The sequence below is a fragment of the Sceloporus occidentalis genome, unplaced genomic scaffold (assembly GCF_023333645.1).
Source record: "Sceloporus occidentalis isolate IW3139 unplaced genomic scaffold, rSceOcc1.0.p SCAF_7, whole genome shotgun sequence".
Lineage (NCBI taxonomy): Eukaryota > Metazoa > Chordata > Lepidosauria > Squamata > Phrynosomatidae > Sceloporus > Sceloporus occidentalis.
Genome location: NW_028316987.1, coordinates 51,632,461 through 51,920,818, shown reverse-complemented (window position 1 = coordinate 51,920,818; position 288,358 = coordinate 51,632,461). Strand labels below are relative to the sequence as shown.

The window sequence follows — 288,358 nt, the reverse complement described above, 5'->3', positions numbered from 1 at the left end:
GCACTGGGATATAATGTTAGTGTCTTCTCTCCTCAGATTGATGTTGATGTTGATACCAAACTCTATTATGAAAGGGATGCCTGGTCATGAAGCACTGGAAAAGGTGCCCCAGTATGATTTAGCTAGGAAGAACTAAGAGCACAGAGGCACAAAGGTATCTTTTGATATTTAAATATGTTCTTTTGATTCAGGTGGTTAAGATGGGCCTGACATTTGCCAAACATTGGGAAATCAAAGGGTCCCTTCATCTGAAGATATCACTCTGTCTTTCTTTCTTTCTTTCTTTCTTTCTTTTTTTAGGATGGCTGTATTTATTGCCCTGTTATTTCCAGAATTCTGCACTCTCTTCCTCCTGGAAAAGTCCCCTAAAGATCTCTGAGAACCTGACTCTAAACACTTAAATTGTAAAAAAGAGCTGTTGGGCTTTCACACTTCAGTTTTTCAGTTGAAATCAGGCAGACATACTTTTGGATTTCACCTGAAACTCCTCAGAATGCTAGCCACTCCTCTTTTCCAGGTAGCCATCTGAGTTTAATCCTCTGTTCAGCTGTCCCTCTGATTTGAAAGCCTGGCTTCTGAACTGGTAATGTACGATCCCATTCTTCTATCTGTCCCATTTCGCCTAATTTCACTTCATTAGCTTTTGTATGAGTGGGTAAGTGGGTGATTTTGTTTGAGTGCTGTAACTGTTTTTACTGTGTCAATAAAACTACATTTGGACCTTCCAGTCTGGAGTTCTATTTGTTTGGACCTGGAATAAAAATGTTTAAAGGTTTTTACTCTTAACGTTACCTAACAGCCCTCTTGCTGCTCCCATTGAGTTAATTAGTTCCCCTATCAAAATCAATTGTGGTGCAATTTAGGTAACAACAAGGAAAATTAGCTACTTTGGTATTGCCAAACAAAGAGAAAAGGCATAATCAGAACAGAGACACTTTTGAGTCATTTTCAGAATTGGCACAGGGTCACAGAAAATGCAGCTGTGTGCAAATAATGCTGCAAATAGTTCCGCAAGGGGGTTCACAAGAGCCCAGACAAAAGGCAACCTCATAGCGTGCAGAAATTTTCACTCCACTAGTGTTAATTTAGTGGAAACACTAGTGCCAAGGTCAGATTAATGATCAATGTTTTTTTTTAAATGACCAGAGAAATTTATGATTTCACCCTAAACAATGAGAAACCTGAAATAGCCAAAGAATTCCCATACCCTGGCTCAAATATTGAATAGAACGGAGACTGCATTAAAAAAATCAGAAGAAAACTAGGATTTTTTTGGGGGGGAGGGGGGTGTCTGATGAAAAAACTAGACAAGATCATAACATGTAAAAGCATTATCTCTGAACACTAAAGTGAGGATTGTCCAGGCCGTCTTATTTACCATCACCATGTATGGATATGAGAGCTGGACAGTGAAAAATCTGATAGGAAAAAAAAAGCAATTCGTTTGAAATGTAGTGCTGGAGAAGAGTACTAAGAATACTATGGGCAGCCAAGAAAACAAACAAATGAGTTCTAGAACAGATCACACCAAATTCTCTCTAGAAACCAAGATGACTAAACTGAGGCTTTTGTATTTTGGTCACATCATGAGGAAAAATGAATTGTTAGAAAAGACAATGATGCTAGGAAAGTTGGAAGGCAGCAAAAGAAGAAGATTGCATGATAGGTGGATAGATTTGGTTGGGGAGGACACAGCCCTGAGCCTGCAGGACCTGAGCAGAGACCCTGAGGACAGGGACTCTTGGAGATCTCTCAGCTACAAGGTTGCCATGAGTCCAGGACAACTCAAGGACAGCTAACAACAACAACAAAGTCTTAATTTAGTTTTAGGCCTTAGGGCACTTTCAGAATGGAGCTTTTTATTGAGCTCATGATGGTGTAGCTGTCTTTAAGTGATTAATAGTGTGATGGATAGATTTCTTACATTTTATAGCTAGCTCTTGTCCTTTTGCTAACTAAGATTTACATTGCAGCAGCAGAAAGACCCACTCTCTATTATTCAATAGATAGAAGACTTCTTAATGCTTTCTACATTGGAGGTTAAAGCTCATGTATGTCAAATTTGCATGGACACACATTTGTCCATCTTTTTTTAGATATTTACAAATGAATTCTCATTGCTTAGCTTTCAGATATTTTATGTGGAGGTTTAGTCTTTTTTTAGTTATCCATTCCCCTCTTTTTTCCCTCTTTCAACGTTATTTCCTTAAAAGGATTTGTACTTTGCTCTCTATGCACATTACCATAGTGGGTTAAAATACAATATGAAAGAGGCAATTATTAATGTCAATTTGGGGAAGGAGCACATGAGCAAAGGTTTAAAGGAGAGGTTAGAGTTCTATCCCTAGGGCTCCTAGGAAATACAACTCAATAAATATATGGAAGGCTAGATAATACACACCCCTAGTCTAAAGTCCTGCAAAAATGAAAAAGTGTTTACCCAGCACCAGAAAGCCAGGAAGCCCCGTTGGGAAAGGGTTTTACAGCCAGTGTGCCAATACAGAAATATCTTTTCTCTAGTAGTCAGCAATAATAATAAAAAAATAAGAAATTGATATTTGAGCATAATTTATGTTTTTATGATATTATTCATTTCTTTGAAATAATTAACTGGTAGGGTGGTTTATAAATATTTGTAACACAGCTTGCTTGCTTGCTTTTTCTCATCTTCTCTCTCTCTCTCTCCACACACATAAATGCACACATACGCGTACACATACACAAACATAGTTGATTGCCAGGGACACAGTGCTATGACAGTCCTCCCCACATCCAACATACAATACCTGTCAAGTCAGGCTTTTTGTAGTGTCAGCTTATCTGGTGAGCCATGAAAACACCCTGTGGTTTTTTTTTAATAACTGCTCAGCAAATAGTTAAAGGGGGCTTATTTTAGTAAAGTGCAGGTTCAGCTAGGGCAGCCATAATTCAGGATTTCTTCAAGAAGATGGCAGTCTTCAAGCAATGCATTGCATGTGCAAAATATCAAATCAAAACCACCTTTTCATAACTAAAGCCTTGATATCACCACACATCACTTTGGAATTTGGACATGAGTCTTCAATAGTCTATTTACATCTTCAAATCTTAATCATAAAGTCTCATTTTAAAACCACTCCATAAGGTCAAGACAAGAGATAGATGTGAATGAGTGATTCAGCCTGTTTTCCTATCATCCCCTGCTACTACACAGCAGATTTTCTCACGATAACATTTTAAGGATGCTTCCAAAGTTCTCTATGAATTTCCCCCCTGATTTTGAAATTCTAAATTACCGGATAGTATTCTTAAATCCCTACTCTTCTGTTGTTGGTATTGTTGTTATTAAAAATTCTGAATAATACTACATTAGCAGAATTCCCTGCAAAGGTGTAAAAAAAAATATTTCATTTATATCCATTTCATCCTTCTATATTAAAAATGTGTGCAGTATTAAAGCACTCCTGTTAGCTAAACTCCTTTCCTGCCATATACATTTGCTGCTTTCCAAATGACACAAGAACAATGAGCATTTAATAAAAAATCATTGGCAATACCAGCTTCTCATTTAACTTTTGTACAGACAGTTCTTAGGCAGTTTATGTGTTTTTCATAAAGCGCTTGTGAAATCATTAAAATAAACTAACCTAATTAACTTTTTCCCATGAAAGCAAGCCACAGACAGACTGCCTCATATGATGGCATAAAGGTGCAGTATCTCTCACCTTTCTGAGTTAAGTCAGATGGTTAGCTGGTGTTTTTAAAGAGACTTGGAAATGAAAACATCTGTAGTCCTTGGCCTCTTATCAGGCTGTCCAGACTCCCTCCTGGGGTAAAGTTCCCTGCCTGTTCCTTTTAACAAACAAGTGAAGTTTTCTTATTTTGATCAGTAAGGAAAAAACACATTGAGAAGATGTGAAAGGTCAAAACAAGTTACCGTAGCTTGTCAGACTGTAAAGTCAGTGTGCTAAATTCCCTTATTTCCCCTGTTCCACCCCCAATTCTTTGAACCATTCACGCTGTCGGAGTGCCAGATTTAGGTCACAGCCACCTAACTTTGCCTTTAATGGCTGTATCAGTTAGCCAAGCTTTCATCTGAATGAAGTCCAGCTTCTGACAGAACTAACAAAAATCAAATTGAGGAAGAAGAAAATTCTCATAATAATAGGAAACAAATTCACTTGGGGAAGCATGGCTCCAAGAATGATGTACACCTGTTCCTTACTTGTATTTTAGTTTTCCTTTCCTTTGCTTGTTTATGTGCCATAAAAATGTAATTCACCAGTGAGGAATGAAACACTTTTACTGAACCTTTCTAGACAATCTTTACGATTTCTACATCAGATAATCCCTTCTTCATTGTAACAGGACTCACTGGGAATTACACAGTCTTAAAGATTTATGACCTATGCATGTCCATTGGCAAAAAAAAAAGTTCCATAAAGACTTAAGCAGAATCTCAAAGTGAACTGAGTCCTGTAAACTTTCATTTATTAATTAACATTTTCAAAAGACTTTCCTAGTAACAGTCAATGTTTATAGTAACATAATTCTTTGTCAGTTGTCATGCCCTTGGAACTACTCAGAAGGCAAAGAAACGGCTCCAGTAACAAAATGTGAGAGAACACTAAATGCTCTTATTCTTTTAACTCATCTGATTTGCAGCTGAGAAGCCACTAAAATTTTCCAGATTAGATATTGTCACCAAATATATATCAACACTTCCAATTTCCATACCTGAATGCAACTATTAGCTTTGTAAACACAAATTTTCTGGGGGTGAAAGAGGAAACCATAGAAGTGGTGATTTAATGAATATGTGGCTGAAGCTGTAATCCTCTACTCACTTTTTTCAGAGAAAGCCTCACTGAACTCAATTGGACATATTTCGGAACAAATGTACTATATATGATTAAATGATGAACAGGTCTTTTATCGCACTCAAAAACTGAAATATAAATTTATGACCCAGTTTATCATATTTCACTTTTGCTCTCCTAATAGTGGAATTGTCCTCATTCATTGAAAGGCATTTAGTTGTGCCTCAGCAAGTATAGCTTAAATTTGACATATACAGATGTACCTGTCCCCCTCCCCCATGTCCATGTGAAACAAATCAAGAAGATGTGGGACTGTGTATCCTAAATATAACTTCTATAACTTTGATACCGATAATTTAATTGAAAGATAAACCTTCGCCCATCTCTGATGGGACAGTCTGGCAACTAGTTTGGTCTGTAGAATATTCTAAAATCAGAATTTTAGTCACTTGTGTGAAATTATGTATACTTACTTACTCCACCACCACTACCACCACCACCACCACCCCCAGCCCAGTTGAACACTTGTACAGAAAAATGTTATTACATGATTAATTTATTTTATTTACAAGTATTTCAAAGTGTTTATGCTAGAGATGTTTCAAGGATAAGAAGCAAAATCCAGTGGATCAGCTTGACTGCTGAGAGAATAAACAAAATTGAATGCTTTTGTGGCTGAACACCAGGCTAACACTTGCAGGAGGGCACTATTTGTGGTTTTTAGTGCTTTGCGTGATTGGATAATGTCACTTCTTGGTTGGCTTACTAAACCAAAAGGCAGAGGAGAACCTGATCTGCATCATTTTTTGCCTCCTGAGGTATGAATACAGCTTTGAAGATTAATCTTGAAGGTGTCCTTGCGCAAATCAAGTAAACTAATTTGCAGTTCAATACGTTTATCAAGAGTAGAGAGAATGAGAACAATAACAATTGAAGATACAAAAATGGGTTTATGAACAGGGTTCTAAACAATCCCAGGCCCTCTGACAGAAAATAACAGTTACAGTAGGAAACTGTAATAAGAGTGCAAGGTACATGGAGGAGTTGATGATCCAAACCTCTCCCAGGCACACTGGCAGAAAAATGCCCCCCAGTTTAAGGGTGGACTAACAACTCTGTACTGCTACCATGGTTGAACAGTGCCCTATTCAAAAAATACAGATAGCAAAAGGTTATATGGCAGAATGGATGAACATTTGGCAAGCCAGATGTTTTGGACTGCAACTCCAATAACTGCACATCATTGGTAAGGAATCCATGCTGCATGGGTCTTCTCAGAGTTGAAGACCAAAACATCTGAATATTGAAAGGTTCCCCAACCTTATGGTAGTCTTATCAAAGCCACATTTGGAGTGGGTAAAAGGTGATGGGGAAAGAAAGATTCAAAGTCTTTGACATCATTCATATTTTCAATATTCTTCCACTTCATACTGTAAATGAGCTATTTAGCTGTAAATGAGCTATTGTATAGGCTAAATACAGCATCATATCATAGGAGATTATTGCACTGCCTCCAGTGCATGACTTACCTATTCTGAATTTGGCTCAAATTTGGAAGTTAGGCTGATGTTATCACACAGCCTTTTCAAATCAGCTTCCTGATGCATCTTGGGTGAATTTGGGCCCTCTAAGTTGGGCTTTTCTTGGCAAGATTTGTTCATTGCCTTCTCCTGAGGCTCAGAGCAGGTCAACTGCTACCCAGGCTCAAAGGACCTCAACAGACGAGCAGCTCCACGCCACCCATTTTTGACCCACATCATTGCCACAGCAACCAAAAGGCATGTCAACGATGCACTCCCTCTCGGAAGCAAAAAGAAGCTGCCAAAAGCAGCTTCCTGGAAGGGGTGCGATTGGCCGCTCGCATGCCCTGATCACATCACTTCCGGCCAGCACAGTTTGGGCACTGTGCCACGCTCGCACCATCATGGCACCGCCAGTGTAAATGGGGGCGAGCAATGATGGCGGCCTTCTCGTGAACTAGGGCTGCTGGGCATGTAAATGTGCAGCCTCATCTAGCCCTAGTTTGTGGCGAGGATGCTGCTAAACGCCCATCTGTTTACCATATTTGCACTCCTCCTTTCCCCCAAAGAACTAAAAAACATTCATTGTTCTCCTCCTTAGTTTATTCTCCCAACAACAACCCCATGAAGATTATGGTGAAAGATAGTGACAAGTCCATGACTGAGAAGGAACTGAAACCAACGTTTTCCTGGTTCTAATTTGCGATTATAAGAACTACAGTGGCTCTCAGCATATGCTTTCAAACAATATGGGGGGGGGGGGGGGGGGCAGAGGGCGAAATTCCTATGAATATTGAAAGGTAGTCAAAATGTGTTCAGAATATAACTAATCTATGTTTTAGAGTATTTTTTATTCCTTGAAAGTGAAACTGACTGAGCAGCCAGATTGGTGTTATCTTGATGTATTACTCATATTGCCTTTAATCCTCTGCAAAATGAAAGGTCAGTGATTTTAACACATCAGCTATTATTTGCTTGTTCAATTTAAACTCATCTGACACAGCTGCAGAAGCTAGGATACGAGACTACACTGACTTTGTCTCTCATACTGTCATTCCAGTACATTCCCGCTGTTCTGGAGGGGAGGGCAACATAAAAAGACAGCATGATGAGGATGTCACCATTTCCCCCCAAGGCTCTGCAAGATGTCATATTCCCTCTGCCCCCATGCCATCAAACTAAGGCAACATGTGTCACTAACACCTGAACTACCAGCCAGAAATGTTCGCTTTGGGTTGAGTCACTGTACCACACACTGAGTAATCTGAAATGCCTAATTTGCTGTAGCTCTCGTTTTCTATCTGTCATGAGGGGAAACCAATACATGACATAACAAAGACATTTCATCATTCTTGGGTAAGCAAGTACATTTAAACTGTTCCTACATGAAGACTAGCAAGAGAATTTGGCTCACCTAATAATAATAATAATAATAATAATAATAATAATAATAACAACCACCAAGCTTGAGCATGAGAAAGGGAAAAAGAGATCTACCAAGAATGTAAAATATTTGAAAGGCAGGTGGTTTGATAACTGTACTGCCTGACAGAGCTTAAACCCTCTCCAGATAAACTGGGGAGGAGAGGGATTATATATATTTAAAATCCTCAGAGGATGGCAAAGACAAACTCCCTCTGACGAAATCTGCCAAGAAAACCCTGTGATAGGTTTGGCTTAGGGTCACCATAATTCGGAAGGGACTCGAAGGCACACCTCACATACACATGGCTCTGGAAACCAGGAAAGAAATTAATCCACTTCTGTTGTTGCCCCTCAAATACTATTAGGTGACTGAAGATGCCATATAGACACGATAACTGATGTGTCACAACGGACTACCTCCCTATATTTGTCTAATGCTCTTTAACCTCCTTAACAGAAGGCCATCATTACCATATATTGTGAAACCAAGGCGGGTTACAGACCTCCGCTTTGCGGCGGTCTGCCGCCACCGCCGCTTGCTCCGTGCGGGAGCCGTAGCAGTCACACCGCGCGGCTCCCACGCGGAGCAAAAATGGAGCTCCTTCTTGCGGCGCCTCTGTGACGTCGCGAGGCGCCACTGGCGCATTCGCAACGTCATAGGCGCTGCGACACGTCTGGACGCTATGTGTCCGATACGTAAAGATGGTGGCGCCTGTATGAACAGGGCGCCACCATCTTGTATGTATTCTATACGTACTAGGGTTAGGGGGGTGCGGAAGCACCGCCCCTTCCTAACCCTAGTACGTATAGAATACGTACTAAATGGCGGTGTGTAACCCGCCCAAGTTCCTTAATTTTATCTGTTGTGTAAAGCATTTTCTTTTTCATGAAACCCCTGCCTCCTTCAGTTTCACTGAATGGCCCTGAGTTCTAATTCTGAACAATGGGGGGATCCTTCCAAAAAATGTTGGCTTTATTTGGCAATGCATTTTAAATTGTTTTCTGGTTTTGAGAGATCAGCAGATGTAGACTATCACAGTTTTCCAATTTGTTTCTGAAACCATGGGATTGGAGTGATTTTACTTTATTTTAATCTATTGGAAAGGAGAAAAATAAAATACAGGATTATCAAATCTAGCTCTGCCTTGCAGGCAAAACAGAAATACATCATGAGGGCATCCCTAACTGTGATACAGTATATTGCTTATGAATATAAAGGTGGAGGGCATAGGAATAGAAAAAGAACTGGCTAAAAGATCTAAGGCTTGCCCTAAGGTTGCATATAACAGCTTCTTTGAACAATTCTAAATTTAACCAGCTCACTATAAAAGGAAAAACCTAAAGCATGGTGTATCAAACATTTGTCACTAGCATTAATTTAAACCACACTGTGGAGTGAGCTATATAAATAGGCTTGTTGACCTACTTTTATATCTCAGCACTTGGGGGGAAAAGTGAAACATTAACTTAGAAAGCACAGGTCTGGTTTCTTTTACGAATCATGTTTTATAAGAGACTGCTGCCCAACGTTTCCTTTTATGAGCTATTTTCCACTGTATGTAGGCATTCATTGATCTGCAAAATGGAAGAGGATGGAAAAATATTTTAATGCACTGTTGGCCAGAGGTAATGCTTAATATCTGACATCTTGGGAATCATTTTTTCTTACGGGCAAGTTTCCTCATGACTTCTAGCCCTAGTTATCTAAGAAACACAGCTATGCCTGCCTGATCCTGAAAAGAACCCAACACTATCAAAGCCTAATGGTCTGCAGAAAATTAAAAAAAATTCATGATTTGTGGGCAAAATTTTAATTTCAACTTCTGCTCCAACTTCTCCATTTCTTCTTCCACTTCATGCAGACAAGCATGGGCAAATGTTGAGCCCTTGAGAAAGAATGTGTTAAGAAATTTGTATTTCTTCTAGGATAGTAACTTGCACTATTGGCAAGCAAGGATACACTTTTATCTCTCAACTCATTCCTCCTTCAGCAGTCTGCTGATTCAGCGAGTCCTCTTTTTAAAGGACTTTGAATGGTCAAGTGAATGATGTGACCCCCCCATGGGACTCAAAGCAGCAAAGTGAGCCACGTTCTGCAGCATCTGTGAGAGCTTCAAGTGAACAATTTATTCCAAGATGATCTGAAGCCCAGCAGAAGATTTTTATTTTTCTAGGGTCAGATTATTCCTTTTAGGCTCTACCCTTTCCACAAAAAGGAATTCCTTAAAGGAATAAGTCCTTTGTTTGAGGAACCTGTTTCTCCAAGAGCTTATGCTAAGCATGCAGCTGGTGGCAGGACAGTGGCTCCAGGAACTGTAGAACTCTTAGATGCTGCCCCAGCCTGGAGCTAGGATCTGAGCTCAGACCATTAACTAAGAGCACTCTGGCCTTTCTGGCTTAGGCATCTACTGCTTCTTGGACACTATTAGTTCATCAGCATTTTTGTAAAGTTTACTGCCAGATTCCTGGGTCATGACAGTAGGAGTGCTCACCATAACCGAACCACTTTATCTCCTTATCTTGAGCTATGAGAATCTGAATGAGAAACTGGATCATTTAGTATATATCTGAATGTGATTAAATCCTTGGAGAAAAAAAAGAGCTCAAAGAACAAAGGACCCTGGAGACCATGTGTCAAAAGAAGGAAAATAAACAGGGGTGGCTCCAACTTTATGGGAACACTCAGTAAAGTGTCATCTGCTAGGCTTCCAGAAAGTAGCAATAATTATCTGAATCATCATCTTAGACTTCCCACATTATCTCTGATATCTCTTTACTTGGCCTTACACTTCAGCCATGTCTCTGGGCTAGAGGAGGTTTAGATCTGGCATGTGTTGTTTTATCCATCACCCCATTCCTTTTCTGGCCCTTTTTGGCTCTACTGCATATAGATCTTATTCACAAAGCTGTTCTGCTGGTCAGTCACTCTGTTCGCAGATCTTTGATATAAGCTGACAGAATAAGCTTGTGCCTAACCCTGTTTGCTCATGTTTGAGTTTGGACTGTACTTTATCACAGGGTTCATTCCCATTGGAGGAATGACTCGATTTCTGATCCGGCTTGGCTGCGTGTCAGAAATCAATCCCAAAAGGTCCCTCATCCCCACTACAACCAAGATTTACCTTACTCCAGAGTAAGTGCAGTTTTTTTGGCATGATTCTTGTTCCCATTTGTGTTCCAGGTGTCAATCATTTGACAGCAGGACTGGAGGGGGAGGGAGAAGCCCCCATGTTGGGGATAGAGGAGGGGGAAGAAGGCCTGGGAAGAAGGGATAAATGGAGGACTTCTGGGAGCAGGGAGAGAGAGAAACGGAGTACTTTGGGGAGCAGAGAGGGAGAGAAATGCAGGACTGCTGGGGCAAGTAGTTGCAAAAGAGATCAATCGAATATGTGCTCAGTTTAATAAAAAAAAACAAGTACAAAGGCAGCATTGACAGGGGGGAGAAATGGTGGCTCTGTCATAAACTGAGGAGGGATGGTAAACACCCCTCTTCCGTTTGTCCCTTCCCTCCTGAATGCTGCGATTCCAATCTATCGTTCCCACCTATTTGACTTGCTTCAGGATCGATTCCTGTGAAAAGAACTGCAAAAAAAAAACCCACAAACAAGCAAACAAACAAAACCAGTTATCAAGTAACCCTGGGTTATTTGTGTTTGCCCTACTTCTTTCCTCCTTGAATCAATCCAATGATGATCAGAAGTGGGTTCAAATGGGAACGAGCGCTGTTTGTCACGAATCCTGCTTCAGAGCAAACCGCAATAGGAATGAGCCCACAGCTAACTGTTTGGAATAGGTCAGATTTCAAATAAGAACTATAATTACTGAATACACATTTATGCAGGCATTGACTCTTTTGTTAAATGCTTTCACATCCATCTCAGCCCATGGCGACCCTATGGATGAGACATCTCCAGAGCCCCCTATCCTCTACTGCTCTGCCCAGCTCCTGCAAAGTCATATTTGTGGTCTTTTTAATAAAGTCCATCCATCTAGCTTGTGCCCTTCCTCTCTTTCTGCTTCCCTCCACCTTTCCTAACATTATTGTTTTTTCCAATGATTCATGCCTTCTCATGATGTGTCCAAACTACAACAGTCTAAGTCTTGTCATCTTGGCTTCTAGGGATACTTCTGACTTGATCTGCTCTAGAACCTGTTTGTTTGTCCTTTTGGCTGTCCATGGAATCCTCAGCACTCTTTCCCAGCACCACATCTCAAATGAGTTGATTTTCCTCCTATATTTTTTCTTGACTGTCCAGCTCTCACAACCACACATGGTAATAGGTAATACAACGGCTTGTAAGACTCTGACTTTTGTGCTGAGTTGTATGTCTTTGCATTTTAGAATCTTTTCTAGTTCTTTCACAGCCACCCTCCCCATTCTTAATCTTCTTCTGATTTCCTGGCTGCAGTTTCCATTCCGATCAATGTTTGATCCCAGGTATGAGAACTCTTTTACTATTTCTATTTCCTCGTTGTCTAGTTTGAATGTGTGTAAGTTCTCTGTGGTCATTATTTTTGTTTTCTTTATGTTCAACAGTAAGCCTGCCTTTACACTTTCTTCGATCTTCCTTAGTTGTTGTTCCAGGTCTGTGAGGTTCTCTGCTAGTATTGTGATGTCTTCAGCATATCTCAGATAGTTATTTCTTCCTCCTATTTTCACTCCTCCCTCATCTGTGTCCAAGCCTGCTTTTCTTACAATATGTTCTGCATATACGTTGAACACGTAGGGAGAAAGGATGCAGCCTTGTCTGACTCCTTTGCCAACTGGGAACCGTTCTGTTTCTTTGTGTTCTGCCCTGACAGCAGCCTCTTATTCTGAGTACAGATTCCTCATTAGGACTATCAGATGCGTTGTCACTCCCATGTCTTTAAGGACATTCCACAGCCTTTCATACTTACGCTTTATATCTCAGATTTTTCATTTTCAGATCACAGCCATTAAAGAAACCAATTGAATATAGTATTGTTGTGAGCTATGCAAGTATGAAGTGTTCAAGTGTGGAAGTAAATGTTTTTAAGATGGTTTCTGCTTGTGGCAGAATATTGAATAAATTTTGCAATCCTCAGGTTGTGCAAACACAAAAAGTCAATTGTAACCTCAAAACAGAAAATAGATGGCAAATGGGTGGCAAATAAATGGTAAACAAAGGATTTACAAGCACTCTTCCAGACCTGTGCTATAGATACCTGCCTCAGATCAGCAAGTCAGGTGTAAATGTATAAAATGGGTAGGAAAGTATTTGCCTTCTTCCTTTTGAACTTTTGCATGCCTTATTTTATTTCATTTTACCTATTACATTTAGGTATCACTTAGAAGTGGCTTAAATAAAAGAGGTTGTCAAATGATCTCTTCTTCTGTGATCAGGCACTGCTTCCCAAAGTGAGTTTCAGTTATTTTGCTGCTTGAGAGGAAAAAATAAGATGGTACTTCTTAGCAGTCCAGGTACAAACACAGAGTAGAGAGAATTAAAACATTCTCCAAACACTGACAATGGGACACTGTCCTTCAATATACATGAAGTCAGCAGGCTAGGTTTGGGGTTACTGGGGGAAATGGAAAGGCAGACAACAGCCTTCCCCAACACATTGTTGTCATCTCCCAGGATCTGTTGCCTGAAACAAATACCTCATATGTTGGCTAATAGTAGAGCTGGTTCTGTAGTGATAATTCATGCATTATAGAGTGTTTCTGAAAACATTTATTCTATTGTGGAATTCCTGGGGTAGCTGGAAAGCAAGACACCCTCACATTTCATGTTGTTCTCCATTCTAGGAAGGAAATGTGGGCAGTAAAGGGGCCTCTAGTAGTAATGGGTGGTTAGCTTTATTGATATTGTCCTTCTTCCAAACCAGCAACTTGTAGACTTGTAATTTAACACAGCAGCAGTTGTCAACAAATTAGATGAGTTGTGTACCAAAATGAAACGATTTCAGCATAGCGAGTTAAGGAACATAGCTTCAAAATGCAGGAGAAAATTAGGTTATTTAACTGTGTTGTTTCTTTGAATTCAATTCAGTTTCATAGGAACCTAAGCATGTGTAATTTTGGCAGAACTGCAGCCTCTAAATTAAAAATGAAAATAAGGAACTGAAATCATTTTGATCCATTCATCTGCTAAAATTATAGCAAGATGGACTTTAGTCTTCGAAGGTTCTTTGAATGATGACAGCCAATTACTTATCTGTTTTGGCTTTTCATGAGATAGTAGAGTGCATTTGGTACTAACCAGGCAACTATAATGGAACCGAACAATACAGAAGACAAGGATGAAAGAGCTTCAGAATGGCTGCCCATCTCTTGAACTGACACTGTCTATTTAAGTTAATCTAATTGGTGGCCAATTATTTTAACATTCATTCTTTTTCTTGTGCCCCAAAGCCAGTCATACAGAAAGCCAGTCATACAGAAACATTTGGAAAATTATTTTCTTTCCTTTTCAAAATGCTATAATTTCATGCCAAAAAAAATACTGATTATATGTTTGTCTTAAATGGCTCCAGCATAGCTTTCTGCATTCATTTTAATGATCTCTGCTAAACTATTTCCTTTGGGAATGGATCTTTTATCGCTAATTAGGTTTTGCAAACTGTTGACCAGCCAAGTGGAAAAATATAGTACGGGGCATGTATATGAAACCATTGGTACTATTCAACGTGGTAAAATGGAAGAAAAAGAAGCTAGATATAAAAGATTATAAGGCTCTTGTTTTTGTCAGCTAATTTTGCAGCTCACATTTGCCTGTACAGGGGGCAGATCCTTACTGATCTTTAAAATATAAAGCCTATCTCTATTTTTTTTAAAGAAGAAAACAAACATTTAGTTTTTGCTGAGCAGGCTTTATTCTACATACAAAAGTGTGCTAGTCAATTACATTGAAACAATTTGTTTTAGGTCGCTAAACATCAGAAGGTAGCATGACTTAATGCCAGCAATATTTTGTATAAGTGCAGAGCAATTCAGATATTTCAGATTAAAATGGAAACAGTTGCATGGGATGTATTGACAGGAAGCTAGTGAAGCAACAGGGGGTTCTGCAGCACTATGAATTTATTGCCTCCCTCCCTTTCATCCTCTCTCTCTGTAACAATTCTCTTCTTCAGTCCTTGCAAAATAGTATCTTATATTCAGATTAAATTAATTTAATGACTAGCATTTATACACATGGCATTATACATAAATACAGAAAGAAATAATAGCAATGAAATTCATGGTTGTAGATTCCTAAAAGCCTGTGTATTGTATTATTACCCTGCATAATTGATAGATGGATAATGTTTTTTCCTTGAAGTGGAAGATATATTTTATCTTTTTCTCTACAGAAAAAAAATTATGGTTCTTTGGGAGACAAGCGCAAAACTGAAAGAAAGAATGGAAAGGAAACTAGCTTGGTATGATATTTAGCATGTTGGACAAGGACTGAAGAACCCCATGTGTGAAGTTATGATTCTCAAACTGTGAATAGCCCAAGTTGGTTCTTTGGTTTACAATTAAAAGACCTAAATTGGCCATATAGATCACACCTGATGAGAAAGCACATCATAAGATATATATGTTAGATGGTAGTCCTATGGTCCCTGGGAGAGAAATGCTCTCACCACCCAAAGAGAGAGAGGTCCATGGGGAGACAAAACAAGGTACTTTTGGGAGCCTTTACTGCACAGTGACCGTCTTTACCCTTCTTCCTCATACTGAATCAGACCATTGTCCCCACCAGCTCAGGATTTTCAACACTGACTGACATCAGCAGTTTTGCAGGCAGGATTATTGCTTTGCTCTACTTGCAGATGCTGGGGATTGAACCAGAAACCTTTTGCGTGCAAAGCATGTGATTTATCCCCAGTCTATGGGCCTTCCTTTCCTGTGGTATCCCCTGCAATACATTTATAAAATTTTATCCCACCCAGTTAAATTTAATGAACTGCCACAGGACTACAATATTAAATGGGCAACTGTAAGCTAATTTTGTTTGCTGACAAACTAGAAGACCAACAGTTATAAATATGCTGGGCACTTAACAAGATATGAACGTGTATGTATTTTTTAAAAAATGACACTATTCCAGATTTGTTCTAGTCACTCAGTCACCTCCCATTGACTACCCTGTCTTGTCTGTTTTAATAATTTTAACTGTATTGTTTTCTTGTTATTGTTTATTGCTGTGATTTACTGGTTGTGGTGGGTGGGTGGGTTTATGGGGCACTGTATTTTATTGTATTTTAATGTTTTTAATATTGTTGTAAGCCACCTCGATCTCATTGGAGAGCCAGGGTATAAATAAATTAGTTGTTGATGTTGTTGTGAGCCTTCAAGTCATTTTCAACTTATGGCAACCCTCAGGTGAATCTATCCAAAGGTGTTACAGGCAAATTTCTTCAGAGGGAGTTTGCCACTGGCATCCTCTGAGGTTCATATTTACCACACACACACACACACACACACACACACAGAAAGAATAAGAAAAAGAAAAAGGATGGTGTGGTCCATCATGGGACAGAACTGGTTTCCATATTGCTGCAGATAGCTGCCTTGCCTTTAGACAGATAAAACAGCATGCCTACTTAGCTTAGCCACCACATACCTCTTTTCACCACTTCTGCTTTACCACAAAAGCAAGAAAGCCATGAAAGGATGGGAAAGCAATATTCATACCATGGCTCCCAGAATCTCCCACAACCCAAAGATATGCTGGCTGGGAATGATAGTAAGTATAGTCCAAAAAGGAAACTTTTCCAAGTTATAGGAGCTCCAGAGAGGCCAGATCATATGACTGGTGGGCTGTGTTTAGTTAGCAGAGCAAGTCTATCTTTAAAACTAAAATGGCAGGGAGGAAAAAGCAAACTGCTATGTTTGACTTCCTGATGTGCTATCAAGCATTATAAAAAGGTTTTCACTTAGTCTGAAGCTTAAAAGAAAACAAACTAGGTCAGGTTATTGGAGTGGTTCTTGGTTCAGAAAGGCACAAGCCCCAGAGGCTACTGTCAGCAAGAGTACTTTAGATAATTTCGCCTTGCTTACACTATGTTATCATAGAATGCCAAGCGTTCCACCAAGTTCAAATCTTGTTGTATGGTGCAAAAGTTAATCAGCAGCTAAAACTGAAAATGAGCAAAGCAGCTGACAGTTAATCTTGGGCTCCTCACTGTTTCCCTTGGGGCTTAATTAGACTAGACTTTATATGTCACCTTTCTGCAAAGGAGATAATGGTCCAGGTGACTCACAAGATATAAAGTGAATAAACAGCAACATTTAAAACAATTGACAAGACATTTAAAAGGGAACATATAATTCATTTTTTAAGTAGCACTATACCCCCCAACTGTCTCAATTTGGCATGAACAGTCCAGTTAACAGTCATGCCATTTTTTTAGATGCTTCTAAATTCTTCCACTTTTTCTCTCTTCCCCCATTTTTCTCCTTTGTCATCAGCTTAATTCAGTTGCTACAAACTGAGTTCAAATTGTAGAAGTCCTCTGTACTCAGCAGGGGGGAGATGACAAGCTGGTGCAGAATCTTACCCTTCTCAGTAGTTCAAGCAAAAGCAAGCTTCTTTACCATCTCCTAGCTTGTGTTCATCCTTCGTAATAACTTATGTCAACTTGACTGCACCCCAGTGTTGTTCAGCCATCCCTGCTTTCATATATGAAATGTTGGAGGGCATGCAACTGCTTCACTTGCTTCCAGGTCATTTCCAGGCACAATTCAAAGTACTAGCTATGACCCATAAGGTCTGGTGCAGCTTGGTTCCAGACTATATGAAAGACCATATCTCAGTGCATGAGCCAGACTGCTGGCACACTACAGAATTCATGCAATTTGACACCACTTTACTTGTGATGATTCAATGTGGTGGAATCCTGAGATTTGTAATTTGTTGTGGCACTAGAGCTCTCTGATAGAGAAGGCTAGTTAACTCATAAAACTGGAAATCCCAGAATTCTATAGTATTGAGCCATAGCAGTTAAAGCAGTGTCAAACTGTATGAATTCTGCAGTGTAGATGCATTCCCATCTGAGATCTTTGAGGAAGACTTTCTTCTCCTCCCCACCACTATCATGAGCCTGTCTGATGAAAACATGTGAGATGGACTTCTCGATGGCTTCTCTTTGGATGTGGAGCTCTCTTCCATCAGAGATTAGGCTGACTCTTCTCGATTATCCTTCCACTGGTAAGTCAACATCTTTTCATCTGAACTTCCTTTAGTGATTAATTGATTGTACAGAGGGGTCTTTTAAGGAGGTGTGAAAGTTGTACATTTAGTTCCATGTTCTTCTACAGTTTCATGTTAGTAGCTTATATACTGTATATACTCATGTATAACTCTAGAAATGTTAGTAAAAAAATTGACCCAAAAACCTGGGTCAACTTATCCACGGGTCAACGTAAGCACTGTATGTTAACTTTTGTCAAAACCATGCCCTGATGAAAGGTGAGAGCTTAATCTGTTGTCAGAGCACCTAAAAGCATTAGCCCCCTCTACTATCTCATCCATCCAGCCTTTAGCATTAGCATGTATGTTCGGAAACCTCAGCAGGTCCAAAATGCTGTGGCTAGAACGCTGACCGGAGCCAGTTATAGGGAGCATATAACTCTTGTATTGAAACAGCTTCACTGGCTACTGGTTTGTTTCTGAGCACAATTCAAAGTGCTGGTCATGACCTATAAAGCCCTACACGGCTTAGGTCCAGACTATTTGAGAGACCCCATATGAACCACCTAGAGCCCTAAGATCCTCAGGAGAAGGCTTTCTCTCAGTCCTACCACCATCCCAAGTTCGCCTGGTGAAGACACAAGAGAGAGTCTTCTCAGTGGCTGCTCCCACCCTGTGGAACTCCCACAGGAGACTAGGCTGGCCCCCTTACTGCTGGCCTTTCACTAGCAAGCAAAAAATTATCTCCTCTGTCTAAGGCCAGCAGTTTACACCTTACTCTACACTGGTTCTCACAAATCAGTAATTGTAAAAAGTTGTACAGTTTGAAACTTAATGGAGGGGAAGCAAGGATCAATGTTCCTCATTTGTATAATTAGAATGCAAATTAGAGTGATTTGTATAATTAGAATTTGCATAATATGTAAATTAGAGGCTCAGATTCTAAGAAGTGAAATATGGCAACACTACTCATATCCGCATCAAAAATGACTTGGAGGGTGAAAGAAGAAAGATCAGGGCATTTCCAATATTCCTATAAATTGAAACATCAATTAAGGCCACTGGAAGTAAATGAGATCCTCAATGATAATCCATATTATCTCTCCTCTTCTTAAAACAGTAATTTAAAAACAAAATGATTGGTATTATGAAAAAAATCAAATATAGGTGGAGTTCAGAATTTAATATAGGAATACAATAAATTGAGAATATCCCAAAACAAACAACAAAATTGTAAAAGTCTATGATTCCCTACTTGTTTAAAGCAGAATCTTAAGAATTTCTGGCTTAAAACTGAAACATATTTTTTTTACAAAAGCTGAAAAAGATCTGTTTTGAAAAATTTGAGATAATCTCCCAAATAAATTGCAGAAGAGCAGGAGTAGGAAGGATTCTTTTAAATATGATTTTGCTTTTTGTATTTATAGCAGCAATCCTTAAGAAAGAGAAGTCACCAAAATTTCAAAATCAGACAGTCAATTCATAGCTTTGGGCAACTGACGTCCAAGACAATTACTGTAAATTTTAGGTGTAGGATGATGGCTACTGGGTTTTAAAACTTATTTATTGTAGTACCCTGTGGCACATTGGATAGATTTTCAAGTAAATGTGTACTGAGGTTTTCATCTCCTGCACCAACTGACATCAAACAAACCAAATAAAACCACACTGAATGATTACAAGTTATGTTTTACTGTAGCGCTGCACCCAAGTGAATTTCAAAGAAATCCACAGTGTTTGCTTTAAAAACTCAGTTTGAAGTCAGTGAATATTTCCTGTTCTGGAAAAAAAATTAATAAAAATGACTAAAAACAAATCTAATCACTTACAGATCACATCTAATGAGATAATTTATAATTGTAGTTTGCAAAGATAAAAGACAGACACAAAATAAATTATGGAGATCAATAAATTGTATATTTTACACAGCTGAGCAGCAAAGAGAAAAAAACCTGCTTTCAGTTTTCCTTATACATTTATGAAAAACACTTTGCACTAGCATACCATGACATCAAAAACATGCTAATTTTAATCATTGTAAAAAGGGAAGCACACCTAGATAAATACTTACAATTAGGATATCATTGTTTCCTAATTCTGTTTTTTTTTTTTGGGGGGTGGGGGGTTACATTTTAATCAGGCAATGCAATTATCACACATTTCTTCTGGAATAAAAGATTACATTTTAGCCTCATCGGAGCTGAAACATATTGTAAGAACAACTGCTGATTACAGTGATAACTTCTAAAAGCCTTTAACTTATGCATATGGTTAGGAGAAAATTTGCACTTCAAACAATAGATTTAAACCTTTTTAGAATTCCAGTTATACCTGGGCAGAAGTGCTATACTAGGGATTGTCATCTTTTGGTCCTCCAGATGTTTTGGACTCCAACTTCCACAATACCTGAACATTGACTATACTATCTGGGACTTCTGCACGTTGGAGCCCGAAATATCTAGAGGACTAAAAGCTGAGAACTACTGCTTTATACAATGGTCACTTGGATAGGACTCCTCTTGGAATCCTATCATCCAAACTACATATGTTGGTGACTGACCTGTTACTCCAGAAGATAATTTTTGTCCTCCATGGCTACACAAGCTCCATGGCTTCCCCTAAGGCGCATCTACAAACTTTTCAAAAGGAAGCTCCTTCTGGAATGTATTTTAAACAGTGAGGTAGGGAAAGTTGAGTATAAGTGACTGGTCCAGGGTATTCTAGTGTGCTTTATGATTCAAATGGAATTTAAACCTGAATCACCCACGTCAATCCATCAGTGTGACCAATATAGCACTATGGCATCATCGAATAATAAGTGTTTCCACTCATTTATTTATTTAGTCTGGGGAGGAAAGCATCTTTCTCCCATGCTTAATTCATGTTATTAGCATGATTGGGGGAAGATTATCCCACCCATCACACTTATCCCGTTAATACCCAGCGACGGGTCCATTACTGTTTACAGATGTTAGAAGAATGGGATAAGAACATGGGGGGGGGGGGGGGCGGCATGTGATGAATTAAGCACAGGAGAAGGACACTTTCCTCTCCCGTGTGATAATCTCCCATGTTGGTGTAAGGAAGTGGGGAGAAGGAGAACATGCCATTTGGAGATCACTGAAGGAAAATTGGAATATATGCATAATACATAAAAAGCAGTTCTGTGTATGTTGGCCTCGGGGAAAGAGAAGTAGTCAGCTTGCATATCATCTGATGGTAAGCAAAAGATTATATCTTTCTCATGCCATTGCAGATAGCCTTTTTAAAACAGTTTCCCACAGTATCTTTCTGTTTGTGCTCTCCAACCATTGAAGTTTGGAAGGATACTGCCTCGGATATGAAACTGGCTCCATATAAGAACAGAGGATCCAGTAGAGAGAGAAAGAAGATCATATCCTTGGCTCTCTGTGGAGAACACAGCAACATAAAGAAGAAAGGGACTCTACCCATAACATAGAGTAGCACCTGCTTTCAAGGAACAAAACCATGCAAATTAGCCACTAGAGGGTGAAACACATGGTCAAAGTGAGGGGGTAGAAAAGGAGTCAGGATAATTTGGCTCCTGGAGGCATGGGTTGGCCCCTGTGAGCACAGCTCACCTTGGGAGCAGGCCATGTGGTCAGTGGGCTTCCGACCCTCTTCTGGCCAGAGCGGACTTTCATGCCCATCTGCTCTAAATCCCCAAACTAGACAAATGAAGGACTTCCAGCCATCAAATTTCCCAGCCTCTATACCCCTGCACTCCCAGACAATGATACTAGCAAAAGCAATATACTTCTATGCTTCTTATCAGTGCACTTAAGCACGCCGTAAGCAGTTTACAATGTGTAAGCTAATTGCCCCCAACAAGCTGTGTACTCATTTTAGTGACCTCAGAAAGATGCCAGGCTGAGTCAGTCCTGTGGCTGCAGTACTGGCATTTAACCACTGCTCCACCAGGGCTCCTTTTTGAGGCAGAAAGAGCCTGTTACAGGCTGAGAAGGGAGGTTAGTTAAGAGTAATTGGCATGTCAACAGCTAGACATCTTGCCAAGGAATTCATAAAGCACTAGAAGAGAAAGTTGTAGGTCCTTCAGCTCAAAGGGCTTCCTAGGCTAAGCAGAGCAATCTCACCAAAGATCACCTGTAAATCTTTCTAGAGAGATTATCACACAGCCCAGAAGGATGGGAGCAAAGTGGGATGCTTCCATCCTTACCGCATCATCGTGAGAAGAATTTCACATGATGTCTGGTGACATCATGCTTATCCCATCATTATCCCATCAAGTGAAGTGCTGTGGAACTGTCACTTTTTATTAATGGGAGTTTCCGTTAATAAAAAGTGATAATTCCATGGTACTTCACTGATGGGATAATGACAGGATAGGTGTGACATCACTGGATGTCATGTGATAATCTTCACATGATAAGGATGGGAGCATTGCACTCTGATCCCATCCTTTTCGGCCATGTGATAATCTCCTAGGGAGATGAGGTCCCACTAAGACTTGCAACCTTCCAATACCCCAAGTGGACATTCCATCCTGTTAATACTTATCATCCCTGGAGATTGATTTCTCTTAATATTTACTACTAAATGAAGTGTGTGTGTGTGTGTGTGTGTTAAAATATATATTAATATATATTAATATATATTAATATTTTAAAATCACTAGTGCAGCATGAACACACAGTTGAAACGATATAGGCTGGTGGGTTCAACAAGCCCCACCTATGAAGCCATCAGCCATACCAACACTACATATAATTGTATGTATTTCTAACCTTTTACTCACATTTCTATTAAATTAAAAACCTTCAAACATTGCAACATTTCCTGATTTAAGGCAATATATTCTTATTAGAAGACTACTACACAATTTAGCTAAAATTGGAGTATGTTAGGAGGTGAGTGCCCCTCACTTTTGTCTTATAGTCCTGTTCCTCTGCCTCTGTGAACCCAGGAAAAAGAATTAAGATTACATATAGAAATGTCCAGAAGCAAACAGTGCCTTTAGCAGAGAAACAATGCCAGAAAAATGACTGCAATAAATAATAATAAATTCTAAAATATAGAAATAAATCATTCATCCCCCCCCTCCAAAAAAAAAAGTATATGCCATTCTCCATAACTGTGATGTTCCAGTGTTTGGAATATTCATTGTTGAGTACATTTTAAAAAACAAGCCCAGAAAGGTTCACCATTAACACACAATGTAAATGAAATGGGGGGGGGGGGGGACAGTTTCACTTTTGCAGCAGGCACCTGAAGGAGTTGTTGAGTATAATCTCCTTGGGCCAGAACGGTCATGGACCTATACTAACGGTATCCAGAAACTGAAGTTCTATGGACAGTAACTAATCGCCAGTCAAATTATACTTGACTCTTTGTTCTTCGATTCAACATTTTCTGCCCTGCTGTAATAAACAGTTGCATATTTTTTTTGCAAAGAGATGTCTGGAATTTAAAGTTGTTCTCACATATAAAGTGCAGTTTTAAGATTGCTCAGTACCACTGCATTTTCATTTTATTTGGCACAACTGATCTTTCAAATGCTTCAAGCACAGATTTTAACACCACTTCCAGGCCTAATTCAACATTCGAAAGCATGAAACCATAGGAAATCTACCATGTGGTCTCCACATGGTGAAAGTTTTTGCTCAGAAGAGCATACTGTGTTAAATGTATCATCCAAAATGTTTTTGTGGCTACTTTTCCGTGCATTGCAATATGTTCGTGAGATCTTCTCATTTTTCTAAGCACATCATGTTTCGTGGATCATTGGTTTCCAGAACATCTTCATCCTTCTAAGAACAAACTACAGGCAAAAATGAATAATTTTTGAGCCATTTCTGTGCCTAATTGTTCTATATAATTGAATTATATAGCACTGCAGTCTGCTTCTTTGAATGTCACCAAGCTTTTTCCTGCTTCCTGCATACCATTATATCCTCTCCCCTCTCTCTCCCACTCCATCCATCCCTGTGCATCCTGTTCGTTCCTCATGACACAAGCATTGCAAAACTGAAGTAGCTTATTCCTGTACAGCCATCTCCACAAAAATCCAATTATCAGTCATATGTACTGAAGAAGAAGACTGAATAATAGCAGTGTGGCCCATCTCAATCCATTTCCCCAAATTACTAAATGCACGGTGCTTTTCTTTCACATGAAAGATGATAGGGTGAGGAATGGAGGAGAATAAACATTGTACCTTATTGCGAGTTAGACAGCCTGTCTGGGAAGAAATAGCTACAGTCTCCTGATAAATTCTATAACATATCAATCACTTTCACTATCTAATTTTTCTGTAATGGTTTCTCACAACACATGCCATGCTAATATCTACCTTGGAATCCAGATCAGCAGTTTGGAAACATCCTCCTCAATACGTCTTAGAAAGAATTATGCTTCTATGCTATTAATGTTGATCTTTTTATAGAAACAAAATTTTATAGAAAGCCTTTGATTACATGATACTCTAATTTGACCAAAATTATAGCCAATATAAACAAATATTATTATTTTTTTAAAAAAAGATAACCTCAAACAATGCATCGAAAATACTATGGATTAAAAGGGTGGAAGAGATACGGAAAAGATTAATAGGAGTCTGTTGCCATTTGCAAAGGAAAATAAAAAATTTCATAACGACTTCTAACAATGATTTACCTTTCTGTACTCATATGACTGTAGCCAATATTCATACAGTATAGAGATATCAAGAGATCTGAAGTTTATAGCAGTATGAAAATCTACCAAGGGGAAAAAAACAAGAGGGAATCCATTCATCCCACACATACAAACAGCCCAATAATAAGAGGCACAAAATGTTGGGAGACTGAAAGCAGCAAATATCACAGCTGGGTGGCAGGCAATGGAAACATACAAAAATCCACAGCTGGTGCTGGAAAAAAGAAAACCTGAATGAGAGAAGGAAATGGAATGGACTCACTAGACAAAAAGGAGGAAAGAAAATAATGGAGAACACTGTAATTGTACAGAAAAGCCATTTCCTGATTTACACAGTAAATGGGCTAGATGACACATTTAGCAGGAGGTGTTTCCTCAAGAGGTGAAATACATCTATTTCTCATAGCACATGATTTTTCTCACATGTTTTGTGTGTTTTCTTTTCTTATTAGTCACTGGTAGGTAAACACAGACTTAATATGCAAGGTTGCTGAGGAAATCCCATTCATAGAGGGAAAATTCTTGGGAAGATATATTCATCTTAAAATTTCGGCCACATTCCCACTACATAATAACCCGATTTGCAAGTGGATCTCAACCAGTTTAAATGGCCCTTGTTCATACTTGCACCAATTTCCTGATGCGGTTTGTGAAGGGTCCCCAGTGCTAAACCCATTTAAAGCACTTCTTCCGGATCCACTGAATTATCCGTATCTTTTGCAATGAATCAATTCATTGCTAGTGTGAACGAGCTGCAGATCTGAATCAGTTCCCTGTAGGAGTCAGCCCTGTGACATGACTCCATGTTGAATCGATTCAAATGTGAACGTGAAGTGGAAAGGTTAGACTGCTGTTCAAATAGTGTGAACATCTATTTGGCGCTAAACATCTGCCCTGCCTTCTCCAGCAACTCCATCAGCTGAGGCAGCCTGGCAGTAGCATCCCTGGGGGTTATTTTAAATTTATCTATTTTACATATCTAATGAATTTAATTTGGAATTTGATGCTTGTATTTTAGTTAAGGGATGAGGGATGGAATTTTAGTTTATATACGTTAAGTACTGATTAGTTAATTTATGTATTTGCTTATGTAAATTGTTTATGTATTTTATGTATTTGTTCCTGTAATTTTGTAAACGGCCTTGATCCTTTGGATCAATAATAATTTTATTATTATTATTATTATTATTATTATTAAATTAGTTTATCAATTCATCTCAAAAACTGGTTTATTCTGTAGTGGGAATGAGGCCCTAGTTTGATCCCAAGAAACTATTTTAAAGTATCCTCAGAAGGAGAAGTGACAGCTTCGCATAGGTATCAGTGAGAAATCTGTCTAAGTAAAAGAATTACACACTGCACCCCACTTGTTCAACTCTACTTCTTAGTTTCACCTGTATAACTTTAATTTTTTTCTAGTAATCTCAGGCCCTTTGAACACAACACACATCTGTTGGAACAGCATCTTGAAAGACTGGCAGATGGAAAGGTTACAATTTAAGATTCATAGCCAGGTGAGATATGACTTATTTCCCAGAGACACTTCTGCTGCCAAGCCTCTGCTATCACAATATCACTATTATGCCCTTACTATAAAACTGGTATCTTGAAATATGCAATTATGTGCATATTTGGTTGGGCTTATTAAAGATATTGTCCTGCTGTAGAATTTGGAACTGAGGTGACAAAATCAGACAAAGCAATGTTTTAAATGGTGTATAATGTTATTCAGAGTTCAATTACATTTTAATGTATGTTTTTATCTACGTTGTATTTGTGGTTAATTGTAAGCTGCCTTATGGAGGGAAGGCAGGGTCTATACAATGTGAATGAATATTAAGCCTCAGATTCTTTCCTCTTGCTATGACAATTTACCTTGTGCTTTTGTTTCTGTTCTAACTAAATATGATACTAATTGCATGCAAGGAATTAATATGTATGACTTTAAAAACATAAACAGCCATGACTTAAATGGGGCACAACCAAAAATGGGAGCGCTGAATGCAGGAAAAAGATGAGCTCCCCCCCTCCCGTCATGGTCCCAAATTTTATTTATTTGTTGTTGTTTTTTTAAAAACACCCCAAAAGTCGCTTTTGAACTAAGTTCTCCTTGGCTTCTTACATTGTTATGAACTGCTTAGCACTGGCGGTGGCTTGAATTTCTCCATGATGCTTACATCATGAAGTATGTTATTTATATTTTCCTTATTAATTGGACTCATATTCTGTTTCTCTTCCTTCAGTGAACTCACCGTGGCATCAGTAACTCCCAATTTTATTCTCACAGAAACCTTGGTGAGGTAGATCAGGTGGGAAAAGATGGCTGGTCCCAAAGTCACCCAGTAAGTGGGAAACAGAACCTTATCTCCCAAGTCCCAGAAGAAAACTCTGAGCAATGGCTCAGAGTAAACATGCATAGGATTAAGGAATGCTCTGATAAATCTCAGCTGCACAGTATCTCATATCTAATGTATTGGGAGATGGCAAGCAAATTTTGCAAGCAAGTTGTGCAGTTATATTAATCCCTTTCCTAATGGGATTATACTAGCAAGGCCCTTCTTCACTGTGGAATTTCTGAGACAGCTACTTGTAATGAGTTCTGAAAATGATGAAGATGATGTAAGTCCCGCATTTTACAAAAACACCAAAAGGTCTCTGAAAATAGGATACAGTGCAGGAAAAGCAGTGTGCACTTTTATGAAAAGTTTGCAATAGGACAATAGCTTAGATATCAAATGCAGTTGGTAGCATTAGATAAACTGCTCTTTTTGCCAGACGAGTGTGTCACAGAATACATTCTGAAACGACACAATTTTGTCTCAAACTGTAGTATGCCAATATAAATTGGTGGTTTCTTTTTACAAGAAAATCCTCAACCCATTGACATCTCATGCCAAACTCCTATTGCAGCAGCACAACCAAAGTATCACTTATAGGCCTGGTGAAGGAAAAAAACTAAAATGGGATGGCTTTCCATTTCGACTTGAGAATATGCTGATAGGCTCAAGGCTGATAGATTAAGTGAATAAAAGAGGTCTATTTCCTAAACTATGCTCTAAACATATCTTCCTGGTTCATTCTTCACATACCATTTCCCAGGGAGGCATTCTGAACAGAAGCTGGCAGGATTTCCTTACCGAAGTCAGCAGAAAGAGCAATATTATGTGGTCCACCGGGAGCTTAAATACCAATCTGTCTTCTATATACACAGTCTCACTGAACTAAAGTGCCAAGGAGATGAAAGCACTCTGAGTAAATGCCTGATAAGGCTCTCTTTCTCTCTCTCCCTTCTGGACTTATTGAACTGCCCAGATGTGTGCCTCAGAGGAAAGTTTCAAAAACAGAATTTTACTTTAAAGACTGGGTTTAGCTGGAAGCTAAAATCACAATCCTCAGTCCTTTTTTTAATGTATTGTTAATGTTCCCTAAACAGCATCTGAAGATGAATTTCAAAAGTGCATCATTTATTTAAGCCTTCCCTTACCAAGCAAACACACTAAGGTTTAAAATGGCCAACCATTTCTACAACCAAAAAAGCAGCCAAGTGTGCATGTATAAGAAGGAAGTGGTAACTATGAGCTCCCTGTGTGGCTGGGGCCTTCAAATATCTTTGTCTCTGTAAAATTGTAGCTGCACCACAGAATAGGCATGAATTAAGATTTTTCAGCTAGTGATAAACAGTATAATAAAGTACAGTGCACCCGCATCGTATGCTGGAAGCCACGCCGGAAGTTGCAGCACTGCATACTAGAAAAGGCAATGGCATGCCACACGCCACTGCAGGCACAAGCCCCATCCTTTTATCTTTTGCTGTTGTCTGTTAATCAAGGTTTATTTACTTCCACAAAGGCTCAAAAGCAATCGGGGCATATATTCACTGAAGATAAATCCAGAGTTATTTCTGAACACATTGCCAAGTTAGGCTACATGTTAAGTGAACCAAATTTCAGTGTGTTTGCACAAAAAAGGAAAAGATCCTGTTACTCTTTCTTCCCCCACCCCTTCATGAAATAAAAGAGTCATGGCTGAAATAAATTCACTATAATTGGAACTATACTTAGGGCTCATTCCCACTACCTTTTAAATCGGATCGTGAATCAGTTTGAACCGGTTCAAAAGAACATGGTTCCCACTTAATCAGAATCACTGAAGCAATTCCACAAGGGGGGGCATGCACTAGATCCATTTAACCAACATCTTTTTGACGCTGATTTTTTCCACTTTTTCAATAAATAGAACCTGCGCAAGTGAAAACCACATGCAGATTGGAATCAATTTAATTCGGCTGGCTGGAACTGAGTGTCCTAGACTGCGGCCAGCACACCCACACTATGCCAATAAGAATGGCTTAGCACAGCAAGTGGAAGCAGTCCACAGACCTTGCAAGGAGTCAGCGTTAGAGAGCAATCCGAAAGCCAAGCCGAAGTCAGGATACCAGAAGTCAGAGTAGTCAAATCAGTCCAGGGTCAGAGCAGGCAGAAGATAACAAGGGTCCAGTCCATTCTGAGGTCAAAGCAACAAGGAGTCAAGATACAAGGAGCCAGTGCCGGCAGCAATCACACCAAAGGATCATACAATAAACTCTGGCACTGAGTTGATGCCTCTCTGCACCTTAAGTAAGGGAAACTCTCCCCCATGCCACCTGAGGCTGGTTTGCTAATTGCCTCTCTGCAATTCTCCTGGATCTGCGCCTGAAAGCACACTCAATCCTTCTTTGTTTATAGGTAGGCACATCCAGGCATGATTCCTCCCCAGAGTCACCACTAGGCTGTTGCACCACAGGAGGCATCTCACTAGCACTAGGACCTGCTTGAGTCTCCTCCTCTGGGGCTGGGGAATCACAGCTGGGACCTGGAAGAGCAGGATTAGCACCTGGTGTAACCTCAATTAGCTCTTGCTCTGGAGGAGGCTCATCCTCCTCCTCCGAGAGCTGCTCTTGGCTGGCCATGACACTGAGTCATTTTCAATTGATTCATTCATGAATGTGAACCACAAGTGGATCATTTTACAGGGAAAAATGCGACCAGGGCAAATGTAGTGGGAACTACGCCCCGCTGTCGAATTGATCCATCGATTCGGATCGCACACTGATTTATTTGTAAATAGGAATGGGGCCTTAAAAACAGAGTCAGGAAGGTTTAATTTATAGAATGGAGGGTCTAATGACTACTGAAACAAGCTAGAGCACAGTGGTAAAAGAAAGAAAAGAGAAAAACATCCCTTTAGTGGGGGGCGGGGTGAGAGAGAGAGAGAATGCCGATGATAGAAAGCAGGGTGCAGGAGTCATCATTTGAAGTCTTTGCTCTTGCCTACTCATGAGCTGGAGTCTGATCTTCTTTTTGTCTTCTCTATTTGCACACACACATACAAACACACACACACACAACTGGCTAAACTGAAGGGCAAGGGCTATAAAAACGATAAGAACATCTTACTAAACACAGCAATAGACAGGAAATAGGTCAGAATGAATTAGAAAATTTTCAAAACTAATTTAAAACTGCTCAGAACAAGGCAAGCAGGGAATAAGAACTGTCTTGCCAAAAGCTTAGAGGGAAAGATTGCAAGTCTAGAGAACAAAATAATGTGGGTCAGAGATAACACTGTGCAGGGAATAGAAGTGCTAAAAAAGGAAACTTAGCAAGAAGCCAGACAAGTTTAAAACATGTTGAAGTCTAAAAGAAATGAAAGTACCTCCCAAATCTGAGAACAGCTATTTCAGACAACGTGACTAAACAGGCAAAAAGCCTGTGACAGATATAGGTCCCAAAGGCCTAAAAGTGTGTTTAAAACAGTATCTTACAGATGATAGGTGATGGATTCAAAAAGGCAAGTTAATCCTGTGAAACCAACCAGAGACTTCACATTTTATGCAACAGCCAAAATCTTATAGTATTTAACCTAGTGGTGAATAAACAACATGTAAAGCAAAGCCATTTTTCTTCAAAAGACATGGTAAGATGTAATGGGGGGCTGGCTGTGACACATAGCCCTTCGGTGTTTGGACAACTATCTACACACCACATTTTACCTAATTCTTACAGTTGTATATCATTACGTTGGAGCTACAGGGGAGTTTGGGGTGACTTTCTAGCCCCTTTAGTTGTGAGGCCCATCATGAGAAATTTGATTCAAATAGATTAATAGCGAGTGACACACAGAACTTCCTTCTCAAGGTGATAATGTTTTATTCAGGGGACAATTGGCACTGAATAGTTGTACTGAAATATCAAAAAGAAGAAAGCCCTTTCCTTCATTTAACGGTGTGTGTGTGTGTGTGTGTGTGTGTGTGTGTGTGTGTTTGAAGAAATGTGGTCTGTCAGCCACAGGCATCCCCAGCCCAGCCCCCCTTTTACAGCTCCCCAAATCTCTAGCATCCCCTTATGCAAGAGAAAAGAACTGCCTCCACAAATTAGCAGATCAAGAAGTAAAATTGGCCCCGTACAGACAGGCCAAAATAAAGCTGCTTCGGGTAACTTTGGAGGTATGCTGTTTAAATGATGCATGCCCCCTAAGAGTCCGGAAGCTGTGCCAAAGCCATGCTCCAGTGCTAAGGACTGGAACGTGGCTTTGGTGCAGTTTCTGGACTCTTAGGGGGCATTCATCATTTAAACAGCATACCTCCAAAGTGACCCGAAGCAGCTTTATTTTGGCCTGTCTGTCTGGAACCATAGTTACCAAATTAGTGGCAAATTACACGTGAGAGGAAGGACCTTACCTCTTGGTGTTTTAAATTGACTCCAGCCTCCCGGACTGCAGTTGGGATTTGGGATGGAGGCAGGGATTATCGCACACTAAGGCGGGTTACAGACCGCCGCCGCCGCTTGCGTAGCAGCCACACCGCGCGGAGCAAAAATGGAGCTCCTTCTTGCGGCGCCTCTATGATGTCGCGAGGCGCCGCTGGCGCATTCACAACGTCATAGGCACCGCGACACGTCTGGACGCTATGCATCCGATACGTAAACATGGCGGCCCCCATGTGGAAGGGGCGCCGCCATGTTGTACGTATGGAATACGTACTAGGGTTAGGGGGGTGCGGAAGCACCGCCCCTTCCTAACCCTAATACGTATTCCATACGTATTTTTGGCAGTCTGTAACCAGCCTAAATCCAAGCCATGCTCCACCAGCACTTTTTAGAAGTCAGAAAGCTTTCCAACTTCTAAAAAGTGCTGGCAGAGCGTGGCTTGGACCCGGCTTTGACCTGAGATGATGGCGACCAGCAATTTGGTGGCAATTTAGTGTGCAATAATCCCTACCTCCATCCCACATCCCAGCTGCAGCCTGGAAGACTGGAGCCAGATTAAAACGCCAAGTGATAAGCTCCTCCCTCTCACATGCAATTTGTCCCTAATTTGACGAGTCAATTCTTGATCTGCTCATTTGTGGAGGCAGTCCTTTTCTCTTGCTTAAGGGGGTGCTAGAAGTTTAGGAAGCTGTAAAAAGGGGGCTGGGGAGGCCTATGGCTGGCAGACCACATTTCTCCACCTCTGTTAAAGGAGGGAAGGGGCCTTCTTCTTCTTTTTGATATTTAAATACAGTCCTCCCTCCATTCTTGCGGTCTTTGGATCCACGTCCCTTGCTTATGCACTTATGCATCCCTTGTTTATCAGAAACATTCCTTCTATCAATTCATGCCTCATTTAGGTAAGAATTCAATTTATTCAGAATACTTCACATGCCTACACTTGAGACATTATGAGTATGAAACCCATTCCTGCCAACCCACCTTTCCTCTCAGCACCTTGCAAATTTTTCTCCTCCCTGAAGCAGATGGCATGAAAAAATGGGAAATTCACTAATTTATCCATGGAAACTGCGAAATTGCAAGCAATGGCTGAAAACAAATACAATTCAAGGTAAAGTTTCTGGAGCTGTTGTAACCTCTGTGGTATCATGACCTGTCTCCAAGACTCCAGTGAGGATTCTGACACCGATAGTGACTCAGACAGAGCAAGAGGGAGACATGACAATGCCTGAGATAGATGGTGAGACACCCCAGCAGCCACAGGCTTCTGTTGTGGACACAGACACAGAGAACAGAGCTGGCAGTACCTACCCCACCACAGGGTCACTGAGAGAAGGAGGGGCAGAGATGCTTCAAGTGTTTATATCTAAAATGCTCAGCAAACAGCATTTGCAGGAGGCTGCCAGACCATAAATAGCCTGCCATCTCCTGCATAACATTGTTGATGACAATTGATCTTTGTGGTATAAGAGACATTTGTGCCTTGTGTTCCTGTTTAAGCTGCCTTGTTTTGTTTTTTGACTACGCTCTTGGATCTTCCTTTGGATTGTTGCCTGGATTTATTGCTGGATTATGTATGAACTGAACTGACTTCACTGTTTCAACACTGGCAAATTCCAAAAGAAAATTTGCATGTGGTTTATTGACTACAGCAAAAACTTTGATTGCATAGTTCATGAAATGCTACAGAATACCCTCAAAGAAAAGGGAGTGCCACTATATATGACTGTAACCTATATTCAGGACAAGAGGCGGCCATCAGAACTGAATATGGAGAAACAGAATGGTTCCTGATTGGCAAAGGAGTCAGACAAGGCTGCACCCTATTTATTTAACATGTATGCAGAAAATATCATGCACAAAGCGGGATTAGACTCAGACGCATGAGGAGTGAAGATTGGAGGAAGAAAACTAAGATATGTAGATGACACAATACCACTAGCAGAAATCAACAAAGACTGAAGAAGGTCAAGCAGGAAATGGTCATTAGGAAAACAAAAATAATTAGCATGGAAGATCTAGAAGAATTCATCCAAGATAACAGGAAAACTGAAATAGTCAAAGAGTTCCCATATCTTGGATCAAATATTGATCAGAGTGGAGACTGCAGTCAAGAAATTAGAAGAAGACTAGGATTGGGAAGGGAAGCTATGAAAGACCCAGAGAAGATCCTAAAGTGTAAAGATATAACTGAACACTAAAGTGAGGATTGCCCAGGCCATTGTATTCTCTGTCATTATATATGGATGTGAAAGCTAGTGAGCTCAGCCAATAGAAAGAAAATAAACTAAATGGGTTCTAGAAGAGATCAAGCCCAAACTTTTCCTGGAAGCCAGGATGACTAAATTGAGGCTGTCGTACTTTGGCCACTTCATGAGAAGGCATAAATCACTGGAAAAGACAATGATGCTAGGTAAGATAGAGGGCAGTAGAAATAGAGGAAGACCACATGGCAGATGGTTAAGCTCAACCAGAGAGGCCATGAGCCTGAGCCTGCAGGACCTAAGCAGAACAGTAAAGGACAGGGGACCTTGTCTCATCTGCTGGATCACTATGAATCAGGATCAACTTGAGGGCAATTAACAACAACAAATTCTAAACTTAGTATATGATCATAATGATCTCTTTTTCAAGCAACTTTGTTTCTGATCCACCATATTTGTTAAGTGGTGAATCAATTAAATGTACATTCTAAATACATATGATTGTCTCAAGTTACTGTTTTCCAAAATGCATATATTTGTAATAGAGGGAATTAAATCTTTTTTCTAATTTATTTTAGAGATGGTTTGTGCTGTGAAAATTAAAGACTAATGAAACAAGGATGATTTTGGAACAAGTACAACATCCAAAGAGACTTTTTTCCTTATCCTACTTCTAATAAATCATCACCTCAAATTTAAAAACAAATGTGTACAAACCTAGATTTACCTTTGAGTGTTTACCCAAATAATATCTTTGCCTATGAAATTGTTTGCTAATGCTAAACCTGTTAAGCAAGTCTTGTTTATCTCAAAATGTTCTCCTTTAAAAGAAAATGAAATGAAAATAACATAAAGCCAAGGAAAACAGACTACAGGTAGAGTTAAACACAGTTTGCTAGGATTAACTGGTAGATCATCCAAAATCAATGTTAATTTTTTTTGTTCAAAAATTAATTAAAAATTAGGAATGTACATGTGATAATAGAAGTCTTTTTCCTCTCTGAACAAGATAAATGCTTGGGACAGCATTCTCTATAGTGTAGATAAGGACAGTGGCATTTCAAAGGATTTCCATGCAAACAATACATTTGTTTCGTGCCACAACATCAGAACTGGTCACTCTTTATTCATGCTCTGAATGTCATAAAACTGTTCTTCAAGATGAAAGTGCTGTCGTATTTTGGAAAACAAGTTTCAAGAGTATAATTTTAAAACTCAACTAATCCCCTGCCATCCACTTATCGCTTTAAGCAATATCGAGGAACAGAAGAGTATAAGAGCGGTAAAAGGAAGACAAGACTCTTTAGATTGTAAGCCTGAGAGCAGGGAAATGTCTAATTAACAATTTGTAAGCCGCTCTGATAGCCTTGGCTGAAGAGCGGGGTATAAGTAAATAAATATTATTAATATTATTATTATATTAAACTGTAGGCAGCAGACAAATGGATAGTAAACGAAAGCAACTGAAAGAAAGAGGCCCAAGGCTTAAGAATGAACTGAAATAGAAAAGGCAATGTTCAAGAAATATCAAGCCTCAAGAGTCATTATGATATAATAACTGTAAGGAAAATCTTGTTAAATTTTTAAACTAGGTCTTAAACCTGACAGAGACAAATATACAATGAAATGAATTTATAGGACAAATATTGTTGAAATGCCTGCTAAAGAAAAATAAAAACTGAAAGCTTCTAGACTAATACACTTGGTCTTCATTTGTTTATCTTGCAAGAGTTTGTACCCAGCAAGAGAAATGTTTGCAACAGAAGAGATTACTTTCCCACATTACATTTCAGTGGGAGTAAAACCCCATAGACTCCAGTAACACCTGCTTTGAAGAAAATCTTAGTAGTTCAAGGGCATGAGACACACATGAGAGTCAACTGCATTACCAATGATTAATTTTTCAGCTTGCATCTAAAATATTTATAGGCATGGGGTTTCTGGTGGCTGTGGGATGTGATGCTTTGGAAACCATAGGAAAACAGAATATTCTAATAGTCTGGGATTGTGCAGATGAGAATAGTTCCTCCAGTTGCATTAAATGCTGTTCCTGATGCCTATTCCGGAGGAATGTTTATAATGTACTATATATGAACAGCTAGACACCTTTGCCTGATGAGAACTACACAGAGGTTTCTTATTTAGAGATACTTATAACTGAGAGGTCCAAGATGTCAACAAATCATGAGGTAAACAAGCAGAGAAATGTGTAGCTTGGAAGCCAATCTGGGAAAACTGTAAGTAACAGGAAAGTTCACCAGTGATCAGCGCATCATTAATCTGCCTAAGTATGACCACCCCTAGATTTAGTAATAATAATTTTATTATGCCACCTTTGCCATGTCTGTTGAGCTCATCAGAGTGCTATATGGAAACATTTTGAATTTAAAAATCCATATCGTAGCATGACTCATTATGACCATTAAAGATTACATATTTTCTATCGTAAAGGAACAGAAAAAGATAAATATAACTAGGGAATAAACAGAGGTATACAGCACTGAAGACGTCTTCAAAATAGAATTACAAAGCCAATTTTATAGTGGGGGGAATTTATTATTAGAGGTGTTTAGAGATGAATAGTTCTTCTCAAACCCTACAGATTAAAAGAATGTTCATTGCAGCAATAAAACAGCTACCACTTTAGAAGTATTTCTTATGTATGTGTTATTTTCTTGTCGGATCTCTCTGCATGTAAAAACAGCTTGAATGATACTTTGAGCCTTCAATGCTGTTCATTTAGGTTCTTAATTTTAAAAGTTCGGTTTTAGAAACCAAAATCCAAAATGAATTTTAATAACCCGCCAGAAGTTTAAAAAGGATGGGGCAAGCCGGATTTTCCATAGGAGGGAGTTACACATCAAGATGATGTGTTTCCCTCCATCTCATACTGATGCTGTGCTTCTCCCTCACCTTGAACATGGTGTTTTCAGTTGTTCTGCCAGTGTGCAGAAATGGCACATCTCCCTTCCAATGAGTCCACTGTTATTGGAGCAGTGTTTGCAGGTGGCTTGATCAGTGGAGTGGTGAATCCATTCTGGGTTTCAGATGTCAGCAATCTGGCAAGAGGCTTGATTATGTCAAGGGCACTGATGCACGCTCCAAAATTAGTTCAGCATCCTGGATAGTTCCCTTAAAGTTCATTCCCTCACTGAGACAGTAAGCCCAAAACTTACTTCAGCTGTAGGATGTAGCAACACTGCAGAATTAAAGCAGTTTGACACCACTTTAACTGGCATGGCTTCTTCACATGTAGTTTGGCGAGGTAGTCAGCCTGGTCTGGTACTTCACCAAACTACAAACCCTAGGATTCCACAAGATAGAGCGAGGACAGTATCAAACTGCTTTAATCCTTCAGTGTTACTACAGCCTTTGACTCGCAGCTCCCAATTGTCAGGTCAAAGTCAGGTTAACTTTAAAGAAATTAAGCAGCACAATTGTGATATTCCTATTGTACAGAAAATTGTCTTTGTTGCCAAACACCACTTTTTGAGCAAACCATTTATCAAATGAAAGGCCAAGTAAAAGGCCACTCTTCAGGTATGGCAGGCATATAACAGAATCATTTACAGTGCTGAACATAATTACTCTTTATCTGTTTCTGACAGAAGCCCTGCTTCTTTTCTTATTGATAGTCTACAGTAAATTTGGGAAACAGGAAATCTACTTTTTAACTAGATTTCCAGAAGATATACATCACTGGATTTTTTTTTTCTTCAGAGTGAGGAAGAGGATTGTATTTCCCAAAGTCAGGTTTATTGATTAGGTTTCTAAGTACATTATAAAACTAAAAGATATGTTCACTAACGGTTGTATATTCGCTGAGTCTGCAGGCCATCCAAGATGGTAAGGAATATATTTTCACCTTCCGAGGGCCTATGTTCAAGGTCATCAGGGCTATTTCTGTTGAGCTTTAATATCATACTTCTGCACACGCTAAATCCTAGATATTACACTATTGACTTACAAAAGAATGACTTTTTTCAAGCATGACTACTTCCCATTCGTGGAAATTTATCGTCTTTGCTTCAGTGCTTTTATTGGAGGCACTCAGAAGGAGGAAAACTTTCAGATGAGTTTTGTAGGTGCCAATATATGCAACAAAGTGTAACTTTACCAGCCTGCTTATATTAGAATCATAGAATCATAGAATAATAGAGTTGGAAGAGACCGCAAGGGCCATCCAGTCTAACCCCCAGCCATGCAGGAATACACAATCAAAGCACTCCTGACAGACGGCCATCTAGACTTTGCTTTAAAAAACTTCACAGAAGGAGACTCCACTACCACACTCCAAGGAAGTGTGTTCCACTATCAAACAGCGCTTACCACCTGGAGGTTCTTCCTAAAGTTTAAGTGGAATTTGTAGTTTGAATCCATTATTTGTTTCCTGGCCTCTGAAGCAGCAGAAAACAAGCTTGCTCCTTCTTCAATATGATATCTGTTCAAATATTTGAACATGACTATCATGTCACTTCTTGACCTTCTCTTCTCCAGGCTAAACATACCCAGCTCCCCAAAGTTCTCCTCATAGGGCATGATTTTCAGATCTTTTACCATTTTAGTCACCCTCTTCTAGACATGTTCCAGCTTGTCAATATTCCTCTTGAATTGTGGTGTCCAGATCTAGATGTAGTATTCCAGGCGGGGGTCAGTAAAAACAAAAAAAAGGAAAAAGAAGAAATAATAGTTATAAAAATGGTGGGCAATGGGTCTCTGCACACGGGGGGGGGGGGGTTGGGGGGTCATGTGCTTTCTGTGTTTGGAGGCCAATGGAGAAATTTGCAACGTTCGGACACCCGACAGAGTGCCTAGGTGATCGAAAGCTTATACATGCGGTCACCTTACCCTGCTTCCCACACCACCTGGGGAAAGGCTATGCAAACAGCGGAAAATAGTGCTGGGAATGCAGGAAAGAGAACAAAGCTAGTGATACCTCCGAGAAAACCCTTTGAACATTGCTCCTCCCCTCCTACTCTCCGCCCCGGCTTCTAAGTGATGCAAACATTAAAATTAAAATGTAGCTCTAATTAAGAACCTTTTCTAGAAGAAACAAAGCAAAATTCTTTGCTGACCACACAATTTGAAGCCATTTGCTCAGAATTCAATATAAGCTGCTATACATTCTGAAATAAAAAAGGGGGGGATTCAAACAAACTAGAATTCCATGAAGAAACAGCACTTTAAAGTCTTTTATACATAGTAACTGCAGGGAACATTATGAATATTAATGGAGCTTAAATACTACATATGTATTTTCTCTTTTGGCATTAATCTTTGCCTGCTATCACTCGATTACCCACACCATCGGTTACGCACGAAATTACATTTTAAATCTAAGCCTGTGTAAACACAGCTATCTTTCCAAAAGAATATGCAAACACAAAAACTTTCTAAACATGCAGCATTCAGCAGATTAATGTTCCAGAGTATTAATTCCAGTGGAAAGCTAAATCCCAAACCAGCTAATCGTGCTCCACTCTATCTGGTGTCAAACGACAAGCTCCTGGATTTTAGCAATGCTGGCATTTGCTCATGAAAATTGGTGAATGGAGAAAGAACAAAAGAATGACAAAGTTCCCTTTGGGCTAAACAGTAGAAGCAACTGCAGAAACAATAGCAGCTTATTTTTATGTAAATTTCAGTCTGGACTCTGTCATTAATCAGCTTGTTCTTACTAGTAGTTTGCAACATTGTTCCAAGAAACGAAATTAATATTAAAAATAAAAAATTAAACTTTTTTATCAAATAGCAAAGGGCCAGATTCTGTGATGTTTCAGCCACTCAGATAACCCCAAACTATCTTCTAGGGAGACCAAACTCGTGAGCATTTTCAATACAGCGAGACACTTCACTTTTGGTCTCTCACAAATTCTGTTGGTGAATTATTACTATTATTTTCATCCTCATCATTTTATAAATTTAGGCAGGAAAAATTATATATGATGAGTGACACCTGACTTGACAACAGTACATGTGAAAGGGATGTAAGAGTCTTAGCAAACCACAAGGTGAATGTGAGTCAGCAAAGTAATGTGACAGCTAAAAAACTCAATGTAATTCTAGCCTGCATCAATAGGAGTATAGCGTGTAGCCAGAGGAAAGTACAGACTTCACCTGGAATACTGTGTCCATTTCTGGGCACCACAATTCAAGAAGGATGTTGACAAGCTGGAGCGTATCCAGAAGAGTGTAACCAAAATAGTGAAAGGTCTGGAAACCATATCCTATAAGGAGTGGCTTAGGGGGCTGGGTATGTTTAGCCTGGGGAAGAGAAGGTTAAGAGGTGATATGATAGATATGTTTAAATATTTGAAGGGGTATCATGTTGAATGGAGAAAGCTTGTTTTCTGCTACTCTAGGCACTAGGACATGGAGCAGTGGATTCAGACTACAGGAAAAGAGATTTTACTTGAACAGTAGGAAGAACTTCTTGATGGTGAGAGCTGTTCAACAGTAGAATATGCTGCCTTGAAGTGTGGTAGAGTCTTCTTCTTTGGATGTTTTTAAACAGAGGCTGGATGGCCATCTGCTGAGAGTTCTTTGAATGTGAGTTCCTGCATGGCAGGAGGTTGGGCTGGATGGCCTTGTGGTCTCTTCCAACTCTATGATTTTATTATTTCTATTCCATCTTTTTTTCCAGTTCAAGACTCAAAGTGGCTTACAACAATTAAAAACAAGGATAGATAAAAAATCCCAGTATACAAAAAGTATACAAAAGTTTAAAAAACTAAAACTATCAAATAATTAAAAACAATGAAAAAAACATAAATCATTAAAACAACATTTTTAAAAAATTGAGTGTGTTATTCATTCTCCCATAAAGACTCAGTTCTCAAAAGCCTGCTGGAACAAGAAGGTCTTCACCAGTCTGACTTCTCTAGGAAGGGTCTTCCGACTTTGAAAAATGGCTGCTGAAGCAAGTTCAAGGCCCCGCATTGGAGCTGGGCTGTACCCAGATGGCGGTTTGGGGAAGAAAAGCCATGCGATAACACCAGGGTAAAGCCCAAATGAAGCTTCAATTTGGCAGCGGTAAGACGTGAGTTTCAGCAGTGCAATAATCCCGCTAGTCTGGGGGGAAATAATGAATGAGCTAGGAATTAAACTTTCTCCTTTGGCAATTGGAAAACCACACACAGAGAATTGTCTTGTTAAAACTACCCCACACATGGTTCCATCTCTGGCCCTATCAATGATCCATCCACCCATCAAGTGCAAACACTTGGCTGCTTTGGAATTAGCTATAACCTACACTGGAGACAAAATGTTTTCTATTAATAGGTGATTAATGAAACTATTTCCATTCCATGCAGAGCCCAGTATGTTCAACAGGATAATTAGATCTACAAGATCTACATCTTGATAAAGTCTCTGCAATGCAGACATTTTAGAAATAAAGACATTTTGGCCACACCTATTTTAAAACACAGCTGTATATAGTACCAATTACTTCAAGAGTGTTAACTCTTGTAATTCAGCTTCTAGTTTTCTGGGAGGTTTTTTGAATAGAGTTTTTTTTTGGGGGGGGGGGTTTCGTCTCTTAAATTCTGTGACATAACCTTCCAGATAAGTGGAGACCAGATAGTTCTGGCTACTCCCTTTATGTTACAAAGCAATAATAACCAAGTTCCTTAGCAATAAGAAACTCTCCAACAGCACCAGAATATGAGAAGCACAATGGCCATGCTTTTTGTAAGACAATAAAGTATGAGACTGATTCATGCATATTATACAATACTGAATGTCAGGGCTGAGCAGTGTTCTTTAGAGAGACAAGAAATGACCACGTGAATCAAAGAGCAACCAGAATTTGAGGCAAAAACCAGATGTAACTCTGGAGAAGAATCCAGGCTTAGGAGGCAATGATCAGTCAGGATCAACGGGCAAGAGGGAACTGTCATGTTGGACTGGCATGATGGTTGCTGTCAGACTATGAATGCTTCGGGAAGGGCATGGCAACGGCTTTCTGAGCCAGACTGGGAAGGCCTCTTGTCTCCTTGTTCCCTTTGTTTGGAAAGATCATCCATGACTTTCCAATCCCAACAATCCACACGAGAGTAGCTTTTACAGGATCTTCTAAAAAGCCAACTTCCTTTGCCTATCTCCTTTCCTATCCTAAAATGGATTTCTTGCAACAGTAAATGCAAGTTTTTCTTTTTCTTTTCTTTTACAAGAGCATTCAGAATCATTTCTCCTGTTTCTACCACAAACTCATATTACACTGCACTGATGAACTCTGCTTAATATAGAGACCAAATTACATAATCCCATCACTTGAAACAGTAGCCATCAGCAGCAGATTTTTTTCAGAAGGTGTTGTGGGAGGAGTTTACAAAAAGGATGAGAGATATTGGAAAACAAGGGATACAAGCAATGAACATGAGTGGGCCTCCTGAGTATGTAGACCAAGAGCTATAGCCTCTTAGCATATGCCTCCATACAGCCTTGTTAATAAACACTAGGAATTTAGTAACCATTTACATGATCTTGCTTACTCGTTATTCTAAATTCTGTTCTTCTGGGTTATTTAAGTAATGGTCTTTTGGAGCAAATTTTTAATGTTGTTATTAAAACGACTTCCATACTAATTCTTTATTCATAAATGATGATTAATAAGCAATTTAAAAATTTAAAAGCCTGTTTTATCGAACCATTTCCTGTATTGCTATGTACTTTATATGTATTATCCTACTAGAGAGGCAGGCTAGCTTCAACAGGCCTCCCTGGCAGAAGATTAACTATCCATTATGAAGCCAAGCCCTCCCTCCAGTCCATCTGCCTTGGTTCAGGCCTTGGAGGTAGAGAGGAACTGCTGGACCTCGTCCCCTTCCCCACCACCTTTCCCTTCTCCTTTTGTGTCATATCTTTTTAGATTGTAAGGCTGAGGGCAGGGAACTGTCTAATTAAAAAGATTGTATGTACAGCGCTGTGTACATTTACAGCACTTTATAAATAAAGGTTAATAATAATAACAATGTGTTACCTTTTAAAACAAAAGTAACATTAAAGTGTTATCTGTATAAATACATTTCAAGCTCTGTATATTAGTACAGTCAGCATCTCCAACATATAATATTGTCCAAGCTATAAGTAAGGCAGAGTCTACAGAGAGATGGTGCCACTGCTTCTACTTAAGGAATTTTTCTTTAAGATTGACAGCTGTTAAATTATACCAAACATTCTTCCAAATGCATTTCTGTATCTCTAGATGAAATTGAAAAGCTCAGATCTTACTCCCATTTCTTCTGGAAGATAAACACATTGGTCTTCTTTTGAACTTAACAACTGATAAATCCTTTCAATAAATCCCTTACTACTGTCTTGAATTTCAGGCTCAGATACTTCTTCTATAGGTCTATGTGAAATAACTGGTACATGAGTTGTTTATGTGGTCTCATCTTCCATTTGTTTTCTATTTCTAATATGGCCAAATGAACCATAAAGGTGACCAACTAATGTTTTTTCTAAAAGTACTGCTTTCATAAAATTGGTAGGATGAATTTGTATTGTAGTAATAAGAGGTGAGTGTTGGTAGTCTTAGGCTTAGTTTGACTTATGTTTAGTTCAAATATATAAAGCTGTTTTTACTACAAACAGATCTTTTGTTTGAACTTTTTTATGTGAACCACAGTGTGTAAACTCAACAGGATATGCAATATTCCTTATTCTCATGTATTTTTCATTCACTCAAGCTGTTTAATTTAAACCACATAATGGAAATATACATCTCAAAAATCTTTACATAGTTGGCAGATGGTTGAAAAATAATTTGTATCTCTTGCCTCTCGCAATAAAATGTGCAGAAAGTTTTTGCCATAACCTAAATAAGAAACCATTAACTTGGAATGATAGATTCATAAAGAACTACCTTAGGTAATATATACATTTTAATGATTGCAATTTTACTTGGCCAATAAACATTTGATCTACAGCAGTGTTCTAAATCTTTCTTGGGTAGCCCTAGAAGAGTTTATGACTTATATCAATAATTATTTCAATTATTTTGAGATGCATACTCTAAACATGAAATCTGTGTTTTCTCCACAGAAAGTTACATATTGTCACATTATTTATTGATTAATGCATTTACTTCTGTTTAAATACAACCCATCATTACAATTCAAGAGAGGATACAGTAATAGCCAAACAATATGGAATAAACAATAAATAAATTAATTAACATATAATAAAATTTGGAAAGGATAGGCAAAGAAAAACATATAGGCACCAGAGATCTAAGCATAATCATTAGCCCTTAATAAAGGCCTTGGTAAACAGAGGAGTTTTGCCTGGCATCAGAATACCCGTAATGTTGCTGCTAAGTATCACTCTTAGGAGAGGGCATTTCAAATTCTGCTGAGTAGTTCGTTAATCCAGAAGAAAAAGAAGAGGAAGAAGAGGAAGAGAAAGAGGAGAAATGAGTCAATGTGTTAGATAAGATACTAATTCACACATATCACTGGCAAAACCACCTCTGAGTATACCTAGGCTAAGAAAACTATGACACTCATGGGGTCGCCATAAGTCAAAATGTGACTTGAAGACACACACACACATATATACTCCTGTTGCTAAATAGGTTAATCAAACAGTCATTGTCATTCAACATACAAAATGCTTAGACTATCATCTTAATGCTGTAATATATTCATTTTTTGTTTTTGTTTTTTACCCATTTTTGTATCTTGAACCTGTGATATAGATTTTTATGATTAGTTTTATAACTATGTCTCATTTTTAGATACTGTACTTCTAATGTACTTATATTGTTTTACATTTTTATATGACAGCCACACAGTACTCTATATACATCTCAGATTCTGTGTTATTACCTTTTAGTTCTTTTCTACTTGCTATAGAATTTCTAAAGGATTTTATAGTGTGTTTTACTTATTTTAGTGTTGTTTTGTGTTATTTTGAAATGGCCTAAGGGCTAATCAATAAGCTTAGACTATTAAAAAGATAATTACAGTAATAAACTGTCATACTGAAATTCCATTAACTACTTAACTGATTAATCATGATAATTTCTTAAAGAACTGTACTTTTGGTCATAACTTGGCTACTATGACGGTTATGTTGTTGCTTTGTTATTATTTAAAATACAGTGAGCCCGCACCATATGCAGGCTTCACTTCTGCAGCTTTCAGCATATGCTGAAAATCCAATGAATGTGGCACACGGCGCCACATTCATGCACCCCATTATTTTCAATGGAGCATGAGCATACGCGATTTTCCCCTTACATGGGGGGGGGTGTCAGAATGGAACCCCTGCGTAAGGGAAGGGAGCACTGTTTTTTAAAATTACTATATATACACATGTATGTCTAGAAATTTTGGTCAAAAAATTGACCCAAAAAACCCTGAGTCAACTTATTCATGAGTCAATGTAGGTACTGTACTTTAAATCTCATTTTAAAAAGGAACCATCACCTAGTGAAAGACAAGAGTGCCATGTGCCCTGGAATTACTGAACCCCCTCTCTTTTCTCATCCATCTAGCCTTTAGTATGAGCACAAACAGTTATGCCTGCTGGAATTTTGTAAGTTCTTTGGCATTGTTTTCCTTTGCTTCATCCTTTATATCTTTTGTTAGATATCCATGGGTCATACCAAAATCCATAATTTGTTTCCAAAACCTGCCTTCAACTTATTCATGAGGTAGACAGATCCAGATTTAATAATACTTAAAATAGACACATTGAAATCCATAGGATGTCAGTTATGCCTAACTTATGTCCCAGTTATTAGGACTGAACCTGTATCCATCCTTGTATCTAGTCCTCTTAGGCTATGGACACATGGGAAGTTCTGTAACTCAAACATGTTGTTCATGCAAAAGATCCCAGGGTCAATTTCTGGCATCTACAGGTAGGTAGCTGCCCCTTTTAGCGCAACCGCATGCTGTGGCCCCAATCTCACCTTTCCATGGCACAAAAAGGAGCCGCAAAAAGTGGCTCCTTTCTGTGCCACAGAAAGGGCGCCATGTCTGCCAGCGCCGTGGCTTTTCAGCGTTCCTTTGGTACTGCATCATCTAGACACAGCAGCAGAGGAACACTGTGGTGGTGCCCACCATGTGGTGTGGCATGCACCATCACACTGGCCTGGAGGTGGAGTCGGGGTGTGTGTCATGTGGATGCCATGCCCCCACTCTGCCCCCAGGCCAGCCTCAATGGCCGATCTGTACTGCCTGCTAGAAACATTCCTTTTCTGAAAGCCAAGAGACTGCTTCTTAGCAGCATAGCCCAGGGGCAGGAAACCACCAAGTTCATACACCAGATCCTAAAACAGGGAGTTTCTTCCAAGTCTCTCAGACCTGTGCCCTCCTCAACTGCTGGAACTCATGGCGTTTTCTGGACAGATTTAGAGATATTGCTCCCTCCCTATCAGCCATCTCTGTGTGTCCCTCATGTAGGGGTTGGGATGGTGAGAAAAACAGAGACTGATGAGCAGTTATGGCAGACAGAAGGAGGGTAGAGTTACTGGAGTACATCTGGCCTTACCCTTTGCTGAAATAAGGCCCCAAAATAAATACTGTCCCTGATATTAAAATTAGTGAGCTGGGTGCTACGTTCCTAAACCAGTTAAATGCTCCACTTTTTTACAGAGTTGGAAAATTTTAGTATTTTGGAAGTTACAATTCAAAAAAGAACCTTTCAAAGCTCTGCTCTTACAATCCCTGAAGCTGGAATCCTATCTAAACAATATTTTAATTGACCATGAAAGCCTTCGACTTCACAATATTTTAATTCTTTAAAGCTGGAGAGGGCAGCTGAATCTTATTTCTGTCTTTGTAGTGTCTGATTCCACCCTTTACAGAGTGGCCATTCAATGAAGCATTATTTGCTGATGTCTCCTGCTATGCAACTCTATAAACTGCTCACATGATTATGTCACAATCTGGGTATTTTTTCATGCACTGTTATGTCACTACTCTGCTATGAATTTGGCAAATTTCTCTAGACTGGCTTGTGCTCTTCCGGAAGTTTTCCTTGGCTGGAGTGATTGGTGGTTGCTCCATAAAAGACATTTTATTTCCCTGCAGCAGAAAAATGCTTATTCATTTTTGTAGAAAGTACCCAGAAATGGTCTGAAGTGAGGGGGTGTTCATCAGTTTCTCTGTAGTAAAGCTGACGTGATTGTCTCTTTACTTGCCAGTATTACTTTGCAGCTGAAAGGATAAAAATGTAACTGACACGCTTGCAAAAGTGCATTTTGGAAGAACCTGGCATGCTCTTTGAAGATGATCTATTTGGGATAAGCCTGCATTTTCCTAAATCAGTACAAGGGAGCCAGAAATATGCAGAGATTATTTTCCACTGTTGGGAAGTTGATTTGACAACAAGATAAAAAAATTCTGTGACTGTCATCTAAAATCCAAACATAGGAAGCACTGCTTGGTAGACTTAAGATGACAAAATTCTGGTTGAGATACAACCACATTATAAAAAAAGACAAACAATGGAAATCTAGACTTAAAAGACATTCAGAATTTGGAACACAAAACAGATTGGCTCCTATACCATCAGTTAAAGGAAATATTCAAATCTGACCAAAAAAATTCAGGCGTCTACATCCAAAGGAACAAAACAGATAAGATACTAATAGAAGACAAGGCCAAATTAACTTCAAGGTTATATTTTAAAAAAGTGTTAGAAAAGAAGCTAGAACAAGGCATAATTAAAGACCACATGCTGAGATGGTCTAAGGACATTGGGAAAGAAATACATCTAGACAGCTGGTCACAAGCTAGACAATACAATATAAATTCACCAAAAGTCAAAATATTAAAGAAAACTATTTCAAGACAGGAACCAGTTGTTATCTAACTCCAGCTAGATTAGCAAAGATATACAAAAACTGCAATCCCAGTGTTGGAAATGTCAGAAGAATGTTGTGTTCTGGTTTCATATGTGGATGTGGACATGTCCAGTGGTCAAAAAGTTCTGGAAACTGCTTCACAACAAAATATGTAATGTATTGAACATCTCCTATGATTTTACCCTGGAACTGTACATATTTAACATGATTCAAACCATTCAAGCAAAAACAAGATTTAAATTTTGGAAAAGAATTCTATACATGGTCTCAAGGGCAAGAATTTTTCTTGCACATATGTGGAAATCAAAAGAAATATCATCAATAGATAACTGGATATTAAAAATTCTTGAGGCCTATGAAATGGACAAGCTATCTAGAACAATCAAAGGTGACCCCACTGAAAGGCAAAGACAAGACTGGCAACATTTCTTAACATACTATGAAAATACCTGGAATTGTGGAAAGGAAAACCAAGAAAATGAAGATAAGAATTCAATATTCATATTTAAATTGATACTTTATTTCTTAAGGAACCAACATTAAGCATAGAAAATGGAGTACTCATAAAAATTTAAGATAAGGAGAAGTGGGTAATTCTAATTCATCATTTCACTCCATTTAGATAGAACTATTTGGAAGATATAAAATTTAGTTAGCTACTTTTTATGTTACCAATCTAGAATTATGTTATTTAATATTACTGTTTTACTATTACTATTTGTTGGGAGGAGGGTTTTGGGGGGGAAATAGAAGAACATGCTGTAATTATATATTACTACTTTCTTTATTACTGTTATTTTGTTTTAAATAATAAAAATGTAATTTTCAAAATCCAAACACATTTTTCCCCTTTGGAAAAACTAGCTCTTCTTTTCTCAAAGATGAAAACTTTCAGGTGTGAACCATCATGTCTGATAAAACAGAAGCTCAAACAAAAATAAAGAGTATTTTGCAGGACCATGATTAAAAAGATTCCCATCCTCTATTATAAATAACTCCTACTTATTTACGCCCCCCCCCCCGTTCAAAATATTTTAGTGCTTTACTCAAACAAATCAATATAACACATAATGGTAGCAAGACACTGTTCATTATTTGTAGCATTCCTCAGAAGTATGAAACTTCTTTCTCCTAAGGTATTTTTAAAAAAAAATAATGAAGAAGAAATCTTCAGCAAAGAAACAGAGGATGGGAATTTCTCAATTTGAAAGGATTTACTTTGCAGTAAGGATCATTTTATCACCTTCACATAGCATATAACCAATTGGATAATGATTCAGTGTGGCTAAATTGTGTTAAGTGTACAACAGCTACCCAAGATTACTGCTTTCACCAAGTCATTAATCATGGCTCTACATTTTCTACAACAGTGGTTTTCAACTTTTTGCCCTTGCTGTTTTCAACTTCAGCCCCCAGAATCCTGGGTGATGGACCATGCTGGCTGGGACTTTTGTGAATTAAAAGTCTCTTGTATTTGGAGAACTAAAAGTTAAGAACCACCATTCTAGGGGATGGGTGCAAATGTATAAAGTTTTTTTCCATCGAAGTATTTCATACTATGCTTATTCTTAAATACGCATGTGTATGATTGTGGCCTTGAGCTTCTAAAAATACTAAAAATGAGCACATCTGTAATTTGGTGATATATCAGATTTTGACCTCTCTCCAACTAGACTGAGCCATTTCATCAAACTATTATGTTTGTACTCCAACCAAATAAATTTTGCTAAAAGAGAGCAGCAAATGGTACCCCACACCCACCTAAGGTGGACATAAGATTAGTGAGTGGGGAGAAGACACGAGACAGAAAATCCCACAAGCACCTTTCCCAACAAAATATTTCATGAGGAGGAGGGGGGAATCATGGGTAAAGACAAGAGGGGGTGAAGACTTGGAACAGAAGCTAGAGTGATTGGGAATTTAAATCTGGAGAATTGAACTCTGATAAGGGGCTTCACAAGAACCAGCTCAACTGAGGAGCTTATTGCATGAACTTTAAAACTGGCTCAAGCGTTCTGGGCTGCAGCCAGGATGTGGGATGGAGGCGGAGATTATTGTATGCTAAATCATAGGCCGCCATCAGCCCGGGTCCCAGCCATGCTTTGCCAGCACTTTTTCAAAGTTGGAAGCTTTCCAGCTTCCAAAAAGTGCTGGCAGAGTGTGGCTGGAACCCAGGCTGATGGTGGCCGGTGATTAGGTGGCAATTTAGAATGCAATAATCTCCCCCTCCATCCCGCATCCCAGCTTCAGGTTTTAAAGTTCATGCAATAAACTCCTTAATCTCTTACTCCACAGTCATGCAACCCTTTGCCAAGAGGTTTTCTAAAATTATTTGTTATAGGATTAGACATACAAGCCCAGTTACATAATTTTTTAGCATTTTAAGTGCCTAGGTACATAATTTGTAATGAATCCACGTCTATTGACTGCTTGAATTATGTGCAATAGTCGCTGGGCACAATTTAGACAAGCACTTGGTAGATCAAACTCACAATACTTGAATAAAGGTACATTTGATGGGGAACTGGATTTTTTCCAAGGGAAATATAATGTATCATAACAGCTTTCTGAGAGCTTTATTATTCTGAGCTATGACTGACTATACAGTCAGTTTCATTTATTTAAAAGTACACTGGAACAAAATTTGCAGGCATTCAAAGAAGTTGAAGCAGATTACATAAAACCAGAGAAACCAAAATGCTCAAAACTAAGGCTAAAACTATTGACTTTAGAAGTTCTCAAAGCTGAGACTCAGCATTTCTTTCAATAACTTCAAACTATCACTTCTCCCCAGTTACCAGGTATCTTCATTGCTTCAACCAATTTCTTCATATTGATCAGAATTAGATCTGAAACAAGTTCCTCTGAGCCCACTTTATTTGTTCTATTTATTTTGTTCAGTTACATCTCTCCCCCACACTTTTGCTCACAGACGCATGGAGGGGCAGAGAGGAAGAGAGCATAGATGTACTAAACTCAGTATCATCTATATCAAAGTGAGAAATAGATTTAATAGATTTAATCATCCTAATGTTGTTGGGCTGCAATTTACATAATCCCTTTCTTATCCAACATAACCATTGGGTCAAGGAATGTGGAAGTTGCAGTGCAATGCAATGCAAAAACATGGAGGGTGGCATATTCCTTACCCCGGTATGTACTGGCAGGAAATCTTCAGAGTTTCTGATAAGAGTGTTTTTAGCCCTCTCAAGAAATGCTAGGAACTGAACCCAAAACTCTCGACATGCAAAGAGTATGTACTTGCACTGAGACAAGGGAGCAAATAATATTAGTCTAGAAGTAAATCGACAGATAACTTGAAGGCACGCATGCACGCGCACACACACACACACACACACACAAATCCTTTACCTGGCAAACACTGCTACAATGGTAAATTTTGAAACACAAGTATTAATCAGAACAATCCCCAGTTATGCCTTCAATTGGTCTCTGTGTCTGACAAGGGAACACTACCTGCCCGCCCACCCCACTTTGAACTTACACCTGTGTGTACAATTCAAAATGCTGTCTTAGAATCATAGAATTGGAAGAGACCACAAGGGCCATCCAGTCCAACTCCCTGCTGAGCAGGAAATCACAAAGCACCCCCAAGTTCTTGTTGACTTCAGCATCACAGTCAGTTCTTCCCACATTCACAGTGGTGTACAGTGTGGTGTAGTGGTTTGAACATTTGATCATGACTCTGAAGATCAGGGTTTGAATCCCTGCTCAGACATAGAAACCCACTGGGTGACCTTAGGCAAGACATATACTCATAACCTCAGAAAGCCCAGTGATAGGTTCAGCTTGAGGCCACCATAAATTGGAAATGATTTGAAAGCACACAGCTCTAATCAAACCTCTCCAAAGACAAAATTACATCACAACCTTTTAATAAGTCTCTGCAATCCATCTTTTAAAGGCAAGGAACCCTACTAGAACCCCTCCTTTGGTTCTAAAACTCTTAGTCCCTTACACCCTGTTATTCTCAGTGAATGATCAGGCCAATTTCTTCTAGACTCACCTGATCCTAAGAAGGATCTAGCACTAGCTAGGAAGTTCATCACGCTGGCTGGAGCTGCTCTCAGCATTGCTATCAAAGGTAGGGTTCCTGTGGGCCATCTGTATAGACAAGCTAACAGCTGCCTGGTTTTTCCCTCTCGGATAACTGATATTCCAGCTAGCTCTTCCAAGGTAGCTAGCTATGGATGCACCTTCACACAGCTGCTGCTAATAACCCCTGCTTTGGTGAGGTGCCTTTTGTCCTCTCAAACATTGGTGATACTCCAAGGGTGTGTCTGCATTGCAGAATTAGTGCAGTTTGACACCACTTTAAGTAATAATAATAATAAATAAAAATTTTATTTCTATACCGCCCTTCCGTTGATCAGGGCGGTGTACAGCATATTACAAAACACATACAATGAACACAAATGCAATATTAAAATACAATATTAAAAACAAATTAAAAACCTAGTCAGCCAGCCAACTTGACGGGAAAAAGAGGGAGGAAGCCATCAGGGGCTTTATTCGGGGAATGCCGCTCGAAATAAGAAGGTCTTCAAATCCCTTCTAAACTGAGCCAGAGAGGTGGCCGAGCGGAGCTCTGTGGGCAGCGTGTTCCAAAGGGCCGGGGCAGCGATGGAGTACGTCCTCCTCGACGTAGAGGTAAGTCTAGCCCCTGGAACCCTAAGTAACCCTAAGTGCTATGGCTCATGCTATGGAATTCTGGGATTTGTATTTTTGTGAAATATTTAGCCTTCTCTTTCAAGGCACTCAGGTGCCACAACAAACTACAAATCCCAGGATTCCTTAGCATTGAGCCATACCAGTTAAAGTGATGTCAAACTGCATTATTTCTGCAGTGTGGAGCCTAGTCTCCCTTGCTTGGCACAGAAGGTTTATTTTGCTTTTCATGTCTCCTTGGGTGTGCTCACAAGTTCTGTCCTTATGAGTCCCTCCAGCTTGTTACAAGAAGCATCTGGTTTTCACTAAATCAGTGGCAATCCTTGCACTCATTTCAAATTTTCTGGATTTTTGCCAAGGCAACTGAAACATTCATTGCTGAGATTGCAACAAGATAATGTCTGATTCCAGTTCTTTATTCCTGAAGAGAGGGCAAATATATATATAAGCAAAATATTACAGACACAAGCAAAAAGCGACAAATGTTGGGGACCTCATTTGAGAATCCATCTCCAAACGTTCTGCAATGATGTTTATACTTTTACAATTCTCTGTTCCTTTGGTATTAACAAAATATCTAGGTGCCTATGACTGTGGAAACATTGATTCTGCCTGTCTCTCACTCTCTTCTTTATAAACAAAAATATTCATCTTCAATTGACAGGTTTACTGCCCTACCATGATAGGGTTCAGCTGTTGTCTAGGTTATCAATCAGCACCACTGAACTAAAGGAGATGTAATTTATCACACCATACACTCAAATGGCCTCTGTTTTCAAGGGGTAGCCTCTATCTTCTGACACCTTTCCCAATAATTTATTACTCCTATTTTATCCTTTGTTTCACCTGTCAGAGACTCCTTGTTAAAAACTTTCTTAGTGTGAGTTGCTACAGCTGTCATCCTTCAGGATTCAGCTCTGGAAAGATTCAGGAGGACCCCTTTTGGTCCACATTTTTAAAATGAACTGACCATATCTACAATTCTCACACTAAACTACAAAATGTCACTAATTCTTTGGATTCTGCAGCCATCCACATTTTGTGATGCCACCCGTGGTAGAACGTAGAAATGTTACTTTTTAAAGTACTTGTTGATGTTGTGTGCCTTCAAGTCATTTCTGACTTATGGCAACCCTAAGGCAAACCTATCACAGGATTTTCTTGGCAAGATTTGTTCATAGGGCCTTTACCTTCCTCTGGGGCTGAGAAAGTGGGACTTGTCCTAGGTCACCCAATGTGTTACAGGGTTGCAGTCCAACGTTGAAACCATGCTGGCTCTTCGTAAAGTATATTGGTATCAAAATCTTCCAGTATGTCCACTGGGTTATGAGGTCTGGTTCTTTTTAAAGTATACAGCTATCAAAATCTTCCAGTATGGCCATTGAAGTTATGGAATTTGCATTTCAAAGGAGTAACATTCCCAAGTTCTGATTTTCAACTTAAAAAAAAAAAAAGAGAGAGTGCACCTAGCAATTTCATACAGATGTTAAATACTATATGAAATAAGAAGGATCCTTGCACACTCTAGTATTGGGGGGGTGATGCACTGCTGTGCAACCCTCCATGTTTTGATAGTGTTAGACCAGTGTTCCTCACCATTGGTTATGCTGGCTAGAGCTGCTGGGCCATGCATTTCTACAATATCTGGACGTCTGCCACTCCATTGTTAACCAATGATTGCAGAGTGAAGCAGCAATTTCCCATACCAAAAAGGATACAATATTCATTCTCTGTTAATATACTAACTTTATTCCAGATAAGAATCAATCAAGCACAGAAATCAACAATAAAAGCCCAGTATTTCAATATTTCTGTGATGTACATTTGAGAAGTGGACATTAAATAAAGCAATGTATTGACAGTTTGTGCACTTATGAATATATATATGTAGCACTGTAAGACGTGATTACTGGTATGCAGTGTTCGTGAAACTGAAAATTGTTTTATGCAAATAAATAACATCTGGGCAATACAGACTGAGTCATTACATTCAAGTAAATATTTAACGGGATGTTTTGTTTGTTTGCCAGAGTTCTGCAGATCCTCTTTCCTGCCAATTAAAAACAGAAAGGTAGATTCAAGAATATTTAAAAGAGGGGAAGAAAGATAAGCATACCAGGTGATACTTTAGATGTAATTTGACTTTTTAATCTCCTAAATGTCAAACATTTTAGAAGAAAATCAACATTCTGCCACTGAAACATGCGACTAGCTGCACTACCAAGGAAAATTATTTGAAGGGAAATGGTTGCATGAAAAGTCACATTTATGTGCTCCAAGATGAGTGATGCAAATCCCCCAATAAGTGCCCATCATAGTACCAAGATAAGGTAAAAGAAAAATCACAAAATAGCTTAACTAATCAGTTTCTTGCTATCTGAAAGTAACAGCTGGGGAAATATAATGCACTAAGCTTTTAATATCACTGAGATGATGTGATCTTATCTGATGGTCCTGTCAAACTGATTTCTGGTATACTGAACTTCAAAAAAAATGCAAACCCCTAACAACCAAGAACTGATATAATGGTTTTGATGTAAGTTCACAGGACTCAGTAACTTCAGAAGTAAGAAAGGTTTAGGTTTAACACTGTTGTTGAAATAGAAGACATACACGTGATCAGTCTTTACAGTGCAGTATTGGCTCTTTAACAGTGTGATCCTGCTCAGACATAAAAACCAATGGGTTCAAGGCAAATCTAAATTCTTTTTGTTTTCAGGAACATTGTCATTGTTTTTGTTCATGTTGATCTGCCACCATGTGTGTGCAATGTCAACATGTGAATCCATTGGCTTTAACTAAGGGGTTGTGCAGGAAGCCTTGGTATAAAGAAAAGAAGAGAACCTTTGGCCTAAAAGTCTAATCTGGCCCATTGGAGTTCTTTACAGAACCCACAGAGGTCTCCAGGAAAGCCTCACCCCCGTCCAGTCAAGATGGGTGAGGCTGACAGTGCTGGGTGGAAAGCTCTATCAGTACATGAGCCAGAGACCTGATAATGACAAAAAGAGCTCTTTGGACAAGAGGCATGATTTTCTAAAATGGTTATACAATCAGCCCTTCACAATTGTGGAGGTTGGGGGCACAAGACCCCAACAAAAGTGGAAAGCCCACAGATATCTCTAGCCCTCATCCAACCTCAACTCAGTCTCTATGGGCTAAGGCATTGGTTTTTAACCTATGGTTCATAGACTGCCCCCAGGGGGCGCTACAGTGTCCTTGCAGGGGGTCCATGGAGACCAGTTCGTCTCCTTTTGCCCTCCTAAGGCCTGTTGGGCTCAACCATACACTGAAAAGTGCAGAATGAAAAAGCGAGGGGGGAGGAAGGGAAAGAAAGAGAGATTGCTCCATCCCTCTTACCAGATGAAGCAGCAAAGGCACCCGTCTGCTTCCCCACTTTCTCACCTCTGCCTTCCCAGCCCTCCTCACCTTGGCTGTATCTTCTCTGGTTCCTGTGAAAGAAAAGGACAAGACAACATCCCTGCATCAAAGAGGCCTTGGCCAAACAAGTCCTCACAGCCCAACTAGGCATTCCTTCTTGCTCACTGGCTCCCCTCCCTTTCCACCTGCCCACCAGAGACACAAAAAATGTGTTGTACAGAATGATAGACTTTGGGGCTGCCCACTGGTTAGTGGGCATAACCAGTGGTAGTGGGAGCAGCAGCAGAAGCAGGAATTATAGAACAGAGGGAGCTGCACTCTGGATGTTTGTAAATGCGGGTGTGTATTTCTTGTGTGTGTATGCCTTCAATAACCTCTCTTCCCCCTTGGCACATGTCAAAGCACTACATGGGGTGGAGCAATAAGAAGCAAGCTTGATCCCTCTGTATTTCATGCATGCACATACACAAAGACAGCAAGCAAAAATATTATAAAAGACATGGATGCATCTACTTCTTTTTCTCTTCTCTTCAAGTCTATGAACCCTCGATGAGCTACTTCAAATAAATATTTGATGCACTTTAGGATTTTAAATCTTGAGTGGTCCACATCAACAGAAGGTATTTAAAGGGGACCCGTGGTAATGAAAAGGTTAAGAATTGCTGGGTTAAGGAACCCAAGTGAAGCACCAGTTCCATCCTGCCATTGTGGAGCATGCTGGGCCTTGTAATCCCAAATGTGGCCAGAGAGGAAGAAAATGGCCCCACCAGGGTGACCAGCACCAGGCAAGACTGAAGAGGTGGAACAGGAAGCAGGAATACTTGGGTGTTTATCACACTATACTCTTATAGTGCTACTATTCCACTTTAACTGCTCTAGCTGCCTCCTGTTGCATTCTGGTATTGGCAGTTTTAAGGAGGGGTATTTAGATGTGATAAACACCTTGGTCTTGTTTCATACCTTTATGGTTTACTAAACTTTTTGTTTGTTTTCTTTACATTTTTTAATTTATGTGCATCATCTGTGATTTTTTGCACTAGGCCATAAAATGGGGGGTGTCTATTTAATTATTGATATCAAACTCGCAAATAATCAAATCCATGAAAGTTAAACCTGCAAAAGTCAAGGGTCGACTGTATAACAATTTGAAGCTTGCAGCAAATTAGTTTTTCCCAGTGCTGTTCTCATCTTCATGTTATGCTGTAAGTAGGCTGTTCACCAGATTTTGCCACAGTTAAACCTTTGTGGCTCACATCAGCATAAGATATTTAAAGGGAGTCAATGGTAATGAAAAGGTTAAAAACTGCTGGGCTAAGAAACCTGAGCGATCCTGACTGAAAATCTCCTAGCTATTGCTCTGAAGATGGATTACAATAAAGATAAATACAGGTGTTTCATGGCCTTCAGCTTTTTGCGGGATTGTCAGGATATAAATGTAAAAATTAAATAAAACATTGAGTTACACAACCATGATTTATATATAAGTTGGTAGTAAACACTGACAGCACTATTCTCTATTCTAGCCTTCCTTCACCTAGAGCTTTCCAGAAGTGTTGGCCTCTAATTCCCATCACTAACATTCAGCAGAGATAGCAGCAGCTGAGTATTCTGTATGTGATAATATAGTCCAATGCATATGGAAGAGACCAGGTTGGAGAAGGTTGCTCTTGTCCTTGAAATCTTGCACTGGCCTTTGGGCAAAACAGTTCAAGTTACTGTATTATAAAAGCTAAACACATTTTGACTCATTCCCTGACACAGAAAAGCCAAGGAAATTTAAATCCTTTTCTGAATAAAAAGCAGACATCTCCTGATTTAAAAACTGGCCTTTTCTGTACTCAGTACATATCTCTGTAATATATATTCAAGTGATGGTAAAGGTTAGTTTAGTAATTTAAAATATCTATTTCCCACCAATCACCATTTGGTTTCAAGACTATCCATGAAACATAATAATGTAAGAAAAAATGCAATCCAATAAAACTATGAAATTCAGAAATAGAAACAGCTCATGAAAGCAGATGTATGTAGCAAATATTTAAAGGCCTGCATCCTTTTATTAGCCCCAACTAGAGTAAATAACATTGAATCAATGGGATTTACTTGCAGGTTGACTCCCTTTTCAATAATTGGTTCAGTGAGTCAATTCAAGTTGTGGCAAACTAAGGGTGTGTCTACAGTGTAAAAATAATGCAGTGTGGTACTATTTTAAGGGCCGTAGTGCCATCCTATGGAATCCTGGGATTTGTAGTTTTGCAAGGTCTTTAGCCTTCTCAGTAAAAGAGTACTGATGCCTCAAAAAAATGCAAATCCCAGAATTCTGTAGGGTGGAGCCATGGCAGTTAAGTGTCAGATTGCATTATTTTTACAGTGTAGATGCACCCTGAAAGCCCAAAGAATATGTGTATATTCAGCACTTTTAGCACTTTGTATCTCTTCTTGAGCACCGGGTCCCTCTATCCTTCTCTCTGCTGATGCTGATATCATCCAACTCCCTCTGTCTCCTGCTCCACTCAGGAGAAGACCTGAAGTTTGAAGCCCTCTGTACAAATGTCTAATCCAGTTCAGTCAAAACGTCTACAGCCCTAGTCCTGGCATACTAGTCCATCATTTCTGAGCTTCAGTGGCTTCTGGGAGCTCTTCCCTCCACATTTGTAGTGCCACTGCTCTGGCCACAACATGAAAAGAAGAACTGGAGAGTACACTGCTAAGACGTAGCTGTTGCAGAACTATCCTTTCTTTTGTGTTGTTGTTAACCTTCATGTCTTTCCGACTTATGGTAGCCCTAAGGTGAACCTATCACTGGGTTTTCTCGGCAAGATTTATTCACAGGAGGTTTGCCACTGGCTTCCCCTGAGGCTGAGAGCATGTGACTTGCCCAAGATCACCTAGCGGGTTTCATGGCTAAGCTGGGAATTAAACCCTGGTCTCCAGAGTCATAGTCCAACACTTAAACCACTATGGCACACTGGTGTACTTGTGTACATAAATTGTGTACCATTGTGTACATAAATTGTTTTATTTAGATTGTTTACTTATTTAGAGCATTTATACCCTGTTTACAAATTGTTAATTTGACAGTTTCCTGTCCCTCAGGCTTGCCAGCTAAAATGACAGGACACACAAGGGAAAGAGGGTGACAGTGGCAGAAGGAGTCAAGTCCAGTAGATGCTGGATACTATTCTCTCTCTCAGAGACCAGAGCAGTGGCAACTGTTATTGAAGGAGGGCTTCTCACAAACCCCTGGGACCAAGGCATAACTGCAAGTCTGAGGGCAAGAACTGCCAAATTAACTATTTGTAAGCTGCTCCAGAAAGCCATTTGGATAAAGTTTTCAGTATACATGCAACAAATAAATAATCTACACCACTGACCTGGGAGTAGTCCCAACTGAACTCCATGGGACTGATGTCTAAATAGACATACAGTGTGCCCACGTTATACGCAGGCGCGTTTTATGCGGCTTCCAGCATACACTGGAAGCCGCGCTGAAAGAAAACAGTGGCACGCAATCCCATGGCATGTGTCACCACTGCGGGCATGAGCTCCATTCATTTGAATGGGGCTTGAACATCCATGTTTTTTTCCTTACACAGGGGAGTGTTCCGGAACAGATCCCCTGCGTAAGGGAAGGGAGGACTGTATTTACAATTGCATTGGATTTGTGGGGGGAACTTTCTTGAATTCAGCTGGCTCATCTCTTCTGTTCTGCAGCATAGCCAATGTACAGTCATTCTACAAGTTGTACTCCAAAAACATCTGAAGATCCACAGTTGTTCATTCTTGATCTAATGCATGGAAGGCAGTGGGACAGAGTCTCCTTGGAGAAAATGAACAGAATGAAGGCAGCAAGTGAAAACCTATTCTTCCCCCTCATGTTATTGAATGCCCAAACAGCACAAGTATGGCAAGTGGTTGGGGATTGCAGATATTATAGTCCAAAAGAAATAATCCTAGCCAGACTTAGTGGACAAGGAATTATTCTACCAATGCCACAACATGTGAGCTGAAGACTTCAGTCCTCGTTGTGTGTGCAACCATGATTATGCTGAATATATTTACACTTTGCTAAAAGTATCCAGGATCTTGGCCATACTTGGCCATGGGAATAACAAACCTGATGTTATGCCCAGCCTGGAGGACAATTTGGAGAACTCAGAGGATAAGCCAGAACCTCTGGGACCTGAGCCTGCAATTGAGGAGCCTGAGGCAGATCCTAGCTCTGCTGTAGCAGAGTCTTGGGCCTCTTCAGAGGTTCAGCAGCCAAGTCTGCCTGTGACCGAACCTGTGGACATAGAGGAGGATCAGGGAAGTGTGCCTACCTTCAGGGAGCGTCGAGCCAAAAAGAAGGACCTTCAACGGCCATGGAGGCTTTATCAGAAATGAGCTGAATGCCTGCTAGGCAGCTGGAGCATGTGCATCTAGTTGCCAGTGATTATCTGATCTCTTTGAGGAAAGACTCTGTCTCTGACTCCTGACCCCTTGCTTCTTGGACTGCTGACCCATCTTGATTATCTGGAACCCTTGACTTTGGACTGCCTTATCGACCTGCCTATCTGATACCCTGGACCTCGGACTTCTTGACAACTCTTTCGGTAATACCTCTTGTGATACTGTGCTTAGACTCAATGACTTTGTTTCTTAGCTCGGCTTGGCCAGTCGGGGGTTTGTTTGTTTGGGAACAGAGTTGGCCTTATCAGCCATTTGGCTGCTTTCCCAGACACCTTTCTCCCCCTTTTTGAGTAGATTTCCTTTCTGGAGCACCATGATTTAAAAATATTCAGTAGAAGCCAAGATGACAAGACTGAGGCTGTCGTACTTGGGCCACATCATGAGGAGGCACGACTCACTGGAAAAAACAACAATGCTAGGAAAGGTGGAGGGAAGCAGGAAGAGGGGAAGACCACATGCTACATGGATGGACTCTATTAAGGAGGTCATGGGTATGAATTTGCAGGACCTGAACAGAGCAGTGGAGCTTAGGAAGTCTTGGGGATATCTACAAAGTTGTCATGGGTCGAGTTCAACTTGAAGGAGGATAACATCAACAACAGCAACAACAAAGCAACTTTCAAGTCTAGAAATGACAGCAATATTTTCATTTCTTAGCTATGTATTTTTTCTTTGTAACTTTTCCTATGCTTTACTTGGTTGAAATAATCAAATGCCTGGGTCACATATATAATAAGCAGCATACCAATCTACAGTCTGTATAGTCACTACATTTCATTCAGATACAATATTATTTATTGAAATGCACATGTATCTCATGTACAGGCTTTGTACAGCTAACATACATTTGAAAAAAATTGTACTGAACAGTTCAGATCTAGGACTTTCAAACCATCAAAGTTCTTGTCATTTGCAGAAGTTGTGATAGAAGGAGCTTATAGTCAAAAGTAGGGAGATTTCTTTCAATTGTCCTGTAATTTACTAGCCTATAGCTAGACTTAATTTGGCTCCTTTTATATGCCTGATATTTTCAGAAGTGACAAATTGTCTCTTCCTATCACTCTAATGAACCAGTATGCTGATACACACACACACACACACACACACACACACACTATTCAGTATAAGAAAGAAAAAAGAAAGGGAAACAGAAATAGGGAGGAAATCTCTAGAGACAGATTTATGACAGAGGGAAGAAACCTGCTGCCCCCCAAAACTAGAAGAAACACGTAGGAAAGTTGATTGGGTTTTACATGTTGGTGTTGTCACTGAGTAGAAAAGCTGGTTTGATAGCTGAAATACAAAACTTCAAGTACATTATAATTTATATTGAATCCTCATTCAAATTATTGGTACTACAGTGAAGACGTTTTAGACTTTAGACCATTGGATTGTAGCAATTTCCATCTCATTTAAATAAAAAGTCACTCTTCAGTTCAAAAATGACTTTGATATATTGCTCAAATATACAGCAAGATGCTTTTGGTAGCTGCAGTAAATTTGCTTTTTAAAGTTACTGGTTTAGAACCATTATTGTGGGAACCCATCTTGCATCACAATATGCAAACATCTTCATGGATGATCTGGAACAACGCTTCCTCAGCACATACATCCAAAACTCTCTCACCTACCTACAATTTCTCGATGACCTCTTTTAATTTGTCTAAATAGAAAGCAATCACTTAAGAAGTTCAGCCAGGATTTCAACTTCTTCCACTTACCCTCAACCTGAGTCTAGAACAATCCACACAACAAATTCACAAAAGCACCACACTCTATTGAAAATCCTCTGATTGCTACACATATTTACATGCCTCCAGTTTCCAACCAGAACACAATTATATTGTTTACAGCCAAGCCTTCTGATACAACTACATCTGCTCAGACTCACAAGACAGAGACTCAAAAATCTTCACAATAGGCATTTCACAGAAAACAATACCCACCTAAGAAAGTGAGGGAAAACAAATCAACCAGGCAAGATCCAGGAACCTATAAGACAGACCAAAAACAAAAAATAACAGAAAGCCCTTAGTGGACATCTAGAGTCCTCCAGCTGAGACCACTGAAATGTATCATCACCTAACTGCAAACTAGTTCTGGAGAATAACACAGCCCTCTCACACACTCTTGGAGGCAGGCTTTCATTGACATTCAGACAGCTCCATATCTTAAACAACTACTCACTTACAACAAGATACACAACATGGATGCTAATACAGGGACAAGACACTGCCACAAATGCAGGTGTCAACTCTGTCCCCACATCTACTTCAGGAGCCAATAACATCACCTACAGCATCAGAAGTCCATTTACTTGCTTGTCCTCCAATGTGATATATGCCATCCTACACGAGCAATGTTCCTCTGCAACCTACATTGGTCAAACAGGACAGTCTATACACCACAGAATAAATGGACACAAATCTGACATTAAAAATGGCAGTACCCCGAAACCAGTTGCAGAATGTTTCAACGCTCCTGGACATACAGTAAGAGACTGACAGGTCTCAGTCATTGAACAAGAAAATATATAAAGGAAGACTAGAAACAGAAACAGCTGAGTTGAATTATATTAATAAATTCCAATACATTACCAGAGGTATGGACAAAGACAATGGCTTTGTGGCATACTACATATATTAATACAAGAGTCCTCACTACTACACATATAACAAAAGAAATCTTAGAGTTTTGAACCCTGGGAAACTCATTTTTGATAAACAGATGTGTTACTTTCACACATCAGCACTAACTGACCATTGTAAAGATCTGAAAGACCTGTATCACCTTACACAGCCCTTTGGAAATTTAGGGCAAAGGACAAGATCTTAATCTTTCTTTATCCCATTATGTTTTATCCCACGCCCACAAATATACAAATGTACTTTATACCTGAGACCTTTATCACTCTGTACAGCATCTGAAGAAGTGGGTTTATATCCATGAAAGTTCATACAAAAAAAATTAGTCTTAAGGGTTCTGTCACATTCCTTTTTTTCCTCCCACTCCCTTCCTCCTCTTTATGGTTTTTGCACAGAATGTAACAAAGCTACTTTCACAAAAGGTGGCAATCTCCAATTGTTATGGGAGAGAAAGCATAGAGACATGAGGGTATCTATTATAATTTTAAAAGGATATTATTTGTGGAATAAATCAGGGTGGGAATCATGTGGCAATTCAGTGTTGCTGTATTGTCACTTCCAGGAAGAGACCTGGTATCAAATACTATTTAGGTCGCAACACATCCTAAAAAAGCATTAATTCTGCATTTTTCAGTGGCAGATGGTGGCTCAATGATCCTTTATTGATTTTATTACAGACCTTAAAGGAGCTATCCAGAATGATGAACCCTATATTTCCTCATCTTGAATAGTTTCTGTATCATTCAGACTAAAATCCAGAAACTACCAGCTACCTCCACCAAACATTAGAGCATTGACTTATAATAGGGCAACTGATGGATTGGGGAAGGGTTGGTATCTACATGATACAAAGCTTTCTGATTTCCATGATGGTTCCCAGTACTTTCAGCAGAATTCCCTCATACACTAAGCTGTTATAGTTATTTCCAACCCTGTTGGACATTGCAGGGGAGGAAGCCCAAAAAGAGAACGCCAGGAAAATAAGGTTTAGGCCATAGTTTGTCCCTTGTTAGGATGCATCTTTAAATACCCTACCAGATCGTGTCTGATCTTGGAAGCTAAGCAGGGTCAGCCATGGTTAGTACTTGAATGGGAGACTGCCAATGAATAGCTGCTGTTGGCTATATTTCAGAGGAAGGAACCAGCAAAAACATCTCTGAGTATCCATTTCCTAAGAAAGGCCCTATGATATTAATGTGGTTGCCATAAATCAACAGACCACTTGAAGGTACATATACACAACTTTGGGATTACGTCTTACAGTATTTCCATAAAACATTCCAATCATCATGACAAAATAAAATAGCATTTGAAAGGCATGTTTAATGTATAGTTCTTGCATACCTACTCAAAAGTACTCCTGATGCATAGCATTGCATGTAAAATGTTTGATGAGTGCACTATAAAAATGCTTTTGAAATGCTGCTTTATTATGTCATGAAGTTCACTAGAATTATTTATGAAACTTGCATCTCAAGGCCAGAACAATTACATAGATCAGTGGAGGTATTGTGTTAAATACAGCTAGTAGAATACAGGAGAGTACAATGGTCTGGACTAATGTCTGTCTGTCTATCATCTGTCTGTCTGTCTGTCTGTCTGTCTATCTATCTATCTATCTATCTATCTATCTATCTATCTATCTGCACATGTAATCCTTTGCAAACCTTGAAAAACTTGGCACATCCTTTTTGCAGGAAGGCCAAATGGTGGGCTGTCATTTTAATTATGTGAAAGCATGCTCATAGGCAAAGTGTATATTGTGTAACTCTGTGACTCAGTTCTGATATTCGCGTCAACAGTTCTGTCAAGATCAGGCCTGAAGGAAAAGAAAGGATTCTCAATAAGCCAGAGTCTGGCATAATAACAGTTAATCACCTCAGAAATGTTTGTGCTAAAGATGCTTTTTTCAAAAGGAAACCATTATTTATATCAGTGTTAACTTTAGCAGTTTTATGCATGTCTTTCAACATAAGAATGCTTGCAACTCAGTAGTTAAAGATGCAGTTTTAATTGAAGAAGCAGCAGAGAGCACCTTTTCCCTTCTAAGTGGACCCCCTAGTGCTTTTCCTTCCACCTAGAATTTGTGCAGGTTTTTTTCTCATTCTTTGAAGAAGAGGGGGGATATGGTTGAGGAACCAATTTATAGAGAAAAAAGAGTGAAGAGTGTACCCCTGCTGCTTCTCTGATCTCAGACCACACCACAGAATTGGGCTATGTGATCCCACGACTGTCAGAGTAATGTTAGATTTACATGTAAGGATAAAAACATCTGGCTGTGAAAGTTGTTGTGTGCCTTCAAGTTAATTCTGACTTAAGGCGACCCTATCACAAGGTTTTCGTGGCAGGTTTCTTCAGAGGGGGGTTGACATTGCCTTCCTCTGAAGCTAAGAGACTTGCCCAACATTACCCAGTGGATTTAAATGGTTGAGCTGGGATTTGAACCCTGGTTTCCAGAGTCACAGTCCAACATTCAAACCACTACATCATGCTGGCAACCTGCAGGTGACACTATCATAGGGTTTTCAGGGGCTGGCAGTGTGTGTCTCATCCAAGGCCACTCAGTTCCCATGATCAAGTGGAGAATCAAACCATGGTGTCTAGGGCCATAGTCCAGTGCTCCTACCACTACGACACGCTAGTTCTGGTGCACACAGGTAAAAGTACATCCACAGCAGCGGCATTTATATTTCACCTTTTTCTCAGTACTCTGACTCAGAGTAACCTAAAAAGATTAAAACAAATGTAGATTCAAACACATACAGAAATGTCAATAAAAACATAAAAGTTACAATTAAAACACAATTACAGAACTATCATGTTAAAATTGTTCTGAAAGCCCCTTCCCCCTGAACAATCAGCTATTTATTTTGCTGAAACAAAAAGATATTCACCCGCCTATTAAAGGATAAAAGAGAGTGTGACAACCTAACCTCTCTAGGAAGGTAGTTCACAACCCTGGGAGCATCCACCAAGAAGGTTATTGTCTGACAGAAAGACAATAAGGAAGGGCCTATAGCTTGTTCTCTCCAAACATAGCTATGAAGATGGTGAGACTTGGAGAAAGCCTGCCCCAAAGACCACAGAGCCCAGGCAAGTTCATACAAGAAGATACAGTCCTTTGGATAGTCTGAATTTGTGTGATATAGAACTTCATTGGTCATATACAACATTTTGAACTGTGCCCATAAAACCTCCAGTAGCCAGTAGAGCTATAGCAACAAGGATTTGTATGTGCCCTGTATCCAGCCTTGGTTAACACTCTGGTTACAGTTCTTTGAACTAGGTGAAGCTTTCAACACTCTTTAAAGGCAGACTTGAGTACTGACTGCATGTTATAGCTTGTGGAAGGGAAGTACAAGCTGCCACACCTGAATACGTTTTTGGTACCTTTGCCATGGGTTTGGGGGTGAGAAGTCACCTGAAAATCATTTTAAGAATGCCGATCAGAAAGTGTAAGGGCCCACAGTGTCCCCAACCCAGTATGCCCTAGGATCTTTTGCAACTTGCCTGCGGAGGTGGAAGACAATTTGCTGCTCACCTTCAGCCATTCTGTAAAGTAAAAGACTAAAGAATAATTGAAAACACCTGGATACGCCTACCTATTCAGCTAATATACTGTTAAATCAAATTTGGACTGCCAGCAGTGCCAAATCAAATTTGGTGGGAAAAGGGAGAGAACAGCAAATAGATGGTGGTGATAGAGAGAATACAGGTAAATGTTAATATGAATATAGCTCTGTATTGCGGGGGGGGGGGGGGTCCTTACTGAAACAGTTTCAAAAGACCTTCAGAACATCACTATCTAACCACTCCTGATTTGCTGTGTTCTACTGTCCTCCAATGGATATTCTTGATAATACAGTGCTGATATACAACACCAGTGAACTAGAATTTCAGCTTCATGTTATTCATCCAGAGAGGGTAATGCTAAACGTAGACAACAACTCCTGGACTCTGGGGGTTTCCTTAATTTTAGCAAGTGGCAAATGCCAACTAAACTTCCACTTCCCCAAACAGAAATGGAATCTAAACTACTGGACAACGTGAAATCTGTTTTGGAGCAGATAGACGTGTTTAAAACCATCCCCCCATTTATTTCAAAACTGTCATTCTCTCCAAGCAAGAGTTAAAAAGTCAGGAGGAGGTGAGTTTTTACCCTTTCTAACTACTGAAGTGTTCACCCCTTTCCCTCCAAGCATAGAGAAGAAAATTTTGAAATAAAAGTTGGGTGGAGAAAAGATCTGAGCTTCCATCATTCACTTGCAGTAGTCCGCATCACATTTGAGGAATGCACCTTAGTGTAAAAGAATATAGGGAACTTAAAACTGCATGTTATGCATTTAATAAGTTTGTGGTTTAACTTCAGGCTGAGGTCTAAAGAAAAATGGGGTTCCTCAAAGATTTGCCAGAGTTTCTAAATGAGAAAATTGGTAAGCTTTGTGCTACCCATCTTTCCCTAGAATCTGTAGGCATGCAATAGTTTTGATATGTTGTCAGATAGTACCCAGTAAGTGTACAGTGGGAGGTAGAGCTATTACTGTGTACAGTGTAGCATAAATTTCATAGTAGTCCACAAAATTTGCCTTCATCGTGATCCATTTTATCAACTTATCCAACTGCCTGAAGTCATCATAAGTCTCACTACTGATCCTTAGCCATTACAGATCAACATGAACAAGATTTGATTCATGTCTACAAATATTTCCTATTGTGAAAAGCACAATGTTTGCACAGTTGTATTAAACAGAAACCTCAAACTAATCTATTTAAACTGGCAGTTTACATATTAAAATATCTACCCTGTTGAGCCTCATCAATGCCAATAATGAAATAAAAGGCTTAAAAACACATCCTGGGCTTAATCTATTGTCTGTCTTTACTCACAAATGTCTCTTTCAATTATTCTGTGTGAAATTCCCTTTCTCAATTAGCTCTTCACTTTTCTCCTTTCACATCCAATCTTTCAAATAACCTCACAAGCCCAGCATGCTAGTCAAGTGGGAATGGTATAAATTGAAGAGTCTAAATTTAGCACCATAACTAAAAATTACTATAGTTGATGATTAAATTCTCTCTCTTTAAAAAGTCTAGGCTTACTAGCTTCCTTAGGAAAAAATCTGCATAAGTAGGTTCATGGGGTGTAAGTGGTACTCATCACTTTGAATGCCATCATGTCTCAGCTATCTTGCTGCATTATAAAACTATGTTATCCAGAGCTTGGAAATGCTAATTTTGGGGCTACAATGGGCAAAATTCCCTATCCAGCAAGCAGGATGGGACATTTTTGGGAGTTGTAACCTTTTAAACATAACATTTACACGCTCTGGTTTGTTTGTTTTACCTAATAAGCAGCTTCTTTCAAATGGGTCTTCTAGGTTATAAGAATGGAATACCTTGGGGAGAATTTCCAGTAGGCTTTAGGTAGACCACTAAGGGCCCGAACAGAGAGGCCAAAATAAAGCTGTTTCGGGTCACTTTGGAGGTATGCTGTTTAAAGGACACACGCATCTTTAGAGGCCAGAAGCTGTGCCAAAGCTACGCTGCAGTCCTTAGAACTGGAGTGTGGCTTTGGTGTGGCTTCTGACCTCTTAGGATGCATGCATCATTTAAACAACATACCTCCAAAGTGACCCAAAGCAGCTTTATTTTGACCTCTCTGTTCGGGCCCTAAGTCCCAGTCTTAGTCAAACTAATACTTGTTGGGACAAGGAGTCTCAGAGTAAAAGTATGTCATATTCCCAAGGAAACTATCCAATTGCAAGGAATCCATCTTGGGTTTTACTCCAAACTTTTAAGAAGGAATCAAAGGTTCCTAATGTTCAGGAGCATACCCACTTTGTTAACTAATTGTTTTTATTTATGTATATTCAGTAGAATCAACTTTGTTGACTGAATAATACACACAAGGGTTACAGTCTGAGCTTAGATGGAGATAAGGATTAATGCCTCAGGTGCTGTCATCCTAAAACAATTTTCTTAGGGTGCTTGTAAGCAATGTTTCTTATAATACAATTCTAAGAAACTTTCCCAAGATTAAACTCATTGGAGCCATTCTGAGTAAGCAGACATAGCTCAGGACCTCCAACTGCCACTGTCTACCTATTGTAAAATGTTGCAAAATGATCAGTAATAACTAACTGGGAACTGAGATTTAGACAGAAGGGGTAGTCCTGTCTATTAGACAAAGCTGTACAAACAATGTTGCAATAATGGGCTTTTCCATTATCTAGGCAAGACAGATGTGAGTTATAGTCTCTCCTGCAGGTAAAAAAAGGGTTAATGATTAAGGTTTAGGTTGCATTTATTGGAATCACCACGGAAGGGAGAGACGATTGCCAATGATGACCAGTTTGTGAGAAGTGTGAAAATTCTGAGATGCGTCCAAGATGAAAAATCCTGAAATGTATAATCGTCAAGATTATGAAATACAGTGTCACGGGAGACAAGAGAGATTGATTGACACAGATCTTCAGAGTCTTTGAAGAGACATTTGGGACTGGTGCAATGAAAGGGAAGGTGCTACCTGCTTCACCATCCCTAGGAAAGCTTGGTCATAGATTGGAGAAAGGAGTCCACATTCCCGGTTTTCCATGAACATCCAAACACCCAGAATCATCTGTTGCATAACAGGAATGTTCAACTAGTCTTGCTACAGCTTATATATCTTTTTAAACCTCAGCTGAATAGGACTTAAAACTGTTTTGTAACTTGCAACTATTCCTAAGTGATGCCTTAAGGAAGATCCCTTCATGTACAAGATACCTTTTGCTAATGTAAAATTGCATACTTAGAATAAAACCTTTTTTTAAAAAGTACCTTTTTTACCACTCTTTCTTTACCCACCTGTGATGTGTGTGTGTGTGTGTGTAGGTGTGTGTGTGTGTAGAGGATTCTTATCTCCCATAAAAAGGGGAGGGAAAGTCTCTGCAGTGGGGTAAAATGCAAGTTAAACTCCTCAGTAACTTCCCACTAAGTTAGTAGTCTTGAGGAAAAAATAGTGAGTGGTAGCAGCTGACAGAATTTGAGGGTCCCCTTTCTTATACAAAAGCATGAGATGGGACCTAGCCCATGACGCATGCCTATTGAGTTTGCAGAATAGTTCAGTGGCAAGATCTTTGAGTCATTAACATATGTGTAAATGTTTAATTCCTTGAGCTTCTGCCTGCATAATAGAGCAATCAGGAGAAAACAAAAGTGCTGGCCTGTAGGTGCCTGTCTATCTGTTATACATGGAAAGACGGGCTATGCTCACTTATAGTGTGCATTAAGTCTGCTTTCTTTAGCTTCTAAAATAGTTAACAGAGAAATGAATGCTGTCACCCCTTGTTGAAATCATGCTTCTTTCTTGAGTTCTCTCATTAATACCCTGCAGCACAAATCCATTAGAATCCAGGAGCTGAAGCCTAGGCCATAAACTAAGCAAACAGTTATTAGTGCACTCATTACACCAGGATGCAGTCCCATAATGCTGCTTTATTCTCCGGTTAAAATATAAGTGTAGGTTATCTACCTGGAAGAGAGAGAAAATTGAGCCTTGGCTGCTATTTGAATGTCCTGACATCTAGTCTGTAATCAAAGTAAGTCAGTATAAAGGCTGTATGGCAGCATTGTTGTAGCATGTTCTTCCACACCATTTGCAGGACATGTACCACCCTAATGAAAAATGGACCCCTAATAATAGGTGTCAGTGAAAGTATGAGTACAGCTAAAGTGAGGAAACCTTCACAGTAAAAGATTTCTTCACAGCAGTGACGGAAACATTAAGCAAGGAAGAGAAAGCATGGAAAAGTTTGTTTTCTGCACTACAGCTCCCAGAATCTCCCAGTTGTCAGGGCCCTTAGAATTCTTGGAAGAATAATAATAATAATAATAATAATAATAATAATAATGGTGGTGATGGTGGTGGTGCACTTTCTCAAGTTTTGAAAGAGATACTACTTAAGAAAGAAGTACAAAAATCCTAGACCTTGCAACATGCAGCCTTGGCTCAGAAGACCATATTTTACTAGAGAAGAGACTAAGGTACTAGAGCTCAACATCAATTTGCTGTAGGTGGAATAGGAACCTGAATTTAATGTAGTTGACCAGCAGAAGGCCTACTACAATTTGAAGGACCTGAATGGACATATTTCTAATTTGTACTGCCAAGTTTCACCACATAAGAGTTGCTACTAGTCAAAATGGGGAAAAAAGCATACATGAAAGTTATGAAATATAGTTGCTGTAGTTTTTATGGGGAACAATTTGTCTTCATGTTAACAGGATATTAGAAAAGGAGAATATGTCATACTATGAGAATCATGTGGTACATTCAAAGTGCAGAGGGAGAATATATGCTATTTATATAGGATCTACACAGACAACATGATCTGAACATATACAACTTACATTAAGTGCAATCAGTACACAGCCAGAGGACTTGCACAAACATAGTTAATGGTCAGGTACAATGAGGATATTCAGTTCAAACTGTTTGGACAATGCTGAGCTAGTCTCAGATTAGGACTAGAGACACTTTTGTTCAAATCCACACTGGCTGTTGACATCTCTCAAGTGAATCTACAGTATGTCAAAAGACTGTTGTTATGTCAAAATGAGGGAGAGTAAAAATTGTACATTCTACTGGCAAATCTCATAGGAAAGGCAGAATAAAACAGTGGCTGTGTTGACATTACTGCCTCATTTCAAGATTATAAACCACATAGCTTTCAAGTTGCTTTCTGTAACAGTTCTAGACCCAGAGTTTAAGACACACTATGCAACTATGTCAAGAATATACTCTATTACATATCATCAGTATTGCTTAATAATTATGAGTTTACCATAAAATCCAATAAGTTCAACTTCCTTTGTACATGATAATAGACATATTGAACAGATCTTTTCAAAGGAGTAGTGTATTATTACCTCAAATCATAAGCAGCTGTCTGCTAGAAAAATATATGTCCACAGATTTATCTGTAAGAATAATGCAGTCTGATACTTTAGCTCCTCCTTGTGGTGAGCCCTTGGTGAAATACATCGTCTAAATTCAGTAATTTTTGGATGCACCTTCCAAATTCTTATTGCAGAACAATGAAAACCAAAGATTAGCATGGCACACTTCAGGAAACTGTGATTGCTAATAATGATAAAATCAGCAATATGAAATTAGCATGAACCAAATGTGTACTAATACTCATAAGCAAGAATGTTCATACTGTGAATTGAGTTATATTTTATAAAACCAGTTCTATATAACCAGGAATTCCAGAGTATAAACTTTGGCCTGAATCATATGACTATGAACTATGTCATTAAACAAAGTTTTCTCTTTGGGTTTACATTTGCTTTGCTTTCTTTTTTTAAAAAAAGGATACAACTTGAATCCTAATTGTGTGCTTTGTGTGCTACTGTGAGGTGAGAGGCAATGCTGACAGTGACATTGCTGTTGTTAGGGTCTCCCATGTCAGACAGGCATGGAGCCAGACTAAAAGTGCCAAATTGTTATTGGGCAGCAACAGAAGTGGTGGGTGACAATGTCAGAGGATTCCAAAGAGAAAATGGCAGAGACACCATAACTGATTTTTTTTTTTAGTATTGCACAGCAGGTAAACCACTTTTGAATTTATTTATTTATTTATTTATTTTTGCCATGGAAATCCTATGATGAGACAATTTAGAAGATGACACTACCAGGGAGATTAGTGCATTGGCTTTAAAGAGCCTTATCCCTGACAGGATAAATGTGCATTTTATTTTCAAAACAGGTGTTATCGTATTCAGCCATGGCCTGGCAAATGCAGCCCATAAACAGCCTGGATGCCAGCCGGACTTATCCCATGCCTATTCAAAAAAGGGATTTTATCCCCATTGGGGATAAGGTGCTTTAAAGCCATTGCACTAATCTCCCAGGTCAGACGGCAAGAAACAAGCTACTGGGGTACTGAAGAAGACAACTGCAAGAAGTGTTGTGGTTATTGACTCAACTGGACTCAAGCCAAAAAGATGTTCAGCTATTGATGTGATCAGAGGTTGATGTGGACAGAGGAAAGTCTGAAACAGCACAACACATCTGACAGGGACATGGAATATGAGAAGCAAAAAACAGGGAAAGCTAGAAAATGGAACATATAAGCATTGAAATACTTTACTAAGTATGAGGGAGCTAAAGTAGGCAAGAATGACACATTTTGAATCAGACAATTATACAGTGTTTTACTCAGGGAATGAAAATCCAAGGGGAAATGGGGTGGCAAGATTGTGAGGAGAGATGTTGCAAAAGAAGTCAAAGGATATAGTGCAGAGTCAATATAACCATAATGCAAACTTATGCTCCATTATGGAAGAAGAAGAAGGAGAAGGAAAAGGAAACAAAAGAAGAGTAGTAGTAGGAGTCAAGGAGTCAAAAGTCAAAAAATTGACCACACACCCAAACAGGACTTGTAACTGTTAATCATAGCTGGTGACAGGAATGCAAAAATAGGAGACAGAGCAAAATTTAAGGGCTGAAACAACTAAGCACCATGGCCCCAATCCATCCAGAGCCAGCCCAAATAGGAGCAGAAAATATCCACTCCTATTTGGGCTGATAAAAAGCAGCCTTAGGTGGCCCAGCTGAAACCTCAAGGTGACTTCAAGCTGTTTGGACAGCATGCAGCATGTAAACACCACTCCCCTGGAACGTCTTAAAGTCGCCCATGTCTGGTCAGCCAGGGTGGCTTCCAGGGGTCTTGGGGGCATGTGGCATCTAAATGCCATGCCCCCAAGCCACCCGGAAGGTGGCTTTACCAAACTGTCTGTTTTGACCCAAAGATTGTAAAAGAAAATTGGCCTAGTGTCAAGAAATGAAACAGGAAGTTGACTGAAAAAAATCCCAAGACTGCAGTGAAAATCAATTTGAAAGGAATAGGGAAACAGTAAATAACCATGTATTGTGCAGAGACACATACATATAATAAACCTTGAATATATAGAAGAAAAATAAAATTCACAATGAAAATAATACAAAGAAAAACTAAAATATATGAAGAGGAGGTTTAGACTCAGAAGAAGGAGTGAAGATAGGAAGAAGGAGGAACATCAACAATCATAGGCGGGATACAGACTGTCCCTTTGGGGTGGCCTGCACCCACCCTTTTCCCCAACGGATTGGGGCCTCAGCTGCCACAGCGGCAGCCCCAGAGGCCCCGATCCACCGCTTTTCCTGGCCTTATTTTCCTGGCCTTATTATTATTATTATTATTATTATTATTATTATTATTCTACATACTGATTGTACAGACTAACACAGCTATATCTTTGAATTTTAGGGATGGGAAGGGCAACCATGAAGGAACTAGTTAAGAACCTAAACAGTAAAGACATTCAACTGTGCACTAGAATCATCCAAGCCATATAGTATTCCTCATCATCGTGTATGGATGTGAGGGCTGGACAATGAAAACAGATAAGAGGAAAATCAACTCATTTGAGATATTGAGCTAGGGAAGAGTGCTGAGGATACAGTGGACAGCCAAAAAGACAAACAAATGGGTTCTAGAACCTATCAATCCAGAACTCTTCCTGGAAGCCAAGATGATAAAACTGAGGCTGTTGTACTTTGGCTACATCATGAGAAGGCATGACTCACCAGAAAAGACATTAATGCTAATAAATTGGAGGGCAGTAAAAAGAGAGGAAGACTAAACACCAGATGGATAGACTCTGAGAGGTAATTGACATGTATCTACCAGACTTTAAGCAGAGCAATGGAGGACTGGGGGGCTTGAAGATGTCTCACCCATGGGGTCACCATGAGTCGGAGCCAAGTCGAGGGCAGTTAACAGTCTATTTGATAGCTGAAAGACACAGGTAATACTTGGTTGCTAACGTTTTATACTAGAAACAATAGATATGAGATTAAATGGCACAATGCTTAACAACTGGAAGCTGGAATCCTGATAGCTGACAGCTTATGCATCTAATAATTACAGCTAAAAAGAGACCTCCAACAATTTGAAATAATTGACATTTCACATTCAACATCCATACTTTTGATTTCAGTAGGAATAATGCTTACAACTTTGAGCAAATGCATGAAAAAGTGTCTCATTAATGTTGGATAACATCGGCTAGGAAGGATCAATATGCTTATCCTCTTCCACTCAAAAACATCTATGTGCAGGAGTGAAGAGAAGATGTGTGTGTGTGTATAATACATGAATGTGATATAAAATTATTATTATGCTATGTGTGTGTGTGTCTGTCTGTGTGTGAATAAAATATATATGAATAAATGCCTATACAGATGGAAATACATATTTCTAGAGAAAACTTGATGGGATTATGAGTTCTTAATTAAAATGTGATAATTGATATTTTTATATATGAAACTGATAACCTTTCTTCAAGATTTGATGGATAAGCATTATAACTTTTAATTTACAGTATATGCTCTGGGTTAGCAACAGATAACTCCTATAATGCTATAATATTTTGCTCTTCATTATTCTCCTAGAATTATTATGTCTAAGTGTAATGTTACATCAGCTGTCAATGAATGTGAAAGATGGCCTGTCAAGAGTGAGAGAAAATGTTAATTTACAAAGGAGGGGGGAGAGAACAACACTCTGTCAAGTAATCTCTACTAATTGTATTTCCCCCAAACTCAGATGCTAATGAGTTCATAGATATCGAAAGAGAAATAACAGCTGCAGCTTATCCTGCTGTGTTGTTCAGTAATGACAATGTTATACTACATTAGCAATTGTGACATTAATAAAAAAAAAGCCCATAGGATTAGCTGGCGACAGCTGACTTTAGTCAAATGTAGGTCATGCTTTGTTTGCTCAGAGCTGGGTAATAAATTTCCAGGTAAGTGCTCTCATGTGTCACACATATATACCAGGAGCATAATTTCAGCCACACTCAATGATCCGCATTCTTGTATTTCTGTAAGCCCTTTTTGAATTACTGTTAAGCATTTAATTCCACTGCAGCATCTCACAAGCTTTTAAAAGGTATTAACTCATGTGACACTGATGTGTGTGGGTTTATTCTTTTCCCCTATTGCTACCGATACCACTTAATAACATCTAGATCTGGTCTCCCTTTCACTTGAAGATAACAGCAGTCCTGAATTGTGAGCATCAAATAAGAGATATTTAGCAAATCTCTAAACCCAGAACATTTTGCTGCTTTGGATAATGGGAGGAATACACCCTTTGGATTGAAGCCAAGCAGCACCAAGGTAGCTTCTGCTACAAAAGCCAGGCTTTGTGAAAAGCAGATGTCTATGCAAAAAGGGGGCCACCTTCCATTATTCTTCAAAATATTTTTCGTCAGACTCCCACAGCTTGAAAAACCTTCCGCATTAGGATTAATACTTACCCAGGAGCAGATTCACAAGATACTTTCATTATAATTTCAGTTATTAAAAAACCTTGCTGAATCATTGTTCCCTAATTTTAGTGTGGAAGAATGCAGTCTTTGGAAGGGTGAGTAGTAGTGCACACTCATGTGTGCAGGAAAAAATGATGTACCTAAGAACTCCATGGACAAACAGTGGATATAAATGTACCTCAGAGTGAGAATCTTGGGACCCCACAGATGTTACTGAACTGTTATTCCCAGCAGCCACAGCCAGCAGACCCACTTGTGAGGAATAGTGGGGTTATTGTCTAGCAACATCCGATGGGACACATGATTCCCAGTCCTAGTGTAACTCAATGTACAGTTGGAGATACATATTTCTAGAGAATACTTGATGGGATTATGGGTTCTTAATTAATTATCACATTTTAATATTTCATATCATTTTTGATATGAAACTGATAACCTTTCTTCAAGACTTGGCTAAAATTTGAAAGTTAGAAGCGGTTAGCCTGCAATACAAAGCACACACTCTCCTCCCACTCACCTTGTTGTTGCCTGAGCACTCACAACAGTGTATGACCTATCAGCAAGAGGCACAGCATGAGCCAGCATGCAAACCATGTGATATTTCTCCTCTACCATGTACTAAGGCCACATCCCTTTAACTATAACAGTCACCAAACAGTTGCAGCTACAGAACGAGTGAAATTATCCTGTAAGATAATGCAGTTATACATTTTTATTGGAGAAAGGAGACTAATAACAATTAATTCACTGTTCCCCCCAAAAAATCCCAAATTACTTCCAAGCTCTGACTAATGGAAAAGGACTCTGAAGGAGAAAACACGCACAAATATCATACCTACAAACCAATCTGTAATATTAAACCTATTGTATAATTATGTACTCATCCTAAAAAAAACTTCATTAAATGTTAGTTAGTGCATTATGTTTTTGAATGACACATTGAGACAGTCTCTGCCTGTACCTGCACTAGTAACTATGCCAGCACTGTTGCTTAGTGAAGATCTCTATGAAAATTTCTATCCCCTTTGTTTTTCCTCAATATAATACAGACATCATCACCATAATTACAAACAGATGGTACTCCTCTAAGAGCAGAGACCATCTTTGGGTGTATGACTCGGCTGTGATGCAATGCCCATTCAACTAATGAACTGACCCACTTACACACATCAGATCAGACATTTAGAGAGTACAAATAAAAACCTTCCACTCCATTCTGTGAACAAGGTTATCGCGTTGCTTTCATGTAAACAGAATGACCGACTTTAATAAAAGTGGCATGTCTTTAATCATGATATACAACAAATTATTGGTTAAGGCCTTCTTAATTGGTAGCTGTATAAATCTTGTCTCATTTTGGAAACACAACTCATTACTTCCAGTCCAACTGAAGGTTTCTTGAGCTGGATTAGTACAGATGATGGTGTAATTTAGTAAAGAAAATATTACTTGTAGCAGTCAGCTGCAAAGACTAAAAATTAACATTGTTTTCCTGCTAAAGACATGATTATTCAGATAGAGAACATAACATAAGCTGGCTGTAAATACTTTGGTGCCATTTTGAATGAATGCCCCCCTCCCAAAAAGAAAAATTGTGATAACATGACATAGCAATTATTAAAGTAAGTACCCTGAAACAGTCATTGTATTTTGTGTCATTATAGAGGCTGCTACCTATTTTTAGTCAGAAATGTCCAACCTCAAAAGAATTTGTGCCAAACTGTACAATTTCTGCCTTATAACGTTGAGGCAAAACAGAAGTGATGTATGATACTATTTTATCTTATAAAGCCTTAAAGGAAATATTACACAACAAGAATCAACAGCACCTTTCACAAATGCATGACAACATGTTTTGCCTGCAGCGATGAGAGGCTTGCCAGCAGGGATAGGACACATCCTTTCCATCACAAACCAAACAAGCCGTTTCAGTCCTAAACCAGTCCCTGCAATTAGTAATGGATTGAAAGAGAGTGAACAAACTGGAACTTAATCCAGACAAGATGGAGGTGCTCCTGGGGAATAGGAATTCAGACTGTGCTGGATAGGGTTAACACACACACACATACGCACACACACCTGAAGATGTTGTGCTCCTGAATTCACCTTTGAGCCTGGAAGCTTTCAGTGGTGTCTAGGAATGCATTTGTACAGTTAAAGTTTGTGTGCCAACTGCACCTGCTCCAAGTCATCAGATCTGGCCATGATTGCACATGCCTATGTTACATCTCAGCTGGATTTCTATAACATATTCTATGTGGTACACCTTTGAAGTGTGTTTGGAAACTACAGGTGTTTGAAAGAGCCATAGCCAGATTGCTAAACGGGGCTGGCTGCAGGGAGTACACAACTCTCTTGTTGCAACAGCTTCACTGGCTCCTGGTCTGTTTCCAGGCACAATTCAGTGTGCTGGTTTTGACCTATAAAGCTCTATATGGGTTAGATGCTGTTTATTTATAAATAAATAATAAATAAAATTTTTATTTATACCCCGCCCTTCCGTATGATCAGGGCGGCTAACAAAATGCACCGAAGCGCAGACAGAATACAGAATTAAAAACATACACAACAATATCAATCCATAAAAACAATAAAAAACCCCATTAGCCCAACCTCACGGCCACGAGAGAGGAGGGAGGCCCACAGGATGTGTTTAGTCGGGGAATGCCTGATTAAATAGGAAGGTTTTGAGGCCCTTCCTAAATTGGGCCAGGGTGGTGGATGAGCGGAGCTCCGTGGGCAGCGTGTTCCAGAGGGCTGGGGCAGCTATGGAAAAAGATCTTCTGGCCGTAGCAGCCAACCTAGCCCCAGGCACCTTCAGGAGTTGCTGCCCAGATGTTCTGAGGGTGCGAGGCGGAATGTACGGGGAGAGGCGGTCCTTCAGGAATCCTGGACCCAAGCCATTTAGGGCTTTATAGGTAATAACCAACGCCTTATATTGTGCTCGGAAGCGGATGGGCAGCCAATGGAGATCTTTAAGCACGGGTGTTATATGGCTGGTCCTGGGGGCACCAGTGACCAGCCGTGCTGCCATGTTCTGCACCAATTGCAGCTTCCGAGTTAGGTATAAGGGTTGCCCCATGTAGAGTACATTACAGAAGTCCAGTCTCGAAGTTACCAGAGCGTGTACAACAGTTTCAAGGTCCCTCTGGGCCAGGTATGGGCGCAGCTGACGAATCAGCCGAAGCTGATGACAGGTACTCTTGACTGTCGCATTCACCTGAGCAGTCAGGTGAAGGGAAGAGTCAAGAAGCACCCCCAGACTGCGCACGGAGTCCTTCACGGGGAGCGTGACCCCATTCAGGACAGGTGGAACCACCGTCATTCCTGGACCAGGGGAACCTATCACTAGTACCTCCGTCTTCTCTGGATTAAGCTTGAGTCGGTTTTCCCTCATCCAGCCCATTACTGACTCCAGACAGGCCACAAGAGGAGAGACGCCATCCCCGGTCACTGCATCAGTCGGAGACATAGAGAAAATGATTTGGGTGTCATCAGCGTACTGATAACCCCGCGCCCCATGTCTCCGGATGATCTCTCCCAGCGGTTTCATGTAAATGTTAAATAGCATGGGGGACAGAATGGCCCCCATTATTCTTCCTTATGGACCTGTTCATGCTTTGAGATCTGTTGAGGAGGCTGTGATAATGGCCTTCCCATTATCTAGGCAACACAGCTGAGGGCTATAGTGTCTTTTACAGGTAAACAAAGGTTTTAAGATGTGATGGTTTTGGTTACATTTATTGAAGTCACCACAAAGCAACATCAGAAATCATGAGAGACAATTGTCCAGTGAAGACGACCATGCTGGGGAGAAGTATACAGCTTCAAGATGAGAGGTTATAAAAATATGGTGCCATGATACACAAGAGAGAATGACTGAGAGACATGAGACTTTGAGACTGATGGAGAAGTAGTGGAGGTGCTGCTTGCCTCACTGTCCCTAAGGTAGCTTGGTCATAGGCCGGTCAAAAAAGTCCAGATTTCCCACATTCTAAGAACATCCAAAGATCAAACCATCCAGGTGTATTGTGAGTAGAGTAGGAATGTCCAACTAGTCACATTAGGTCTCATGTTTCTTTTTAACCTCAGCTGAATATGACTTGGGGCAAAACAGACGGACCCAAAGGAGTGGTTTGCCACTGCCCTTCTGAGTGCTGAATTAGGGCTGCAGCAACCACATGCCACTGGCATTTTTCCAGCCCCAAAAGAAGCAGCAAAATGCTGCTCCTTTTGGGAGAAGAAAAGGGGCAACTTTGTTGCCATGGAGGAATTTTTACTGCATTTCTTCAGTGCAGTGTGTCTAAACACTGTGCTGAAGAAACGCTGTGGCTCCACCTGCCATCTGGTTGTCCTGGCAGCTTCTTGGCAGCTTGGGGGTGGAGTCAGGGCTTGCAGCATGTGGTCATCATGCTCCCACTCTACCCTGATGCCAGCCTTTTTGGTCGGTCTATATAGCCTCTTAGATTATTTTGTAACTTTGTAAGTACACTTGTCCCTCCATAGTTGCTAGGGTTAGGGGCACAAGAGACCCGTGAATATGGGAAAATGCAAATAACAAAAACACCATGATTTACCTGAGAGGACATTCTGCAATCAACATCTGCCAGACACTGACCATAAAAGTGCACTGGAGGAGCTACAAATGCCTAGAAGAGTATTCTCTCTAGGAATCTCTAAGTCTTTCAGTGCAACTTTTAGTTAAAGTTGACCATAGAGTTGCATTGTAGGACCTAAATATTCCTAGAGAGAACCATAGAGTTGCACTGTAGGACCTAGATATTCCTAGAGAGAACATATTAATCAAATCTGTGAATAATCAAATCCACAAATATGGAGGGATGGGTAACCTTCCAAAGTAACACCTAAAGGAAGGAAGGTGCCTTTGAGTACAAGCTATCCTTTTACTAATGTAAGATTTCTAATTTAGAATAAAAGCTTTCCTTAAATTATCTCTTCTCTTCTCTCTCTCTCTCTCTCTCTCTCTCTCTCTCTCTCTCTCTGCACATGCCTTTCCTCAGATTGTGTGTGCATTTGTGTATAGATTCTATTCTCCCATAGATAGATAGATAGATAGATAGATAGATAGATAGATAGATAGAGATTTATTAAGATAGATAGAGATTTATTGCGATCAACTGATCAAACAGAATTGGGATATCATCTGTTCCCAGTGATTTATTTTTTCTGATTTCCTTTATTGCAGATTCCACTTCACTTCTTAGAATTTGGGGTTCCTCTTCATTTGGCTCCTCATTCCAAGTATCATTCATTCCCTCATCTCTTTTGTATTACTCTTCTGTGTATTGCCTCCAGCATCTTTTTATTTCTTCCTGTTCCTGTATTATGTTGTTTTTTTTCTCTTTCTCTCCATAGAGCATCCCTGCCCTCGGTTTGAACTTGGCTTTAATGTCTTGGATTTTTTGACAGAGGTCTCTCATTCTTCCCTTTTTGTTGTTTGTTTCTATTTCTCTGCATTGATCATTGTAGTATTTCTCCTTATCCCTGCGTGTCAGACATTGGACAGTTGTTCCTATCTCCCATTGCTTTTGCTTTTGCTTTTCTTCTTTTCTTCTTTCTTTTATTGCATTAAGTGTAGTGCCTAGTGGCCGGGTAACTTATCCAAGGAACCAATCCCTTCGTATACCAAGTCCAGAGGTGTATAGAACTTCAGAGATAACTTCCAATGATAATTAATTTTCATTGAAAAGGAGAAGTAACACACTCACACAATAAACACAAATATACATACATATCCAAAAGAGGCTAAAAAAGTCAAGGATAGAAGGTTAGCTGGGATTCTGGATAAAAAATGGAGGACGCTGCAGCTTCCATAGCAGAGGGGGGTTGGACAAACTGCAGAGGAGCTAAGCCAAGCAAACTGACAGAATTCTGCCTGCTGCTGGACTAAGCCAAGGAAACAAAGGGAAAGCACCAATATTTATAGAGAATTTCCACCCTGGGGCAAAATTCAAGGTATTGAAAAATGCCTTCTTTGAAATGGGTTTGGATCATTTTGAAACTGGTTTTCCAGGGTGGAAACATTGTGGTGTGAATGTGAGTGATGGGCATAAATTTCCGAGGCAAGAGGGATTAGCGCACAAGATAGCCAGTTGACTCTTTGGCATCAACCCATTGTTGGCAGAAAAACAGAGCCCAAGCAACTCTTAGACCTAGCCTACATGTGATGGAAGGATTATAGTAATGGCATCTACCTCAGAGTCATAGAAGGGCCATTTAGTCTGTATTGTATTGTAATTCTGATATCAAAAGAGGAGAGAGGGGTCCAACAGGGCTAAGACATTCCATTGGGCATTCAGCATGGAAATGAGAATTGTGTGTGTGTGTGTGTGTGTGTGTGTGTGTACATTTTCCTGTATGCCTATTACCAACCCCATAAAAACATTTTGTGTCATAAGAACTTGAGAGCATGATTTGCTTGAAAGCATAACTGGGCAGTATTTTTGTAAGCATTTTACCACCCAGTCTAATTTGTTAAATATTTCTAATCTCCACACATAACAATCCCTGAGGTAAAGCAAGCAACTAAACTTTGCAATTGGAAAGGCATTAAACATTTACTTCTTGACAATACTGAAGCATAAATGCTCACCACACAATGTCATCACCATTCTTTATAGTTTAGAATTACTTTTCCTCCATGGCTGTGTAAAGCTTAGGGGCATCTAACAAAGGATGTAAAGGACGAAGCAAGGGAAAACAAAGCCAAAGGACTTACAAAATTCCAACAGGCATAACTGTTTGTGCTCATACTAAAGGCTGGATGGATGAGAAAATAAAGGTGATTCCAGGGCAGATAATACTCTTGCCTTTCACCAGGGGATGGTTCTTTTTTTAATGAGAGTTAAAACACAGTACCTACATTGACCCATGGATAAGTTGACTCAGGTTTTGGGGGTCAATTTTTGACCTAAATTTCTAGACGTATATACATGAGTATATACAGTATTTGTTTTCATTTTGCCTTTGAAGCAAAGCAGAACAGTTATGCTTCATCTGCAGATATATGCTGGGTTGGTGAGAGGAGGATCCTCACATCCTGGGGTTTCTATTTTTACCACTAATGTATTTTCTTGAACTTCTCTATTTTGGGCAAAGTATATCAACCATTCTTTTTTTTTTCTTCTAGACTCCTCACCATTCTGCTTGTCATTCTCACTTCCTCTGGTAATATTCTAGTTTGCCAATGTCCATCTTAAAAGTGTGTGGTATACAGAAACATAGACATAAAAAGAGTAGCAAGAATTATCTCATTGTCTGGAAAGGTTATTTCCTGACTCACACTGATAAGTTATTTTTAAACATCTCCAAGGGACAAAAGTGTGAATTGTCTATAAAAATCAATAGAGATTTTAAAAAATAAATAAATGTAGCTGGCCAGGGGTACCAGCATGTCCAACACTCCGATTTAAAATAAACCGAAACAACCAAACAAATACTGAACATAATTAGTGAGCATAGGATGCCAACTGAGCATTGAGGGAGGGAAAGAATACTGGGTAAAGCAAGATGGAATAGTAGAGTCAGAAACACAAATGGAAGTACTGCACCTTGCAAAGACCTATTTATTTAGACATAACAAAAAGCGAACAAAATTTAAATTGGAATAGAAACAAAACAAAATAAAGCTATGCAATAAAATTGATTATTTAATAAATGTAATGCATTATGAATATTACTGTTGACACCATATAATGTTTTCATTTTATCCAGCTCAAAACATTGTGTGTGGCACTGAACTTAATTTTTAATGCCAATTGGATGCTTTTCAAGAATCTCAAAACTGGCAGTACTGGGGCATTTTGGTTTAATTTGGTGTGGGTTTTGCCACAATACACTCATGAAGCAGCATATCATTTCAGTGTCTGAATGTGAGCAACAGTTTAGTGCTGCTTGGATTAATTAGAGAAAAGCATTTTGATGGTTTCCTACTAACATCCCATGATAATTGTCAAAACAGTATGATCTAAAGTCCTTGGACTCAGTTTTAGGCAATGAGCTATTTTCTGCCTGGTGGTTTTCCCATTCCTTATGCCAGCAATGGTTCTCAGCTTAAGGGAATGGAGTCATAGGTCAGTCATAAATATTTTACATAATCGGTAATGTTGCTTATTGGGCAGGTCTAGCAAAAAAAGAAAACACTCTAAACCTCTCTCTCTACAGTTTCTCACTAATCGTATCTTAGACAGAAGCCAACTACTAGGATGTTTCCCAGTACAGGTAGGAATATGTAATACTGATCTAATACATACCTAATACTGACTCTGAGAAGCACTTCTACCTTTCTGATTTGTATTATTTTATGTGTGTTAATAGTATATTTATATCTAATAGATATTCATGCTACTGTAGGTGTTAGCCACATTATATCAGGAGGCATCCTCCATTGAATTAATTGTGGTGGTATGCAGACAAACTACTGCAATTATTTGCTTCAGCCACCACTGGGAGATGAAAAGGATTCTGTCCTGTATCTCCAGTGACCTCTTTATTAATACCCTGCTGTGCTTGAAAACTGGAAATTAATTGAAGTGGTGAGTGATAAATACAGCTAACAGCAATGCCCATAATCTACCATAAATAACAATTTGTTATCAAAACATACCTTAAAAGCTCTTGGCAAGCTAGTATTTGGCATCAAATATCTAAAAGAATACTGATAATGTTTGCTTTTATCACTTTCCCCTAACAAAATGATATCACCAACATATATGTTTATTATTGTCGAGATAAATATTGTTCCAAAATCAAATCAGCCAAACAGAATGCTGTAGGAATTTTAAATATGCCAGCTGATTGATACAATTTTAGAAAAACTGAGATGCTTGTGATTTTTGCCTTAAAAAAAGGTTATCTCCAGAACACAAAACCACATTTGGATAAATCTGGCAGTTTGTAGTTTGACTATATTTTTGAAAAAGGTTCAATACATGCATTTGACAGTCTTAGCTTCAAATTCTGTACACCAAAGGCTATGTTTATCTTTTACCCTTCATACAATTACTTTTTGTATCTAGAAGCACTGCACAGGTTTACTGTCACTTCTGAAACCTGCAGTGAAAACTCAAGAATATCAGCTGTGCTCTGAAATAATTATAAATATTTATACCCCACATTTGTTGTGTGTCTCCAAGTCATTTCTGACTAATGGCAACTCTATTACAGGGTGTTCTTGGGAGAATTTGTTCAGAGGTTGTTTGCCCTTGCCTTCCTCTGAGGCTGAGATAGGTCACCCAGTAGGTTTCTATGGTTGAGCGGAGATTCAAAATCTGGTCTCCCAGTGTCCTACACAACAACTGCACAATGCTGGTTCTCTATAGCCCACACTAGGAATGTCTAAACAAGCTATAATGAAATGAATGGCAGCATTATAAAAGCCATTTTAAGCAAATAATAATAATATTTGGAGTACAACTCCCACAACACTCCTGCCAGCATAGTCATGATGGTTGGAGTATTCTGGGAGCTGATGTTCATTAAAGCAATTTTTCCATGTTCCATGTTAAAAGCCACAAGTTTTGCTACCCATGGAAAGCAGAATTCTTGGTACCAACGACAAATGAGCCGTATAAACATTTAAAACAACCTTGGGGACTTGTGCATGCACCAATAGTGTGTTAAGTAAAGAGCTACACTAAGATCTGTCAACATGTATCAAGTCTGATAATAAGGACCGAGACCTTGGTGACACAATACTACATCATATTCTTGTCCGACTTTGAATAGGCACTTACCTTTTCAACAGAGTTCTGGATCTTATCAGAATTTCTCTTTCCAGATTACATACTGTAGTAAAGTCACATGCTAGTAGGATACCCCACAGATGAAATTTTGAGACAACGTTAAAAAAAAACAAAAGTCAAAATGTTGAATGTTTCAACACTTCTTTTCAAAGGAAATGTCATGGGTAGTAAGGATTTCATTCATTATACCATTAACATTAGGCCAAAAAGACACATTGCAGAGTTTGCAGGTGCCACAATTAACTTTTAAAAAACTCATCTTCTTCCTGGCATTATATAGCCTGGTCAACTGATTTGCAACTACCAAAAATGTAACTTCAATGTAATTAAGTTACAATATAATTTCAAGGTTAAAAGGAACTTTGTTACAAGGAATTGTCTTTTTTTTTTAAGATGAGAACATGATGAAGTCACATTTCAAAAGTAACAGAATGAGTGAGAATGATGTTACTTCAATGGTGTCATGACTATTGTTATTACTTTAAGAAATGTTTTAAAGGCATTTTAAGCCAATTTGGCAGCCCTTTTTCAGGTTGTATTTTATTTTATTTATTTCTATCCCTCCTTTTCGCCAGCCCTTGAACTCTGGATTTTATGTTATTCATTTACCAAACCTAAGGGTGATTTTTTTTTTTTTTTACAAAACCAGCAAAAAACTAATAAACAATACAAAGGGGAAGAAAAGAAATTACTTTTTTTAGCACTGCAGTGACTAGCAACAATTCATTACTTTTGGTAATGATTAAATGGCAGAGAGAATACAGTCAGCCCTTGGTATCCATGGATTCTTTATCCAAAGATTCAACCATCCATGGCTTGAAAATATTCAAAAATATATAAATTCCCAAAACCAAACCTTGATTATGCTATTGATGTTGCCTGCTGTGTGGTTGGTCAGGCAGCATGATGCTGGCATGACACTGGTGTGGGGGTGAGCGGTGTATGGCCCTCAACAAACCGGTCTATTTTGCCGGTCTGTTGAGGGCTTTAGTGGTGGAGAATAAAGTGGTTTTGACAGAGGGTTCCCCAGCTATGCTGGTACAGGAGGTTTTTAGGCTGCTTGGGTGGTTGATATAGCTCACATTCTATTGACTGTTGCTAAGGCTCGTCCTATTCTGCCGTCTTTCCACTTTCCAAAGCACATCCTCCGTGCTGGAAAGGAAGGATTGCAGGAAACTATCATGAGGAACTTTGGACTTAAGCCAATGGCCGATTTCAAAAGAGGACTAGAACTGATGTATTTAAACAGTCCTTCCTGATGCATAAGGCACTGCTCACATAAGTTTGTAGGCTCAGGTGAGGCAATACTGTACCATTCACACTGGCTTAAAAACATAGCCTCCTGCTAGTGATGGCTTTCTTGCTCTATCTGAGTCCTTCTTGATGTTTAATCAAGCATTTCAAGCCCTGCTTGTGGCATTATGCCAGGACTTCAAGGAAATGCAGATGGGAAATGTTCCAAATGTCTGGAGATTCACTTCAGAAAGGCTTGCAGAAATGAAACTTTCCCAAACCTATGTGGAGACACCACCCTGGATGAAATTTACTAAATTAATATACATCTGAACCAGTACAAATTACTTAGAATTGTTGCTACTATAGCACTATAAGTTCTTCCACTCTCTGAATCCATGGCCTTTTCATGGGGCTAAAATGCAACTTAGTCCTGATTCTAACACTCACATGACATCTGCTCCATCCCAGAGGGAGAGACTTTCATTGCCTGAAGGTTATTACTTAGCATAAAACCATGACAGGTTAATGCATCTTTTAAAAAAATATCCATGTTAAAACTAACACAGTTTTTATTCAACTTTTTAAAAATAACCCAAGGGTTTGTTTTTTTGTTTGTTTTTACTATTTGGGGGGTGCTCCATACCATAAACTATAAATGGGATTGACTTGCGGAGCAGAGGTGAAATCAGTACCATTTCTTTTTCTTTCTGCATCATTTGCCAGCTTAACTTTGCAGAGTTCTCTGCCTACTGTCACACAGTGAAGAGCTTGTAGTGTATGTTGCTTCATTCTGGTTAGAAAAATTGGAAAGTAATGTCTGGTGTTGCTTTCACAGCAGAGCAGGAAGCGGGTGTAGCCCGGGGGAAGAATGAAATCAAGAACTTCCTATGGGGAGGGCAAGCAGAAAATCCGACAGCAGTTGCAGCCAAAATTAGGTACTTATGAGAAGATTGCTTAGGAAATGATTATGAAGGGGTGCATGAGGGCTGTGGAGCAATGCTGCACTAAAGTAAAATCTATAAAAGAACATAGCTTGGTGGCACTTTGGAAGTTCAGGTTTCCATTACAACAGTGCTTTTGATGCTGGCCAACACTACATCTTCATTTATCATAGGATTATAGGACAAGTTGAGATTTCTGCATTTTGGGGAAGGGGGTGACTGTGTATCTGGAATGATGGTCATTAGGGATGTAGCACCATGAGAACATCAAGGAGAGGGTGGCACAAAACAAACTGATGGATGAGATTTATTCACAGCTGACAACCAGTCAGGGAAGGGATACACTTCCGTTGGGTGTGGAATTATGCATATGAAACTTCTTATGCTTCTAGCCACTAAGCAAGCCCAGACCTGAACTTCAGTAAGTTTGTTGCATCATATGCCTGCAGACATGCCTTTAGACAAGCCAGCATAGTTGCTCCTGACAGGCTTATATATTTCAAACCAACCAACAATTAAGCTTAATTACTTGTTAAGCTGCTTCAACTGCAAGGTGGGCCATCAGCCAGTGTATACTAGCATGCTGCTTTTACATGGTAAACCATGATTCCCACAGAACCTTTGCTTACCATATTGTGAAAGCTGGGGTCAAATTCAAATTCAAACAGTTCAGATTAAACTGTAATTGTAAAGCAATTTAAAATGTTATAGGTACTGTACAAAGATTGCAATCCTTTCTGTAGTTGTCTATGCGGACATAAGTGCCATTAATGCCTACAGCATTACAATGTAATAAGGTAAAAGGAATGGGCAGGGATATGAAGCATCACTACATCATCAAAGTAGTCTTCTATTTGTCCGCTGAGAAATCTGTCCTAAGCAGTTCAATAGGAATGTCTCCCACATAAGTATACATGAAATGTCATCCTCAAAAAATAGATTTTGCATAAAGCTACATAATTATTATGAGAACCAGGACCATGGACACTTGTGTAAATATGAGATTTCAAGTAAATCGGAGATTATAGTCAGATTACTCTGTCTCCAGTAGTTTACTATCTTCAGTAAATCCTTCCCAGTAATTAGAGTTTTTAAGTAGTTCAACTTTCTTTCTTTTCTGGTATATGTGTGCATGCATACACACATAGGAGATTATCGCACTGCGTTCTGAGACCGTTCTCATCACGTGATGAGAACGGAACGCATTTGAGTATACCGCACGTATGTGTTCCAATCGGGTTCTCAGAACGCTTAAATGTGTTCCAAATGTGTTCCAGGAGGGTACAGATATGAATGTGTTCCCAGAGAGCTGGAACGGGATGAGAACGTTCCAACAGAAGTGTGTGCGATATTCTTATGTGTTCTCAAATCCGTTCTCTCATTCCTCCGTCTCCTGATTGGCTGAAAGAATGACAGGCAGGGAGGGAGGCAGGCAGGCGAGCGACTGCAGTGAGGGAAGGTGTGTGTGTGTGAGGGGGGAAAGAAGGAGGGAGGGAAGGGAGGAAAGTTGGGACAAGTGAGAGAAGAGGAAAGAAGGGAAAGAGAGAGAAAGAGAGAGGGAAACACGGGGGCCAGAGCAGAGAGCAAGAGGGAGAGGGTCTGGCTGCTTCTGCGGGGGCCTCTAGTGTCATGTCCAGCGGGGCTCCTGTGCTGGCAGCCTGCAGGAGGCAAGGATGGCAGAGATGCCCAGGACCTTCTCCTCCTTCCCTCCAGGAAGGAACCCACAAAAGCTCCTCTGTTTGGAGCAACACACAAAAGCAAGCAAACAACTCCCAGAATTCCATAGCAAAGAGCCAGACAAGAATTAAAGCGGGGAGGGAAGCTCACAGGCCCCACCTGGAATATTGTGTCCAGTTCTGGGCACCACAATTCAAAAAGGAGCGTGTCCAAAGGAGGGCGACTAAAATGGTGAAAGGTCTGGAAACCATGCCCTACAAGGAACGACTTAAGGAGCTGGGGATGTTTAGCCTGGAGAAGAGAAGATTAAGAGGTGATATGATAGCCCTGTTTAAATATTTGAAGGGATGTCACATTGATGAGGGAGCAAGCTTGTTTTCTGCTGCTCCAGAGACTAGGACCCGGAGCAATGGATGCAAGCTCCAGGAAAAGAGATCCCACTTCAATATTAGGAGGAACTTCCTGAGAGTAAGGGCTGTTCGACAGTGGAACACACTCTTTCCTCAGAGTGTAGTGGAGTCTCCTTCCTTGGAGGTCTTTAAGCAGAGGCTGGATGGCCATCTGTTGGGGATGCTTTGATTGTGATTTCCTGCATGGCAGAATGGGGTTGGACTGGATGGCCCTTGTGGTCTCTTCCAACTCTATGATTCTATGATTCTATGAAGGCACACATTACATGCACACACACACAGGAGGCAAAAGGCTGACAAGCAGCCAAAATGGGGAATTGGGATGACAGCAGAGGACTCTTCTTTTCTAACCGGTTTAAAGAGCTGCTATGGCTGCCGGGGCTCTGCCCTTGGCCCAGTCCCCTCCCTGGCAACTTGCTTTTCTTTGGCTTGAAGAGACCTGCATGGAGCTCCTCCTTCTTCCCAGCCTTGCAAAGGAGGTTTGGGATGTAACTTGCAAGGCTCATCTCTCCCCATTTCTCTTTCTCCCTGCCTTCCTCCCGATCCCTCCTTCTTCCCTCCCTTCCCTCCCTCCTCCTTTCCCCCCTCTCTCTCTCACACACACCCCTTCCCTCACTGCAGTCGCTCGCCTGCCTGCTTCACTGCCTCCCTGGCTGTCATTCTTTCAGCCAATCAGGAGACGGAGGCGGCCTTGGTGGAATATGTTCTCGGAACGGTTTCAGGAATCGCTGTGCGGTAAAATGCAGTTCTGATCACGTTCTGATCACGTTCTAGTTTACTAATGCAGTAATATCTGTTCCAGGAACGTTCTCATCACGTGATGATAGGAACGTTCTCAGAACACAGTGCGATAATCTCCATAGACACACATGTGGATACACAATTTCTGTATATGTGGGGAGGCTGTTGGAACCTTACAAATAAGACTGTGATTCTACAACATAAATGGCAGGATAACAAATAATCCAAAGGTGCTTGTGTTCAATCTTCTTATTACTTTAATCATGTGTTTTATTAAAGGAATAAATACTCACTAAGGACTTTTACAAGCCAAAACTGAAAGACAGGAGAATTAAAGCATCAGAGATAGAATTAGATTGCAGTAAAACTGCAACATAAAAACAGGAAACACAGATAAAATCAAGCAAGCTATTACTTTACCCTAGAATTGCAACATAAAACCAGCAATCAGATGGATTCATACTGTTGAACAGGATCAAAGCTCAGCCTAACAATAACATGGCACAGGTTTAAAAGCACAATTCACACTGTTCCTAATATTTTTTGTTTTGTTAGATCTTAGAAAGTTACATTTAAGGTAATTTAAAAAGAAAAATCTGAATGCTACAAGGCAGTGACTAAACCATATGATATTCCTCCTCCACAATTCAAATATTCACACTTATAACCTTCAGTTATAACTGTAATCATAATACATTTATTAATGAAAAGGTGTTCAATTACAAATCACTATTGTGTTTAACAAAGTATACGTGGTCATGGGTAATACTTCTTTAATAGAACACTGGGTACCAGAACAGAAATAACAAGGAAAGAAGAGGTGGAGAGGTTCCTGCACCATATAAAAAAAGAGCAGTTCGACGTGGTTCCGAAAACATCTTTTATTGAAGACTAACAATGAACACAAGTGAAATGAGACAACCATTCAGGTAAGCCTTGCAAAAATAAACAAAAATATATGGAACCTTCTACAGACCATTTGAAAGAAATCCTTTCAAAATGCTGTGATGTCTGCCTTCCCCCCCCCCCCCCCCCTTTTGCTGTCTTCATAGCATTTCATTGTAGCAATCTGTTGAAGTGCTTGGGCTGAGTCCCTGAAAAACTGAACAAAAAGAATTAACCCAGTGGTACTCACATTTTTACCCTTGGGATCCCCATTGCAGATGTCATCCCCCCCCCCCCCCCCATGTAGAATATGAATAAAAATATTTTGTTTGTTTAGTGTGCATATTTTCATTTGCACATTCATGTATATTCATATTTTAACATTTTATAAGGAAAGAACATCATCTAAATTAGAACAGTTTTATTTAAGTAAATTCAATATTCAGTTCAACACATGTGTAAATTTTGCACATAGAAAAGTTTGGGGAAAGGAGGAGAGATTAGAGCCCCCAAGTGTCACACCCCTCTTCAGCAACTCTTGTGCCCTCCAGATGTCCCATTTGCAGATCATTGGATTTACCTAAACCTTACTGGAAAGTCAATGTGGTTTAGTGGTTTGAGCGTTGGACTATGACTGGCAACCGTGGTATGAATCACTGCTTAGCCATGGAAACCCACTAGGTAGCCTTGGGCAAGTCACACACTCTCATCCTCAGAGAAAGGCAAAGGCAACCCCTCCTCTGAACAAGTCTTGCCAAGAAAACCGTGTGACAGGTTTACCATAGGAAAATAACTTGAAGGCAGACAACAACATATCCTACTGATTTGGGAGGGGGGATTTGAGAGTTCCCCTTCCTGTCTCTGTCTGCCTCTCTAGTTCTCTGCAATTGCAGAGTTTATCTGCTTTATATTGTAAATGCTTTTTCCAGTAAAATTTTTATAAGCAACCTAAGTTGAGTTAAGTCTCAAGTTTGATCAGTAGCCATGTGTGCTGCATTCTCTATATTTGGTGTTGTTTTTCTATTTTAATTAGCATTCTTTTAATTGCTTTTAATTTTTCTGATAGTTTAGATCTTTTGATTTTTGAGTGATGTGTCTTTTTAACTTTGGTAAGCCACCATGAGATCCAGGGCTGCAGAACAGACAGGATGTAAATAAATGAAATAAATAAATTGTGTGAATACACATTAGGAGAAAATAAAACCAAAACATTTTAGAACAGAGGTGAGGAACATGTGGTCATTCAGACAAAGGGGGCTTTCCAGACCGGCACTTTGCGCCGGCCTGGATATGTGCTAGGGTTGCCCAAGGTTGGAGCCACCACACGCCCCGCAATCCTAGCACGTCACGGTGGCGTGATAATGGTGGCGCCCTGTATACACGGGCACCCCCATTACGACATCATGGCTGCGCCGCAGCCATACAGCGTGGTGCAAGCATGATGTCTCCATGATACTTTTTGTCACATGCATCTCTGGTGTGGCGTTTACACAGCCACGCCAGCGATGTGGAAGAGAAAGGGGCTGAGCAGCCCCTTTCTCCCCTTTCCCGCAGTTGTCAGGGTGTCCTTGGGGCATGAAGCCCCAAGGACACCCCTTTCCGGGCCATGGGGAAGTGGTGTTTTGCCGCTTCCCCAAGCCCTGGAGAAGCGGCGGATTGAGGCCTCTAGGGCTGCTGCTGCAGATGCCCAGGCCCCAATCCGGAGAGGAAAGGGGCAGGTGCAGGCCACCTCAAAGGGGCAGTCTGTATCCTGCCATAGTTGAATCCAACTCCTGTCATCCCAGCTAGTCTGGTTGAAAACAAAGAGAGTTGTATTGTAAAATCTGCAGAACTACAGGCTCCCCATATGGTTCAGAATGTACTAAAGCTTGTGAGCCTGCATCTTGCATATTCAGGAATCAAGGAGCAGAGATAGCATTGAATTACAACTTGTAATTCAAAAGGGATAAAGTTCTCTTTTAATTCTGGACATGCTCTGACTTAAAATTCCACTTCTCCAGTGCTCCACTGGATGCTTCAATTTCCTGTTGCTGGGCTCTATTAAGTTTCTTCATCACTACCTTAACAAAGAGAGCCAGTGTAATGTGATGTTTTGAGCATTGGACCATGACTCTGGAGAACAGGGTTCGAATCCACTCTAAGTCATGGAAATCCACGGGGTGACCTTGGGCAAGTTACACTCTCTCAACCTGAGAGGAAGGCAATGGCAAAACCCCCAGTAAACAAATCTTGCCAAGAAAACCCTGTGATAGGCTCACTTTAGGGTCGCCATAAGTCAGAAGTGACTTGAAGGCACACAACAAGAACTTTAACCAAATCCTCGCCTCCAATAGGTATATTCTGCCTGCATGCCTATGACACAAGCTGTTGCAAACCACACAAAGCTGCCAGATTAGCACACCTACAAGTTTGTGACTGTACTGGGTGGGTTGCAGAAATCACCCTGAGGTCTTGCAAGTCTGCTTTGCATAAAGCCACACAGAATGTCTTTCTTTCTCTGTCTTGTGATTGATGGGTTCTACCCCATTCTTTTAAAGCATGAGCTAATCCTTTGTCAAGATAAAAAGAAATTCATAAGCACATCCATGTGTATCATGGCTGCTTACCAAATGTACAAAGGTACTTGCAATTTGCAAATTCTTTATTCCTTAGCCAAAGGCCATCACTACAAAGTAATAACTTGGAAGAAAGTTAGATACTGGTTTCTTTTGCTTGCTTGCTTATCATGTTAAATTCAGTGTTATCATTTCCCATAGCATCACTACCTTTACGTACTACACACATTTAAGTATGCTTAGTCAAAAGCAAGTCCCACAGCACTTGGAGTAAAACTAGACGTGATTTTAATAACATGAATATAATTAATTGTGTGGATGTGAGTAACATGCACTATTTTTCTAATACAAACAGCAGCCATCTGGAAGCCTGGGATGCCTTGGAACCTTGGCTAAGGGCATTTATTTATCTGATTTATATCCTCCTTTTTCCCCCAGTATGGGACCAAAAGCAGCAATGGGTAGAGTTCGGTGGGGAAGTTTTAACTCTTTCCTTCCATACTATAGTACTGTGAGGTTGTTGTGTGCCTTCATTTCTGACTTATACCAACCCCTCCCAAAAATTCACCTCTTTGAAGCTGCTATTTTCATTTCAAGGGAACTTCCTATTGTTACCAGTGGAGCTTTCCCTTGAAATGCAAATTGTACAATCAGGTGTTTATTCATCTCTTCTCACAGGATCATCCCTATCTTTAGACAGAAGCAGTTGCCTCTGGCAACAGATGCCACACTAAATGGAGGCAATAATGGCAGCACCCTGAATTGGAGGGGGGCAGTAGAGGTCACCAGAATCCCCCCTTTCGATGATGGAATAAGATGCTCAGACACCCTCTCCTGCTTCCTCTCAGCTAGACCTCAGAAGGGGTGGAAGAAGCTCTTCCATCACAAACCCTGAAATAAAATCCAACTGGAGCTGTTGGTTTCTAAGGGTGGAATGGGAAAGCAAACCATTTTATTTATTTATTTATTTATTTTCCTTCGGGGAGCAAAATGTTTTGGGCCACAACGCTCCCCACCCCGCTGTCTCTAAGGTGCTTAGTTACATTTAAACATCTCATGCATGCCAGTTAAAATCACACAGGACTCTGTTGCATTGGGTTAAAACAGCAGCTTACCTTTCTTGAATTCAGTGCTAATTTGGGAGGCAGCTGGGCCCTGTTACACAGAAATCACTGCCAAATTGTTGCCCAGGTCCATCCCGGATGCACCCCAGGTCGTCTAAGCCCCTTCTGCAGCCATTTTTAGAAGTCGGAAACTTCCGTGTTGAAAAAAGACTTCTAAAAAAGGCAGTGGAAGCAGCTTAGATGACCCCGGTGGCGATTCAGTGGCGATTTCTGTGTGATAGTACCTGGCTGCCTCCCAAATTAGCACTGAATTCGGGAAAGGTAAGCCAGGGTTTTAACTCCTTGTGATAGGGTCCACAGTTAAACATCTAGAGTAAATATTTTATTGTTGCTGATAAAATGAGAAGCTGTTTTTCTCTCTTATGAAGAGTTGCAAAAGAAATAACATAAGCAAGGTTTGAAAAGGTGTAAAAAACAATGGTCTCCCAGCGATGAAGTTTTGAGCATATGCACTCTGAGCTGGGGACATTGTTTGCCATTCCGCCAAAAGCCTCTTAGGGGACCCAGTTTCCTTAACTCCAGCCATACACCCATATCTCTAAATAGCAGCCCTCTCTACCTGATCCTTCACCTCTTCTGCAAAAGACAGGATTGGGACCTACTGTTGCTGTTATATACCTTCATGTTGTGTCTGATTTATGGCAACCCTGTCACAGGGTTTTCTTGGCAATAATTGTTCAGAGAGTTTGCCTTTGCCTCCCTGTGAGGTTGAGAGAGTGTGACTGCCCAAGGTCACCCAGAGGGTTTCCATGGCCAAGCAGGATTTGAACCCTGGTCTCCAGAGTGGTAGTCCACTGTTCAAACTACAACACTAGCCACTACACTATTGTGACCTACACTGCAAAGAAATATGTAGATGAGGATGGCTCATTCGGTTGCTGCTTTCCTCCATTTTCAAGGTAGTACCAAACCCCACAAGTTTGAGAATAGTTCCAGAAAGGAGGAGGTAATTTGCCAACATTTCACTAAAAGGAACAAACTGCAAACATTTCTCCACACTTTTCCCCAGTGTTGACAATTGTTTTCATTCTCATGTAACTCCTCAAATGGCTTTCCCATAATAGGTACTGGATATATTTGTGAATGGCTTAGAATAAACTACAGAGCAGCTCTCTTTTGCAAGAGTCAAAGGTGTATTTATGACAGGTCTGGAGAAGCAGGCAAAGGAGTGCTTTTGTGGCTCTTCAGACGCCCGCTGTAGTTTAGATTTCTTTTTTATGTGGGCCAGAGGGCATGCCACATGATATTTAGAGCAGACAGAACTAAATCCTATCTTGGCACTACACATGTGGTTTCCCCCCAGCCAACTCTATTACCCCCAGCCAACTCTATTACATTAGGGTGAGAAAAAGAAAGGATGAGTAACTGATGGTGTGATAATAAAGTTTGCCAAAGTTGTAAGATTAAATAACCAAGGGGTGGGGGAAACACCCTTGTTGCAACATTTTAGATGTTCTAGAGACACATGTTTGTAGAATTTAATTCAATATGTTGAACACTGCGGCCCCATATACGTTCATCACAGAAGTGAGTCATCACTGTCAATTACTATACTTCCTCTTCAAAGAATTTAAATACACAGCGTACTTCCATTTGACTCTGTTACATGTTTTATTTTACTTTCTAGATGTCTCCTTACGCATTCAGATTCTGCCACATTAGGTAAGGAGCATTTCTTGAGTAATTTATGCTTCATAGTTTTGCATGTACATCATTCTTTTTCCTTCTCTGACAAGATTTTTATACACAGAAAACCAAGCTCTGGCAAGAATGACCTGTCAAGAATCCTAATAGCTTTATACTAAATCTTTTTCCCAGAAAATGATTCATTCAGACAACACAGTCGGGCTCCTTCAGGGACTTTTGGAACTATGAGAATGTCAGTTTTCATAAGCCCCAATTCTTTTCTCCCTGTCATACTTTACCAGAAGCCTGAAATTCTATGTTTTGAACTGCAATTCCCAGAACTCTCCAGCAAACACATCCACCAGTTTGATGGGAGAAGGAATTGCAGTCCCAGAAGCCAGTGTTTCTAAACTGCTCATTTTCATCCAAATTGGTTTGTCCTGGAGAAGACAAAACCTGTTTCCTAACTACCAAGGCCCAGTTGAAGATAGCCATTTAATTAGTTTCAAGGCCAACCAGGAAGCTCTGATCCGAAGGATCTCTATAGATTCTTGACATCCCTTGTAAGCAAATACAAGAAATAGTAATCATGCTGCTTTACCTAAGTTTCTTCTATTGTCTAATGACTCGGGTAGTCCTGCACACTAATCCCTCTTGCCTTGGAAATACACATCCATCATTCACATTCACACCCCAGTGTCACCACCTCAGAAAACTGACTTTAAAGTGATCAAAACCCGTTTCAAAGATGACACCACCATTTAGCCTCAGGGTGGAAATTCACTATAAATATTGGTGCCCTTCCTTTGTTTCTTTGGCATAGTCTAGTAATAGGCATACATGCTGCCAGTTGGCTTGGCTAACCCCTCTCTCATTTGTCAACCTCTGTTCGCCTCGTGAATGACTGAATTTCCCTTTTCATCTCCAGACCCATAACAAGCAGAGCAACTATCCATTCAGGTGTAGTATTTCTGTTAGTTCAGCCTACTCTGTTCCAGTGTAACACCTTTGAATTTCTTAGTCCTTATGAGCATACATGGTTGTGAGTATTGTATGATTGTTAATTTCCCCCTTTTTAAAATAAAAGTTATTACTGGTTAGAAACCTGCCTCTGGAATTCTTTGTGTCTCTGGACTTGGTATACATAGGGATTAGGTCCTTGGCTAAGTAACCTGGCCATTAAGCATTACTACCTTTGAGCTAATACATAACTCCCCAGAGCTCACATCAATATTTGGCATCCTTTTGGACAGGTGTCCATCCTAGGGTTACAGAAGTATCTGTTCCCAGAGAAAAATGAAATGTGTCTGCTCACTTACTCAGGAAATTGGGATGATGACCATTTAATCAAGCCTACTTGCATCTAGCCAGGGGGATGCAAGGCAGACTGGAGGGTCAGCCCTGACACTACATTGACTGGCAAAGAAGAAAGAAGCTAAGTAAATAAATACAGAGATTCTCTAGAGAGTCTTTCTAAGTTTCAGAAACAAATCAGTGAATCCTTTCTCACTGTAGCAAGCTGCTTCTTTAATAGCTTGACATCTGGAAACAGTTCTTTCCCCTTGCCTAGAGTTTAGCCTACCAAAATTTCAGAATTTGCACACTTGTCTCCTTCCTGGAGATTATCCAGGAAAACTGGAAACTCAGGGCCAAGGCCTGAAATCTAGCAACTCTAGGAAGGAGCCATGTTGGGAAAAACTGATCGACAGATGCATAAGTGTTTGACTATTTCTGTAGTTAGAGGAAAAAATTGGGAGTTCAAATTTGCAGGAAAACTCTACTGTGTTCTTTTAAACCCAGGTCTAATTGAGAGCCAGTATGGTGTAGTGGTTTGTGTGTTGGAGTAGGACACTGGGAAACCAAGGTATGGGTCCCTGCTTGACCATGGAAACCACTGGATAACCTTGTGCGAGTCACCTCTCTCACCCTCTCCTTGTGATTTCTAGAAACATCCAAAAGAAAAGAAAAAGGCAGCTGTTCCACTATTTTCTCAGTGACTTCTCAGTCACAGATTAAAACTTCATTAAGCATATGCAGCTGCAATATTCCTTTTCACACACACACCTTCCTTTCTTGAGAGCCAAGAGGATTGTAGCCAAAAAGAACTGCTAAGAAACAAAAGGGAGGTCTCAGCATGTTTGCAGGAATCCCAAGGTTTGTGTAAACACAAAAATATTTCAGGGGAGAACCACCTAAAGGAGGAATGGGGGAAGATTCGGCATAATTCAATAAGTCTTGGAAGAGGACATAGCTAGCTAGAACCTTCAACAGAAGCACTGCATACTGCAACATTTTGTAGCAGGCCCCACTTGTTTCTTCTAACAGCCGCCCCCAGAGTTACACAAGCATTGAAGAATGTGTTCTCCTCTCAGATTTTAATGAGCTGTACCTCTTAAGATAAAATCATATTAACAGAATAATTTTACTGCTCTTATGCAGTGTAATAATATAATCTGAAAATGTTACAATTCAATATACTATTCAGTATGATGAAATTCTATTCATTTATGTGAGATTTACAGCATAATCCCACATGTTTACTGAAAAATAAGTCCCACTGAGTCCAATAGTGCTCACTCCCTGATATTTTATGTGCATATGTATTTAGCCGCAACAATGATACATCAGCTTGTTAGAGATAAGAAAGACCTCTCATGGCTCTAAAAAATCCAGCTTCTCTTCTCCCTCTTTTATTAGAATTGCCTGTAAGCAAATAACTTGGCCAGCCATGTCAGAGTAGTGGATATTATACGCAGAGGAAGGTGGCTCTGTACACCCCTTGTCTTTTCTAATGCAAAAAGCAAGGAAAGCCTGAAGCATCTCGGACCCACCTTTTCAAGGCAGCTGCTGACCAAGCCTGAACTCTCCCTAGAAGCCAGGATGACTGTTGTAGTTCAGAAAAATCATGAGAAGACATGTCTCACCAGAAAAGATAGTATTCAAAGACATAACCTCATTAGTCTGGAAAATCCATATGCAAAAGGATCTTGTAGCACCTTTGAGGCTAACTGAAAGAAAGAAGTTGGTAGCATGAGCTTTCATAAGTTTGACCCTACTTCCTCATATGCATGAGGTGGACTGGTGAGTCCAGAGATAAACCTATATAAGTACAGTAGGTTATGTATGAGAGAATGTCCATTGAAATGAAAAAGCCTTGATGGTATGGAGATGAGGTAGCAAATTTTAACAATTGTCATTGTGAGACAAAGGCAAGAGGAAGGATGTTGCCTAAAGCCAAGGAGAGTAGATAACCATATGAATGAGTATCAGAATGTAGTCTGGGAACCAAAGAGGAGATGTGATGAATGGGTCAAGGGTGATCTCATGAGGATGGGAGGTTAGATTACAGTGGGCCCTCCCCTTACGCGGGGATCCATTCCGGATCCTTTTGCGTAAGGGGAAATCGGTGTATGCTAGAACCCCATAGGAAGTAATGGGGCTCGCACCTGCGGCGCACACCCCATTAGTTCTTCCAGGACACATGAGGGGCTCTTCCAGCATGACTTTCAGCATATGCTGAAAGCTGTGTATGGTGCGCCCGCGTAAAACGTGGGCACACTGTATGTTGAAATGTGTGTAGTGTATCAAGAAACCACAACATAGAAATTGCTTGGTGAGGTAGAAGGCAGCAGGAAAAGAGAAAGACTGCATCCCAGGTGGATATACTCCATCAAGGAAGCCAAGGCCCTGAGTCTGCAAGGCCTGAGCCAGACTGTTGATAATAGGGTGACCTGGAGGTCTATTATTTATAGGGTCACCATGAGTCAAAGTTGACTTGAAGGCAGCTAATAACAATTAAATTACCTTCCCCGTTATTTATTTTATGCTTGATTTGAGTCCTCTTTGATTTACATTATAATAACCCTGGGATGCATAATAATTTAATAGGCTGAATGTGTAGGTAAATAAGAGAAACCTGTGCTGGAAATATGCATTATAAAATTAGGGCCCAAACCCATATATAATATAATAAACATCATTACCTTTTAATTGATTTAAGCAACCCAGGGACTTTAAGGAAAAAAAGGTTATCTTTTAAAATATAAATAGTTCACTAATTACTTCTCGCTTTAGATTATACAAATCTCATAAAGAGACTATGATATTTCCCCAGTCTGTAAGAAATCAAAGTGGCCCATGCAACATACTGCAAAGGAATGATATACTTAAGATAGAACTAGCAGCCCTACCCAAAGGGATCTGTTAATAATTATGTAAATTCTCTCACATCAGTATGAACATATTTGTGTAAAATATGCCATGGTGCTATGCATATGATAACATTTAATGCAGAACCGTTTAAGCAACATAATAAAATGGTAAAAGCTTAATGAATCTGAACAGTATATTTCAATGACCAAATATAACTACTTGTATCAATGAAATAATAAGTTTTCACAACCTGTAAAGAGAGATGTCAGCATAATCTGTTTATTTCAAGCATTTGATAATTTGCTTACAATCGTGGTTAGCAAGATTTCAAATGGATAGCTACTTGTAGCAATTATTATCATAAGAGCTGAATAATGGAAACACATCACATCTTGAGGCAACTGCAACAATTAAGGCTTTCCATTTATTCAGCCTTGCTTGACACAGGGACTGATGAGAGCTTCTGTCTCAACCTGGAGAATGAAACTGTGGTTTTATCAACTAGGAATGGCATGTCTTACCCTATTATGTGTAGTAATTATACATGAGTAGCTGCCTGTCATCAGGTCAGACCACTAGTCTGTTTAGATCAGTATTGCTATAGCAGGGGAGGGTAACTATTCAAGGTGGCCAGACTACTAGGACCACACTTCCCATCCACACACACACTTTATGCATTGTTTTATCATTTCAAAAGATGGGATATGGCCAGGGGTGTTACTGGGGCTGAATGGGAGGTGTAGATTGCACTGGGTGACACCTCAGAAGGGGCATCACCAATGTGCTGCTGGGAACGGGCTGCCTTCTGATGTGGAGTGTACTGTTGTGCCTTTCTGCAGGTATACTGAGACACCCAGATACTGAAGGTCCTGGGAAGGACCCAGTCCATCCATCAGGAGGCAAGAGGATGGCTGGCCAGGATGCTGTTAGCATGTCACAGTTAACTCCTGGAAGCCTCACCTACTGCTGAATGGCACCTGGACCCCTTTGAGACTTCCAAACAAGATGGGTAGACTGGAACTACCTGAAATACAGTTCCTTCAGGTGCCCTGGTCTACCAGCCATTGGCAGCAAGTAGACCAGAGCTTTTCTCTTCCATAGCAAGATGATCTATTTTTGAGGAACTATTGGTCTGGCATGTCTGAGCCCAGGGGTGACAGCACAAGTTACCACACTGGGATGATACCAACTTTAGTGATGCCACTGGATATGGAAGTAATTCCACCACTTTTTGCCCACTATGGATGCTTCAGGTCCCAGAGATTTTTTTTTTTCTGAACTAGGAAATAAATTATAAATCACTTCTTATTATGGGGGAGGGGGCTCTTCCCTAGGCTTAAAGCAGTCGTGGGATGTGGGGAGGCACTAAAACATTATAGGAGGGTATGGACATTTTGAGTAACTGAAAGGAAAATTTAAAGTGGGAGGGGGTCCTTGGGGTCACCAAAACACAACTCTTCTGATTTTCATTCTGTGTGATGAAGACAATTTGGTTTCACCAGTGGCTGTTTGGCTGGCTGTTCCTACCATTCCACAAGAGAAAGGCATCATTTTTCTGGCACTGAGTTCATGGCTGAAATTCCAGAGAGAAAATCATTCTAGTATGTGGCAGTAAAACATTAAAGGTCACCTACCACAACTGGACAAACTAGAAAAAATATGAAATGTGTGGTTTCTTTTTACATTTCTGATATAGCTTGTAGGAAGTATAGGATTAGGGTTACAATGCAAAGAAAAGAGGTCTTGACTCCTTCAATGTGCTGCAGTCACAAGAGAAAATGTCTTCTGAAATGGATATTTGCTGCAGGAGAGAAACTCATATTAGAGTCAAATGTAAACTCGGGAGATCAAGTTTTATTAGTATTGTCATGCCCTGATTCCAAAACATGGACATGCACTCCGAGTCGGAGACTGAAGCAGTGGACCTGCTGCTGAACAAGAGCAGGAGGAGACTCCAGAGCCACACATCTCAGAGATACAGCAGAGCTCTGGAAGAGAGTCCTGCCCATTCAGATATAGAAGACCACTTACCCCTACCTACCTATCTTCACCAAGCAGAGACAAGAAAGGGAGGACTTGAGGAGGTCTCAGAAGATTTATAGGAAGCAGCTGCATTGAGCTATTGATCTATAAATTCTCAGTATTACACTCCAGTTGTCAGAGATTATCTGATCTACCTGGTTCCCTGTTGTACTACTGAACTCTGTGTTGTACTGGACTATGTTTGTTGACTCTGGATGCTGTTTACCTGACTTGGACATAGGTAATACTTGTATTTACTAAAATAAGTATATGCTGAACTGTACTCTACTCTGTGACTGGACTTGCTCATTATCTGCTAGCTATCAGCTGTGTAGCAATCAGCCTTTGGTTGTCTGGGCAGACTGTGTTTGGGACAAGAATTGTTATGCTATGGGCATTAAAGAAAAATTAATTTTTGCCTCTCTTAAACACTGGGAGAGCTAAGCACCATACCAAATAAACCTTCCCACTTAATCAAAACAACAACAACAAAATTCAAAATCCATGCTGTGATGATATGGGGCCAACCAAAAGATACAAAATACATCATACTAGCTTTCCAAGCTTCACAGGCTTCTTCATCACTATAACACCATTGAAATTCCATTATAGAGGCCTGTGGTTTCATACTGGATAGATGCAAATACAGTTCTCAGAGAGGGAGGTCCTTTTTAAACTTCAAATGCGAAGACAGATTGCTTCTGTCTATTCGCTTTGCCCACATTCAATTTACAGCCACTTTTCATCTACATCCACTCCCGGTAACATCCAATATGTAGATGCTGTGACCACAATACTGTCACTATCTTTGCCTGATGAAGAAGGCTGTGAAGCTTGAAAATCTTTTATGAGACACTCTGCATCTTTTGGTTGACCCAATACAGATATCACCACAGGAACAATTTCTGATTTTTTTTATTCTCGGGTCAACATAGCTATTCCTGAATTATTTTCCACTTAAGCCAGTAATTTTGGCCCTTAAGGGGTTGCACCAACAAAGACCTTTATGATCTAGTCCCATGATCAGATTGGCATAGTGAAAACGAACACTGGATATCAATAGAATATGCTGCCTTGGAATTTTTTTTAAAATGCTCAATGGGTTCACCACAAGCACAAGTCACAATTCAGCACACACAGAGAGTGCCATTGGGCGCCAAAGTGTCTGAAAGTGGGTCAACTAATGGGATGGCAAAGATGGACTGAACTGAAAGGTCTGTGGCATGAAGTAAGCATGACAGCAAGCACAGCTCAGCCAAATATGTTCAACTCACATTTCCACCACATCACCTCAAATTGTGAATTATCCCTCACCAACCAGTTTAGCTGAGGCAGCAGAACCATCACTTGGCAGGAGTCAAATGTTCAGCTTGCAGCTTCAAAGCAAAAATGTGGCTACTAAGCATTCATTGTGGTTTTATCCAGCATTATATGGAGCAGCCTTTCTTGCATGCAGCTTTTGGGCATTATATCTCAGATCAAAAGCAACTCAGCTGAGACTACAAAGATTATCACATGAGGCTAAAAAGCAGAATTTTAACAGGAAAAAAAGTGTTTTTGGTCAGTACTTATTACACAACATGGTGTCCATTCTGCCGTTGCCTTGCATTTCATTCATTACTGTTGTGTACTTTTTAATTGATGGGCAAAACCCATGAAAAGGCTTTTAATCTCACTGCTATTCCATTTCTGATGTGGCAGGTCCCATCTGCTGTAGTTCTGTTTCTCAGGCAGTCATGTAGTGTGAGCAGGGACGTAGCCAAGGGGGGGGGGGATCTTGGCCGCGCCCAAGCCCCATTATAATGGTGGTACTTAGTCTGCCCCCCCCCTTCCTAAAATCCTGGCTACGTCCCTGGTGTGAGCGGACATGATTCAGCTCCTCTCCCCTATTCCTATTATAGCAATCTTGGCTACCAGTACCTTTCCAAAGCCAGCTGTGGTGTGAATGTGCACACAGCAACCCTGTGCTTCAGAAGGAGGAACGGTCCCAGGCACCAACCCCTAGCCTCAACACCTTGAAACCAGTTGCTGTGTGTACATTCATACAGCACTGGCTTTGAGAAGGTATTAGCAGCAGGGATTGCTTGTCCCTCTACTTCCTCTCAAAGCATGGGGCTACTATATGAATGAGGAGGAGAAACCTCACCCACCAAGACCTTCCTGGAGCCAACTGCTGTGGGCACATTCACACCGGAGCCAGCTTTCAGAAATGGGTAGCTGCCACAACTGCTTATCCCCTGTCCTTTGTCCTGGAAGGTGGCATTTGCCATTGTGGAAAACAGATCATGTAACCATGGATTTCCAGAGTGCTATCATAGAAGAAAATTATGAGAAATTATGCCAAACCAGCATGGCCTCATTCTTAAACTTAAAAGACAGGAGGCTGATCTGAAAATGTCTCCCAACAAAATCCAAAATACATAAAAGAGTGATACCTGTATTGGCCAACCAGCAAATATATCATGCAAGCTTTTGAAGTTTCACTTGGTTTCTTCATCAGGCAAAGATGCTAAAAAAATTATACAACATGCATGATATTTTTTGTGCATTTTGGTTTATCAATAAAAGTATTGCTCTTTTGTGGATTTTGGATTCAACTGAGAATGTATCTGTCAGTAAGTACACCCTAATAAGTGCTAGTTTGTTGTTCTAATTTCTGCAGGACCTCCTTTCAGTAAATTATTCAGTACCATTTGAAACTGCTAAATGGCCAGCTTGTAAAATTCCCAGTGTTTCTTATTTTGTTGTAAAACAAATGCTAGCTGACAAGCTTGGCTGAAGAAAGTGCTAATGAACTTGCATCTGCTTGGGAGAGGCATAGCAGCAGGAGCAGAGGGCAAAGAAGATAAGGAAGCCCTTAACAACGGAGGCATCAAGTCATAAAAACAGCCAATACTTATAAAGGACTTCTTTGTTAACCATAGTACTGCAGCCTGTTTTCTCGAGCCAGCACATGGTGTTGTCAAGAAGATTATAATCTGGCCGTTACAAACTGTTTTAACATAACACTTCATACAACTAAAGCAATTTTAATGAATTGGATTTGGCTCAAGATCGTCAATCTATGTTTTACAAATACCCAATAGGGCTCTGTAGTAAAGGACCTGGTATTTGCCCATGTAAGCATTAAGAAGGGAAAAGGGCTTAGATACAGGGCCAGCCCAAAACATTTTGATGCCCAGGGTGAAGTGTAAGTGAACACACCCTCCTGGCTAACATTCCACGAACAGAAGCTGACTGTATAGCTGTAGTTTTAAAGATTCCTTATAAGGTGATCAGTTTGTGGGAAGAAATACGTTTTTGGCCTCCAGAACACTATCTGAAGAACAGAATAATTACCGAAAACCTAAAGTTGCCCATCCTTGGTTTTGACCAGTGTGAAAATATCACAGTTCAGGCTGTGATGGTGCCCTTCAACATATTGCCACATTGTCACCCAGGTATTTATTTCCTGGGGTGGCTGCCTTACCTCTGCTTCATGACAGGGCCTATCACAGCACCATTACAGCCTGACCTGTGATATTTTCACATTGATCTAAACCAGGGATGGGCAACTTTAGGTTTTCGGTAATCATCTGATTCTTCATAGTGCTCTGGAGGCAAAAAGCTTATTTCTACCCACAAACTAATCTCCTCATGAGGAGTCTATAAAACAACTGTTAAACTGCACAGCCTTCTCTGTCCAGAGGCCCTCGAGATGTTGGGTTGAAGAAGGCTGAAAGGGCCTACACACACACACACACGCAATATAAAACAACGTAGTCCTCTGCTCTTGTTGGGCTACAATTCCCATTATCCCTCTTTATTTGATATACTAAGGCTGTTAGAAATTGCAGACCAACAATATATGTTTTAAAATGATACAATATTAATCTCTTAACACTTAAAAGGTTTTTTAAAAATCAGACTGAAATAGACTAAACAGATTTTTAAAAAAAACACTACACACAAGGCAGTAAATCCTAATAATTAGAGCAGGATAATCACATTTTTGGCTGGGGATTGGTGGCTCTCTTCATTGTTCTCGGTGGCAGATCATTTGGAAAACATTTCTTTTCATTAACTCAAAAACTCCATTAATCTCCATTAAACTCCCCTTTCCTGCTATTGCTGAGCTTCACTTTATAGTGTGATAGTTCAATTCTGTTTTAATGCTCAATTTGGGTGGTAAAGGGTTGGTCAGCGGGTTGTGCTTTGGGTGTGATTTAGGTGCTCTCGTGATAAGATGTGAAGAAGAAGGGAAGAGAAGCCAAAACTTTCCTTAAGGTTCCCCCATGCCCCTTTTCTCAGGCCCATTCTGGACTCTCCCCCCACCCTGAAAATATAAATGCAAAAGAGATTTACAGTTTAAGAAAACATTTATTTCATTAACTCTCAGCATCTTGCTTGCTTTTTTCTACCTTCAAACTCCCTTCAAACCACCTTCAAATATAAATGAAAAATATAGGGCCCAAACAGACAGACCAAAATAAAGCTGTTTCGGGTCACTTTGGAGGTATGCTGTTTAAATGATGCATGCGTCCTAAGAGGCCAGAAGCTGCACCAAAGCCTTCCTCCAGTCCTAAGGACCCGAAGCAGCTTTATTTTGGTCTGTCTGTTTGAGCCCCTAAAATCAACATTCCTACCATTATAAAGACCCTTTTTTTACTTTTGGGAGGAGGGCTTTCCAATCAATTACACCAGACTAAGCACTGGCAGATAGATCAGATAGATAGAGCACTAACTGCTCCCTGCTTGCTTTCATTTGCCAGCACTTAGTCTGATCTAACTGATCAGAAAGTCCCTCTCCAGGAAAAAAGTTCTTTTTAAATGTAAGGATATTTTCATTTATATTTCTCAGGGGGTATCTGTGTGTGTGTGTGCCTGTGTGTCATAAGGGTCAGAGATAATGTCTTGGCACTGTGTGATAAGTTTTTATCCCAACTTAACACTGTAATCCTGGAAATGTTTCAGGTATGATAGAAAACAAGAGCAACCCTGATTACATAGTGTTTTTAGAAATAACACTATTGTAGTGGAAGAAGAGCCCTCATGTGATAAAATCCATCATTAAAATTCAGTAGAGCCATGGGGCTAGATAAAATACTTCCATGGACCTATCTGCTCCGTAGACAGAACTGTTAAAACTGGTATAATTCCTCCTGGGGGAAAAGTATAAATCTTTTGCTTCCTTTGTTCTGAATTAAATTTTGCTTTGACCTAAAAGTCATGCATACCACAGTTCTGGTGCAGACCACAGTTCTGGTGCAGATATTTTAATTCCTTTCACACAGCTTGCTCTTTAAAAACAACAACACAATATCACAGTGTAGCCACAACCTCTCTCACCTTACATCTTTCAGAGTAGTGACCCTGATTTAGCCCATGGCATATCCTATTTAACAACAATTTGATGTTATTATCATTATTCATAAATATCTTGTTGTGTTCAAGGATTTCCTTAATTACTTTTCTAGACATCCTCTTGTTGTAAAACAGTATCAAAAAATAATTACATTAGAAGCTAAGCAGGGTCGTCTGGCTTGTACTTGGAAGGGAGACTGTCAGGGAATACCATGCACCCTACGCTATATTCAGGGAGAAACGGAACAAGAAACCAGCTCAATATATTCCTTGCCTATGAAAACCTTGTGAAATTAATAAGGTTGCCATAAGTCAAAAGGTGACCTGAAGGCACATATTTTACTTCTCTATTGTAAAAAAAAGTAGTATTACTAAATTGGGGGAGGGGTTATTATAGAAAATCCATACATATTTATATTTTCTCAGAAAGATATTTATTAGGAATGTTATAATTCTTCTATAGCAGGGATGAGAATCATGCAGTTCCTTTGGTGTCATCAGACTGCAACTCCTAGCATTTCTTACCATTGACTATACTGGCTAGCATTGCTAGGATTTGCTCTTCAATAACATCTTGAAGGATACATAATTCCCATCCCTGTTCTAGAGTTTAAAACCTGTGCAGGTTTTTGAGTTAGGCTGTAACAAATATTAGGAGCAATGCACTTTATTATTGCAAATATCATCAGACAGGAAACATGGAACTAAAAAACATCCTATCAAAAATATTCAGAGTGCAGCAGCAAAAGGCAACACTCCCTAGAACAGTGATGGTGAACCTTTTCAAGGCCGAGTGCCCAAACTGCAACCCAAAACCCACTTATTTATTGCAAAGTGTCATACAGAACTTAAACCTCTATGTAGCCAATATCTAAAGTAACAACATGTATATTTTTAAAAATGAATAAAAGTTCTCACAGAAAGCTGTAGAATTCCTGTAGTTAGTGGAATTCTAGGTAATGGATATCCCTTATTCTAAGGACACCCTTTATTCAGTGGGCTACTTTTATTCTACATTATGTTATTCCCATGGCAGTAATGGGAACCTCTGCCCTCTCAAGCCTAATTTGGACCACAACAGGCTCTAACCCAGCCCAAGAGATTTCCAAAGGATGCCCTTTCTTCTAGAAATCCCCTCCACAAGGCCAATCTCTAGAGATTCTTCCCACCAACACACACCTAATGAGGGGGATAGTATTCCCAATGAAGATATTGAGCATAGAGCAGGGGCAAAGGCCTGATGTAACATCCAGTTAGAGTATCCAGTTTGTTGGGGGCAATTAGTTTACACATTGTAAACCACTTAGGGAGTGCTTAAATGCATTGATAAGCAGTATAGAAATGTACTTGCTATTGCTACTTGCTCTACTGCACATGGTATCATAGACATTTCAGTGCCAAACTATCCCTGATTTTTTAACAGAAACATCTATGTTAGGATAGGACTGCCTCCTTCATTATAAAGCAGAAGAGATCACTCGCTAACAAAATGCATGAAAAAGATAAGCCGTGGAGAAAGTACAGTTAAAGACAATTGCAATCTTGTTTAATTTTTTCTGGGGAGGGGAAACAAGACATGATTCATGGCCTGTCTTTGGTTCATGTTCCTCCCACAAGGGGCTGTTTCCTTCCAGCCTTCACAACCAGAATCCTAGCTGTCTATTTTCACCTCCTCCTGCTTTTTCCAGCAAAGACAAATGCAATATCTGTTCCATCAAGCTGAGAGAAAACAGGCACTTTGAGGTCCCATTGCCTGTTTGCTGGACTCATTCAGTTCCTTAATCAGATTTCCCTTCCCTTGAGTTTGGAAGGAAAATTGAGCTTTGTCTCAGTCATCTGTGTTCTCAGAGCTGGTTTACCTACTTGGCTGGCCCTATCATTAGGTAGAGTGATTTTGTTGCATCAAATAGTAGATTTTCACAACCAGGAAAAGGCAGTGAATCATTAGTTTTTCAATTTGTAATTATAGTATTTTTATTTATGCCAAGAAAGAAGACATGCACTTAAGGGAGATATATATATATATATATATATATATATATATATATTGCCTCATGTCTCAATGTGACTTGGCTGAGCTCAATGCACCACGGGGAGCAAAATGTCTTGGATCCAACCTGTGTTAAGTGCATGTGAATAGGATCAAACCAAAGGACCCATCTAGTTTATCATCCAATTTTTAAAAAACACAGAATTTAAAACAGTTACTTTTTGGGACTACAAGCAACACTACTCCCTACTGCATGTTCTTGGCATGTGATACTTATAGGGATGTCTTCTTAGAATATGGAGGCTGCATTTAATGATGACCATTAATAGTAGGAATATTGGTATGGTTATGATATTTTAAAAATAGTCATATTCACTCTATGTATGTATGTATGTATGTATGGGTCACAGTGGAGAGAAGATGCAATTTAAAATACTTCTATCTGAAAGTAGTTCAGAAGAAGACTAGAAAGGCCAGCTGTAAAAAAAACTAGACAAGATCCTAAAGTGTTAAGATCTATCATTGTATACTAATGTTAACATTGCCCATTATATTTCCCATTTCTATGTATGGTTGTGAAATCTGAACAGTGAAGAAAGCTGGTAGGATCTAATTTATTCTATAGTTTATTACAAAAAGCAAATGTAAAATGTGCACAAACATTTGTATTTTATTAACATTAAACCCCATTATCAGCTAAAACTGAAAATGCAAAAAAAGTAAAGCAAAGGCTAGTGACTTGTGCTGACTTCTTGTTCTCAAGAGACTGATTTGCTGACAACATCAACACCATCAGTGGCAAGGCAAAATTCTAGTGTTTTAGTTGTTTTCGTGCAGGTTTAATGTTCAGCTCAACTCATTGTTTTTGCATGAAAGAAAAGCAAGCTGAAGATCTTAAGAACTGAGATTTATCCAACTAAACATAAATGTAATACACACACACACATCTCTGCATAGTGAAGTAACAAACATTATTTCATTGTAGTCACTATTTGTTTCTGCAGAGCTTTAGCTTTCTGTAAATGCTGAAACAATTTTATAAAATGTATAAACAATACTAAAATAAGTAATGAAAAATAATTATCAGAAGATTGCAACACAAATTAATTCGGAATTTAGACAGAAAGCATCAGACTTACTTAAAAGGGTATTTGTGGCTGAGACTTTGTAATGCAGTTTTCAAAAATTAGGTTTTCTGATGTAGGTAGTTCTGAGGGCTTATTATAGCAACAAATACAGGCATAACAATATTATGAAAATATTGAGGTACATGGTGTTCAGTAGCATTCATTTTATATGCATATTTGAGCACTAGCCTATTTTTTGCTAAAACTACATCAATTTCTGTATTTTGACCAAAAAACCCTGACAAAAACACATTTGAAAAGTGCTACATAAGTGTTCAGTTTTATGACTCCTGCTGACATAAGGAAAATGCATGCCTTTATCCCTTCTCATTGCTGTGAAAATTTTTCTCAAGCAGCAGGTTAAGCAGAAACACTTTATAGGAAAATGTTATGTATGCTGTTAGGAAAAATGATTTTTCTGCTTAATTTTGTTTTAACAGATTCTACTTAGTAGACATTATTTTGCTTTAACAACTGTTACTGCTTCTGTATTAATAGCAGGGGTATTAAATTTTAAATAAACTGACAGTTAAGTTAACTAGCCATTTAGGTCAGTTACACAGCTAGGTTGGACTTTCCAGGTTTTAGGCTGCCTGGTGACTTTTCATAAAATACTTATGTGCCTCCTGACAGGGAGCCAAATCTCATAATGATGGCACTGGAAGAAGGGAAACTCATTTTATTGTATGAAGTGGCTTTAATGCCTGTACTTTATCTCACCATCCCAACTGGTGCCACTGTTCACAGGCTGAGTGTGAAGATGTTTGTATGTGTGTTGTGCTCAGTGGGGGAAGGTGTCGGGGGGAGAGGTGGCCAAAAGTGTGTGCTCACCTTTCTTCTTTGCCACCATGGGGTCTGCCTCCTCAGGAGGAAGCCATCATGGGTGGCAAAACCTAGGGGGGCACGCTTGCCCTTCTTTGCTACGACAGTGGCCTCCTGCTCAGGAGGAAGACGCCACCCCTAGGCTTTATATCTCTTTCACCACTGTGTTGACATCCTCAGCAAAGCTGAGAGGGGTGCCCTTACGCCTTCTCACCCCACAGCAGGAAGAGGGCCTGACTGAGTGTTACCCCTCTTCTGACATGTCACCTGGTGTGGGCCACACTCCCCATAGCCTCCCCTCATGACACCACTGGTTATATTTACATCAGTATAACAAAAAGCCAGGAGACAAAGGAAGGGACTGCAGAGAATGAGAGAGAGAGAGGGGGGGGGGGTGCACATGTGTACTTTGTCCCAACAATCCATTTGAAGCAAGGCAGGAAATAGAGAGCCAGGGTTACAACTCTTGAATTGCCATAATACCTGGTTAGTTATGTTTTACCCAGATGTCCATCATCCCCATTTCTGTAATCACCTGGGCCAGAAGCAGTTCCATCCCCCTTTCTTGCCTGCCTCCCCCGCCATGACATCATAAGGACCTGTCCCATAATGTCATAAGAGTACAAGCCTGCAACAACAGAGGTACACACACACCCGTCTCAGATTTTTGGCAATGAAATCTCAGGCAATTGGATGCTGCTGAACAGATACCCCTTCTCCTTATTAGTATTTTCTAACAATGGAACTGGAGAAATCACAGGAAAGACAACAAGCAAAGACTGCAAAACAAGTAAAGATCACAACATCCAGTCCACACAAGTTCATATCACAAGCTATTCACAATGAAATAAATGAAACAATGGAATAGGATTTCTCACAACTACCTTCAGTCCCATTTATTTCATTGGGATTTAGCTGAGACTTTTGCTGGTTTGTGGCCAGTGCAGAGGAAAAACAGTGCAAGGACCAGCAAAGAAAAAGGTTCCAGGAAATCACTCATGGGACAGAACTCCCAAATAATCCTAAAAATGATAACATTATTCTTCCTAATATTCATCTTGTGTAGTTTCAGTAGATTTTTAAAGGCTGGAAATAAGACAGTCCATAGTTTCTCAATGCATCAGACAAAAGTAAAGGCTGTTCCAGATGCCAGTGGTAGTTTATTATGAAATAAATAAGCAAACATATCCATAAAGTGACAGGTCAAATTTGTCAAACTTTTTAATATATCACTATCTCCTCTGTGAAAATGGAAAACCAATGTATGCCTTTGTTGTTATTTTCTACATTCTTTTTCACTTTCTTAAGTTCTAGTACAGTAATATCTCACCAGGATCTGCAAGGGAAATGGATTTAAAACATGATCGGGCTACAGCTAGCTATACCAGTAGCACTAATATGAATCGTTTAACTACTTTTATGCACTACGGTATTTTTGCTTTGTTTTTATTAAGTCAGATTGGCTCCCTCAAAGTCCAAAGTCTCCTTTTGAATGTCCAAGGATAGATCAGTGTAAGAGAACATGATATGAATTTTTCTGTGGTTTTTGCTTCTAAAATTACTATTTCAGAGGATATAAAAATGTTCACACAAAATTCACATTAACATTTGTTTGCAGATTTCATTCCAGAAGCTGTAGCTATACTGGTAAAATTCTTTTTACCCACACAAACTAGGTTCTTCACTGCTGTATAATGCAGATTTCTCCAGGATCATGTAGTAAGCATAACATTGTTGGGCAATGTAGTCAGTCATATTTACTTACATGCCAATATCACTGAGCATAAGTAAACTTCCCTCCACCCCACCATCTCTTATGTCTGAATATAAGAGAATAACAAGTTCCTGTTGATGTTGTTATTATCTTTATTTATGCCCCAGTTTTCCCCAGAACCAGGACTGAAAGCAGTTTACGCCCTAAAATACAATGTAGTTAAAAACGTACACACTACCAATATTTAAAAAGAATTGAACTATCAATAACATGATGTCACTGTTGTGTCTGTTTCCCTGGCAGAAAAACAGCTCCACCAGGGCTAGCCTGAAGAAAGACAGCCCTCCCTCCATGATAACTGTCATCCTTCGGCCTGCGATGGAGTGAACAGGCAGGCCCAGCTCCACCAGGGCTAGCCTGAAGAAGAGCCCTCCCTCCAGTCCATCTGCCTTGGTCCAGGCCTCAGAGGGAGAGAATAACCACTGGACCTCATCCCCTTTCCCACCACCTTTCCCTTCTCCTTTTGTGTTGTGTCTTTTAATTTGTAAGCCTGAGGGCAGGGAACCGTCTAATTAAAAATAACAATTGTAAGCCTCTCTGATAGCCTTTAGGGCTGAAGGGCGGGGTATAAATACCATAAATAAATAATAAATAAAAATATAACATTTTAAAAAGGCATGTATGGGGTCAACAAATGACATGAGAGGCAAATGCTGAGTCCATGAGTGCTGGAGGGACCACTGTGTCTAATGTCAGCATTTCTCTATTTAAAGAAGTAAATAAATAATGCACTCATGACCAGTTTTCATTGTCTCGTATCTCCAAAGCTTTTGGTCCTGATCCTAACAAAGGCTGCAGCTGCTTTACCCAGCATTTATTTTCTCAGCACTAGGCTGATGAAGTACCAGTGACCACAGATATGCCATCTCATTGCTGCCTGCTAATACTCACAGCCACTCATGCCTACCATCCATTCCCAACTATCAACTTCTCTCTTTTCTGAGTACCTTGCTTGCTGAGAGATGTTAGTATATCCAACATACCCCATGATATATTTAGAGTCTCCATATATTTGTATCTGGAGCCAGGCATGTTCTTAAGAGGTCACAATGACTTTGGAACACTTGGAGACTTTCCCATGGGAAGGACACACAGATCCGAAGATATGTGAAGGACCCAGGTAATACCAAGACACCAGCTAAATGTGTTTGCTGATCACTCCTTCCTCCCCCTAGGCTCTCCACATATCCTTTTGCACTAGAAACAAAGGCAAAGGTGAGTAAGCCAACACTTCTTACCTCCCCCTGCCATGTTTCCAGCCAACTTCCCTATCCATCTTCAGTCGGCCCTCGCCTTACGTGGGGATCCGTTCCGGATCCCTCCGAGTAAGGCGAATTCCGCCTATGCTCAAGCCCCATTGGAACCAATGGGGCTCGTGCACGGTGGTGCAGCAGTGTGGCAGCGCGCAGGGCGCAACAGGCGCACATGCCCATTCAATTGAATGGAACGCGCCGCCCCTTCTGCCCTGCACGCGCCCTGCGGCTTGAGCGCGCCCGCGTATGACGTATGATTTTAATACTGAATATATTTAGTGTATTAGCATTTACCTTCATGTCCAGTTGGATTCAAGGAAAAACCCCACAACCAACAATAACAATAAATTCTAATAAGCTACATCTCTAAAGCTATCAGAATATTCTAAAGTTTGAGTTGATACAGCATCTATTTCAAAACATTTCTGCTTTAACAGGGTGTGTGTGAATTAAATTAGAAATGGAAGTAACCCAACAACATAGTTCTAGTTCTTAAAATTAACAAAAATATTTGGACTTTTATGTAAGACAGAATATAATAAAACTCCCTTATATTATGAGAAAAGAATTAAATTGCTTGTTGCTATGGGACCAAGTAGCATAAAATTTGAGAGATCTGCTTTGTTTGCGGACAATCTTATCAATTAGCTAATTATATGTAGCATGTATAAAATGTTTTACAGTGACAATTAGGATGTAAACCAAATGTCACTGAATGAATGAAATCTGTGGGTATCTCTCCTTTCCCTCCTACTGGATCAGATCCACAGTAAAGAGACACAGCTTTTCTTCAGATGGAAGAGAAAACATGAAACCAGTTTTTGTGTTTCCCCTCTGTGCACTGACCAATCCATTATATTTCAATTGCTAGCCAATTTCTGAGCCATTGTTTTCCATTTCTGGCCTGAGTAAGCAGAAGCAGCTGTGATACTCATAGCACTGTGGCATTTTACCTCATGAGAAATGTCATGTAGCAAGTCATTTAGCTCAATGCCACTGCAGTGGGCGAGTGAAATAAAAGAACCAAAGTAGGAGATTCATATAGTCAACCATTTTTCAAAAGCAAATTGTACTTATTGTTTCCTCATAGGAAAAATAAACTTGGGCTAGCTGCAGAAAGGAGGGAGGGATATGTGGTGTCAGTCAAAGATTTATTATTTAGACAATTGAGTTATTACAAGCAGCAGCTTGTGACTAAAAAATTAGGGATGCTACAAACTTCATATACCTATTCAGTTACTCCCATAATAGCTTCCCTCGATTATATTTATCCTAAGCCTTTTCAGTTTGCTCTGCTAGCACGCATAACTCATATATCAGACATAATTTCTAAACAAAATCTCTTGGTTCAGAGCCTTAATTCTAATCCTAAACAACCACTAATAGAATAAATGTCCATTTTTTTATAGTGTTGTGAAATGACAGTGCTACTTTCTAAGATTTTTTTAAAATAAGAAGTTCAGCACCAAATGAATTGAATAACCCTTTGTTCATTCACAGGATGAAAATGTGAAAGTTTGGGGAATAATAACTCTTTAATGTCTGAGATGCCCAATAGCATAAATATTACATTAGAATTTGCAGGTTTATGGAACATTTTAAATTGTTTGGCAGTAAAAATGCAAAGCGTACAGCAAAAAGTCTCCAACCCATAGACCTCCTAGGATCCTTACTGAAATTTAGTTCAATTCCTTCACCAGGGAAGCAATTATGATAAAACACACAGACTATATTCAAGTTTATTTTAAAAAGCAAACAAAGTACGGATTACTTCATTTCTTTCTCTTCAGCCCTAACATGGGACCAGTACAAACAGGCACAATACGCCGGCTTTGCAGCAGCATGGGGCCATGGTATACAGATGACGTACACCCCAATGCTGCCCTGAAGCCAGAGTCATGCTGCCCAGCTGCCTACGTGGGGGGCAGCTTTTTGGCACTCCAGCAGTGTGGTGTTTAAATGCTGCACACCACAGGACCACTGAAAAGCTGTGGCGGCAGCAGAAAAGGAGGCTTTTTTTCTGGCACAAAAAGGAGCAGCATTTTGCTGCTTCATTTTGGGCTGGAAAAACACCAGATTGGAGCCATGGCATGTGGTTGCCATGAATCCAATCCGGCAATAATGCCACCCCTTTAGGGCCGTCTGTTTCAGCCCATGATTGTGAACAACAGCCTCTTTGGTGATATTAGAAGTGGTGAGATAGGAGCCAGAGCAGTGGTGTAGTGGATTGAGCATTAGACTAGGACCCAGGAGACGAGAGTTTGAATCCACACTCAGCCATCAAAACCTACTGGACAAGTCATAAACCTTAGGCAAGTCACATGCTCTCAGCCTCAAAGGAAGGCAAAGACAATCCCCTCTGAACAAATCTTACCAAGAAAACCTCGCTATAGGCTTACCAAGAATGGCCTGAAATCACACAACAAAGAGACTATCTTCAGTGACTCATTGTCACTTTTTAATTTGTGCAAGAAACCATTTACATGAACTTTCATAATTCATAATTTAATCAGGAAGAAACTTGCAAAATACAACTTCTCATTTTAAACAGAAAACTATTCATTCGCATCCAATTGTGCTGGGTTGTCACTAAGGGGTGCAGAGGGTTCAAACTGCACTAGATGACACTCTTAAGGGGGAGTGACACCACTGCTCCCCAAAAGTCTGCCTTTTGGCAGAAACAGGCTGTAGTGTTCATCTAAGAAAATGTGTTCTTCTAAGGATTTTGTGCTCTCCTCTCCTTTTTGCTCAGAGGGTGAAGAATTTTTTTAGTGCCTTTTTGAATTAGGAGTTTTGTAGTTGCTAATCTGAAGGCAAATTATCCTGGAATCACCTTCCTTAATTACTCTACTTGGGTATAATGTCTTTAAACTAGCACAAGTTTTCATTCCTGATGTTCAGCAATTATTTATTTTCTAAGTCAGAGCTTTCTGGAATCCAAAGACAAATTAATCATTCTTCCGTCTATAATATATATTTATATTTAGGATTCTGCTTATTTTTACAATACTTAAGCCTGTTGATTTCACATTGTTATTTCAAGGTACTACCCTTTCCACATTTGCGATTACATTCAAACGATGTTTAGTTGGAAATGCTTCCTACAAAGGGGAGGAGAGGCAAACAAGGATGCTTCAAAAGAAAACTGAGAAAGATAACTATGAAGATGTTGTACGTCCTTGTCAATCCTGTGTTTTCTAATAATGAACACTTTTGATTAATGCTGTCAACAAGTATAATCAAGTGGTTCAGTACTTCTGAACAAATAATGAAGACAAACATGATCTCTCTATATACTTGTAAATAATTTAAATCCATTAAGGTTTGCTTGCGGGTTTCTCCAATGTAGATGAGATACCAATTACTATTGAAAAAACATTTTTATAGAAGGCACCATTTTATTTTATACCTACATCCAATATTCTCTCATGCCTTTACTGGCAACAATGCTAACTCCCATGCAAACTGAATAGAAACTATACACATCAAGACTCTGGTTGAGTGGTTTAGCACATCAATATTTCTTGCACTTTTCAGTTTTCAGGACAAAAATTAAATCAACAGAAACTAAAGACATTTGAAACAGATATTGGTCCAAAACACACTGCAGAAGTAATCCAGTCTGAGATTGCTTTAACTGCCTTGGCTCAGTGCTAGGGAACCCTGGGAACTGAGTTTTGTGAGACATTGAGCCTTCTCTGTGAGAGAGCTCTAGAGCCACAATAAACTACAATTCCCAGGGTTCCCTGTCACTGAGTCAGGGCAGTTCAAGCGGTCTCAAACTGGATTATTTCTGCAATGTGTTTTGGAGCATAGTTTCAGGTAAATTAAGAACACTCCAAACATCTTAGAATCTGAATATACCTATGATTCACTATTTTTACATCAAGGATCACCAAAAAAGCAACTCTCACTTGAAAGCTCTGTCTCCTACATGCTTTATTTACTGTGAAATAGCCACCTGTCCAACAATGTTTTTAAGACCAAGAATGCTTTTTAGTTAAAGATGTATGTACTAGAAAATGTTGTGCTATTGTACTGTTAACAGTTCTAAATGAACCTCACTGCCTACAGCATTTGAAATTCCAACCTCTATATTACAGCACCTTTATGTGGATGTAGGTTTATTCAGAGGCATGTGCATGAGAGACATGTATTTCTTCCACCCTGTTAACATCCATCGACTTCTCCTTACAGTCACCCTATGAATGAGAGACATCCAAGTCACCCTTTCATCACTTTGCAGATTCAAGGATGTCATTTCATTGATTGAACCCATCTATCTGGAATGCAGTCTTCGTCTTAACACATTAACTGGATATCTCTGAAACACTGAAGCAGGGATACTAATATCATTATTTAGCATTTATGCAAGGTGTTTGTTTGTTTGTTTGTTTACTGTTTGTTGTTGTTAACTGCCCTCAAGTTGACCTGGACTCATGGCTAACCTGTGGATGAGACTTCACTGCTCTCCTTGGTTCCTGCAGGGTGAGGCTCATGGCCTGTCTGATTGAGTCCATCCATCTGACATGGTCTCCCTCTCTTTCTGTTGCCTTTTACCTTTCGTAACATTATTGGCTTTTCTAATGATTCATGCCTTCTCACGGTGTGGCCAAAATACAACAGCCTTAATTTAGTCACACTGGCTTCCAGTATGTTCAGGCTTTACATGTTCAAGAACCCATTTGTATGTATTCTTGGCTGTGCACTCTTCTCCAGCATCATATCTCAAATCAGTTTATTTTCTTTTTGTTGGGTTTCTTCTTTGTCCAGCTTGCACATCGGTGCATGATGATGGGGAATATGATGGCTTGGATACTCCGCACTTTAGTCTAAAGAATCTTATCTTTGCTCTTTAGTTTATCTGTTCTTTCATAGGTGCCCATCCTAATCCTAGCCGTCTTCTAATTTGTTGACTGCAATCTCCATTCAGATTGATGTTTGATACAATATATGGGAAATCTTTTAACATGCATGGTTACTTGAATTAACAGGCATGGTTACTTGAATCTGAGGTGTGTGAATTATTCTTATAAACTGCATTTGAGTGTGCTTAAACAGAGCAAATATGCATAAGTATGCAATATTTTAAATGGATGATGGCTTCAAAAGTGGGGAAATGGATCAAATTACCCGTGCAATCCAGGTGCACAGTGCAGAAAGGAAATGTCTAGTTGTTGACATTCAATAATTCAGGCTGGAACAGGCCTAACATATTGTTTTATTTTTATTTCTAGAAAAAGAACATAGTATTTCCTCCCTGTGGATACACAAATATCCCATCATTTGCCATTGTTTAATAGTGAAATTCATGTGAGTCACCATAAATTGATAGGTGACTTGAAAGCACATAAACTGGGAGCTGTAGTCTTTCTGGACTTTCCAAGGGGAAAAGTTTATGTGCCCAGAACAGTCTCCCACCTGAACTCTATTCTAGCCATAGTATACTGTAGTATGTTGACTAATTTCAGTATTAGATTATAATGATGATCATGAAGGCACGTTTATTACTAACCTGAGATTATTTATCTTCAGTTATCCATAGCACAAGCAGCCATATACCAATACCTGTTCCAATACTGAACTACCCCATCTAAACTAAAATCACATGGGGAATCTCTGCCTGAGATATCCAAGAGGAGCATGCCTCAAAGGGTTACTGACATAGCATTACTTCTTTGGTGATGGTAACCCACTTATCTATTTGTCCAATTTTGTTGTGGAATAAGCAAATGCCTGCGGATATCAAGAGCCAACCTATCATCTGATAGTCCTGATGAGGAATCTATACTTAGGACAAGAAGCTACCGTAAGAACAGAATATGGAGAAACAGAATGGTTCCCAATTGACAAAGGGCTCAGGCAAGGCTGCATCCTTTCACCCTAGAGGAGTGAAGATAGGAAGAAGGAACATCAACAATGTAAGATATGCAGATGACACCATGCTAAAAACAGAAAGCATCACAGACTTGGAACAGTCACTAAAGAAAGTCAAAGAAGAAAGCGCAAAATAGGCCCAATGTTAAAGATAAACAAAACAAAAATAATGACCACGGAGGTTTTACATAAATTCAACCTAGATAATGAGGAAATAGAAATACTTAAAGATTTCCCATATCTTGGCTCAAACATTGATCAGAACAAAGACTGCTGTCAAGAAATCAGATTCTGAATGGAAAGGGCAGCTATGAAAGAAATAGACAGAAGTGTAAAGAAATACAACTGAACACGAAAGTTAGAATCGTTCAAACCATTGTATTCTCCATTACCATGTACAGATGTGAGAGCTGGACAGTGAAGAATAGGAACAGATAGGAAGAAAGTTAATTCATTTGAGATGTGGTGTGGGAGAAGAGTGCTGAGGATAGTGTGGACAGCAAAAAAGACAAACAATTGGGTCCAAGAACAAATCAAGCCTGAATTCTCCCAGGATGCCAAGATGACTAAATTGAGGCTGTGGTACTTTGGCCACATATTGAGAAGGCATGACTCATTAGAAAAGGCAATGATGTTGGGAAAGGTGGAGAGAAGTAGAAAGAGAGGAAGACCATGCCAGGTGGATAGAGTCAATGAAGGAGACCATGGGCCTGAGCTTACAGGACCTGAACAGAGATGTAGAGGATAGGGGCCTTGGACACGTCTCATTCACAGGGTTGCCATGAGTTGAGGTTGACGTGAAGGCAGCTAACAACAACAAATCATAACCTATGCTTCAGTGCTAAATACACCAAATAAGTACAAGCTGCACGTCTTAATTGAAAGATTACTATCTAAAACCTATTGCCATGGGGAAGCTTGTTCTATAATGTCCGTTGTCAAAGGGCATGCATGTGGAAACAGAGCTCATGCAGTGACTATGGATGTCAGAGAAAGCTGTAATTTTCATCAAGGTCTGATAAAGGCATTTTGATTTTGCAATAATATATTATATTGATTGCTAAGCATTCTGCATGGTCACAAACATACAGAATACTGTATTTACAATTTGAAGGTCCCCCTGCCCCAAGTTTTCCTTCCACATCCGTGCTCTCTTTTTGATGGCAGCTGGAGACATTTTTATTTAGGCAGGCTTTTGGTGGGTGAATTTTACTTGTGTAACGTGATGTGTTGTTTTAACGTTTTAATAATAATAATAATAATAATAATAATAATTTGTTTTATTTATATACTGCTATTCCAAAGATCATAGTGGTGAACAGCAAATAAGCTAATTAGCAAGTAAGCTAATTTGGCCCCCAACAGTCTGGGTACTCATTTTAGCGACCTCAGAAGGATGCAAGCCTGAGTCGAGCTTGGGGCCTTTTGCAGGTCTTGAACTCGCAACCTTATGGTTTTGAGTAAATGGCTGCAGTACAGGCATTTAACCACTGCGCCACCAGGGCTCCTAGTAATGGTTTTTACTAGTTTTAATTATGCTGGGTTTTTTTTAATTTATGGTCCAAAACACACTGAAGAAATAATCCTGTTTGAGACTGCTTTAACAGATTTGGCTCAGTGCTAGGGAATTCTGGGAACAGTCATTTTGTGAGACATTGAGCCTTCTCTTGTCAGAGAGCTGTGGTGCCACAATAAACTAGAACTCCCAGGAGTGGTCTCATACTGGATTATTTCTGCTGGGTATTTTGGACCAAAGTTACCCCCTATTTCTGGAACCTTCTTCCCTCGCAATTTCATTCCGCTGTCTCTTTGGGACCAGCTTTAAAGCTGACTTGGGAGACCATTTCGTTTAGGGCAGTGTTCCCCCGCCGCTACACAAAACCTCAGCCCCATGTCATTTTAACCTATGTTGTTTTATAGCTATTGTTTCAATTTAAATTGTATTAATTTGTAATTATTGTTTCTAGAAGGGACGTCTCCTGCGGGTTTTGATTTATTTACACTCATCCCTCCATATTTGCGGCTTTGATATTTGCACATTTGATTACTAATGGATCTGATTAATACGTTCTCTCTAGGAATATCTAGGTCCTCCAGTGCAACTCTATGGTCAACTTTAACTAAAAGTTGCACCGAAAGACCTAGAGATTCCTAAAGAGAACACTCCACCAGGCATTTGTAGCTCCTCTGGTGCAATTCTATGGTCAGTGTCTGTCGGACGTTGACCAGAGAGTTGCACTGGAGGACCTAGAGATTCCTAGAGAGGCGTCCTCTCAGGTAAAAACATAGTGTTTTTGTTATTTGCGGTTTTCCCATATTCACGGGGGTCTTGTGCCCTTAACCCTAGTGAATATGGAGGGACAAATGTATTTTTTTAAAGGAATCTGATTATATTCTGCATAGCGCTGTGCCAAATTTACAGCGCTTTACAAATAATAATAATAACGATAATAATAACACATTATACCCCAAGATAGATGACTTGGCTCTAATTACCTTTAATTTTAGCAAAGATAAAATAATAATAATAACAACAATAATAATATATTATACCCCAAGAAAGATAGATAACTCGCCTGTAATTACCTTTAATTTTAGCTACAATAAAATTAATAATAATAATAATAATAATAAATTATACCCCAAGATAGATGACTCGCCTCTAATTACCTTTAATTTTAGCTAAAATAAAATTAATAAAATTAATAATAATAATAATAATATATTATACCCCAAGAAAGATAGATGACTCGCCTCTAATTACCTTTAATTTTAGCTACAATAAAATTAATAATAATAATAATAATAACAGATTATACCCCAAGATAGACGACTCGCCTCTAATTACCTTTAATTTTAGCTAAAATAAAATTAATAATAATATATTATACCCCAAGAAAGATAGATGACCCGCCTCTAATTACCTTTAATTTTAGCAAATTTTAAAATCTTTTTTTAAAATTAGTATCTTAGATTGTGGTTTATTTCATATTGTTATTAGTTTATTTTATGACCAGGAGGGGGTGGTCAAATCAGGGGATTATTTTGTAATGTGTGTGGTTTGGTTTTTTTTATTTGCATACTGTTATTTTATTGTTATATTGTTTTTATCTGTCACAAAACCCGCCTTGACCCTCAGGGCTATAAAGACAATCAAGGATTGCGTGATTGTTATTTGATGCTTTTAATTTGATGCCTGCCTTATTTTAGTGAACCCTTTCCTGTATTGTTATGTATTATTTTATATGTATATTATGCTATTATTTTGTAGAATGTATGCCAGGGGCAGATTTATTTATTTATTTATATCTGTTTTACTGATTGTATGGACAGTGCTGTGTAAATCTAGTGCTATATAAATAAAGCATATTATTATTATTATTATTATTATTATTATGTGTGTGTGTACACACACACACACACACACAGTATATGTAAGGCACACGACGACTGTGGTCCTTTTAAACTTGAGGCTTCCTCAGGGAGCTTAGCCTGGCGTCGAGTAAAGCCTCAGCCTCTATTTCCAGCCCAAGGTTCCCTCATAGAGTCAGAGCCTCGTTGGATGTGAGGGGACTTTGGGCGGGCAATAGAGACCGAGGCGCCACTCACTCGACGCCAAGCGGCATCTCTGTGCACTGCTATGACACACGCATTATATACACCTCAGGCTGCCTCCTCTCTACGCCCCGCCCACTGTTGTCCGCGCGCATGCGCACTCCCGCCTCCCTCGTCATTCTGCTCGCGCCCACGCGCCCCCTCCTCTTCTTCCAGACTCAGAACTCTGGGCTTAATTGGCCCAGTCGGGAGCGCGCGCCGGCGCGGCGGGATTACTTTCCTCTCTCTCTGGCGGAGGAGGAAGAGAAGGGGCAGCGGCAGCAGCAGCAGCAGCTGGAGGAGTCGCCCCTGGAGGGAGGGAGGGAGAGGGGTGGGCGCTTATGTCTGAGTGAGCGGCTGGAGAGAGGAACTCCCCCTCTGCCCACCCCCACCCGCCCCTCCCTGAAGGACTGACACGAAGCTGGGGAGCTAGAGACCCTCGCCTCCGCGCAGGTAAAAGCCCTCTCCTTCCACACACAGAGCCCCTTTAGCCCCTCTGCCTTCGCATCCAAGGCTAACCAACCAACCCTTCCCTCCCTCTTCTGGCCCATGTGCACCAACTAACCACCCCCTTCTTTATGTACTGACCACCCCCCTTTTTTCTCTACTAATCCCTCTTTCTATACTACCTCCTTCCTGTCTACACTCACCACTCCTCTTTTCTTTTCTATACTCACCCCCCTCCCGGCTATCCTCCCGTCCTTTCCATACTAATCCCCCTTTTCTCTACTAACCCCCTCCTTCCTTTCTATACTAACTACAGTGCCTCCTTTCTATACTAACCACCCCTTCCTTTCTATACTCACCACCACTCTTTTCTTTTCTGTACTAACTACCCCCCTTTTTTATACTAACTACTCCCTTTCTATGCTAACCACCCCTCTTTTCTTTTCTATACTAGCTACCCCCTTTCTATATTAACCACCCTCTCCTTTCTATACTAACCCCCTCCCAGCTATCCACCCTGTCATTTGCATACTAATCCCTCTTTCTAAACTAACCACCCCCTTTCTATGCTAACCACCCTCTCCTTTCTGTACTACCCCCTCCTTTCTATACTAACTACTCCCATTTCTACACTAACCACCCCCTCCTTTCTATACTAAAAATTCCCACATTTCTATACTAACCACCCCTTTTTTTCTATACTGGCCCCAATTATCTCCTTCCCTTCTATACTAACCACCCTCCCAGTTATGCACCCCCTTCTTTCTATACTAACCACACTCTTGTTTCTGTACTAATTTCCCTTTTCTATACTAGCCCCTCCTTTCTGTACTACCCCCTTCCTTTCGATCTAAATACCCCTCCTTTTGATACTAACATCCTTCTTTCTGTACCATCATCCCCTATTGAGGCAGGAAACCCTCCTTTTATACACCTCCCACTTGGTGGGCGTCCTTTTGAAAGGTAAAAATCCCTAGTGCTCCTCAGTCTCCAGTCAGCCCTTTGTACTGTTCTTTTGGTACTGACCAAATAGTTCCCTCTCCCTTAAGACACCCTCCAAGTCTCCCCCCCCACACACTTTCTTCCCAGCCCTCACCCCCATTTTGTGTTAACCATTCAGTCTCTCCCACAGACAACATCCATTCCTTCACAGCCATCCCTCTCTTTGGGCCAACTTCCTGCCTGCCCTAGTTGAGACCACCCCTCTTTAACACCCTTTCATGGCCCCCCTGTACTCAGCAGTTAGGTAAGGTCCCAGGCCTTCTGTACATACCCAAGTATCGTTCTGGACACCCCCCCCCCCTACACACACACCTTAGTGTTTGATTTGCACAGAGTGCGGTTCTGAAACCCACCCACACTCCCCACACACATATGAGTGTTTGATTTGCACCAAGTGGGGGGGGGGGGATGGCTCTGTTTCTGGGAAAGGCAATCCCATTTCAAATATTGAGAGTCAGTGTTGTGTTGTGGCTTGAGTGTTGGATTATGACTTTGGAGAACAGGGTTCAAATCCTGGCTTGGCCATGTAAACCCACAGGGTGACCCTGGGCAAGTTCCACTCTTTCAGCCTTAGTGGATGGCAATGGCAAAGGCAAACCTCCTCTGAAGAAACTTGCCATGAAACCTGTGATAGGGTCACAGCAACTTGAAGGCACATAACCACCCAGTCCTATCAAATATTCCCCGATTTCCCACATTGTACAATTCCTCAGTAGTAGTATTTCATTACCATTCTCATTGGACTGGTAAGGAGCTACTACGCTTCCTGTGACAAAGACCCTTCTAAAATATTTTTGCAACAGCATGCATTGTTGCTGTTGTTGGCCTTCAAGTCATTTTGCAACTCTAAGGCAACTCTGTCATGGGATTTCCTTGACAAGATTTGTTCAGAGGAAGTTTGGCTTTACCTACCTCTGAGGCCAAGAGAGTATGACTTGTCCAAGTTCAGCCAGTGGGTTTCCATGGATGAATGAGGATTCATACCTTAGTCACTAGGGTCATAGTCCAGCATCCAAACCATACCACATGGACTCTCAGCATTATCCTACTCTCCTCACTATTGCCTTTATTATTTCCAAATACTGTTTCCTAGATTGATAGGATCGTTGCCAATTTTGCAGTAGTCGCATCTATTAAAACATGACCCTTTTCATAGATATGTTATCACTGTCACAGATACAGTGCAATAGGCAACTTCTGAATTCAATATTCATTCTCAAAATTATTAATTCTTTAAGCCAGTGCTACTCCAGGTGGTATCTGTGGATTGTTGTCTTGAACCATCAGCTGCTGGCCCTTGGAGAGTTTCTAGGAGGGATAGAAAAGATTGTAGATGATGTGTAGCAATATGGTACTGGGGTTAAAAATCCCCCACATCAGACATCTTGAGAAGCATGGCTTTAAATCTGTTTATTTCTGTCCAATGTCTTGCCCATAGTTGATTTGCCTCCCAACTCCCTAAATTGAAACACTTTATTTTTACATTTGTTCTCCTCACTGAATTGACCTGATTCCCTAAGTGATAGCTTCTGAAATAGATGTTATTTTATAAAAGATGAACTGCCGACCTCAAATTGAGTCTCATATGTTCTCTTCCAGTATAGTAAATATGTCCTACAAAGGGGTTGAATTTCCAGATGCTGTTGATCTCCGTGTCAGAATTCCTTACTGTTAGCTGCACTGGTTCAGTTGCTTCAAGTTGTGCTTCAACATGTGGAGGCTGTGGTTTGCCCACCCCTGCTTTACAAAATTTCCGTCATTCTGAGAAGGGAAATAACCCTTATTAGGCTAACAGCACATTCTTCTGTATAGCTACTCAATGGCAAGTCTCATTAGGTACACTAGGGAACGTTGCAGATATATGGCAATATATTTTTGCAGTTTCAGACTGCTTTGCAAGTGACCAGTTTTCTGCATGAATACAGGTTCCTCAGAATTACATGGCCAACCTCATGCAATAAAGACAGTATGTGCAAATTCATGTGACAGAGGCAGTTTTGCCATACAGGACTTTCACACTATACTTTTTCATGTGGAAAATCAACATCCATGTATTTGTTGCGGTTGACAAGGGTATATTGGGCTCGTGTGACTCCTTACATAAAAATGATAGAAATAGAAGAAATTGATCATGTGGAAATTCATCAGTCTCTGACTGTTCACTTCCTTATAGAATCATCCAGATTTGGTTGTTGTGTACCCTCAATTAATTTCCAACTTATGGTGACCCTAAGGTGAACCTATCAGTTACTCATAGTTTCATTGCCTGCTGTTCTCCTAATATATTACTTTTCATAATAACCAATAGGATTCCACTAACGTCTTCATTGCAGAGTACTGCCAGTCCCCCTAGTTTTTGTATTATTCCCCCTTTTCTGGTTTCTGTTGTTCGTCTTACTAGTTTTATTGTTAAATATATTTCTTTTATGATGACTTCTACATCTATCTGACTACACTAGCATATGCTGTGGGGTAACACTCAGCCTATTTATGAATACTGTTGCTCTGACAATTTTAAAGACTCTGCTGTCCTGCTGGCATTTATCTTCTTTGTCTTAGTCCTTGTTACATGGCCATAATCCCCTCTATGTCCATGTGCGCAAAGTAAATCCATTTTTCTTTTCCTGATCAGCGAGAGAAATACTTTATTGAGAAATAATACACGAGTTCCTCTCCCTTATGAGTTCTTAAATAGAGGAAGAGGTCAGACGACTTCCCATTTTCCCTCTCATTCAAAGCCCATATAGATTGGACATGTGTGAGAGGAGGCTGTAGCTTTTGTGCAATAGATCTCATGTTGGGGAATTTGTGACTTGACATTGCCCGCCCCCCCCCCCCATCCCAGTTTCCCTTCTGCAATACCTTTCCATGTTAGCCTGAAACCTTCCTTTCAATTTCAGTCTTCCACTGTCTACTTCCATTCTGCTTCCTTTTCTCTCCTGCTAATTTCAACACCTTCATTTCTCTTGTTCTTCCTGCTTTCCAAGGAAAGCGTCTGAGATGTTACATTTTTAAAAGTGTCCATTTTAACCTCTTGCCATTTTCAGTTCTGCATAATTATGTCTGTGACATGTGGCTTCCCTCTCCCTCTGGGGAAATAGAAAAATAGGCGACTTGTACGTATCCTGTGTCTGCATCAGCCCAGAACAGCTGCTTCTCTCCCCCACCCCCATCACAAGCTCTGGCCTAGTTGGTTATAAACCAGGCTCCCCTGTTTTCTCTTCATATCCCCCCCCCCCCAATGTTTTGATCCTTTCACCCTGATTGGCTTCTAATGAAGATGAAGCGACGTAGTGCTTTCTGCTACTCTTCACGGGCCCAGAAAAAATGTTCAATTTATCTTTGCTTATATGAAATTAAAGGCTGTTTTAGAGAGACATTATTGCTGTCTTTTCCAGTCATTCATTGCTGGGGTTCTGCTTACTCTTCTGGGGGAGAAGAGGGGAGAGAGTAGAGAAGGAGGAAATGTGAAGTTGTGCAGTAGTTCTGTACATTTGTATTTAAAATTCATAGAGTGCCCAGATACTTTTATGGCCATGTTTTTTGTGCTTCATTATCTTATGTTCTTGGAAAGACTTTAACCTCTCTGACCCTTGTGCAGTCCTATCTTTTTCTCCTAGCAGACACTTAAAAGCCTTTTTTTCTGCATGTGGAGTAATTTAATAGAAAAGGGATTTAGGCAGCTTCCTTTAAAACACACACACATTTATTGCACTGTGACATAACCTTGAGGCTACTTGATTGTGTGTGGTATTAATATCAGCAATAAAATGTTTTCCTACAGTATCACTCTCCCCTGTTGAATTTCAGTTAGTTGTTTTATTTATTCTCTTTTGGCCACATGTAAAAGGTTGAAGACAGAGAAAAGATGTCTTTATCCCAGTTATATTTAAGTGAGATGTGACTTGACTATTAGTTAACTGTTTATTGGCTATACTACAAAACTATGTATATCTCTCTGTGTGGGGACAGGTAGGAAAGTGAGAAAACAGACATCAGATGACAGATTTTAGCATTTATTTATTGTCATGATTTGTTAAAATATTAGTATCTTATGGAGGACTATTCTTATACATTTATCTGATGGATGTAATCTAAACTTCAAAAACAAAATATGCTGTCTGTGCTCGTTTATACACAGACCTACCCAGTCAATTTTAAACTATGAATTTTAACTGAATATATTTTAAATTTTGTATTGGAAGATTTTAATTTGTCTTGTGTTTATGGGTTTTATCCTGATGTCTTTTAACTTGGGTCATCTTATCAGTGGGCCAATACGGGAAACAAATGGTGCGGTTGCCAGCTGGATGAATTCTGTGCTCCATTGGGCACTTGAGGTGAAGCAGAGTAGCAGTGGCCATTTTTAATAGTATCTTACAGTATACTCGTCTATAAGTCTAAAAATGTATGCCCAAAAATTGACCCCAAAATCCCAAATTGACCTATTTACAGGTCACTATGGTAATGTGATAGCAGCTCTTTCAGATTTCCCTGTGGAGAGAGATTTTTTTTATCTCTTGAACCAAGCAGAAAGAGTCCTGGGTGATTGATTGAGTGATATTGCTATTGTTTGTTTAAGAGTCCATCTCCCACCTGCATGCTGTGTCTCACTGAAACGAAAACTGAATGCTGAAACAAAAAGCATCAATGAGTCTTTTGCTGCACGCACACATACACACACTAAAGGAGCCTCCAAGTTTTACCCTTGACCTCTCCACAGGTCCTGGCAAAATCCATACTTATGGCCCCCAAACCTGACCTCAACTTATACATGAGGTCGACTTATAGTTGAGTATATACAGTAAGCCTCATGAGGCTTGACAGTCTCTCTGCAGTCCTCATGAGGTAAGACTTATGCAGTAAACCTTTATTTAAAATGGCAGCTGCTGCTCTGCTCCACCTGAAGCATCCAAAAGAGCAGGCGCACCACATTCTTTGTCTCCCCCACATTGCTGCTGAATGGTGCTTGGGTGGAAAATGAAGGGAAGGAAGGAAAGAGGGTTGCTTTTTTCCCTCCAGTTTGGGCAAGGGATGAGTAATGAGGTGAGAGCACTACTTCCACATCAAGAGGGGCTTCTGTCCGGGAAAGCAGCCAAAGGGCTGATAAGGCAGCTAGTTCCCAAACAAACAAACCCCCTCCCAGCACAGCAAAGTCAGTGTAAGCTACACAGTCCTGGAGATTCACAGTAGTTCTACCAAAAGGGATTACCAAGAGAATTGTCAGACGGTCCGAGGTTCAGGGCAACAGATAGGCAGGTCGATAAAGCAGTCCAAGGTCAAGGTTTCCGGGTAGTCAAGACAAGAAGCCAAAGGAGCCAGAGACAGAGTCTTTCCTCTAAAAGAGTCAGATATCCACTGGCAAAGAACCACACATGCTCTAGGTGCTTAAGAAGGCAAGGAGCCGGCCTTCAGCTGTGTCTGATTACGAAGACGCTTCTGATAAAGCCTCCGAGATCTTCGAAGGCCCTCTCTTTCTGCTCGACGCTCATTGAAGGTAGGCACACTGCCCAGATCCTCCTCCGTGTCCACAGCCTCGGCACCAGGCAAACTTGACTGCTGAATCTCTGGAGGGGCCATAGACTCTGCTCCAGCAGAACTAGGGCCAGCCTCTGGCTCCTCCGTTACAGGTTCAAGCCCCAGGGGCTCTGGCTCCTCCATTACAGGTTCAGGTCCCAGGAGCTCTAGCTCATCCTCTGAGTCCTCCAAGCCATCCTCCAGGCTGGGCATGACAGCTTCTCACTTTACCCTCTTGTCACTGCCTTCGCACTGGGTTCCTAATAGAGACAGGTTGCTTTCCTTGTTCTTCTTCTTCTTCTCTTTTTTTTTCTAAGCCACATTGTCATTCTTTTTCCTCATTTATATTCCTTTCCCTATCTGTATTTGCACAGTGGGCCCTTAGTATCTGCTGAGGTTTGGTTCTAGGACCCTCTGTGGATACCAAAATCCAAGGATGTTCAGGTTTCATTATACACAGTGACATAGTAATGGAATGGGGTCTCTTATATAAAATGACAAAATCAAGGTTTACTTTTGGGATTTAATTTTTTGGAATATTTTCAAGCTGTGGATGGAAAATCTGTGGATTCGGAGAGCCAACTGTATCATTGTAGACATTTTAAGATCAGCAATGCAATTTACACCCACCACCATTGTAACTCCTCAAATAAACAGACCCTCTCTTTCTCTTTAGCTCTTCCTAAGTATATTCCTGCTTTACATTTTTAATGAAGAAAAGATTTGTTACATGCCCTTAAGTTTTACTTTTGACTTATCCATGGGTCATACCAACCTGCCCTTGGTTGACTTACACGCGAATATATATGATAGTTGAAACTATTTTTGTAGTTGCAGTTATTAGTGTAAGCATGTGCTTCTAATTTCCTGTGTATTACTTTGGAGTGACTTATCAGAATTATCATTCTTTTTCTCTTTAGTGACCTTGTGTGCTTTTTTTTTTGACAAAAAGGTAGAATATAAATGTAAATACATTCAAAAATATGTTACTTAAAAGATCAATAGTTTATAAGAAGGAATAGCTAAAGTGGGAACAGAAAATTGTAATGGCTCTTCAGAAGTTTTTCCCCCTTGCCTTTGCACCTGATTGAAGAGAGACAGCTGATTAAATCTGTATACAGTGGTGCCCCGGGTTACGAAATTAATTCGTTCCGGGGCGCCGTTCGTAACCCGAAAAGCCTTCGCAAGCCGAATCGCCATAGGCGCTAATGGGGAAAAGCCGCGATTCCGTGTGAAATCGCGCAGAAAAGCACCAAAAGTTTTTTCGTAACCCGAAAAAACTTTTGCAACCCGGAACAATAATTTCCTATGGGTTTTTTTCGTATCCTGAAAATTTCGTAACCTGGGTATTTCGTATCCCGAGGTACCACTGTATATTTGCATGTGAGAAAACAAAAGTTCAGAAGGGGAAAAGCTATATTTTGAAGCATGCATTATCTTAGAATTAGTGTTCCTTTTTTACTCTGCAGGATGGAATGACTTAATGATTCTCATCACAGATGGTACAATTACTTACGCTTACATTTTTTTTTTAAATTGTGTTTTGTAGTTGATCCTTTTTTTACCTGTTGACTAAACATTTCCTTAATATCTCTTTAGTTTGAGAAAAAAACTAACAATTTAGTCTGGGGGAAAAACCTAACAATTACTCTGATTTAGCTTCTATAAACCTTTAGGGCTTTGGGGTTAAAAATGCTAGTACAGTTGCATGTCACTTCAACAAATTGTTGAAGCATTTGTTTGATCATCCCCACTTTCCATAATATTTTTCCTATTGTTCTAAAATGGTTTTGTTTACCTCTAAGGGCTAATAAGCACAAAAGGTAGGGTGACTTAGGTCCAAAACACACTGTAGAAATAATTCAATTTGAGACTGCTTTAAGTGCCCCGACTCAGTGCTAGGAAATCCTGGGAATTGTAGTTTATTGTGGCACCAGAGCTCTCTGACAGAGAAGGCCCAATATCTCACAAAATGACAGTTCCCAGAATTCCCCGGCATTGAGCCAGGGCAGTTAAAGTGGTCTCAAACTGGATTACTTCTGCAGTGTGTTTTGAACCTTAAACAGTTCCCATATCATTTCGGACAAGGACAGCTGTGGTGGCTAGGCCTTAATTGGACCATTTGGGCCTTCCAGGCAGCAATCTGACAAAACAACTCAGTAGTAAATGCCCACTTTATGACCTGGAAGTACTGTTGGTGCCTTGGACCATGCTTACCCTGAGAATAGTGCTGAAGACCATGTTGGTGGGTTATAGCTAATGCATCATCATCAAAGGGACTATCCCATGGGAATAAGATTATAGTGTTTTAGTAAAATTATTAGGGGTTTTTTGTTTTTGTTTCCCTACCGTTTTTTTAATTCACCAGAATTCCCAGTGTAGTTAAAAATTAAATCACACATAAATACCATAACAATTCATATACAGCATTGAAACAGTAAAGCACCATAAAGCATTCATAACAGCTAATATTGACTTGTTATGAGGGAATAAATTGTGGCCCCATTCCAGGAGATAATTTCTTCATTTTATTTAGAGTATTTTAGCCTGCTTTCCAGTCTTATAACAGATTCCCTAGGCAGTTTCCAAATTAAAGCAAAATATAAGATGTCATAAAAATACTTATGACTGTTACCAAAATATAACAGCTCTAGCAAAGTGTGAAATACCAAAAGCAATCTCAATCAGATTACAGTAAGCAATAATAAAACCACACAACAATAAGATTCCATAATAGCATCAAGAGGAAACATTACAGTGCAATGAATGACTTCTTGAGGTAGGAAAGGTTTCTACCTACACTGGAAAAAGTCTAATCCAGGGGTCGGCAACCTCCGGCCCGCGGGCCGGATGCGGCCCGCGGGCGCCTTTCTGCCGGCCCCCGCTCCCTCCTGCCGCCGAAATCGCCGCCGATTTCGGCCGCTCCGGCCGCCATTTTGCCTTTCAAAATAGCGGCAAAGTCTCGCGCGACCATAAAGGCCGCGCGAGACTTCGCCGCCATTTTGAAGGGCAAAATGGCGGCGCCCATTGGGAGGCCCGATGCGGCCTCTGGAGCCCTGAAACGGGGCTCCAGGAGCCGCACCGGGCCTCTGGGAGGCCCGATGCGGCAGCCGAAGCCCTGAAACGGGGCTTCAGCAGCCTCACCGGGCCCCTGGGAGGCCCGATGCGGCCTCTGGAGCCCTGAATCGGGGCTCCAGGAGCCGCACCGGGCCTTCAAATGGGCCCCGCCCACCTCCCTCCTGGCCCCGCCCACCTCCCTCCTGGCCCCGCCCTCCTCCCTCCTATAAATGGAGGGGCGGGGGGGAAGGAGGAGGAGGCAGAGAGAGAGGGAGGGAGGGGAGGAGGAGAGAGAGAGAGTGGGAGGGAGAGAAGAGAGAGGGAGGGAGGGGAGGAGAGAGAGAGAGAGAAAGGGTGGGAGGGAGAGGAAAGAGAGGGAGGGAGGTAGGGAGGGAGGGAGGGAGGGAGGGGAGAAGAGAGAGAGAAAAGGTGAGAAGGTGGGAGTGATAGGGAGGGAGGAAGGGAGAGAAAGAAAGTGGGTTGAGACAGTGGCATGCATTTTTTGCTGTTTTGTGGCCTTGCCTAGTTGCTTCCATTCTTGCAAATATTGCTCTTATTATTGTTGTTGTTCTCCTTTGGTATTCTCTTTGTATAATCCCCCCACATGGACTTGCTTGCTCTTTTGTGGGTTGAGACAGTGGCATGCATTTTTTGCTGTTTTGTGGCCTTGCCTAGTCACTTCCATTCTTGCAAATATTGCTCTTATTATTGTTGTTGTTCTCCTTTGGTATTCTCTTTGTAAAATCCCCCCACATGGACTTGCTTGCTCTTTTGTGGGTTGAGACAGTGGCATGCATTTTTTGCTGTTTTGTGGCCTTGCTTAGTCGCTTCCATTCTTGCAAATATTGCTCTTATTATTGTTGTTGTTCTCCTTTGGTATTCTCTTTGTATAATCCCCCTACATGGACTTGCTTGCTCTTTTGTGGGTTGAGACAGTGTGCATGCGTTTTTCCTGTGTTATGGCATTGCCGGCCCTAGTAGCTTCTTGCAAATATTATGCGGCTCCGCCCCTGGAGGGTGGAAACTCTGCCCCTGACATGTGGCTCCGCCCCCAGATAGTAGAAGCTCCGCCCTGGCATGTGGCTCCGCCCCAGAGGGTGGAAGCTCCACCCCCATGTGCAGCTCCGCCCCCGGAGGGTGGAGGCTCCGCCCCCGGAGGGTGGAAGCTCCACCCTCCGGCTTCGGCCCCCCAGTTGTCTGAGGGACAGCAACCCGGCCCCCGACTCAAAAAGGTTGCCTACCCCTGGTCTAATCCATTAGTCTTCTGAATTATAGAGCAGCTTCAGACCTCTGTTGTTTGGCCAAAACAGAGTAGTGGGTTAGTAGTATGACACATTCCAACTCTTCTCAGTTGAAAGGAGTTTCTGCATCCTTTTCTCTTTATTTCAACTAGCTTTTTGCAAATGAGACTGTTTTGATGGCTTTGGTGGACTGCATTGCTAAGAGATATCAAGGAGTGTGACCCTGCTGATTCTGAGGAACCTTTTGTGTCACTCACTTCTGGATTATTTGCAGTTATTTGGGATTGAGGTTACTGCATTGCAATTGTTTTGCTCTTACATTCCAGTCTTTGACTATATGAGGTAATTATGATCCAATCCCAAGGGTTCATTTTACCGCTTTGTTGCAAATACTGACATGAAATCAGTGGAAGAGTGGATGTAAAGTTTTGGGAAGATGTATAATCAGCATGTAAATGATATTCATCTCTGTTTCTCCTTTTCATCAGAGTAGTCTGCAGCAGGAGTGGCCCTTAATACCTGCCTACAATTACACTCTTGGCACTTGCTCATCTTCACTCATAACATTTAGATACCCTTAAGAAGCTCAGTGAGAAACAGTTGAAGGGAAGAAAATCCCTTCATCTGTATTGTCCTGTTGCTAACATTCCCTTCCCAGACAAGATGTTCTTTGTTGGTTGTGCAGTCTTAATTGATGAGACTAAAAATCTGGATCAATTGAGTAATTTTTTGTCACTTAATATTATACAGAAGGGAAAGATGAGGGCAATTCCATTGATTTTTTTCGGTCTCAGCTGCATTTGAGGCTAGCTCAGTAAGCTTAAAGAAAGAACAAGTGGGATATCCCGCTTTTAAAGTTATCATATTGGGCAGCCATCACTACATCTTGGCGTGGTAACTTCTGATTTTAATTCTGCTCTATTCGAAGTTCTTGTTTCTATCTGAATTTTAGAGTAGTCATCCTTTCTGAATGACCCCAATTCAGGTATTATGAAAAATATTTTTTTCTCTATCCTTTCTCTTTCTGAACCATATATAAATTTAAGCACATCTGTCTGTCTCCTTTCTTTTAAAAATAATATCTTCCTTTCCCACTTACTCAGTAGTGTGCCACACATTTGAATTTCTCTAGCCCGTTCATCGTTTTGTTTACCATTTTCTGAAGTTTCTCCCAGTTTACAGTATCTTTTGGGGGGGATCAATGCCCAGAACTGTATGTAGGATTCCAGGTGTTGCTACGCTTTAGCTTCGTAAAAGTATTATGGGCTGATTACATTTATACAGGAAAATGTTTCCATCTATATTTAATTCAGCTTCAGCAGTGCTACATTTTGAGTCTTTCTTGTGATCAAATACTTTTTACTCTTATTGTTCACATGTTCATTTTTAAGGCAAGCTTGTGTGTGTGAAGTGTTGAAACACCAATATCTCCATATTGAACAGGAGATTGAAGAATGAAGAACAGGTTGAAGATAATTGCTTAAGTGAATTCACCTAGAAGGTCAGCCTTGTAGTTTCAGCAGTGTGGTAGTCCATAGTGAGGAATAAACATATGCTCAGATGCATTCTCATTACTTACCGGTAGTATATTCTGAGGACTGTTTTCTAGTTTTAAAAATTTCAAGAATGATCTGGCCATAGGATAAATTGAGGAAATATTGTAAAAGGTATCAGATGTTGCACTATGCATGAAATGAGATAGAATTATTGCGCTTCCACAAAGGAATAGGTTTATTAGGTTTTGGACTGTGTATGGTTTCTTGAAGGAAGGGAAATATTCCATATATTTATTAAGATGATTGGTTGTTAGGGATTTTTTTTTTTGAGACTTCATAGGCTAGGCTTTTTCTTTACAAAAAAAATGTTTCAATGCATTGTACAATAAGTATAAACAATTAAAATATCCATTATGCATGAATTGTACATTTGCTTTACATGGATTGGGTGTTGAAGCAGTGGCCAGGATCCAACGATGTGCTTTTATAAGTAGAAGTAGTCTCCCACCTTAGTGCACCTTAAAAACCTCCTCTGTTGGTCTGTGAAAGTCTTCAGAACAATGTTTAATTATGCAGAGGACTGTAGGGTGGAAGCAGAATAAAGGTCTTGTTGCTACTGCTTCCATATTATTGGAACTAGCTCTTTGCCTTTTGTGTGTTACTTCATGTTTCTATTTAATAATTTTAACATTACTGTTCTTGCAAATGCATTTTGTTTTATATTTGGTTATTGTATATGGATTTTTAAAGAATTTCTGAAAGAACAGAAGTTGTTTACATGATGCATGCCACCAGAGCGTCATGAAGCCAGCTTCTAGCCACGGTGTGGAGGCAAAGCTGGCTTTTTGCTGCCTGAAAAAGGAGCGGCTTCTTGCCACTCCTTTTGTGGGCATCTTCAAGGCCTATTGGGGCCATGGCATGCAGTTGCCACAACACCAATCCACCTTTGGAAGGAAGCCCTTTTTGCTGGTCTGTTTCGGCCCTGTGACTCTGAAGACTGGGGTTCGATCCCCAGCTTGACACCAGAGCGTCATGAAGCCAGCCATGAAATCCACTAGATGATCTTGGGTAAGTCACATGCTCTCAGCCTCAGAGGTTGCCTTAGGGTCACCATAAGTTGGAAATGCCTTGAAGCACACAGCTCACACACAAGACAGGTTGAAACCAGCACCTTGAATTGAGCTCGGAAGCAGATTGGAAGCCAGTGCAGTTCTCATAAGACTGGTGTTATGTGGTCTCTAAAGTTCATACCTGTCACCAGTCTAGCTGCTCCATTTCCACTAGCTGTAGCTTCCAAACACTTCAAGAGCAGCCTCATTTATAGCACATTGTTATTGCTGTTGTTAAACTCCCTCAAGTTCACTTTGACTCATGGAGACCCTGTGGATGTGACATCTCCAAGACTCTGCCCTCAGCCTCTCTGCGCAGGTCTTGCATGCTTAGGCCTGTGTCCTGCCTGATCAAGTCAAGCCATCTGGCATGTGGTCTTCCTCTCTTTCTACTACCTTCCACCTTTCCTAGCATCATCGTGTTTCTAATGATTAATTGTTCCTCATGATGTGGCTGAAGTATGACAGCCTCAATTTAGGCATCCAAGGCGGTATCCAGACTGGTGCTTTGCGCTGGCCTGGATACGTGCTAATGTTGCCTCGGGGTGTCCTTTACAGACGCCCCGCAACCCTAGCACATAACCGTGGCGTCAAAATAGCAGCACCCTGTCTACATGGGTGCTGCCATTACAATGTCATGGCCACACAGCAGCCAAACAACACGTGCACGGTCGTGACGTCCAGATGCCACTGCAGGGCACTTGTGGCGCCCTTTCAGCGGCGCCAGAAGGAGCTCCGAAATGGAGCTCGTTTTGCAGTGGGTATCGCTGGTGCAGCCTTTACACGGCTGCGCCAGCGATATATAAGCTTGGCTCTTTTCTCTCTTCCTGCCACTGTCGGGGTGTCTTTCGGGCATGAAGCCCCAAAGACACCCCTTTCCAGGTCATGGAGAAGCAGCGTTTTGCCGCTTCCCTGAGGCCTGGAAAAGTGGCAGATCGGGGTCTCCAGGGCTGGCGTTGTGGCTGCTGAGGCCCCGATCCATTGGGAAAAGGGGCGGTCTGTATCCCACCCTAGTTTCCAGAGAGAGCTCAGGCTAGATCTATTCTATAATCCATTTGTTTGTTTTCTTGGCCATCCATAGTACTCTTGTCTAGCACCAAATCTCAGATAGATTGATTTTCTTCCTATTGACTTTTTTTCTTTTTTTCTTTTTAACTTTCCAGCTTTCACATCCATACATGGTGGTGGGGAATTACGGGGTTTACTTTTGCTTCAAAATGTAGTAGTGCAGTTTAAATAATGAGGCAATCTTATAACTGTTTTCATGGGAGTCCACTAAATTCAGTGATGCTTCCTTTTTAGTAAACAGGTAGAAGCCTGCATTTGAAATTTAAAAAGCAAGCTTTTAACCATTGTCCTGGAAGCAGGCCCCATTGAAGTTCCTACAGGAGAATGTACCTTAAAGGAAGCTGGCATGCTTGTACCCATTGTCCTGTGAGCAGGAGCCATTAATGCTGTGGGGTTTACTTCAGAGTAGACATGGGCAGGCTTACACTGTAAGAACAGTATGTAAAGGGATTTTGTAGCACCTTTAACACTTAACTGAAAGAAAAAGCTGATAGCATTTCCTCAGATCCTTTCAAAAAAAGGATCTGTGTATCATCTGATGACATCTAACTCCAACACTCCAGATGACCTCTTCCACTGGCTTTATGTAAATGTTAAATAAGCACAGAGGATAGTTTTGAGCTCTGTGGAACCCCACAGGCTAATGTCAAATGAACAGCACTACCCCATCACCATCTTCTGCAAACATTCAGTTAAGAAAGACTAGAAATGCTACAGAGAAATACCTCCAAGTCCCATACCAGCATAGTCCAGAAAGACAATCATGGTTGATGGTATCAAATGCTGAGAGATCCAGAGGGACCAAGAGGGATGCACTCCATACATACACACCCAGCCAACTCCTGGTATAGGTCAGCTAGCAAAGCAAGGCAACCGAGACTGTGTTTGTCATATAACCAGGTTTAGATCCAGATTAAAATACAACCAGGTAATATGTTTCATACAAGAGAGCCTGAAGTTGTGTTACCACAACTTGCTCTTATTTAATAAGGGGAGGTTAGAGACTGGGTGATTATTATCTAGGGAGGTAGGGTCCAATAAAGGTTTTACTCTCTTTCAAAGAAGCATTTACAACTTCTACCTCCTAATTGCTCAGCCCTCCTCTGGTGGTTCTAATCAGCCAGGATGGACTTGGATCTGACAGACAAGTGATTGGCCTCATCTTTCCAAGCAGCTTGTCCACATCATCATATTAAACATCTCAAGATAATATGTTTAGAATTAATATTTGATAATCTTATTCTCAATTTTGATTTATTTGCCATTATTAAAGTCTTTTGTCCACTGCTTCCAAAAAAGGCAGCAGTTGTGCACAATATATACACATTTCACATTCATAAGGTATCACTTAAAACCAAAAAAAGGGATTTGTGCTTTGATAAAATTAACTAATAATATTTTGTTCTGCTTTGCTCTGGATAAGCTAAATGAATAACAATTACTGGACTGTTCAGGTGTATGCCACAGAAAACCTTATTTGTACTTGAGGATATATTTGTATTTTAGCCGTCTAATGAGACTTCAAACAAAGTTGAATAACTAAAAGAGTATTAAAGAAACTTGTCCACTAGGAATTTATATTGTCTGCAAAGTATATTTACAGTAGTCACTGTTATCTATTAATGGCATTTTAATAATGTGTTAAAATAGCATGTTATAGTTCAGTAGTTAAGAAGCATAATCTCTAAACATCAAGTCAGCATTGGAATCATTTTACAGTAGGCCCTCCTTATCCACCAATTTTTTATCCACTGATTCAAACATCAATGGCTTGAAAATATTTTTTTAAAGTATAAATTCCAAATAGCAAAACTTGATTTTCCATTTTGTATAAGGGACACCATTTTACTACCCATTATATTTAATGAGACTTGAGCATCCACAGATTTTGGTATCCATGGGGCGGGGGGGGGGTGTCCTGGAACAAAACCCCGGATAACAAGGGACCACTGTATTTATTATTCATTTATGTATTTATTTTTATTTAGAATCTAAGATGTCCACTGAAGGGCAAAGAGTTGATGATAGTCCAAGCACTAGCGGAGGCAGCTCTGATGGAGATCAGCGAGAAAGTGTTCAACAAGATCAAGAGAGAGAACAGGTTCAGCCCAAGAAGAAGGAGGGCAAAATCTCTAGCAAAACAGCTGCTAAACTTTCAACTAGTGCAAAAAGGTACTTCTTCTCCGTATTCATTTTCAGCCTCTTTTAATTTAATAAGTACAATAATTAGTCATCAGTAGACTTCCAGGTATCCGTAATGTATCCATATTCAACTGTGGTATGTTTCATAGCATGATCACTGTAGTATGGTTAACTGACTTGTTCCCACTTTTACACGACTAAAGCAGTAGCTTATGTGATAAATAGTCGACATTCCTTATTGCTGTTAAAACTGACATAGGTTTGTAGTCTGTGTGTGTGTGTGTGTGAGAGAGAGAGAGAGAGAGACTGATGTTCAGACTTGTCAGTGTAACTTACGGTTAATTAGCCATAAACATTTCAGAGACTTCAGTAGTTCAGTATGATAGAAGACTACAGTAATGCCTACTGCTGTAAAATATGGTGTTTTCTTTCCCCCAGCTGGTTAGGTAAAATGTCAGTGTGACCGAAAATGCATTTTCATTTCATAGTGTTAAACAGTAGATTTCCATAGTACTTTTGGCTTTCTCACCCCCAAGAGAGAAGGTAGATTTGGAGAACAGCTACTTAAGAGATCTTAGGCTGTTGCATCAGTCATTTCAAGATAATGATTGGTGTGCTTAGCCTCTGTACAGATGGAGCTTGCATTAAAGTTTTCCCCCAAGCGCATTGCAGCCTGAGTCTGAATAGAAACATTCAAATTCTATTTCTAGGAAGTCAGACCGATCATGGATTTTAAAAAACCTTTCTAGAGCATAGTCCTGCATACATTTCTTATATAAAATTTAGACCAGTTTGTATACATGGAAGCACCACTAATAAAATTAATTGACAAGTGTACTAACTGTACAAACACACTAGTCTTTGCCTCTTTACTTCACCATGTTCTTGAATTATTGTCCCTCTTGTTGGCAGTACCAGTGTGATCAAACTTTATTGTATATATTTTGCTGTGGTATATTCTGTATACAACTTGAATAGTTAATAAATGTAAGGCAATTTTTGTGTTATGGCTACTGCCTCACTTGAATTGGCAGCTGCTTTAGAATAATTGTAATTTTTGGACAGTCTTCTGTGGCAGTAGTACTATAGATAGCTAGTGCTGAGCTTATGGATGCAAAGATAATTGTGTTGGGTTATTAGTGTCTAGAACAGTGGATCCCAAACTTTTGTCTTCTTTTGGCTTTGGACATCAACTCCCAGAAGCCCCTGCCAGCTTGGCCAACAATCTGGAATTTTTGGAGCTGAAGTCCATAACATTTGGAGGACCAAAGGTTGGGAAACACTGGTCTAGAAGGAAATCTATTGGCACACCAACTTTAGCTGGTTGAAGGTGTTTCATGTCACAGAAGCCATTTGGGCCTCTAGGGGGAAAGAGCTATATCAATTATTAAGCAGTGTCAAAATATAGATTTCTATTTTTTGGTCTGAAATTTTTCATATAGGAGTATTTGTATGTGGAAAAAAGTATTGACATGGACAATAAGGTTTTCACTGATATGTTTCCTTCAATATTTGTTGCAAAAGAACACACGCAGGAAGATGTATCTGTGTTCATATTTTCCTTGAGGACTTCCCATAGATATCTGATTTGCTACTGTAGGAACAGAATGCAGTAAGGTTGTTGTTAGGGTCTTAAGTTAAGCATTTTTTTAATAAGAAATGTATGTGTGGTTGAAATGTTTCAATTTCCTGTACTTTGCAAGACTGCAAGATTAAGACTTCAGAATTATTTTTTCATACAAAATCTAACAGAACTAAGCAGCTTTTTAAAATAAAAAAATGTAAAGATAATAAAACAGATTTCATATTTTGAATTTTTTGTATGTGTATTTGTCTTTGCTTGTGTCATTTAATATAGTTTTTTTTCTTTTTAAAAAATGCAAGTCTTGTCTAGATGAGTCTGAGTCAGATAAGGTAGGAGAGATCAAGCGAAGTCATGACAAGTTTGGGGAAACGGTTATCAGGATGATGGATAGTAGCCAGTGTAGTCAATTGCTTTAGTTGGAGTAATATCTCAGCAAATAAATTCAGTCAAATTGGCACTTCAGAAAGCTAGTGAGGTTGGTGATCCGGTGCCACCATACCTGCTGCATGTTGACTTAAATTCTTAAAGGATCTATGGCTCTTTGTACAAACCCCTGTTCTTGTATGGTCAAAAAGCTATGGAGCAGGGACGTAGCCAGGGGGAGGGTTCTGGGGGTCCGGACCCCCCCCTTCCATTAGAAAAATGAATGGTGTGTGCTGCTGTGCCGCCGCACTCAAGCCCCATTATAATGGTGGCACTTAGTCTGGACCCCCCCCCCCCTTCCTAAAATCCTAGCTACGTCCCTGTATGGAGGAGTCGTACTTAAAACTATGAGGTCAGTGGGATACATATTAATGCCAAGATGGTACAAAAGGAGGTGATGATTATGGTGACTTCTGAAACTGACTCTTGAGTATTGTTGGTTTTCAGAAGTGTGAGATTTAACAGCAAGCGTAGAAAACCCTAAAAAATACATGGGGTTACCGTAAATTGGCAGGCATCCTGGAGGCACATACACACATAGTTCTAATACGTACTTAAAAATTTAGTGGGTTAGTTATTTAAACAGTCCTTGTTCAATTAGGCTTTTGTAATATACAAAATCTACTCACAAAGTGGCATTTTGAGTTGTGTGTTTATCAAAATTGGTAAAGTTTTTTTTTAGCATAAGTTCCCAATGATGTATAGACAGTTGTTTTACCAAAGAGCTGTATAAATTAGCTTCTATATATTATTCTATTTGCCAAATAAACATTTAAGTCTTTTGCTAAGGGGATATGTACTTAAAATATATCATTGCAGATCCTGTTTTTGTAACATTTCCTTTAAGGCTGTAATCCTGTGCATGTATATGGGGGAGTAAATCCCATGGTAGGTGGCACTTCTGAGAAAACATGCATAGATTTCAGGTGTAAGCCTTTCTAACTGGCTTCAGTTGCATTCACTTAATAAAAATCTATTTTTGTTTTGCATAGCTAAATGCTTCCTTGCATGGTGATTAATGTTAGTGTTGTAAGGATGTCAGTCTGTCAGAGACTTGGAGGCAGTATAGCAGAAGTGTTCTTGCCTATAGGAGCACAGACAGTTCCACCCATATACCTGAACTTATTATAGTTTTTTGTCAAACAGGTTTTGCAGGTTGTTGAACACGTCTTACTGATACATGTAAGACCTGTTTAACAAGAGAACCATTGTAAGTTGGGGAGAACTATTTTTGTGTACCAGTAGGTAGCAGCAGCCTTTTCAACCCCCATTTTCAATCTGGAAAGATAGTACAAAGCCTAATTTTAGTGTGTGGTGTGTTTTTCTTTTGTCTTTTTAAGAACTGCATACTGAGAAATACCGTTGTCTTTAGTGGTCTTTAGTAATGCAGATATCTTTATGAAAGTGCTAGAATTCGTATGCTAACTAGAATGTACATTTCATTCAGAAGATGTCTTTCATAATAAGGTAGTATAAGTAAACTGAAGCAGTGGAGAAAATCAAACAGCTGGTAGTTATATTAGCTTTGTTCAAGATGCATTAGTTTATGCCCCAAACAGACAAGATTTGAAAGCAAAAGCTATTCTAAAGCTAATTCTTATTCCTGAAGCTCAGGCACAGTTACAGACTATTTTAAACTGAAATTGGAAGGCATTCTTAAAAATGCAATAATGCACGTGTTAAAGGTATAGTGCAGATTTTTAGTTCCAAAATGGTACATTCAGACAAAGTTTTATTTTAAAATATTTTAAAAAAGAATAATGTGAGAAGCAAAATTACCTTTTAAAGTAACTTAGTTTTAATTACAAATGAAGATAAAAGAAAAATATAATCTCTTGAAATTAAGTCAAAAGTATCTAGCAAACAGGTGTCTTTCCATTGGCAAAAATAATCTCAGGTGGCATATGTTTTATAAATTACATTCTAGATACATACCAGTGCCACATTAAACCATATTTATCATGAAAAGGATAGCCATACTGCCTCTAGGGCTCACATACTTTCCTCCTTCATCTCTTTTGGAGCAGGTAGAGAGAATTTTGCCTTAACCTCAGTTGTGCTATCCCGACCAACAGAATTGCCATTGATGTTAATTATGGTTTGTTTATGATTTTGCAAGAACGGGAAGCAAAAGATTTTGATCTTGTAGTTGCACCAGAGGAGTAACTCCATAGGGGAGGGGGCATATGAGGCTTCGGATACTTGAAGCTTCTTGGGGAGGGTTATGATAAACCATGATTTAGCTCAGTGGTAGGCCCACTGAGTGACCTTGGGCAAGTCACACTGTCTTAGCCTCAGAAGATAGTAATGGCAAATTCTCTGAAGAAACTTGCCAAGAAAATCCTTAGGATCTTCATAAGTTAAAGATGACTTGGAGACACACAGCAACAGGCAGTCTCTAGCCCTTCAGATATTGTTGGCCTACAGGATCCAGCATCTAGTGGCAGCTGATAACTCCCATGTCAGATGGGCAGTGAATCCACTCCAGATTTAAAGGAGTGCTTTAAAGGAGCTTTTTAAGGGACCGAACCTATCATGGAAGGGTTGATCCATGGCTACCTTCTTTAAAATCTGAAGAAAACTTCAAAACAGGTTGACCACTCCACTGACATGGACACCAGCCAACACTGCTGCCTGTTGATCAATTTAGTGTGACGTTGAGCCTGTCTGTGATAAGTCTTATCCTGTATTATACAGTGGGTCCTTGTTATCCACTGGGGTTTGGTTCCAGAACCCCCTTTGGATACCAAAATCTGTGGATGCTCTAGTCCCATTCAGTACAATGGGATAGCAAAATGGTGTCGCTTATATAAAATGGTGCAATCAATATTTACTTTTGGGAATGTATACGTTTTTTAAAATAGTTGCAAGCCATGGGTGCTGAATCTGTGGATAAAAATCTATGGCTATGGAGGGCTGATTGTATGCTTCTTAATGGACTCAGGAATTAGCAGTATATTCAATGTGATCCAGATGTCACCCATTATGCCATAATGATTATTCCCTGAATTCGCATGGCTGATCATATACTTCAGTTTTATGCCCTCCAGCTACTTGTACATGGCAAATGTTCGTTTTTATGAGTATATATGATTCTACCATCCAAAGGGCATAGACATTCTATTCAGTCATTTTTAAAGAAACTACAATGCCAAGATAACTATTAGCCCTGACTTCTGAAAAATGTGATGCATGACCAGAGGTGTTGCATTGTGTGATTAAGGTGTATAAAGGCTCTCTTTAGATGCAAAACAAGGTGTTTTGTTGTAGCAACCAGTAAGCAAACATACTTGTTCCTTATATATATGCATTTTAACATTGGAAACTTTATTTAAATATTTCTTCTGGATACCAGTGAGATCTTTTTACCCTGAGTTCTTTGTCAGTGCTAGAGACACTGGGAGAAAAAGAGAGCAGAAGTTTCATTATGTGGGTCTTTTGTGCACGATCGCCTTCTTGTTTTCTAGGGGGGAAGAGGATTTCTTGTAACAAAAAGCTTTGGAACAGACAACCTGCTCCAACCATTTCTCTAATGCTGTATTTTACTTGCTTTTAATGCTTGGCATTATATAGAACACTTCTTTTTGTATCTCATTATGCTGAGCAGGGACCTAACAAGCTAGGAAGATACCCATTGTATGCATATCTGGTTTGAGGGCTTCCTATAAATATTGGTTTGGGACCTTTGTGAATAGAAAACTAGACTAAAAGGTCAAACAGACTGGCAGTTTGGACTGGCCAGAGGCTACTCCAACCCCAACTGACCCCCGATCAGCATGAGCCCATGATGATCGGATGCTGTGGTTGGTCTCAAGGCTGGCTGCTACCACAGTCTGGAACGAACTGCTGGCAAAGAATGGTTCCCCCCACTCCTTTTGCAGCTGGCTTTGGGCTGCATTAGCCAACCTTAGCATGACTTCTGGCTGATCCAGGGGGTCATGCCACCGGATTTGCCCAAAGGTGGCACTTTTTCCCCATCTGTTTCAGGCCTAAGTGGCCCTTTAGTCAGATCCAGCACATTTCTTATGTTTGTGAAAGCCTGACTTTTATTAGAAGAAAAATCATTTTCATGGTTTCCAATATTGGTTTATTGTGTTTTTAAACAGTTACTAACCAGTGGCAATTGTACAGTTTCATTGATATGAAAAAATTAGATGTCTTGTGAAATATATCTTACTATGCACTTAAATATTTATTAGTGTTGATTTATATGTCACTTTTTTCTCAGACTGGGACCCAAGTATTTTAGCACACTTATATGGCAATATAGTGCCCTGATTAAATTGTGAATTTTAAATGTGGATTGTTTTAATATGTATATTCCTTATTTGTCCTTTTAAATTGATGTGTTTTTTAACTGATATGGTGTATTTGTTAACCTGTTGTTCTTTCCCGCCTCGATCTATGAAGAGAGGTGTGTAAGAAATAATAATAATAATAATAATGCTTCAAAATGTGACTTAATAGAATATTACTTAGAAGCCCATTGCTATGAAGAATGGCATATGGAGGGGTGTGTGGATAGAAGAGATAGAGAGGGGCCTTTTAGCTGTAAAGAGGCCTTAGCTCTTAAAGTATATGTTGTAGTCTATCCTTCTGCAGAATCCTTGCCAATAACAATTGAATCACCTTGTATCTAAAAGTCTTATTATCATTCCAGTAGTTCTCCAGTTGTAGCACTTTATTTGCTCCCCCTGGAGTTAATGGAAATCACTGGGGGCACTGTTGGGTATACATATGTACAAACTTTCTGTTGACCCCATTTGTGTCAAGGGGTAGATTCTGCCTGCTTTGAACTTAGGTGGCAGTGTGTTTATATAATCTAACCACATCATGCCAGGAGGGGACAACTTGCAGCCTGCTGGATATTTTAAAACTGCTGGTCCCATTAAGCATTTTGACCATAACCAGTGGGAAATGATGGGAGCTGCAGTCTGACAGTATCTTGTGGGTTACAAGTTGTTCACCCTTGCACAACTTGGATTTGTTACTGTGTTTGTATTCAGTAGGAAACTTTCAGTCACATACTTGGGTCACATTTTAACTGTACAATGAAAAAAATTAGGAATATGCCTAAGGACTTTAATTTTTAACATTTTATTTATGGGTGTCAAGGAGACTGTTCCCAACTATGTAACTCAATCCTGGGATCTATTTCTTGGTCACATTACTCTGTGCTAGAAGACTTATAAGTAGATCTTGTAGAGATGTACTGAGAGAGTAATTTTTCACATTCAGCTTAAGAATTATAACCATCTTCCACTTACTCCCTCTGCTTGTATAGTATATTTAACCTTATTCCTTAGGGATTCAGGAGAAAGATCTATTTTTGTTTAAAATAGAATTTTTAATTGACATTGCCAAGGCAGAATATTTCTGAAATTCAAGATAATTTTGTTGTATGTACTGGTGGATAGCTGTAAATGAAAGTATGTGAATTTTCAGTAAATAAAAAATTCATCTCCTCTTAATGCACTGCTTGGTTTATTACATGCAGCTTCAGATATACAGTACATGTGTTACTATAATTATTGCTCTACATACAGATACACATTTTAGATTGCTTGTCAAGTCATGTAACAAGGTTTCTGGGTAAGACTTTTTTCTCATTAATACAGGCTCATGTTTACAGTTCTTATTTGTTTAAGTAGTTACCGGTTTGGTATTTAGTTAAAATGTCTTGCATTGTATGCATTTTGGAGCATTCCAGTTTTTCTTCACATTGAAAAGCTTGTACATCACAAGATACCTCAAACAAATCTACAGTATTTGTCTGTAGGAAGAGTGGATAGAGTACAGCTTGTGAAATGAATATAGTCCCCAAGGCTCCCCACGTTCTTGCGGCTCCCCAGGCACCCCACCCACTCCTAAATTGGGGGGTTGCCCGCAAATAACTAGTAGCAAACCCTAAACATGGTCATTTTGCTGTGATGTTCCACATGTCAGCTTTAGATCTTTCCCCACCAAAATCAGAACTAATAGGAGTGAGAAGGTAAAGGGGATATAGATATGTGAGAATACAGCCAAATTCACCTGAAAATATGACAACATAGGCAGTAACCTCTTTCTGTAGCAACTTGAGGTTTGCATTGGACATTTGAGGACAAAAAAACCCTCTTCTAGTTTGTGGAGACTATGGCACCGGGTGGTGGCATCCCATGGGCCAATGGGCCCTTCTGTTCCCTGACAGTTGCCCACTCCTGTTCTACAGTTAAAAGTTAAATGTTTTATTTTTGTTTGTTTATACATTTATATCATGCCCTTTAAATTATTTTTTCAAGGTAGCTTACATAAACATCTCAGGAATGTGCGCACATGGGTATCCACTACTATAAAACGTCAGACATCTTTAAAAATGAAAGTCAGTTTAGGGCTGAAAAGTTTTTTTATAAGCTTTTGAACATGTAGCAAAGCACCTCTTAGTGTTCAGAAAACTTGAAATACAACATAAAGTATTTCTAATGTAGGACATTTATTATTACCCTTTATGGATGAAAGAATATGAAAGAAAGAGCACAATTCAAAGTGCTGGTTATGACTTACAAAGCCCTACTCAGCTTAGGTCCAGATTATTTGAGAGACCGTATCTCCTCATGCAAACCTGCTAGAGTCCAAAGATCTTCCTGGGAAGGCTTTCTCTCAGTCCCTTTATCATCACAGGCTCACCTGGTGAGGACATGAGAGAGAGCCTTCTTGGTGGCTGCTTCTGCCCTCTGGAATGCCCATCCATGAGAAGTAAGCCTGCCCCCTTTTTGCTTGCCTTTTGTTGGCAGGTAAAAACGGCTCTGTTCAGACAGGATTTTAATGGGTAGTTACGGGATGGGTTTTATATGGGATGGGTTTCATGATTTTATTGTGGTTTTAATATTTGTAATTTTACATTGTTTTTAATTTTTCCTTTTTTATTGCAATATGGTTTTAAAATTGTTATTGTGAGCCCACTTGGGTCCCTTTGGGGAGAAAGGCGGGATAGAAATTAAATAATAATAATAAGTGGAAGCTAGAAAAAAATAAGCAATAATTGTTAAATTATTGTTTTGGGACCCCTGAAGAACTATAAAGGCTGACATTTTATTGGGAATGCACACTTTAAAATATGAACTGAATGCAACTACTGCCAAGGGGATCCTTATGTTTGTACTATCACGAGCAAAATCCCTTTGATTATACAAATGTACAGGCCAGATAACCTGAGAATGTTAAATACCAGATAGAAAATTGTTAACTTACAGCTTGAGAATTTTTCAGGTTTCTAGTGTCAATTGGAAAAGTGGATGAATGCTTTTATACAGCAACTGACTCTCTAGACTTTCTTTATTTCTCCATAACAATGTTCTCCTTAGCAGTGCAAGTGATAGATTGATAATGCTGATAAAAATCTAGCTGTTCACCCTTGACTTGTGTGCATACAATATTTTTTATCTGGGTTGATTATTAATAATAGACACCCTTCTTGGATATAAAACCATGACAGCAAGTTGCAAGTGTGTATGTATGTGTGGTATATGTAAACTGCTTGGTATCTTAATCCTAAATAGGCAATATAAACAGTTTAAAACACATTTAAATGGTAATTAAATTATTCAGCTGGCCTTTAAACAGGACTGCTTTCTGTAGGCATTTAAAACTGAATATCTCTTCTTAGATAAACATTGTGTTCCACATGTTGTGTGCCACCATGTAAAATGCCCACCATCCTGATGTCATGTGAAACAACCACTGGTTGTTGAGGATCTCATGTTGACTGGACACATGTACAAGAAGTCAGTTTCTTAGTTATGACTATGTTTTATTGCAGTTAGTAGGACATGATCAGTAATAAATGTAGCATTTTTCAAAGGCAGTTTTAATAAAATTGAACCATACTTTTGAGATCCTCTCAAGCAAATGTTGGGCTCTTTAAAATGTTCCTGATTTCTTAATTGTGGTTAAAGCAATAGGAGTAGGCTGCTGTGATATCATAGCAGTTACTGGTGTGTGTGTGTGTGTGTGTGTATTTGCTTTCCTATGATTGCCATTCACATGGCTTGCTTTGGCATTAATTATGATTAAAGCCAACCAGGTTTTGTAGCTAACTTGGATTTTCAAAACAGACTGAGTTTCAAATTGGAGTTAATACTGAAAGCTAGTTAGTAATGTCTATTGTTCAAGCTTCTATTGGCACCAGCTTTAATTATAAGTGAAGTTAAGAGAAAGAGAAAGATGGAGAAGTTGTTCATTAGCTATTTGTCACAATGAATGTGTTCAATGTGTTGTAGCCATGCTTACTTAAGCCATGCTTACTTACTGCTGTTTAGTTTCTATTGAAACCAATGCTCATTAAGCCCTTGCTAAGTTTTTAGTAGGGCCTAAGTACAGCCCTAAAGGGGTCAGGCAAGGCTGCACACTATCATCCTATCTATTCCTATCTATTCAATTTATATGCTGAAAATTAGCTTACACTTTGTAAACCACTTAATACATCGGTAAGCAGGACTTGCTATTGCTAAAACATCATAAGGAAAGCAGAGTTAGACCCAGAGGAAGGAAGAGTGAAGATAGAAGGAAGGAACAACAGCAATCTAAGATATGCAGATGACACAATAATACTGACAGAAGACATCACAGACCAAGGAACGTCAAAGATGAAAGTACAAAGGCAGGATTAATGCTGAACATAAAGACAAAAATAGTGACAGCAAAAGAAATACATAAATTCAGTCTAGACAATGGGGATATTGAAATAGTCAAAGAATTCCCATATCTTGTATAAAACGTCGATCAAAGTAGAGACTGCAATCAAGAAATAAGAAGAAGGCTAGGAATGGGTAGGGCAGCTATGAAAGAACTAGAAAAGATCCTGAAGAACAAAGATATACAGCTGAGCACTAAAGTCAGAATAGTCCAAATAATTGTATTCCCCATCGCCATGTATAGATGGATGTAGGGGTTGGAGAATAAAGAAAGCAGACAGAAAGAAAATCAATACATTCAAGATGTGGTACTGGAAAAGAGTGCTTAGGATACCAGGGATAACCAAAAGGTCAATCAAATGAACCCTTGAACAGATCAAACTAGAACTCTCCTTGGATGCCAAGATGATCAAATTGAGGTTGTCGTACTTTGGCCACATAATGAGAAGGCATGGATCACTAGAAAAAATAATAATGCTAGGAAAGATAGAGGGTAGAAGAAGGAGGGTAAAACCGCATGCCAGATGGATGAACTCAATCAGGAGGGTCACAGGCATGGGTTTTCAGGGACTGAGCAGAGTAGTGGAGGATAGGGAAACTGGAGTAGTGTAGGATAGGAAGTGTGGAGGTGTCTCCTCCACAGGGTCTCCATGAATCGGGGCTGACTTGAGGGCAGCTAACAACAACAAAATAGCAATAGCAATAGCAAATACATTTCTATATTGCTAATCAGTGCACTTAAGCACTGCCTAAGCAGTTTGAAATGTATAAGATAATTGCCCCCAACAAGCTGGGTACTCATCTTATCAACTTTGGGAGGATACCAGGCTGAGTTGACCCTTAGCCCCTGACTAGAATTGAACTCACAACTTTGTGGTTTCAGTATTGTAATTTAACCACTGCCTCACCAGGGCTAACTCATCCAAAAGCCAACCAATTGTTTCTCACTGGACTTTTTAAAAACCGATTATGCTGTAATATCTGAATGATCCAGTATTTAATGAAATAAAATTGATGATTTTTGAACTGTCAGGACCCATTTCTTTTTCATTAGCTCAATCATGCGATGTTACTGAACATGTAAGAATGTTCAGTAATTTAGGCTTGCCTTCAGAATCCAAAAGAGTGGTCTAGTGACGTTTTAAAAAACTATTAAAGTAAGTGCTGTAAAAGTAACTATTGTGCTAATACAGTTTTATGTTTATCTTGAGAAATCATTTTTTGTGCCTCCAAGTTTTATTTGTAGGCTTTTTGTATTTTACAAGGTATATGTTTGTTTGAGGTCAGAATTATTCTACTTGGCTAAAGAATATGCTTGCATGGAAAAAACAAAGCAAAATAACCCAAACACCCTTGCATGGTATCCTCTTCCCACATTTTCTTCTGGGGGAGGAAGATGAGTAATAGAGACAAGGGAAGCAAGCTGAAGAAATATCTGAAAAATGTGCTGAAGCAGTACTTATGTCTATATTTTTTCTAATATTGTTTGTTCTTTTTTGTCTGCTTGTGATTTGTCAGGCATAGGAGTGATACCATGTGTCTGGTTTTATTTATGAGAAAACTGTACAGTGACAGTTTAATAAGGGCTTCTGTACACACAGCCGAAGATGTTAGACACTCTTGTTTCAAACAAAAGAGCAGGATGTACATTTTCTTAAAAGCTTAAAAATAAGAAAGAAGCAATTTGTTTAGCTTTTTAGTGGAAGAAAATACTCATCAATATAATTTAGCAGTTTAAAGTAAGCTTGTATTTTCATATTGTGATGATTGTTATGATTACAAAGATGGCAGTTGTGCTCTTATCTGAAGTGCTGGTGCTTATACATACTAGCTTGGGGTCTAAAACAGTGGAAAGAAAAACCTGCTGTCATTACAGAGAAGATTAGGTTCAATAAAGTGTCACTACAGAATTTTAAACCTAGGTAGGTCTTAGTGCCAGTCTCTATCTTTAGGCCTACCCAGCTTATTTTTAAACTATTAATTGATAAATTTTAACATGTATTGGTTATACAGTACATGCTGCTTTAATTGATGTTATGTGTTGTCTTATTCGTTGTTTTCACTGCATCAATCCACTGGGAGAGGTGGGAAAGAAATATAATGGATCCTTAATAAACACTGGGGCTTGGATCCAAGACCACCACCACCCCCCCATGGATACCAAAATCCATGGATGCTTAAGTCCTATTACATACAATAGTATAATAAAATGGTATCCCTTATATAAAATGGCAAAATCAAGGTTTGCTTTTTGGAACTGATATATTTATAAAATATTTTGATGCTGTGGATAACAAATCTGTGGATATGGAGGGCTGACTGTGATAACAACAACAACATATATCAAGGAATGTCAACCCATTTTGTTTCCAGTTGAGCATACCTTATGTTTCAGCAAGTAATCATGTGACTTTGCTACCTTTAAATGGCAAAAAATGTTTATATCGTGAACAGTCGAATTGCCAGGTCAGAAACGTCACAGTCCTTGAGGCCTAAGGCTGGTGATCTCACAGGGTGGGCTTTGGTAATATCATTATTATTTTTATTATTTACATTTATATCAAGTCTTTCCGCAAATGAATTCACAGCTTGCACATTAATTTCTTACTGTCTTGTAAGGTAAAGATGAAAGATTGACTGGCCAAAGTCACCCAGTGAGATTTATAGTGCAGTGGTGACTTGAACCTGAATTCCTAATTCATAATACAATAAAATTATCACACCAGTATCATTTATCCTATACTTTCAGGCAAAGTGTGCTCATGTTCATTTTGTTCCCTTCAGAAAAGAGAGATAAATATAGCCTGCCTATTTCCCCTCTTGTTTATTTTTTTAAAAGAATCCTTTAGACAGTACATGCTGCAGCTAGGAAATCAGTCTGCTGCAGAGCCAGGTAAAAGTCAGGCTCCTGCAAAGCAAGACTCCCAAGAGGGAGCTCTGTGTTCTTCCCATCCTCTTTGTTAAAGAAAGTGAGAAGGAGTTAGCGTCATGCTTGGTCCATCTGTTACTATCTTCTTCTGCCCTTCTCCCCTGCCCTTCCTCCTCTCTGAGTCACTGCGGTGTTTCCTCTTGTCATTGCTGCTACTTGCAATTGTAGTACTGTCACAAGAGCGTTGTCCACCATGCAGAGTTTCACTGACTTGGCTGGAGGTCAAGAAATGGTACCTCTTATAAACGTGCTCATTGACATGTCAAAAACAGGCATCAAATTGAACACTCGGTTTAGATTTCATTTAATTCAGGTAGATCTGCTTTTGTATTTTCAATACACTGTAGATTTTTTATGCAAATTGCTGCATATTTTTGCACACTTGCACCAAGACTTAATTGTTTTCATTTTCCTCCACAAATTCGCATTTAGTCACCCTCCCTCTGCTGAAAATGCACAGCCATGCGAATCCATGCAAAGTGGATGGACAACCACATGTTCAGTAATGCACATCTTGTGGAAACTCTGGTAAAAACTGTTAATCCTTTTTGAGTGGAGTTTATGGAGCCCCTCCCCCCCCCCCAAATGCTCAAATTCCTTCAAATGTGTGTGTGGCTAGATTGCAGTCTATTCAGTTTGAATGAGGAGTATTTTAATTGTGTAGACAAGACAAGCCCTAAGAGAAAACGTATGTCATTCATGGGATTGTCATAAGTCAACAGGCCACTTGAAGGTGTGCATGCGTGCACACAGAATGAGAGAAAGACAGAGAGAGAGAGAGTGAGTTTTAAATTTTACTTTGATTCCACGTTAGTGTTTTTTCAAATGATAATTGCAACTGGGTAACAGCCAACAAGATTCACTGAGTAATATTAACTTTTTGTGATATAATATTTCCTTCAGAAATGAAACTTTACTTGTTATTTGCAGTAGTTAACTGTTTCTTTTATAAATAGAAGGAAAACCTTTTTAAAAGTTTGTCGTTTTAACTTTTGTTTCTTTTCTCTCAAGAATTCAGAAAGAACTTGCAGAAATTACATTAGACCCTCCTCCAAACTGTAGGTGAGTTTTTAATGGATTTTATTTCTTTGCGTTATTTGAGGTAAATCTTGACTTCTCTTCAACATCTTTAGTTAGCCCTTTGGCATAAGTGGCTGTTTAACTATTCTTAGTTTTTCAGATGGGTAAGGGTTTTCATCAGTTACCTTGGGAAAACAATAATTTCAGTAAATTTGCAGAATGGCTATGAAATCTTGCCCAGATCAATAAATTATTTGCTGTTAATGTTTTGCTGAGGAGCTGGTAGTTACTGAGTTTTGCTGGCAAGTGTTATGCAGACTGTTGGTTTCAGCAAAATATAAAATTGCTTATGTTTTAAGTTAGCTTTTCCTTTTTCTTGGTGTTCTTTTGGAAGCCTAATGAAATGCATAAAGATGGAATTTTGCCATTTGATTTATTGATTTTGAAATAATGCGAACATGTAAAGCCTGTTGTGTTGAATTTCAGCTTGTCTTTTATCTTGCTACAGTGTTATCCGTCCCAAACTCTCTATTTATCCACATGTCATAATTTCAGTCTTGGAATTTGGCCAAAGATATACATTGTTTACTGAGATACCTGGTTATAGTATTTCTAACCTTGGGAGGTTTATTGTCAGATTTAGTTCACCAATTACTTTCAGTTTGCTTGTGGAAACCTGGGATCAAGCTGATGAATACTTTTATATATTGTTAGAAATTGCTTATTGTGTTATATTTGAACTAATACAACACTTTAGATGAGAGATTACCTTTCTGATATTTTTTGGGGGGGAGGTGTAATATGTAAAATTTTGACAGATTATCTGCAAGTACTGTGCACTCTAGTTCTGAAATAAATGGCAGTCAAAGTAAATAAAGCATAATAAAGATTATTTTACGATAAAACATTTTAATTTCAATGTCATTTTGTTGTATTTAGTAATTCAAGCCATTGCAAATACATATCAAAGGTATTTACATGGCAGGTCTTCACTGCGGCTAAAGGTGCTTGTTTGTGGATTGTTTTATTGAAGTGAGTCCAGAACCACTTCAGAAATTTGTAATTCTAAAATACTTCATTGCGGCTGGTGGGGACTTGCTGGTCTTGGAACAGAGGACTTTGCTCTAGCTTTCTGAATTAAAGGTTCTGCTACATGTTCCCAAGGGACTATGCACCCTACATAAAAATTGTTGATGAGTGTATCGTATGTTGTTAGACTTTCAGTTGAACGCACTTACTGGAGTGGTATTACAGTGCGAGCCCTACTAATTTGTTCCGCTTGTATCTGCTATATTTGCCTCTCTTCACCCTTTAAATCTTGACCCAAAACAGACGGACCAAATAAGGCAGCTTCTGGCTGCTTTGGGAGCATGGTGTTTAGACGATGCATGTCCCCACAGTGTCCAGCTAAGCTGAGAGCAGCTAAGGTGAGAGCAGCTAAGGTGACGTGAAGCTACCTGGCTGGTGGCCCATCCAGGACCATGGCAGCGGCTTGCTTTGGGAGCAGGCTGTCTGGTCACCACAGTCCTGGAGCACTCCAGGAGCAGCCTCTGGTGCTCCTTTTGGCTTGTCTCCTTCGCCCCTTGAAATTCTTTTAAAAACATTTTGGTTTCTAAAAGTGTAAGTAAATTTCTGTAAAACAACTTTTATGATGAATGTGAACACTCCTTGTATTGTATAGCCAGGGGAGAAAAGTAATATATCTCTTCAGTTATAATTCCTCAGAAATTGTGTTTCTGATTTTTCCCGCAGTTCCAGTTATGATTGCTAAGCATCCCATATTATGAACCCCCTATTTGTGGGTTGGAAAGCTTTCCCCTTTATATAGACTGAATTAGACGCCAGAATCATGTATTTTGGGATGTGGGTCCTTTATAAAGACTGACGCAAGTGTGTATATCTCATAATTTATTATCGTGGACAGTGTGCTATTTTTTACAAAGTACACACGGCTATCCTAACTAGTATTTAGGTAGAACAGAAACTACTTCTCAGTTACTACTTCCTGATTATAATCCCTTCATGTCATGAATTTCAACTGTCCCATATTGCAATTTTGCAAACATAGAAGCATTTGTTTTAGAAGAGCTGAACATTTATTTCTATCAGCACAGATGCAATTCTCATACATTCACAGAATTCCAGGAGTTGTTACTTAAAGGAAATAGCAGAAAAAATAGACCTTTAATCAACCAGAAGCATTAAATACTAATAATAGCACACAAAATATTGACCTTTCCCTCTAATCTTATGCTTTTAAAGATCTCTTAGAGCCTTACAAGGACAAGAGAATAATGGCAAGAGAATTCAGGAAAATGCTATGAAACATTGGCCGTAATTCATACAATCAGGTGGGATCACTGCAGAAACAGCATAATGAAGGAGCTAGATAAGATGGGGCATTGAAAACTTTTAGGATGGACAGGAGTAGCTTGACTAATTTCTCTGGTCTCATTCCTTTTCCAGCCATAGCTAACTGAATGAACTACAGTCATCCTCTTGGTGTCAGAAAAACAAATTCATAAATGGCTTTTTAGCACAAACTTCTTCAGAATCATTTGTAAAAGAATTTAGTACAACAATACAATAATATATGATGCGTATACTATTGTTGAATAATATGAACTTTAGAAATAGTATAGACTGCAATACTTGGGACCAGAAGTGTTTGGGATTTTGGATTTTTTAATTTATTTTGGAATACCATATATGAGATATCTTGGCGATGGGACCGAAGTCTAAACTTAAAATTCATGTATGTTTCATATGTACTTTATACACATAACCTGTAGGCAATTTTATACGTTTTTATACATAATATTTTTAATAATTTTGTGTGTGAAGCAAAGTTTGTGTACATTGAACCATCAGAAAACATAGGTATCACTATCTTTGCCACCCATGAAAAAAAGGTTTTGGATTTTGGAGTATTTCGGATTTGGGAATTCCAGATAAGGGAGATTAAATCTGTAATGTGTGCATGGGAATGACATTCAGATATAGAAAATACAGCTTTGTAGAGTCTATTCAAGTAGTGGAATAATGCACACAAATGCTGTGTCCTTGTTTCTTTTTGGTTGGTTGGTTTTTGTCTGGATTATGCATTACGCTGTTAACCATTTTATTTTCAAATGGCATGCCACAAGTGTTACATGTTCTTTAACTACAGGAGTATAATATGCTGTAGAAATCGGTGTCTAGTCACCAGATGCTAAGATATATGATATTATCTTATTTCAGAAAAAGAACAGTGAAGAGCTTCAAATCCTCCTTCTGTTGTCTTAATGGCAGTTTCCATTTGTAGTTGGGCCCTAGAAAATAAAATTCTATTATTTACTTAACTGATATACATTCATTTTAAATGTAATACTTCCAGTTTCTTAAAAATGATTTTTAAAACATTTCTTCTCTTCCCCCAACAAAACTATTAGATATAAAAATAAGGAGTAGCCAATAATTGTTGTTGTTGTGTGCCTTCAAGTCATTTTCCAAATTATGGCGACCCTAGGGCAAAAACCCGACCAGAGAGGTCAGGGATGCTACTCTACACTATTCCTGGTCCCCAAGAAAAACGGGTCATGGAGAGCCATACTGAACTTGAAAAGTCTGAACACTTTCGTCCGCAAGAGAAGATTCAGGATGGAAACCCTAAGGTCCATCCTAGACAGCCTTCAGCCCGGAGACTTTCTTTCTTCGCTGGACCTCCAGGATGCTTATTTGCATATCCCCATTCACCCGTCATCCCGTCGCTTTCTTCGATTCCAATATGGCAGGTACCATTTCCAGTACATCGAGTTTTCATACAAAGAATGAAAAAAACAGGACAAAGTTAATAGTATTCTTTCTATCTACCATGAAAGATGGTGAGCACAATTCTGTCATTACTTCATGTGGAACTAAAACAAATCCAACCTTTGACTGTGAGATATTAATTTGGCTTATGATTTTTCATACAGTAAATTCATACAGGTCAAAATTTGCTTTCTTAATGCAAGCTGATACAAGAATGCCTAAAAGTTCCTGTTAGAAAAGTAGAATTTTCAATTTAATATATTTTTGCCAAACTGAGATTGACATTGTGAATTTAATCACCAGCGAAATGTGTCTTATTTGTAAGAATATAAATATTTCTTTGCATATTTGCATCTTACAGTGACCTCTTAATCCCTTTTAAAAATAAATCTGATGAATTTCATGTTACAAATTACAAGAAAAGAGATTCCACCTAAATATTAGGAAGAACTTTTACTGTAAGAACAGTAAAGTTCAACAGTAGAATAGACTGCTTCTGAACACTCTTTGTGGTGGACACTCTTTGTTTGGATGTTTTTGGACAGAACTTGAATAGACATTTTTCAGGAGTGCTATAATTGGGCATTCCTTCATGGAAGGGTTGAAGTAAATGTTCCTTGCGGCCTTTCAAACACTAAGTTTCTATGATTCTGTGTTGGTGTTAATGAAGTATTATGTAACTATTTCATGTGTTCTTCCACGTTTCCGTAGTGTCTGTCTCTGATTTTGGCAGATGATATTTCTTGATTTGAAAGTCAGCTCAGATAAGTAACTTATAGTTTTCTTGGTCATGGAGGAAAGGAGACATGTTTGCATTATGCTTGGATCATGACATTACACTTATGATTGCATGGCTTTTCATTTGCATGAGGATGTGAGGGCGATCTGGTGGATGTGCGGTCGATCTGGCTGCGACATCTGTCACCCCATTTGATCGCCAGGGTTGATTCGGCTTTTCATTTGCATGAAAAAGACATACACAAATAAAGCAGCTATATTAGCAAGTTGTTGTTATTGTCGTTGTGAAAATAGCCAGTGGCATGCAGATTTGCCAGTTCTTTTTCTCCATATGATCTGGTTTTGCTTATTTTTCTGCAGTGAGTGAATAGGTTGTGTAACCTAGAGTACAGTTTCTTGAGGGTGTTTTAAAAAAAATCTAGTCACTTATGATGGTTTTAGTTGTATTTAATTCTGACTGTTTCTGCAAGGCTAAGAATGATGATAGCTGAAGAGTGGGATTGTTTTCATTTCCTCTCAGTTGAAAAGCTGCTTTGATATGAAATGGCATCAGAAGTCTTTTGTAATTCTTCCATTATTAAAAACAAGACATAAATAATCCTCCAAACAAATAGAAACTCTGCTAATCTAAATTCAATAAATAAACAATAGAAACTACTCACCAGGATTTTCAAAATAAAGTAATGGTTCTATAAATAAAAATGTTGAAAAACACTATGTGAAGACAACTAATTAAGGGATGTTGTAACGAATTGACTTTCAAGTGTCTCTGCCATTATCTTGTATGATGTGGCTCCTTCTGGTTTTTCAGAAAACTCTCTGAACATTACACCTTGGGAGTAATGTTCCAAGATGCACAGATGGTAGATGTACCAGCTCATGTTGTACTCACGGTGTGGGACACTGGTATTCATACAATGCACCACAGAAATAATGGGTGTGTTCTGAAGTGTAAGTGTATTAGTCCCTATTGTTTCTTCTTCTTTTTTTAAAAAAAGTACTTGGTTATATTTTTATATGAATAATATAAGTTAATGTATTTCTGTGTTAAAATTCTGCCTTTAAAAGCATCTTGTTTTTCTCAAACATTTTGTTGCTATACAGGGTGACTTTATTTTGGGACTACTTCAACAAAATCAAGCATGCTTCTTAAGGACATACTTTAGTCCAGTTACAATTTACTATTAATTTATATTTTATTTTACTTTATCTTATCCCTTCATATTTCCTGCACTTCATTCTTTAGTATTTTACAATGTTTGATGTAAACTGTTTGATACGGTTGACTGACCAATCAATAATTTTTTAACTTAACTGTGGGGCAAACCAGACAGCCCATAAAGGGCGGATTGCGGCCTCCCTGGCATCACTTGCCCCGGAGCCGTAATAACCACATGCCCGTGGCCCCAGTCCGGACCTTGGCTGGTGTTTTAAACCGGCTTCTTTAAAGGAATGTTTTTTCCCCACTTCTTTTCAAGCCAGCTGTTGCTCATTGGGTGAGGCATTGGGGCGGTTTTGGGCTACGTTCAGGGTGTGTGTCGTCTAAACACCATGTCCCCAACGCAGTCTGAAGGTGGACCATTTGGTTTGTCTGTTTTGGGTCTATGAAAGAACTGGACAAGATCCTAAAATATACAGATAGAGATCTGAACACTACAATTGGGGATCGTCTAAACCATCGTATTCCCCATCATTATGTATGGATATGCAAGCTTGACGGTGAAGAAAGCTGACAAGCAAAATAAACTCATTTGAGATGTAGTGCTGGAGAAGAGCACTGAGAATACTATGAATGGCCAAAAAGACAAACAAATGGGTTCTAGAGCAGATCATGCCTGAATTTTCCCTGGTAACCAGGATGACTAAATTGAGGCTGTCATACTTTGGCCACATCATAAGAAGGTATGAATCAGAATAGACAATAATGCTAGGAAAGTAGAGGACAAAAGAAAGAGAAGGAGGCCACATGTCAGATGGTTGGACTCAATCAGAGAGACCACGGGCCTCAGCCTGCACACTTGAGCAGGACCTGAGCAGAGCAGTGGAGGACAGGGAATTTTGGAAATGTTTCATTCACAGAAACACCATGAGTCAAGGTTGACTTGAGGACGGCTAGCAACAATGCAGATAGACACTTTACCCTTTGTTAGCCATAGGGGCACTGCACACAAAGGAAGTAATAGAAATGCACCAGAATTTGCTTTTTCATTGGCAGCAACAAAGTAACTTCCTTTGCGATCTGAATGGGTCTCCACCCTCTGTGAACCACAATCCACCTTATAAGTGGAGTACAGTGAGTTTTGTAAACTTCTCAGGTATGTAGATAATTAGGCGTTGTAACAGGTAAAACATGGGAATGAGAGTCAAATTCAGTTGGCTTTATCTTATGTTACGTTTTTCTCTTCCTACGTTAGGATTCACCTGTTCAGTAGTTAAGTTTGGAGAGGTTAAAAAGGAAAGCTGGTCTTTATTATAATACTCTTTGTAATTAAATTCTTTCTTTGTAAGTGACAAAAATAAAACAGGGTTTAGACACAAGTGAGATTCATTACATGCTATCCATGGAGATTTAAAGTGTAGCCTACAAACAGAAATATATGTTTGCTAGCTTTCTATATTTTCTGTGATGTTGCTAAATATTTAGGATTCAGTTGTGATTGTGGTTGTTTTAATATAGTGTTTCACTCTAAAATGTCTGATTTTAAAAGTCACCACCCACAGAATAATGAAGCCAGTGTGATGTAGTGGTTTGAGTGTTGGGCTATGACTCTGGAGATCAAAGGTTCAATTCCCTGCTTGCCCATAGAAACCCACTGGGTGACCTTGAGCAAGTCACACACTCTCAGCCTCAGCGGAAGGCAATGACATAGCTCCTCTGAACAAATATTTCCAAGAAGACCTGTGGTAGGTCCACTTTAGGATTGCCAGAAGTCAGGAATGACTTGAAGGCACACAATAACAAATCCACAGAAAGCTTCAGCTTCAGCCTCCCTGAAGCATTAATGTTACCTAGATTATGTATCCTTTTATTAATAATGCTTTCTAATTATGAATAGTTTATCTGGATGACTAGATGATTTTTAAAGAGTGCTAATGGTATGAAAGTAATGTGAGGCAAATCTTCCTTTTTCCTTTTGTATCTTGCTATGTGAAATACTTCATATTTATTTTAATTAAACATTTGTGGCTTTGCAGTCAGGCATCTAATTAGCTGCAGCTTTGAATTATATCAAAGCACATGCCAAAGATTTCTTAATTAAGTCATCTACATGAAATTATCTCTGTTTTCAAGATATTCAGCTGTTAGTTTATTACTACTTTGTTTATATATCTTCTTTTTACAAATTTCTTAGAGTACTTGAGTTCATTTTTGTTTTTAGAAATATGGAATTGGATATAGTAGGCTATAAAATATTTGACAAAAAGCCAGTGACTCTGTATCAGTTCAACTAAAAGTACATCATCATACATAATTGAATATTTTTATACCATCAAAAAAGTTTCCCTGATATAACCCTAGTAAAAATGAAACAGTAAATAAAGTGTTGGGATAAGCATTGGAGGAACAGGTATCAGTAAGTGTAAAAGAGAATGTGTACTTTGCACGAAGTATTGTCAGGTGGCTTGAGATTGCTACTGTGATTGTAGATTTTACAAATAGATTGTTAATATGTGGTCTTACTTTTTAATCTCCCCAGTATTTAGCTTCATGGGGTTGCCATAAATTGACAGGTGACTTGAAAACACACATGGACACACAAAGAGAGAAAAATTTCAGTCATATAGTATCTTCACAATTAAAATTGAGTTCTATTTTTGTACTCTGGGCAAATGTTTAGTGACATAGACCTTTAAGCTGTAGCCCTTTGTACAAATTGAAATGCTGATTATTTTTCCAAGAAGTGGGGTAAGAACGGTGGACAGTTTTGTAAGGCTACAGAAATAGCTACTCTGTTCTTCTGTATGTGAATAAAGCCTAAAATAAGAGTAAGAAGGCAAAAAGTTTATAGTTCATGGGGGGGGGGGGGGGGAAATGACAGGACATCAAAATGTTTTTGTGTGATAATTAATAATAACCAGAATTTTAGATTTGGGAACTCACACTCCCAGAAGTGATGCAAAATTCAGCCTCAATTTCATGACCCAATTAAGATACACAGGATTGGGAGCCACCAGTGTATGTGTCTAAATGGTGAGGAAAGCAGTCTGTGGGGAAATGTGCACTTGCTTGAGGACAGGTATATTTTTCTACAGTGAGACCTGCCTCACAGTTTGAAATAAACACCAATTTCTATGGGAAGAATCGAAACAAACATATTTGGATTGTACACCTTTGGCTGGGCTTTCTTTGTTACTCTATTTGTACAGAGTTATGTATACCAGTAATGATGCTACTAAATAACGATAAGATAAGGATGATGATCTGTGTGTGCATTTTGCACATCTTGTCATTTTAAGTATTCCAGTTATTTTTTATAACACCGATTGAAATGAAATGGAAACTATAAATGCATCACAAGCAAGTTTGTTTACACAGTTCTCAGTTTGCAACACCAGAACAAAAAGTAGGTAATTGTGTGTAGATCTGTAGTACGTATTCTTAAGCATTTGTCGTGGTTTTATTCCTAATGCCATACAAATAAATAATAAACTTTTGATTTTGTCTTCAGTGCTTTGAGAATATTAATATAGAATTTAGAATGGTGGGTGAGTACAAGTGTCGTGTGCCTTTTGATGAATCAGTTTTCCAAGATCTACTCTTTTGATGCTAGTAAATTATTATCAGAACCAATTTATTCAATGCGTGGTCTGCTTTTTCAACAAATACAAGCACAAATATACATTTAAAAACCTATACAGTTTATCTACTTTAAGCATACAACAACACCATGAATGACTTTACAATATAGAGTACACAATCTGAACAAAAAATGGTGCTTTGCATGAGGCTTTTGTGACCACATGCTGCTCTTTTTTTTACTCAGTGCTATTGTTTGGTTTAGTCTGTGAACTATATACTATAGACGTCATTTATGGTGTCATTGCATGCTTATAATACAGCACTATTTGTACTTATACAGTAGCATAATACATAATACATCAATACAGGTTCTGCATTTCAATGATTTCCACTTTTTGACAGTGCTCTGCTCCCTAACCTGTCAAATATGCAGTCTTATGGTGGAACTTTTCTACAAATTACCCAGATTGAGCTTCTGACTTGTTCCTGATTTATTTATTTATTTTTGTTCTGAATGTTTTAAACATGAAACTGTATGCTTGTTCAATGCAAGATAATAATCATCTAGCAAGTTCTTCATGTGAAAATGAAAGAATGCATGCATTTTCTTCTTCTTCTTCTTCTTCTTTTCAAGCATTGTCCTCACAACCGCCACATCAATCAGAATAGCTTGGTGCTTGGTGTATTCAGGAAATCTGCTGAATCTGTATGAAAAGCTCTTACCCACTCCCCTTACCTTTTTGAATAACTGTAGCCATAAACCAGATGTCCTAAGGATTATTCTTATGATCATACAGCAGTGTGATAATTCTAGATGGAAGAAAGAAAACAGCCTAATCTGTTATGTAGAATGTATAGAAAACTTTTCAAAATTAATCCTGGTTTTAAATGATTAATCATATATTTTGCTGTAATTTTTGTTTAGTCTATGCTATTTGTTCATGGAATTGTGGTTCATTAGGATGGCTAAAGAATCTTCATAATGCTTGCTCAGTTTATATAGTTTATCCTATGTTGGTTGTTCCTGGTGTGTGTGGTGATGGCTGTGTGTGTGTGTGTGTGTTTCAAAGCACAGCTCTCTTTAATTAGCTTATTAATTGAATAGCACACCATATGACCTCAACAGCATTCTGTGCTAGAGGGGTCTATAGGGGTCTAGCTGCAACAAGAGTCCCAAGAGGATGTTTGTTTGATTCATTACCATGCAGCATCCTTTCTGTCTAAAAGGAGAAAGCAGCATATGTTGTACCATGTGAAAGGGCATTTCAGTTGGCTGACTCTGAGAGGAAATGAGCTTCCTTAGCCCTGCTGCTTTTCGAAGCTGCTACCAGGTTTAAGAGACGTTGATGGCTATTTTCCGTAGCTGCCTCGTGGCCCCAGCCTTTCAGCCATTGACTCAAAGAATGTAAGACAGCTTTGGAAAAACATAATTAGTTCCCTGTCTTATTTATTTTTGCTTTCTAGAATATAAAATAACATCTGTCATTTAATTTTTAAACAGGGAGCTGTTTGCTTTCCTGCCATATCTCATTCCAAGAAACGTCCTTTTGGTAGCAGCCGACACAGAAAAAAACATTGACACCACAGAGAAAGAGAGAGAGAGAGAGTAATTGTAAATGTTTTCATGGTTAACTTATTGTTGCAAGCTTAAAGATGTGCCGCCTTTCAGATTATTTACGTTTTCTCTTCTTTACTGTTTGCTGTTAACAAGGGAGGAAAGCATCTGCTTGTGTGAAGATCAAACAGGCTATAGACATGCACATGGCTCCCTTCTGAAGTAAGCATGCTTATATACTACATGTAGAAGTGTACAAATTACTTCTGAATATAGAAGCAGGCAAATTTATACATTGTTAAACACTGGCTACTATGTGACTAATGTGTTTGAATTATATTAAAGATTATTAGAACATTGAACTGGCAGGCAACAGGTTCAATTCATCTTGAAAATTTTCTTTCATAGCAATCTGTAATTGTGTTTTCTTCTCCCAGATGAAGGCTGTTCTCAAAAGTACATAGTATTTAGTATTACTAGTTCAGTTACTTTGAGCCTTTAAACTGCTTTATACCTGATTAATTCCTAACCTCATATATCTCAATCCCATTGTTATCAGAAACTATGGACATAATGCAGTTGGTGCTACGTTCATACCTGTTTTATACTGCAGGAAACTGGATTTGTTTGTTGTAAATAGACATGTGCTATAGTTACGCATGATATTTGTATATGCATATTCTCATGTTGAAGGAAATGTCTGTAACAAATCCTTTATTTGTGAAGTGGTCAGCATTTTTATTTGGTAAGTCAAAGGTAATCTTTAGAGGGAATAAAATAAAATATGAAAAGGAAGTTGGCAAGAGGTTAAAAGGAGCTCATAAGATAGCCTCTACATATGTTTCTGGATTGCATTTGACCCAGGAAATGGAGGGAATTTGTGAACTGGTCAGCAATGCATTGTCAGCCACAGATAAGACCATACAGAGGGATCAGAATAGATTCCTGAAAGACCCCTTGGAAAGGTATAACATTCCCTTGTGAAATGGTGCATATCTAATTACACAGAAGGGAAAAGAGCCAGTTGAAAGCAGACTTCCAGAAACTTCAAATATCAAGGAAGTCTATTGGAAGCTGCTCTCGCTTACTATGTGTAATGAACCAACAGAAGTTTTTGGGCTTCCTTAACGGCAGGTCCATGGGGAGATCTTGAAATATGTAACTTTTGGGTATAACTGAAGGGACAGTTATTACATAATCAGCTGTTAATTGCACTCCAAAATATTTACTTTAAAGATATATTCATCTCTTTTGATAATTATCTAAAATAGCTATTTGAACCACCAAATCTCTAGGATTCTGAAACACTATAGGCTTTATATTTGTCACAAATTTATTGTAGATAAACTCTCCTATCTTCTTTTGCTAACATCTGAAGAAAGTCATCTTCACCAAAAAAAAAAAGAGGGGAAAAAAAAAGAAACTCCTAAACACTTTATTACTCCTAAGAAAGCAATTTCAATCCCTTGATGATTGCTTACATTCATGTATCTTTTCCAGGTCTGTGGTACAGTTTTGGAACAGGGTCTGATTTTCTAATTTGAATGTAGGTGCACATAGAGTATGCAAAGTTATTATGATACTGTTTTAGTTTCAGTTCATTTCTTAATAATTACTAGTGTTTCTACAGACTAGCTCCATTTGACAGTGATTCAGATAGGCAAGAAAAACTTGTATCTGCCCAGCATGTGAGTTAAACTGGCTTAACTCACCTGTGTGTGTATTTTTAAGATGTAGTTCAGGTGAGCTGTGTTGAAAGGTGAACAGTGTCCATTAGTGCCTGAGCACCACTTTCTCCAGCAGTGTGGGGATGTAATTCTTACATTGGGTCTTGCTCCTTCCGTGCACTTCCAACATAGGGCTTCTTCAAATTGTCAATGATCTCCTAAGTGGGAAAGCAAGTCTCTCCCACCAGTTCCATCCTGCCTTACATTGATCAAGGCAGGGCTTGGCTTTTGTTCTGGCTTTTTGGATTTTTTTTTATTATTATCATTATTATTTACAGAGAAACTACTTTTTTTCTCTTGGAGGCATTTGAGTTTTTCTCAACTTTCCAAGCCTAATGGGAATGGTTAATTTCTGACGTGTGTGCTTGTAGCCCCAAATTCTCCTCTGACCTATGGAGACAAGGGGTGACTGGGCAATGGCAGAGGATCTTTCAGGACACGGCCATATGGCAGACTGACTTACCCCACTTGGAGATCCTGCCCTTCCTGAAGCCACAGAGTCACATGGCAGTGTTTTGCATGGTGAAGCAGACCACTTGCATGGTAATGGGTGCATGGGTAATTGCTTCTGACACCCCAGCTTCTCTCCCACCCTTGGTTATTGAAGAGCAGGCTCTGCCTCCAGAGTTGTGCAGTTGGATTGCATTAATTAGACACCCAAGAGTCAATCAGGGGTGAAGTAACGATGGCTACAGAGGCCTCCCAAGATGACAGAAGTTTTGAACACCAAGAATGTAGGCATGAAAAGCACCAATGCAGGCCCAGTGCAGAGAGCTTTCTGAAATGCAGAGGTTCTCTATAGGCCAGAACTGTTAAAAGCATACTAAGAGATGGTATTCCTCCATTTCATCCTGTTCTCAGGAAGGGGAGGGAGAACATGACCAGGGGGTTGTGTTTTCTTTCCCTCACAAAGCAAAAAAAGACATGTTTCTTCTGTTGCTTTTTGGATTCTACACCTTTGTTTCTTCTACTGACTTGTATAAAAAAGAAGAACAGTTCTCCACAGATGTGGGTGAATTTTCTCTAGACCATGTTTCTGTCTGTGTGTTTGTGTCAAAGGAGTTTCCTGTACTTCTCAGGAAGATGGAAAAGACTCCCGAGTTTACATTTGAGGGAGTATCTGAAATCAGATCTAAGGCTAATCAGGAGTCTTGTGTAGCTTCTTTTCCAGGGATGTTTGCAGAAGTTATTGACAGGGGGTAATCTCATGCAGGCTTAGTTAGGGTGCTGAGGATGATATTTTTTGTGATTTCATTGTTGTGGATACTCTTGCTTTCTCCCGTGCTGCAGGTCTCTGTAATGGGGTTGCCTTTCAGGCTACCAACCTCAGCATCACTTGTAATATTAAACTGATATTAAATATGAGAGGGGTGATCGGGGAGGGGGGGGCTTGTGTTTTATTGTTTCATTCTTGATTATATATTTCTGATGTTTGGGTCTCTAGTGAAAAGGGCCTTATAAAGTATCATCATCTTCATCTTGTGTGTTTTCGAGTTGTTTCTAACTCATGGTGACCCTATCACAGAGCTTTCTTGACAAGCTTTCTTCAAAGATGGTTTGCCTTAGCCTTCCTCTTAGGCTGAAAGAGTATGAGTTGCCCAGGCTTAGCCATTCACATTTCATGGCTGAACAGAGCTTTGGTCTTCTAGAGTCCTATTCCAACACTAAAACCACTATACCATGTTGACTCTCGGAGCTATAGTTACCTAAATCTTTGAGCCTTCAGAGAAAGCAATTTAGCTGTTTCTTTTCTAGACTTATTGAAATGGATTGAAGATGATGATTTCAGCAGACAGTAACCTGTGTCATGTATTATACAATTTCCAAAGCTATACTTTGCCCATAAAATAGATATCATCTATCATTTTTAGTAACTCTCTTGGGTATATGTATACTGAAGTATGTGTTTCAAGTTGGGTGGGGAGACTGAGGTCCAAACACACTGCAGAAATAATCCAGTTTGAGACTGCTTTAACTGCCCTGTTTCAGTGCAACTGGGAATTGTAGTTTATTGTGGCACCAGAACATTTTGACAGAGCATGTTAAATGTCTCACAAAACTACAGTTCCTTTAATTCCCCAGCACTGAGCCAAGGTAGTTAAAGAGGTTTCAAACTGGATTATTTCTGCAGTGTGTTTCAGACCTGAGATACTTAATTGGGTCTCTATAGTGATATGGGGATTTGAAGTGAGATAGCATCAGTATGCAGATTTTATCCAGTTCTGTTTTGTGGTATTATCTGAATCTAGTGAGATTGTGTAGCAGCGGAGTCATTTGCTGGACCTGATAATGAGGCAGATGACGGCCAGTCTAATAAGCTGAATCTTATAAGGGACACTATATGAATGGTCTGAGAACTTGGTGCTCAATGCTATGAGGGTTCCACACCTCCTGAAGGAGCAGATTCACAGTTAGGGATATACTTCTTGTCATTAGGGATCCAAGTGACAGTGTAGCTCCAGAGGCTTAAAGGAATCTTTTACTAGTTTTGACCCCACCTGCAGTGTTTCTTAGATCAGCATAGGTTGGCTGCAATGGTCGGTGGTGTTGTAACATCTAGATAGAATTATTCCCATTGAAAAATGTTCAGAAGCTTCAACTTGTTCACATTTCAACTGCCAGGATTCTGACTAAATCAGGGCTGGAGAAAGTGAAGTTTATGGGCTACATGCAACCCCACCCTCATCCCAACTCACTCCCTTTGTTGTCTCCTCCCAAATCCTGAAATCTCCTCATCTCTGAAAGGTGGACCCAAATCCCACTACAAAACATCCCCAAAGGCAATGCTTTGTCTTAATCTATGCCCCATAGCCTCTAACATCCTGCTGTCTCAAAAAAATCCTCAAGAAATTGGCTGAAAACACAGAAAGTTGGAAGTGATTTGGTTCACTTCTGGGTCATGGAGAAAATGTGTGGAGCTCACTAGGGTGAGGTCAGGAAAAAGTGGACTCTTGCTGGAAATATCCACCCCTGACTTGAGTAGAACAATCTCCCATTAAATCTGCAACAATTTTATTGTTTTCCTATTCTTTTCAGAGTCAAATTCAAAGCACCTCTTAAACTTGCAACCTAAGTATCTGCAGGGATGACTTCCCCAAGCCATATTTTCTGTGCATTTAAGTCTTCAGAGAAAGCTTTTCTCAGTGTACAATCATGGAGAGGAATGAACTATAGATGTAGAAAAGAGAGAGATCTGGTAGTTAAAAGGAGCCTTGGTGGTGCAGTGGTTAAAATGCCGGAACTTCAGCCAGAATGTTGTGAGTTCAGTCCTAGGGATCCAAGGTTGACTCAGCCTTCCATCCAACAAGTACCCAGCTTGTTGGGGACAACTGGCTTACAGACTGGTAAACTGCTTACAGAGTGCTGAGTTCACTATTAAATGGTAAATAAAATGTAAATGCTAAATGCTATGAAGGTGTCCCTCATTTTGAATAGCATTTGAAGGGAGATGGGATTGATGCTCACTCAGTCTCCTTGGTAGGAAATTAAAATCTCACTGTTTGCCCAGGCATTTTGAAGTGTGTGTGTGTTTTTAATTAAGTTGAAGAAAATTTGTGACCAAGAGCCAGCATGGTGTACTGGTTTTGAGTGTTGGACTATGACTCTGCAGAGTAGTGTTCAAATCCCTGCTCAGCCATGTAAATATACACTGGATGACCTTGGGCAAGTCTCACTCTCTCAGCTTCAGAACAAGACAAAGACAAACCCTCTCTGAACAAATCTTGCCAGGAAAACCCTGTGATAGGGTCAACTTAGAGTCTCCAAATTTTGGGAACGACTTCAAGACACAACAACAAATGCATGATCTATATTGATTTTAGGTTGATTGTTTTATGCCTCTGTTTAATTTTTATATTTATGTTCTGCCTGGAGCTGCTTTTGGCAATGAAAGAATGGATATAGAAAATGTTTAAGTATATGTTTAATGGAAACAATAATTAAAAAAAAACTGTTTAGTACAACAATTCAGACTTACATGCACCTAACTTTCCCTGATAGTAAAGTGAACACATATAGAATTAATGGGCTGCTTTTCACATTTTTAAATTGCTTGGCCTGTTAGGATTTTGGATGTACTCTATGAACACTTTATTTGTATGCTGTGTCAGGCAAGCAACAGTGTTTTGCACTTAATGAATGCCTCAAAGCTGTGATTTCCACACAGAAACATATTGCTCCCTCTCACTGAAATATTTCAGTTTAATCGGATGTAGTGGCATTGTTGCAACTGTTAATGCCTCAGAGGGTTCCCCTGCCATTCCAAAAGTATAATGCTGCAGGATTCTTTTTAGCTTTGAAAATTGTTAATTTATTTTAATGCATTAGGGGTAAAATTGTTCATGTTTCTTTTCATTGTGCCTACAGAAACTTTTATTCATGTCATTCTGTTTTACATATCTGCCTTACCCCTATTCATTTTGCCCCCTGAATGGGCTCCTTCATTGTAACACCTTTGGCATAAGACAAATTAATTGTGTTGCATATTTCAAGATTAATTTGGGATAATGGTTTTTTATATATAAAGATGATAAATATTATGTGACATTTTCAAGATCTAAATAATTACAGCTAACCCATAAAATAACATAATCCTAGTGTACAGATTAATTTGTTAGAATGAATTCACATCTTCTTTCACATTATGAATAAAAGTGCTAATACGGTCTTTCTTCACATTTGGGGGTTAAGCATTTGCTTATTTGATTCTGTGTGGGTCACTGTATTTGCCCCTGCCACTGAAAAAAAACAGTTGGCCCTCCACATTTGTGGCTTTGACTTGTGCAGATTTTATTATTTGAGGTTTTGAGTAGTATGTTTTCTGTAGGAATCTTTAGGTCCTCTAAAAAGATTCTGCTGAAAATTGACCATAGATTTGTGCTAGAGGACCTAGAAGTTCCTAGAGAAAACACTTCTTTAGGCTTTGTAGGCCCTCCAGCATGATTCTGTGATCAACGTCTAGTAGAGGTTGACCATAGAGTTGCACTGAAGGACCTGGATATTCTTAGAAAGGTGTTCTTGAAGGTAAAAAGAATAGTGTTGTTTTTTATTTGCCGTTTTCCCACATTCATGGGGATCCTTTACCCCTAACCCCAGCGAATGTGGAGGGACCACTGTATGTTTTCCCTGGGCATCAGTAGATTCCAATGGAAGTTGACCAAAGAGTGGAACTGGAAGAACTACAGATGCTTAGAAAAATGTTCTGCCAGGTTAAAAAAAATAGCAGGCCTATATTCTGCAGTTTTTCTACTTTTGCAAGGGGTGGGTTGTGCCCTTTCTCCCTGCAAAGCTTGAGGGCTGACTATGCATTTATTTTCATTTTGGGAGATACTTGTCAAGATCCACTCATGTCTTTCCATATCAGTATCGATTGCTAGAGAAATCCAGACTTTTCATATTCAGGGATGTAGCCAGGGTTTTAGGAAGGGGGGGTCCAGACCAAGTGCCACCATTATATTGGGGCTTGGGTGCGGTGGCGCAGCAGCACACACCATTCATTTTTCTAACGGAAGGGGGGGTCCAGACCCCAAGAACCCCCCCTTGGCTACGTCCCTGTCATATTCACACTGCAATCCACTGGGATGCCAAAAAAAAGTGCTCTATTGGGTGCAGGGTTTTAGGGTACACAGAATGCTGCATGGTGGAGTGGTCACCAGTTCTGAAGGAAGCAGCAGTGTCTAGCTTACCAATGGAGCCTGGCCATTATTTGCTAATACAAATTGGCATATCCCCTTAAGCTTCAAGATTAGTGATACGGCAGTTTTACATTTCTCCTAATTTCTAAACTCCCTTGCATGTACTGAAAGTTCATTTGTTTCAAAGTGATGTTTGTCCTAATAATTATGGAAAGGGGCGAAACTGTTGTTACTAGGGTGGTTGCTTTAACACAGTTGATTATGCAACCATCCTAATAAGAATAATTTCCCCCTTTCCATTCCATATGTAAGATTTGTTATTTTTTAAAATTAGCGCAGTGTTTTAAAAAGGGCACATAGAGATGATTAAGAAATACCACAACTATTGTGCTATTCATACAAGGCTATTCATACAAGTGCTTAAATGCATGCTTACATTTTTCCTGTCATAATGAGCACTAGTAATGCTTAATTTTGTAGCCATTTGCACTGAAATACTATAAAGGAAGTAATGATTATATATATAAATAAATATAAATATAAATGATTGTGTTACACAGGTATAATGAGCAACATCTGGTATTTTCTTTCATACTGCTTAGAGCTTTATGCAAATGTGCAGGACTGTAAAGAACAGAAAAATGTCTGCTTTGAAAGCTTGCTTTAACAATTTGTTATGTCAGATATGCATTTTAGTTATGCATACTGTTCTTAATTATGATCTACATTACAACAATTACTAGCTGCTGACTTTGGGATATCATTACATGTTTTTGCATATATGGGAATAATGTGGGAGTACTCAATACTGTAGTGCCACTGAATCTATGTTATTAGCCTTTGTATGCTGTTTACAGTGAGAACAAGTTAAAAACATAATATATATATAAGGAAAACTAAAGCTGAGTAGTTAGACAGCTGTGATAGCCAAGGAGTGTCAAATGTGCAGGAGTAGAACTAAATCTGTTGTTAATATTTGACTTGGAAAGTAGTAAGTTTCCCAGATGTCTCATTTCCTTTCTCTTTCTCTTTCTCTTCTAAATATGAATTTGGAGAAAATATTCAAAGCAGATGTTCTTAGTATGTTATGCTGATATGGAAAAATGAACTCTGTATTATTTCTGTGAACTCTCATACTTGGGAATGTATGTAGTCCTTATCAATAACCTAGAAGAATGAATATTTCTTTAACAGTTTTCAGAGCCTACAAAATATATCCACATATAAAAGATTTAGTTATACTTGAAATCAGATGGATATAAGACAGTCATGACTCTTTTATTCAGTTGATTTAAGTGTATCTTTAGTATGATTAAGCCAGGATGGCTTCAGAGCAGATAAGATTTCAGTTGCTTAACCTGTAGTTAGTTGTACTTCTGTGTCATCTGAGTATTAATTAAAAATGAATGAATGATTTTATACTGTATCATTCAAAAGCAAAAAAAAAAAAAAAATGTACTCCTCCCTGTTTCCAGGGAGCTTACAATTGAAATTAGAAAATTAGAACAGAACAGATGACAGGATTGGAGATTTCAGGGTAGCAAGGGATGAGTGTGAACAAATACAATTACATAGTTGCATAATGCAGTTACAAATTCAATTACATAACTTAAACGTGACTCACTTTGAATCTCGTTTTGGGAGAAAGTCAGGATATTATTATTATTATTAATAATAATAAGCTTTATTTATATAGCGCTGTAAATTTACACAGCACTGTACATACAATTTTTTTAATTAGACGGTTCCCTGCCCTCAGGCTTACAATCTAAGAAGACACGACACAAAAGGAGAAGGGAATGGTTGTGGGGAAGGGGGATCAGGTCCTGGAGTTCATTTTTCCCTCTGAGGCCTGGACCAAGGCAGATGGACTGGAGGGAGGGCTCTGTTTCTTAAGGATAGGCCCAATGGCATTGTGGAGGCCTGATGGCATTGGCTTACCTCCTCTTCCCCTCAGAGGCCAGGATGGAGACCAGGAAGGATATCCAAGAGACAATAGACAGGATGGAGTCCAGGAAGGATATCCAGTAGTCAAATGAAAGATGGAAAGTGAGTCACGAAATGAAAATTAACAGACTAAATTCAAATAATTTGCAGAAGGGAGAAGGGTAATTTGAATATTAATAATTAATAGGAGGGAATATTGCAAACGAAAAATGTATCACATGATTTTAAAAGCCATATAATACATATGCGTAACATTACTATGGTCATTACTTCCATATACTTTTGAAAAATTAGGCACGTATACAGTGACTGTTGTGTGACTGTCCAATATAAGTAATATACACTCTATATATATTATAAAAGAATGAAAAATGAATGACACATGGAATAAAAACCATACAAAGATGGAACCCAAATTCTAGAAAGTGAAGATACAGTAAGAGAAGTTGGGAAAAATAAATCACCAGGAACAGATAATATTCCAGTTGAACTGCTACAATCCACACATACAGAACCAACTCTAGTGTTAACTGAAATATGCCAACAAATACGGAGACTAAAACAGTGGCCAGCAGATTGAAAATGATCAATATACATCCCCATTCACAAGAAAAAGACATAAAAGACTGTAGCCACTATAGGCCATAGTATTAATGTCCTATGCAAGCAAAATGATGCTCAAAATTATGCAGCAAAGACTACAATCATACATGGAGAGACAAGTTCCATAGGTGCAAGTGGTATTCATGAAAGAAAGAGGCCCTAGGGACTACATTGCAAACATACAATGGTTAATGGAGCTCACCAAGAAATTCCAGAAGAAAATCAGCATTTGCTGTATAGACTGTAGCAAAGCCTTTGACTGTGTGAATCATGAAAAGCTATGGAATGCTCTTAAAGACATGGGAGTACCACAACATTTGATAGTCCTGATTTGAAATCTGTACTTAAGACAAGGGGCTATTGCTAGAATAGAATATGGAGAAACAGAATGATTCCCAAAAGACAATGAGATTGGGTAAGGCTGTATGCAGAAAATATGAAGAGCAGGTTTAGATGTAGAACGAGAAAGAGTGAAGATAGGACGAAGAAACATCAGCAGTGTAAGACATGCAGATGACACCATTCTAATGGCGGAAAAAATATAGACTTGGAACAATACTAAGAAAAGTCAAAGAAGAAAGTGCAATGGCAGATTTATTGCTAAACTTAAAGAAAAATTAATGTAGATATGTCTACAGAAAAGATAAAGGTAGTTACTTGACATGAATGGTGTAGTGCTCATCTCCTTTTCTAAGCCAAAGAACCATCGTTGTCCAAGGACTGCTCTGGTGCTCATATGGCTAGCATGACTTCACCGAACACTGTTACCTTCCCACTGAGAAGTGGTACCTACTTACCTACTTGCATTTGCATGCTTTCAAACTGCTGAGTTGGCAGAAGCTGGGACTAGTGACAAGAGCTCACCCCACCATGCAGCAATCGGACCTCGAACTACTAACCCGCCAATCTTGCAGTCAAGAGACTCAGCATCTTAACCAACTGAGCCACTGCTTCCCATGATGAGAAAGATAATGTCAAATGGAAACAAATGCTACTCCTACCGAGCTGTTTCCTAGGTTAACCATGTGAAGATACCACATGCATATTCTTCTGCAAGGGAAAGCTTGTGAAAGCTCTGGAGGACAGCTTTCAGTTTCAGTCATGTTATTTTAGTAATTTAATTTGGACATGAAGCTAATAACATTTTTAATAGTGCTGTGAGTATGTTTCTTAAGCAATATTCCAATTTTGTCAGGAGTTGGTCTAATTGATTTTATATTCTGCTATCACATAAAATTGAGTGCATCTATAAATTATGAATTGGTTAAATTTGAAATTATAGGAAGGGACTTTGGTGCTCAAAATTTTAACCTAAAATGCAAGCAAACTTGTTTTTAGCTCACATGTTTCAGTTAAATGCATGCTTAATGAAAGCTTTCTTTCTGATACTGTGAGGCTATTGATTGTATGATTTCTCCAAATACAGCATGTTGTTGAATAATACTTTCATAATAGTAATTAATGTTGCCTGAGGATTTGCAGTAGTAAAATTGTGATTACAAAGATGGCCTATCCTATCCTGCTGATTGCAGCTTGTCCCTGCCTTATCAATGGGGCAGTGAATCCATTTCAAGCTTTGGTAACCTTTAAGAGAGCTATCCAAATTGCTCAACCTATTTAGGAATATCAGTATGCAAAGGGATCTTGTGGCATCTTTGAGATTAACTGGAAGAGAAAAGTTGGTAGCATGAGCTTTTGTAGACTTGAGCCTACTTCCTCAGATGCATGGAGTAGAGTGGAACGTCCAGGGACAGATCTTTTGGCTCATGCATTGTTTTTATTTATCGTTTGTTGTTGCCATGATGCTGTAACCTGCCTTGATCTCAAGGAAAGGCGGGCTATAAATAAATGATATTATTATTATTATTATTATTATTATTATTATTATGCTACCAATGGTTCTCTTTCAGATAGCCTCAGAAGTGCTACAAGATTCTTTTGCATACTAATTTTCCAGACTAACACAGCTATGTCTTTGAATTATTTTTAGAAATACAGTTTAGCACATTGGAGAGGTCCTTCCAAGCCTGGATAAAAACCAAGATTGGATTAATTGCCCCACTGATGTGGGAGCTACAAACCACACTGTTGTCATGTTGTTACTTTTAGTAGCCGAAATGCTAGTGCTTTATGGCTATATTCCCCCCTCCCCTCAGAAAAATAAAATTATCTGAGACGTGTTGCTCCTATGCACTGCATGGAGATTTGCCATTCCTTTCTTCTTCACAGAGAGCCAAGCAAAACTAAAAATCTAGTTTTTATATGAATATAGAAAATAATTTCCATGCAAAATGTATATATAGTTGTATTGATTTATAGATTAAACAAATAAGAAATATTTTGAGTTGTCCATGCTATATTAATTAGGCTGCATCAGGAATGGGAAATCTCAAGTACTGAGGCTGAATCTGGCCATATTCCCATTGCTGTTGCTCCTGCTGCTGTTGTGTGCCTTCCAGTCGATTTTTGTCTGAAATTTCAGAAGGCCATTCCCATGGTTGAAGTTGAGCAGTGAGATCACTGGCTTCTCTTGTTGTTTTGAGCCTTCAAGTCCTTTTTGACTTACGGTGGCCCTAAGAGAAACCTATCACAGTAATTTCTTGGCAAGATTTGTTCAGACAGGGTTTACCTTTCCTTTCTGAGACCTGTCAAAGGTAGATTTCCATGGCTGAGGGGGGATTCAAACCCTCATCTCCCAGACTTATAGTCTAGTGCTCAAACCACTGCACCACACTAGCTCCTGTATCACCATTATTTAGTGATTTTCCAGCTTTGATATAGTGTCCCATGTGAAATATTTGAAATGTATCTTCTACGACCTGGTTATAAACAGTAACAGCTTTAACATAAAATGCACCATTACTTCAGTTACACTGTTTTGAATTTAGCTCTGACCACCACTAGAATGAACCATCCCCTCCAGAAAGTCTCAATTTTACTTACTTTTTATTTGATTGATTGTTGATTTGATTGATTGATTGTTATCTCATTTTTCACCCAAAATGAGACTCTGGGCAAGTTTTAATTTAAAACAAATGGCTAAATCAATTGAGATACAAGCCTTTAATAATCAGTCCAATTAATATATCACTTTAAGACATTAATTTAAAACAATTAAAACACATAAAATTTTTGCTTCATATTATAAAAAGTACATTCATAGCACATCCTTTTGTTTTTAGACTGTTTTGAAGAGTTTTAAAAGAGTATATTAATGTTTTTATCTTTGTATTGTTTGTTCATCACCTTCGTGATCCTTGAGGCAATACAAATACACTTTAAATAAATAAATCCTTCTACCCAACAAGTTAAAGGCTGAAGGCCTGTTTAAATAGGATGGGTTTTTGCCTGTCAGCACAAGGAGAGCAAGAGGGGGCCGACCAAGCCTCCCTCGGGGGGAATCCTATAGTCTTGGAGCAGCCAGCATAATAGGAATAGTCTAGACTTAATCTGCATATTCAGTTGAGCCCTTGGGATGTACTACAACTACAACATCTATTGGAACAATGTACAAATGGAATTGTACAGGCATCAGATCTGGGATAGACACACGTGGCTCTCCAGATTCTGTTGGACTACAGACCCCATCAGACCATGCTGACTTGGGGTGATGGAAGTTGGGCACCCAACAACAACTAGAGACTAACATGTTTTTAAAAACACATAATATTTAGTGCTTGCTCAAAGCTGGGAGAATCATACCCTTCCTTCAGTATGCTTCATCAGAGGAAGAGCCAGACTTATTTTTCCAGAAAAGGGAAGAGACCAGCAAGACATCTGAAGTCTAGCCATACAGCCTTCTGTTTGCTAAGCCAGTGCAGGATCTCAAGAGGAGGAGAGGCCCAGGGAAACATAAGTTCAAATTTCCCTTCAGATGCAGCATGTGTGGCTGAAATCATGATCTCAGGAAGAGTACATCCGAGAATGCTGTAATTAACTACTTGGTGGGGCTGGAAGTCTCCATTATAAACCATATGGGAGTACTAGCCACATGTTGGGAATAACGCACTTCCTGGCTTTCTGTTGCATTTTGGCTTGGTCTTCATTGATTTTACTCCTTCTGGATTGTTCCCTGACTCTGCTTATCGATAGATTCTGGGATACTATAAAAATAATATTCCACTTCCAGATCCTTCTTCTGGATCCTTCTGACTAAACTGACTACATGTAAAGGTACATAAAATGCCCCCTATACCTCTTGCCCTGCCCTGGTAAAAGCACACTCAAGCTAGACTGAGTTCATACTACAGCATGAGGTTGTGTTTTGTATTTTTTAACTTTCCTGTTTCATCCCCATAGCCTGATGAAAAGTTTTGGGGAACCAAAAAAGATAGTGTAGTTTTCTGACATTTTAGTTAGTCCTAATAAATATATTACTTTATTGTGTTCTCTATTTTGTGTATTTTCTCCTTGACCAAGGTAGGAATTATGGAGCCCTCCAGTTGTCAATTCCCAGCAATCCTTGCCATGACAGCCAACCATGAGGGATACTAATAGCTAGAATTCAGCATGTGAGGAGCTACTCAATTCTTGCTGCTATCAGGATACAACATTGTTTTACTACTTGTTTTACAAGGAAATGCCATTTGAACCCTACATATCAATGTATCTGGCCTGTTAAACTGCTAAGATTTTTGTTTTAAAAATGTGTACTGCTATGATTGGTATCGTCTGCTTTCACATGGTCACTATGTACAGATCTTGAATGAAAATTATGTTCTTTCATGAAAAGCAGATATAATTGTCAGTCAGCTCTTGGTTAGCAATATTGGCTTTGTTGAACAACTTTTTGATAGCCCCCAAAATGTAGTAAAACTATTCATCTTGTAGTATATTCATTTCAATAAAAGCTTTGTTCCCAGATATGCAATTTATAAGCTGGTCAAAAGTTATCAAGGTTCCCATTATTAATCTTTAAATAGCTGGTTCAGTGACTCTTTATTTGGCAGTATAATTGATGTTGGATGTTGTAATAAATCTGTAGTTCTTGCGTCTCTGAATGTGTAACAGGACTGGTAGATTAAACTGTGCTGAGAAATAACTTGGAAAAATGGATAGCCTACTGTTACAGTTCTTGTCAGCTTTTAGCACATGTATAAAAATAAATCTGAATTATTTGGCCTTAAAATAGTTTTAGCTCCACAGTGTATGTTTTTTTAAATAATCTTAATTAGCACTTCAGCATAAAAAAAACTTCACGCAAATATAAAAACAGCAATTTTAGAGTGGAATTTATTTTAGATAGTTTCGATCTATGATGCAAGATAAAATTTGAGATGTGCACATAAACACATTTCTTGTAACTAATTTTCATGGCTATTTAAATTCAAATATTACATTATTTTTCATGAATGGAAAAAATCACACCAATAATACTAATTATGTAGCTAAAGAAGAAGTATTTATACTATGAGATAAAGGTATTAACTTCAAAGAAATATCGTGAAGGCCAGGGGTTGGCAACCCCCGGCCCGTGGCCAGGATCCGGCCTCGCGAGGCCTTGGGACCGGCCCAAGCCCGGTCCTGCCGCCGATTGGCGCCAGCGCAGGACCAAAGGCCACTCACACAAGAGGCCAAAGGCCCCGCGCTGGCGGCAATCGGCGGCAGGACCAGGCCTCTCTCGCGGGGCCTTTGGCCTCTTGCCCTCGCACGAGAGGTCAAAGGCCGCTCACGTGAGCGGCCCTCAGCCGGCGGACAGGCAGGGCCAAGGAGCCTCGCTTCAGCGAGGCTCCTTCGCCCTGCCTGGCCCCCTGCAGGTAGGACAGGAAGGGGGCGGCGGTCCTCCTCCTCCTTCCCTCCCTCCCCCTGGCTGCCAGGCAGTTGCGGGCAGGGAAGGAAGGAGGTGGGGGTTGCCCTCCTCCTTCCCATCCTTCCCTTCCCGCGGCTGCCTGGCAGCCGCGAGGAAAGAAGGATAGGAGGGTGGGGGTCACCCTCCTCCTTCCCATCCTTCCCTGCCCACAGCTGCCAGGCAGCCGCGAGGAGGGAAGGAAGGGGCGGGGAAGAGGAGGAGGAGGGAGGAAGGAAGGGAGGAGCAGGGAGGGAGGAAGGAGGAAGAGGCGGAGGAAGGAAGGGAGGAGGAGGAGGAAGGAAGGAGGAGGAAGGAGGAAGAGGCGGAGGGAGGAGGAGGAGGAAGAAGAAGAAGAAGAAGAAGACTCTTTCTGAAGGTGAGACAGTGTGACTTTCCAAAATGCATTTCTGTGTATTTTCAGTGCTTTTAATGCTAAAAGGTCTGCTTCAACAATGATGGTGATGGTGATGGTGATGGTGATATTGATATCAGCCAGCTTCTGAGGCTCAAATGTCCTCCATTTTGATCTTGCCTAAGAAACATGCATTTATATTAACATTTTTTAAAAAAGCATCAAATTTTTTCGCATGTCCTCCATTTTTAAAAATGTGTCCTACATTTGAAAATATTGTCCTATTTTATTTATTTATTTATTTATTTATTTATTTATTTATTTATTTATTTATTTATTGGCTTTGGCACCCCAGTTGTCTGAGGGACAGCAACCCAGCCCTCAGCTCAAAAAGGTTGCCTACCCCTGGTGAAGGCAGTGGGTTCTTTTTGATCTTGCATGCTAAGCAGATTCAGGCTTGGTAAGAACTTGGATGGAGGACTACCAAGAAATACCAGGAGGCTGCAGGCTGTGTTTAAGAGGAAGACAATGGCAAACCACTTCTGACTAATATTTCCTTAGGGAAATCTTATGAAATGGCATGGGGTTGCCATAACTCAGTAAGTAACGTGAAGTTGTGCATGCACTCCCCTTCCAATATACCAGTGTGCTGCAGTAGTGTCATTAAAGGGGTGCAGACTGCACCAAGTGACATCACAGAAGGGGTGACACCTGGTGAGTGCCCTCCATGCATGGCATGCAGCAGGGAAGGAGGGAGAGGGCCTAGAGTAAAACCCATGTAGGACAAGGAGGGAGAGGCCCCAAAGCACCCCCCTATCCCTGCCCCGTGGGGTTTTATTTATGAGTAAAGCCACTCAGGACATGGAGTTGGGAGCAGGCCCTTTTGGTTCCACCCCAAAGCACCACTACCCCCGTACTGGGTGACACCCTGATATGGAATGTTGCTTGTGTACTGCATACCTGTTCCTAAACCCTGCCCTTTCCTGACCATTGTTTGAACTGCTTTGACCTCTTGTAGACGCCCTAAGAGCCAGAGAAGGGGCAGAGGTGTGTTTTGAGGGCTGTCAGTGGTGAAAAAGGTGAAGAACAAGAAATCCAGAGATAGACCTGGGATAAAAGTTCCAGGATATGCTTGTAGTCAGGAAAGAAAAACTTAATGAAGTGATATAAAGTATCAGAAAAGACCATTGAAAATGACATTTTACTAAGCAGCTCAGATTTAGTTCCAGATAAATAAATAAATAAATAATCAATCTACTACTTTTACAGTCGCTCCTCCAAGTCCACAGAACTGAGATCTGCAGACCTGTGCTACAAGATCTCTCTTCATGCTCATTAAATGGGCTTACTGTAGTTGGAACTACAAATTGGCTTAGGTATGGCTTCTTCCAACAAGAAATCTAGAAATTGAGTGCTGGCTGCAGAACAGCAGAGATTGCACTGGGTTCTTGTTGCTGTTGTTGTTTTTATAAAAAAAGACTATCAGGGAATTTTCTCTGTAGATCCCCTTTTAAAAAATGCAGGTAATTCTCTGTCTCTGCCACTTCATTGGCAGTCTCTGGGCCACTCACTTCCTGAAATGTTTAAAGGAGACCGCCATGATCTTACTTCCTCCTGTAGGCATACTAAAAAGTGTAGAAATATTCAGAGTGCTGGGAGCATGGGTCTGTAAAACAGAAAGTGAGAGGATTAAAAAAAGAACACATTACTTGCTCATCTTTTAATGTTGTCTTCAAGATATGACTAAAATAGGCAAACCTCCACATGGCTTCAGTTTAGCATAATTCCTCCCCCATCCTAGTGTATGTGATAGAAACCAACACATGATTATACTGTCTAGGGGGTTAATATCTAACCACACACCTGTACTACACTGTGCATCAGACACACCTATTAGTCTGTACCTATTATCCCTTTACATATTTTGTAAGAATTTTGATACTTATTTTATAATTTTCACTGCACAGGTCTAATGAAAAGTATTAATAGAACGATCCTGTTACCATACAAAATGTAAATTTTAAAACTTTGGCCTGTTACAGACTGCCAAAATAAAGCTGCTTCGAGTCTCTTTGGAGGTATGCTATTTAAATGATGCATGGGTCCTAAGAATCTGGAAGCTGCACCAAAGCTTCACTACAGTGCTTAGGAATGTAGTGTGGCTTTGGTGCGACCTCCGGACTCTTAGGACCCATGCATCATTTAAATAGCATACCTCCAAAGAGACTCGAAGCAGCTTTATTTTGGCAGTCTGTAACAGGCCATAATTTCTCTTTTTATGGAATTTTTGCCCTGCCCTTCAAAAATCTTTTCCCCAGAGCAGCTTATAAATAATAAAATATGATGGCATTGAAGCCATTTTTATACAGAGTGAAATTACTAGTTGCTTGGGGGAATAAAAATACCTTCATTCGCGGACTGATTAAATTATCTTTTTAAACACTATCTGCACTTATTTTCTGAAGCTTCATTTCTGTTCATCACATTTATTTGCAGCTGTTAAAGATTTACTTTGTACATTTGTATTCCCTCCTTCCTTTCAGAATCTCCCAATAATAGATTCTACCTGTCCAGAAATGCTATGAGACAAATTAAGATGAAAAATAGAGATTTGCCCATGTGTGATATTTGTGGCATCTTAACACTTATTGTTTCATATTGCAAAATTCAGGACAAGTTCTGTCTGTGACCGCCCTGCAGTTTTTTTACTTGAAGGATGGGGAGAAGACAGGATAACGGCAACAGCAACAAATGTGTCTGTGTATTTTAAAGCTGAGCAAGAATTTACAACTAGATTTCCCACACCAAAAATCAACACCAATGCTACAGTGATTTTCTTTCTTCAAGACAATATATGGTGCCCAGTAAAACAACTCTTAATACTAATCATAGCTCCTGGGTGTTCTTGCTTTCCCAAATTGTAGTAAATTCAGCTCATTTAAGGTACAGGTTCAAGAGTCCAGTACTTCATTGTTTGAGGATACAATACCAAAGGTGTATCTTGTGTGACATCCAAAGTGTTGTCTGGTTTGTGGTCCAAATCAAATAATTGCTAAAAAAAACCCAACAATTTAGAATCACATTCGGGGGGGGGGGGGGGAATCCAGCATGTGAATAATAGTGGATTTGTCAGGATATTATGTTTAAAATGTTTTAACATACACATCCTGGCTCTTTTGTTTCATATATAATAACATTTGCTGCAATGAAAGCAGAAAGTCACTTTATCCTTAATAATGCATTAGCTTATACTTTCTGTTGAAAACAAAGGTTGTTTGCATAAGAATGATAGTACCTTAGCTGTGTTAACACAATGCATGTCCATTGTTTTGGCTGACATTCCTGGCACACACAGCTCATTGTAACGTGAAAAGAAAACACTATTGAAAAAGAATACTAGATGATATGATGCCATTGGAATCATAGAATATTCTGGAAAAAAAAACTAAGGTTTTTTGTTTGTTTGTTTAAATGGCAAGGGAAAGTAGTTCCATAGGATTTAACAGCTGTAGCTGTTATTTCTTATAAAAACGCATGGGATTATATGAGTAATATAGTAGAGAAAAAATGATAAATGGCTGTTTTCATAAACAATGAGCATGCCATTCATAAAATCCTGTAGATAACGAATATGTTAAGAATTTTCATAAGTTCTTTACAGCCGTAAGATCTTATGCATGTAATTACAAATTTAGGGATAGTAATTTTTAAGGGGGAAATTAATATTTAAAAAGAAAGAGTCACTGTGGTGAAGTGGTTTCAGTGTCATATTACGACTGAGAAATCAAGGTTCAAATCTCTGTTTACCTGGACACACTCCCAGCCTCAAAGGAAGGCAACAACAAGCCTTTTTCTGAATGTGCTGCTATTGTTGTTCTGCCTTCAAGTCATTTTTAACTTACGGCAACCCTAAGGTGATATATCTTGCCAAAAAACCTTACAAGCCACCATAAGACTGAGTTGATTCGAAGGCACACAAGAACAAAAATTTTAGGAACATCTAAAGCTATATTAACACTGCAAATACAGTCACCTCTCTATTATCCATGAGTTCAACCATCCAGAGCTTGAAAATATTTTTAAAAAATTAATAATTCCAAAAAGCAAACCTTGATTTTTAACTTTTTATGTAGGAGGCACCCCTATTCCTTCCGAGAAATGCCATGCAAGGGCAAGGTATTTCTGTCTTTTTCAGAGCCTGCTAAGGACAACAAATGCCCTATAGGCTGTTTGCAAGGAAGGAAAAATGGGGAAGAGGAGGGTACTAATCCATACCCACCTACAGGCTTTTCCAGTGGAGTGACATATACTGGAAACTAATTCTCTTTGAATTACATGGGAGTAAGTATGCAGCCAAAGATAATTTCCCCAGCAAGCTTTCCAGCAAGACTTAAAAGAAAAACCAGCATATATACTCAGAGTAGTTCAAATAATAAATCAGTGTTTTTTCTCAAAATCTATTCTGACATTATTATTATCATCATCATCATCATTATCTTGCTACCAGAAATTGTTGGATAAAGAAATTTAGCTAGAGAACAAGGCTTAGTGCCAAAATTCTTGTCAGATGTTGCCAGACAGATGCACTCTGGACCAATACAGTGAATTTGACAATCATCTGAATATATAGGAACAGATATCAGAAATGAAACAGTTTTCAGTTAATCATTGTTATTCTGTGGGAGATTGTATTGTTTTTTTTTGTTTTTGTTTTTGTTTTTTCATATTAAAGTATCATGGACTGAATTATAATTTTAATAGAGTAAACCTACTATGTCTAACTATTATCTTACAGAGAAAAAAAGCACAGAGGAAGGGGTGCTAGCACTATGGTGCTATCAGGCAATTTACTACCACTACATGAATAACATGCTAATAATTTAGTGATCATTTTGTAGTCAAACACTGATTTTAGTTTACGAGAAGCTAAAGATAGAAAAATAAAGAGTTAATTAGTACAAAGGGCCATTTTCACTTTTTTCCCATTGCAATTGACATTGATGTAAGTTTGGGTTATAGACAGACATTGAAGCTTATCACACTAGGGAGATCCTGCTGAAAAATGGGATTCAAACTAGATTCAGATTTTTAAATAAAAACACAAATGCAGGAAGTTTATCACGCTGGATGACCCCCAAAGTGAAATAATACGAAGTTAAGCCAAACACAAAGCACAGGAAACTAGCAGCTTTTTACTTTCGGGAAGTTCTGAAAGTAAAAAGCTGCTGGTTTTCCCTGCTTTGCATTAAGTTTAACTTTGTGTTATTTCACTTTAACCGCAACGTCATCTGATAAGCTTCCCGCATTTGTGTTTTTGTTTGTTTGTTTTGCTTTAACTGTCTTTTAAATCTCATTTTTCTTCAGGATCTCCCTAGTGTGATAAATTCCACTGAGACAGACAAAGTCTGTGTTGCTGCCAGTAGGTGCCAGACAGGTGTTGCCCTAATTCTACCACAGAAAAGTGGAAAGCATGGTTGCATAGTCATGCAATTTGTCAAAACCAAGATTGAAAATCCTGCAATCAGCTACACACCCTATGCTTAATTGTTAGGGTTTACGGGTCTGGGGGGGGGGCAATTTTACTGTGTCCTGGGGACATGATGGCAATTTCACCATGTTTTTCTGTCTTTACTAGGCCATTTTAGATCCGGGCTGTCTTTTTTTCCCAAGAGGTCACTTCCTTTTTTTTTTTAGCTTCTTCTAAAATGGCCCAGAGGATGGTAGTGCATGTGAGGATGGTGGTGAAATTGCCCATATATCCACTAAGGGAGCATTTGTTTGGTGCCCTGGAGGCCACGAAACTGATCTGGGGAAAACTTGCCCACCTTGGTCTAAACTGTGGAACAAAAGAAAATGTTTATTACTATACACCAGTTTATGTTAGAAACTAAGGACCCGGGAGTATTTTGTGTGGTTGAAGGTTTTAAGTGAACTACCCTAATTTGCATTTCCTGGAGTAATGTTTGGACTGTTTCTCTGTTGCCTTTCAGAAGGCAGAATTTTTCAGTTCTTGACTAAAATAGGTGTCAGGAAAAGTTGCATACAACACTTCTAACTAATGGAAAGTTGGGTGCAAAAATGTTAAGGGAGGAAAAGTTATGTGCAAATATGTATAGAAAGGAATGATGCATATAAATCACTTATACTAAGGAAAGTTACATACGAGAAAGCTTGGGATAATATGGCTGTTGGACAAAATCAACTTGTACATTGATTACACGTGAAACTGACACAGACTAGATATAGATTCATTTTTCTATCTCTGTTGGAAAGAATGAGAATATACATCTTTTCCTGTGCTTTCCTTTACTTAGCACTCTACACAGAAATGATTCCTTTGCTCTTCTTAAAATTTCAGTTATTGGTGTTTTTGTGAACTAAGTCAGTGTTTTTAAAACACCTATAAGTCACTTTCTGGCTCTGTATGAGCCATATGAATTTCATGCTAAAAGAATTTGGTATTGGTTTGTTAAGGCTCCGTTTAGCCTCTTGAAATTTGATCTCCATGGAAGGGGAGGTAAGCTATTACAACAGTCTTTCATAGAGGCTAATACTACATATTGTAACGCCCATAACAGTGGACAAACAGTTGATTTTTTGAAGCTCTGGCAGTGAAAAAATGGTAGGCTTCTTCTCCTTAAGAGAAGAGTTAGGAGGGTCAAACATGTACATCTTCAGGTGTTGTTGGATTGCAACTTTCAGTTGTAGCTAGCATAGTCATTGGTGGAGGTTGATGAGAGTTGCAGTCCAACAACATCCAAAGGGACAGAAGGTACCCACTGCTGTTTTAATGTTTAGTAAATGGGACGTTGGGCATGTCTGGACTCTGAGTCAAATCTTTAAAAATCTGGTTCTATCACGGTGTCTAGTTTCTGCTTTTATGAATTTGCTGTGGTATACTTAAGAAAAATGCAAACACTGACAGCTCAATTTGTTCAAAGGAGCATGTCTCTAAATATAGAAAGCATAAAACTGGCAAGATTTAATGTATCTTTATTTGAATTACATAGCTTATTAGACAGCTGCGGTCTTGGATCATGGAAGATATCTGTACTGCATTCAGGAATGTAGCAATAAGCCTTTATTAGAAAAGGTTCTTGTTTTAAAATACAGAGGTATAGAATAATATCTGGAAATGTCACAAACAGTGTATACTTCTCAGATAAGATAAAAACTCTATTCATTTTTTTTACAACTGTCATTCCTTTTACATTTTTTCTAGGCAAACAATATACAGTTGCCCCTCCTACCTCACAGATCTGAGATCAGCTATCTCGAATATTCACGGTGGGCGACCTGTGCTATTTCCAGTGGCACGCACCCCATTCAAACCTATGAAGCTTGAATATATGTGAGCCTCCATTTTTGCAAGAGGGTCCAGAATGGATCCCCCCGTGAAAATGGAGGGCCAACTGTATTCAAGATAAAAGTTCATCTGTTTCAATAACAATTAATATTAAGGCCTTCTAGTAGGTGTTATCTACTGCCTTAATACCAGTCAGAAAAGGATGTTTTCATTCTGTTGATCAAATAATGATTTTATTAGTGTTTCCTGGTTTTATTGTGCTATGTATTCTTGTTTACCTTTGCCATTTTTCTCTTAATTTTGTGTATTTTTATTATTTTTGTTTCTTTTACATCTTGAATTCTTGTTAATTGATAGGGTGATCTAAACTAAACATAATCATCTAACCCAGTGATTCCCAAATGTTGGTCTTCCAGAAATTTTGGGCTTCAAGTTGATATCTCTACTACTGCATTGTTATCCTGACATCTGACTGCTGAGTCAGGGATTATGGGATTAGGCCGTTATTCTAAGTGTGTATTATACTAACCGTACATGCACTGAGCCTTATACTGCTATCCCCAGAACCAACCAACTCAAAGGATGCACACTAACTTTTGTTATATATTTAGAAACCCTATAATAAAAAATAAATAATAATATGCCAGGGGACCAAGGACCACTGCTAAGTTAGATCAGTGGCTTGCAAACTTTTCTCCTCCAGATGCTTTAGATGTCAGCTCCCAGAATTTCTGACAGTTTGCCAAGCTGGCTAGGGCTTCTGAGAGTTCACTCTGTGTAAGGCGAAAGGAACAAGAAACCCATAGACACATGTGGGGAGGCTCTCACAAGCTGGCTCCGAGTGGGGAGATGGCCAGATAGAAACAGCAGAGGCCTCTAAAATGGCCCCATATATTTAGCATGCTTGATCTGGAGAATTGATTTGTTTCTCTGTTTCTCCTGCCTTTGACTTCCTGCTTTATTTTCTTCATATTGACTAATTCTATCTAGTATAAAAATGCTATTTTGCATTTGCAAAAGAACTAGAAATTGCCAAATCACCTTTCTTTTAGTTTTGATTAAACCAAAGTTAGTTGATGTGGAGGCTGGGGCTTTAAAATTTGTTGTTAATTGCCTTAAAGAAGTTGTTGTTGTTGTTGTTGTGGTGGTGGTGGTGGTGGTGGTGTGCCTTCAAGTCATTTCTGACTTACGGCAACCCTGCCATGAGGTTTCCTTGGCAAGGGTTGTTCAGAGGTTTTGCTATTGCCTTCCCCTGAGACTTAGAGAGTGTGACTTGCCCAAGATTTTTTTTCCACTAGCACAATCAAAGAGAAAGGAGATAGTAGCTAACTTTGGCCCTGTAAAGACTGGTGCTTTGCGCTGGTCTGGGGCCAAAATTAGGGTTTTGTAGGGCTGGGCGTCTGCACATGCCCAGGCCTACAATCAGTGTGTGGGCACCATGATTGCACGCGTCCATCCATATGGGGTATGCAGTGATGATGTCTGTGCAGCACAGTGCTGTGCTGTGCAGATGTCATCATTGCGCGAGAGGATTGCAATGGCACCTGGCGTGCAGCGCAAAAAAAACCTGCCGGGAGCGGGTTCTGTTTAGGCCTCATGGAGGCTGCAGTGTTTGTTTGCTGTGGCCTCCATCCACGGCAGAATTTCTGCCCATGTGTATTCCCCCTTCGAAACCTTAAGTAATGGTTTCATTTCATAGATACAGCATCTGCTGAAGACCAGCAGCTTCTGGGTGCATGTTTTTCATGTTCCTCATTTGTCTGTCTGTATTGGGAAGGATCTAGCTTACATGTTGCGTGAAGGGATAGGCCTATATTCTTGTGTGGCTTGAATATCTTCAGAGTGTCTTTGATGATAACATTTTCTAATAACTGGATGAATTTGTCAAAATGGTGTCCTTGCAATATTCATTTTTGTATAATAGTGTGTGTGTTTTTAAGTAGGGCTCTAGAAGAAGTGGAGGTAACTCACTGAGACAAGGCAAATGCTCTGCTTATGATAAACTTGTGCTATTAATTTTCCATTGTTGAGCTTCATGTAATTTGTTCCCATGTCCCACTCAGGGGCTGCAGACCCAGGAAATAATTTACACAAACCAAAAACTAGTTTGCTAGTGGCAGTGCTATAGTGGAAGAATCTTTATGAGGAGCACTTAAGCACCTACTCTGAAGTATCACCATAAATATAATTCTGTGCATTTTCAAAAAATGCACTGTTGGACAAACTAGGAAGTCATTTTACCGTGAACTTGTGCACTTGTATGAACAGGACATTACCAGATAAGATAAACCTTTTCTTCAAAGAACGCAGTGAAGTAATTTTACCTGACTGTTTCTGTATTCCTGCCACATCACTGAGCCATTGATCACAAGCTTTCTTCAAACCATTTGAAATAAAATTTAATCTAGGATAAAACTGTCTAACAGCATCTAACAGTGTCAGGAAAAAGATTGCATTGGCCAATCTTAATATTAGGTATTATAATATTGCCTGTTTGACAGTAAGCCTCTTTTTCTCACTCTTCTAAATCTGTTAAACTAGATTTATTCCAGTGTGCTTTAAAGGTAGTCTCTTTCAATTTAGATCTTATGATTGCAGTCTTTGGCTGTGATCCTAAGAAGTGATACATTTGTGCAAGAAAGAATGATGTACGCAGCTGGAACAACTACTACTACTTCTTCTTCTTCTTCTTCTTCTTCTTCTTCTTCTTGGTCTCTGCAAAGCACACAAATGGGTTATTCTGCGCCTCCGCATGCCTCCCTTCCAGTCATGGCTCCTCTCAGTCTTCAACCCTGCCTTCGACAACCCACGGAAGTGGATCACCATCTCAAGGCCTGTCGCTCACATCTCTCCGCTGGTGGCTCATCCCACACAATGTCTTGGTGGACATTCCCTTTGTGCCACCACAGTCACAGACCTCACTGACCACTGATGCCTCAAACACGGGCTGGGGAGCCCATTTCGACAACTTCTCTGTCCACGGGAGATGGTCTCACAAAGAACGCCAACTCCACGTCAGCATTCTTGAGATGTTGGTGGTACAGGAAGCATTGAAGGCCTTTGAACCCTCCCTGTGGAACCAGGTCCTCCTCCTCCTCCTCCTCCTCCTCCTCATGGACAGTATGACTGTGATGTATTACATCAACAAGCAGGGCAGTACCAGGTTGACTACTCTTCTTGGCCTCACCCTTCAAATCTGGAACTGGTGCATCTGCAAACAGATCACCTTGCAAGCCATACACCTCCCTGGAGAGGAGAATGAGCTTGCAGACAAGCTGAGCAAGACTCCAGACTCTTGTCACAAGTGGCAACTGAATCCTCAGATTGCCCTCCGCCTCTTCTCTCTGTGGGCAATGCTGGATGTCAACCTTTTTGCCTCTCATCTCAACACTCATTGCGACCACTTCTGCTCTGGGATCCCTTCACCTCGGTCCCAGGGGGATGCCTATTCCTTCCCCCCATTTCCTCTGATCACCAGAGTGGTAGCAAACCTACGCACAGACAGATCAGACACGATCCTGATCACCCCTTGGTGGCTGAGACAGCTGTGGCTTGCCCCCCTCCTGCATCTCTTCAACAACCAATTCTGGCCTCTGCCGCTGCGTCCTGACCTCCTGATCCTTCACGATGGTCGGGTTCGCCACCCCAACATGGACACTCTCAGTCTCATGGCATGGAGGATCCAGCCTTGACTCAGCTCTCGGTATCAGTCTGAGAAATCATCCTGGCTTCTCGAAAGCCTTCTACCCAGCAGTGCTCTTATGCCCTTAAGTGGGCTAAATTTTTTACTTTTCTGCCCTCAACAGGGCTCACCTCTTCGGAAGTCAATGTCTCCGTTGTTTTGGACTTCCTCCACCACCTCTCAGCATCTGGACTTTCCATTTCATCCCTAAAATGCTACCTTGCGACCATCTGTGCCCGCTACCAATTCTCCGGCCGCCCATCCTTCTTCACTGTGAATACCATTCCTTTTTCGGATGGAAAAAAGGCACCCTAGCTGCCGCTGGGGCTTTTTCACGGCATGTGTAAAACACTGTGCCATGAAACGCCATGAAGCCGCTGCACGTATAGCCAGCTGTGTGGCTTCCCGGCATCATGGATGCAGCATCAGCGTGTGGCATCTAAACACCATGCTCAGACACCACCCCCAATCCAGCGCTTACTGCCGGCCTGTTTTTTCCCCTTAGTAACATCAGTCTTAGTTCTTCTAGTTGCCAATAGCGTGTGAACAGTGGATGTAGAGTATTATATCAGTTCCTATACAGTAGATAAAGCTTGAGCTTTCATATACAATACCAGGAGAGTGTAAGTAGGGATGGGTAAGAAATTAATTGGCTTCGTGTTTCTCTAGAGAAATGCCTTTTCTCACACTCTGAGGCTAGCAGTAGAATACAGTGCATCTTGCCACAAAAGCCTGTTATTTCCAATGTGATACGTTTTTGAATGAAACAAATGCTCACAAGAATATCTGAAAAGAATTGTGCTTTTAAGAAATAGACACAGATATACTTGGTAAGAACGCATACAAAATGTATACATTAGAAAAATGCAAAAAAAACCTGAGTATACTTTGGGGCAATCTACACAAAGTATGCATAATATGTGTGATTTCCATTGTAGGGAAATAAAGTCTTGTAATCTTACACAGAACTTAAACAGAGCAACAATGGTGATCAGATTCTCATAAATGCACAAAAAATGAGACTGAGAAATTTTTATTTCTGTAGTATGGGACTTGATATTTGTGGAAACATATAGTAAAACTATTTGTCAGATTTATTCATATTGACTTCATTTTTCTTTTCGAATGTTTAAATTTGATATGTGTTTGTAAAAGGCTGTAGTTTGCTGTTTGAATACTGTATTGATTTCTGTTCTGAGTTGCTGATTTCTGGAAACAGCAGAACAGTTTCTAGTTGGGAGGTCATCCAGCTTTGTTTGTATTGTAGCAGATTTCATTTGATCATAGAATTCAGTTTCTCCAAGCAGAATAAAACATTTGTGTTTGAGAGAGTTCTGTAGTACTGTTTTTTTGAAAGAATAAATAAAAGTTGGTTGTACTAAAAGTAATAAATGACAGTTGCCTGGCTCTTCATGTCTAGTTCAGAATGCTCTGGATTGTTTCCTAGTTGACTCTTAGATAGGCAATGTAGTAATGGATAATATCAGTTTTGTAGCACCCAACATAAATATGTTGCTGTATGGATTAATGAAAAAAATTATACTGTATTTTATTAAGGATAAAATAATATAAATTACGGTATACCAAGTAAATATTTTATTCTGAGGTTCCAGAAATGTTTGGCAAAACACAGGTTGCAGTGAAAAGTTTATGCACATCACCTAAAGGAGACTTCATGTAATTTTTACTATAGTTAACTGATAATTAATAGCATTTAATTGAAATCATAGAATTACATTGAGGATACCAGTGTCCTGTTTGTTGGAACAGCTTTATAAAAGCAGAGATTGTTGTTCTTAATAATGACCTACAATATGTAGAAAAGTGTAAACCAGTACTTAAAACCACATCTATTACTAATGATCAATTATAAGAAGGATATGTGGGACAAAGTACTTGAAGGTTAATGTAACAGAATATAGGCACCCTATCTAAAGAGTAGGCTCAACTCAGTGATAACCTTTCGGGACTTACTCTAAATACATTCTTTATTATCTTTTCAGAACCCTGAGAGCCCTGGATGCTTTCCAAGTGTATGCCTCAAATTATTGTTAGGTTTGTTTGCTTGTTTGTTTTATTAAAGGCTTTTGTAAGCTAGGTGATAGGAACATTGATTTTTTCATTCTTCTATGCTGATAGTGAAGATATGTACAATAATTGACTTTCTGTCCCATTTGTAAAGCATGAGCTCATTATTCTATTTATAATGTGATGCTTTTGCTTAAATAGGTTTTATAGGAACAAGGGTTATTAGTTGTATTTGTACTTCTCCAAATTTTATCGATATACAGATGTATGTTATAGTATTGCAATAACATACTTAGCTGTATAATCTTATATGAGACCTACTTGGTATTTGTATATTTTTTTCCAGAAATGGTCTAGAAAGTTACACCTATTTACTTCCTTAGTATTACCACATGATTATTTTTTACATGAATTTAGATAAAGTCACACACAACACCAAATTACATGGCTGGCCTTACAGTAATTTTTTGGTGGATCAATTTTTAAGTGAAAAACACCCAAAATGTTTCCAGTGAATCACTGATACATTTAAATTGTTGTTTTTAACTTTTGAAACAAGTTTAGAATTAATGTTCCAGAGGGGAGAGAACCATATGGTTGAATATAGTACACTCGACCTTTCACATTCACAGGGGTTAGGGGCATAAGACCCCAGCAAAAGTCAAAATTCACGAATAAAGTGTGTGTGTGTGTGTGTGTGTGTGTGAAAGCAGTGCATGCGCCCCCATCTCCCTTCCAAAGTCTCAAACAGCTCTAGCAAAGCTCTCTGAGGTGCTGGAAGGGCAGGGGAGCACACATTTTGGTGGGATCATTTCCCCAAGCTCCTTCCCAAGGCAAGAGAGCTCTCTTTCCCCAGGCAGCTCCCTATCCTGGAAAAGGGTGGGGGATCATTTCTCCAAACCACTTCCCAGGGCAGAGAGCTGCTTGGGGAAAGAGACAGCTCTTTGTCCCGGAAAGGGGCAGGGTTGGCGTGTGCACCCTTCCCAGCTTCTCCTTCCTGGGCTTTTTCCCTCCCCAGGGGAAAAGCCCAGGAGGAAGGGAGGGAGGAGTGTGTGAGTGCGCAGAGGCCTTGACCTCATGAATAATTGAAACCGTGAGTGTGAAAGCCACAAATGTTGCAGAACAAGTGTACTGTCATTTGGTCAAACCTAAATTAAATAGTTGCAAAACTAAACTACACTGTAACCAGCTTTAATCTTGTTGTATTACCTTTACGTGTGTGTATATCTGTGTGCCTTCAAATCGCCTGTCAACTTATGACAACCCCATGAATTTCATGGGGTTTTCTTAGGCAAGGAAGACTCAGAAGTGGTTTGGCCCATACTTTCCTCTGAAATACAGCCTTGGGATTTGTGATCATTTCCCACCTCAGTACTAACCAGAGCTGATCGTTTTTAGTTTCCAAGATCAGACTGGATCTGGTTCCTTTAGGGTAATTAGGCCACGCCATAGAGTAATGGGCCAAGAAATATACTTCATCTCTATAAAAGTTTTTTTTAAAAAAAGCTATGCTATTTAAATGTCACAGATACATAGAATTCTATTTAAAAATACATGAATACTTTATAGAATCAAAATGAATAAGAGTAATGAAATTAATCTCATATGAAACAGTAGTTTTGCTGAAGTGTGAAGGTATGCATGAAGAAGTAATGTATTCCCTTGGAAAGATAGGAAAGAATATTTATTGCTCACCCACTGATGAATTATGTGCAATAATGCTCATAAATGTGTTGAAGTCCTCTCTTTGAGAAATAGGAGACTTTTCCCTAATATCACCTCAGTGTCAGAAGTTAGAGTTGTCCTGCATGCCAAGTAGTGCAGTGCGTACATTTCTATGATGGCCTGTGAAAGTGGCAAGAGGTCTGGATTTGGATGGAGATGGCTCCAGATGCATTCTGAATTTGGCTGTAGGAATTGTATGACCCCTGTACAATTAACCAGTTTGAGGTGTGACCTGTCTATCATTTTGAATTTTCAAAAGCTTTAGCTAGAGACTACTGAGCAGTCACAACAGAAATACATGAGGACTTGTGCCCAGCTTGTTCATCACACACACACACACACACACACACACACTCTGAATAAACATGGGGGACGGGTGGTTGGGAGGAGTGAATGTATGATGCTTCTAGAGCAGGGGTAGGCAACCTGCGGCCCACGGGCCGGATGCGGCCCGGCGAGGCCTTGGGACCGGCCCGAGCCCGGTCCTGCCGCCGATTGCTGCCAGGGCCTTTGGCCTCTCGCACGCATGGGCAAGGGGGGCAATGGTCTATAGACACCTCAGAAACATGCATTTATATTAACATTTTTTAAAAAATCAGCAAATTTTTTTGCGTGTCCTCCACTTTTTTAAGCGAATGTTTGAGAATGTTGTCCTACATTTGTCCTGGTTTATTTATTTAAGTATTTTTTTTAATTATTTATTTTTTGGCTTCGGCCCCCCAGTTGTCTGAGGGACAGCAACCCGGCCCCCGGCTCAAAAAGGTTGCCTACCCCTGTTCTAGAGAATAGAGAATTCTGGAACCAGTAAGGTGTGGTAGTTTTGAGTGTTGGACTACATGGGTTCAAATCCCTACTCAGCCATGGTAACCCACTGGGTGACCTTTGGTAAGCTACGTTTTCTCCGCTTCAAAGAAAGACAAAGGCAAACGTACTGTGAACAAATCTTGCCAAGAAAACCCCATGATAGGGTCACCATAAATTGGAAACAAATTGAAGGCACACAACAGCAAGGGAATTCTGAACTGTTGGCCACATAGATGTAATGTGCATGTGACTGACTACCTAGAGGTTCACTTAAGAGAGCCTAGCACAGTGATGGTGAATCTTTTAGGGACCGAGTACCCAATACCCAGTGGTGGGGGTGGGACTTCTGGGGGATGGGATACAGGACTTCCAGGCTGGGACTTCTTCCCTCTACCTTCCAGGAGCTTCAGCCACCTCTCTGGAGATAGCTAAAGGGCCAGGACAGCTGGGAAATAGGTGCATGCCTTTTCCTCCTCTTTCCCACCTTCCGCATGCCACAAAAAATGGCTTTGCATACCATAGGTTCACCACTACGGGCCTAGCATTTATTTTTCTCTGCAGTGGGTACACATGTTGAATTGGCACACTTGTTCAACACATGATGGTTTTTACATGCTGTATCTGCAATTTCCAGATACTTGTAAATGTGTTAGCTGTGCAGGCTGTATGAGATATGCTAGAATAACTTGAATAAAGTTGGCAAAATATTCCTTACACTTCTCTGAATTTCCTCTCAAAATATAAAGAGAAGGAAGAACAACTAATATGTTTCATTGTGATGCACTGGTTGTCTGATTTGTCTGTGGAGCTGTTTATTTCATTCATCCTTCCCCCTCCCCCCTAATTATCCTGTTCAACCTCTTTTCTTAAAATACCTAAATGTTACTTGCTGCTACCCAAGCTCCCATCTTGCTGGTCAAGCCACCATTTTATTTCAGGAGAATATATAATTATCTCTGTTCTTACTTAGTTACCCTCCATTTTCACTATGTCAAAAAAAAATCCTGTTAGAGGTCTATTTAAATAATAAAATATATGCACTTTTAGGGATAGTCTTAATGTATAGCTGGAAGAAGTGAGTAGTAAGTAACTCAACCAAAATTAAGATGATTTCTTCTAAGCTATTCAGTTACTATCCCACTGTTGGCTTGCCTATTTTGTTTTCTTCCAGAATACGTGGCGGGGGAGAATGTTATGTTAAAAGAAGTCCACATAAGTTTATGGTTTTCAACTGTTCTGTTGCGTCTTTGCAAGTTTACTTATCACCTTGACCTCCATCAGAAATCTTTTCTATAGACCACCTTTCCAGCTACTTTACTATGTCAGACATGCTTAATGATTTATTGTCTGCCCAGCAATATGTTCTTATTTCTTTTTCTGTTTTTGCTTGCCTAAGTGCCACATTACACTTGTTTTGTCACAGCTTGCTGATATCTCTGCTTCTTGGGCAGCTTTTTAAATAAAATGCTGTCACAGCATGTTGTGGTGATTTTTCCCTGTGCAACCACAGATAACCTTGTTAATTTTTTTATTCATCTCTTTCTTGTTATTGTCGGTGTGGTTTTATGACTTTCTTATCAATTCAACTCATTGCACTTTTAATTAATTTGTCAATAAAGAATAATATCAAAAGATTTCCAGTGAAAGTGATAGCAAATTCAGTAGCTGCCGGAGCTATAGCTGATCGTGAGAGGCAAATAATCTTAGACAGAAGCATTCAAAATCTCGTTCCCCTTTAAAATAAAATAATTTCCAGTTTCTGGATAAGCAGTATCATCAGCCCACCTGATTTTCATTGGAGCAGACTAAATTAGCTAATCTGCTTCCTGTTTAAGTAGAAGGAAAGTGAATATAGCACTTTTTAAGAAGTTCGCTTTAGTAGAAAGACATATCTCATTTCTTTTGAGATCAGTAGCCAAGATATACGGCACTATAAACTCCAAATGAAGTTTCACATTTAAAGCACTTCTCAACAAGAAAATACATTTTCTCTTTTAACCAAACCTCATAAGGCTATGCCTAAAAACACTATACTTCACATTTGACTTTTATTTTCATCTGTTAAGAACCACATCTGTTAAGAACACAAGGACATCCACTACAGCTGAGTGGTGGAAGATTTAGGACTGATAAAAGGAAGTACTTACTCACATAGCAGATAATTAAACTATGGAATTCACTACCATAAGATGTAGTTACAACCATAGGCTGAATGGCTTTAAAGCATGATTAAACATATTCATGGAGAATAAAGCTGTCAATAGTTACTAATCATAATAGATATATATATTTAATTCAACTTACTGGGGATCATGAACAGGAGGGCTCTATTGCACATATTCTGACTGTGAGCTTATGTATGGGAAGGCCATGTCAAAGTACCCATGATCTATTGGCAGAATACAGACCGCCAGAAAGAGGCAGCCAGCAGCCACCTCTCTTTTCCGCGTAACTGCGTCGCAGCAACCAAATTGCGCAGTGCAGCTACGTGGAAAGAAAATGAGCGCTGAAAAGCGGCTCCTTTTAGCGCCACCGCAAACTGCCTGCGGCGGCATGAGCACATCACTGCCATGCGCGCCCATCTAGACGGCGCGCAGCAGTGACATAACAGCTGTGCGTGCCGTGTATACGGTGCCACACAGCTGTGACGTCCTGGTGACACCCTAGGGTTGTGGGGCATCTGGAAGGCAACCCTAGCACATCACCAGGATGTGCTAAAGGGCCCATTTGTACAGGGCCATTATCTCTGTACCCTATAAGCAGTATAGCCATTTTGATGCTCTCCTTTGTAAAGGCTTACGCTCTTTTTTATGTGTGGGTAGTTGACCCAGTTGAAACGTAAGTATTCAGTAGGGCACATCTACAAATGTATAAGCCCTGTTTCTTATGCAAATTTCAATCTCTGTATTTAGAACACCTTTTTTGGAAGCCTGACCTTTCTTTTTCCATGACTTTCTGACAATTTTTGCAGTCCTGTGACTTCTTCTTCTACCATCTGGATAGTCTGGATAAGACAAGCATACACTGACCTATGCAAATGCTGGGTTTTTCCTCTGTGACTCTCGTGTGTGACTACTTCTCATAGGATCTGGTTGTCCACTGTGGTAACAGGTCTTTGGTATGAACCAGCACAGCTTTTATTTTCTTATTAGGTCAACTTCATTTCAAATCTAGTTTATTATAAAACTTTAATGTTGCTGTTACGTATTGAAATACCAGCAATCTGCACCTTGCTTCTCAGCTCTAAATAGCCCAATCTTATTGCAAAGGACAGAAAAGGACAGATTCTTCTTAAGGAAAAATACTTTTTCTACCGTTTGCAGCATTTGAGGTTATTGTGAGAGTAGTGGATGTTTCTACTTTGCAGACATTTTATCATTCACTTGATGTGGTTGGAATGATGTTTTCCAGAAAGAGGAGAGGCATGTGAAAACTTGCTGTTCATGAACTGTGCCTCTTCTCAGTATTTTCAAAGGGGTTGTGCATGTGATTACTGTATAAGTATCCTAAGCTATTTCTCAGATAACACATATTGGGCCTGTACAGACCAGCCCTTTCCGATGCCCTTGTCACATGCTAGGGTTGCCTCAGGGCGGCGCTTCCAGACGCCTCTCAACCCTAGCATGTGATGAGAACATCAAAATCGTGACACCCTGTACTCATGGGTGTGCTATTGTTACACAAGCACCACACGGCACCGCGTGGAACTTGCGTAACGAGTGTGCCAGTGACACACTCGTTATGCCACAGCCATGGCGTAAAAATAACTTGCTTTTCATGGGATCTTTTTACTCCGCAGGGAAGCCGGCAGGGTGCCATTTTTTGGTGCGCTGTACTGCGTCATTGTCTTTATCAGGCAGATTCTTTTTATCGTTTTCTTTCATCACAACTAAGACACAGTGAGCTGGAATTCATATTCACTCTTCACAACCTGTCCAAAAGTTGCAAGACCAGTTTTCTTGTTCTAAATAGGATAGCATCCTAAATGACTTTAGAAAGGTAGAATTATGTTGCATCTTGTATCACCATGGTATGTATTTAATTATTGAGTTGGCTGAGCTAGGTGGACATCTTAGTTCAGGAAATGTTCTAACTGTTGCAGTATTTGGGAAGCCTTACTAAATTCCTGATAAGCCTAAATACTCAAAAGACACCAGAGCCTGTCTGATCTGGTTAGTCCTTGGATGAGAGACCCTCAAGGAATAGTGGATGCTGTAGGCTATATTTCAGAGGAAGGAACTGACAGAAGCACCTCTCGAGGTTTTCTTGCCTAAGAAAACCCTATGAAATTCATGAGGTCACAGTAAGTCAAGAAGTGAATTGAAGGCATGTGTGTGCATGTGCCCACACACACAGAGTAAATGCACTATAAGGTAGTATTTATTACTCTCTAAGCGTTTTTAAAGAACAAGAGCAGAGCTGCATGAGATACAAACAGATGACTTATGAATATACACTGAAGCTTACAAAAAATTAAAAGCAGTCACATCAGTATAATGCATGAAGCTAAGACAGAACACATTAGAGAGGGAGTAATATACAAGCCTACAGTGCAAGGAACTGTTTTTGTTTGCAGGATAATTAAGGAATTTCAGAAAATATTTTGCAGGGACAACAGAAAGCCCTTGCAAACCTCTTGCAGCTCAACATTTTAACTGCTTTTAACAGTTTAAAAAAATCATACATACATGAGAGATCCAGTTACAGATCTTCTATCATTTTTTACTTTGTTCCAGAGATGATTAGCCATCATATTGAACCAGTCATTCTAAAGTCATTGGCAAAGATTTAAATTTACTTGGAAGTCTGTTCTGCTTCTCAGCTGTGATGAGCTTGACTCTGTTTCTAAATGTTCTGTCATGTTTGACCTAATAAATTATTGTAAAATAACCCAGAAACACTTCCTTTATATGATTTCTCACTAGGGGTTCCACCCCCCATAAAAATGTGTTAATATTTGACGTTAAACATTTTTAGAATGTATTTAATACATTTATATTCTTCCTTTGCACCAACATGTCATTTCTGCTGTCAAAATTAGCATTGTATAAAACAACTGACAACAGTATAATACAAACTGACAGCTACGGTGAGAAACTAATAAGTTTTTGTTTTATTTATAACCTTAAAACTACAACATATACATATGATAAACAGATACATGTATCGAGTAGAATGCAAGATTAGAGATGACTTCTGTTTGTGTAGACATAATGACCTATTCACCCATGTATAATGCATGAAGGTACGACAGAACACGTGAAATGTTGCCTACATTATGCTGAATGAAATCTCCATTCTGTTTAGTCCAGGTCTCTTCAAATCAAACCCAAAACTTTTTTTGTCTTTATCTCCAAATATATAGTGTTATAAAAGAAACAGCTTTATATTGATTTGTTCTAGTGTCCAATTTCTGTTCTCTGGAGTCTCATCCAGAGTCATGATCTAGAGTTACTGCTTAATATCTTTTAACTAGAGGTGCCAATGGCTTGCATAAGGTTTATCGTATCTCTCTGTGTTGTGTGCCTTCAAGTCATTTCAGACTTATGGTGACCCTAAGTCGACCCTATCATGAGGTTTTATTGTCAAGATTTGTTCAGAGGAGGCTTGCCATTGCCTTTCCCTAAGGCTGAGAACATTGGACTTGCCCAAGGTCACCCAGTGGGTTTCACGGCTATGCTGGAAATCGAACTGTGGTCCAGAGTCATAGTCTAGTACTCAAACCACCTCTTGACATTGTTATTTCTTACGTTCTTCTAAAATTACTTTGAGGAACATTTGAGGGATTTTGATGATTAAAAAAATTCAAGTGCATTCCCTCTGGGACACATTAAAATAGTTAAAATCTTTCTGAAATAGATTTTGTGCAAAATATATCAGAAAGAGTGTTGATGTAGTGATTGTATATAATAGTTTATTTGATTAGTTACTTTGTGGAATAATTTAAAGTCAGTTACCCATCACTTATAGTTCTAAATCTTCATATCACTTTTTCTTGTTTGAGTAGTCACTATATATTGCCAAGTATATTTTTGCTATCATCTTGTCTCTGCAGTGAGCTGCTTGGTTTCTGAAGTTTTCAGAGAAATTTAGAAATCATTAAAATTTAACATTTGTGTGTTAGAACCAGTATGGTGTAAGGGTTTGAGTGCTGGACTATGATGCTGGAGACCAGGGTTTGAATCTTAGCTCAGCCATGTAAACCCACTGGGTGATCTTGGGCAAGTCACATTCTCTCAGCCTCAGAGGATAACAGTGTAAAACCCCTTCTGTAGAAACTTGCCAAGAAAATACTGTGATAGGTCTGCCTTGGGGTCACCACACATCAGAAACTACTAGAAGGCACACAACATCAAGTATGACATTTACTTGTGCTTTTTTTCCATCCTTATCTATACTAATTCCCAGTTTTAATTGCTTCTTGTTTTCTCAATTTAAGTTACTTAAAATTTAGCAGTCAGTTGTATTTCATTTTCTTTCACATGATAGGAACCAGTTTACCTTTAAGTCAAACCGCTATTTGAGTTATATCTTTGGAAACTCTTTCGATACCACTTAGGTGATAAAACCTTGCTCAATAAATGCTAGTATAAATAGTTTAGTTTCAGTCAGCACTGGCAAACATACCTCGTATTGATGGCAAGTTCATGGTTTCAAGTTTATTTTGATCTGGAGCTTATTTGCCCAAAGACCAGACCAAACTATTTTTTATGAAATGAAAGAACTTCAGAATAATCACAGTTGTTATGCAACTCATAAGGAGAGGTAACTTTTGAAATCAAAACCCTACTGAACCCTGAATTAAGGAATTCATTTCAAATGTTGTCTTTTTACTGTATATGTTAAGAAGTGGCTTAAAACCAAATGAAATTTTGCTATTGCTCAACAAAAATGTTCAGTATATTTATTTATTTAGAATATTTATGCCCCACTCTTCAGCCCCAAAGGCTCTAATTAATTAGTTCCCTGCCCTCAGGCTTACAATCTAAAAAAAAACATGACACAAAAGGAGAAGGGAATGGTTGTGGGGAAGGGATCAAGTTTATTGGTTCTTCTCTCCCTCTGCAGCCATGGCCATGCCAGATGGCCTGGAGGGAGGCCTCTTAATCTTACTTGGGCTAGGCCTGATTGAGCTGGCCTCCCTTCTTCCCCCTCTGAGGCCACATGATGGCGGATGGGCTGGAGGGAAGGCTCTTCATCTTACAATCTTACAATTTTTCTCAGTAGCCTTCCTATGTCACATGTACTTCTACTATCTTGACATACATATTGAAATATTATGCTTGCATTACTTATTCTGTAATTTTATTCTGTCACATTGGTGCTGTACAGATCGGCGCTTTGCACCAGCCTGCACACATACTAGAGTTGCCTCGGGGCGTCTTTTCCAGACGCCCCACAACCCTAGAACGTTGTAACAGTAGCGCCCTTTCTAGATGGGTGCCACCATTACGACATCACGGCTGCGCTGCCTCCAAATGGGGCGGCACAGACATGATATCTTGGCGCCGCTGAAGGGGAGAAAGGGGCCAAGTGGCCCCTTTCTCTTGTTCCCTGCCGCTGTCAGGGTGTCCTTGGGGCATGAAGCCCCAAGGACACCCCTTTTGCCACTTCCCCACTGCCTGGAAAAGCAGTGGATCGGGGCCTCAGGGCTGCCGCTGTGGCAGCTGAGGCCCCGATCCGTCAGGGAAAGGGGCTGGTGCAGGCCACCCCAAAGGGGTGGATTGTACACCACCATTGATAGCTAAATTCTCATGCTCCTTTGCTCAGAGTACTACTTTGGGTGTTCAAAATGCCCTTTAGAACTTCAACAAAAGCAGTTAGCTCTCCTCCTCTATTCCATTATTCTTTTACAAAATTAAGTTGTTCAGTTTTAGCATTCAATATTCTCAACATAGTTGTCCTGAGCTCTAAAAGTAACAACAGCAACAACATGCCATGGTCAAAAATATGTCAGCAAGGGCACAGAGCAAAATTTCAAGTGTAGACATATAAGCTGCCAGACATCACCAAAGAAATGTTTGCTTAAATTACATTGTACAGTATTGACCTGGCCACTGAAATCAGATAAGACTGGGAGAGCTGGATACGTCTGTCCCAAATGATTATACAGCAGGACCAACCACTATTATTGTAGGTGTAGTGGAAAGCATATGGCAACTTAAGTTGAATAGGTCAAGAGAGAATAGGCCAAGAGAGAAGCTTATTCATGTGACTGCTACTATTGCAGTACTCTTAAGGACCTGAGTTTCAGAATAGAGAACCATACCCCTGAACATATGTGCATGAATGTGGAGGCCAATATAAACATTATTGCTTAAAATGTTGGGTTCTGGAAATTCTTTTCCTTTAGTAGTTCTGAACACAGCAGCATATTATTTAAAAGTTTGTTAGAGTAAGCTTCTATTCATTGTAATACTCACTAATTGAAGGATTTAATTCTAGCAGTTCAGTTTTGTATAGTCCTTTACAAAGTTAATTGTTTATGTATGTTTTATGTTAAAGAGAGAAACTATTAAAATATGAATAAATAAATGAAGTCATGCATGCAGTTTTCTCTTATTTCTTAAAAGGCTTCAATGGAGCATTGCATTCTTGTTTTCACTAATCCAGCAAAATGTTGTATACTAAAATGAGTGCAGAATGCTTCAGTGACAAAATAGAATTTACTTCATGGTTTACCACTAAAAAGCCTTTGCTAATGTACTATAAAATACTACTTAAATAGATACTGATGACAATTATTAAAACAGATGACCTACAGTTGCCTTATCTGCCTTATTCAAAGATAATAGACACACAGAAACTGCAGTTTAATTATCACCTAATATTTGTTCTGAATTAATTTCAACACTGTTGGGCTGAATCTGGAATGATGAGGCAATTAAAATCATTATCTGGTCATTCAAATAAGTTAAACTCAGTATTATGTGATTCTGCTGGATGCTTAATACCTGAAGAAATGTACTAAACAAAATAAAAGTTTTAAATAAGTCAATAGAATTATAGTTTGATATTTAAAGAATGAATGCATAATTTCACATTACTAATTTAACTCTCTGCAGTGAATCCTTCAAAAAAAAAATCCTTATTTGTCTTTAAAGTTAAGTGAAGACAAGATTCTACAAGTGAAGTGTCACTGTAGTTTATGATTTGTGTGCTAATGCCAAAATGTATAAATTCCTCATTCCATTGAGTTCTTCACATTAGATGAATGTGTGTTTCCCGTGGTAACACTTCTTACTAAAGGGTCAGCCTTACCTTGTTGCAGCAGCTTGGCCTTGGGAGGCATTGGGCTCAGTAGCACATAGCACTGAGTTTTGTGTCCCTCCTGTTCAGTCTTGCCTCTTTCTTTTCTGTAGATCGAGATTAGTATTTGTAATATTACTAGTGCAACAAGTGAAAAACATGACATGTATAGCACAATATTATTCAAAGTGCTTTAATGGGGTTGGAGCAGAATGTGTGATCTTTTGCTCCTAAATCCATTCCTAACTTGACCAATTGCTCCTACACTGCATGGAGGAAACCTTCTTTACTAAACATTTAGTCATATTTGTAGTGAAAGGATCAAAAGTTAGGTTGCTGAAGTAGTGTGGTGGGCATCCAGCTCTACGTCTGGATGAAATTGATTATCTGGGTCCATTTCCATTCCAGTTCTTCCCCAGTATGGACACTGAAAGTCTTGGTCTAATAAATGTCTAATTTTAAAAAATGTAAGCCACTCTGATAGCCTTTTGGCTGAAGAGCAGGGTATAAATACTCTAAAATAAATGGTTGCCTTAGGAGAGAAACAGAGCAAGTGTGACCCTACACATCTGTTGACAGCATCTAGATTGGCTGTGTAGATTGGATGTAGAGGACACAGTGATTATTAATGGTGAACTGATAACATCCTGATTGTATTACTAATGCATTGCACATTGGGAAGCCCTTGAAAATCAGCTGAAAACTCCAGTTTATGCACAATTGTGCTGTAAGAATTTTTTAACATGCTGTCAAGTGTTTTCCCATATTACTCTCATTTTAAAACAACAAAAACCTGCAGTGGTTTCTATGTGCTCCTAAGAGCAACATGGGCTGGTACTTGAATTTTCAAGTTTCTTTTTTGGCTTGGTATTCAAATACTTAAAAAGAGCATATTTTCCTATGCCTGTCTGCCCATACCTCAACAGCCTATTAAAAGGATTTTCTTAACAGATTTCTTTAGCTATAGAAGAGAGGTCTTTCTCTTTTGATGGCATACCAGCTATGCAGTACCTTCAGTTATACAGCTTTGCCTGGACCCAAACACGCAGTATATTTTGCACCATTACTGTACCAGTAAGAACACTTTAATTGTACGTCTCCATCTTCCTTTTTTTAGAATGAGGGAAATGAAATGATGTTTGGCTGGGTTCATCCATATAATTTGTCAAGGAAGATTAACAATAGCTAAAAGAAAAGAATTATGCTGCATAAAAATAATGATGGGAATGAACAGGGTTACAAATGGAATAACTTTGCAGTGGGAGAAGAGTTTATAAGAAATTTTTTTTATATATATTTATATATTTTCAGAAATCAATTTATTTATCCAAAAAATCAAAATGTGGCAGAGCTTGGATATTAGGCTTGAAAATTAATTAGTTAATGTCACATTTTAGAAAATTGGAAACTAATTCATTACCATTAACAGCTAATAATTGAAATCACTTAATTAGCTCTGCTTTCATTGGTTGACTTGTGAATGAAAATGTTACATTGGGGCACACCATGGGATTTACTGCAATGGCATAGAGGTTTCACTGTCGATTCACAGGACATGTTTTGCGTTTGGCTCCTTAAAAGGGGCTCTTTTTAAATATAAAATAGAAAGTTTGTTTGTATAGTTTGGTTTAAAGGGAAGCAAGAAACCTAAGTGCTCAGGGTTTGTGCATAATAAATCAGGCATTTATTACTGAGCTGCAAATCCATTAAACCGTTACTTTAGAAGTCTAAACTAATTCTCCTTTTTCTTTTCCTGAAGGAGACTTGTTTAAGCATTCCTGTATTGTATTGGATTATAATATGGGAAAGGATGCAATGTTTCAGGCAACAGTGCATTCCCAAGTCACCTTGTATTTTAAATATAATAAAATAGATAAAATGCAAAAAAAAAAAAAAGATGTTGGTGTGTGCCTTCAAGTCACTTCCAACTTATGGCAACTCTAAGGTGAACTTACCACAAGGTTTTCTAGAGTTGAGAGTGTATGACTCACCCAAAGTCATCCAGTGGGTTTCCCTGGCAAAGCAGGGAATTGAATCCTGGTCTCCAGAGTCATCCAATGCTCAAACCACTACACTGGTTCTCGCAATAAAATATCATTATTCTTTACACATAGTGAACCCTCAATGTTCACAACAGTTTGTTTTAACTTATAAGCCACCTTGTACTTTTAAGCCACCTTGAATGTAATTTGCTTTCATTTGTCGTAAGCTGTCTTGAATGCTTCGCCAAAAGAATAATGGGCTAAAAATTAAATAAATAGCAGAAAAGAGGACCGTAAGATGTCTAAGGGGCTATACAAACAGCCACCCCTTCTTCAGCCGGATCAGGGCCGTGGCAACCTCATGCCACTGCCCCAATCCAGCCTTTCGAAAGCACAAAAAGGAGCCACCCTTGAAAGGGCGCCATAGTTGCACCATAGTTGCGGCAGCACAGCTATATGGTGCTCCTTCGGTGCTGCATCATTTGGATGCAGCACCGGAAGTGTGCCATGACGCTGTGCACTGTCTGGAGCAACACTCGGCATCAGGACACCCTGGAGGCATGGAGTCAGGCATGCGTCATCAGGATGCTACTCTCGACTTTGCCTACAGGCCGGCCTTTCAGGCCAGTCTGGACATGGCCTTACAGTCTTAGCCCTGGTGGCACAGTGGTTAAATGTCTGTACTGCAGCCACTCACTCAAAACCACAAGGTTGCAAGTTCAAGACCAGCAAAAGGGATCAAGCTTGACTCAGGCTTGCATCCTTCCGAGGTCGCTAAAATGAGTACCCAGATTTTTGGGGCAAATCAGCTTACAGTTGTAAACTGCTTAGACAATGCTTAGGCAGTATGAAGCAGTATATAAATGAAGCTTGTTTTGTTTTGTTTGTTTGTTTTTGTCTTAAGATTCAACTCTGATATGAAGATTGAGGTCTGGATAAGCAGGTTAAGAATATTCATTCAGCAAGATGCATTTTGATGCAATTTCTATACTAAATTAAGAAGTTGTTTCAAAAGATTCATGATACTGTTTCATAAACTTGATATAACTAAAATAAAGATTATTAAATTTGATATATCTGAAATAAAGCAAGTCTAACATTTTTATTAATATGTTCAGAACACCATTCTTGGATTGTTTTTATGATTTAACTTTTCCTGATTAAGATTCTACATCAAAACCTTTGGCAAGGCTCTTGGTTTAACACTATAACCTCCACTACCAGTAGTAACCAAATGCATGTAACTGTATACATCCATCTGTTCCTTTCTTTTATTTGTTTTCCTCCTCATTGTTTAGTTAGATTGCAAGCATACAAATTCCAAGTATCCATCATCATCCATCTCCAGAAAAAAATTAGGAACTTACAGACTAGCACTTTGTGCTGGCCTGACCACATACTAGGGCTGAACTAGGGCAGAGCCCTAGTTCCACTGCCCCGCCATCATCTTGGGGTGTGTCCATCCACATGGTGCGCACCATGATGATGTCCGTGGCACTGGCCGGAAGGAGCGTCATTATGGTGCACGAGCACGCCTATGACGGCTGTTCTAGGAAGCTGCTCAGAGCAGCTTCTTTTAGGAAGCAGGTCCATGCTGTAGCGTGTGGTTGCTGCGGCACCGACCTGGGACAGAAAGGGATGGCTTCCAGCTGCTCATCTATACTGCCCTTAATTTAATAGATTAACTTCTCCAGTGCAGTTTTATTCTAAGAGATTTATTGCTTTTGAACAATATTGGCAAAGCCCTTAGAATTAGGGGCATCATTAAAAAACCTTCCTAGGTAATTAATGTAAATTTTTGTGACAAATATTTCTCTGTTTTATAGTTTCACCTTCTTCCACCTTTTTAAAAAAAGAATCAACACCACTTCTAATAAATGCATTATCTACCTGCATTTTGTCTTATACCAGCTTAGATCTTCACACCTTCCTTTTAATCTGTTCTTACTGCATCAAAGACTCATTCCCTGCCCCCTACAACAGTGCTTAAATACTATAATCTTTTAAGGGATGCAATTTTCTCTCTGTATTTCTGTCTCTGAGAAGTGTGGGAGGTTAATTGCCTTTGCTGGATATACACTTTAAATATCTAGTAGAAAGATTATGACACAGTGCTTTCAAAAGAGGGCACAGTCAAACATTTTCCATGTTTCCTACAATTGCTGTCTTACTACCAAGTCCCTGTTTACTTGATTGTGTTATGGACTTTTAAGTAATTTCCTTCTCCTAGCAGGGAATAATCATATGAAATGTTTGGGATAGAAAATATAGTACAGTACAGTAGTAGGAAACATGAGGCTGAAAAAAAGATCTGGATTCTGTTTTCCCATCTGTAACTGTATGGCTCTGTTATCTTGAGCAAGTTAAATAACTTTTGGTTTCAATAATATAAAACAGAACAAAATGTTTTGATAGTATTTAATCCATTTTACTACAGCTACGTAAAATATTTTCATAGAAAGAACCCCCTGACTGGGAAAATAGCTACAAGCACTGTCAACAAATGTTTGTTTAGGTGTGTATGGATAGAAAGGTTCTGTTGTTGTTTTTGTATCTTATAGGAGGTTACTCTGTTCTCTTGAACAAACAGAACATAAGCGGCTTTAATTTTAGATTTTTTCTTTAGCACTCTAGCATGTTACCCCACCTCAAACAAAACTTTCTGTGAGAAATAAATACTTTCCAAATATGTAACATGGTAGGCGACTAATGGTTTCTTTCCCATGTACCTGTACCAATGGCATCTGTCTGGTTGTGCTTTCTAATGCATAATGATGTGGATTTTAAACCATGCCTTTGTTGAATGCATGTGTGTTATTTGCCTTCAATGCATTTCCAATTTATGGCAACCCTAAGGTCACCCTTTCACAGGGTTTTCTTGGCAATTTTCTTCTGAGTTATGGCAAGGCCACCCAGTGTTTTTTCTTGGCCAAGGGGGGATGCAAACCCTGGTCTCCAAAATCATAGTCCAAGGCTCAAACCACTACACCACACTGGCTCTTGTTGATTGTGTACACTTCTTTTTTGCACATAAACCTCCTGGTTCTGCATTCAGTGTTCCACCACAGAATGCAGTGCCTTTACTTTCACCAGTGACACTCTCAATGTTTGAATGGGTTTTCCACTTTCTAATAACAAATCTATCAATGTTGAATTGATGAGAATGGTGCACTGAGTACAGTTCAAATAAAAGCATCAGAAAGAGAACCACTCTGCAAATAAGTATATCTATTATTTATGAATAGGAATAAAAAAGAATATATTTTTAAAATTATCAACAAAATTGTATAAATACAACCAACCATAAATCAATAATTTACCAAAAGTACATACTACCACCATGTATACTCAGCTATAAGTCGACCTCATGTATAAGTCAAGGGCAGGTTTGGGGGCCAACATTATGGATTTTACCATGACCCATGGATAAGTTGAAGGTAAAACTTGGAGACTTCTTCAGTGTGTGTATAGCAAGAGAAACTCTAATTGAGGCTTTTTGCTTCAGTGTTTCTTTCAACTTTGGTTTTAGCCTTCACCGCCACAGGCAGCGCTGGTGGGAGGGGGACTTTGTTTGTCTAACAGCATTTAATCACTCAGGACTCTTTCTGCTTGGCACAAGAGAGAAATAAACTGCTCTACCAACTGCATGAGGAAATCTGAAAGAGCTGCTATCACATTATCATACTGACCCATAAATAAGTCAACCTGGGATTTGGGGGTCATTTTTGGGGCATAAATTTTTAGACTTATAGAGGAGTATATACGGTATTTCATATGGTTTGTTATTAATGGCAAAGTGTTAAACTCTATCCTGTATTCATGAAGGTGAGGCCAGCATCCATCCTAATGGAAGACTGATTACAAATGGTGTAGACAAACATACTCTCTGAAAAAGATCAGATACATTTGGATTTATCTCATCTTTTTCAGCTGCCAATGTTGAAGTCATGTGTTTTATATAGTCCTTTTACATGTCGGAAATAATAAAAGTTAAAATAACTAATAATATAGTCACACTGGCAGAAATACAGTACAGCAAACAACTCCAGCACAAAACTCACCAAATCTTCCATGTAAAATTCTTCATATTATATCAGCTGCTTCACAACTTCAACAGCTACAGCTTGACGCTGAAGCAAAAAAAAAAACTTCTGTTTATATAGTTAGCTTCCTATTATAGCTACAATAAATCAGATGTAATCAGTTATAATGTACAGTGAGGTTTAAAGGAACTTGAGTCAAGCCTGTTTCATGTTGGTTTAGTCTTGTCTAGCTGAATAAACTCAAGTAAGCTGGCAAACACCCTGTATCACGCTCTTAAACAATTTGATATTACAGTTGTCCTTCCCTTTTTGTGGACTTGGAGTCTGCAGTCTTGCTCTTCATGGGAGGGACAAGAGGGGAGGCATAAAATGGCAGTGTGTGCCTGCAAACGGGCGCACTCGCCATTATTTTCAATGGGACAAATATTTGCAAGTCACCATTTTTACAGGGGGTCCGGAATGGATCCCCTACAAATTGGGAAAGAGTACATACTTGTTTTTATTTTAAGATGGATATAAAAATAGGGGCACCTTATTCTGTTTTCTTTACAGCTTTGCAGTCTGCTGGGCCCTCCTGATATAGGGTTGCCATAACCCGGCGGCCCCCGTGCCATTCACGGTTTCGGGGGGGCCCTCCCGGTCACAGTCCGGTTTGGGCCCCCACCCGTGCCTTGTTCCCGGTTTGGGGGGTCCGCTCCGGCCATTGCCGCTGCCGCTAATGCGGCTGCTGCGGCGCCGACCCACCTCCTCCTCCGGCTCCACCTTCCTCCTCTTCCTCGGCGGGCCGGCGGCAGAAGCGCCGCTGCCACTGCGCCCCCACTGGGAGGGCTTGCGCGCTGCCCAGGCCTCAGTAGGGGCCAGTGGCAGCGCGCGCGCCTTCCTGCCCCACTTCCCTTCCTCCCACGCCAGCCATCCTAAGGAGGAGGAGGGGGGAGAGAGGAGGTGAAGGAGGAGGAGGAAGGAGCCGGAGGAAGGGTGCCTGAAGGCCAGGGCAGAATTGGGCCACAGAAGGAGGAGGAGGAGGAGGAGGAAGAGGAAAGCTGAGTCAGTGGCCATTAGGTCTGCCTTGGTATTTTGGGGTTTTTTTAATTATTTTTTAAAATATAAAATACTTATTTTATTTAATTTTTTTAATTTTTATTATTGCTTTTTATTTTTTATTTTATTAATTTTTATTATTGCTTGTTTTTATTTTATTTTATTAATTTTTATTATTGCTTGTTTTTATTTTATTTTATTAATTTTTATTATTTCTTTTTATTTTTTATTTTATTAATTTTAATTATTGCTTTTTATTTTTTATTTTATTAATTTTTATTATTGCTTGCTTTTATTTTATTTTATTAATTTTTATTATTGCTTGTTTTTATTTTATTTCATTAATTTTATTATTGCTTGTTTTTGTTTTATTTTATTAATTTTTATTATTGCTTGTTTTTTATTTTATTACATTAATTTTTATTATCAAATATATACACCCCTGCCTTGTTTTTTATTTATTTTTTCATTATTTTTTATTATTAAATATATGCAAGTGCATTTTTTGTGTATTTATGGTGCTTTGAATGCTAACAAGTCTGCCTTTCTTGGCCAATTATAGTGGTGGTGATGATGATGATAATGATGGTGGTGATATTGATATCAACAAGCCTCTGAGGCATGGCCAATGTAACTTGCTGTGATTTTTACAAACTCATGCGCAGTGAAGAAAAACCACAGTCCCTTGCCCAAGTACACACTTCTGAGAAGTAAAGTTGAACCTGAGGGCAAGTCCATTTCTGCCATCTGTCTAAGAATAATGCCAAAATGTCCTCCATTTTGATCATGCCTAAAAACATGCATTTATATTAACATTTTTTTAAAAAAAAAACCTCAATTTTTTGCGCGTCCTCCATTTTTATAAAAATGTGTCCTACATTTGAAAATGTTGCCCTACATTTGTCCTACATTTGTCCCGGTTTAGAGGTCCTCACTTATGGCAACCCTATCCTGATAGCCAGCGTTAACAATGTGATCCTAACTCACCAAGATGGCTAAGGGCCAGTTGAAACTATCATGAATCTAAACCTCTCATTCCAAGGATGCTGAAAATTACTTAAGACTGGCATTTCCCTGGGCTAAATCAGCATTGGCTTAGTCTTTCCCCATACACTTAGGTTTAGATCTGACAAAACTTGGTTTTTCCCTCATTCTCCCATCTCTGCCCCCTTTTTGGTTCTTCTGGCATTTCATGTCAGCTGGCAGAGTGGATATGTCAGCTCATCCTTCTGCTGTCAGACCTCTGAGATCCGCCATCAGAAGGGGGGTTGTGCTTGCCAGTTCAGTAGACATAGGTGGCTTCTGCATATGTGCAAAACTAACCCAAATATATTCCAGCTATGGGGATTTAGGAATAGACATAAGCCTCTTGTGCCAACTGAACTGACCTCAAACATAAGCTGGCAAAGGGATCAGCCAGCAGAATGGCTCTACCAAGTGTAATCAACTGGAAAAAGAGCCAAGAAAAGGGCTGTAGAAGGGATGGAGTAAGAGAGGAACCAAGTTATACTAGAACCAAGCTTCCCAAGACCACAGCTAGTCAGTCAAAAGGCAAATCAGGAAATAAGGATTCAGCAAATCAGGAAATAAAGTTGCAGGTCTATAGCTTAGGTGTCCTCCTGAATTCAGCCTTTATTCTGGATGCTCAGATTTCTATTGTGGCTAGGACTGTGTTTGAACAAATGAATCTAATGTGCAAGCTGCACCCATTACTTGGGACCTCTGACTTGGCCACAGTGACACATGCTTTAGTTAAATCCTGTTTGGATTACTGTAATGTTCTCTGTGTGGTGTTGCCTTTGAATAGTACTTGAAAACTTCAGCTGGTCCAAGGAACTTCTGCCAGATTGCTAGGAGTTGCTGGTTACAGAGAGCACACAACTCCCTGGTTGCAACAGTTCTATTGGCTGCTGGTCTGATTTCTGGCACAATTCATAGTGATGTTTTTGACGCATAAAACTTGGGCCCAAGCTATTTGAAGGGTTGTATCTTCTCATATGCACCTGCCCAATCTTTAAGATCTGCAGATGAGGCACTTCTCCGTACCCCACAACCTTCATAGGCATGGATGGTGGGAACATTGAAGAAGATCTTCTCTGTGGCTGCTCCCACACTTCGGTACTTCCTTCCTTCAGAAATTAGGATGGCTTCATCTTCATTTTCTTTTCAAGACCTTTCTTTTCCAACAAGACTTTTAAAATGAATTTTTAATAAGAAAAAGTCTTATGTTGCTGTACTGTTTTTAATCTTTGTTTTAAAATGAGGTTTTAAATTGTTTTAATTCTGTTCTTTAATACTGTTTTAATTTTAATTTTAAATATATTTTAACTATGTTTTTATTGTATTTCTGCTTTTATGCAAGCCACCTTGAGCTCTAGCCTGGGAGAAAGGCAGGATATAAATAAAAGGAATGGTTGGATGGATTAGAAAATAGAATTCCTGTATATATCAGCAGCAGGTGAAAGCCTTAAATATGTATTTTGTCTCTGTTGCCAGCCAGTTTTGTTTGCTTCCAGTCTCCCATGTATTTACAAAGGCTTGATCAGGAAATTGGGGGAGGGGGGTGGTCAGGAAGCTTGGTTGTAAGGTCCCTTAAGTTTTGTTTCTCTGAGAGTACATTCCACAAAAGACCACAGGGCTTCATGGTCAGTGAGAGAAAATGGTATTAGATGAGTTTATTATGGTGCAAACCAGGGGAACCTCATCCATCAGATTCAGTTACCTTTTGGGGGGTGGTCAAAGTACAAGTTTTAAAGATAATTCTGTAAGTCCAGAGTGGTTTGTTATAAACTGGGTATATTTGCAAAAACAAATTGTAATAGAGTTGCCAGGTTAGAGCTATTTCAGACCACGAGGTTTCATGGCCAAAACCTGAGACCTACAGATGGCCCTTTATCGTGTCACAGGAAGCAAACCCTGGTGCTGCCAGAAGGATGATGTTACAAGCTGATTTCATTAAATTTACTTGAAGTGTCAGCTGTGGTTGCAAAGAGTGTGGCACTAAAATAAAAAACACCCATCTGAAAAATGAGAAAAATATATGTGCACAAACCTTTCAAGGCAATGCTCTTGCTTTGAGATTCCTACCTCTTCCCCTGAGAACTGAACATAGGTCTAACCTGAGATTCAAGATCAGACTCTGAGATCGGGAAACCTAGATTGCAATAAAGAACAATTTAGAGAAAAAGTCTCTTGTGTGGGCCTGCTAAGTAGCTCTTTAAATCTTAGCTAGTAGAATGGTTCTCATATTATTGTCAGCTAAAATTAGCTGTATGTGTGCAATGTGAAACAAGCCAAGCAAAAGCTGAGGATCATGAACTGCCTCTTTCCCCACCAGACTGGGAGGGATTTATGCCAGATTTCATTACACTTTTCTCAAAAACTAGCTTATTACAGAGATTGTACTTTGAAGCAAATTGTGCTCAGTTAAACAAACCAGACGATCATGCAAGGTTTGCAACTGGCTTATTTGTAACTATCCAGAGTTTGTTTTAAAATAGTCTGCGCTTTGAACATAAGACAAGACAAATTTATGTAACAGGAAGCCAAACATGAAAGAACTTTTTCCAACTGAGAAGGAAGATGTGTGGAGGATCAGACAAGGTTAAGGTTTTACGCATGCTTGTTCTAGCTTATGAACAATGGCCCAAAACAGATGGGCCAAAAAAAAAAAAAAAAACCATGCTGCAATCACAGCAGGCGCACACGACTAGCCTTGATCCAGGCTGCCACCACAGTCCTAAGCCGGGCCACCGAAAAGGAGCAGATTTTTCTGCTCCTTTTTGCCCCGGTCCTTTTCTGAAGATGTGGCATGTGAAGATGACACACGCATTCAGGTCGTGTGTCATCTAAATGCAACGCCCCAACACAGCAAGAAACTGCATTATTTGGCCCATCTGGGCCATGCTGTTAAATCCTGATTTAGCCTTATGTGCAAATCAGGCTGTTGTTGAATGATAACATGTTTTATTTGATGCATAGTAACCATTATTTTGAGCCACTATTGCTACTCTGCCTAGTTATATAGTAGTAAAATATTATATAGTATAATCTGAATTCTGAAATGTACTGGTATTGTGACACTAGTACAATGTGCCCTTTTTTATGTGGGGGATCTGTTCCGGACCCCTCTCCCGGCGTAAAAAAATGCATATGCTCAAGCCCCATTGAAAGTAATGGGTCTCGTGCATGTGGAGGCGGCGCAGCAGCGCCATGGGCACACACCCCATTAATCTAAATGGGATGTGCTGCCCCTTGCGTTCCACGCAGCTTTCAGCATATGCTGAAAGCCACATATAGTGCACCCGCGTAAGATGTGGGCGCACTGTAGTCTAATCCAGTGCCTTAAACTTGTTAGACATTGCTACCAGCAAAGATATAAATGTATCAAAAGCACGTATGTTTTTTTATATAGTTGATTTTTATCACTGCATTCACTCACCACCGACTTGTTAAATTAGAGATGGATTTAATTGGTCTAATAGGCATTTTATTTTGGCAAACATAAATTAACCAAGGGGAAAACATTTGAGTACCACCGTATTACCCAGTAGAGCAAGTGGAGGTTAATATAGGTGGTCTCCTTAATCAAAATGTGTGTAAATATTTGTCTCAATATATTTTGTAGCACAAATGTGATGTCTTGTTTCAGCCAATCTTGCTAATTTGTGGTACCAGATTACCAAATCCTACCTGAATAAATCAAAATATGTGCAGCCACTTTGCTGCTATTTTGCACATCCTTTCCAGCTTGGATGGGAAAACAAGTTTGGAAATGGCTGGTAATGATTTGTTGTTAGATGTTGTTAGCTGCCTTAAAGTCCACTTTGACTCATGGCATGAATGAGATACACCTCCAAGCCCCTCTATCGGCTGTTCTGCTCAGGTCCTGCCATCTCGGGAGTGTGATCTCCTTGATCAATCTAGTATGAGGTCTTCCTTTCTTTCTACTGCCCTCCATCTTCTCAAGCATTATTGTTTTCTCTAGTACGTCCTGCTTCTTATGATGTGTCTGAAGTATGACAATTCAATTTAATCATCTTGGCTTCCAGGGAGAGTTCAGGCTTGATTTGTTCAAGAACCCATTTGTTTGTCTTTTTGGCCATCCACGATACCCTCAACACTCTTCTCCAGCACCACATCTCAAAAGAGTTAATTTTCTTTCTTTCAGCATTCTTCAGTGTCCTGCTCTCACATCCATATGTGGTAATGGGAAATACGGTGACTTGGGAAATCATAACTTTGGTGTTCAATTTTATATCTTTGTACTTTAAGAACTTTCTTTCATAACTGTCCTTCTCAGTCCTTGTCTTCTGATTTCTTGACTACTGTTCCATGTTCTGATGAACAACTGAGCCAAGGTATGGGAAATCTTTTAACTATTTCGGTTTCCTTGTCATCTGGACTGAATTTCTGTAATTCCTCTATCGTCATTATTTTTGTTTTCTTAGGGCCAAAACAGACAACCCTAAAGGGTGGCATCACGCTGCCCCTTGGTGCGCCAGATCAGGGCCATGTCAGCCGCGTCCCGTGTCCCCAATCCAGTATTTTTCTGGCCCAAAAAGAAGTGGCAAAATGCCATTCCTTTTTGTGGCTGAAAAAGTGTGCCCTTGCTGCTGCTGCCATGACTTTTCAGCATTTCAGTGTTGCGGCACGTGTGAATGCCACACTCGCAAAATGCCATGAAGCCGCTACACATATAGTCAACCATGCAGCTTCCCGGCAGTGTGGGGGCAGCATCAGAGTGTGTAGTGTCTAAATGCCATGCTCTGACGCTGCCCGCAACCCGGCTCTTACTGCCAGCCTGTTTTGCCCCTTAATGTTCTATAGTAAGCCTGCCTTGGCACTTTCCTCGCTGACTTTCTTTCATAATTGCTTCAAGTCTTTAATGTTTTCTGCTAGTATTATGGTGTCATCTTTATCTCTTAGATTGTTGATATTCCTTCCTTCAATCTTAACTCCTTCCTCCGTGTCTTAAACCTGCTCTGTATATAATATTTTCTGCATACAAGTTGAATAGATAGGCTGATAAAATGCAACCTTCTCTAACTCCCTCTCCTATTGGGAACTATTCTGTTTCTCCATATTCTGTTCTAACGGTAGCCTCCTGTCCTGCACAGAGGTTACACATCAGGACAATAAAAAGTAATGGTACACCCATTTCTTTAAGATCAATCCATAGTTTTTCATAATCAGTGCAGTCAGAGGATTTGCTGTAGTCTACGAAGTTATGATAGTTTCCCAGTATGTCATAATCCAGAAATTAATGGCTTCCAAAGAAGCCATTACTTTCTTCAGTTATAATGAAGAATGATGACTACAAGCATCATTTATTTACTTATTCAGATGAAAGGCAGAAGCCCTGGTAGTGCAGTGGTTAAATGCCTGTACTGCAGCCACTCACTCACAAGCCACAAGGTTGTAAGTTCAATACCAGCTAGGGACTCAGGGTCAACTCAGCCTGGCACCCTTCTGTAGGTTGCTAAAATATGTACCCAGGTTGTTGGGGGCAGTTAGCTTACACATTGTAAACTGCTTAGGCCCTTAGGGAGTGCTTAAGGGCACTGATAAGTGGTATAGAAATGTACTTCCTATTGCTATTACTAAATTGGTGGCAAGGCGGTTGAGTGCTGATGAATGGATTATTTGTTTATTTAAAGAAGTAGACATATTAATCTCTTGCAGCATAAAAAGGAACAAAGGGAGATACAAAATGAAATTTAGCAGCACATTTAAGATTAATTAGTTTTTATTTTTGCATGAGATTTCATGGATATAAACCTACTTCTTTGAATGCAGTATCAAATATGAAGGGCTCAAGTATAAAGCGTATTTATACGGTTGTGGGAGTGGGGTTACATTCTATACTACTTCCACAACAGGTCAGCTAGGGCTGACCTGTGAAAATAATAAATCTATGTACCAAAAGTGGCTGGCAAGGGGCATTCCTGCAGGGGCTCTTGTATTAATATATTTAGTGTGCCATCAAGCCATTCATTGTCTTTGTTCAGGATTCTCCTAATGGAATTTGTAAATATAATTCAAGTCAGGTGTTTCTTTCTAGTCTTCCTTTGTAATTTAGTTGTTCAGTAACTGCTGTGAAGAGTTCTGCCCCATTTATTGTTTTCTCTCCCTTCCTTCCTCCTTTTTTTAGTATCCTACTTTATTAATTTAAGATTTTGTTTGTTTAGGTGAAGCCATGGCTTCTTCTTGAATTCTTATTGCATGTTCTGTAATACTTCAGCAGAATTCTCCTGAGATGCTTGGTTACACAGAGTTCTTAAAAAGCCCTTTTAAAGGGAATTTTTAAATTAGAGTTGTTTAAGCACATTGTATTTTACGTGTAATAAAAAATGTTTCACAGATTTACAGTGCAATCCCCATGCATGTTATTCAGACACAATGGTCTTAATTCTCACAGTACTCAAGCTATTTACTCCTGGGTAAATGTGTATAGTTCAGTAGACTTTTATCGATGTTAGTATAATTACATACTATACTAACATCAATAAAGGTTACTAAACTATACCCTAAAGCAGTGGTTCCCAAACTTTGGTCCTCCAGGTGTTTTGGGCTTCAACTCCCAGAATCCCCACTCAGTTTGGCCCACAGTCTGGGAGCTGAACTCCAGGAGATCTGGAGGACCAAAGTTTGAGAACCACTGCTCTAAAGGCACCAGATCCTGTCTGATCTTGGAAGCTGAATAGGATCAGCCCTGGTTAGTACTTGGGTGGGAGACCACCAATGCATACCTGGTGCTGTTGGCTATACTTCAGAGGAAGTAAAGCAAGACCACATCTGAATCTTCCTTGCCTAAGAAAACCCTATGAAATTCATGGTGTCACCATAGCACAACAGGTGACTTGGAGACACACATGCATACATAGTCACACAGCTGTAGAAGTGTGGGGGTTGTTGTAGAGAGAGGATCAATGCACAGGCCAAGTACATGAAGTTCAGCCTCTGTTGAAACATTGCTCAAGCTTTCTATATGTGATTTATAAACCGGCTGGTAAAATTATAGATACCCTTTAAGAATTGTTTTGTGATATGCCAGAGTTTTACTTTTGCTGGCTTATTTGCTTTCTCTAACTGATCAAGGAAAATCCTAGACCAGAGAAGCCAATAAAGATGACTAATGTCAGCCAGATACATCATCTTAGCTTGGTAAACATCACTGAATAATTCTAGCAATAAGCATGAACCTCTTAACAGGAATAACTGAGAAAGAAAAAATGTCAAAAATGCTTAGCATGGGCAGCTTTCTGTGTATTTTTAAACATATACAAATATGTTTAAATATTTATGAAAAAATAAGTTTGAAAATACTATCTTCATTGTATAAAGACACATACTGTATTTCATAAAGCATTTTCCTTCTGTTAGGGTCATCATTATTGCTGTACAAGTGGTTTGTAATCCAATCCCCCTCTGTTTTGTTTAATGGCTTAATTACATTTTTTGGAGCAGAGTAGCATAGCTTATTTTAATACACAGAACATTAGTACTCCCTTAGTTTACGATGAATGCATGTTTGCTACCCCTTGAATGGAGAATCAGATTCTTTATTACAGTGCAGAGAAATAATTTTAATTGCTCCCTTGAACATTAGTATACTCCCAAGCATAAAGAATATCATAAAATTCATGCATACAAATCAGAGTTATTTCAGCCATTCTCTTTATTCCACAGTGAAATTAAAAAGGTAAGTTGGTGCCATGTAGAATTATCTCCTATCCCACCCCCATTACTAACCTAATATTGGAAATGAATAAATAGTTTCTATGTAAATACACATTCTGTTAAGAGAGAAAGAGAATGTGCAGATATGCATAGAATTTTTCATTTACTGATATACATAGTAAGATTATTTAGCTGGAAGGAATTTCCAGATTACATGATGTAGCTCCTTGCACTGAGATACTGCTACTGAACCCAGATATTCTGAAAGATTAGAGCCCACTCTCTAGGTGATGTACTGTGAATATTCTTCAGAAGGAAATAACAGTATATGCATGAATAGGATTTTACATTTTTAAAAAGTTTGCATGTGTAGCACACTGCATCATGCACTACTGTTCTCACAGGTTTGTTCCCTTCAAGAAATCTTTAACAGAGACTCTGGCAAAATAGAGCCACTATTGTGAAAACCCTATTGGGATGCTTATGTAATAATATATCTCTACTTGTAGAGTATTATTTTACCACTGTTGTTGAAAAGGAATCATGCCCATTACTTTCCTTGCTTATGGCAGTAAGAAAGCATCGCGAATTAGAAGTATACTTACACATTTCTATTTCTCTTAAATAATAATAATAATAATAATACTTTTATTTATACCCGCTTTTTGTTAAAACACTCAAAGTGGCTTACAACAGTTAAAATAGTACATCTATATATACAAAGTATTCCCCCCTTAAAAAAAGATTAAACAATATAAGATTTAAAATTACATAACTATTAAAAACCAATAACACTGGCAGAGTAATCACATATATGTGGGGGAATCACCACATGGCTGAGTAGTTTATTCTGGAAAAGCCTGCCAGAAGAGATCTTGAAGCTATCTAAGTTGGTGATTTGATGGATCTCGTCCGGCAGGCCATTCCATAGGCTGCAAACAGTTGCAGAGAAGGTCCTCTGGGAAGTTGCAGTCAGGCTGGTTTTTATAGGTTGCAATAAATTCTTCCCAGAGGACTTGAGTGTATAGGGCGGATTATATGGAAGTAGGCGATCCCTTAGATAAGTTGGGCCCAAGCCATGTAGGGCTTTAAAGGTAATAACCAACACCTTGTATTGTGCCCAAAAACTAATGGGCTCTTCAGCAAAGTCATCCAAAAGAATTAAAATATTATTGGATAACAGAAAATTGCATCACAAATATGTGGATTAAATTGCCCTTGTGCTCCTGATGAACAGTGCAAAGCAAGAGCATTATGTGATCAGTCATTTTCAGTTTATTGGGAAATCTTATATTAGCCATATGGGAGTCCCTTGTCAAATAATATGTCTGCTCATGCATGTCTCTGTCCTCACTTTTCTTCTTTATGGGTGTATAACATATAATTTGTATTTCTCTTTCCCAGCATCTACTAATGCAAAAGAATACTAATAAACTACCTTGATTCATAGTACCACTGGTGTCATACTAAGTTCTGAGGTGCAGAAGCTGTTTATAACAACACACTGTTGTTTTGAAAATCCACTCTCAATGAGCTACTTTGAAAACTGCAGCTAAGCTCATAAGAGAACAAGGAAACTTGCTGCGGTGGGGGGGGGGGGGGGGCTTGACAGATGACATTTTGTCCCTGTTAAACAGTAAGTGGATATGCTTTGACCCTGCAAGGCTTGGTTTTACTAGACCATTTGTTAAAACTGGGCTAGAAGAGCCAATGCGAGCCAGCATGGTGTTGTGGTTTCAGCACTGAATTATGACTCTGGAGACCACGAGTCATGTCTCTACTTGGCCATGGAAACCCACTGAAGTAATCTTGGGCAAGTCACACTTTCTTAGCTTCAGAGGAAGGCAAAGGTAAACCCCCTCTGAACAAATCTTGCCAGGAATACCCCATGACAGGTTCACCACAGGATCACCATAAGTCAAAAAGGACTGGAAGGTTCACAACGATAAAAGGAGCCAGTGATTTCATTGCTCATTCTCAACCTTGGGAATGGCTTTCTGAAATCTCACTCAAAAATAATTCCCAGCTTCTCTGTTTTTCCTTCTAAAACTAGAAGTGATAGGTTTGATTTCAACAGAGGCAGATGAAAAGCCCTCTACCAAAAGCAGTCTGAACATTCTCTTTTATTTTCATCTTCATATAACAATCTGCCTACACATTGTAATAGAAATAAAGAAAAACTGTGATCAATCCAATCTACTTTCTACTGCTGGCTATTAGGCATCAACAAATCTATTCAATGAATACAAAGTCCCATTGAGGTAATGATTTTTGTGCTAACCAGGTGCATTCTTTTGTAGGTGCTTGTAAAGAACAATTCAGCATTTTTCACTGTCAAAACAGGAGAAACATTTAAAAACAAAGGTCATAATACTCAAGAAACAGTATTCAGGTTTTCTAACGATGTTATTTATATATCATATGCAATTGATTGATTATTTAAGATTTATTTTTCTGCAGTCTTGAAGCTGCCCCTTCAGAAAATGAATTGGGGCTGCAACAAACACACCCCACAGATCCAATCTGCCTTGAAGTCGGCTGAAAAAGAAGTGGCAAAGGCTCTTGTTTTGACCAGGGAAAAGGTGGCTTTCTGCACCCCGCTATGGCCCCATGGCAGCTTCCAGCTGCTCCAGCAGTATACAGCATATAAATGCCATGCCACTGGAGTGTCTTGAAGCTGCCCACATCTGGGCAGCTGCCTGACTTTGGGGCTTCAGGGCAGCTTCCGGACATGCTCCGCATGAACGCCACACTCCGAAGCCACCTGGACAGCAGCTTAAAAGGGGCATCTGTTTGGCCCCTAAAGTCCAAAGCACAGAACGTCAAAAAACACCGGCCTGTGGACGGAGGCATGGTGCAGCGTCCACACACTGGGTGCCATAACCCCACCGCCAGGGCACCATTTTGGGGTGCACCAGTCCATACAGTGCATACCATGATGATGCACCTCTGGCGAATCCATCACGTCACACAGCGGTGGCTATGGCGCTCCTTTGAGGGCACAAAAAGGAGCCTTTTTTTCTAGCTCCTTTTTGTTCTCTACAGAGGCCGGATTGGTGCTGCACCATGTGGTTACCACAGTACCAATCCGGCCAGTAAAGGGGCAGTCTGTATAGCCCCTTGGTGACATGTTAAGCCTACCTCAGTCTTAAAATCAACTTTAGTGAGACTGTGTTCATTCTTAAGCATGGCTCAGATGGACTTTGCCAATGTCCTCAGCTACATGTAGTAGTAATACTGCTTCAGTTAATGTTTTTTATAGCAGTGTTGTAAATAATACATTTAGGGACAGCTGACTAGTCCAGATTTCGATCTTCAGGACTGTTAAGTTCACAAGAAATGCTTTCAGATCTTACATACTTTAGATCTAGGTCCAACTGAAGAATTCATCTTTTTCAGTGCCATTTTTGGAAGGGAAAAATACTACATACAAGAAGATAGATGACTTCAGTTGACTCCTTTGGAGTTCCATGGTGGACCACTATTGTGCGCTTATAAAAAATTTCTTCAAGACAATGTGTCTTTGGAGAGCTGTTAGTATATTGTAATTATCCTTGATTCTTGCTTTTACAAGATGTAAATGAAAAGATAAATGAAACAAAAGTTCATTTGTACTTTCATGTACATCTTGTAAAAGCAAAAATGAAGGATTACTTTATAGCAGAAGATGCATTTAATTTAAGGCTGCAGGGCTGGTCCAAGTTAGGGAGTGGGACAACCTTTTTCCCTGGGCCTTGTTTTTAAATCTTAATCTTACTGCTGAGCTGCTGTTTATCTTATATTAGGGGGGAAAACATGGAAGGAAAAGTTTAACACAGAAACAAACAGATGTCTATATACCCCTCAAACAATGGCAGTGGCATCAGTTAAACACAGAGAGTACGAGAGGCAAAAACACCTATACTTCCCTATATTATGTGCTTACCTAAAAACTATCAGTTTTATAATATTTATGTATTTTATTGGGTTTTTTTGGTTCTGTGCAAGGGTGGAAAGTATGTTGGAGTGAAACTCCCAGCAACTCTAGGCTGTATAGCCAATGGTGAGAAATGTTGCTGTCCAACAATGTCTGTAATGGATACGTGCTTTCTACTACTCATTTACATGTAGAGTGTATCAGGAGTCTTTTTGGCAGAAGGGTGGGATAAGAATAATTTAAATTAATTAACTAAATAAGCAAAAAGAAGCTAAAGGACTCCACTCCATCCACCTGTTTTTCAGCAACAGCCTTTCTGCAATCTCACTAAAATTACTTACTAGGGAATTAGATGAACAAAAACAGAATGGAAATGTATTTTAAGAGTGAAATAATTTCTCTTCCAGCTAATGATGGAGAAAAGCTCCTAGATGCATCATGTAACTCCAATCTAATGCTTTCGTGGGGCAGATAATAATTTCCATTAGCACCACATTCAGAAGATTTACAAAAACATAATATTGCTACTTTTCTTTTCTTTTTTTCTAAGATGCTGGCTTGTGGCCTAAAAACAAAGCAGAGTCTTTCTTTCTCAAAAAAAGATGTGGGCTCCAAACCTTTTATTCTGACTTTTCACATAATTCAGAAGCTTGCAAAGCCAGTGTCAAAATAAATTGATGTGCAGAATTTTTCTGGATTTTTTCTCAAGCATCCTACCAGTATGGATCATATTAAAAATGAGCAGTGGGAAATCTGAATTCACAGGAGAATGTGTCAAAATCTGGCACAAGTTAAGATGGAGAGAAATGTTCAAAGCCATAATATTGAATATATAAATTATAATGGATATGTATGTATTTTTTAAGTTTGATATGGATCCTTTAAGATATCGTAATATGATTATGACTGTCTTTGTGTTAAGGGCATTGCATAAATGAAGTCTGCATCCGCGCTGCAGAAATAATCTGGTTTGACACCACTTTAACTCACAAGGCTCAATGCTATGGAATTCTGGGAATTTTAGTTTGTTGTGGCACCAGAACTTGTATTATCATGTGTGTTTTGGGCAGCTGTACCACATCTTTGTGGATTTTAGGAAGTTTCAGTGTTTGCATGCATTTTCTACCAATTATTTACCAAGATTAAGAAGAACAGTCTTTAATATTCTGTGACCTTAGGGCCTGTACAGACAATGGGGAAGAGGGCTGACAGAGGCCGACCCTTTCTCCTCCATATCGTGGCCACGCCAACCAAACATCGCAGCAACAATGCACCATTAAAAATCTGTGAAGCGCGACTCCTTTCTCCGCAACTGCCAAGGCACCATTAGTGCCCTGGAGTGGCGTGGTGTCCGATCTGAGATTTAAACAGAGTTCTCCCTGTTCTAGATTCTTAACTACCAGACCATCCAGGCTCCTTCATACTGCTTCATGTTTTACATCGAGTAGCATATTAGTCCTTAATAATTAGACCTATAGAACTGTAGACCTATGTTTAAAGTACGATCTACTATAATCCTAAATACTTCTCCTAAATACTGTAGCGTGCTGTTTAAAGTATCTTTCGGATCTGCAGAATTTCCCGCTTCTTTTGCAATAAAGCTAGTGTGAATGGGATGCGGATCGGAATCGGTTCCCTGTGACGCAAGCATCAATCGTCAGAGGGGAGTGTCTTAATTCTGGTCAAGCTGAAACTAAAAAACCTTACTTTTGTTTGCCCACCTCTTGAACCTCCCTCTGCCTGGGTGAAGCACCATTTTTGGGCTGCCCATGCTTCTGCAGGCTCCATTATTACTCTGCTCCCTCTCTTTAGAGCCGTTCCTCCATTATTTATTTGAACCTTTGGGAAACATTTTCCCATCTTGTGGTACTTTGAGTTTACCTGCCCTTTCAAATGCCCTTTAAATTTGCTGGCCAGCACGTACATATGTGTGTGTGTGTGTGTTTGGGTTACAACAACAGATGTGATAGAGCGCGTCACCAAATGTGGGCAGAAACATTGGTGTGATTGCCATGATTGAAGGGGAGGAAAGAAGCCACAGAAGAGAGTTCATATTAAATTGATTCATTGGTAAATGTGAATGAGAAGTGGGTTAATTTGTGACAGGAAAATTTGACCAGTGCAAATGTAGTGTGAACAGCGCTTCACTGTCGAAAGGAACCATCAATTTGGATCACAAACTGAATTATTTGTCAGTGGGAATGAAGTCCACAGATTTTGGTATCTGTGGGGAGTCCTGGAGCCAAAACCCAGTGGAGACCAAGGGCCCACTGTACTTGCTTCAACATGGTTACATCTGTGTCTGGGATTGCTTTTATTTTTAAATGTTCATACTTTCTTTTTCTTCACTACAATAATGATAAAAGCTATGTAAGGGCAACAAAATGCATAACAGGCCCCATTAGAATACCAGTTCTCAAAGCATCTCAATTTTGTGGCATTGTTAGATTATTTATCCCTCCATAGGTTGGAATGTTGCACTCAAAAATATGTCTGCTGTATCAAATCACTGTATTGTGCATTGAATTTTTTCCAGTGTGCACATAAAAATGGGGTTAGTACTGTTTAAAATCTTGTTGAAATTAAGATCCATTATATTCACACACCTTACCTTTATTCTCAAAGACAGAAGTCTTCCCAAAGAGGGAGAACAGTTTCAGTGGTTTAATCCTTTATCTTAAGAGAGAAAATATGTAACATCATTCTGATAATCTATCTCTAGAATAGGGCTGGCTAGTCTTCTGAAAACTGGACTAATTTCAAAAAACACAGGTGCCTGCCTGGCTTGGCGCACTCCCCGCCCGCCCGTGTGCCAAGGCAGCTGGCAGGCAGCCACCCACCTCCGCCTCAGCCTCCTCCTCTGCCTCCCGGGCCCAAGGAAGTGCCCAGCGTGGTCGCGCGGAGGCGTGCGAGGCGGAGGAGGTGGTGGGTGGCTGCCTGCCTGCCTGCCTTCTGCCTTGGCGTGCGGGCGGGTGGGGAGTGCGCCAAGCACTCCGCTACCTCCTCTGTCTCGCGCGATTCTGCGTGACCACGCTGGGCGCTTGGCTTGGCCCCGGCAGGCAGAGGAGGAGGAGGTACCTCCTTGGCTTGGCGCGCTCCCTGCCCGCCCGCGTGCCAAGGCAGCAGGCAGGCAGCCACCCACCGCCTCCTCCGCACTACCGCTCTAGCCACTTGCCTTGGGCCCAGGAGGCGGAGCCAGAGCCAGAGGAGGAGGCGGTGGCTGAGGGCCCGCTGGCTGCTTGAGCAGCCGCGCACAGCCAGAAGAAGAGAAGGAGGCGGAGGAAGAGAAGGTGGGTGGCCGTGGGCGGGGCAGTCCCGCCTTTGGCGCAAAACCGGACCGGGACCGGAGCGCCAAAAGCGGGTTTGTCCCGCCTACCAGCGGGACATGGCATCCCTACTGCCGGGTGAGAAAGGAGAGCAAAAGAGATTGTTGGCAGTATCAAGTCAAGAGGGAGAGATGGAGGCAAAAAGAGGAAGGAGAGAACATGATGGCCCTCTACATCTTTGACTTTATGTGCATAATTCTAGCACTGTTTCCATTCTGAGGCGCCTCTGATTTGCAGGTGATGCATAAAGCATTATCATGGGTCTATTTGAACCATGAAAGTGTATATATTTCATGGATATGCCTTGGAGAAGGAGAGCAATACTTAGTTTAATACTATGTCCAGTTTCTGACCTATGACAACCCTAAGGCATGTCATTGGTTTTAATGGCAAAATTTAGTCAGAGGGGATTTGCCATTCTCTTCCTCTAAGGCTGAGGGAGCGTGACTTGCCCAAAGTAATCCAGTGGGTTTCCATGGCCCATCAGAGATTTGTATAGTCCGATGCTTTGTATAGTCCAATGCTCCACCGACTACATGTTTTAAACCTCTCGAAGAACCTGCTTTCTAGGATCGGGGTTTACCTCCCAGGCAGTTAAACAGATTTGCAGTGATCATCCTTTACTGTTCATTGTTTTCATTGATTTTAAAAAGGAAATAATACTAGCCAAGAGATCTCGAATTGCAGTGTTCTAATAAGGTAATTTAACTTGAGGCTCATTTGTCATGGTAATTTTATAAAGTCAGTTACATTTGACAGACATAGAAAAAATATTTATGGTTCTTCCAACCTCAATTTATTTGCTGTGTAAACTACAAAACTATTTGCTCAGCATCCTGAACAGCAAATAGAGAATTAAGAGTAAGTTCTCAGACTTAACCTTCCACTCAGGTTTGCACCTGGCAGATTTTTTCCCATACTATTTATTTATTTAGTGCCATCACTGTACATGGCGCTTTACAAAGAAAAGAACAACAAAACTGCTCCCTGCCCTCGAATTTACACTCTAATTAAGACGTGACACAAAAGGAAAGGGGGGGTGGACAGCCAAAAAGACAATAAATAGGTCCTGGAGCAGATCGGGCCAGATATCTCCCTGGAAGTCAAGGTGACAAAACTTAGGCCATTATACTTTGGATACATTGTGAGAAGGCATGAATCATTAGGGGAAAATATACAATAATGCTAGGAAAGGTGGAGGGAAGTAGAAAGAGAGGAAGGATGTGTGCTAGATGGATGGACTCTGTTAGAGATCACAAATAGTGGAGGAAAGGGGGTCTTGGAGATGTCTCATCAGGAGGGTCGCCATGGGTTGAGATCAACAACAGCAGCAACAAATGTCCGAGGGGATAATGTCCAGCAAATACTGCTTCTTCTCTGCCTCCAAGGCCACAACAGGGCAGTTGGAATGGAGGGAGGGCCTTTAATATGTTTCTGGTGCTAGACATAATGATAGAGCTGTGCCTGCCTCTTCTTGTCTCCCTCCAATGCCAGGACAGTGGCAGTTGAGATGGAGGGAGGGGTCTTTCATCTGTTTCTGTTAGCATTTTGTGGCCCAGAAATCAGTGTCTTTTCTACCCATAATATTTACTTCAAGACATTTAACAAAGCCTCAATAAAGTACCTTGAACCCATTTTGGAATATGCCTTGTAATATTCAACATATAAATCCGTGTGATTAATTGTTTGGATATTCTGAATATGAAATATTTCTGGTTGCTTTGTGAAAGTTGCAGCAATAGCAATATCCGCTGCCAAAATGTGATAATATTTCAATCAAGCTGCTGTTTTACTAGTAGTGCTATAATATTGTTAAAGTGATCCTGGCAGTAAAGATTTTAAATTAAGGGCTTAGCACCTATTCTTATCTTCTGGGTTTTTTTATGTTACTGCTATTGTTTTCCTAATGAGCACTTAGGGACATTAATGCATAATGTGTGTGCCTGCAAGAAAGACTGTCGTGATATTATGAATGATTAACTTTTCAATTAGCAGTTTGTTAGGTACTTAAGGATATAAACAGTTTTGCAGAAACTAACTTGTCATAATTTTTTCCAGTTTTTTCCTACTGAGAGAATAATTGTTAGTTGGATTTTTATCAAAGGTTATTAAAAAGTTATTTAAATCATTTATTAAAAATAATTAACCAGTTTCAACTAATAAGAATATATGGCCGGAAGAAAGTATTCAGAGAGAAATACTTAGGGTTATGTAGAAATACTTAGGGTTATGTATGTCTGGTAGATCTTTTGCAGTAGTTGCAGGGGGCCAGACTTCTTCTCCTGTTCCCTTACCTGTTGGAGTTCCCCAGGGCTCTGTTCTGGGTCCCCTTCTGTTTTCTCTCTACACACTGTCCATAGGAAAACTCATTAGCTCTCTTGGCTTTTCCTACCATCTGTACGCCGATGACACCCAGTTGTATCTTTCCGCCCCTGACCTTTTTCCAAGGCTTGAACAGCAAGTTTCGTCTTGCCGCACAGCTGTCTTGCAGTGGATGCACCATCGGCGTTTGAAGCTCAACATGTCCAAGACAGAGCTTCTTGTCTTTCCCCCTAAGCCCACCCTTCAACTCTCCTTTTCTGTCTCTGTGGACAACATTTCTATTCAACCAGTCCAGCAAGCCCGCAGTCTTGGTTTTATCTTTAACTCTTCTCTGTCATGTATCCCTCAGATCCAGACCACAGCCAAGGCTTGTAGATTCTTTTTGTATAATATTGCCAAAATCCAACCATATCTCTCCGCCTCTACTGCCAAGATCCTGGTCCTTGCCCTAGTGATCTTACGACTTGATTACTGTAATGTCCTCCTGGCTGGGCTTCCTCTTTCTCACCTCCATCCTTTAATCTCTGTTCAGCGTTCGGCTGCACGCATTATCACTTCCACCCACCGCTCTGACCACATCTCTCCTGTGTTGGCATCCCTTCACTGGCTCCCCCTCCCTTTCCGCATTCAGTATAAGCTCCTGCTGTCGACATTTAAAGCCCTCCATGGACTGGCCCCTCCTTACTTTTCAGACCTTCTTTCTCCTCACCTTCCCACCAGGGTCCTCTGTTCTGGTAGTCAAGGTCTGCTGTCTCAGCCCAGGATTTCCTCTGCCCCATCCCGGATTCGCCCCTTTTCACTTACTACCCCTCACTCCTGGAACCTTCTTCCCCCACAAGCAAGAGCCATCACTTCTTTAACCAGCTTCAAAACGGAGTTGAAAACCATCCTGTTCAGAGAAGCTTTCCCGGGCATTGCATAATTGTCGCTTACTATTTGATGTTCTTTTGGTGCCTGTTTATCAAACCATTTCCTGTATTGCTATGTACTGTATATGCATTATCCTACTTGAGAGTACAGTGGGGCCTCCGCGTACGCGGACTTTTTATAAGCGGCTTTGAGCGTACGCACTCAAGCTGCTGGGCACGCGCAGGGCAGAAGGGGCGGCGCTTCCCATTCAGTTGAATGGGCGCTTGCGCCCCGCGCACCGCCGTGCATGAGCCCCATTGTTTACAATGGGGCTCGAGCATAGGCGGAAATCGCCATATGTGGCGGGATCCGGAACAGATCCCGCCACGTATGGCGAGGTTCCACTGTATGTATTTTCCCTGGAAAATGATTAACCATCCATTATGAAGCCAAGCCCTCCCTCCAGTCCATCTGCCTTGGTCCAGGCCTTGGAGGCAGAGAGGAACTGCTGGACCTCTTACCCTTTCCCTCCACCACTCCCTTCTCCTTCTGTGCCATGTCTTTTTAGATTGTAAGCTCGAGAGCAGGGAACCGTCTAACTAAAAAGATTGCATGTACAGTGCTGTGTAAATTTACAGCGCTTCATAAATAAAGGTTAATAATAATAATAATAATAATAATAATAATAATAATAAAGTAGAGCACAGAAGTAGCTATTCTTATTAGTGGGTACATTTATTCTACCAGAGAACTCAAGCTGGTGGAAATTACATTCCTTCTCTACCAGTTACTGTGGACCTATGAGGTGGATCAGCTAAGAGTAGTGACTGGCCCAAGATGATTTAGTAATTTTAATGTCAGGATTAGAATTTAGATTGCCTTGAATACCCTAAAAGCACCTGATGCTGTCTGATCTTGGAAGCTAAGCAGGAGTTTCATTTTATTAATGAAGTTTTCTAGTTTATCAAGGGCCTTTTGAATCTGTTCCTATTTTCCGATTAGTTAGCTGACCCTCCTAGTTCTCTGTCATCTGCAGACTCATTAAGGATTGCCTCCACACCATCAGTGATTTCCAAAGTGGACAGTACTGTGCAGCCACATTGGTTTTTTGTTTTGTTTTTTAGATGTTTCCTATTTTTCCATGGAATAGTTTGTGATGGTGCTTTTAGCATTTCTTTCTCAATGAAATCCCACCAATGCCACGTGTCTTTTTCCTTTTAGCAGTTCTAACCATGGGAGTCTGCCCACTATTTCCCCGAGCTCAATAAAATCAGCTTTCCTGAAATTGAAGGTGTTTGAGTATACTGGTTTTTTCGCCTGTCCCTCAATCATGGTCACTTCCCCCACACTCCTAGTGCTAACTGTTTTGATTCCAGTGACCAGCTCTTTCCTATTGGTTAAGATCAAGTCCAGGATTGCTGATCTCCTTGCTCTTTCCTCCACCTTCTGAAAGAGGAAATTATTTGCTAGGCACATTAGAAATTTGTTGGATAGCCTATGCTTAGCAGAGGTAGTCTGCCAGCAGATATCAGGATAATTTAAGTCCCTCATAGCTATCAGTTCTTGCTTCTTAGAGATTTCAGAGATTTGTTCCAGAAGATAATTATCCATCACTTCATCTTAGTTTGGTGATCCTTTTAAGTTACTGGTCAGAAGTAATTTAGTGCTTGGCCATGGTCTTATCTTCAGCAAAATACTCAATGACCTTGAAAAGGAAAATAAAATCAGGCATTCAAAAAGAGTCCTGGTGGCACAGTGGTTACATGCCTGTACTGCCGCCACTCACAAGCCACAAGGTTGTGAGTTCAATCCCAGCCAGGGGCTCAGGGTTGACGCAGCCTGGCATACTTCTGAGGTCGATCAAATGAATACCCAGCTTGTTGGGGGCCATTAGCTTACAGCTGTAAACCGCTTAGAGAGTGCTTAGTGCAGCATGAAGTGTTATATAAATGAAACTGCTATTACTATTACTAATAAAAATGGTTAGATAAACGCACAAAGATGCACAGATCTGAAAAAGAGGTATAATTTCAAGGTTTCTAGATATAATGAGTGCCCCAGAAGGATTTGTCATGAAGGGACAAAGGAGAGCCAACCTTGGACATAATGGTAAAGATTGCCCAGGACCTGGTGCAAGAAGTAGGTGGTGTTCAACAAGTTAAAAACAATAATCACAGTACTGTAACATTTAATTTGTATAAGTAGACACTTGCCAAAGTTGTTCATGAACCACATGTGACCTCAAAAGAGAAAACTAGGAGGAAAAAAAGTCTAGATGGATCTTTAGAATTTTTGTGAGTTATAACCGCAGTTATAGAAGTTAAGATACAATGTGTGCTACAGATTAAGAGATGTGCCAGAAAGTCTAGAAGAGACCCTCCTTCTATTACAACTGCCTTTACTGTGGCTTATGAAAGACAAAAGAGCATCCAGCATTTGCAGAACAATCCCCTTCCCACTGCCATCTTCTTTTCTTTGTGTGTTGTATCTTTTTAGATTATAAATCTACGGATAGGGAACAGTCAAATTAACCATTTGTAAGCCTCTGTGGGAGCCTTTTTGGATGAAAGGTGGGGTATAAATACTATAAATAAACATTGTGTTGTGCATAATGAAGACTAGAAAGCAATCCCACTTATGTGTGAATGTAGTGACTAGGAAACAGACAACACCACTGATCTTGACCCTGGAACTAGGAAGAATACTAGTCCTGCTCCCTTTGGAAACCCACATGTGTTCAATTGCACATGTAGGCTTTCTTCTGCAGACATCCCCATCGATATGTCAGCATTCAGGGTCAGGACAGTGGCATCTCATTACATCACGTAAAACATGAAACAGGCTAAGGATGTACACACCTTTAAAAAAACTAATAGAACTAGCTTAATGATAGATTTGTTAAAGACGGTCATATTTATGGTCGTGAAGTGAATTTCAAAAGAGCCGAACAATAAACTTCCTGTCTGGAAAGGGGTGTCATACAGGCTAGAATTTCCAAATGATACTTGTCAAATCTCTCTCTTTTTTCCCCTCTCATTCTTTTTTTCTCTCCTTGGGAGGTTGTTTTAATACACTTGATTTCCAGTAAATCATTCAATAACATTATTACAGCTTATTTTACCTGTGTGTGGAAAGGTTTTTGTTTGTTATGCAAGTATAAATCCTGCACATGCTCAGTTTTCAGTTCTATTTTAAAAAATTGAATATGCGGCACATGCACAAAAAGATTACAGATAGTCCCCAGTTGCTTTTTTTACTGTCTGCGTATAATAGATTGGACAAAATAGCATTACTATTTGAGTGGGAGTTAATGCTTTTGAAAGGAGCTAATACACTTAACTACAGAGTATTAACAGTGGGCGTTCTGCTTATTTTTATTGCAAGCTTTAGCACTGTGCAATTTCCTTGCAACGTGGTAACAATAATCCACTTCATGCTGGCACTTAAATATTTGCTGAACATTACAGTAGAAAAGTTATGGAGAAAGATAGATAAAGAAAACAAATTACTTCCCAGTGTGGCATCCTGTCTTTTATAAGAAGAACTGAAGATTAGGGTTTTGTTTTAAATGTTTCAATATGAAACACATTTTCAGCATCAATTGCATTTATTCTCATGAGAAATGAGGGCTCTGTTTTAGAAAGGTTACAAATAAAAACACATGTTTTTGCTACTACCATACAAAAGGAAAAGTTTACACATTCACAGCTCCAGGTAGTTATTTTTCACTACATTTGAATAACTTCCTACTTTAATAAAAAACCATTACTTTTCCAGTACTACTTAGGAATATCTTTTTGTGACTTGCTATTATTGTTTTCTAATTTTTAAGCATATTCACACCTTTTTCTCAGTAGCCTCTAACCTACTTGCTAGGGAACTGTAAAATGTTTCTTCATATTAAATGGCTTTTGACAAATTACTTTTCTCAAGAAATGACCCCATCTCCCTGCCTCAAAGAATTTGTGATATGATCTTGAAGAGAGCTGCTTTTGAAAGGAAACATCTGAGGTTCCACTGTACCCAAAGGAATTCTGTGATCATGGATTTAATGTTTTGAAAATGGGTTTCCAGAGAGCACTCTCAATGGATTAATAACAAGGTACAGTAGTACCTACCTGCATTTGCAGCTCTGTGCATGGAAGGCAGTTGCACTATTTGTAGAGTCTGAACAAACACATGAATTAAAAAAAACTTAGGGCTTTTTGTTGTTATTTCCTGTCAAGTTGGCATGGATTTATTGCTTAAGAATAAGAGACTTCCAAAAGCCCATTTTATCAAGCATTATCATGTTTTCCAGTGAGTCAGATCATCTCATGTTATGTCAAAAGTATAATAGTCTTCGTTTAGGCAACTTCTAATGAGTGCACAGGCTTGGTCTAAAACCTGTTCATTTATCATTTTAGCAGTCTGAGGTATCCATAGAACTCCTGTCTTGTGGTATCCATAGAACCCCTAATTTCAAATGAATTCATTTTCTACCTATTAGCTTTCTTCGGTGTCATGTGTACAAATTGGAAATATTATGGCCTAGACCAGTGGTTTTTAACGCTTTCTTTACCAGCAGCCCACTTTAAATGTATTTTGTTTCTGCAGATCTCCAAAGACTCAACTAAAGATTTAAACCAATAATAATAATAATAATAATAGACTTGAACATGGAAGCATTAACAAATATAGCATCCCTTAAACTTTCCCTCAGATGCCAGGGACAAAGAAGAGTTTTCTTCGTGCTTCCTACCACTGGTTTGAGGCTGGAGCAGATTGAACAGCAACATACAGGCCCAGCAGCCTTTCCTTTGGCTCTCGTCAAATGGCCACTCTGCTCCAGGGAGGAGGCACACTGAGCAACTGAGGCCTGGTACAGATAGCTGTTTTGCAGTGGCCTGAGGCCTAATTAGGGCTGGGGAGTCTGGAGCATCTGCATGCTCAGTACTCTCTTGGTACCATTTTGGGCACACGCACATTTAGATGGTGTGCGTGCCATGATGTGCCTTGTACCCTGCCTCTAAACGGCACAGCGCACGAGGGACATCACTGCGCCACTCCAGGGCGCCACATTTCCCGACTCCTTTTTGGAGCACATCATAACCAGCAAAAGGGGTAGAAAGGGGTGGCGCCTTGGCACTCCTTTCTGCCTGTCTGTATCCCCCCTGAATAACAGCAGAACGACAACATGACAGGAGCCAAGACAACAGAGCTTATTCCATGGCTTAATAAATTGATTAACCTATATCCAGCTTAAAGCTTAAATCGGGTGGCATTCTGATGTTATCAGAGGGTTTTTGCCACCGAATTTGCCACCCAAATACAGCCTGGGTCCATTACCACTTCCAGGAGCACTCTGGCGGCCATTTTCTTAAGCTGGAAAACTCCTGGCTGAAAAGAGCTGCACTGAGCACTCCTGGAAGCTTTAAGCCGGATAGAGGTAAATCGATTTATTATGCCATGGGATAAGCTCCAAAGGCTGTCTGGGCCTGCATTCTAGTATTCAATCCACTCTGGGCTGAAGCAAATTGACTCTGCTCCCCAGAAGCAGAGGATCACAAAGCACTGTCCAAAAAGGGCCCTGTGCACATGGAAGCAAAAACTCCCCTTGCAACCTCTTCCAGATCTAAGGTTGTGTGATTCAATGATACTATCATACCCCTCAGAATGTTTTCATGGGATCTGAAATGAACTGAGAAGTAGAAAAGAAGTGAAGAGGAGAAGGTTTGAGATTCAGGGGAGATGGCCTAGGAGCAGAGGCATTGTGGTGCCAAGGCAGGAAAGGGAGGTATGGGGGGTTATTGGCAGGAAAGGAGATGGAGAGGTGGGTGAGCAGAATGCAGGGTGGGCAGGTAGTGGTGGAGAGCTGTGTCATGTGTAAATGTGCCAGTTAACACTGAATAGGTTGGTGTTAATTGACATTGGTGTTGAGGAGGGGTGGCCAGACCTTTTGCTTGCTTGCTTGCTTGCTTGCTTGCTTGTCTGCCTGCTTTTTCTTTCTTTCTTTCTTTCTTTCTTTCTTTCTTTCCTTCCTTCCTTCCATCCTTCCTTCTCCTATCTTGGTCTCCTCCCTCCAGATTAAGAAGGCAAAAAATGAGTGTTGTAGTGTTTCTGATACGAGACTGGAATGCTTGCTGGAGAGGAGGGGATGGAGGGAGAAATGGGCAAAGGCTGGCAGCGCCACTCTTGTTCAGTTGCTCAGCCCTCTTCTCCCAGCTGAGTGGGTGCATGATAGGCAACACACAGGTCCCATCAGCCAGCCTGTGCCTTGGCTCTTGTCACTCGGCCACTCCATTACACTTCATAGACCTTCAGTGAATATATTCAGCAGTAACCCTGCTGCTTTGCTCACTAGCTCTTCCAAGTCTTTGCAATTTTCTACAAGTAATATGTTGTCACCTGATTATCTTAAATTGTTTGAGGTTCCTTTCCCAAATTTTAACCTCCTTCCTCTGAGTCTAATTTTACCTCTTCCGTATGATATGTTTTGCATATAAATTAAATAGTGAAGTTGATAAAATGCAGCCTTGTATGACACCTATGCTAATAGGAAATCATTGTTTTTCTACATTGTGCTTAGAGTGTTGCTTTTTGACCAGAATATAGGTTACACATCAGAGCAAGCAAGCAGACTTCCCCAAAGGCAGATTGAGGCCATAGCCAGTCTGTTTCACTCCAAAGTCTATCTTTTTTGTTGTCTTATTTTTCTCTGATTTAATTATAATAGTTATCTAGTTCTGCAACTCCATTTCTTCTTTGATTTTAATTTCCTGAGTAAAATGCTATGTAATTATCTGATTGAAAACATTCCATTTCCAGTCCATTTTAGCTCATTTACACCAAGCACGGCTATGTCTATGTGTTTTATGATTTACTGCTTTTCCAGATTTATGCTTCTCACATTTCATGTTCCAGCTGTATATGTTTTGTAGCTTCTGACTTTTCTTTGACTTCTGTGCATGTCAGTAGCTGGACATCCTTTGAGCTTTAGTCCAGTACTCATACTTGTTCTTGCTCCTGCCCAGTAACTGGTTGAGTACCTTCTGACCTGGGAGTCTCATCTTCCTGCACTTTCTCGTTGTAGGTTTTTCAAAGGAAACATTTTCAGAAGTGGTCCACTGCTGCCTTTTTGTACAGAGTAGTAGCTGCTTTGGTGTTTACTATGGTGTCACTGCTGTTCTCTGAGAGAAATCCTCCACCAGTGTCTCTGTGTCTGTCTGTCTGTCTGTCTCTCTATCTCTCTCTCTCTCACACACACACACACCTACTGCCCAGCAATTGTGTGGCACGTTTGGTCTGGCTCCTTAGCAAAAGCCTGTCAGTGCTACTACCAGTGTAGCCTCTTGCCTCACAGGTGCACACATGCTCACTATCATTAAAAGTAGTGTCAAAGTAGGCCTAGGGCTGCAAGCTCAAAGTATGTGTGTGCTGAAATAACTGCTATGCAGCTTTTCAGTTCTTCTGGATTTGATTAATGTAGATAGAATACATATCCCATCTAAGGCCAAGCCCATTTCTAATGTTATTTCTGCTCACCATTAGGCTGTTAACCCATGACAGATCATCCTAGAAATCCAGCTCTCCACAAAAATAGTGTTACTTACCTCTGCTTTATGGTGAAAATGGAAAATGCAAAATCTAAGTGAGGTTCCAATTTTTTTACTGTAGCATAAGTGGGTAAGATTAAAAATATTGTCATATTGTACATAGGGAGCCTTTTTAAACACAAAGAGCTTCTACCATAACTTTCCTGTGAGCCTAATGGATATCATCCATCCCGTCTATAACAACTGGAGATAGCATGCATACCTGGTAGCCCACATGTGAGTGTAGTGTATTTAGACTATGAATGTGCTGTGTTTCAAGAAAAAAATAGTAATAATATCAAGTTTAAAGTGATGTTCTTTGACCAAAGTGTTTTGTTTATTTTTTGGCCTTTTTTGACTTTCTTTAATACTCATCTAATGTTCTAATCCTAGGGGAGTTATTCATTGTCTGTAAGGTCAACATCCTGCTCTCCTAAAACAGTTTTGTGCAACCTAAACTGCCTAAAGGTCACAAAAAGTGTATTTACTGTTTCTGCACACAAAAGCTGGTGTTCTTTAAAGAAGGGAAACTCCACACTGAATTGAATGTTGAATTGTTGATATTGTTGTTGTGGCGCTTTCAGACCAAAGAAGCCTTTGAAAGGGTTTAGGCAAACTTTCCAGTCACTGAAGCCATTTGACCCAGCTTTCTGTCAGTGGGAGACCTCCAGCATCAAATGAAAGTTAATATCTATTTGATAGTTGCCAAACAGATGACATGGTTGTCACAGAATTATTATCACTGAAATACTATCTATTTAGAGGTCAGAGAAATTACGAAGCAAGTGTGATGTATAGAGGATTTGCTGTTTGTCTGCACTGGCCCCTGCAGCATGCCTGGCATTTCTAAGTAGCTGGACAAATTGCTATGCAAGCCCACAGAGTTTCCATAATGTCAGGCCTGTTTAAATGTTAATTTTTCAAAACCTCACCAAAGATTTCTGCCTGAGTATATTCATCTTGTCAGTATTAGTAGTGGAAAAGCAAGTATATTTTAACCATGAAGAAGCTAATTCTTTTAGTTTTGTGTATTTAAAGTAAGGACAATTGTTGCTCTTCCTATATATAAGCTGTTACTTGAAACAGTTCATTCAGTAAGGAAGACTTGAGTGAAATAAAGTAGAAACTTATTTTATGTTTTTAAAATGTGTTGTACTTGGTTTTACTAAAAGTGTAAAAGATCTCAACTTTCCCAAATCAGTTTCTTCTTGCAGCTCTTTATGCCCACTGGTGTGTTTAAGGAACCGCTAGAGAAACTTGTAATATAGTGGATTACTTCAAAAAAGTACCTTTGTGTACAGGACTGTTTTCTTTACTTTCAAAAACAAATATTAAAACCTAAATTGATACTAGGTAGGGTAGTTTTGTAAAAGTAGTGTATTAATAAACATGTTTATAATAAATTTTATTAAACATTTCCAGACTTGTCTGATATTGCAATATTTATTTTCAATCTGATTTATCATCAGTATTACTGATAATAAAGCAGATTGAAAATAAATATTGCAATATCAGACAAGTCTGGAAATGTTTAATGAAATTTATTCATTTAACTCCCACCTCCCAGCTGTCCTAGGCATCAGAGGAGGAAATAGGAGAGACTTGCGTGTGACTCCCCTTGCTCCTCCGATTGCGAATAACCAAATTCTCAATTACCAAGTTTGCAAATGTAAAGGGCCAACTGTACCTTGGATTCCTGCTTCCACAGGATTAGTTGTGGAATTACTTGTAATTACTGGTTAAAACATTTTACTTGCATCAAGTCTGCATAGAGCAACTGTTATAAACATCAGGTACTGTAGTTCAAAAATGAATAGAGAATAAATAGGAAATAGCACTGGAAATCACCTGCCTAAAAACTTCTTAGCCATCCTGTAAAGTTACCTATATTGGCACTTCTGTTGTGCCTAAGGTATTATAAGATTTGTGTCATGCAGAGTGTCACTGTAGCAGTAATAGTATAGGCTTAGAAAGAAATCAATCAGTAAAATTGTTTGATTGTCCATGAAATGTTTATATATTAAAATGTTGTGTCCAAATACTGTTTAATTATTTGTGAAACCAAATGCCTCATGCCTTACTTTTCAATTTATCACTGTTGTGTGCCTTCAAGTAACTTCCAGCTTCTGGATACCTTAAGATGAACTTATAATAGGGTTTTCTTGACATAAGGGGTTTGCTACTGCCTTCCTCTGAGCGTATAAATTGCCCATAGAGCAGAAGTTCAAACCCTGGTCTCCTGGAGTCCTTGTTCACTCAAACCACTACTCCATTTTGGCTGTCTCTACCTTTTAGCACTGTGGTTTATTTATTTATTTCTTCTGTGAATATAACTAAGCTATAACAGTTAATCAGCAAATGCCAACTAAGCCAATTAATCTCTGAACTGTTTATTAGAAATATATAGCTTTTGTTGTCCTGGTTCTATTAGAAGCCTAGTAGTTGTATAAAGATATAAAATAATCTACTATTCAGCCCATGGAGGAAAAAACAGATTCCAGTAATGGCCCCAAGCATTTGGAGGAATCTGTGGTACCTATGAGCCTTCAAGATAGCAAATGCTATAGGGAAATGGAGGGAAATGAAACAGAAAGTGTTTAAAGAATGCTGTAATGTTTTAACAACTGTTTTAAAGAGCTTTTATCTTTTTAATTTCATTTTATTATTTTAATGTGCGATGTGTTTTAATATTGTAATAGTTAAAATCTATTTTATTGTTCACTTTTTGTACATTTTAATTGTATTGTTTGTTTAAATTGTGAGCCACTTTGAGTCCCGATTTGGGGGGACAAGAGACTAATAATAATAATGATAAATATCCAGTTATGCAAAGATGAGGTGTCATTAAAGGGGTGTGCTAAATTAAATTCTTTTCCCCACATGATTTTCTTTTAAACTTTGTGGAGCCTTGGTCAAGGGGTTGTTGCTTCTGTGCTTCCTCTTCGATAGCTCAGCCTCTACATGCACCTGCTGCTGGTCTAAGCACTTTCTCACTCAGATCCTTTCTGACTATCATAACTGTTAACTTTCACAGGCCAGTTTTATTTCCTTGGGTGAGTCTTCTCTCTTTCTTTTGCCTGTGTTAACTTGATACGTGTTAGGCCCATTGCTCCTAGCCTCATGTCATCCTCTCTATTCCTGGACAAAGATCAGCCAGTCCAGATGCCAATGTAGTGGTCTAGTCCAGAAAGATTGGCTGTTTGCTGCAGAATTTCCAGATAACTCTGCAGCATCAGCTGGCAGACTAGACATCCCTAAAGCCCCATACGAGCCACCACTTTGACATCCATTCTGAAGGTCCCTTTATCTGGCCTCTGACGTTGGAATGGCACCATGTCGGTAAGCAGGCACTCTGTTTCCACCTTTACAGGTCATGGCAGGGGCCATCAGGATGGACACAATGGCGACAGCAAGTATGGGGTGTGCGGCAACAGTGGGTTTGTGGCTCAGATCAGAACCAAGGGTAGGATAGCACAGGCTTGGCCCATGGTATCCTGCTCGTATGCTCAGGCCCCATGTCACTTAACCAAATTTTATTTTATGGAAGGCCATAACTTTAAATAGCTACATTTTTTGCCAAAATTTTACCCAGTGAGCATATAGAATATTCTTCTCAACTTCATGGCTTGCTTTTGATAGAGATTTTGTCACTCCAAAGATTAAATTGGCAGTGGCCAGTGTGGAAGTAAGATTCAATTATGAATCTGGTTCATTTTCATACATGAAATCTGTGGAGGCAACATTTTGTCCTGTGTTTCAGATAGTAAAATGAATTGGGCCAGCCCTATCACAGTCATGAGCAGAATCTGTCAGTTGTTTCTGAGGAATCTACAGAGATTCTGGATTGCTGAAAGCAATCTTTTTTTTCCTTCTCATTCTCCTATACATTTTCTTCATCCATACCGCCATATGTCTGCTAAAAGAGTATCTGCCAATTCTGACTAACATTAACGTCACCCACTCTGGTTTCAGCATATAATTATGAAAATATTGTTCATTGCATACAGTTGCTTTGCATTACATATAGTAATAAGAACTGTTGCCTAATTAAAGGAGCAGGTCCAAACAACTGGAACTGCTTGCTGAGCCAATTGAATGGAGAGGCCTGTTTACTTGGAAGTTCTTTGTGACATGCCTTAGTACACATGGAACATTCGATGAAAACCATTCTCTCCTCCTAAGAATTAAAAGCTTTCTTTTTACTATTTATCTGTATTGGACATCATTCCTTGCAGATGACTTTGGATAAACACATTTTAAAAATTGATGACAGAAGTTGTTAAATAGTTTTCTGAAATTAAAATCAGCTGTGTTAAAGTGTCACTGACCTTTAGCACAACTCCTTATGGAAACTGGCGTTACGCTGGAAAATAAAAATGACTAGATTTAGAGAGAATAGAAGGAGAAATAATTCTCAGATTGTTTAAAAAAAATAAATTTGAGGATATTGAAGTGAATCCTTACTGGAAACATTGTAAAGAAATAGCTATATAGAGGTAGTGTTTTGTAGCAATTCCTCTATGAAGTCAATGGAAATAAAGTCAACTTAAATAAAATGAATTATTGGTTCGTACGCCACCATAAGGGATAATGGGACAGGGCCATCCATGGATGGCAAGCCTGTATATAATAAGGGCCAACTGTATTTATAACAAAATAGAAACAAAAAGGTCTTTGTTCCTGAACATTTCTTCAGTTGAGATTCTTCAAGCTGTTCATGGAATAACAGGAACACCCAGTCTCTGGAAATTATTGATTTAGCAGAAGTCGTCAGATTTTGTAACCTCTTCAAAAAAAATGTTTATCAGTTGCCCTACCTCCTTAGAGGTGCCTTATAATTTAACTAGTAGTAGTTTCTAAGGGAATGTGTTGTGTGTACTTTGTTTTGGGCACAAAACTAACTGGTGGATATCCAGAAAAGTACATGTTGAGTACATGTACAAAAGTACAGTACTCAGTTGTAATGAATGTTTGTGTAGAACTATAAAACTACTCAAGATGATTGGAGGACTAGAGTCAATACCTGACCTCTTTGAACAGTTATTAATTCTCTGGTAATTGAAGTTAAAAGCTTCCACGGCCAGCATCCATAGTTTTTTGTGAGTTTTTCGGGCTATGTAGCCGTGTTCTAGTGTCCGGGAAAGCAGCCAACAGAACTGCTGATAAAGGCTGAGGCCAACTTTATAAAAAAACAAATACAAGGCTTTTGCAGCAGCAAGAAACCAAGTCCATTATCACAGTATCAATCCAATGTCCAATAGAGCAGAGTCAGAGGCAAGCCAAGGGTCCAGGATTCCAGAGAGCAGGTCAGCAAGTCCAGGGTCAAGGGTTCCAGGTCAATCCGTAATTCAGGAAGCAAGGTTTCAGGCAACAAAGTCCAGGGGAGTCAGAGCAAGACACTTTTGCCAGGGAACCCAGATGAGTTCTGACAAAGAAACTCGACGTCTTGCAGCTGTTTATATTAGCCCAGTTCCTAATCACAGCTTTTTAATGATTGCTGAGCGTTTCTCATATAACCTCCTGGATCAACGGAGATACACTCTTTCTGTTCTTCTCTGGCTGGAGGTAGGTACGACTTTGCCCTGCTTCTCTATGTCTCCCAAGCCTGGAATCTCTGCTGGAGGGAGGCTGGGCTGCTGAGGCACAGGATCTGCTACAGCTGGCATCACAGAGCTAGAGCCTGGCCCCACTGACTCAGATGGAGCTGGATCAGCCTCCTCCTTCGAGTCCTCAGCCTGGCTGGCCATGACATCTAAAAGAGTTTATTCCTGATGTTTCACCAGCATCTGTGGCTGGCATCTTCCATAGCAGCATTCTCTGAAGATTATAGCCACAGATGCTGGCAAAACATCAGGAATAAACTCTTCTAGAATATGGACACATAGCCCGAAGAACTCACAAAAAAACTAATTCTCTGGTGTCCTGAAAAACTCATCATTGAATTTTACCTTGTACTCCCTTCTATAGGAGTGAGTGCTTGGGGGTTGTTTTGTGTTTTTCTGACAACAACCAGGTAATTGGGTCTGGTCACTCCTTAAATTTACTACAGTAAATTTCTTTTTCCAAGAAATTTGTGGGATATCTAAACAGTTGCTAAACCCAAATGTATGTCACTGATCAGGATGCTGCGATTCCCAGTTTCTGCTCACTGTTTACAAAACCTGCACTGACATTTTCTGTGGCAATGGCCCTTACACAAACAGGTCCTCAAAAAGTGGAGACAAGATCACACAAATTTCAGGAGGCCTTTGCACTCTCTTCAGATACTATTTCTCCTGATATGTATGAGAATGCTTTTCCACAGTGCTTTGTGCAGGGTTATGTCAGGACTCTGCTTGGTATTGTATCTCCTTATCAGTCAGTACCTCTGTGCCTGTTAGCTTCCTTATGAGATTAGATCCATGAGAGAACAAATGGCCAAGATGGTCTGCATTCAGCAGCAGCTGTGTCAGTGGAAGACAAGGACAGCCCTAAAAATGCATGTGTTGGGCATATTAAGCATGCTGTAAAGAATAAGTTTGTATTAAGCATGCTGTAAAGACACGTGTTATCCCTACATTTCACTCACTGAATCTGTATTCACAGAGGTGACCTACCTTTGAGTAAATGATCTGATATGAGTATGAAAGTCAGCTTTTAAAGAGATTCCCTTCTTGACAGTGAGCTAACAATTTTTTTCCTGGAAGGTATCAAGGTTAAGCTATTGTGTCCTACTATACTGGTCATTGTTGCATGAGCTGGTAAGCCAGAGACCCACAGGAGCAGGAGCCCTCATCTGCTGTGGATGAGCAATTGCTAATGTACACTACTCAGCTACTCTCACATTTAGCAGCAGCAGCAGCAAAACAAACCATGGACCTTTACTCTACTGTTTGTCATGGCATGTGAACTTGGATACAGTTGTCACTGTGGTTTTATTCTTTCTCAAGGAGATAAAGACCTTGGTTTGATTTAGGTTTGTGTGGGCGTTCCACCTCTTAATTTGTTGGGGAGAACCAAATGAGAGCAGCAGCTACACATGGGTTTATATAGAACAATTAAAACAACAACAATAACAACAGAGCAATGCTTCATGGTTTGAGAATGAACTGGTTAGCCTGTGTTCTTGCAGCTCCCTTTCTTGTTATGCAGTATGTTCAAACAGAATCAGTGGACTTAATATTATGGACTGCTTAACACAGTGCAAATACATTCTACTTGATGATGGAAAGTTAACTGAATAAAACTTGAAAGTTACGCTTTGCACAGTCCATATCTAATTTATGTCTTCTTAAATCAACACCTTCAAAGCCTCTTTTTCTCTCAGTTCTGTTAGGATTTAGTGAAGAGTGGGAATATTTGTACAGTAATTCATAATTAGATAGTGTAATGTGAATTATCAACATAGCATGAGTAACTAAACAGTAATACAGGTTGGGTCTCCCTTTTCTGAAATACTTGGGAGCAGAAGTGTTTGGGATTTAGGATTTTTTTTTTCAGAATATTTTCCTAAATATAAAATTCATTTATGTTTCGTATACATCTTATACACATAGCCTGAATATAGTTTTATACATAATATTTTAAATAATTTTGTATATGGAACAAAATTTGTATACACCGAAACATCAGAAAGCAAAAGGTGTCACTATCTCAGCCACCCATGTGGACAATTTTGGAGTATTTCAGATTTCAGAATTCTGAATAAAGGATACTCAACCTATATTTAAATATCCGTTATTATTCTATATTGAAATACAATCATTACATACTATAATGCAGGGAGACAAAGAAGATTGTGAATTGTTTTGAATTAAATGGCAAGCTCCTGGCCATGTAATTATAAGACCAATTTGCCATGTCATTCTGTTGTTGCTGTAATAAATCAATAGTGTCATTTCAAGCCTAATCCAAGCTAAATTAGTATTCAATTAATTTAATATCTTTGTACACAGATAGAAATAGACATGCTCACTTAAATATACTCATCGCCTTTTTTAAATAAAAAGGGTGACTACTTATTAAAAACCACTATGATGCAAAGAGAAATATGTTTGGTCATGAGCTTCACTGAAATGAATATTTCCTGAGCAGTATGGGTTGTTCCCTTGCTTTCTAAGAAATGATAGCACTAAAGCTGTCACATTTTTTTTCATTCTTCATACATTTACATAGCCACTTCTTTGATATATGTATATGAAATGTGAAGGGGAAAGGGCTTATATAAAAACATACAAATTGTTACCTCTGTACAGTATTCTTAAACCCCGAGACAGTTAATTGAAATAATTATTCAAAATATTTATTCTCACTGCCAATACTTCATTTTTTCTTTGAGCAGTGACATGCCTTAGTACACATGGAACACTGAGCAGTGCTTTCCTTTTCAGTGATGTATATGAATTACTGTTACTGTGCATGTCGATGCCCCCAAAGGTCATAAATCTTATATTTGCTTTTATAACTGTAACTAAATTCCATGTCAGCCATTTTTGACTTATAGGCCAGACCAATCCCATTATGGCTTATTCACAAGCTTTTTGAGGACTGAGGGCCAAGTAAGGTAAAGAAATAAAATCATTGTGAAATCGAAGGCTTTCACAGCCGGCATCCATAGTTTTTTGTGGGTTTTTTAGGCTATGTGGCTGTGTTCTGGATGAATTCTATTCCTGAAGTTATGCCAGCATCTGTGGCGGGCATCTTCAGAGAATGCTAGCATGCTAATGTTAATGTTTTATTATGATTTCCTTCTTTTATATGGGGTTTTCTACATGTGTTCTATGTACATTGTGTTCTAAAAAGTAGAAAAATAGACACATATTACCAAGGATCAAGCAGCTTTAGTGCTGAGCATGATTTAAAGCCAATTCCTGAACAAAGACATCAAAACAGACATAGATATCAAGAATATATTACAACAATCACCTATCTTCTCCTATATTTTATAGCTGAAAAAAAAAACAAACGTACAGCAGTGGTTTCAGGTAGAACCCGGTTCCTGGATCGATACTATAAAATGGAAGTAGATTTAATATAATATTTGAAAATAGTGCGTGCGTGCGTGCGTGCGTGCGTGCGTGCGTGCGTGCATGCGTGTAAATATAGACCATATCAGAGGTTTTGGCTTCTGCCTTCCTCAGCAATGTCTATTGGAATGAAAGAGATAAAAGGCATTGCATTGCAATTATAGAGTTACAGAATTCCTCATGGAATTCAGAAGATGTTGCTGAACACAAGAGTTATGTTGTCCTCTCAATTAAAGCCATACAGTATCAAGGTTTTGAGTCTTTAGTTCAAGAAAATTTTCCCTTAAATGGGGTTGGATCATGTGGCTTCACTGCCATATGGCTGTGCCACTCTGAATTAAAATGCCTTGTAACAATTGTTCCAGCTCTTTGGTGGTGTTTACTGGTTTACGATTTCTTAATTTTGTGAAAAGATCAGAGGTGATTTTCTCCATATAGTGTATGTTGCATCCAGGGAGCTGGCTATAGCATTGCAAGTCATATTTTGTTTAATGGGGTAGATTTTGCCTGTGCTTCTTCTTTTAAAAGTTGTTATTTAATTCAGATGTGTACAAGTAATGCAACACTTGGATGCAAACTGATGATTATCAGCATTTTTAGCTAGTATTTTTATTTCAGCTTTCACCAGCAGCTTCTTAAGTATAGATGGTTGACAGAAAGCAATGATATTGGAAAGTTATTAATAGCTTTAGAAAGATATCGTGAATTAGCTCTCAAGATGTAGCTTTCTTTCACGCCAAATAGTCACTAGAAGATGATGGGTGGAAATCATCCACAGAAAGCACACAACTGTCCTGATTTTTTTAACTGCATTTTTTTTGTAGAGGAGACATTTTCTAGTAAATATAACAGCCTGATGGATGCATATTCGGGGATAAGATATTGAAATATTTTTGATGCAGCTGGTACTTTAATTCCTTTTTTGCTAACACAGTATAGCATAGATCACATTGGAAGATGAGCATGTGAAGGCTCCCCTAATATTGTGGGTGATGCCATTAGGTCTTGGTTTGTGGCAAGGCTTAGTACCTGTGTCGTCATCTGTGTCATGTGTCATCCTGTAGGTGAGTACCTGTCTGAGGTTTGGAGGCTGTCTGTAAGCAAGTAAAGGTCTGCCACCAAGGACCCTTGAAAGAGTGGCATTGGGCCTGAACACACAAGCCAAAATAAAGCTGCTTCAAATCACTTTGGAGATATGCTCTTTAAATGGCGCACACATCTTAAGAGGCCAGAAACTGCACCAAAGCTGCACTCCAGTCCTTAGGCCTGGATCATGGCTTTGGTGTGGCTTATGGCCTCTTAGGATGCATAAATCATTTAATCAGCATACCTCCAAAGTGACCCAAAGCAGCTTTATTTTAAACTGTCTGATTGGGTCCATTATTGTCAAGAATAGGTTGTAGTTCATTGATGATGCCCCTGAGTGATCCCAGTGGGGAACTGTATATGACCACTAGTGGAGTTCTGTCATTTTCCCTCTTCATTTTGTTCTGAATAGATCAGTTCTGGGTACAAGTCTTGCTTTGTTTATTTATTTTTTCACTTCATGTGGTGGGAACTGTAGTCTGAGGGATGCTTGTTGTAATTCCTTGAGTTTGCCATCCCTGTCTTGTGGGTCTGAGCAGATGCAATTGTATTGGAGGGCTTGGCTGTAGACAATGGATCTTGTGGTATGTTCAGGGTGGGAGCTGGAGGCATGTAAGTACGTGTAGCAGTCAGTGGCTTTGTGATATAGTGTGGTGTTTATCTGTACATTTTGTAACTATACTGTGGTGTCCAGAAAGTGAACTTGTTCAGTAGATAGTTTCAGGCTGAGTTTGATGGTGGGATGGAAGTTGTTGAAACTCTGGTAGAATGTCTTGAGTGAGTCCAAATTATGAAGGTATCATCAATATACTGCTCCTCTACCTGAGGTACATTGATGATATCTTCATAATTTGGACTCAATTCAATACATAATTTGGACTCAATTCAATACAATTCAAAACATATCAGCTGTTTCACAAAGTAGGTTTGTAACTAGAGTGTAATGCGTTTTGGTTAAAAGGCCATCCAGGAAAGGAATTTGTGGCACTTCAAGGGTACTGTTTTAGATTAATTTTATAGTAGGATGAACAGACTTGATGTAATTTGGAAAGCATTTCACACCTTCTCTGCTGCTACTTATGAAGATATCATCAGTATATCACCACTATACACATGGTTTATATTTAGTTTTCCTCAGGATAGCTTCCTCTAGTTTTCACACACACACACATGGTTATTATTATTAATTCATTTATATCTCATCTGTCTCCCAATAATGGGACTCAGGGGGGCTATCAACATATTTAAAAATAATACAGATTAAAAACAGTACAGGAACTTCAATAAAAATATAAATACAATTAAACAATTAATTGCAGTTAAACAATTTGCAAACTTATAAATCAGTTAAATAATTTATAAAGTTTAAAAATTAACATTAAAAACATTAAAAGCCATTAAGACTGTACAAACCATAAAACAACATAGCACAACATTAAAAGCCCACCCTATTCAGTTTCTAAAAGCCCTGTGACACAAGAGTGTTTTGCTGGCAGAAGGAGAGCAAGGAGGGAACAATCCTGACATCCTTGGGGTGGCAGTACCAAAGAATTGAATCAACCACTGAGAAGACCCCATCCCTTGTTCCCATCAAATAAGTCTGAGAGGGACAAAGAGAAAGACTGATCTTGGAGCTCTAATGGGCTCATAAAGAGAGTTTAAGTTTTACAAATAGCCTAGACCCAAGCTGTAAAAGACTTTATAGATCATCACCAACACTTTGAATTGTGTGTGGAAACATATCCGCAGCCAGTGGAGCTGTTGCAAAAAGGAAGTTGTACACTCCATGTAGCCAGCTCCAGTTAGTAATTTTCCAGAAGCTCTTTGGACCCGTTGTAGTTTCTGAGCACTTTTCAAATGCAGCCCCACATAGAGCACATTACCACAGTTCAGATGGGATGTAAGCATATGTTACTGTGGCCAGATCCAACTTCTCCAGGAACAGGCACATTAGTGCACTCCTGTTCACTGCCAAAACATGGGCCTCCAGGTTCAAAGCTGAATCCAGGAGTGCCATCTAACACATGTTGAATTCCTATTCCCAGATCTGTACTTTGAATGACTAGAAGCATTTCCACCTTCTGGATTAACCTTAGATTTATTCACCCTCATCCAATCCATTATAGCTGCCAGGCGTTGAACAACTTCTTTAGAATTAGGTAGAAAAAAGTAACAGAGCTGTGTATCATCCACATATTGGTGAGATTAGGGCCCAAAACTCCAGAAAACCTCTCACAGCAGTTTCATGTAGATGTTGAATAGCATTGACACTCTAGGCCAATTGCCAAGAAGCTGAACAGGAATTCCTCTATACCATCCTCTGAGAACGGCTCTCTAGAACAGAATAGAGCTCAGGTACCTGATCCAGGGAGGGATCGTGAGAGGGAAAAGGGCAAGGTGAATGACAGGAACCAAGGATTTGGAACTTTGTGGCCATCCTGGATCAGTCACAGGTATAGATCTCTTTTATAGGTAGTAACATGGATCTAGGTTGTGAGTAGTAATAGTTCCTTTCTTCTTTTTATTCCATATAACTGAAACATTAAGCACTTTCAAGTAGTGCCCGTAGCGTGAATAGTCTATCAGTTGCCCTGTCTCTTCAGAATGCAGAGCACACATAAAAGGAAAGCTGTGTTTTTGCTCTATTATCTAACAAATCACTTTTCAATGAAAAATAGATTACTATTAATCAACAATGTTTTATTCTAAAGGCAAAAATATGAACATAGTTTCAAGGAAGCAGCTCTCTTTCTACTGAAATGGAGAGCAGTACATTAATTTTTTTTAAAAAAGGTAATTTCTAAAAGCATCAAAAAATTGTAAATATGTGAGTCAAATACACAGTCATTTTTCTTTGGTTTGATTTACTGTAACATGAATATAGACATTTGATTATTTTATTTTATAAAATATAGAAAATACAGTATGCTTCAGTTCTGACAATTCTCCAGTCTTGCTCTTCTCATGCAACTTTCCTTTCCACTTCCTATGTAGTGTTAATCATAGTTTGTAGTGGCATACCAGCTATCTTTGGCACTTAGGGGCAAAGCAGACAGGAATGAAGGAGCAGCCTCAGGCTGCGCCACCTGTGAGCATTGCGCAATCAGCCAGCACCTGTGGCTCGCTCTCAAAGAGGGTTGCCACCACAGTCCCTTAGGGGCTGCCAGCAAGGAAAGGAATTTTGCCGGCGGCTTTGGGCTGCCTTAGGTGGCCTCAGAGCGGCTTCTGACCACTCTTGGACGTGCATCATCTGCATGCCATGCCCACCAAGCAGCCAGACGCCACTCTTTTTAGACCATCTGTTTCGGGCCTACCTTTCCAAACTAGAGTAGGAAACTTGCTTCAAACCATAGTTTCTCATTCTGAAGTGATTTCTGATTTTGTTTAGGTAGGCAAGCGCAAATCATACTTTAATGGTTTCAGTACCCTGCTAAATCAGGGTTGAAAATACTGCAATTTTCCAGACATTGTTGTGGATTTTTTAAAAATATATATTTTTTATTAATTTAATTTGACATGATTAAAAATACATTGAATGATAATACCATTGACAGTAACATACAAAACAGTAATCACAATAATCACAACATAGGAATGAGGAAAAACAATTACTTTTACTACAACAACTAAAAGTTCCTTTTTTCATCAGTGTTAGTCCTTGTTTTCTATTTTATGTGATTTTTCCTTCAGCTTAAGCATTTGTATTATCCTTTACATCTGTTTTAAATAAAATTAATTGTTTAATATCTTTTCAAATTTTATTTGTTTGATTTAGAGTTCTTACAAGGGGCATCCATTATATACAAATTTGTCTCACTAGTCCAGAATAAATGAGTGACATTTTTCCCATGGGAAGTAAGATAAAGAGTATACATAACTAAGGGAAAAACAAAACAAAAAACCACATTCAAACGCAGAGATTACATATCAGTCTATCTATCTATATTGTAATCTACATGATGACTCCATCTCTTTCCCCATATCTTTAGTATCTCTCCAATGAAAAAACATTGAATCATTTTTGTGCTGGTAAAAAATTTTTTTTAGATAACAAGATAGTTAATCTATTTCTTATATATCGTATAGTTTATGTAATCAGTCATCTTCTGACAGAATCTCTTGTGATTTCCAGTTTTGAGCATAACATATTCTTGCTGAGTTAATCATATAAAGTAAAACTTTTCAATATCTTTTTACAATAGTTGGGTCTAGAACATCTAGCATCTTTACTAGATGCATCTCTGGTATTGTAGGGAAATTGATATCCAGTATTTTCAGTATTCAGTATTATAGATTTGTTTCCAAAATATGACTGCCTTTGTACATTTCCACTACATGTGGAAAAATATACCTCTACTTTCCTTACTCCCAACAATTGTCTTGTGACTTTTTCAGACCTAGGGGAGAAAGGGATGTCGAGACGCCGCCCTTTTTGCCCCTGACAGAGGCTGAAGATACCAAACGACGTGGCCTCCGGGAGCCCTAAAAAGAACCCACTCCTGGCAGGTTTTTCTTAGGGCACGCATGCAACACAATTAATACCTTCATGCACGCTGATGACATCCACGTGGCACAGTGCCATTTGGAGGCTGCGCCATGCGTACGTCATCATAGTGGCCCCCACATGGATGAGGGCGAGCCATTATGGTGTGGTAGGGTTCGGGAGAGTGTGGATCATAGTTGAATTGTAGCTGCCAGCATTCCTCAGCATTTGCTAGCCAGTCTAAGGCTGCTGGAATTTGAAGTCCAGCAATATCTAGAGACAAATACTTTCCACCTGTGTGTTAATGTTGAACACTGGACAGAAATAAAAAAGGAAATAGCACACACATAGCAGGAAGGAGAGATGCATAAGCCTCCTTGTTCCCTAACCAGATAATCAGACCTAAAACACTATTGAGTAACAAATACATTAAATAAGTAACAAAAAAGATTTGGCCAAAACTTGGTGAACAGTTATCCTCTTCCCAAGTAAGATTCTGAATACTTATTTTCTTCCATAATTCATCTTTGCTTGACTCTCCATTATAATTAATTGATTGAATATCTGTTTGCACTCAGCAGAACTCTACTACCACTGGAGAAAGGGGGTAGAGAAGTTTTATTTTTCAATTTCTTCTTCTCAAAAGCCCTTAGAACAAGAGTGGACAAAGTACAGCCCTAGGGCCAGAAGTGGCCGTCTAAGGCTGTTTTTTGCAGCTCTCAATCCCTAAAACACCCTGGACTGTACTTTTTCTAGGGGACAAATTGCCTCTCTCAGTGCATCCAGGGATATCCAGTAATCTTTTGAATAGGCTCTTATGATTAAGGTCCCTGGCATTGTTTAACACCAAAAGCAGACACCAGTTTTTCAGGAGAATAAATAGCCTTTTGCTATTTTCAAGAGATGTTTGTTGGTAGTCATTCCACTTCCAGAGGTACCTGGGAGCAGACGGTTGGGCACCAGGTCTACCACAGTTGCCCAAACCTGCCTTGGGCCTGATTGCACTACAGAAATGCAGTTTGGCAACACTTTAACTATCATGGCTCAGTGTTATGGAATTCTGGGATTTGTAGTTTGTTGTGGCAGCAGAACTCTTAGACAGAGAAGGCTAAATATCTTACAAAATTACAGATCCCAGAATTCCATAGCACTAAGCCATGGCAGTTCAAGTGATGTCAAACTGCATTATTCCTGCAGTGCAGGTGCAGCCTTAGAGCCACCTACCATGCTATTCTGCATGAAGGATGGCACTGGATCTTCAGATGGAATGCGAATAGTAGAATACCACAACTTTGCATGCTTCCTCCAGTAAAAAACCCTTCACTGGGTTCTATTTTTTCTGGAAGTAGAAGGCTGCCTCCCTACATGGAGGGAAAAGTCTGGATCCTACCAGTATGATTTGTGAAGTATGATTATGCATTTATTCTGTCCTATCGGATCACTGGAATAACTAATATTGCTTTGCAAATGTTGCCTTCCATACACTGTCCTAGGTGGTATAGTTGACACCATAGCTAAATTTCCAGACTGGCCATGAATGCCACTAGTTCAGATCAAGAAGCTGACATATTCTTTATACTAAACATTAAATCCATCATTAAGAAGTCCTGGATGTTTCCCTTCCTAATGAGCAAGAGATGCTATCTTAATGGTTTATTAGGCAGGGAGGAAAATATTTACTAAAGCTTTACATGAGATTTATCTGTGTGATGAGGTTTAGCTATAAGAATAGGCACAATGATTGTGAAAGGCTAAAAGCAATAAGCAAGATTACAAAAACATTCCATGCAACTGATTGCCATTTCAGTCTCTATTAAATAGGAAGGTATCATGTCATGCTGAGATTAAATTTCCAGTACTACCGACGATAGCTAGATTAAGAGACAAAAACAGTATGGGGTGAAAAATGAACGAATTTAAACATGGAAAAGCAGATGATGATGTAGACTGTGATTGTAAGCACCTTTATTTGGATGCATACTCCATTATAAGGTGATCCATGAAAGTTGTAAATAGGATTTATGTTGTGCCAGTTTTTTAACACTGGATATATCCAAATAGCTTTTCTGGTACTTTACAGTATAATCTATGGTTGTATGAAAATAAGGTGAAGAAAGCATTAAATAATTGAAATATAAATGTTACGCAAAGATGCACAAGGCACACCAGTGAACCAGGGTGTTACTGAACAGATGTTCATCGCTTTCCATGCCCATCTCTGACACACTGGGATGATCAACCATTTAAGCTTCAATTCAGCCATCCTGCCTCAGATTTCATTACCCCTTACTTGTGTGTACACCACAAATGTCTGCTTCTGTCTTGTTCTCCACCACACACCAGTGTGCGTCCTTATTCTCTTACTCAGGGTTAAGATGATTGAAGCCTCATCTGCAAAGAGAAACATGCAAATTGTAAAAGATAATGAGTTAATATCAATTAGAGTAGACCCATTGAATCAATTATTGAATGAGGTAGGTGAACACTTAATATAAGTCCCATTGATTCAGTGGGTCTGCTCTTGTTGGTATTGTGTTAGGAATTGAATTTAGCCCCAAAATTAGAGTGTCCACAGACTTTGCACTACAGTATTTTCAATTTCTATTCAATTGGCAGTTTAGCAACATTAAGCTAATGTGAGGTTGTGAAGATTGTACTGTATACACAAACATAATTTGAAAAACTGCAGATGCTGCAGTCTTGCATTGCCATCCAAAATGGTAGTTAACCATACATTTTGCTGGCTGCATGGAATGGGAACATATGTAGCTCCTTTCAAGGCAACAGGTAATTAACACTGTGTTTAAAAAAACTGGAAAGAAAGATAAGAAAGCACAGTTGTAATTGCCTTGCAGGTGATTATAGTACAGGTTCCTCCTCCCATTGATAGCAAGAAAGAAACAAAATGTAAAAAAAGAAATGTGAGCACTTAGTACAATTAACATGGTTTCTTCGTTGCTGGAAAATGTCCAGGTTCATTGTCTAAGATTAATACAAAAGAAACTTGGTCTCTCCTGTGTAAAAAGATTTTTATCACCACCACCTCAACTCTGGCATTAGATGCTGAAGCAGAATACTCAGCTGTTTCAACAAGGCACAGTGAACAAGCTGTCATACACTTTTTAAAAAATAAATAGGAACTGTTTGACTAGAGTTAATAGATTTTTTTTCTAGTGAAGATTCAAAGTGCAGGGCAGCAATTTTTGGCAAGGCTTTCAAGCCTATGTTTAACAAAATAATAGACCTCTATAATTTAAATCCTCTGGGTCTTTTCTGTCCTTAAAAGAAAATGGGTTACATCTATCACTCTCTTTTCTCCTAAAACTAAGTGAGCAGTTCACTACTTTTATATACTAGTGGTACAGCATGCCTCAGGGTGTAATCTTTTATATTATCCATTCTACTGGTAGTAACAAAGAAGTGTTCTCTTTTTCCCTTCGCTCCCTCCCTCCCTATGGATCATTTTGGCAAATATGGATAGAATTTCTACCCAATTTGTATAAAATGCGTTCCTTCTCATTTATTTATAAAGTTAAAGTTAACTTCATTCTAGCTGTCATATCTTAAGTGGTGGTCATTAATTGGTATAGAATCAAAATAGGTTTCATTTTAATATGTTGATTCTCTCTCATTCATACAGTTTTGGCACTTAACCTTACAGCGACAGGCAACGTTAAAATGTCATAGTTCATAAAGAGGAAACTATTCAAATGCAATATTAGAATAGAATATTTTCCCTGTGGTTTTAGAATTGCTGTTGTAATTTTGTTGCTATATTTTATTTATGCTGTACTAAAGAAGCTACATAATATTGCTAATTATATACTGTAGGCATTTATGAACACAGACTCATGTTTATCTTGATGTGGTTTCATATTTAGAGATACTTTGAAAATCTATAGGTTTCTACCATGTGAACGCATAGGAGAGCAACAATTGAAACTTCATTGCTTGGAAATGATAGCCTGCATAGGAGCTGGCATGGCATAGCAGCTAAGATATGAGTTTTGATTCAAGTGATTTTGATTCAAACCTCTTTTCATCCATGAATGCACTAACTGGGCATAGGTAAATCAGTCTCTCTAAACCCCCATTTGTAGTGTGGAGATCATAATACTGACTTATCTTACAGGACTTTTGAGAGGATTATGGGATAAAATAGATTATGGGATAAAGTGCATAGAACACTGAAAGCTGTATATTTATTATAAATCATATTAAATATTGTCATTTAGAAGCAGCCTTTCATCACTTTACAAAGAGGATATTTTTTTTAAAAATTACTCATTGAATTATTCTCTTTCATTATTTTACTAGAACATTGATAATGAGGAACAAGGAGTTGGTATTTATATATAATTAATCAAGTCAGGCAGTGCTAAATGCAAGCACTTAAATTTTTGCATATATAAATTACCAGTTGTACAGACCTTTATAACAACTAAGTATTATAGAGTAGTTAGCTATGAGAGAATAGAAAATATTGATGGTAAAGGATATTTTACAGTAAAAAATGTGGACCAACAATGCAACACTACTTGAAGGGTGACATTATTCCCATTCCTATGTTAGCTGGTTATTTTAACACCGGTTCTGCAGTATATGTCTTGGGTAGTTAAATACTTATAGCGTTATATCTAGCGTTAAATTTTTGCTTCTGGCCAAAATACATGGCATTGGCAATGACCTTCAAAGTGCTAAATGGTTTGAGACACATTTTATACATATAAAACACACATAAAACCATGCAAATCCAAAACATATTAAAATCCATCAATAAATACTTTAAAACCATAATTTAATAATAATCTCGATAAAACAACATCTTAAGCTGATGAATGTCTTCCAACAGGTCATTTCACAGCCTAGAAGTGGCCAAAGAAAATGTCATCGGGTAAGCACCATCAGCCTCAACCAGGATGGAAACAACAAATATTTGTGAATATTACCAAAAGAGGCTATCCAACATAAGAAATGGAAATAAAGGAAAAATGCTAATGCTGACTACACAAAAAGAGTGCTCAAAGTCCTAAAATAAAATTTAGCAACAGAATAATTCAGGCATAAACTCCTAGGCCATACCCTTTATTCAATATAGTGCTAAAGTTGTTTATTATACTTAAGGAGAACCAAATACATTAGACTTACAAAACAACAACAAATTAATAGAGAATAATGACAGCAGGCCACACTTTACATCCTCCAAATGATATTAATAAAATATTGGTGGCCAGAGATTACTACAAGTGAAGCAAAACTGTAGAAGAAGAGAGGGTGAAATCTCTCTGTGAATATATCAAAGAAAGCAAAGGAAAAAATGTTGATAGACATATACAGAGAAAATATATACTGTACAGAGAGACATATACAGAGAGAATACATTGAACTTTGAAGAAACAAAAGTTGAACATAAAACAAAAATAATGAAAATCCTCATGACAGAAATAATAGATCATGCATGTTTGCAGCATGCACACAAAACACAAGATCATACACAACTATAGTAATAGCTTTACTGCTCCAACAGAATTATTCATACAATGATTCTTCTCATTTAGTCCCAAGCAGTGGTTTTGAAACTCCATACGTATGTGTATTAAATATCTGTTACACATATTTGTCACTTTTCAACCTCCAGATGTTTTGAACTTCAATGCCTAAAAGCCTCAGCTGGCATAGGTAGTAATCAGGATTTCTGAGAGTTGAAAGCCAAAATGTCTGGAGCACCAAAACTTGAGAGTCACTCCACTAAGGCAATGCTCTCCATACGTAGTTTTTTGTGATTATTATCCATACCATCCTATCAGTGCTAGACCATGAACAGAGAGCAAGATTGTGCCTACTGATTTCAAGGAGCAGTTGGGTAAAACAGTTAGGATCGCCCAAGAAAAATAAACTAAAAGCAAGGCAAAAACAAACACTGCACACAAGCTTCATTAGATTCTCCACAAATTCTTATCTGTGAAGCCTTCCTGGTGACTGATTCCAGGGTGTTAACTCCCTTCCAAGACTATCCAGTTTGCCATCACTGTCACCGATTGCCTTAAATCAAGAGCAAAGGCCTTTCAGTTCAACAGGTATTGTACAATTGACTGACTGCTAAGAAGCTCTTTATGGGTGGATACTTTCCTTTTGTTGCTGCGGTTCTTTTATATTGCTTTTAATTAAACTGTGTTTCAGTATTAGAATTGCAACATTAAATATCTTTGGGTTTTATCTATATCTTCAAAAACCTGCTTGGGAGCCAACTTAGGACCCAGTTTTGGAATATAAATTTAATAATTTATTTACTTAATATTGATTATGAAATTGAACTCAGTGGTTCTATAGTTAATGTTTTGTTGATTCTTTAGCACAAGTCGTTTCCCATATAGTACTGCCATCACTCTGAAACTCGTTCTTATAATCTATGAAGAATATTGAGCCTTGTTTCAGTTATGGTCATCTCAGGACAGAGAATGTTTGCAGTCCAAGAAAGTCAAAACAAATTGGAGATGTTGAGTAAAAACCAGCATAGAAAAATCAGTGGCTAGCCATGCTCCCAAGGGTTTCATGAAATTAACATCTCTTATCTTCCTTCTTGTTTGGCTATCTGCCAAATTTTACTTGATGGTTTAATTAGCTCCATGGGTTATATGCATAGGTAAAGAACTTTATTATTCTGACACCCTCATTTGAAAAGGAATTAATTCTTTGACCATAGTACAGTTCTGGTTAAAATAAAGATCTACAACATCATTCTGTAAAAGGGTTTTTTTTTTGGGGGGGGGGGTTGTTTTAGTTCAGCATATATCCATCTCTGTTTGGCTTTCTATTCCTCAATATTTTTGTGGCATTAGAGCTTTTGACTTCAGAGTCCAAAACCTTCCTAAGAGAATGTGGGCTTCTCACCAAAGCAATGTATCTTTTGTTGGGATTGCCAAAAACTGAACAGAGGTCTTGAAGTTGGTGGGTACTCTGGAGGGTAAATTTGATATACGAGAGAATATGCCAAGAGCTATTCTTTTCAAGCTCTAGTCAAACTTTTATTTGGCAATGTTGGGCTTTATACTGTTCCATATTTAACTACAGGAAGAAGAGTGAAATATTTGTATTTCAAGTTAGAGTATTCCATCTGAATGCCTGCATGGCACCAGTGTTTGCTAATACAGCTACAGTGGACAACAGTCAAGTATTTTGTACCTCATAGAAGGATTCCATCCTTGATATTTTTCTCTTTACCATTTCTTACAGTTTATGATTTTATATCCCACCTTTATCCTAGGATTCAATAACTTCCATTATCCCTGGTCTCTGGTACCATCACACCCTATTTTCTGCCCTTTCCCTCGCCTAGGTTGCTGTGAAAGAAAGAAAGAAAGAAAGCTATTTCTGAATGCATCTTTTGAAGTACATAATTAAGAAAGTGTGTGGATGATTAAAGACAGGATTTAAAAGACTGTATATTTCTGCTTCTTAAAATCAACGTCTCAGCTTCTGAATACAGTACTGTGCTTGCTTTGTATATAGCCTTTTTCAAATGTTCTCATGGTACTTTTAAGTATGTATGCAATTACATAGCTTTGTTACACTGTGGCCTTTATGTGTGGAATTCTGCTTCGTATATCACAGTTTGCTGCTATGTTAGTATTCCCCGTGGAAATGGGATAATGTGTAGTAGAACATATCATCAGTTTTATGAGACTTATAGTTATAGTTGGCCTCTTTTTTTTGACAAGTAGTACTGACATAAAATCTTACATGTTCATGCTATCTTCTCTCCGTTCTTGTTATAGCTCTGTAAAGAGTAGTCTAAATATTGGAAGAATACATCTACCTCTTTAATTAGTACTTATATGAAACATCTTTTCTTTATAGTTCAGCCATTTCCATCTGGATCTATGACAGGCAGTATTATCTTGCTATTGTAATTAATTTAACTGAGGTTGACAGCAGCAACACACATAGGAGCCTGGGACAGTTTTAGAACATGAGCTGCCCTTTCAGAAAATTGGTGTCCATCTGAATCATTCTGTTGAAATATAATGCCATTTCAAATACTGATATGATTTGTTTACTTTTACTGAGGTCTGTGGTTTATTTGCCAACACAGTTGGTAAGAATGGCAGTATAAATCACATGAAGTATAAAACACTTGGGCTTCAGCAAATTCGGCAGATGTCCATGCAGAGAAGAGAGCAATTAAATCCTCCTGCATTATGAACCAGATAGAATTATTCTCTTGCAAAGGACTTGCACATATGGGAATATTCTCTGGAGAAGCCTGCTGTCTTGTCACTCACTCCCTTGGGAATTGTAATTGTATAAATTGCTTAGTAATTGTGAAAAAGCATGAAAGAAGAAAATGACGCATTATTAATCTGCAAGAGAAGAAAACTTAAATTTAGTGATTGCTATGTGATTTTTGGACAGGTTGAATCTGGATTAATCAGTCTTACAGTAGGTCCATTGAAATCTTTGAGACATGATTCAGTCTGGGACCTGGGATTATATGCATGCAGAAACATGGGTCAAAACCCAACCTTAGACCCCCAAAAAAAAAATCATCTCACAAAACAGGAGTTTCTTTTCTCATCCAGCCCTCACATTTGTTTTAAATATTCAAAACCCTTGGGAGTACATTTTGAGATGCACAGAGGTGATTGCAGAGGGGAGATGGAATTCCATCTGCCAGTGGTGTCATTTCTGCTGGTGGAAGGTCATTGTTGAATACAATCCATGTTCTCTACTACAAAGTTGCCTCACGTATGGCATAAAGCATTGTGGATTATCCAGTTAGGTGCAAAAATAAATACACAATAAATAAATAAATCCTGCTTTGATTGTGAATTCCTGCATAGCAGGAGGTTGGACTGGATGGACCTTGCGGTCTCTTCCACATCTATGAAAATTATACGATCGGAAAAGAAACCAAAGTATTGCTTCTCGGCCTTTTGGCTAAGTTCAAGTGTAGTATCTATGAAAATTACTAATCCCAGAACTCCATTTCGTTGAGCCATGACAGTTAAAGCAGTGTCAAACTGCATTATTTCTGTACAGCAGATAAGACCATGGTCATATTTGCAATTCTTAATTTTTGAGTTTCTTTCTATTGTGTGAATAGGTCGTTTTTCCCCAATATATTTGGAACATGTCATTTTAAAACCTATTCAAGCCAATAAATGTGTTGTTTGCTATCCTTCAAGTATGCTTACAGGTACTTGCTTCTTAAGCGGCCTAGAATCAACTAATTGTACGGCTTATCTACTCAAAGAGATGTGATGGGGATATCATTGCTTTGGGATGATTGAAGAGTACAATTAGCCACCTTTGTCCTTAGTACAGGAACAATTAAAATCTCACAGACAAGTGTGGATTTATTTATCGTGTGTATTTTTATACTCTTTCTCAGTTATACTCCCAGGTATAGTATTCCCACAGAGAGTAGAAGTTTTTTTTTAATTATTTATTGTCTGATTTATGTCTTATAGCCATCTCAGCTGTGCTTTATTATACAAAGGTTAATGCAAACTGGGAACTGGATAAATTAAATTCACTTTGCAGCTAGTGACCTGATATAGACATTGTAAGGTGCAGATGAATGGGAACTATCTTGCTGCTTCAGTAATCCTAAAAAATACCAGTTTTTCCTTTAAAATAAAAAAAAATATTTTCTAATCCTCTCTTAAAAGATTTCATAACATAATAGCTCAATATTCTGCTTGATAATGAGAGTGTGTCATTTTGAAATCTATGAAACGTTATCAACTATTACAGAAATTTAATGTAGATACTGTAACTAATGAACTGCTTTAAACAGTAGTCATAATACAGTTATATGGAAGTAATCATGCACTCTTTGATTTTATTGAAGAGAGCCTAAGGAATTACAGGTAAAAGAGGATTTTATTAAGTCTCAGTGAACAAAATGAATAGTTAAGCATTGAATGCGACATGATGCAGTGTGATAATTGCATGCCTTGGGTATGTTGCAAGGCATGGAGCATAGCCAAAAGGCTTCATCTGTTCTAGATACAGTTATTTTTCACACCCTGTTTAAGTATATTATTGCAATTGTATTCTTGCAATCAGAGGAAAAACTGCTTTACAAGAAATGCCTTAGATATTTATTGTCACGGTCTCTCTTTTTTTTTAACCCACAATTACCTCTGAAAATTAGTGAGCAGTGATTCATGCCAGCAGGCCCTGACCATCAGTATGCAAATGTGCTGGTAATATCTCATAAGGAAACATACAAGATCTCTTCTTTTTGTCTTGTGCTCGTCAGGGACAAAGCTTAAAATGATTTAGACATAAATATTTTATTTATCATTCCTGAATGAAGATAATTAACTGAGATGGCCAACATAAAATAAACACTACTGTGGCATTTATTATAGCAAAATGTCCTGCCACTAACTATAAGCATTGAATAAAAACTGGTAAACTGTAGCAGATTCTTTTAGATGTGCTCATCCTATAGAAAAACAATCAGTCTATAATCAGTTTCAGAACTAACACTTTAACTAAAATTTAATGCTACATTTTTTAAAAAGCAGTAGCTTAACTTTATATGGTGAAAGCTATATTTGCTTCCACTTGTGGACAGTAATTATTATTAGTAGAGACAGCAACATCAGGAATATATAATGGGATTACCATAACTTCTCTGTAGGCAATATGCAATGACATCTATTTTGGATTCTTTTTTTAGGGGTTATCTTCTTATTATAAATAAAGTAGTAATTATTATTATTACTTATTTATTTATTTGTATCGCGCCTCTTCCTGTTGTAGGATCGAATGGGTATTATTATTGCTGCCTATAAAATATGAATAAAGGGTTTTTACAGCAACGTACTATGATACATAGGGGTGTAAATTTAAACTGCAAATGTATATAATGAACCCTAGCTGCATGTTTCATTTTGTAAATTATACTATTTCTTAATAATCTTCTTGATATCATTGCTTAGAAAGTAAACTTTTAAGAATAATCCACATGAAAATATACTCAAGCTGTCCATAACTGAGCAGTGGAAGAATGATACTCTCTCCAAGCTTTACTTCAAATATGAAAATGTGGAAGAAATAGCATTTGGACTCTGAAATTATCACATGATACAGGAAGGGAATAATTTGAGTCTTTTCTAAATTTACTTCCTTGTTTCCAACAGTTTGCATTTTAATTTCCACTCAGCCAAGTAAATCTTTGGCTACATGAAAGTTTTATGTAAGTCGTAGTTGTTGTAGTAGTTAAGTTTATTTATATACCAGGGTTTTTAAAGGGATTCAACGCTGCTCACCAATTAAAAGAACAATACAATTAAAAGCATTTAAAATACAATTTTTGTATGATTTTATATAATAAAAGCACTTGAAAACAGTACAATTAAAATGGTACAGAACCCCTAGCCTGTTCTTTAACAACTTTCTGTTTTAAAAGCCTGTCTGAATAAAAAGGTTTTAGCTCGCGGACAGAAGGACAACAAGGAGGGGGCCATTCTGACCTCCCTGAGAAAGAAGTTTGAGGATCTGGGGCAGGCACCAAAAAGGCTCTCTCCCACCCAACACCCCCCACCCACCTATGTTTGTGATGGTGGTGAAGCTAAGAGAAGCGCTTCTTCTCATGATCTCAGGGCCTGGTCTGGCTCATACAGGGAGATACTGTCTGCCAAATAGCCTTGACCTGAGCCGCACAGGTCTTTATGGGTCAGAACCATCACTATAAATTGTGCCTAGAAATAAACTGTCAGCCAATGGAGTTGTTTCAACAGGGCCATTGTGTTGTCTCTGTATTCTGCCCCAATTAACTGCCTGGCTGCAGCTGTTTAGACCATTTGAAGTCTCCAAAAACTCTTAAAAGATAGCCCCAAGTAGAACATGTACAGCAGTCCAAATGGGATGCATCTAAGCCATGTACCACCATGGCCAGATCTGATGTCTCAAGAACCAGGCAGGTTTTTGCACAAGCACTCCTGGCCACTGCAGAAACTGTGAACATGTGTCTTCAGAGGGAGCATAACTCCATCTAACATACACTGTATCCCTATTCCCTGATCTGTCTTCCAGCTGACCAGGAGCACAAATGTCTTGTCTGGATTAAGTTTCAATTTGTTTGCCCTAATCCAGTCCATTACTGATAGCAGTCACTGATTTAGGACCAGGACAGCCTGCTTGAATGGAGTTGGGAATGAGTAGTAGAGTTGGGTGTCATCAGCATGTTGATGACACTGCACCTCAGTATTCCAGATGTTAAGATCATCTCTATAACAAGCTCCCAAACTGTGTATGGTCCATAGATTTGGACAACTACTGTGTTTATATGCTTTGCCATGTAAAAATCATTTACAGTTTACCTGGTGGTGGTGGTGGTGGTGGTGGTGGTGGTGGTGGTGGTGTGTGAAGAAAATATGTATGCACGTGCATGCATGCACGCATGCATATATTCCTCATGTTACTCCTTTCATTTCAATATATAGTTTTAATCATTGTGGAATGGTGTTCATATGCCAGAGTGACTTGGATGTTCAGAGAGAATGGTTTTTTTATGGTGCGTGACATGCAGTAGCACATTCTACAAAATAATTTTATTGTAATGCCATACAGAGATAAAATGAATGACATTATAAATTAATACAGAATTGTCTACCAGCTGTACTTTCAAACATTGGTAGCAATTTAGGAGCAGCAAATGACCTCAGACATGCGGTAAATCAGAAACTGATTCAATATTTTTTTCCATCTGTAACTTATTTTGCAAAAGAAAGGTACTAGAACAACAACTGAAGTTCGTAGTTTTAAAGTATGTTCTACGTTTGTATTGCAGTGCTGGACCTAAGGGAGACAACATATATGAATGGCGATCAACTATCCTTGGGCCTCCAGGTTCTGTATATGAGGGAGGAGTTTTTTTCCTTGATATTACCTTCTCACCAGACTATCCCTTTAAGCCACCTAAGGTAAGGAAGAGCATAACCCTTGGACTGGAATTAGATTATGGATGCTTCCTGATAAGGTTTTACAGTGTAATTGCTGTGTTTTGTTTACAGAGTTTTAAAGGGGAAGGTCTAGACCAGGGGTCGGCAACCCCCAGCCCACGGGCCGGATCCAGCCCAGCAAGGCCTTTGGACCAGCCCCAGCCCGATCCTGCCGCCAATTGCCGCCCCCGCTTCTGTGCCGCTCCAGGTGCCATTTTTCTTCAAAAATGGCGGCCGAAGTCTCGTATGACCTTTCCCGTCGCGGGGCAGGATGGGAAAGGTTGCGCGAGACTTCCCCGCCATTTTTGAAGAAAAATGGCGGGCCTGTAGGAGGCCTGCTGCGGTCGCCGGAGCCCTCTTGCGGGATTCCAGGGGCCTCAGCGGGCCTGTAGGAGGCCCACTGCAGTCGTTGGAGCCCTCTTGCGTAGCCCTCCATCAGGGCTCCAAGGGGCACAGCGGGCCTGTAGGAGACAGCCACCGCCGGCCTCCTCCCTCCTTCTCAGCCTCTGTGGAGGCCGAAGCCTCCGCAGAGGCCGAGAAGGAGCCCGCGGCCAAAGGGAAGAGCCGAAGCAAAGGGCCTGGGACAGGTGCCCAAGCCCTTCCCTTCGGCCTCCCTCCCCTTCAGCTGAAAGGGCCCCTTGGAGCCCGTTCAGCTGAAGGAAGGGACCGAAGAGGAGAGAGCAGGCACACGACTCCTCCTCCCCGTGGGGCTTTGGCAGACCTGAGGTGTCCTTCGGAGGACACCTCAGGCCTGGCAAAGCCCCGAGGAAAGGAACAGCGGCTGCCAGCCTCCTCCTCCTCCCCGCGGGGCTTCAGCAGACCTGAGGTGTCCTTCGGAGGACATCTAAGGCCTGGCAAACCCTCGAGGAAAGGAGCAGGGGCCGCGCGCCTGTTGCTCCTGCCCCCACGGGCCCTTACTGGTCCCCAGCTGTCTCTGAGAGGCAGCTGGGGGCCAAGGAAGGGTAGGAGGAGCAGGCGCGCGCCCGTCACCCCCTCTCCCAATCCCCCCCCCCACTTCTAGCTGTCTCTCAGACAGCTGGAGGTCGGGAAAGGGAGCAGAGAAAGCCCTGCCCCCCGGAGGGTGGAAGTTCCGCCCCCGACATGCGGCTCCGCCCCTGGAGGGTGGAAGCTCCACCCCCGGCACACGGCCCCCCAGTTGTCTGAGGGACAGCAACACCCCCCCCCCCCCCCGGGTCAAAAAGGTTGCCTACCCCTGGTCTAGACTCTAAATAATATGACATCTTAATTTGTAGCTTTCATGTTTTCTAACCACTTCTCTTCTTTTCCTTACCAAAAAACAATTGGCTAAGGAATACAAAATAGCTTACATGTTTGCTTTTGGTTGGCAGGAGCAATCCATGTGGATGTACAATTAAAAACAATGGGATTTAAGTCAGTGACATTGCTAGGGTTGGCATCATCCGGTGCTGTAACTCATGGTGTCACCTTTCCTTTGACCGCCTCCCATCCCACAGCATACAAAAATAATAATTGTAAGCCGTTCTGATAGCCTTTAGGGCTGAAGGGTGGGATATAAATACCATAAATACATACATACATACATACATACATAAATACAGTAATGACTTTTGTACTAATGTTACTCATAAATCTTGTATATCACTCAATATTATAGCAATAATTGTGACATAAACAAGCAGCAAAATTAAAATTATACCTTTAAATTACAATATCATATGCACGGTATAAATATATTTACATGTACATAATTTCATGTGGTTAAAGTGAAAATTTGGTAAGGTGTGATGTACTTAAGAAATTAAAATATTTTTTTAAAAAACTAGGTATAGATATAGATATATTTTTTAAAAAACCTGAGGGTTCACCTTTTTCACTGAGCCGTGCCCCACTCACACCATCTCTTCTACTGAGCTCCACCATTTTAAAGGGAGGCAGGCAAACCCCACAATGCATTTTTGCCAAAAGGCAGATGTTTGAGGAAGAGTGGTGTCACACAAACATCCTTAGGGTGTCAGCTAGTGTAGCCGACACCCCTGATTTAAGAATCTATACTGTCCTATAGATTTTAGTGTGAATAAAGCATAGCTAAATTGGATCCAGCCCATTATTTGGACTGAATTATTTCTTTTGTAGTTTCAATACTGGTTTTGTCTCATAATAGGAAGGATTTTATTGCACAGAAAAGCAGATGTGCAAAATACAAAGCTACACGGCTCCTTTTAACATTACTAAGAAACCATACTTAATATGAGCATTTGATCTGATATCTAATGGTTGAGATCAAGAACCCAGAGAGCAATTTCATTAGCCAAAATTAACCAATTATACACTTAGTGGGATATTGAGGAATGCACATTTATACTCTGTGAAAAGCTGTTAAGATAGTGTGTTATTACTTATAGCACTCCAAGGCAGAAATAATTTTATATCTTGAGCCAGCAGCTCAAAATGTTACATAAGCCAATTTCAGATATCAGCTAATGGGAGATTTGAATGTCTAGAATGTGAAAAGGAAAGAGCACATAATTTTGAAATCCATTTGATAGCCTGGCAATGGTTTCACCAATACATCCGATCAAGCCATAGTCAATTTAATTCATTGAACTAAGTGTCTACATTAATCAAGCAAACTGCAACATAACTTCACCAATAATAGTATGGCAGTTTCTTTGAAAGTGTTGCAGATTATTTCACAGACCAGAAGTTTGCAAATATATGAACCTGGAGACAACTGCCTTGTTGTTTTTTAAACTGATTGTAGGCATTTTCAGTTGATTTTTTGAATGCTGTCTATTGTAAGTTGCCCCAAAGTGAATTAAGCTAGAAATATATAAAGTAAGTTACTTGTTTTATTTTTTAAATTTTAAAATGATATATTAGAATAGGCATTATTGAGAATTAACATCCATGAATGTAAATTCAAATCACAATAATTATTATATAAAACTCCATTAAATAGTGAGAAAAGGGAATGTGGAGATTTTTTATTTACTAAGCTTTATTGTTAGAAGAAAACAGATATTTAAATCATATATGTTTTTCAAAACAAGCATCATAGTTTATAAGAGAAATACAAGATGTTTCTTTATCGGTTGTAACTCGTTTGTTCATGATTCCAGAAACTATTGTAAATCATTTGTATGCATACATTGCTCAGGGATATCAGGTGGTTACACCTGATACATTATTAAAAGGCTAAGAGATATATCAGGAGACACCAATATCCACAGAGGAATACAGAGGAAGAGAGATATAGGAGGGCTAAAATCAGAATACCCTTGTAATTTTTATATGTTGCTGTCTCTCAAGTAATCTGTCAGTTTTGTGCTGTCTTCACTCACCTATTAAAAATATTTTTTCTATTACATATTCTTGTATGTTAAGCAACTGACTCACTGTAAAGCCCTCAGGGAAATCATCTGGATGAGAATCTGCAGAGGAAGGTGACCACAGTTCATTTAAACTAAGAAACTTTGAGTTCTTCAACTTCAGCTTCCTGTCTGTGTATTAAAACATACATTAGTAGTAGAAATGTCAATGAGGCAGTTTGTACTTGGCTGGATTAGGGGGAGTCAGTGTTTGAAAATATCGTATAGTTTGGGCAATTAGCACATGAAGAATATAACTTTTTTTAAAAAAAATGAGAAATTTGCTGTTTCAAAAATATTCTACAGTAATTTATTACATGTGATTACACTAAGGATTGTAAATAATACGGTTAGGTCAGCAGAATGAGAGGTGGTATAATAAGGAACGATGGATTACTGTTTTCAAGCCACTTATTTGTAAGGCAACCAAAGTTAGTCCCATTCTGGAGCAGCTCATTAAACAGAGAGTCTATAAGCATTTAGAAAGAAATGCCATAATCACAAAAAGTCAACATGGGTTTCTCAATAATAATAATAATAGGATTTGTTTATATCCCGCCCAATCGCTGGGAATCCGGGCGGCTTACAACAGAGGGGATAATACAAAGCAATAACAATAAACATGAAAATAATAAAACAATATAACATAGCAATACATAGCAAATAATAATAATTTCATAAAAATTCAATAATGGCAAAGAATAACACAAAAGATTACAAATCATGCCAGATTAATTATACCTTTTTTTGGATAAAATAACCAGCTTGGTAGATGAAGGGATTGCTGCGGATGTGGCATATCTTGATTTCAATAAGGCCTTCAACAAGGTCCTCCACAATGTTCTGGCAAACAAGATACCGTATTTTCTGGTGTATAAGACGACTGGGCGTATAAGATGACCCCCAACATTTCCAGTTAAAATATAGAATTTGGGATATACTCGCTGTATAAGACTACTCCTCTTCCAAAGCACATTAAATAAAAATTTAAAAAACATCAGATTTGATTTCAATATGGTAATTTTAATTCAAATGCTTATGACATGCAGATACTTAGCTGGAAAACTTGTTGTATACAAAGCCTGCTTGGATTGGTCAGCTCTCCCTGCCTGCCCAGCCCTCCCTTGTCTCCAAGACTATCAGAGCGGTATTGCAAACACAGCTCTTTTTTCCATACCCTGGGCATCCCGGACACCTGCACCTTGTTCTGCCCTTCAGTTACACATGTGGCGACTGCAGATTCTCCAGTCCAGCTCAGAAGTTTCAGCACCTGCCCTATAAGATGACACCCGGTGTATAAGACATCCCCCGAGTTTTGAGAAGATTTTCCTGGGTTAAAAAGTAGTCTTATACGCCAGAAAATACAGTAGTAAAATGTGAGCTAGACAATGCAACTGTTAGGTAGATTTGCAATTGGCTCACTGGCCAAACCCAAAAGGTGTCAGTAATGGTTTCTCTTTATCCTGGAGAGAAGTGACCAGTGGGTTGCCACAGGGTTCTGTTCTAGGCCCAGGGCTATTCAACATCTTTATCAATGAGTTGGATGAAGGAATAGAAGGCATGTTTATCAAATTTGCAGATGACACCAAATTAGGAGGAGTAGCTGACAGTCCAGAAGACAGTGGTGTCCCACACCAGGATGTCACCTGATGTGGGGGCAGTGCGGTGGAGGAAGCGGGGCCAAAAGAGCACACCCTCATCTCCCTACCTGGCAGGGCTTTACACTCAAGTAAACCCACACAGGGCAGCTAGGAAGCCCACACAGAGCAGCTAGGAAAGGGTGCCCCAGTCCTCTCTTTCCCTGCCTGGGAAAGAAAACTCGTGCTGGGCAAGGAAGAAAGGGTGCTCTGGGTCTCCCAGTCCGGCAGGACTTTACACTTGAGTAAACTTGCGCCAGGCAAGGAAGAAGGGGTGCCCCATGCCTCACTTTCCCTGCCCAGCAGGGCTTTACACTTGAGTAAACCTGCACTGGCCAGGAAAGAAGGGGTGCCCCGGGCCCCTGTTTGGGGGGGGGATGCTCAGCCAGGTGTCATCGTGCCTCCAGTTGGAGATTTGAATGTCTAGAATATAGAAAGAAAAGAGCACATAATTTTGAAATCCATTTATGATAACCTGACAATAGTTTCACTAATACATCCGATTAAGCCATAGTTAATTGAATTCAGTGAACTAAATGTCTACATTAATCAAGCAAACTGCAACATAATCTCACCAACAATAGTATGGCAGCTTCTTTGAAAGTTTTGCAGATTATATCACAGACCAGAAGTTTACAAATATATGAAACTGGAGACAACTGCCTTGTTGTTTTTTAAACCCAGTGCAGACCGCATCCCCCAAGTGACGCCACTTCAGAAGATAGAATCAAAATTCAAAATGTTCTTAATAGATTAGAACGCTGGGCCAAAATGAATTTCAGCAGGGAAAAATGTTAGGTACTACACTTAGGGAGAAAATAAAATAAAATGCATAGATATAGGATGGGAGACACCTGGCTTGACAACAGTACATGTGAAAGGGATCTAGGAGTCCTGGTGGATCACTAGTTCAACATGAGTCAATAGTGTGATGCAGCAGCTAAAAAGGCCAATTTATTTTATTTTTTATTTTTTTTAAAGAATATCTTTATTGTATTAAAAAAGACAAGCAGAATACAACTACATACACATGTTACATTTAAACAAACATACATAAAACATAAATTCACAAAATTTAAAAGAAAGACTTCCAAAAGCCAAAGTGGTTGCTATTTCAATTACCTAAGTATTCAGTTATTTAAACGATCTCCTGTTGATAACAAAGGGGAAAAATTACTTATCACCTCTGCAATTGCGATTCTGAGTAAGACTTATATTTGCTAAACTAGACACTATAAGATCTAGGCAGCCTAAAATAGGCCAGTGCTATTTTAGACTGCCTAAATAGATAGTTATAGTGTCTAGATTGGGGAAAGTAATAGTACCACTCTATTCTGCTTTGGTCAGGCCTCACGTGGAATACAGCTGGCCTTTTTTATGCATGGATTTAAGCATCCACGGCTTGAAAATATTCCAAAAAAATACAAATTCCAAATAGCAAACCTTGATTTTCCATTTTATATAAGGGACACCATTTTGCTGTGCCATTATATTTAATGAGACTTGAATATCCACTGATTTTGTTATCCATGGTGGGTCCTGGAACCAAACCCCAGCAGATAACAAGGGCCCGCTGGTCTTTGTCCAGTTTTGGGTGCCATAATTCAAAAAGGATGTTGACAAGCTGGAGGGCGTCCAGAAGAGAGCGGTCAAAATGGTGATAGGTCTGGAAACCACACCCTATGAGGAGTGACTTCGGGAGCTGGGTATGTTTAGCCTGGAGAAGAGAAGGTTAAGAGGTGATATGATAGCCCTGTTTAAATAATTGAAGGGATGTCATATTGAGGTTGGAGCAAGATTTTTTTCTGCTGTTTTCAGAGACTAGGACACAGAGCAATGTATGCATAATACAGGAGAAGAGAGTCCACCTCAAATTAGGAAGAACTTCCTGACAGTAAGAACTATTCAGCAGTGGAACAAACTCCTTGAAGAGTAGTGGAATCTTCCAGGGAGTGTGTTCCACTGCTGAATAGTTCTTATTCTCAGGAAGTTTTTCTTTGGAGGTTTTAAACAGAGACTGGATGGCCATCTGCTGAGAGTGCTTTGATTGTGTATTTCTGTATAACAAAATGGGGTTGGACTGGATGGCCCCTTTGCCTCTTCCAGTTCTATGATTCTATGATTCTGTGATTAGATTTATTGGAAAAATCTTGATATGTCAAGAGAACAATTCCACCAACATGGAAAAGTATTGTATGACTTCACTGTCATCAAATTTAAGATGTCTTCCCATAGCTATTAAAGACCTCCTGTAAAACAATAAAAATGTGATATACACAGAAAAAACATTTGCCAGACTTCAGTGTAGCCACTATATCATGAACCAGATATACAGTGTGAGTTGCAGTTTATAGACAGCATCAGCATTGTCTTTCTCACTAGAAACTAATGGGTGGACTTTTGTAAAATCTTTGACAGGATGACCACTCAGCGTGTACACAGCAGGGAAGATACACCATTAGTGCTGTTCAAACCCAAGCAGGGTAAAATAAGAGAATAGATTTGTCTTTTTAAAAATTCACCTATATTTGACTGTATATCATTAAGCTGGTAAATTGTACTTTTAGTGAATCTGCCAGTTTGCAAGATTTTTTTTAGTTCTAGTTAAACTATTTATTAAGTTTCTTAGTCATATCTTTGTCATCTTAGTAGTCAAGGAGCTGCAAAATATCAGTGCTAAATAGCTTCTAATTCATAATAAAATGATAGAGAAATATTTTTCATGTCACATATTTACCAGCTTGATATTACTCAGCTTAAAGTAAGCTTTGCATATGTTACGTGAAATTAAAGTGAAAAATGTTTAACCAATGTGGTTATTTTTAAATAAAACATTTCCTTGCTGGAATAATTTGGTATTTCCCTTTAACTCAAACACATTTTTCCAGCTTGAGACATGATGGCATTAAGTATTAGGCAGGATGACTACTTGGTTGTTTTAATAGCTTTCTATGTCAAATCCCATTTCAAGACATTTGTATTTTATGAAACCAGTGGTCTGAGTTCACAAAGCCATTTCTTGATTCTACATAAATAATGTCTGGGACTGAGAACAAGTCAGAGACTATAGTCCTATATTGTAGAAGATGTCATTCAAGATCAGAAAGTTCACTTAATATGTTAGATATGCAACTCTTGCTCTGGCAAACTTTGTGGTATAGTGAACACACCCACACACACACACTTGTCTTATTAAGAATTTTACTTGAACTTTTTACTTTAAAATGTAATTTTAGAGTACTTTTGAGCCTAAAATGGTTATCTTCCTTTCATTTTGTTTTCATTAACGATTGCACTTTGCTATACAGTTTAATACCTGAATATATATATATATATATATATATATTCATCAATAAGTGAAATCTGAAATGCTGCCATATCAGAAGCTTCTGTTCATTGTCCAGCCACACTGTTCAATTCTCTCTTCCCCCAGATTACCATGATTTTCCTCTTCAGCCATCAGCCAGCATGCTGTCCACACTTAGCATTTGATATTTGGTTCTTTTGACTTTGTACAGATCCAAGGGGAAGGAATGGTGTTACTGATCTATTCATTTATTACTTATTTCAGCTTATATCCATTTACCCATATGTTTGAATGAAGCTGTTTTAATTACATACATAAATGTACTTGCTGTTGGTAAATTAGTGGAACCTTGAACAAAATATTAGTTACTAAAAATTCAAACCAGTTGATTTATTCTCCAGACACACATTATTTTGTATATATTTATCCACCCCCAGAAAAAAGACAGACATCTTTCATATGCCATTGAACATTTTGAATCCTCACTGAGTTGAGCAGAATATTTATCCCCTTACTTCTTTCCCCTTTAAAAATATATTTCTATAAATCTCATATTTTTCACCCAAGAGTTCTGTTGCCTCCTTCTTGTATGTTGCTAATGAACCTTTGTCTACATCAGGGGTAGGCAATCTTTTTGAGCCGGGGGCCGGGTTGCTGTCCCTCAGACAACTGGGGGGCCGAAGCCAAAAAATAAATAATTAAATATTTTTTTTAGAAAAATTAAATAGATAAATAAACCAGGACAAATGTAGGACAAACTTTTCAAATGGAAGATACTTTTTTAAAAAAATGGAGGACACGCGAAAAAATTTGCTGATTTTTTAAAAAATGTTAATATTAATGCATGTTTCTGAGGCTTCTATAGACAATTGCCCCCCAAAGGCCCCGGCGGCAATCGGCGGCAGGACCAGGCTGGGGCCGGTCCCAAGGCCTCGCCGGGCCACATCCGGCCCGCGGGCCGCAGGTTGCCTACCCCTGGCCTACATAAACAACAGCATTCACATTCTGAGCAGAAATGGAAGAAATGATAGATAAATATATGTATTAATGCACATGCTTTACACTTTTACCTAGGTTACATTTCGGACAAGAATTTATCACTGTAATATTAACAGCCAAGGAGTGATTTGCTTGGATATTTTAAAAGACAACTGGAGTCCAGCATTAACCATATCTAAAGTTCTTCTTTCTATTTGTTCACTTCTTACAGACTGCAACCCTGGTAAGTTAAATAGGATCTGTTCCATTTTTATTGGTTTCTAGGCCTATTAGTTATTAGTGATTTCTTTGTTTCTAAACTTTATAAAAATAAAAAAGCTGTAGCAAATAAACATTTTCTTGCACTGGTGTACTATAAAAGATAATATCTTATAATAAGTTCCATGGACTACAGTTTTTGTGTTATATGTACTTAATATTAAAGAGTTTAATTAATTGTTCATTAATGCATGGCTGTTGTTTAGTTGCATGATATTAAAATAGATTTAAATCACTAGTTGTTTTTGTTAAACTCACTTTTGTAATTAGACATTCTCCCACTATTTTGTTTTAGCAGGTCAAGAGGAAATGGAATGTAATAAATATTTATATATATGACATAATCTTGGTTTGTGCAACATCAGTTTCATCATTTTCTGAGATTAATTTTGGTTCAGCATTTTTTAGATGTTTTTGTTAAAATTTGTCATTTTGGACTGAGTTTTTCTATAAAATTAAAAAGAGATTTATGTTGGTGCTATTATGAAAAAATACAGGCTAGGGCATGATAGAGAATTTGTTAAATTTTCTTTTTCTGACAGTGATATCTCCTGGCGTTAGGCGTATTTCTTTCAGATCCTATACAGTTCTGGTACAATTTTAACAAATTGTCAGATAAGCACACTATGTAATTTGCTTTTGCACATTATGAAGGAAACTGATCATCTTCTTCTTTCAGTGAAGGAATCACATTTGAGAATACTTCAGGCACGTCAAATATCAGTGAAATATTTGAAGGGTAGTTGCCAACGGGAATTTGCTGGTTTACAAACAGAGGGGGGGAGTTGTCAGCTGGAAGCAACTTTCAGTACTTCTGCCTTCCTTTCATCCTGGCCAACCCTAACTCACTTTAAAGAAAGACACCTAGCGGGGTCCCTAAGTAGAAAAGCAACCTGGTATTCTTTGTTCACTCTTCATCTAATAGGAAGAAATGGATCAGATCAAATAGAAAGGCAACAGTGAATCCTTCCATGAAAATACAAATATAAAATGTGTACTTTTTCTCCTCATAAAGGGAAAGATCAAGCATCAGCTACGCGGTAGGCTTAGGTGTATGCAAATCTTCATTAGAACAACAAACAGTAATAAGAATAGCAGCTAATTAACCCCCAGCCATACACAGTGATTAAATTGAGTTTGATGCACAGCTGCAGCTTCATTGGCAAGCAACACTATTCTTCCAAGTAAGCCAAGGAAATAAAAAGAGGTATTTGCTCCTGTAGCTTCTGACATTCACACAGTAATCTAGAAAAGATGTTGGGAAGACACTCTCTTCTCTCTGGTTTTACATCACTGCCCTTTTGTTTTTGATCAATGGAGGCAGGCACTTGTTTGTCCCCTTTAAAGAGGTGCTGTGAGATCTGACTTGTAAACTGTCCTAGGCACTTCCATTCTGTTCCTCCTTCATATTGTTTGGCACCATCAGGCTGCAAATTGTATTAAGAGGTATCTGATTTTTGTCAACCTGGTGAATGTATTGCGAGGATCAGGAAGGAGAAAATGTACAAATAAATTATGATACCTTGGGAAAAGAAATAACTGAAACATTCAAGATAGAAATTGAGGAATAAAGAATAGTAAAATGGTTGGATTAGCACAATTTTTTTATTTATGTAAAAGTGACATTTTAAAAGTTACACATGGGATTGAAAGGCTTCTGTATAAAGCTGGCTGTAGCTTCAGCCTTTAGTGTTCACATTTGTCTCAGATTTCTTTTATTAGAAGAATTTAAATCTGTACCACAATAAAATGACTTATAACTTAGAATGGTGCTGAATAACTACTGCATATTTGGAGGTAGATCCATATAGTTTAATGATTAACATGGTACTCATCCCAGGATGCATTTCCACAGATTCACATCTGTTTTAGAAAATTTTATATTTTTGGAAGTTGAGAAAATGGTCAAAACAGCATTTTTAAAAAAACAAATTACAGCTAAGTCACACATGGCCATATTGAAATGTAATGATAACCAATAATTGCTGAGAATTCTGGCTTATTGTTTAAAGACAGTGTGCTATCACACACTATCCAATAGTGAGACTCTTTGTACCAACAAGAGTGGCAAAACTGAAAGGAAGCAAAAGCTTGTTTTATCTGAACCCAAACTCCTTGTTTGCCAGTCCCCCTACAAAAAAAAGAAAGAGTCTGAAACTAGGATTTGACATTGTTTTCCTAATCCTGGTTTGTTAGAGATGTGACAAGTGAGAATTCAGATTTGTCACTTGGTAGCATCTAGCTCATTAAGTTTCTTCCACTCGTGAAAGAAATCTAGCAGCACCAGAGTGTGCGTAAGCCAGAATTCTCAGCATTATTTTTTGGTTTACCTCGAAGCATAGCTAATTTCTGCAGATATTTGACATGAGGGGCAATATTTACTGTCCCACAAAAACTGTCTAAGACTTTAAAAGAATGGGTGATATTTGATTGGGATGTTAAAGAGTTATAATTTGCTTATCTAAAATGGCATTCCACATAGCAGGTAACCATTTAAAGCATCCTGTCTAGCATTTTTTCCCTAGTTATTGTAACAACTAGAATCTATTGTTGCTCTTAATGTTGTGCTACCAAGGAGAATGTTGTGCTCCCTGGCCGCAAATAAAAGGCAATTTAACCTCACACCTATCAGGGTTCCCCAAGAGGTCCAGTACTGAAGACTGGCCAGCTATCAGCCCAATATCATATAAAGGTGGTCACATGCTACTCAAACCCAAGTAGCTGCTGCTGATAGATACCATTTTAACTTTAATTCTTCCACAAACAGCTGTCATTTTATTCTGGAATTATGCTATATCTTGGTCCAAGGAGATTTTGGAATAAAATGCTCACTAATAGACACCAGACTTGCAAGCTAAGAGTTGTTGACACAGGGACTGCTAAACAGGCTATCCAACACAGCTCCTTGGTAAAGAGAAGGAATAGCATTGTAGGATGGTGTGACAGATGTTTATCTTGAACTTTGTTTTCAAATGAATACATATATACCCATAAATCAGTAGTTAGCACTATTTTAGCTTCCTAGTCCATTTCTTGCTTTTCAGTTGCTAATACTGAATGTTGTTTTCATTTTCCTGCTTGTTGTTGTTGTTGCTGTTAAGTTCTGTCAAGCCAGCTTTGACTTACAGTGAATGTACTACACACACACACACACACACACACACGTGATCTTAGCCAAAAGGCCGAGACTGTATAAATGAGAGACCTCCAAGAGGACCCTATTATTAACAGAAAGCCTTGTGGCTTCCTTGTTTGAGTCAGACAACCTTTAATGAGTTCTTCCCCTTTTCCTGTTGCCTTCACCTTCACTGGCCATTATTGCCTTATGGGAAGGGTCAAGTCATCTCTTCATATGTCCAAAGTAAGATAGCCTCAGTTTAGTCACTTTGACTTCTAGTGAAAGTTCAGGCATGGTTTGCTCTCAGGCCCATGATCCCGTTTCTTACATTTAAGCATAAAAGAAGGAATAACAAAATTTTGTCAAAACAGATTACCAGTGAAATATGAATACCTATTTAGTTACACAGCAAATGATTTATTGTGTTTTTTGCAGTTGTATTAGATGATACAGAGAATAAACAATTTAATAAATTGTATGCTTTGTTTTGTAAGGTAAACTGACAATGACATTTTTACTTCCCTTTGGAGTACACAACAGAGCACTCTTTTAGGGTATATAATATAAATCATTAAGCAAAATCAAATTTTGTTACCTGCTTTCTGTTTGCCTGTGGTAGAAAATCTCTTCCTAAACAAGATCACCATCTCCTACTGTGTCATAGCTGTCTTTATTTAAAAATTGTTTTCCTTGTTCTTTACTGAACGGGTGACCATGTTTTGTCACTCTGCAGTGATTCCTCTTTACTTTTCAGCAAAATATTCCATTTTATAGCATTCAAAACAGCACAAAGATTCTTTTTCCTGAAGCATTTTGTTGTCTTGATCATTAATAATGCAGCAATCAGAATTCTACCAGTAAGAAGAACTCTCAGTTTGTGATTGTGTAAACAAAGAAATTTTAGGAAAGTCATTTCAAACTCCCATCTAGTTGGCTAGGCTAGTGTGACCAACGTGATTCCAATTGTGTGTGCCAAGGAACCTTGGTGCTATGACTGAATGGGTTCAGTGTGATAAAAATATTTTTATGGTGCTCATACTGTTTATTTCTCACAAACAGATAAAACAGAATACTGCTATGTTTGAAATGTCAGAATGCCCATAATTCTGGTTAGGAGAGATGGTGTGGTTTACAGCAAAGTTTGAGAGAGTGTAGGCTCTAAGATGTTGAAGTTCTGCTCTCATCGTCCCCTTTCATTGGGTACACTCTATAGATATGATGGTACTTGCAGTCCAAAACCATCTGTCACCTGTTCCCCACCTCAGTTTACAGTTAAATGGCTTATCTTATATTCCCATACCTCCGCTCCAGCTTTCACTTCCCAGGTGCCTGTTTTTTCCTTTGCAAGTAGTTGGCTCTGTCCCAAGTTCCTTTCTTCTTTCTGTTCATCAGTAGCTATTCTGCCTACTGATTATCTTCTGTAACAGCTTTATTTCAACTTGGTGGATAAGTTTTATATCAGAATCTAAACTTTGAAGATGAGGTTGTCTTTAGATTTTCTTTCTAAAAATAAACCCTCAGACTGGCTATAATTTGGTAATAAATCCCTCAGACTACCACAAAGCACCAGACATTAATAATGTTAAACATGTTCCATTCTTCCTTCACCCTATCCTACTCAATTTATTTTTGTTTGTTGTTCAAGTCATTCCTGGTTAATGGCAACCCTAAGGTGTAGCTATCATGGGGTTTTCTTGGTAAGATTTGTTTAGAGGAGGTTTGCCATTGCTTTTCCCTGAGGCTGAGAGCATGTGACATGCTCAAGGTCACCCAGTGAGTTTCATGGCCGAGCGGGGAATTGAATCCTGGTATCCAGAGTCATAGTCCAACACTCAAACCACTACACCGCGCTAGCTCTCATATTTGTTTCCTTATTTATTATATTAGTGGATGATCTTTGGTTTATCTTCATTTTTTCTATTTCCAATTCAAATTTGTGATATTCATAAAGCTGTAGTCCAAACAGAGCCAACCATTCTCAGGAGGGAAGTATTAGTGGACACCGAGTAGCCCTAAGGTTTGCAGATATGTCCATGAGCCCCATGAGATACAGATGATATGTAAACCCTATCCAGACATTTAGAATAGGTTAAAATAAACATTGGGTTTTCAGGGTTCCACATTGCAGAGAACCTTGATATGGATGAGTGGATGAGATTATAACTTGTATGCAAGGACTCTAGAGGGGTTGGGGCTAGTACATTCACTCATTCCCTCCCCAGGTGTTTATTTTTAATCCTATTATAGATCCTTGAACAGGACTGGAATGCTGCTTGTGAGGAAGAATTTGATAATGGCTGGAGAGAAAACAGAAAGAAAGAGACAGGTAGATCTAAAAAGTATAGGGGTGGAAATAATTCTTTCTGTGGTTCACACTGAGAAACTATTTTAAACGGGGCTTCAGGAAAGAAGAAGGAGTTGCTGATAGACATTAAAAGAGATAACATAGCTGCGATTGAGCATAGTGTGTCCCATTCAGCCACTCACCCAAAAAGGACTGACCATTACCAGTATAGATCAAATGCTGAAGGAAACTGAAGAGAAACCTACGGTGGGAGTGTGGCTAGACTTCTGGACAGAAGTACCGTCTGCTGCAACATTTGTTGTAAGGTCCTCCATAGGTCACACAACTAGCCTTGCCTGCTCTGCATATAGCTGAATGAGGTGATTTGTGAATTAATTAATATCATAGGCATAATGGATGGTTTTTAAGGATGAAATATACCAGCACAATTTGAAAAAATACCTGTCCAGTGATTCAGGCAGATGTGCAACTGCACAGGTTTAGAATCAGTGTGTCGGAGTTCTGCTTTAATTCTGATATATCAGATGACATCATATAAGCTAGAAAATACTGTTCCTGTTTATGGTCTGAGTAACCAATTTGCCTTGAGCTTAATAATTTGTTGACTGCTTTATTCTTATTTTTTGCAGCTGACCCCCTGGTTGGAAGTATTGCTACTCAGTATATGACAAACAGAGCAGAGCATGACAGAATGGCCAGACAGTGGACCAAGAGATATGCTACATAGGAATCTGCTATAGAACATGCTGGACCTGTGCAAGCACATTCACTAAGTGCATCAATAGCCCTCCCCTTTTTATTTTTATTTTTTACATTTTGAAGCATTTTGTGACAAAGTTGACTCCCCTCCCTGCTTTCACCCTTTTATTTTTATTTTTATTCTTTTATTTTATTTTATTTCTCTGTTCAACTTGAAAACTGTATCTTTAAAATATAGATTGGGAGTTTTGGGTTACAATGCAAGGAATGTTGAATCTGTAATAGTATAGAGCTTTGTCACAAAGCTTTGTATTAATGTATTTTTTTTCTTTTGTGTGTCTTTGGAAAAAAACAAGCAAATTCAGAACTATATCTTGTTTCTACTTAAATGTAGTGTTTAGGGTTATTTTTTTGTACGGAAGTCTCTAATGGTGGGTGCATGTTATTGGGAACAGATTTTGTACAAAAAAGCATAAAATCAAGAATCACTGTGCATTACTAAGACTGTCTTTTAACACTAGCCTTCTGCTTCCCAAACACAAGGCTGCTGGGTTGAACCAGATGATATGTATTTTGATTTACTTAAAAGAAAAGTTCTTGTAAATTTCTTAGGGACCTGCCACTTTTGACTGTGGATCAGTTGATGTACACTTGTATTATTAAAGCACTCAATAAAAACACTGTGGCTGATAACATGCACTTCTTGTAAAGCAATGCTTTTGCCCCTTGTGGAGTAGACCTGGAGTAGACCCAGATCAACTTTGCATGTTTCTAAACCTGGACATTACTAGAGAGTCTACTACTGTGTTTGATTCAGAGCTGCTCATTTTTCTATGGACCAGTTTGCCATTTGGAGATGGATTACTGTAGAAAGTGGTAGCACAAGGAGAATTCAATACATCCATTTTTATTTCTATTGCTAAAGCTCCTGATCACCCTTGTCCCACTTCTGCAAAATGACAGAAGGCATGGTTTTATATCCTAAGTGTTTCCAGTGCCCTATAAGACCCAGTTCACATTTACACATTACCATTCAAAGAACTATGTAAAAGACAAACACTGTTGACATGCCTCCGGATTTTATCTGGGATAATACCTGCTGAATGTACAGAAACACTTCTGAATGTACAGCAGACTACATAAGTTATGTTGAAAGCTGCTTGCCCACAAAGTTCATTGTTTCTTAACGTGAAAAAAAAACCCCTACTGTAGAAGTCATGCTATCTAACCTTAATATATATGGCTGTTTCTTATGGACAAAAATAAAGTTTAATAATTGCATATGGTATAACTACATGGGTTACACACTCACTTCTGATAGCAGGGAAAATACATTCATTTTGATGCAGTTGATGTAAGAAAAGTGCATTGTGATTGCATGTAAGAAAAGTGCATTGTGATCAAATGTCTGCCAGACATTTGATCAGAGAATTACATAAAGCGGCAGGAGTTACAAATGCATGCCTAGTGGAGTGGAGTGTTCTCTCTAGGAACCCCTAGGTCCTCCAAGGAAACTCTATGGTCAGCCTCCGCCAGGCATTTGATCAGAGAATTACATAAAGCGGCAGGAGCGACAAATGCATGCCTAGTGGAGTGGAGTGGTCTCTCTAGGAACCCATAGGTCCTTCAGGGAAACTCCACCAGACATTTGATCAGAGAATTAAATAAAGAGGCAGGAACTACAAATGCATGCCTAGGGGAGTGGAGCATTCTCTCTAGGAACTCCTAGGTCTACTAGGGTAACTCTATGGTCAGCCTCTGCCAGACATTTCGTCAGAGAATTAAATAAAGCAGCAGCAGCTACAAATCCATGCCTGGTTGAGTGGAGTGTTCTCTCTGGGAACCCCTAGGTCCTCCAGTACCACTCTATGTTCAGCCGCGGGAAAGAAGGGACGGGGTCCGGCTCTTCTCCCCGCTATTTTCCCACGGTCCCCCGGGACCCGTGTGAAAGAAGGGAGGGGTTCTGGCTCGTCCTCCCGCTATTTTCCCATGTCCCCCAGCACCTGCGGGAAAGAAGGGACGGGGTCCGGCTGCTCCTCCCGCTATTTTCCCAAGGTCCCCCAGCACCCACAGGAAAGAAGGGAGGGGTCCGGCTCCTCCTCCCGCTATTTTCCGACAGTCCCCTGGCACCCACGGGAAAGAAGGGAGGGGGTCCGGCTCCTCCTCCCCTTATTTTCCCACGGTCCCCTGGCACCCGCGGGAAAGAAGGGAGGCGTTACAGCACCTCCTCCCCCTATTTTCCCATGGGCCCCCGGCACCCGTGGGAAAGAAGGGGGCAGGCTCCTCTGCCAGCTATTTTCCCATGGTCAACCAGCACACACAGGAAAGAAGGGACGGGGTCCGGCACCTCCTCACCCTATTTTCCCACAGTCCCCTGGCACCCGCGGGAAAGAAGGGAGCGGGTCTGGCTCCTCCTCCCCCTATTTTCCCGCGGTCCTTTGGCACCCGTGAGAAAGAAGGGAGGGGGTCCGACTCCTACTTCTGCTATTTTCCCATGGTCCCCCGGCACCTGCGGGACAGAAGGGGGTTCAGCTCCTCCGCCCGCTATTTTCCCACGGTCCCCAGGCAACCACAGAAAAGAAGGGAGGGGGTCTGACTCCTCCTCCCGCTATTATCCCACTGTCCCCCAGCACACGCGGGAAAGAAGGTAGGGGGTCTGGCTCCCCCTCCCTCTATTTTCCCATGATCCTTCGGTACCTGCGGGAAAGAAGGGAGGAATTCCGGCTCCCCCTCCCACTTTTCACATGGTCCCTCGGTACCCATGGAAAAGAAGGGAGGGGGTCGCGCTCCCCCTCCCCCTATTTTCCCATGGTCCACCAGCACTCACGGGAAAGAAGAGTTGGTCCCATTCCTCCTCCCGCTGTTTTCTCACGGTCCCCTGACACCCGTGGGAAAGAAGAGAGGGGGTCCAGCTTCTCCTCCCGCTATTTTCCCATGGTCCCTTGGTACGCATGGGAAAGAAGGGAGGGGGTCCGGTTCCTCCTCCCCATATTTTCCCACGGTCCCCCAGCACCCTCAGGAAAGATGGGAGGCATTCCGGCTGCTCCTCCCCTTATTTTCCCACAGTCCCCTAGCACCCGCAGGAAAGAAGGGAGGGGACCCAACACCTCCTCCCTTTATTTTCCGATGGTCCCCTGGCACCTGTGGGAAAGAAGGGAGGGGGTCCGGCTCCTCCGCCTGCTATTTCCCCACGGTCCTCCGGTACCCGTGGGACAGAAGGGAGGGGGTCCGGCTCCTCCTTGGGCTATGTTCCCATGGACC

General features: G+C 39.5%; 1 protein-coding gene and 1 pseudogene across 1 annotated transcript; both read left to right on the top strand.

Annotated features, from left to right (window-relative positions):
• The first annotated feature begins 124,959 nt into the window (after positions 1–124,959).
• LOC149309735 (ubiquitin-conjugating enzyme E2 E2) lies at positions 124,960–285,790 on the top strand. Its single transcript, XM_089532941.1, has 6 exons — positions 124,960–125,234; positions 141,707–141,890; positions 156,481–156,531; positions 269,274–269,406; positions 278,793–278,940; positions 285,028–285,790. The coding sequence occupies exons 2-6, from the start codon at positions 141,715–141,717 to the stop codon at positions 285,123–285,125; spliced, it is 606 nt and encodes a 201-aa protein (XP_089389067.1). The 5' UTR covers positions 124,960–125,234; positions 141,707–141,714; the 3' UTR covers positions 285,126–285,790.
• LOC149309736 (U2 spliceosomal RNA) lies at positions 265,383–265,600 on the top strand (annotated as a pseudogene).
• Positions 285,791–288,358: the final 2,568 nt, after the last annotated feature.

Coding starts and splice junctions, on each gene's coding strand:
- LOC149309735 (XM_089532941.1), top strand. CDS start 141,715: ATGTCCACTGAAGGGCAAAGAGTTGATGATAGTCCAAGCACTAGCGGA. Junction 156,532..269,273: donor GACCCTCCTCCAAACTGTAG/GTGAGTTTTTAA, acceptor TTTGTATTGCAG/TGCTGGACCTAAGGGAGACA. Junction 269,407..278,792: donor ATCCCTTTAAGCCACCTAAG/GTAAGGAAGAGC, acceptor ACTTTTACCTAG/GTTACATTTCGGACAAGAAT.